The 265,808-nt window shown below is 53.0% G+C and overlaps 13 protein-coding genes and 2 pseudogenes across 22 annotated transcripts; 7 read left to right on the top strand and 8 right to left on the bottom strand.

Moving 5' to 3' along the window:
* The first annotated feature begins 25,972 nt into the window (after nucleotides 1–25,972).
* On the top strand, nucleotides 25,973–93,990 carry DOT1L (DOT1 like histone lysine methyltransferase). The gene is made up of 29 exons (XM_028159286.2): nucleotides 25,973–26,289; nucleotides 40,845–40,888; nucleotides 49,522–49,596; nucleotides 53,226–53,289; nucleotides 53,838–54,066; nucleotides 55,850–55,944; nucleotides 56,509–56,571; nucleotides 65,465–65,520; nucleotides 68,324–68,403; nucleotides 70,550–70,618; nucleotides 71,805–71,911; nucleotides 72,394–72,435; nucleotides 73,434–73,544; nucleotides 73,809–74,043; nucleotides 74,699–74,812; nucleotides 75,648–75,739; nucleotides 76,174–76,275; nucleotides 76,643–76,780; nucleotides 77,782–77,907; nucleotides 79,899–80,383; nucleotides 80,542–80,677; nucleotides 81,205–81,348; nucleotides 82,795–82,924; nucleotides 84,181–84,758; nucleotides 85,010–85,215; nucleotides 86,911–86,975; nucleotides 87,437–88,372; nucleotides 89,122–89,745; nucleotides 91,329–93,990. Exons 1-28 carry the CDS (start codon nucleotides 26,209–26,211, stop codon nucleotides 89,709–89,711), a joined length of 5,193 nt encoding a protein of 1,730 aa, XP_028015087.1. The 5' UTR covers nucleotides 25,973–26,208; the 3' UTR covers nucleotides 89,712–89,745; nucleotides 91,329–93,990.
* A 530-nt stretch (nucleotides 93,991–94,520) lies between these two features.
* PLEKHJ1 (pleckstrin homology domain containing J1) lies at nucleotides 94,521–96,716 on the bottom strand. Its single transcript, XM_008150666.3, has 6 exons — nucleotides 96,527–96,716; nucleotides 96,354–96,421; nucleotides 96,200–96,266; nucleotides 95,304–95,394; nucleotides 95,155–95,218; nucleotides 94,521–95,072 (listed from the first exon to the last, which is right to left on the bottom strand). Exons 1-6 carry the CDS (start codon nucleotides 96,618–96,620, stop codon nucleotides 95,007–95,009), a joined length of 450 nt encoding a protein of 149 aa, XP_008148888.3. The 5' UTR covers nucleotides 96,621–96,716; the 3' UTR covers nucleotides 94,521–95,006.
* Nucleotides 96,717–96,794: 78 nt separating this feature from the next.
* SF3A2 (splicing factor 3a subunit 2) lies at nucleotides 96,795–106,310 on the top strand. 2 transcript variants are annotated; one of them, XM_054717536.1, is made up of 11 exons: nucleotides 96,795–96,885; nucleotides 97,118–97,279; nucleotides 98,232–98,333; nucleotides 100,638–100,801; nucleotides 102,139–102,210; nucleotides 102,922–102,968; nucleotides 103,484–103,593; nucleotides 104,644–104,693; nucleotides 104,773–104,913; nucleotides 105,290–105,358; nucleotides 105,477–106,310. In XM_054717536.1, exons 4-11 carry the CDS (start codon nucleotides 100,676–100,678, stop codon nucleotides 106,188–106,190), a joined length of 1,329 nt encoding a protein of 442 aa, XP_054573511.1. In that variant the 5' UTR covers nucleotides 96,795–96,885; nucleotides 97,118–97,279; nucleotides 98,232–98,333; nucleotides 100,638–100,675; the 3' UTR covers nucleotides 106,191–106,310. The 2 variants fall into 2 exon arrangements, with proteins under 2 accessions (XP_054573511.1, XP_028015097.1); XM_028159296.2 differs by lacking the exon at nucleotides 98,232–98,333.
* Nucleotides 106,311–107,058: 748 nt separating this feature from the next.
* AMH (anti-Mullerian hormone) lies at nucleotides 107,059–109,812 on the top strand. The gene is made up of 5 exons (XM_008150663.3): nucleotides 107,059–107,497; nucleotides 108,149–108,291; nucleotides 108,493–108,601; nucleotides 108,689–108,848; nucleotides 108,929–109,812. The coding sequence occupies exons 1-5, from the start codon at nucleotides 107,059–107,061 to the stop codon at nucleotides 109,800–109,802; spliced, it is 1,725 nt and encodes a 574-aa protein (XP_008148885.3). The 3' UTR covers nucleotides 109,803–109,812.
* A 270-nt stretch (nucleotides 109,813–110,082) lies between these two features.
* On the bottom strand, nucleotides 110,083–122,054 carry JSRP1 (junctional sarcoplasmic reticulum protein 1). Of its 2 annotated transcripts, XM_028159300.2 has the most exons (10): nucleotides 121,938–122,054; nucleotides 121,409–121,440; nucleotides 114,500–114,592; nucleotides 114,019–114,130; nucleotides 112,902–112,996; nucleotides 112,426–112,463; nucleotides 112,136–112,265; nucleotides 111,451–111,621; nucleotides 110,762–110,853; nucleotides 110,083–110,621 (listed from the first exon to the last, which is right to left on the bottom strand). In XM_028159300.2, exons 5-10 carry the CDS (start codon nucleotides 112,954–112,956, stop codon nucleotides 110,169–110,171), a joined length of 939 nt encoding a protein of 312 aa, XP_028015101.1. In that variant the 5' UTR covers nucleotides 112,957–112,996; nucleotides 114,019–114,130; nucleotides 114,500–114,592; nucleotides 121,409–121,440; nucleotides 121,938–122,054; the 3' UTR covers nucleotides 110,083–110,168. The 2 variants fall into 2 exon arrangements, with proteins under 2 accessions (XP_028015101.1, XP_054573510.1); XM_054717535.1 differs by lacking the exons at nucleotides 121,409–121,440; nucleotides 121,938–122,054 and adding an exon at nucleotides 119,464–119,494.
* Nucleotides 117,139–117,315, bottom strand: LOC129149600 (U1 spliceosomal RNA; annotated as a pseudogene).
* Nucleotides 122,055–123,499: 1,445 nt separating the features above from the next.
* On the top strand, nucleotides 123,500–127,351 carry OAZ1 (ornithine decarboxylase antizyme 1). Its single transcript, XM_008150662.3, is given in 6 exon segments — nucleotides 123,500–123,741; nucleotides 125,268–125,325; nucleotides 125,327–125,413; nucleotides 125,861–126,033; nucleotides 126,412–126,497; nucleotides 126,779–127,351. Coding segments are annotated over 6 exon segments (684 nt in total). The 5' UTR covers nucleotides 123,500–123,595; the 3' UTR covers nucleotides 126,913–127,351.
* Nucleotides 127,352–128,749: 1,398 nt separating this feature from the next.
* PEAK3 (PEAK family member 3) lies at nucleotides 128,750–129,773 on the bottom strand. The gene is given in 5 exon segments (XM_054718365.1): nucleotides 128,750–128,916; nucleotides 128,919–128,969; nucleotides 129,074–129,118; nucleotides 129,121–129,171; nucleotides 129,752–129,773. Coding segments are annotated over 5 exon segments (336 nt in total).
* Nucleotides 129,772–132,706, top strand: LOC129149576 (anaphase-promoting complex subunit 13-like; annotated as a pseudogene).
* Nucleotides 132,707–138,115: 5,409 nt separating this feature from the next.
* Nucleotides 138,116–140,020, bottom strand: LINGO3 (leucine rich repeat and Ig domain containing 3). Its single transcript, XM_054716922.1, has one exon. It carries the CDS (start codon nucleotides 140,018–140,020, stop codon nucleotides 138,236–138,238), a length of 1,785 nt encoding a protein of 594 aa, XP_054572897.1. The 3' UTR covers nucleotides 138,116–138,235.
* Nucleotides 140,021–157,396: 17,376 nt separating this feature from the next.
* LSM7 (LSM7 homolog, U6 small nuclear RNA and mRNA degradation associated) lies at nucleotides 157,397–162,179 on the bottom strand. The gene is made up of 4 exons (XM_008150809.3): nucleotides 161,998–162,179; nucleotides 161,821–161,911; nucleotides 159,686–159,757; nucleotides 157,397–157,672 (listed from the first exon to the last, which is right to left on the bottom strand). The coding sequence occupies exons 1-4, from the start codon at nucleotides 162,160–162,162 to the stop codon at nucleotides 157,530–157,532; spliced, it is 471 nt and encodes a 156-aa protein (XP_008149031.1). The 5' UTR covers nucleotides 162,163–162,179; the 3' UTR covers nucleotides 157,397–157,529.
* On the top strand, nucleotides 162,145–183,039 carry SPPL2B (signal peptide peptidase like 2B). 6 transcript variants are annotated; one of them, XM_028159279.2, is made up of 16 exons: nucleotides 162,145–162,247; nucleotides 166,939–167,058; nucleotides 167,919–168,101; nucleotides 168,677–168,766; nucleotides 169,645–169,784; nucleotides 170,338–170,480; nucleotides 170,681–170,777; nucleotides 172,069–172,185; nucleotides 173,915–173,996; nucleotides 175,682–175,756; nucleotides 175,846–175,908; nucleotides 175,985–176,084; nucleotides 176,501–176,578; nucleotides 179,950–180,110; nucleotides 181,173–181,338; nucleotides 181,704–183,039. In XM_028159279.2, exons 1-16 carry the CDS (start codon nucleotides 162,161–162,163, stop codon nucleotides 181,853–181,855), a joined length of 1,854 nt encoding a protein of 617 aa, XP_028015080.2. In that variant the 5' UTR covers nucleotides 162,145–162,160; the 3' UTR covers nucleotides 181,856–183,039. The 6 variants fall into 6 exon arrangements, with proteins under 6 accessions (XP_028015080.2, XP_054573509.1, XP_028015076.2 ...); XM_054717534.1 differs by having other exon boundaries at nucleotides 167,931–168,101; nucleotides 181,173–183,039; XM_028159275.2 differs by having other exon boundaries at nucleotides 170,341–170,480; nucleotides 181,173–183,039.
* An 18,969-nt stretch (nucleotides 183,040–202,008) lies between these two features.
* On the top strand, nucleotides 202,009–227,033 carry TMPRSS9 (transmembrane serine protease 9). 2 transcript variants are annotated; one of them, XM_054717532.1, is made up of 18 exons: nucleotides 202,009–202,150; nucleotides 206,068–206,195; nucleotides 207,744–207,811; nucleotides 207,918–208,097; nucleotides 209,082–209,119; nucleotides 210,145–210,258; nucleotides 210,450–210,621; nucleotides 211,005–211,279; nucleotides 214,902–215,038; nucleotides 216,766–217,084; nucleotides 218,402–218,573; nucleotides 219,146–219,417; nucleotides 219,939–220,075; nucleotides 221,080–221,479; nucleotides 224,827–224,998; nucleotides 225,737–226,002; nucleotides 226,123–226,259; nucleotides 226,801–227,033. In XM_054717532.1, exons 1-18 carry the CDS (start codon nucleotides 202,009–202,011, stop codon nucleotides 226,960–226,962), a joined length of 3,291 nt encoding a protein of 1,096 aa, XP_054573507.1. In that variant the 3' UTR covers nucleotides 226,963–227,033. The 2 variants fall into 2 exon arrangements, with proteins under 2 accessions (XP_054573507.1, XP_054573508.1); XM_054717533.1 differs by lacking the exon at nucleotides 207,744–207,811 and having other exon boundaries at nucleotides 206,068–206,194; nucleotides 207,951–208,097.
* A 728-nt stretch (nucleotides 227,034–227,761) lies between these two features.
* On the bottom strand, nucleotides 227,762–228,463 carry TIMM13 (translocase of inner mitochondrial membrane 13). The gene is made up of 3 exons (XM_008150660.3): nucleotides 228,275–228,463; nucleotides 228,117–228,185; nucleotides 227,762–227,940 (listed from the first exon to the last, which is right to left on the bottom strand). The coding sequence occupies exons 1-3, from the start codon at nucleotides 228,389–228,391 to the stop codon at nucleotides 227,842–227,844; spliced, it is 285 nt and encodes a 94-aa protein (XP_008148882.1). The 5' UTR covers nucleotides 228,392–228,463; the 3' UTR covers nucleotides 227,762–227,841.
* Nucleotides 228,464–237,112: 8,649 nt separating this feature from the next.
* Nucleotides 237,113–262,928, bottom strand: LMNB2 (lamin B2). 2 transcript variants are annotated; one of them, XM_008150659.3, is made up of 12 exons: nucleotides 262,617–262,928; nucleotides 255,209–255,345; nucleotides 248,814–248,970; nucleotides 248,460–248,585; nucleotides 240,450–240,620; nucleotides 240,180–240,305; nucleotides 239,726–239,946; nucleotides 239,199–239,478; nucleotides 239,016–239,123; nucleotides 238,106–238,225; nucleotides 237,768–237,881; nucleotides 237,113–237,215 (listed from the first exon to the last, which is right to left on the bottom strand). In XM_008150659.3, the coding sequence occupies exons 1-12, from the start codon at nucleotides 262,908–262,910 to the stop codon at nucleotides 237,174–237,176; spliced, it is 1,896 nt and encodes a 631-aa protein (XP_008148881.2). In that variant the 5' UTR covers nucleotides 262,911–262,928; the 3' UTR covers nucleotides 237,113–237,173. The 2 variants fall into 2 exon arrangements, with proteins under 2 accessions (XP_008148881.2, XP_054573506.1); XM_054717531.1 differs by lacking the exons at nucleotides 248,460–248,585; nucleotides 248,814–248,970; nucleotides 255,209–255,345; nucleotides 262,617–262,928 and adding an exon at nucleotides 242,131–242,278.
* Nucleotides 262,929–265,808: the final 2,880 nt, after the last annotated feature.

Below are 265,808 nucleotides of genomic sequence, written 5' to 3'. Positions count from 1 at the left end.
GAGAGGAAGGGAGATTAGAGATCTAAACTAGAGAGATAGAAACATCATTGATTAGCTGCCTCCTGCCTGCCCCCTACTGGAGAATCAAACCAGTGACCTCTTGGTTCATGGGTTGACTCTCAACCACTGAGCAACACCAGCTGGGCTCCCCCTGAACTTTTAATGTCTATTGTGTCTATTGGTTTAAGACTTGCTGGGACTCTGGACAGCTTCTGACTTTTTTGTCTCAGGGCCTTCTCCACAACATTCCCCAAGATCCCCTCTCCAGAGGAAACCACCATTTGTAGTTTGATATGTCTCCTTTCAGATCCTTCCCTCTGCATTTATACACTTCATTCCATTAATGGGTGGATGCATTTTCATATAAGTGAGGTCACACTGTTTAGGTCCTTGCTGTCACATAATATGTCTTGGATACTGTGGTAGGCAGAATAATGGCCCCAAAAGACATCCTCGCTCTTGTCCCAGGACCTGTGAATGTGTCACCTCATGTGGCAGAGGGACTTTGTAGGTGGGATTAAGGACCCTAAGATGGGATGACCCTAGATTGCCCAGGAGCCAAATTCATCACAGGGTTTTCATAACAGGGAAGCAGGAGGGTCAGAGTCAGAGAGACTGAAGAGGCTGCGCTGCTGGCTGTGAAGATGCAGGAAGAGGCCATGAGCCAGGGAAGCCATGCCTCTAGAAGATAAAAGGACTGGAAACGGTTCTCCCTGGAGCCTCCAGAAGAACCAGCCCTGCATTTAGCACCTTGAGGCATCAGAATCCTGCCCTCCATACCAGTGTATTATTATGTGCTGTTTTAAACCACTAAGTTTGTGGTAATTCATTGCAGCAGCCATAGCAATCTCATACAGATAGTTTTCTGCAATAGATTATGAAGCTGTGTCTTGTTTTCTGTTTTATTTTTAAGAAAATCTTAATCTTACCACACCAAGTTTTTTGAAGAAGTATATATATTTTAAAACTATTTCAAGTTATTGCCCTAACTGGTTTGGCTCAGTGGATAGAGCGTCGGCCTGCGGACTGAAGGGTCCCAGGTTCGATTCCGGTCAAGGGCATGTACCTTGGTTGCGGGCACATCCCCAGTGGGGGGTATGCAGGAGGCAGCTGATTGATGTTTCTCTCTCATCGATGTTTCTAACTCTCTCTCTCTCTCTCCCTTCCTCTCTGTAAAAATCAATAAACTATATTTTAAAAAAACTATTTCAAGTTATTGATATTTTTAAATATATTTTATTGATTTTTTTTTTTTTACAGAGAGGAAGGGAGAGGAAGAGAGAGTCAGAAACATCGATGAGCCCTAGCTGGTTTGGCTCAGTGGATGGAGCATCGGACTGTGACCTGGGGGGTCCTGGGTTCGATTCCGGTCAAGGCTACATGCCCAGGGTTGTGGGCTCAATCCCCGGTGGGGGTGTGCAGGAGACAGCCAATCAGTGATTCTCCTCATCATTGATGTTTCTATCTCTCCCTCTCCCTTCCTCTCTAAAATTAATTTTTAAAAAAAGGAACATCGATGAGAGAGAAACATGATCAGCTGCCTCCTGCACATCCCCTACTGGGAATGTGCCCACAAACAAGGTACATGCCCTTGACCAGAATCGAACCTGGGACCCTTCAGTCCGCAGGCCAATGCTCTATCCACTGAGCCAAACCGGTTAGAGCTGAAAATATATTTTTATTGATTTCAGAGAGAATGGAGAGGGAGCAAGAGATAAATGATAGGAGAGAGAGTCATTCATCGGCTGCCTCCTGCACGCCCCACACTGGGGATCAAGCTTGCAACCCGGGCATGTGCCCTGACCAGGAATCAAACCATGACCTCCTGGTTCATAAGTCAATGCTCAACCACTGAGCAACACCAGCCTGGCCTAAGATAGAGGCCCAGTGAATGAAATTCATGCATGGGAGGGGGGGTCCCCTCAGCCCAGCCTGCACACTCTCCAATCCGAAACCCCTCGCAATATGGAACCACTGGCTCCTAACTGCTCACCTGCCTGCCTGCCTGATCGCCCCCAACTGCCCCCCTCTGCTGGCCTGGTCACCCTTAACTGCGCCCCCTGCCGGTCTGGTCACCCCCAACTGCCCCCCTCTGCCAGCCTGGTCGCCCCCAACTGCACCCCCCTGCCGGCCTGGTCACGCCCAACTGCCCCCCCCCGCTGGCCTGGTCACCCCCCCCCCGCCAGCCTGGTCATCCCCAACTGCCCCCCCTGTCAGCCTGGTCACCCCACGCAGCCTGCTGTTCAGTCATTTGGTCGTCCCTCACTAACCCCCCTGCCGGCCTGGTCACCCCACGCAGTCTACTGTTCAGTCGTCCGTCTGGTCTGGTTGTTTAAGTCATGATGGCCCCTGGCATTTTATATATTAGGATTAGGTTGAAGAAGACTAAAGAACAGTTTTGACAATAGTGGATTTTTACTGTACTGGGAGCTAGTCCTGCAACCCCCAGGATAGCCAGCAGAGGACAGTGCTTGCCAGGCCTGAGCTTAGGGACCTGGCCTGAAACTTGAACATCTGTTATCAATTCCAGCTCCACCCTGAATCAGTTCCTTTATCTACAAATGACCCATCCACCTACCCACTCATTCATCCATCCATCCTCTCACCCCATCCATCCATCCATCCACCCATTCGTTCAATAAGCATAGATGAAGGACCAAATTTTAGCCAGAATAAGGTTTGGGGAGAATAGTAGGACAAAGTGAAAGGTTAGAATAAACAGCATGGTGGAAGAACAGAGAGGAGGCTGGTGTATTTGGAATACAGTGAGTAAGGAGGGGAGTGAATGGATGTGAATTCCACAGGGGCCAGATCAGAAAAATGTTTAACAACGGGATAGTGGGAGAGCGACATTCATTTGCCATCTTTGCCAATTTCTATGGTGTAAATATGCCCACTGTGGCTGATTTTGAGCTACCATTGTGACACTGAATGCAAAGTTGGGAAGAAATGTGCAGTAGCAGATCATTATAGACTGTCTCAGTCTGTTCAGACTGCTATGACAAAAAATAGCACAGACTGGGTGGCTTATAAACACAGGCCTTGATTTCTCACAGTTCTGGAGGCTGAGGTCCAAGTTCAAGGCATCAATAAGTTCAGTGTCTGGTGAGGGCCGCTTCCTGGTTCATAGAAGGCACCTTTTCTCTGTGTCCTCATATCGTAGAAGGGAAGGAGCTCTCTGGGGTCTCTTTTATCAGGGCACTGATCCCATCCACAGGGGCTCTGCCATCATGACCTAATCACCTCCCAAAGGCCCAGCCTCTCAACACCATCACATTGGGGTTTATGCTTCTAGATGTGAATTTAGGAGTGGGGGACATGTTCAGAACACAGCCTATACTATTTCCACCACACTGACAATTTATGTAAATAACATCAAATGAATGGTAAAACGGCCCTGGCCAGGTGGCTCAGTTGGTTGGAGTGTTGTCCAGTACACCAAAAGGTTGCAGGTTCAATCACCATTCAGGGCCCATATGGAGGCAACTGACTGATGTTTCTCTCTCATATTGATGTTTCTCTCTCTCCTTTCTTCTCTTTCTAAAATCAATAAACATATCTTCAGGTGAGGATTAAAAATATAAGTAAATTAAAAGAATGGTAAAACAAATGGGAAAGTGAGATTTTTAAAAAAATATTTTTTTACTTATTTCAGAGAGGAAGGGAGAGGGAGAGAGAGATAGAAACATCAATGATGAGCCCTAGCTTGTTTGGCTTAGTGGAAAGAGCTTTGGCCTACGGATTGAAGGGTCCCAGGTTTGATTCTGGTCAAGGGCACATGCCCAGGTTGTGGGGTCGATCCCCAGTAGGGGGCATGCAGGAGGCAGCCAGTTGATGATTCTCTCTTATCATTGATGTTTCTATCTCTCTCTCTCCATCTCCCTTCCTCTCTGAAATCAATAAAAATATATTTTAAAAAACATCAACGATGAAAAGAGAATCAATGATTGGCCACCTCCTGCACATCCCCTACAGGGGATCAAGCCTGCAACCTGACCAGGAATCGAACCATGACCTCCTGGTTTATAGGTTGACATTCAACCAACTGAGCCACACTGGCCAGGCAGTAGTGAGTTTTGAGTATTGATTTTTTTTAATTACAATTTATTTAATAGTATGTTTACAATTTGATTTTTAATACTGTGTTAAAAACCAGGTTACAAAATTCCTAAATATTTAACAATGAGCCAGTTCAGGACACTACTGGTTCCACATGTCTGTACTCATCTTCAGGACACCATTGAGTCCATGTATCTTTGCTCATCTTCCTGGGCCAGCCTGGTACCAGGTGCAACTTTTGAGCACCTGCCATCATTTGATTGGCCAGATCAAGCCAGGCTGCGTGCACACACACACACACACACACACACACACACACATTCACCTGTGGGTCAGGGATATTCTTCCTAAGGTTGGAAGAATTCAAACTCACCTGACAAAGTGTGTTGACACAGGGAGGGATAAAGAATATGAAAGAATGAAACAAGGAACTAAATGTGCCACTGTGGCCTTCCCATAAAATAAAAAAACACACAACAGCCCTGGCTGGGTGGGTTGGTTGTTGGAGTGTTGTTCCATACACCAAAAGGTTTTGGGTTAACTTTCTGGTCAGGGCACATTCCTGGGTTTCTGATTCAATCCCAGGTAAGGTCACGTAGGGGAGGCAACCAATCCATGTATCTCTCTAACGTTGATGTTTCTCTCTCTTCCTTTCTCCCTCTCTAAAAAACAAACAAACAAAAATAACAACTATTGAGCTACGTCTAGGAAAAATTCATTTTTCTGCCTGTGTGTGTTTCCTTTACTTTCACACTCTGCTGTGCTCACAACATTTCTGATACCAGATACGGGGGTTTCTCCCCTACACAAAGCAATTCTCTGTGACATCAGCTGGGAGTTCCACAATTCAACTCACTCTGACACCATCTACTTGGAGATGGCATCAGACCCCACAGGTTAAGGGTCCAGTCCCATTAGACTCCCCCCACTTGATGCCAATCACAAGTCCAGGTTGTCATCTGTGCTTCTGATTGACAGCCCATAGGTTGGAGGCTACAACTCCCTCCTTGGGTTCTATTAATTTGCTATAGCAACTCACAGAACTCAGAAAGACAGTTTACTTATTGTTTATTATAAAAGGATATGATAAAGGGCACAGCTCAACAGTTAGATGGAAGAGATGTGTAGGGCAAGATATGAGGGAAGGAATGTAGTTTCCATGCCATCTCCAAGACACAGCTCTCTCCGAACCTCCATGTGTTCACTAACTGGGAAGCTCCCAAAGCCCTATACTTTGGAATTTTTATGGAGGCTTCCTCATATAGGCATGATCAATTATTAACTCCATCTCCACCTTCTCTCCTGTTCCTGGAGGATGGGGGTGGGGCTGAAAGTTCCAAGCTTCTAATCAGGGCTTGTTCTTTCTGGTGACCAGCCCCACCCAGGAGCTATGCAGAGTTACCTCAATAGAACAAAAAACACTCCTATTACCTAGGAAATTCCCAGGGATTCAGGAGCTCAGTGTCAGGAACCAGGGGCAGACACAAAATATTAGAAAAATGCTCCCAAGTGCTCTTATCACTTAGAAAATTACAAGAGTTTTAGGAACTCTGGCCAGGAGACAAGGGAAAGATTATATACAAACTAGAGGCCCGGTGCACGACGAAATTCATGCACTGGAGTGGGGTCGGGGGCGGGGAGTGTCCCTCAGCCTGGCCTGTGCCCTCTCACAGTCCGGGATCCCTGGGGGGATGTTCACCTGTCAGCTTAGGCCCGATTCCCCCAGAGGATCAAGCCTAAGCCGGCAGGCTGACATCCCTCTTGCAGTCCAGGATCCCTTTTGCAATCTGGGACCCCTTGCTCCTTACCGCCCGCCTGCTGGCTGCTCCTTACCACTTGGCTCACTGCTCCTTAGAGCTGCTGCAGAGGTGGGAGAGGCTCTCGCCACAGCTGCTGCACTCGCCAGCCGTGAGCCCCGCTTCTGGCTGAACGCTGCTCCCACTATGGTAGCACATTGACCACCAGCGGGTAGTTCCTGTGCTGAGCGTCTGCCCCCTGGTGGTCAGTGCACATCATAGTGACTGGTTGTTCCGTCATCATTCCGCTGTTCGGTCAATTTGCATATTAGGGTTTTATTATATAGGATATAATTTCACAAGGTACACTTTACATACCATAAAATTCACCAATTCAATGTCCAACTCAGTGGTTTTTAGTATATTTATAAAGTTGTGCAACCATCAGTATTATCTATTTCTAGAACAGTTTCATCACCAAGAAACAAAAATAAAAAACAATAAACCCTACACCAGTGATGGGCAACCTTTTGAGCCTGGTGTGTCAAACTTCGCCAAAAAACTGAGCATAACTCGGGTAGTGTGTCACTTTGAGGAAAAAACATTATTTCGCAAATGTTTCATCCTCAGGAGCAGCAAATGTTTCATCCTCGGCATGTGGCCGCCTCAGCAGCCACGTGTCATCAGAAATGGCTACGCGTTTCAGTGCTGACACGCGTGTCATAGGTTCGCCATCACTGGCCTACACATTAGCACTTCTCATCTCCTCCCCAGCCCCTGACAACCACTGACCCACTTCCTGTCTTTGTGGATTTACCTATTCTGGACATTTCATATAAATTGAATCATACACCATGTAGCCTTTTGTGTCTGGCTTCCCTCACAGAGAATCATGGTTTCAAGGTCCATCCACATTGCAGTGAGTAGTCAGTGCTTTGCTCCTTTTTATGGCTGAGTAATATTCCAGCATGTGGATGGACCATATTGTGTTTATACATCATCTGCTGAACATTTGAGTCACTTCCACTTTTTGGCAATTATGAATAATGCTGCTGTAAACAGTCACATACAACTGTTTGTATAGATATATATTTTCATTTCTCTTAGGCATATACCTAGGAGTGGAATTGCTGGGTCACATGATGACTACACTGAGTGGCCAGATTATTCTGATCTCTGAACGCATAATAATCTGGCCACTCAGTATGTGTGTGTGTGTGTGTGTATATGTGTGTGTGTGTGTATATATATGCATATGTGTATACATATATGCATATGTGTATATATATGCATATGTGTGTGTATATATATATGCGTGTGTGTGTGTGTATATATATATATATATATACACACATATATATTATATATATATATATATATATATATATATATATATATATATATTAGAGGCCCGGTGCATGAATTTGTGCATGGATGGGGTCCGGCCAGCCTGGCCAGGGGGAGGGGATATGGGCAGTTGGCCGGCCTGCCTGCTGGTCAAACACCTGGTTGAGGGGACAATTTGCATATTAGCCTTTTATTATATAGGATATACACTGAGTGGCCAGATTATTATGCGTTCAGAGATCATAATAATCTGGCCACTCAGTGTATATGTTTAGCCTTTTGAGGAACTTTCAGGCTATTTTCCACAGCAGCTCCCCTCTTTTGTTTCCATCAACAATGTATAAGTGTTCCAATTTCTGTACATCCTCCCAACACTTGTTATCTGTCTTTTTTATTCTAGCCATACTAGTGGTATGAAGTCGTATTTCATTGTGGTATTGATTTGCATTTACCTGATGATTAATGATGTTAAGCATCTTTTCATGAGCTCATTAACCATTTGTGCATCTTCTTTGGAGCAATGTCTATTCAGATTTTTTGCTCTTTCTAAATTGGATTTATTATTATTAAGTTGTAAGAGTTCTTTATATATTCTAGATACATGTCTCTTATCAGATATCTGATATGCAAATATTTTCTCCGATTTTATGGATTGTCCTTTCATTTTCTCAATGGTGTTCTTTTTTTTTTTTTTTTAAATATATTTTATTGATTTTTTTACAGAGAGGAAGGGAGAGGGATAGAGAGTTAGAAACATCGATGAGAGAAGAAACATTGATCAGCTGCCTCCTGCATACCCCCTACTGGGGATGTGCCTGCAACCAAGGTACATGCCCTTGACCGGAATCGAACCTGGGACCCTTCAGTCCGCAGGCCGACACTCTATCCACTGAGCCAAACCGGTCAGGGCTCAATGGTGTTCTTTGAAGCACAAAAGGTTTTCACTCTGATGATGTGCAATTTGTCTACTTGCGCATACTTACGGTGGATGAGTGCTCTCATATCTCTTGGTTATCCAGGACTGGAATCACTGAGTCATGGGTACGAGTATGTTCATTTTAATATTTGATGTCAAACAGTTTTTCAAAGTGTTGTAAGAATTTACAATTCCAGCATCAGTGGGTGAATGTTCTGGTGCTATTTGTTCTTACCAACATTGGTTTTGTCAACAATGTTTGTTCAATGAATATGTGTCCATAAGGTGATTGTAAAGGTTCCCATCTGGCAGACGAAGAACTGGGTCTTAGAGAGGGAGGTGGCTTGCTCTGGTCACCCAGGTCAGTGGCATGAGCCATCTGGCTCAGAGTCAGAAAACACCTCTTGCTTCTGCCTTTGAAGGGTGGAGTCCTTAAGGCTATGACTGGTAAGTGATTGGGCACTTCTGGCCCCAGACACACCAATTAGGCTGCCTCAGGCCCCTGGTGGCTGGGGAAGAGGTCCCAGCAATGAACCCATCATCTCACATCACCTATGGTCCTGGTAACCGCAGATACTAGGTCTGCAGGGCGGACGTGGAGAGGATGGCAACTCCTGTCAAGATAGCAATGCAGCCCTCTGGTTACAGTGTCAGCCCACAGACTTAGGGGTCAGGGATTCGATTCCTGGTCAAGGGCACATACCTCAGTTGCAGGCTCAATCCCCGGCCCTGGGTCAGGGCACATGCGGAGGCAGCCAATTGATGTGTTTCTCTCACATCAATGTTTCTCTCTCTCTCCCCCTTCTCCCTTCCTCCTTTCCACTCTCTCTAAAAAATCAATAGAAAAAATATTCTCGGGTGAAGATTATAAAATAAAAAAAAATAAAAAAGACAGCAGTGCAAGTCGGCCACCAAGGAGGTGATTAAGGAGCCTGGAGGATTCTGGTCCTAGCCAACGCACCACCAGGAACTCAACCTGACATCATGATCCTGGGCCTCGCTTTCCCCAGTTGTAAAGTGGGATTATGATATTCCCTGTTGGCCTAAGCTCATGAGAAAAAGGGAAAAGGTGTTAATTATGTTGACATTGATAATAATAATGAGCATATTTATCATTTATGGTGTCTAATTTGATGCCCACATATGGTTCACGTAAAAATCAGAGGCTCAGAATCCTTGTCTAACATATAATCACTAAAAAGGCAGAAATGGGAATTTGAACCCACTTATATTCCACCAGAGGGAGGCTCTGATTGGGCCACTAAGTAACCAGCCAGTTCTGGGCCCCCTGATAGGCTGCTTCTCCAATCTATGGCTGGCTGTTATGGGCAGGCGGCCAATCCCTGTCAAGTCACATGATAACAAATATGGCAACGGGGCTCCCAGGAAGTGCCTGTGGCCAATTTCCCAAAAGGCTGCTAAGGGCTTGGCAGGTACTTGGATTTCTGGGTAGGAATGCCACCTAAAATACAGAACTGCCCAATTTAATTTGAATTTCTGATAAACGCTGAATATTGTTTAGTGTAAGCATGTCCCATTTGGGACCTACTTACATGGAAAAAAAAATTGTTCATTGTTTATCTGAAATTCAACTCTAACGGAATCTTGCATATTCGTTTGCTAAATCTGGTGATCCTATTTCCAGGGATTCTCCACTGCAGACAGTACACAGGGAGGAAAAGGAAAAAGGATAGAAGTGAAAAGTTAATAAGGAAATTTGTTCCTGCATAGGGACTAAATCTGTAAGTTGTTGACCCAGGCCTCACTGGCTCCCACCCATATCGCACGCAGCCGCACCCTCTCTCAAGACCCTTCCTTTCTTTCCTCCCATGAAGAGGACAGTTGAAACGTGTCTTATTTCTCTCTTCTGAGTCTCACAACACCCAGTGGAATGTCATCAGAACAAATTTACTGACACAGTTATACTAATGCTTGCATACTCTGGCTTGTCCAACATTACATAGAAAAACTGAGTCTAAAGACCTGGGATTAGTAGCAGCTAATTCCAGCTTCTTTCTCTGTTTCAGAAACAGTCATTTCCCCATCACTGTCCCCTTCACTGGTAAAACACTCCTAATAAAGACCTGTAGGGACACAATTATGGTCCTAGAAAGTTAGGTTTATTTAACCTGTTACAGCAAAAGAGACCACATGTAGAGGAAGTATGGGGTGATGGGGTGTCTCACCAGAAAGAGAGAAAGAAAGAGAAAGAGCCGGGCGCAGTGGCACGCGCCTGTAGTCCCAGCTACTCGGGAGGCTGAGGCCGGAGGATCGCTTGAGCCCAGGAGTTTTGAGCTGTAGATCAGGTGTCCGCACTAAGTTCGGCATCAATATGGTGACCTCCCGGGAGCGGGGGGCCACCAGGTTGCCTAAGGAGGGGTGAACCAGCCTAGGTCGGAAACGGAGCAGGTCAAAGCTCCCGTGCTGATCAGTAGTGGGATTGCGCCTGTGAATAGCCACTGCACTCCAGCCTGGGCAACATAGTGAGACCCCGTCTCTAAAAAAAAAAAGAAAGAAAGAGAGAGAGAGAGAGAGAAAAAAAATTATAGGAGTACTAGAGGCCCGGTGCACAAAATTTGTGCACTGGAGGGGCCGGGGGGTCCCTCAGCCTGGCCTGTGCCATCTCGCAGTCTGGGAGTCCTCAGGGGATGTCCGACTGCCTGCTTAGGCCTGTTCCCTGTGGGAAGCGGGCCTAAGCCATTAGTTGGACATTCCTCAGACAGTCTGGGGCCCCTCGCTCCTTACCACCCACCTGCTCGCTGTTCCTTACCAGTCGGCTCGCTGCTCCTTAGCGCTGCCATGGAGGCCAGCTTCTGGCTGAGCGGTGCTCCCCCTGTGGGAGCGCACTGACCACCAGGGGGCAGCTCCTGTGTTGAGTGTCTGCCCCCTGGCGGTCAGTGTGCATCACAGCGACTGGTCATTCTGCCGTTCGATCTATTTGCATATTAGGCCTTTATTATATAGGATAAGCTCATGCTGCCTACTTGAGAGAGAACTTTTGTTCTTCATAATGACATTAATGCCGCTGATTCATAGGAGCTTTAAATTAATTCTGTGGAGTAGGACACCAGAATTATTAGTGTTCATTTTTTTAAAATATGTTTTTATTGATTTTTTACAGAGAGGAAGGGAGAGGACAGAGAGCCAGAAACATCGATGAGAAACATCGATCAGCTGCCTCCTGAACACCCCCTACTGGGGATCAAGCCCGCGACCAAGGTACATGCCCTTGACCGGAATCAAACCTGGGACCCTTCAGTTTGCAGGCCAACGCTCTATCCACTGAGCCAAACCGGTCAGGGCTTAGTGTTCATTTTTATCTGAGATCTTTACTTATCTAATGTTCTTGGTCCTATTGAAACATTTCAGTATACAAAAATACTGCAGTGTTAATACCCAAGAGAAAATTTATCATAATGTGTATGCTGGTCATTATTATCAGTGTCTTACAATTTTTAAAAATAAATTTTTAAAAATAAACTATCATGCCTTTCAAAAAAGATTATAGGATTTTTTTTGGAAAAGTAAAGTTCAGGTAATATTTACATGAAACATAGTTTGATAGGTTCAAAGCTAGGCAGAGCTGTGAATAAACAGGCTGGCACTAAGTTGGGCTAAGAAGCAGACGCAGGGTCCTGTTTCCTTGGAAACTACCAAGTGGAGTACTGTGTCTAGACATCCTTTATTTTGAAGTTCTGCACCTGGGTTGGAAATCCAGGCTGCTTCTCTGGATCAAAGTGACTTACAGGGTCAGACACTCTAGGCAAGAGTAAGATGTTACTTTCTCTCCAAGGGGATGGAAAACAAGAAAGATTCTGACAGTCTATGACTTTAGAGAACAATGTCTCCTTAATACGTTAATATCCTTAATGTGATTAACAAAAGCCATTTGTACACTCACATGACATATCACTGACTCATCACATAGAACACTTAAAAGTCCACAACATCCAGAACCCGGATCTTGGTTTCTAACCATTCTCCAATAAAAGGAACCAGAGCTCCATGAAGAAATGGCTGATTCTACATTATGGAAAACAGTATGGAGTTTCCTCAAAAAATTAAATAAGGAACTGCCTTTTGACCCAGAGATCACACTTCTAGGAATATATATCCTAAGAATCCCAAAACACCAATCAGAAAGAATGTATGTACCCCTATGTTCACAGCAGCACAATTTACAATAGCTAAGATCTGGAAACAGCCCAAGTGCCCATCAGTAGATGAGTGGATAAAAAAGCTGTGGTACATTTATACCATGGAATACTATGCAGCGGTAAAAAAGGAGAATCTTTTACCCTTTTAGACAGCATGGAGGGACCTGGAGAGTATCATGCTAAGTGAAATAAGTAAGAGAAAGACAAGCATCACATGCTTGAACTCATATGTGGAATCTAAGTAACAAAATAAACTGATGAACAGAGTGGATCCAGAGACATGGAAGCATGGAACAGAGTGGGGAATCTCAGAGGGAAGGCAGGGGAAGGTGGGTAGGTGGGAGGTAATCAACCAAAGACCTTGTATGCATATATACATAACCCATGGACACAGACAACAGGGTGGTGAAGGCCTGGGGTGGTGGTTGGGGGTGGGTTAGAGGGGGTCAATAGGGGAAAATGGGGACATATGTAATAATTTCAACAATAAATATTTATTTTTTTTAAAAGGAGAGAGAAATGGCTGATTCTAGACTGGGGCAGGAAATATACAAGATGAGCCTGGAGCAGCTTATAGCACCAAAAAGTAAGTGTTAAAAAATCCACACACACACACAAAATCTACCACAATGATGGGGATATGTCCAAGGGACACAGGAACCAAGCTCATTTTGACCTCTGCTCAAACCGGCACAGTCTGATCCAGAAATATGGCCTCAATATGTGCCCCAGTGTTTCTGACAATGTGCTAAGGATATAGGTTTCATTAAGTTGGACTAAGGGAACTTCCTTGAATGGGTCATTCAAGATATCTACCTTACTGCAAAATGCTAGCTCTTTGTACATAAAGTAAAATTTAGAAACTTCAATAAATAAAAAAGAAGACATGACCACTAAATGTCATACAGTACTCTGGAGGGGATCCTGGAACAGAAAGAAGACACAGAATAGACAAATTCATAGAAATAGAAAGTGCATAGTGGGTCCCAAGGGTGGAGGAGGGGAATGGGAAGTTAAGTGTTTAATGGGGACAGAGTTTCCGTTTTAGAAGATGAGGATGTTGGTAATGGTTGCACAACATTGTGAATGTACTTAATGCAACAAATGTGTACACTTAAAAGGGTTAAAATGATAAAATTTGTCATGTATTATACAATTTAAAAAACAAACAAAAATAAGAGACTCTTAAGAATCCTATGTGGCCCAGCTGGTGTAGCTCGGTGGTTGAGTGTTGACCTATGAACCAGGAGGTCACAGTTCAATTCCAGGTCAGGGCACATGCCCAGGTTGTGGGCTCAATCCCCAGTGTGGAGTGTGCAGGAGGCAGTTGATCAATGATCCTCTCTCATCATTGATGTTTTTTTCTCTCTCTCCCTCTCCTTTCCTCTCTAAAATCAATAAAAATATATTTGGGGGAAAAAAAAGAATCTTAAGTGTTTGACCAGATGACTTTGGGAGACTTCCATGAAGTCAAAATAGCAGAAAAGATTGTCTTTTTGTTTATTCCTCCTTTAAAAAAATAATCCTCACCCAAGGATATGTTTAAAGAGGAAAGGAAGGAGGGGAATAGGGAGAGGGAGAGAGGAAGAGAGGGAGAAATGGAGAAATGGAGAGGTATCCATGTGAAAGAGAAACATCAATTGGTTGCTTCCTGTATGCACTCTGGTGGGGATTGAATCTGCAACTCAGGTATGTGCTCTGATCTGGAATTGAACCTGCAACCTTTTGGTGTACGGGATGATGCTCCAACCAACTGAGCCACCTGGCCAGGGCTCTCCTTTGTTTTTTACCAGCAAGCTGAAACCCAACTGGGATAATTTAAAGCCAAAACTTGGACACTTGAGTTTGTCCAGTAGTGACTTTGACTAGTTCCTAAGAGATGTGTCAGAATAAGGATGGCTTCCTTCAATCACAGATCTCCCTACTACACACCTGTTGGGGATGACTAAGTAGGAAAATATTTAGAGATTCCAGGAAAGCTCCAAGGTCTTGGGCGGCCTTAGAATTCAAGGCTTATCCCCAGCTTGAGGCCAAGTAAGAACCTGGATAGAAGGAGCCCTGAGGTGTAGTTAGCAACACAAAGCAGGAGCTAGAACCCCAGACGCAAACCGCTCACCAAGAGAGCCAAGCTGGGGGGCATTTCAGTACCATGGAGAGCTCTGAGAGGCCCAGAGAGTACAAGAGCCCAGATCATGCCAGAGTGGGGAGGACACAGTGACCTGGACTGAGGGGGGTGGGGAAGGTGCAACCTCAGACCCCAACTGTTTGAGATTCAATGTGGGGTAAAAGAGGGCAGATAAATTCACTCCTTCTTGTGCTTTGAGCCCCAGTAATCAGGGACTCAGCAAACCACAGCTCCCAGGGCCAAGTTCAGCAGGAGAATGTTGATGAGGTTTGTGCTACATTTGGGGATGTGGGGAGGCTTTGTCCCAACCCCCTCAAGCTTGTTGGGCACAGCTAGGCAGCTGATTCAAAGAGAAGTGTCCTGTCTTGTATCAGGGGCTGGCACACTCTCTGCAAAGGATCACAGAATCAATATTTTTGGCTTTGCAGCCCAGGTGGTCTCTGTCACAACAGTCAACTGTGCAGTTGTGGTGGAAAAGCAGCCATAGATGATGTGTAAATAAATGCGTGTGGTTGTGTTCCAAAAAAAACTTGAAAAAAATTTAAATTGACTTTTAGTGACAGATGGAGAGAGAGAAACATTGATGTGAGAGGAAGACATTGATTGGCTGCCTCTTGCATGCCCCCTACTGGGGATCAAGCCCACAACCCAGACATGTGCCCTGATTGGGTAACCTTTTGGTGCATGGGATGATGCTCAACCAACTGAGCCACACTGGCCAGTGCCAATGAAACTTTACTTATAAAAACAAGGGGTGGGATGGATTAGACCCTGTCTTAAACCAACCCTTCTTAGGAGAGAAGGAATGGGCCTTTAAAACATCCCAAAAGGGCCTCAAAGTCTGGAGGCTTTCATCCTTACCCTCTCACTGCTATTAGAACATCATGAGGTACAAAAGCCTGGCTCACCTACTGTGGGATGAGACCACAGACAGCAGGGATGAGCCCTTTAGATCAGTCAGCCTGCAAGTGGCCTACTAAATGACCCCACATACGTGAGTAGTAAGACTAGCAGAACTGCCCCGCTGGGCCCAGTCCAAATTGCTGATCTACAGAACAAGGGGCGAATTGAACAATGTTTGTTTAAATCCTAGCCAGGGGGACAGGGATGTGTGCTCTGACAGCTCTACCAGGAAGCCCTGCAAACTCACACGGCAGAGGATGTGCACAGTCCTATTGCAGGGAGATTTGCATAGTCGGGAGCAGCAATTTCCTCCTCGCTCCCACTGCTGACCACTGTAATGCGTTTCTTGAGTCAGGAAGAGCCTACTTACATGCAAGCATATTTTAAGTATACTTAAATACAAACATCAGCTTGTTCTGAATCTTTTTTCACCTAACATCACATCATGTCATGCACATCCTTCTCCATGTGGACATCTTTCCAAAGTTAAGTCTGCTGGATGAGCTTACTAGTAAACTCTGCATACAGATTTATAACACTTCTTTCCTGCTGACACAAAGGCATCTGTGCCTCTAGTCGCGCCAAGAATGATCTCATTGACCCCAGGACAAAACAAATGAGGCAACAGGAATACAGCAAGGGAAGCCTCACAGGGTTCTAGATTTCTACGGCACAAGCTTACCCTTGTCTGCAAAGCTGGTCAGGTGAGTGTGATTCTATGTGCTACCTCTGTTTTGTTTTGTATTTGAATTATATAGGTTTTAGGTGTACAATTCTATCATACATTATCTGCATATTATATTGTTTACCACACCAAGCGTTGTTGTTTTTTAATTGCAACAAAATGCACATAACATTTATCATCTTAACCATTTTTCAGTGCACAGCTCAGTGGCATTAAGTACATTTACAGTGTTGTGCAACCATCCCCACCATCCATCTCCAAAACTTTCTCATTTTCCTAAACTGACACTCTGTCCCCATTAAACTCTAATTCCCTTTCCCTAGCCCCTAGCACCAGCTACACTGTCTGTCTCTATGGATTTGACTCCCCTAGGGACCTCCTATGAGTGGAATCACACAATATTTATCCTTTTATGTCTGGCTTATGTCACTGAGCCTAACATCCTCAAGGTTCATCCATGTTGTAGCATGGGTCAGAATTCCCTTTCTCTTTATGACTGAACTAGAGGCCTGTTGCACAAAGATTTGTGCAATAGGCCTTCCTTCCCCTGGCTGCTGACACCAGTTTTCCTCCGGCACCTGGGACCCAGGCCTTCACTCCGGCCACAGCAGAGAAGCCAAGCCTCTTCAGTCTTCAGTCGTCTTCAGTCTTCGCTTAGGCCGGAGCCCTCAGTCTTTGCTCCGTGCCTGCCTATGCAAATTAACCTGACATCTTTGGTGGGTTAATTTGCATACACACTCCTGATTGGCTGGTGGGTATTGTGGAGGCACAGTCAGTTTGCATATTTCTCTTTTATTAGTGTACTAGGGGCCCAGTGCACGAAATTCATGCACTGGGGAGGGGTCCCTCAGCCCAGCCTGCCCCCTGTCACATACTGGGAGCCATCAGGGGATGTCCTATGGATGGCTTAAGCCCATTCCCCATTGGGAGTGGACCTAAGCCACAGTCTGGCTTCCCTTTGCTTGAGGCGACCTGGCTGATCAGGGGAAGGCATCTGCCCCATCACCCCTCTGCTGCAGCTGCCCAGGTATTTTCATCAACACAGACCCCAGTCCTTTCACCATGAAAAAATGACAACTTTCTTTAAGCATTTTCAAGATGTGTCTTTCATAGAATATGACATTTCTTTATTTTTCTTTTTATCCTCACCTGAGGATATGTTTCCATTGATTTTTTCCCTTTCCCACTGATTCCAAGCTCAGCCCCTTCCCAAGCCAAAAGCCTCCTCCCCAGGTTTAGACTTGGGAAGGGGTGCCCACTCCACCTCTGATCTCAGGCTCTGCTCCTTCTTAAGCCTAAAGCCTCCGCCCCAGGCTTTAGGCTTGGGAAGGGGACCCACGCCCCTCCGATGGCAGGCTGGGCCCCTTCCCAAGCCTAAAACCTCTGCCTGATGCCTGGCTGGGAGTGATCTGGGTGCTGAGGAGGTTCCCCAGACCCAGGTATGTATGCAAATTAACCGCCATCTTGGTTGGGTTAATTTGCATACTCACCTGATTGGCTGGTGGGTGTGGCTTGACGTAGCGAATATGTGGTCGATTTGCATATTACTCTTTTATTAGGTAGGATATAATATTCTAGTGTGTGAATGGACCACATTTTTTTTAAATTTTATTTTATTATTATTTTTTAATCTTTTTTTTATTTTTATTGATTTTTTACAGAGAGGAAGAGAGAGGGATAGAGAGTTAGAAATATCGATCAGCTGCCTCCTGCACACACCCTACTGGGGATGTGCCCGCAACCAAGGCACATGCCCTTGACCGGAATCGAATCCGGGACCCTCCAGTCCGCAGGCCGATGCTCTATCCACTGAGCCAAACCGGTTTCGGCGATGGACCACATTTTATTCATTCATCTCTTAATGGAAATTTGGGGTGTTCCTGTCTTTTGAGTATTGTGAATAATGCGTTTATAAACATTGTGGTACAAGTATCTGAGTCTCTGTTTTCTATTCTTTTGGCTGTATACCTAGGAGTGGAATCAGTGAACCTTACAGTTTAACTGCGTTTAACTTTTCCAGGAACTGCCAGGCTGTTTTCCACAGTAGCTGCACCATTTACACTCCCACTGACCCAGACCTGGTTTTATGTTATTCTTTTTATTTGAGGGGTGACATACATATAAAAAGGACACAAGTGACTAGCTTAATAAATTGTATCTCTCTCTCAAAGTAACCACCACCCAGACCACAATATAGAACATATGCAGCCTCCCAGAAGTCCCATATGCCCCTTCCCAGTCAACACCCCCAGAGACAACCTGTCTGACTTACCACTCATTGTTTTTTCCTGTTTCTGAACTTTGTGGCTGACATTCATCTAATCCAGTGTGTGTGTGTCAGTAGTTCCCTCCTTTTCAATGCCACGTGGTATCCCTTTGTATGAAGATACAATTTATTCCATTCTTCTCTGGAAGGACATTTAAATCGTTTCCAGTTGCTGGCTATGGTGAATAAAGCATTGGGAACATTCTAGTGCACGTCTTTCAGTGGTGAAATATAAACTTATTTTTCTTGGATGTACCCCCATAAGGGAAACTGCTAAGATACGGAGTCCATGTAGTTAGCTCCTGTGGGTCCTGCTGAACAGTGGTCCAATGTGGCTACTCCAATTTTCACTCCCACCAGCAATGCATGGGAGTTCTGATGACTTTCCATCATGGCAAACACTAGATTTTTTTTAAAAAATATATTTTATTGATTTTTTACAGAGAGGAAGGGAGAGGATAGAGAGCTAGAAACATTGATGAGAGAGAAACATCGACCAGCTGCCTCCTGCATACCCCCTACCGGGGATGTGCCTGCAACCAAGGTACATGCCCTTGACCGGAATCGAACCTGGGACCTTTCAGTCCACAGACCGACGCTCTATCCACTGAGCCAAACCGGTTTCGGCCAAACACTAGATATTATCAGTCTCTTTAATTTTGGCTCTTTGGGGGACAGGAATGTCCACCATGCTTTAAAAGACAATAGTGACCAGGTAGGTGATCAAGATTAACATCATCAGTCCTAAGTCCTGTTGATGGCATGTACCCTTGATGTGACCTGATGAGAAAAGCATTTTATCTGCTGGGGTCCAAATCCCATAACGCCAGTCTAATTGTAAGAAAAATGTCAGGGGAAAAAAATCACAAACAAATTGGGGGACAAAATACCTGACCAGTACTTCTCAAAACTTTCAAGGTATCAAAACCCAGGAAAGTCTGAGAAATTGTCACAGCTTAGAGGAGACTGGGACAGAAAAAGATGTTAGGAAAAAACTAAGGGCATTCAAATAAACTTTATTTTATTCTTATTTTTAAAAATATTTTTATTGATTTGAGAGAGGAAGGGAGAGGGAGAGAGAATCATTGATTGGCTGCCTCCTGCATGCTCCCCACAGGGGATGGAGCCTGCAACCTGAGCATGTGCCCTTGACCTGAATCAAACTTGGGACCCTTTAGTCCGCAGATCGACACTCTATCGACTGAGCCAAACTGGCTAGGGCTCAACCATCATTTTTTGATGTTATATCACAACTAGGCAAGTGGTAGTTTCTTTTTTTCCCCCTGAATTTTACTTTATTTTCAAGTGGTAGTTTCTTTCTTTTATTCCTCACCCAAGGATATTTTTCCATTGATTTTTAGAGAGAGTGTAAGAAAGAGGGAAAGACAGAGAGAAACATTGATGTGAAAGAAACACATCAATTGGTTGCTTCCTGCACGCGCCCTGACCAGGTGGGCCGGGGAGGAACCTGCAACTGAGGTACGTGCCCTTGACCGGAATCGAACCCGAGACCCTTCAGTCCGCAGGCTGACGCTCTATCCACTGAGCCAAACTGGCTAGGGCTAAAGTCTGGACTTTAGTTAAAAAATAATGTATTTAGATTGGTCGCTTAGTTTCCATAAATGTATCTTACTAATGTGGCATGTTACAAATAAGAGGAGCCCTGGCCGGTGTGGCTTAGTGGTAGAGCATCGGCCCTCACACTGAAACGTCGTGGGTTTGATTCCCAGTCAAGGGCACATTACCTTGGTTGCAGGTCTATCCCAGGCAACCAATCAATGTGTTTCTCACATCAGTGTTTCTCTCTCTCTCTCTCTCCCCACTTCCTTACCTCCCTTCCATTCTCTCTAAGAATCAATGGAAAAAATATCCTCAGGTGAGGATTAATTAAAAAATAAAATAAATACTAGTAAAATAAGGGGAAATGGGTACAGGGTCTGCAGGTATAGGAACACTACCCAATCTTTACTACTTTTTGGTAAAGAGTATTTATCAAAGATAATACTGTAGCCGAGGCCGGTTTGGCTCAGTGGATAGAGCATAGGTCTGTGGACTGAAGGGTCCCAGGTTCGATTCCGGTCAAGGGCATGTGCATTGGTTGCGGGCACATCTCCAGTAGGGGGTGTGCAGGAGGCAGCTGGTCGATGTTTCTCTCTCATCGATGTTTCTAGCTCTCTATCCCTCTCCTTTCCTCTCTGTAAAAAATCAATAAAATTGTCTTAAAAAAAAAAAAAAAGATAATACTGTAGCCCAACTGGCATGGCTCAGTGGTTAAGCGTTGACCTGTGAACCAGGAGGTCACGGTTCAATTCCAGGTCAGGGCATATGCCTGGGTTGCAGCTCAATCACCACTGGGGGCCATGCAGGAGGCAGCTAATCAGTGATTTTCTCTCATCATTAATGTTTCTATCTCTCTGAAATCAATTTAAAAAAATTTTTAAAGAGAATACTGTAATGTATTTCCTTGGTTTGAACATGCCTGGGCTTCTTTTCACTTTTACATTTTTGACACCTGGATGTATGCATTTAAAAAATATATATATTTTTATTGATTTCAGAGAGAAAGGGAGCAAGCATATGAGCTTAACCAGCGGTTAAGGACAAAAGGGGGGTGGGGGCATGTGTGGGGAGGAGTGTGGGCTGGGAATGGGGGGATGAGGACAAATATGTGATACCTTAATCAATAAAGAAATTAAAAAAAGAGAGAGAGAGAAAGGGAGAGGGAGATAGAGATAGAAACATCAATGATGAGAGAGAATCATTGCAAGTGTGACATCCAGACTTCCCAGTCTGCAGGCCGACCTCTATCCACTGAGCCAAACCAGCTAGGACTGGATGAATGCATTTTACAAGCAATAACAAAAGACTGTTCCCAGCCCCTGGGCAAGTGTGGGTTGTGAGCAGGGGGTTTGCTCTGGAGCTGAGAACAAGACAATGGAGGAAGTGTGATACCTCCTGAAGTATTTAGAGCCATAGGAGAGGATGGGCCAGGTCACTTGGGAACTGACTCCAACACGACCGCTGCCCTGACCTTTTCTGTTGGATATGACTGTTTTGGGAGTCCAACAGCCAAGCATCTGTGTCTTGTACCTGAGGACACTTCCGGGACTGTGTAGGGTAAAAATGCCTGGGAATTCATACCTTCACCAAGTCCACCCCAAAAGAACTGATAGGAGTTGGTAGAGAAGTACCCCAGTTCCCTCGCCTTTCCCTGGTGGGCTAATTCCAAGGTGTGTGCACAAGTCCCTCTGATGGTGAAGCTCCAATTGCCCCCTGTGGCAGCAGGCCCGAGAATCACCCTTTTTTGCTGCCTTCTCTTCCTTTGTGTCACCGCCCACCACACCGTGCTGTTGTCTGCACTTCTCAAATTAGTAACCTGCACTCAAGCCCTTGTTTTGAGCATCTCCAGGGAACTCAACCTGCGATGGGACTGTGACCATGATGAGAGGAAATACTCTGGAAAGAGATGCACAGGGGGTGATAGATAGACCATCAGAGCTGGGGTCCAATTCCACCATTTCATGGAGTGGCAGGTGGGATGGGCATGGCATTTGTCATTTCACCCACAAAACTTATCTGAGCCCCACCGGGCTGCTCCATTCCAGGTAATCTCAGGATATAGAGGTGACCAGGATAGAGTCCCGGTCCTCACTGGATTCTGCAGGAACCAACCAGTCAGAACAATGTTAGAGCTAGGTCTCCTGATGTTGGGACTGGGTCATTCTCTGCGGGTGTGACCTGGGCACGGTGAGGTGTTGAGCAGCATCTCTGGCACCCACCCACTAGATGCCAGAGTACTGACAACCACAGGTATCCTCAGTGGTCCCTGGGAGCAGTCACCCTGGTGAAAACAGCTGTGCTGAAGCTGCCAGTATGGCCCTGGGTGATCTCAGCCTCTTTAGGGTCAGTGCCTGCACTGGAAGCTGTCCCTCACCCTGGCTGGCTTGGCTCAGTGGATAGGGCATCAGCCTGCGGACTGGAGGGTCCCAGGTTCATTTTCGGCCAGGGGCACATGCCTGGGTTGCGGGCTCTATCCCCGGTGGTGGGGGGTGTGCAGGAGGCAGCCAATCGATGATTCTCTCTCATCATTGATGTTACTATCTCTCTCTCCTTCTCCCTTACTCTCTGAAATCAATAAAGAATATATATTTTTTTTTTAAAAAGAAAGCTGTCCCTCTTTCCACCCCTCTCCCTGCGACATGACCCCTGTATAATAAATTACATCTTCTCTGTTCATTGTTCACTGTCCTCCCTAGACAGGGATCCTCATCCACTCTCTTAGCTGGTATGTCCCCAGCATTCAGATGAGTGTCAGCTATGTAGTAGGTACTTAATAAACACTAGTTGGATAAAGGGTTGAACAAAGGCATGAGTGGATGAATAAATAAAGGGTTACAAGGAAGGAAGGAGGGAGGGGAAGATTTCCTTTCTGCCTGTGTGGTGGATGGAAGATCAGGAAAAGGGTTTATCCTAAATGGAGGGACCCACCATCCAGTTTGCCTGGGACCAAGAGGTTTCCTGGATTTCTAGTCTGAAGGCTGAGACAGTGTTGGGCAAACTGAGATGGCTGGTCACCCTACCTAACTGCAATAACAACTACAACAGCAAGTGTGACAGCAAATAACTGTTATTGATTAGGCACTGTTCTAGCACTTTCCATATTAATTCATTCAATCCTCACAAACATCCTGATGTCGGGACTGTTAGTAGCAGCTGTTTGTCAGAGGTTAAGTGTTTTATCCAAGAACCCAGGCAGGGAAGGGTGGGCCAGGACTGGAAGTGTGGCGGCATAGGGAGATACAAGGCATATCCTGGGACCTGGCCTTGTTGGGAGAGGAACAGGAAGGTTCTGGAGAAAGTGAGGGAAGTGACACTAGAAGGAGGAGTCTAAGGAAGAATATTCTATGCAGGGGAATAGCACTGTTGATGGCCCTGGGCCCAAGGTCCCATCAAGCCAGGGCTTGCTTTGACATCCCTCACGGGGAGGAATTGGACAGGAGCAGCTGCTGTGAGCCACTCTCTGGTTGGCTGCCTGAGTCAGGGTCTGAGAGGACCTGGGGGTCTCTGCAGAAAGTGAGGGGAAGTAGAGAAGGGGAGGAGGGAATTAGAAGGAGGAAGGAAAGGAAGAAGGGAGAGAGAGAGAGAGAGGGAGCCGGAGATGTGAGGGAAGAGGAGAGAGAGAGAGTTTCCTGAGCTACTGGCTCCAGCTGCTGTGTCTTATGGGATGAAAGCTTAAAATAGCTCCTAGTTCAGGGAGCCTGGGAGCCAGGGAATCCAACTGATTGGCTCCTCTCCCTGGTAGGAGGAGGGGTGGCTCTGAGCTTTGGGTTTTTCAGGCTGAGGTGGGCGTACTGAGCAGGGACAGAGTAGGGACCCCAAACTCATGGGCCAACGTCCCCGTGAGTTTGACATGCTTGCAGGTCCTTAATCCACAAAGCTGAACATTCCCAGCTGTGAACATCCCTGTGTAACCCCCACCCCCACTCCAAGGTAACCACTAACCTGACTTTAACCTCTGTCAGTGGGCCTTGGTTGGGATTTCACACAAATGGAAGCAGCTACATCTCCTCCTTCAGATCTGGTCCCCTTCTATCAGCATTGCTGGTAAGAATCACCCACAGGAGTGTGTGTGCTGCAGGGCTCCACTCTCAGCCTTCCCACTTCAAGCCTATGTGACCCTGGGTACTTTGCTGCACATCTCTGGCCCTCAGGCACCTCCTCTGGGGAGTGCAGCATCACCTCCCTTCCTGGGCAGTTGTGACACTTATGTGAGATACTGAAAAGACAAGCGGTTGGGTCCCTAGCTGCACAGATCCAACATACAAATATAATACATATACAATATATTCACACACATATGTACATATTTGCAATGCATATACACAGATATATAAATATATAGCTGGCAATTGTCACAGTCAGGTAGCTGTGTTAGTAAGGATGTCCAAACAGAATCCATGGAATGTGTGTGTGCATGTACATGCATATATACATATATATAATACATATACACACCTGTATATAAGTATGTGTGTAATATACAATATGATACACATATAATATATACATACATATATACTTACATGTCTATAAGTGCTTATGTATACTATATATGTATAAGTATATAGCATATATTTACAACATATATATACGGTATATAAAAATGTCAGTATGTAGATACATGTTTATATGTATAATATACACATATATACCTATATACTATATATACACACATAAATATATAGGTGTGTATATACAGTATGTTTACATGTATAATATATACACATACATACAATATGCAATATACACTGAGTGGCCAGATTATTCTGATCTCTGAACGCGTAATAATCTGGCCACTCAGTGTATATCCTGCATAATAAAAGGCTAATATGCAAATTGTCCCCTTGACCAGGAGTTCAACCAGCAGGCAGGCCAGCCAACTGCCCATGTCCCCTCCCCCTGGCCAGGCTGGCCAGACCCCACCCATGCACAAATTCATGCACCGGGCCTCCAATATATATATATATACACATATACATTGAGTGGCCAGATTATTGTGTGTCCAGAGATCATAATAATCTGGCCACTCAGTGTATATACACACATATACACTATAAATGCACACATAAATATGTGTGTATTCACTATGTATACACATGTATACATACACACTATTACACACATACATACATATAGAGTTTTACATAAAGGTGTTGGCTCACCTGATGGTGCTGCCATCAGGTCAGAAACCTCCAGCGCAGGGCCAGAGCTGGAAACCCAGGGAAGAGCTGATGTTGCAGCTGGAGTCCTCAGGCCTTTGAGGCAGAGTTCCCTCTTTCTAGGAAACTTCATTTTCTTCTTCCAAGACGTTCAACTATTTGGATCAGGTCCACCCACATGTGTCTGTCACAAGTTCCTTTACACAAAGTCCGCTGTTTTCAGTGTTAATCTCATCTGAAAAATACTTAGGGACCACATCTGGGATAAAGTTTGCAGGCATAGCAAACACTAAGATTAACCATCCCGTGGCATTTATGACACTTGCTTTATATTCCCCCATGACCACTGTCAGCTAAACCGGCAGCTGTGTGGGCAGGTGACTTCTTCCTTGCCAGCACTGAGTCCCCAAGGTCTGGGCCTAGCAGATGCTCAATAAGAAGCATTCCTGCCCTAACCAGTTTGTCTCAATGGATAGAGCTTTGGCCTGCGGACTGAAAGGTCCCAGGTTCGATTCCGGTCAAGGGCATGTACCTTGGTTGCCGGCACACCCCCAGTAGGAGGTGTGCAGGAGGCAGCTGATTGATGTTTCTCTCTCATCGATGTTTCTAACTCTCTATCCTTCTCCCTTCCTCTCTGTAAAAAATCAACAAAATATATTTTAAAAAATAAAAAGCATTCCTGTTGAGCGAGTTCTGTACTTCGAGCTGGAGCGGAGACCTGGACTCTGTCCATTATATGTAATAAAGAATTATGGCTTTATTAGGGGGGGGGGGGGCTTCTTTCAAGGACGGGACTCGAACCCGCCACCCCAGACCCCGCGGGTTTCCCTGGGTCCCAGCATCAGCGGGCTGGGGCGGCCGAGGACAGCCGAGGACGCGCGTGCGTGCGTCCGTGCGGGAGAGTCCATGGGGCGGGAGAGCAGGGGAGGCACAGGCGGCGCGGCGGGCGGGGCAGCGGGCGTGCGCCACCGCCTCGCGCCGGGATCCCCCTGCACGCGCGTGGCGAGTGGTTCGGTCCTGTTCCCGGCTCATTGTGTTCGTCTCACGCCGGCCCAAGATGGCGGCGGCTCTGGAGGCCCAGGTCCTGTGACCACAAAAAGGGAGCCGGGAGCTGGACGGGAGCGTGGCGGCGGCGGCGGCGGCGGCGGCGGCCGAGGCCCAGGCCGGGCCCCCTCTCCTCAGCCTCCCGCCCTCCCGCCCGCCCTCCTTTACACTCCCGCCCCGCCCCCGCTGGCGGCGCCCCGCCCCTCCCCCAACCGCCCGACTAGCATGGTGCGGCAGCCGCGCGCGCCGACATGGGGGAGAAGCTGGAGCTGAGGCTCAAGTCGCCCGTGGGGGCCGAGCCCGCCGTCTATCCGTGGCCGCTGCCGGTCTACGTGAGTACCCCCTCTCCTCCCCTTCTGCCGCCCCTTCCCCCAGTACCCCGCTCTCCGCGGAGCGCGCTGGGGGTCCACCGAGCAACGGAACGACTCGATTCCATAAACACTCCTGGGGACCCTCCCTTCCTGCCTGCCGGGGGTCTCCACGGCCAGACCCCGCGCCTCCGAAAGCGCCCGCGCCCGGGCTGCGGTCGCCTGTGCGGGGCTGGGACCCCGGTCATCCGGGCCGGGGTGGCTGGCGAACTTGCCTTCCCGTGTTTCATGTTCTGACATTCAGGGTTTCTTTTTTGCTTTCTTTCTTTTTTTTTTCTTTTTGTAGTTTATTCTTTGAGCTGTCAGTGGGCTCCGCTTTATTTTTACGTTTGAGGGCATCTTTTCCTTCTCCCTCCCCCGAGTTGTTTTTTGTTTGTTTTGCTTTCGGCAGTTTGCCCCCCTAATCTTGAGTGGCAGGACTGGCCAGACCAGAATGAGGCTTTCTGTACAGTAATCTCAACGGTGGGCCGGCCGGCCCCTTGGATAGGAGGCTTTCTGTCCCCAAACTCGAGTGACCCTTGGAAAATGACAGGTCGAGCGGAAATTTACAAAGTTGTCCCCTGGGTGATTCTATAAATGCAGGGCGCGGGCTGGGCGCCTCGGCCTCGCGCCCTTGAGTGCGGTGTGGTGTGTGTCTGTGTCGGTGTCCCTGCGTCCACGCTCCGGCCGGGCTGTGTGCCGTCGTGAGGGAAAACGCAGCAGGCGCCATGGGCGGGCGTCTTTGGGGCGCCCTTTCGCGCGCCTGTCTTGCGGGGCGGGGGGGGGGGGGATGACAGGGGCGGGGCCTCCAGGGGACCCGGCGGGGAAGCCCGTGCGCCCCGCCCCTCGCACGCCCTGGGAGTGTGTCAGTTTTTGGAAACATCGCACCAGGGGCGGGGTTGGGACACTGGGACCGCCCGGGGGCTGGTGTCTGAGGTTTTTTCCTGGTTTCCAGCCTGCCATGCGCATGAGCGCTTTGGAGTTTTGCTCATCCCGAACCCGGAGGTGAGGTCGAGTCCAGCTCTGGCTTTTCCGGTGTGTGTCCTGCGGGCGACTTGAGCAGTGGGCAGGGTGGGGAGCCCTCCAAAGCTAGAGAAAACAGAGTGGGAGTCCCTGTGGCTGTCGAGTGCATTGTTTAAAATTTAATTATCTTTAGTGGCATGTAGTATAATTCACTTTTTTTAGGGTACAGTTCTAGGGGTTTTTGACAGATCCATGGCAATCAGACTGCAAAACAATCACGTCATTTCTCAGTGTCCCTTCTGCTGCCCTTTGCCACCAACCGTCCTCCACCTTCTGGCTATCACTAACCTCCTCTCTATCCCTACAGTTTTTCCTTTTCCAGAAAGTTAGGTCAATGGACTAAACAGCACAGAGCCTTTTGATTCTGGCTGCTTCTGCTTAGAAAAACATACCCGAGACTCATCCATGTTGTAGTGGGTCTAAAAAGTAACTCCTGCCTGGCCGGCGTGGCTCAGTGTTTGAGCATCGACCTATGAACCAGGAGGTCATGGTTCGATTCCTGGTCAGGGCATATGCCTGGGTTTCGGGCTTGATCCCAGTGTGAGGCATGCAGGAGGCAGCAAATCAGTGATTCTCTCTCATCATTGATGTTTCTATCTCTCTCACTTCTCTCCCTTCCTTTCTGAAATTAATAAAAATATTTTAATAATAATAATAATAATAATAAAAGTAACTCCTTTTTCTGGCTGTGTATCCCATTGATCCATAGGCTGCTGGTGGCAGGACACTTGGGATATTTCCAGTTTGGAGGGGATTACATATAAAGCTGCTCTAAACATCCTCAGACAGGTTTTTATGTGAACTTGAGTTTCACTTCTCTTGGGAAATGCTTAGGAACAGCATGGGGGTCTGGTGGGGAGGGCTGTACTGAGTGTACAGTGAACATTTGTGTACCTTACAAATTGGTATTTTTGAACATGGGAAGAATTGAAACCACTGTGACCCAGCACCCAGGCATTATATACTAAGGTGAAAATTTACCCAGAGACACTCATGTTGTTTCTATCACCTGCTTTTATTCAGGTGGAGCAAGGCCACAAGGATTTGTAAACCTTGTAAATAAGGCCTCCTTGGGTTGGGACCTGGCTTTCTAGTGGCAGGTGTTTCTGAACTACAGAGCATCTTTCCCTTGCTGGCCCTGGCCTCACTTGGCAGGAGATGGGGGTGTGCTGCCCACCTGGCCTTGTGTGCCACCTCATGTCAGCAGGTCCCTTTCTGGTGTGGCTGTCCCACTGCCAGGCCAGTCCAGTGAAATTCGCAGCTAGCTGCCAGGGCTCACAACAGCCTTACTTTGCAGTGACGTCTGTCAATCTCCCATTTCCCCACTGAGGAATTTTGCTTTTCATGGGAAATGAGGGGGCAGTACTTATAGAGTTTTTATTTTGTGATGACTCAATGATGAATACATGAAGATAGTGGGCTACTTCAGAAGCTTCACTTTTTGGAAGGTCAGATTACTCATGTGACCACACAGTTGAAATGACTGAGCTTACTTGTTCACTGATTCATTTCTAGTGTTCCTGGAGGCCACAGAGAATAGTAGACAATGTTCTTATTCTCAAGAAACTTACAGATGAAGGAAGGTGAATGATGTATAAACATAAAAGTTAGCAGAGCTATTGTAGCCCTGTATATAGGGTCAGCTGAGGTTCCAGAGGGGAGGAGCTACCACTCTTGTCCTGGGGGAGGTGTGGGTGGATTCTCTGAGGAGGGGCATCTGTAGGAGGAAGTGCAAATAGCCACAAAGGCCACACTCAGAAGTGTCCAGCCTGGGAAACTCAGCTTTTGTACAATTGGCAAACATGAGGGGGGAGACCCAGCACATTCTGTTCCTTCAGTGACTGAGTTTCTAATACCCACTTGCAGTTCACAGTGGCATAATTTCTAAAGCAGGATGGCACTTCTTGGGTGGGAAACTAGGTCTCAGCTCAGAAGGGAGTAAATGGCATCTTGGATTGCTGGGTGGCAGGGCAAGAATATTAGAGAGGAGGATGTACGGGGGTCCTTCACCTGGGTGACTTAATAAGGCTGTGGGCGGGGGAAGCAGCCTCAGTGTGACTGTCTCCACCCTCAGCTTCCTACCTAGAGCCCACAGTTCTCTGATGAGTGCCCTCTGAGTAGTCATGCCCTTAATGCTGGCAATGAGTAATAGCTGAGTGGGCCGGCCAAGTGAGCCAGCCATCCTGTGACTCAGAAGATATTTTCTGATCTGACCTCTGCCTGCGTGAATCCTACCTAATCCAAGTTCAGGGGGAAGGCAGATTAACCCTTCCATGGCTTTATGTTGTTGAAATAGCCTATGTAAAAGGGGAAGGGATGATCAAAAAAGTCTGGCGTTCCACATGTGGCTGTTAGTTTTCATACTCTAGTCCCTAAAATCCAAATGCCTACTGCGAACTCTGATCCTAATGAGTGGGAGCTGGAGGGAGTCAGGGGGGCCCCAGAAACTTTGGACATTCACTAGGGAGGAGGAGGCAGAGCTACAGGGACCTGCCCACCCAGTCTCCCTGTGGGAACTCCATCCTTTTTTTCTTAAACTTTTTATTTTGAGATAATTGTGGATTCTTGTGCAGCCATAAGAAATAATACAGAGACACCCCACAGTGTGTTCTCTTTACCCAGTTTCCCTCAATGGTGACATCTAACATGACTAGAGAATAATATGTAATTACTAGGGGCCCAGTGCACGAATTTGTGTACCTTGAAAGGAACTGTGGGCCCCGAGGCTGCAGTGGGCACAGGCGCAGGTCTCGGCCCATCCTCTGCACTCGCTCCCGGGCCCTCCCGCCATGACCCTGGCCCCTTGTCTGCCTGCAGCCCTGCTCCTGCTGCTGCTACTCCCACGGGCTGACTGACAGTGCTGGCCCTGCTCGCACCCGCTGATGGCATAGAGCTATTGGGGCTGGCACCAGCAGCGAGTGTGAGCCGTGGCTGCAGCCCCGATCGCCTCTCAGGAGCAGGGGAATGTGAAGAAGCCCTGAGGGGTGATCAGGGCCAGCAGCTGCCGCTCGCACCCACTAACGGTGCCGAGCAATTGGGGCTAGCGCTGGGCGCCGGCAGTGGGTGCAAGTGGGGCCGGCACCAGCAGCAGGTATAAGCACCTGGTGGGACCATGGCGCACAGGAGCAAAGAATTTTCAGTAACCACCAGAGGCTTGCCCTGATGACAGCGACTGGTGTCCTCCCTTGTTCTGGCGCCCCTGCTCACCTGCTCCACCTTCCTGCCTTAGCCGAAGCCCACCATGTTCCGCGCTCTGCCACCTGCTGCCGATGCCCACCACAGAAACATCAATGTTCCATGTGCAACCCCTGGTGGTCAGCACACGTCTAGCGACCAGTTGTTCAGTTGTTCCACCATTTGGTCTATTTGCATATTAGGGTTTTACATCCTATCTAATAAAAGAGTAATATGCAAATTAACCATCACTCCACTATACCCACAAACTACGCCCACAAGCTAATCAGGAGCAAATATGCAAATAAACCCAACCAAGATGGCTACAGCCACAGAGAGCAGGAGGGAGGCTTGGAATTCCCCGGCATTGGAGGAAGCCAAGCTTTCCGAACACCCTGGCCGGCTTAGGCCTCCACTCAAGGCTACAAAGTTTCAATTATAGAAGATACATAAATTTCAACAGAAATGGCTGCCGCCACGGAGCAAGCAGAAGGCTTGGCTCCGCTCCAGGCTACAAAGTTTCAATTGTAGAAGATAAACCCCAGATACCAGGGCCTCTGCTTGGGTCACCGGGGGGCATGGCCAGCCTGCAAACCACCACAGGCCCCTTGCCCAGGCCGCCCCATACCCCAAGGGAACCCCCACCCTGATCTGAGACACCCTTCAGGGCAAACCAGCCAGCCCCCACCCATGCACCAGGCCTCTATCCTATCTAATAAAAGAGTAATATGCAGATTGACCATCACTCCAACACACAAGATGGCTGCCCCCATGTGGTCCAAGATCCTGCCCCCATGTGGACACAAGATGGCCAGCAGGGGAGGGCATTTGGGAGGGACCAGGCCTGCAAGGGAGGGCAGTTGTGGGCGATCAGGCCAGCAGGGAAGGGCAGTTGGAAGGGACCAGGCCTGCAAAGGAGGGCAGTTGGGGGTGATCAGGCCTGCAGGGGAGGGCAGTTAGGGGTGACCAAGCTGGCAGAGGAGGGAAGTTGGGGGCAACCAGGCCTGCAGGGAATGGCAGTTGGGAGGGACCCAGGCCTGCAGGGGAGAGCAGTTGGGGGGGACCAGGCCTGCAGGGGAGGGCAGTTAGGGGCAAACAGGCTGGCAAGGGAACAGTTAAGCATCAATCAGGCTGGCAGGGGAGTGGTTAGGGGGTGATCAGGCTGGAAGGCAGAAGCGGTTAGGGGAAATCAGGAAGGCAGGCAGGCAAGCAGTTGGAAGCCAGCAGTCCTAAATTGTGAGAGAGGGGGTGGGATTGGGCCTAAACAGGCAGTCAGACATCCCTCGAGGGGTCCAGATTGGAGAGGGTGCAGGCTGGGCTGAGGGACATACCCTCCCCCCATGCATGAATTTCATGCACCGGGCTTCTAGTATATAGATATTCATCTAATTCCAGAAGCCGTGTCCCTATCAGCAGTCACTCCCACCCACCTCCCCAGCCCCTAGCAACCACTAACCCTATTCCCATCTTTGGACTTGCCTATTCTGGATATTACACATAAATGGAGTCTGGCTTCTCTCAATGAACAACATGTTCAAGTTTTATCCACATAGCTAGTTCAGTGCTTCACTCCTTTTCCTGGCTGCGTAATATCCCCCTATAAGGACGGGCCAAGTTGTGGGGTCTTGAGGCCCTGGTGAGGCATTCATTTGGCCTTCATTCTGGGGGTGGGGATGACCTCAGATGAACTGGTGTGGCACTAATAGTGACCACTTGCTGGAGGTAGAAATATTTGGAATTTTCAGGGGCACAGTGTGTCTTGGTTTTCCAGATCCAAGTTGAGTTTCTGCCCACCACTTGTTGGCAGGGCCTCGTGTGTGAGTTCTGGTCAGAGGAGTCTCATCAGTCCTTGTGCTGTCTCTTTCTCCTCATACCCTTGGCTTCAGGCCTTGTAGTGGTCTGTGGTAATAAATTATTTTCTCTGATGAGGACAAGAAAAGTTTTGGGAATGCCGAAACCGGTTTGGCTCAGTGGATAGAGCGTCGGCCTGCGGACTCAAAGGTCCCGGGTTCGATTCCGGTCAAGGGCATGTACCTTGGTTGCGGGCACATCCCCAGTAGGGGGTGTGCAGGAGGCAGCTGGTCGATGTTTCTCTCTCATCGATGTTTCTAACTCTCTCTTCCTCTCTGTAAAAAATCAATAAAATATATTTTAAAAAAAAAAAAAAAGTTTTGGGGATAAAATTTTGGTCATCATGCCCCACTGTCCCACTGGTGTCACTTCTTGATAGCCACTTTATGAAGACCTCCATTATCCAGTCGCTGGGCACTTGTAGAGGGACTTGTTTTTTTAAAATATATTTTTTTTATTGATTTCAGAGAAGAAGGGAGAGGGAGAGAGAGTTAGAAACATCAATGATGAGAGAGAATCATTGATCGGCTGCGTCCGGCACGCCCCATACCGGGGCATGTGCCCTGAGAAGGAATCCAACTGTGACCTCCTGGTTCATAGGTCGACACTTAACCACCAAGCCACACCGGCCCGGCTAGAGGGACTTCTTTAGAGGCAGGGCACCTTAGACTGTTACTGATGGGCTAGTTTTCTTGTTTGTTTAAATATATATGTGTGTGTGTGTATATATATATATATATATATATTTTTTTTTTTTTTAATTGATTTGGGAGAGGGAGAGATATAGAAACATCAATGATAAGAGAGAACTATTTTTAAAAAATAGATTTTTATTGATTTCAGAGAGGAAGGGAGAGAAAGAGAGAGATAGAAACATCAGTGATGAGAGAGAATCATTGATTGGCTGCCTTCTGTACGTCTCCCACTGGGGATCAAGCCTGCAACCCAGGCATGTGCCCTTGACCAGAATCGAACCTGGGACCTTTCAGTCACAGGCCGACGCTCTATCCACTGAGCCAAACTGGCTAGGGTGAGAACTATTGATTGGCTGCCCCCTACATGCCCCCCACCAGGGATCGAACCCACAACTGCAACCTGGGCATGTGCCCTGACCAGGAATTGAACCGCTCAACCACTGAGCCACACCAACCGGGCTGATGGGCTAGTTTTTTAAAAGAATATATTTTATTGTTTTTTTACGGAGAGGAAGGGAGAGGGATAGAGAGTTAGAAACATCAGTGAGAGAGAAACACCGATCAGCTGCCTCCTGCACACTCCTACTGGGGATGTGCCTGCAACAAAGGTACATGCCCTTGACCCGAATCGAACCTGGGACCCCCTCATTCCACAGGCTGATGCTCTATCCACTGAGCCAAACCAGTTAGGGCTGATGGGCTAGTTTTTATTAAAGCAACTGAAGTTTTCTTGTTAAGACCAGAGCTTTGGTCTTAGTTCTGTCCCCTGGGGCTATAGGTGGCACTTGTCCTCTAGTGGAGATCTAAGCCCCCTTTCCACATCTTTCCCGACCTTCAACCTTCGAAAGACCCAGAGCACAGGGCATTCCATGCCTGGTCCCAGCTCTGCAAGGATGCAGGCTCTCTATAGACCTCATGTTTAGGGTGAGACCTCAAAATGTTCCATCAGTTACAGAGGTGGAATGAGGTATGCGAGGTGACCCCTGGTGGGACTAGCACATGAGCCACATGTGCAATTTCAGCATTTATAGTAGCCACGTTTAAAAAGTCAAAAGAAGCAGGTGAGATCAGTTTTCATAATGTATTTTATTTAACTATGACCAAAATACAAGCATTTCAACTTGTAATTAAAAAGTTAAGAACAACTTTTTTTGATATGTATTCTAAGTCTTTGAAATTAGTGTGTGTTTTGCACTTAGAGCATTGCTTTATCTAGACCAGCCCATATCAAGTGCCTCATAACCCTAGGTGGCCTGTGGCTGCCATGGGGATGGCATATTTCTAGATCCCTCTTCCTCCCAACCACAGAGCTTAGCGTGCAGGATTGTGGGACTGTGTTTGCATAGCGGGTACCACTATCCGAATGAGGTCCAGGGGCCTAGCTGCTCGCTTGCTCAGTGGGTTGGGCGTTCATGAAAACCAGTGGTGCTAGGATGGTGTTGGTTTGGGGCTTCCTTGTCCCATGGAGTTGGGGGATATGGGGGCTGCAGGTCTGGTGGGTAGGGTGTGTGTAGATGTAGCTCTGTCCTCCGGCCAGCCTGTTTGTCACCTGGCTTATGCAAGTCAGAGTTGGCACTGAGCATCAGTGGCTGGGGCAGTGTGGCCCTGCAAGGAGAGGTGCCACAGGGGTGGCAGCAGGAGATGAGTCTTCCAACCTGGTAAGTCACTGCTGGCCATTCTCTCAGCTCTGTCTTTTGTCTGAGCAGAAGACATTCCCTAACAGTGGGAGGAAGGGCAGGTCAGAGCTGGACCAGCCCTGTGACAGTGCCAACTCAGCACCCTCCTTTCTGCAGAGCAGCATTAGCCACCCTTTTTGTCCCCTTATGTAATGTGACATTATTTTGGGGGCCATGTAAGCATAGTTTGTAAAACTAGTGAGCTCAAAAGCAGTGATTGGGTGGACTTGACTTTTTCTGCAACTTCTGGGAGTGCGTTCACTGTGATTGAGACCTCTTGCCTCACTGTCCCTTCTCTCCTTGTGCTGCCCTCTGTCCCAGATGGCAGGCCCAGAGTCCTGGTATTCATTGCTGTGTGGACTTCGGCATTGTGAGCCTGGGAGTTCATCTCCATGGGGCAGATCTCTCCCTAGGTGGGTACGTGAGAGCAGAGTCTGGCAGCAGGACTGGGACAAACAGGAGGGCTTTCCAGCACAGACATGTCCCCACAGGGTCCAGTGTACAGATGAGAGAGCCATGAGCAGGGGTTATACGACCTGTCTGAGATCCATTTCTAGAAGCAGCACTGTTGGATTAGGAGTCCATTCTGTCCTGCTCACAAACCTCCCTGCAGAAGGACTTCTCTTGGTTAATGCTCAAGTTTAAGTGTTGCCTTAAACTTGCGAACCATATTTGAATGAGGCACCTGAATTTTCCTCTTGTCTCGAACCCCACACATCTGGCCACCCTCAGCCCATCTGACCTACCATCTTTGCCCCAGGCACCACATCGGCCAGGTTTCTTGAAGACCTGACCTCTAACTGCCCATTCTACGTCCTATCATTACCTGCTCTCTGCCCATTCCTCCTCTGCTCCAGCCATTTGCCAGTTGTTTTTTTGCTCTTAATTTGTTTGGACATGTGGCTTCTATGTTTGGGGTCCTGCATATTTGAACTAGTTAACGTGCTATCATGATCAATACTTGAGTCGATCATCTAAAGGATAAACCATAAACTACGCACTTTCGCTCCCACCTAAGCAGCAGAGTGCTTCAGGCCCAATTAATGCCCTTAGCCTAATCTATAAGTCTGCCACCCAGTCCAACTCCAGGTGCACCTGTACACCAGGAAGTGGGGAGTGGGGTGGTGAAGAAAAGGCCAAGTGTGGGACAGGCACCTACTGGACCTGGTGTTGCCCCTCCCCTGCAGCCTTCGGTCACACCCTCTGGATTTCCCTCTGGGACTGAGTTTTCTGGATGCCTGTTGACAGAGTATAAGTGCACCACCTCCCGTCTCACTCCTCCAGCCAGACCTCTGCTCATCAAAACCCTGCCATTAAAACACTCAGAGAGCCCTAGCTTGTTTGGCTCTGTGTATAGAGTGTTGGCCTGTGGACTAAAGCAGCGGTCGCCAACCTTTCGGTGGTCCGTGGACCACAGGTTGGCGACCGCTGGACTAAAGGGTCCTAGTTTCAATTCCAGCCAAGGGCACATGCCTGGGTTGTGGGTTCGATCCCCAGTAGGGGATGTGCAGGAGGCAGCCAATCAATGATTCTCTCTCATCATTGATGTTTCTATCTCTCTATCCCTCTCCCTTCCTCTCTGAAATCAATAAAAATATTTTAAAAAAAAACCAAAAAACAAAAAATCACCCAGAGATGCCAAGATTGCATCCCTGGTCAGGGCACATACAAGAATCAACCAATGAATACATAAATAAGTGGAACAACAGATCACTGTTTTTCTCTCTCTCTCCCTGCCTCTCTCTCTCTAAAACTAGTAAATTAAAACAAACAAAAATACAGCCAGAGAGACCACCTGTATGTGCCATCACCCTGCCTTTAACATCTCGTCTCTTTTGTTCTCCATGTTTTAAAACTGTTCATACATCATATTCCTCATGTCTGTCCACAGCATCCATCTACCCCTGTGCTTGCCTCAGCTGGTTCCACTGTCCATGTAGCCCCCATGAGTGGGCCTCCTATGCAGTGGCTGCTCGTGGGATAGTCAGCAATGGCCTATCCTGAATCCACATGGTCTGTACCAGGGACCATTTTGTTTGACTTGCTTTGGCCTCAGGGACCATGTGTGATGGAAGTGACCTGGCACCCCCACCCCAGGGCACCAGAGTTGTGTGGAGCCACCAGAAAAGAAGGCAGCACCCTGAGAGATCAGGGATCAGGAGCCCTCGCTGCAGGACACTCCCTGCCCCCCTGCCTAGGTAGTCCGCTTGATTGTTTCGCGGGTATTTTCAGTCAGTTATCTTCACTTCCCCCTAGGAGAGAAAGGAGAATGCTTTCCCACCTGCCAGCTTTTGCTCCATCAGAAGGGAGTCCCTGGGAATTTGTTAGGAATGGAAGTTCTGGGCCTCCAGACCTACTAAATCTGCCACTTGAGGGGTGGGCCACAGGCATCTCTCCCAAGTCCTGCGCAGGATTTTGATGCTGGTCACCATGTGAGGACATGGGTTCCTGCCCTCCAGTTGTAAGTGATCCTGCGGAGCCTGGGGCACTCCCCGAGTATCATCCTGTTGCAACGGGAGTGAGAAGAGTGGAGTTGGCAATGGATCCAATGCAGCAGCGCATCTATAGTGCCCACTGTGGGCCCCTAGTGTACGTGTCCTTCATTAATTTCTTGTCTCTGCCTCTCACCTTGTGCACTCTGGGTACACAGACTCCAGAAGTCATGTGGACTTGGGATGAATAGAGTGTAAATGTTTAGAACGGTGGGCTCATGCCCTTGCAGGGGGATCTGGGAGACCCTCCTGTCCTAACTCCTCAGAGGGAGATGGGGGGACAAGCTGGTAGCAGAGCTGGAGCCATGTCCCCACTTGTAAGTTCTTGTCGTGGGTGCTGTTCGCATATTTGTCCTCCTGGTGAAGGAGGAAGCCAGCACTTGCTGAAAGTGACAGCTGGGTTCCCCACACCCCCTCTCCCACCCTCCCTCTGTGAGTGCCCCCTGCACACACTCCTGAGCACATGGGGTTCAGTGTCTGGAAGAATAAGCCACAGCCTCGCACCCAAAGTTGGGGAGGTGAGTAGTACCATAAGGATCAGTTTGGTGTCATCTCAGGGTGTGAAACTACCTTCTGTGCAGTGCACAGTTTAAGATGGAACAGTTGCACTTATTGTGGACCTTTTCACATGATTCCCAAAGTAGGCGGACCTGGTGAACCCCAGGTACCCACCACTTAGCTTTCCCAGCTGCCAACGTTCCACCAGACAGATTTTTATGGGAAGAACCTCTCTCAGCTGCTTAAAAAAAATTTTTTTTTTTATTGATTTCAGAGAGAGAGGGAGAGGGAGAGATAGAAACGTCACGATGAGAGAGAATCATTGATCGGCTACCTCCTGCATACCCCCTATTGGGGATCGAGCCCACAACCTGGGCATGTGCCTTTGACTGGAATTGAACCCAGGACCTTCAGTTTGCAGGCTGACACTCTATCCAATGAGCCAGTGGTCAGCAAACTGCGGCTCGTGAGCCGTGGTTTGCCGCTCTGTTGACTAATGAGTTTGCCGACCCTTGCACTGAGCCAAACTGGTTAGGGCTCTCAGCTGCTTCTTTAGGGTGCTCTGGTACAAGTAGTGAGTAGAACATGGGTCAGTCTCTGATGCAGCAGTGGGCCACCTTGGGCTGGGAACATGGGCAGTGAAGGAGGCATTGTGGGGGTGTCCCTGCATAATGAGGGGAGGACTGGGCTGTCAATTCAGTGTCCAGAGCTCTTGAAATGCAAGGGGGAATATGAGGAGGTGTCCTTGCATAATGAGACAAAGTCTGGGCCATCAATCTAGGGTCCAAGGCTCCTGTTATGGAGGGGCAAGTGTGAGGGGGTGTCCTTGCATGGCAACTTGAGGACTGGACTATCAATGCAGGATTCCTCAGGGCTGTTCCCAGTCTGACCTTTCCTGGCCGAGTCTGACATCTCTCTCCTCTGAAGGTCTATGGAGAAGTAAAAGAGGCCATGGCCAGTAGGTCAGGAGAACTTCTGAATCATTGATAGTGACCAGGGCTTCTAAAGTTACACCTTTCATGACTGTGGGTAGAAACTGGCCTGGCCCTAAAAGCATCACTCTTGAGACCTCAGAGGGCACAGTTGTCAACTTCTCTCTGCCTTTATTTTGGTTTTAAAGCTGAGAAAGCACAAGTTCTCATCACAGAAGAGACCAAATTCCAGGCTCCTGTGCCTTTGCAGGCCTGTGTGCATATTTGGGCCAATACAGTTAATGCAGTGAGGACTGTGGCTTGGTAATGGCTGGCAGGTGCATTACACTCTTGGCAGTTGTGAATCATGCTGCTGTGAACGCTCACGTATGAATTTCTGTGTAGATGTATATTCTCATCTTGTCCCCACCTTGTTTAAATGATACCAGTTTAAGTAATATTTATTGGTTGATTCTTAGTAAATGGGAGGACATTATTCTGAACACTAGAAGGATTTTTTTTTCTTGTGCCTTAAAAAATAAGGCCTTGCACAAAAGGCCACATAGTGTGTGATCCAGTTTATGTGAAATGTCCAGAATAGGCAAATCCATGGAGACATGAAATGGGTTAGTGGTTGTCAGGGGCTGGGAGGGGGCTGGGATGACTGCTGATGGGGATGTGGCTTCCTTTTGGGGTGATGGAATATTCTGGAATTAGTGCAGTGGTTGCACAACACTGAACCTACTAAGAACCACTGAGCTGTGTATTTGAAACAAGTGAGCTTCATCCTATCAGAGTTATATTTCAACTAGAGGCCTGGTGCACGAAATTTGTGCACGGGGGGTGGGGGCAGTGTCCCTAAGCCCAGCCTGCACCCTCTCCAATCTGGAACCCCTCTCACAATTCGAGACCACTGGCTCCTAACCACTTGCCTGCCTGCCTGCCTGATTGCCCCTAACTGCCTCTGCCGGCCTGATCGCCACCTAACCACTCCCCTGCTGGCCTGATAGCCACCTAACTGCTCCCCTGCCGGCCTGATGGCTCCCAACTGTCCTCCCCAGCCAGCCTGATGGCCCTCAACTGCCATCCCTTACCGGCCTGATTGCCCCCACTGCCCTCCCCTGCTGGCCTGATCGCCCCTAACCGCCTCTGCCTCAGCCCCCACCACCATGGCTTTGTCCGGAAGGAAGTCGGATGTCTGGAAGATGGCTGGTCACGCAGTCTAATTAGCATATTACCCTTTTATTAATATAGATAGAGCTATTATTTTTAAAAAAATAAGACTTAAGTCTCAAGGGTATCTGAAGAGCTGTTTTGATTCTGTTATTGAATGTGAGGCATTCTACCCATGGTCACTGTCCTGTTGTAAAGCGGTGGAAATGGTGGCCTGGGCTAAGAGGCGTTGTTACTGCCATAGAGCAGCAGTTGGCAGGCCTCTCCCTCCAGGCCCGTCCTCTTTGCTGACCCTCTGCACTAACTCTCACCGCAATGTGGAAGGCGTAGTGTTTATGTGAGAGAAGGCCAGAGTTAGAGGGGACTACTCGGTGGTTCTGATCCTGATTTCTTCGAGATTTTGGATTAGCTTGCTGCCCATACACTGGTGAAAGGCCTGGAGTGAGCCCTGAGCTTCCTTTGAGGAAGAAGCCATGGTGACCCCCCCCCCCACACACACACACACAGTGGACACAGTCCTGGCCAGCAGTGGAAGTGGGAGGTGTCTTCGTCTAGGCAGGAGGATGACCACTTGCATTCTCATAATGGTTATTATTGGCATTTCCCATTTTACAGATGGGGAAACAGAGGCCTGGGAGGTTCAATAACTCAAAGCCAGGCCTATAGTATAGCATCCAGGCCATGGGAGAAGTGCCAGTGGGTACTGGCGGGTAGAGGACAGGAGGGTCAGGGGCATAGACTTCATCTCTTCCCTGCTGCCTGCTGGGGAGAGAAACTATAGGGTCAGGGTCTCTTCTAGGCCAGCATGTCCCAAGTGGGCAGGGGTCCCAGGACAGCACCCTAATTACCCTGCAGCACTCTCTGGGAAGTCCTGCCTAAGTGGGGGGCTTGAGAGCTTAGTGGGTCTGGAAATACAGAAATGGGAAAGCCCAGGGGCTGCAGTGCCCCCATCCTGTAGTTCCTGGACCCTCAGATGGCCAACCTGCCATCAATGGAGTATAGAGAGACTGCTCAGTCAGCTCTAAACCCTGTAATTTTATCTTTCAGGACAAACACCATGATGCTGCTCATGAAATCATCGAGACCATCCGGTGAGTGTGTCACCTGTGGGGGTGGGTCTGGCCTGGGGCCAGGGCCTGTTCCTGTCTTCTCATCACACCCACCTTCTCTCAGCCCAGTCCTTCTTGTGTTCCCTATCAGCATCTTGAGAAGACATGAAAAGTGTCAGAGTTTGGTTAGAGGAGTCCAGGTTGTCTGGGTGTGGACTGGATAGGTCCTGGTGCCTCTATGAACTTCGACTTCTCGTGGAAATTGATGGACAAGGGAACTCCTTTTTTCTTCCCCTTGTTTTACTCTCTCTTCCATCTTTCTCTGTCTTATTCCTATTGGATTTGGTGCTGTTTCAGCCACAGCCCCTTGGTGGACTGATTTTCCCTCCATATCCTCGGTAGCCCTCCAAAAGCCCAGTCCATGAGAGTGCAAGGAAGAACACAGGGTGTGTCAGTGATAATTTTGACAGAACCAGGAGGAAGGTGTCCTTTGCTGTGTCTAGTGGGCCTTCTCCTGGTATGGGACTTGAGGGTCTGGAGCCAGGAGGGAGGTACCCTCCACTCTGTCTCTAATGGGCCTTTTCTCCGTGCTGGATTGAGGGTCTGGAACAAACCCGAGCGATGACAGTGGCTACTTCCTGCTTTGCATATCCCACTCTTGGAAACCCCAATTTTTGTCAGTTTTCTCGGTAAACTCGCATGTCTATTTGTTGGCATCTTGCTGTGTTGTTTCTTTCTTTTTTTTTTTTTTAATTTCTTTATTGATTAAGGTGTCACATATTTGTCCTCATCCCCCCATTCCCATCCCCCACCCTGTGTTGTTTCTTAACATCCTTAGCAATGTATTCACCACCTTGGTCACACACCATGACATCCACATGAGCCTGCAGTAGCCAATGGCAGGGCCAGGTTGTGGTGTCTGTGGAAGAGTCAGGATGGGTGTCTCCACCCTGCTGTTTCGGAGCTGGTGACGTAACAGGCCCTGCAGCTCCCCCAGCTGCTTTGGTTTGATCTTGGGGCTGAGTAGAGTCTCCTTGAAAGATCGTTTTTTTGTTTTTTGTTTTTTTTTTAAATATATTTTATTGATTTTTTACAGAGAGGAAGAGAGAGGGATAGAAAGTCAGAAACATCGATGAGAGAGAAACATCGATCAGCTGCCTCTTGCACACCCCTTACTGGGGATGTGCCCACAACCAAGGTACATGCCCTTGACCGGAATCGAACCTGGGACCCTTGAGTCCGAAGGCTGACGCTCTATCCACTGAGCCAAACCGGTTTCGGCTTGAAAGATCGTTTTAAGGATGGGGTGAAATTATTTGCATGGATCTAGCAGGGTGCCATTGTTGAGATGTAGGATCTTTTTTTTTTTCTAGTATAATCCATAAACCACTCAGTTGGTGAAGCAGTATTACAGGTTGCTTAGTTTTATTTATCTATCTGTTTATTTAAAATACGTTTTTATTGATTTTAGAGAGAGGGAAGGGAGAGGGAAAGAGAAACATTGATTGGCTGCCTCCTGCATACCCCCGATTGGGGATCAAGCCCACAACCTGGGCATGTGCCCTGACTGGGAATCAAGCTGGTGATTTCTTGGTACGTGGGATGACACTCAACTGAGCTATACCGGCCAGGGCTGATTTATTTATATTTTCCATTTTATTATTTTTCTATATTTTTAAATTTTTTTGTTAATCCTCTCCTAAGGATATTCTTTTTTAAGAATATATATATTTTATTGATTTTTTACAGAGAGGAAGGGGGAGGGATAGAGAGTTAGAAACCTCAAATGAGAGAGAAACATCGATCAGCTGCCTCCTGCACACCCCCTACTGGGGATGTGCTTGCAACCAAGATACATGCCCTTGCCGAAACCGGTTTGGCTCAGTGGATAGAGCGTCAGCCTTCGGACTCAAGGGTCCCAGGTTCGATTCCGGTCAAGGGCATGTACCTTGGTTGCGGGCACATCCCCAGTAGGGGGTGTGCAAGAGGCAGCTAATCGATGTTTCTCTCTCATTTGATGTTTCTAACTCTCTATCCCTCTCCCTTCCTCCCTGTAAAAAATCAATAAAATATATTTTAAAAAAATACATGCCCTTGACCGGAATCGAACCTGGGACCCTTCAGTCTGCAGGCTGACTCTATCCCCTGAGCCAAACCAGCTAGGGCTGAGGATATTCTTTCCATTGATTTTCTAGAGAGAGGGGAGAAAGAGAAACATCCATCGGCTGCCTCCCGCAGGTGCCCCAATTGGGGCTGGGGATGGAGCCTACAACTGAGGTTTGTGCTCTTGATCCGAATGTTTTGTCTGAGGGCCAGTGCTCCAACAACTGAGCAAAACTGGCTAGGGCTGATTTATTGATTATTTGATTTTATTGATTTTAGAGAGGAAGGAAGAGAGAGAAAGAGATAGAAACATCAATGATGAAGGAGAATCATTGACTGGCTACCTCCTACAATGCCCCTACTGGGGATCGAGCCTGCAACCTGGGCATGTGCCTTGACTGGGTATTGAACCAAACCATGACCTCCTGGTTCATAGGTTGACGTTCAACCACTGAGCCACACCAGCCAGGCTGATTTATTTATTTTTAAAGAGGCTGCTGGTTAGATGGTGGAAGTGTTGTGGTTGAGAGAGGGAGGGCTCTGAGCTGGCAGCTTGGTTCTTGTCTACTCCTTGAAGGTGCTTCATGGTCGTCGGCCTCTCCACTGGGTTTTCCTCTGCAAAGTAGGGTGTCTTTTTGTCCTGCAGTACAGGGTGTCAGGCCAGTTTGAATCTGTGGAGCCAGCCTTTGGTTTGGAATCTCTAGTTGACCTGGTCTTCTCCTGGGCTGGCAGTGGCTGCTGACCTCCAGGCCTGAACCTCAAGTCCTGGATCTCAAAACAACTTCACCTTCTTCTCTCTTTGTCCCTACAGATGAGTTCTGTTCGTTGGCAGAGATGGGCGGTTACCTCATTTTTTCCCCCTCTCTCTTTTTTTTTCTTTTTACTTTTTATAATGGAGAATTTTCAACATATACAGAGGTAGTTGAGGGTATTCTTTCCAATATCATTACTTTAAAAAATGTAACTGAAATACACCAAATCACAGAAACTGCACATGTTTGAAGTGTGCAGTCTAAGTGGGATAGCTGTGCGCATTTCCATGCACAGCAATATCTCTATCCCCCACATTTCCTCATTTCCCCTGAATCCATCTCCCCCTTCGCTCTTATCCCCAGCAACCCTGATGTGCTTTCTGGCACAGCATGTTACTTTACATTTTCTAAAATTTTACCTATATGGAATTGTACAGCACATGCTGAGCACTCAGTTTTGAGATTCTCCATTGTGTGTACCAGTAGCTTTTCCTTTTTATTACTGAGCAGTGTGCTGTTGTAGGAGGGACCACAGTTCCTTCATCCTGTTCACCTGTCCACCACATGATGAATGTGTTTTCAACTCTGGGAGCCCAACGGGGGCTTTTTCATTTTGTCCTGTGTTCCTCTGACTTACCCCCGCCCATTCTGAGTCCAGCCTCACTTTCTGGAACCACAGGATGCTCCAGAGTCATTCTGAGTTTCCCACATCGCACCCTCGAATCGGCCACTTCTCTGGGGAGCTCTGCTTTGTTTTGCCATTTCTTGAGATTGAGTTGTTTGCAGTGAGTGCCTGGTGAGGTACTACAGGAGGTGTAGTGTAGCTGACTGCGGTTTTAATGACACCTCAATGAGTGGAAGCTTTTAACTGAGTTCATTCTTTGATGGTTAGTTGTCTGGGTCGCATCCAGGAAATCTTTGCCTCCTGAGTTGCAAAGAATACTGTCTTTTATTTTCTTCAAGAAGCTCTGTGGTTTTAACTTATACATTCAGATTTAAAATCAGTTGTGAATTAATCTTGGGTCTAACAAATGAGATTATAAAGATTATGAGGGTGAAAATTCAAGTTTTTTCCATCTGATACTTGGTGGTTCCAGACTCATTTGTTGTTATTTTTTTGGTTAATCCTCACCTGAGGATATTTTTCCCTTGATCTTCTAGAGGGAATGGAAGAGAGAGGGAAAGAGAGAGAGAAACATCGATGTGAGAGAAACACATCTATTGGTTGCCTCCTGCATGTGCCCCCACCAGGGTCTGGGCCTGGGAGGAGCCTGCAATCAAGGTACGTGCCCTTGACCAGAATCAACCCAGGACCCTTTGGTCTGCAGGCTGACGCTCTATCCACTGAGTCAAACCAGCCAGGGCTCCAGCTTCATTTGTTGGAAAGACTCTTTTTCTCCATTAAGTTACCTTGGTGCTTTTATCAAAATTTCATGTTTATATGTTTGTCTCTCTGGATTTTGTGTTCAGTGTCACTGCCCTATTTGTTTACCACATACTGCTGGTTACTGTAGATTTATAGTAAGTCCCAAAACAAGATAGTGTAAGTTTTGGAACAGTGCTGTTATTTTAAAAGATTATTTTGGCTGTTCCAGGTTCTCTGCCTTTGTGTGTCAATTTTAGAATCAGTTTGTCTGTTTCTCCAAAAAAGCTTGCTGGGCTTTTTTTAGGGATTACTTTGAGGTGGAGTCTAGTTTGAGGAGGAGGTTTAACAATATTGAGTCTTCGATCCCATGAACATTATTTGTTTATGTTGCCTTTAACTTTTCTCAGCATTTTTTTTTTTTTTTTTTAGTTTTCAATAGAGCTCTTGCAAGTCTTTCATTAAAATGATCTCTAAATATTTATGTTTTTTTAAGGATTTTTTTTTAATGGATATTTTTTAGAGAGGGAGGAAGAAAGAGAGAGAGAAACATTGATGTGAGAGAGATACTCAAGGGTCCCAGGTTCGATTCTGGTCAAGGGCATGTATCTTGGTTATGGGCACATACCCAGTAGGGATTGTGCAGGAGGCAGCTGATCGATGTCTCTCTCTCATCGATGTTTCTGGCTCTCTGTCCCTCTCCCTTCCTCTCTATAAAAAATCAATAAAATGTATTTTAAAAAATTATTTTTCTTTTTTAAAAATTTAATAAATCTTTATTGTTCAGATTATTACAATTGTTTCTCTTTTTTCCCCCCATAGCTCCCCTCCACCAGGTTCCTACTTCACCCACTGCCCTTACCTCCCCCCTCACTGTCCTCATCCATAGGTGTACGCTTTTTGTCCAGTCTCTTCCCACACCCCCCACTCCCCTTTTCCCCGGAGAATTGTCAGTCCACTCCCTTTCTATGCCCCTGATTCTATTATATTCACCAGTTTATTCTGTTCATCAGATTTTTTATTCCCTTGGTTTTTAGATTCACTTATTAATAGATATGTATTTGTTGTTCATAATTTTTATCTTTATCTTTTTCTTCTCCTCCTCCTCCTCCTCCTCCTCCTCCTCCTCCTCCTCCTCCTCCTCCTCCTTTTAGCATTTAATATAATTCTGGTTTGGTGGTGATGAACTCCTTTAGCTTTTTCTTATCTGTGAAGCTCTTTATCTGACCTTCAATTCTGAATGATAGCTTTGCTGGGTAGAGTAATCTTGGTTGTAGTTTCTTGCTATTCATCACTTTGAATATTTCTTGCCATTCCTGTCTGGCCTGCATAGTTTCTGTTGAGAAATCAGCTGACAGTCGTATGGGTGCTCCCTTGTAGGTAACTAACTGTTTTTCTCTTGCTGCTTTTAACCTTTTGCACTCGGATGTCGAGTATGACTCGACACGGTTAGCATCGGTAGCAGGAATCGAGAAAAAAGCAAGCGAATGCAAAGGGTTAATATTCTCTTTGTCTTTTGCTCTTGGCTAAAATTTTAATTATGATGTGTCTTGGTGTGGTCCTCTTTGGATTCCTTTTGTTTGGGGTTCTGTGCGCTTCCTGGACTTGTAAGTCTATTTCTTTCACCAGGTGGGGGAAGTTTTTGGTCACTATTTCTTCAAATAGGTTTTCAGTAGCTTGCTCTCTCTCTTCTTCTGGGACCCCCATAATTCTGATGTTGGTACGCTTGAAGTTGTCCCAGAGGCTCCTTACACTATCTTCAAATTTTTGGATTATTTTTTCTTTTTGCTTTTGCGGGTGTTTTTTGCTTCTTTGTATTCCAAATCTTTGACTTGATTCTTGCGATCCTCTAGTCTACTTTTAGGTCTCTGTATAATATTTTTTATTTCAGTCAGTGTGTGCTTAATTTCTAGTTGATCCTTTTTCATATCCTCGAGGGTCTTGTTAAATTTATCGGCCTTTTCTAGGAAATTCTTGAAAAACCTTATAACCGTGGTTTTGAACTCTATATCCATTCATTTGCTTTCCTCCATTTTCTTCATTTGTGGCCTGCCTTTTTGTCTCTGCATTTTAGCTGCTTCCCTGAGTTGATGGAGTGGCTTTGTGTGCTAGGTGTCCTAGCAGGGCCCAGTGGCTCAGCCTCCCCAGTTACCCGAGGTGGACACTCTTGGTGTGCCCCTTTGTGGGCTGTGTGTGCAGTCTTGTAGTTAAGCCTAGATTGTTGTTAGTATCACAGGGGGGAGTTGACCTCCAGGCCATTTGGCTGTGAGGATCAGCTGTGTCTCTGCTGGGAGAGCTTCTGTGCTCAGCTTGGATGGGGCAGAGTCTCAGGGTGGAGCAGACAGCCTTGGTTTCCCGTCAGCCCCGCCCTAAGAGGCCCCTGTGTCTCAGTGTCCCGCGGCAATGGCTGCACGCACCTCAGAGAGAAGGTTGCCCTGAGTTTCGCCTGCTGCCAGACAGTCCAGTTTCTCCCCGAATGAGTCTGGGTACCGGAACTGGAGTTCAGTGCAGTCGGGAGGTTTTGTTTCCCTCCCGAACGAGAAAGCTAGCTGCGCTTGCTGCCCGCCCTCTCCGAGTGCCACGAGTAAGCCAGCCGCGTATTCAGCCGCCCGCCCTTTCCGTGCACGCGGGTCTCCGCACCTCTGTCCTCCACAGCTCCTCTGAGTCTCAGTGTCCTTTTCTCTTTCCTTCTAGTTGTAGAGTTTCCACTCAGTCAGCTTTCCGGTGGTTCTGGACAATGTCCGCTCTGTCTTCCAGTTGCAGTTTTGAAATTGTGGAGGCAGCAGTATAGGTGTTTACCTATGCTGCCATCTTGGTTTCTCTCTTCTCTTCTTTTCTTTTATTCTTTGTTGTTGCTGGTATATATAAATATAGCTCATTTTTGCACATTGACCATGTGTTCTGCAACCTTGCTGAATTCACATCTTGAGTTCTAGAAGCGTCTCTGTAAATTCCATAGGGTAGACTACATACTGAATTGTGTATCTTGTGAACAGAGATAGTTTTGTTTCTTTCTTTCCAGTCAAGACTGTCAATTTGTTTCTCTTGTCATGTGGCACTGGCCAGGACCTCTATCTATCTCATACAGTGTTGAAGGAAGTTGGGGCCTACAGGCATCTTCACTGTTTCCACCCTCCTGGGAGTATGAGTCTTGCACCCAGTTTGGTGTTAGCTGTAGGGCTCATGGTCTCCTGCCTGAAACCATGTGTGCTGCTGATCAGAGGTTTCCCCATCAGGAGGTGCTCACTGGGAGTAAAGGGGCTCATTCTGTAAGCAAAGGAGAAGAGAGCAATATTGCAGCCTAGGGACCCTTGGGTCTGGGGAGCACTAGGGAGGTGACACGTGGGCTGTCCAGCTGGCCCTGGCAACTGAGTTTGGAATGGGTCTCCAGGGGAGGGTATCCAGACTTCTGAGGTAGGAGTGTGGTCTGAGTGTGTGGTCTGTGGGCATGATAAAGAAAACTGCTAGCTGGATTCAGTAGCTATTACGAGAAGTAATACTTCATGCAGTGAGAGGAGTCTTGCTAGATGACATAGGGACCCAGGGACAAAAAGAGCTGTTCTTTATTCCTTCTCAAGTATTCTTGTGTTCCCCACTCCACCCCCCATCCCCTGCAGAGCACAGAACCGAGCCAGCAGGCAAAGTGGAGCTGAGGGTGGTTTCTTCCCCAGAGACAATAGTTTCACACCTGACCCCATGACTTTTATTGAGCTGTCCTCCCCCATTTCTAATTTCCTGAGAGTTTAATATGAGTAGGGATTTAATTTTGTCATGTTCACTTTCTGCATCTGTTGAGATGACCATACTATTTTCTCCTTTATTCTATTAATGAGATAAATTACAGTGATTAATTATAGTGTTAAGCAACTCTTCATTCTTAGAATAAACCTCACTTGGTAAAAGTGTGTTGCTGAATTCATTTGTAATATTTGTGAAGGGTTTTTGTGTCTGTTGATGACACAAAAATCTTTCTTGTAATGTTTTTACAAGGCTTTTGTCTTCCTCTGGTTTTGGTATCTGGGTAATGTTAGCGTCATAAAACTGGAAACATTTTGGTGGAATTGGTGCTATTTCTTCTCAAATGTCTGATATGATTCACCAGTGAAGCCATCTGGCCTGGAGTTTTCTCCATGGGAAGGTATTTTATTAGGGAATCAGGTTATGTAATTGGATAGAGCTATTCAGATGTTCTGTTTCTTCTATGTCAGTTTTGGAAATTTTTGTCTTTCAAGGGATTTGTTCACTTCAACTATGTTGTTGAATTCATTGGCATGCCATTTTTCATCATATTCCTGATTTGCCTTTTATTCTCTGTATGATCTGTAGTGATGACTCCAGTTGAGTAATGAGGATATTTTCTTTTTATATTTAGAAGTAAACAGTGTTTAAGAAAGTTGAGAGTGAAATGTCCAGCCTGAATAATCATCTTCATTGTTGTTTCTGCTTTTGGATTTCAGATGGGTCTGTGAGGAAATCCCAGACCTCAAGCTCGCTATGGAGAATTACGTCCTAATCGACTATGACACCAAAAGGTAAGTGGGTTTCTGTCTGAGCTGCTTCTCTTCTATCTGAACACATGGTAGGGACACAGCCTATAATTAGTTCTTCTTTGATGGTACAAGCTGATCTGAAATTTCCTTTCAGAATTGGCTGTAATCTCTGTGGAGATATTTTATAGGAATTTTTTATCAGATATTAGCAGAGGCTGTCAGAGTGAGGATATAATTGAGAGTGCCACATTGTGCAACGAGACTTGGTCTGTGTGAAATCACCTCAAGTTAATAGTCGCTGTTTTCATAGCAGGCGACTCCAGCAGCCAAGCTTCCTACCCAGAAGCCACTGATGACCTGGCCTCTAGAGCCCCAGACACTCGTTAGCCCCAGTCCAACTCTCAATAACTGTACCCAGCCTTTTGGCCGCATTCAGCAGTTTCCTGCAGGCACATCCTGATCTCAGAGGAGAGTCTTGTGGGTGGAGAAGGGAGAGGCCAGCTCTGGAATGCCCGCTTGGAATTCTTTTATTTTTCTTTGAGAAAGAAAGATGACATTCCAGGCTCGTGTCCATTTTAGCTCTTGGCAGGCTAAAGGGTGGTGCTGTCTGTGGGCTTAGATAGCTCACTCTCGATGAAGATCATGGCCCACAGGAGCCCGGAAGCCCCCACACAGGGCCCAGCACTCGGGCGTCCCTTCCTTGACCTCACTTTTGTGTTTAGAGGCCTTGGTTCACGGTCAGCATTTCCCACCTCAGTCAGCCAGATTCTGTCCTCTCACCTCTTGCCATCCTTCCCATTTAATAATTGTTACCCAGTGTTGTAAAAAGAAGGGAACCAGCCTTGGTTGGTGTGGCTCTGTTGGTTGGAGCATCGTCCCATACACCAAAAGGTTACCCGTTCAATTCCTGGTCGGGGCACATACCCATGTTGTGGTTCAATCCCCGATTGGTGTGCGTACAGGAGACATTCAGTTGAAATTTCTCCCTCTCTCTCACTCTTCTCCTCTCTCCCTCCACCCCCTCTCTCCCCCTCTCCCTTCCTCTCTCTCTCAAATCAGTAAAAACATATCCTCAGGTGAAGATTGGAGGGGGGAAAAAAGGGAAATTGCACTCTCCTTGTCCAGGGCATCAACCATGCTGTGGGCCCCATGACAAAGTCCTCTTGCCCCTGGGGTGAGGATATGTAGGGGCACTGGCCCTTGCATGTCAACCACATAGTTGGTGAAGCATATCCTATATAATAAAAGGCTAATATGCAAATAGACCGAACAGTGGAATGACCGGTTGCTATGACATGCACTGACCAGCAGGGGGGGGCAGATGCTCAACGCAGGAGCTGCCCCCTGGTGGTCAGTGCACTCCCACAGGTCGAGTGCCACTCAGCCAGAAGCTGGGCTCATGGCTCTATGGCAGTCTGACATCCCCAGAGGGCTCCCGGACTGCAAGAGGGTGCAGGCTGGGCTGAGGGACCATCTGGAGGGCATGAATTTCATGCACCAGGCCTCTAGTCTTTAATAAAGGGGTGTCCACTGTTGTGCAGGGCCTACAGCAACAGATGTTTAAGAGGTGCTTTTGCTACAAGACGCTTGCATTGGAAGTTTAATGTTCTTCCTTTCATGTTAAGTTGACTTAGAAAAGACTGGAAGGATGTCAGAGTTGGCAGAGAGCAGTGGGGCCAGTCTGATGGCATCCCTCAAGGGACTGGTGCAACCTCAGGGTCAGGCGAGCAGTGGGACCATTTCTCTTTCAAGCAAAGGGACAGCAGGGATAGCCCGTGGGGCTGAACTTGGTCTGTTGGGGTGGATTCCTGTCTGGGGCTAGAGTGCAGGGATATGGCCCAGGTGCTCTGAGTTCCCGCCTCTGCTCATCCTTGCAGGAGAATGTCTCCCAGGGGTGGTCGGAGGCTGTGAGTGGTCACTGTGGTTGGGTTGAAGGGGTGATGTGAATGTTGGAGCACAGGAACTAAAATGCAGAATGGTGAATAGTGTAGTGGCTTCTGCCTGCGGCCACAGAAAGTGTGGGCCAGAGCCCTGGACCTGCTGCTAAGTCATCCTCCCATCTGGAATGTGCTGGAGCTCGTTTCTCCTGGTTACTGACTCATCGCATCAGCCCGCTCTGATGTTTCTGGTCACTGTCACTGTCGTTTGTGAGAACTCTTCAGGCTTTGGTGGTGGCTGCTCTGTCCTGCCCTTGAACTCTAGCTTTTTCAGTGGCACCTGCCATCCAAGGAAGTTGCAAAACTGTCATGTGGGCGCTGGTCTTAGTTGAATTTGTTACTTCTGTTAGGAAGGAAAGTGGCCCTAAACTCTGTAAATCTAGGGCTGAGAATGAGGGGTGGGGTGGGTATCAAAGATGCTTGTGGGGAGTAGTGGTTCTGTGTCCCGTGTGTGAAGGAGCCCATTACTCAGCTGGCATCACTGAGCAGATATAGAGAGCCCCAGGGATGCTCCTTTTATATAGCACAGAAACTTGGTACATGTCCTCCCCCTGTGGCACTGTGGACATCAGGGCTGGGTCACTTTCTGTGGGGCAGTCCTGGGCACTGTGGGTGCTGAGCAGCATCCCTGGCCCCCACCTATAAGATGCTAGGAGCACCCCAAGTCATGACAAACACAGATGTTCCCAGACATCACCCTGTATTCCTTGGGTGTATGACAATCCCAGATGAAAACCCCTGGGTTAGGGGATTTCATTGAAAATGAATACCTGAAATAAAATTGATCATGTTTGGGAGAATTTAGTTTCTTTTTTAAAATATTGTTGAAATTACTGAGCGTTCCCCTTTCCTCCCCCATTGACCCCATCCATCCTGATCCTGCACCTTCCCCAAGAATTTTGTTTCTTAAAAAACTACCCCCACTTGGCTGGCATGGCTCAGTGGTTGAATATCAACCTATGAACCAGGAGGTCATCGTTCGATTCCCGATCAGGGCATATGCTTGGGTTGCGGGTTTGATCGCCAGTGTGGGGCATGCAGGAGGCAGCTGATCAATGATTCTGTCTTATCATTGATGTTTTTGTCTCTCTCTCTCCCTCTCCTTTCTCTCTGAAATCAATAAAAAATATATATATTAAAAAAAAAAACCTCCCCCAAGCTCTCATTATATATCTATCACATGCTGCTTATATCTTTGAAAGTGTTGGAAACTTTTAAAAAGTTTTAGTAAACAGAAGTGATACCAGTGTGAAGGGGGGAGGTGCTGCCCTCCTTTCTGCAGTTAGGGAATCGGGCATGGTCCAGCAAAGCCAGTTGCCCTTTCTCTCTGTGGGTGTTCTCAGCACCCATCCAAGTCAGAGCCGAGGGCGGGAGGGCTGTGGGATCCAGCCAGGGAAAGAAAGGCTGTGAAAGCCTGCCTGCTGGGTTGGGGGTGAGGAATGGGGCTCTAGGAATGGCTTTGTGAACCCCTTTTCTGACCTATGGCCTGATGGGCACACCATTGACCTCGGGTTTGGCCTGTGAGTACAAGATACAGGCTTGTAGCCATGACTACCTCACCCTGAAACTCTTGGCCTAGCCTTGTGCCCATGTGGGGTACTCTTTGGTGCCCTGTGACCACTGGGTGGGAGCCAGTCTCTGCCTGACCCTGTGACACCTGTCCACATGCCATCCCCTCTTGGTGTCCTGTTCTGACCTTGGCAGTAACCAGCGCCTTTCTTTTGTCTTTTTCAGCTTCGAAAGCATGCAGAGGCTCTGTGACAAGTACAATCGGGCCATTGACAGCATCCACCAGCTGGTAGGTGGCCTCACTCTCCCCTCAGGCCTATCTCCTCATCTAGACCCCAACTGTGGTTCTCAACCCCATTGTCCTTCATTCACATTACTTGATCCCAAGAGGGGAAGGCCATGGCTGACGGGTGCTGGCTCTCTGCTGCTCTGGGCCCATTTCTTTTCCCAGGTAGATTTTCAGGAAGACAGCCATTCTGAGGCCAGGGTTCTGAGGTCAACAGGCTAACAACCCTGTTGTCTAGTGAGGCAGTATGGCAGCATGGCAGGGCCCAGGCAGTGAGCATTGTGTGCACTGTGGGCCTTGTTGCTCGCCAGTTACACACACGCATGCATGCATGCACACACATGCGCACCTATATACATATGTACTCTTATACATACTCAGGCTCATATACGCGCATGTACCCAGAGACACACTCATGTATACACACACTTGTATACACACATGCACGCTTTTTTTCAATAGGGAGCAGTAGCCTGGTGTTGGGGTGTGAAGGTTGTAGGGTGCATTTTCCCCTGTGTGATGCATTCCTGCACTTCCCTTGATGTCTGTAGTGGAAGGGAACCACGCAGCCCATGAAGCTGAACACGCGGCCATCCAATGGGCTCCTGCGGCACATCCTGCAGCAGGTTTACAACCACTCAGTGACGGACCCTGAGAAGCTCAACAACTACGAGCCCTTCTCCCCGGAGGTATATGGGGAAACCTCCTTTGACCTGGTCGCACAGATGATTGACGAGATCAAGATGACCGAGGACGACCTGTTTGTGGACCTGGGAAGTGGTGAGTGTGGGACAGGTGGCCCCAGGGTCATGCTCCAAGTCCCCAGACCTCCTCTGTGAAAAGTTCAGAGTGTGGGTTTGTTGGAGGGGGCAGGTCCTCCCTCAGACCCACTGCCCCAGCCGACCTTCTTGCAGATCCTCTGACTCCCCCAGAGATGGAGGAAACAGCTATATCCCAACAGGTTTCAACTAAGCCCCTTCTGCTTCTCAATACCCGGGTGGGGTCCCAGCTCTCTCCAGCTCCAACAGCCCCCTACTTCTTTGTTATGGGACATCCTCAGCACCAGTGGAGGCTACTGGGAGCAGGGCCTGTCTTAGTAGATTTAATTATCAGGAAATCCACAGGGGCCTGGCGGGTGTGCCCAAGATGAGCTTTGTAGAATGAGTAGACATCGGGCTGATTGATTCCTGGTAGGATATTCTGATTGGCATGACAGGGCTGATTATGTGACTGTCAAACATGAGATTGCTCTACTAGGAAACCTGTGCACAACCTTCCTTTCGGGTATCTTTGCCGTCCCCATGTGACTGTTTATACACTACAGCCTCACGCTTACAGACTTGAAAGCCCTGTCTCAAACAGGCACGTGTGTCCTTGACACTTGGGAACAAGATGACATTTTTGGTGGCGTCATCCTTAGTTTAAGCCCTTTTCAAGCACACAATTCATATTTTAATTAGAATGCATGTAGTTCAAAAGCCAGTTATCTAGAAGGCTGTTTAAGTTATCTCTCTTATATTGAAATAGTGATGATTTTTTAAAACCACCAGTCTTGTGCATGACTCTCACTGCCTCCCCTGCCCCTGGTAGGGACCCTCACAACCTTTACCTGTGGGCTTTCATTTACTTGTGTTTCTAAGTAGTGTGCTTATTTAAAATACACACACACACACACACACACACACACACACAACACACACGTGTGTGTGTGTGTGTGTGTGTGTGTGTGTGTATAATTGATTTCAGAGGGGAAGGGAGAGGGGGAGAAAGATAGAAACATGAGTGATGAGAGAGAATCATGGATAGGCTGTCTCTTGCATGCCCCACACTGGGGATTGAGCCTGCAACCTGGGCATGTGCCCTGACCAGGAATCGAACCCTGACCTTCTGGTTCATAGATCGACACTCAAACACTGAGCCACTCCAGCCAGGCATGTGTGCTTATTTTTAGTATTTGAATACATTCTATTCAAAATGGAAAATTGAAGGGCTCCTAACACATTATTTGAAATGCAAAGCTGACCTCTCATGGGAGGACAGGTTGCTGGCTAAAGGCCACAGTGCCAGCGCTGGCAGGCAACGCCCCTTTCCTGGATCTTGGCTCCGCCTGCTTGTCCGGCTGGGCAGTGATGCCACCAGGGACAGTGGTTTGGAGATCCCACTTCTGTTTTTCGGGGGGCTGTCTTGCCACCTCCAATCCCACTTTAAACGCAGTCAATGACAAGCATTAATGGTGTTCTCAAGGCGATGTCAAATCTGGTGAGCCTTGCTGTGCTGTGGCAGCAGTGTAGTGTGGATTCCAGAAAAATGGGAGCCTTACCCTGAGGCATCAGTCTCTGAGGGCTGTGTCTGTGTCTGGATAGTTCATGCTTCATCTGGCAATAGACCAATTCTAGTTGTGAGAGCTCAAGTGTGACAGCCATCCCCTAGTGAATGCTCATGCCTTCGTGGAGAGTCTGGGGGCTCTGCCTAATAGCCTCCTGACCACTGCCCACCTGGCTTCTCCCACCCTCCATCACGGTCCTACATCTGTGACTACCCCTCCCCCCACCTCTCTCTGAAGGAGTGGGCCAGGTCGTGCTGCAAGTCGCCGCGGCCACCAACTGCAAACATCACTACGGAGTCGAGAAAGCGGACATCCCAGCCAAGTACGCGGAGGTGAGCCATTTTGGGGACTCGGCCATGTCTTTGTGCTTCTTCTCTTTTTCACATCTGTTTGCCCCCATCGTCAGGTGGTTGGGATGGGGGTGTGGTGGACATGGGGAGGGAGGGTCATCCAGGCACGAGCTCTGGGGCTCTTTGGTCTCCAATGTGAGTTTGGGCTTCTGTTAGTGTGTTTCTGTTCCTCTGGAAACTATAGCCTCCTTGCCCCAGGGTGGGGTCAGCTGGTAACACTGCAGAGTAAATGGGTCCGAGCATCATCTCATCCAACAGAAATGTTTGTGGTTTGGACTCTGGTGGCCTCCAGTTCCCTGGAGGTTGGATACTATCATGGCCCCATAGTCTACCATCCATGGGACCCCCAGAATCCTGCTGGAGCTGTTGCTTACTGGTTGTGTGGGTGGAGGGGGCAGACTGGCAGTCTCAGCTTAATCTGTCAGAGTGGGAGGGGAACGAGGGGTTGAATGGGCCTCGAGGAGCCACAGGCCACCTGCCCAAGTTCCTCTGCCTTCCTGGCTGTTCTGGATTTCTGATGGGCTGTCTGATGTTGTTCCCTTGCAGACCATGGACCGAGAGTTCAGGAAGTGGATGAAATGGTATGGAAAAAAGCATGCAGAATACACAGTGAGTGCCATCGCTCCATGCCTCCTTGGCTAACAAATCCCCTATACTTTCTCCTTCTCCCAGACCCGCCGTTCATCTCCTGTGGGATCCAGCTCATCCCCACTGGGGAAGCCCCTCCTCACCCATTCTTGCCCCAGCCTAGCCCGAGCTGGGCATGTGGTGTTGCTGGAGGAAGGCCTGCTTAGCTCCCTTCAGGAGCCCCTTGGATGGGACGGCTGACATTACCCAGAAGTTCTCCCTCCTCTCTTCCCCTCTTTTTCACCCCTTCTTGGTCATGCTCATCTTCCTCTTTCAGGGGCCACCTTGGGGACAGGTGGTTCTAACTCCTGCTCCATGCTTTCAGAGAACAGAGGTGGCACATCGTGGCATCTTTCTCAGACCTTGGTTAGCACAAAGGTAATCATTGCCTGCCCTCTGCGTGTCTCCAGAACCGGATGAGCTCTCGGAAAGCACTTGTTGTGCTCCTTTCATGTTGTGCGTGTGTGTGTGTGTGTGTGTAGTGGAGCTGGAGCAAGGTGGGTAAGTAGAGTGTGGAGGAAACAGCTGCTTCCGCCATCCACTGGCCAGTTGAGTGGCATCTTTCTCTTGCTGCCTTCACAGCAGCATGTGATCCAACCCAGAAGCCCCTTTTCTTGGCAAGGCTGTGATTAGGGGCAGCATTCTCTACGGCTCTCTAGGCTGCCCCTTGGTCTTCATCATTCAGACCAGCCTTTCATCGACAAGGTTCCTCAGGGCCTGGCCTGGATCCTCTGGTCTCTCTGCTTCTTCTGCCCAGGGCCTCTACATCCACTTCTTGAAATGCATTTCCATGCTCAAGACTCCCTGTTCATCTTTCTACCTGGGTTTCCTGCTGCCCATGGACATACAGCTGTAATGCAGTGTCTATTCATTTGGTGTGGGTCCAAAACCAGATTTTTAACAGGTCCTTCTCTTCCTGTCTCAGTTCATTACCTACCACTTCCTGTCTCAGTTCATTACCTACCACATACCCAGTTGTTGAGGCCAAAACCACTTAGATTCTACCTGGTTCCACCAGCTTGTCCTGTGGCCCTTCCCTCCCAAAGGGCTCTCACAACTGTTCAGTCCTCTCCCTCTGTATTGTCACCAGTTTAGAGCAGGCTGTCCCATTGAGTGGAAATTGATGCCCCTGAGATTTTAGGGAAATGGATTAAATCGTATAATCATAGTTTAGGGATTGATCGGGAGTATGGGAGAGTAGGAAAGAAGAAATTTCCTGCTCCTTGGAAACAATATAACAGCTTCTTCTTTCACAGATCATGTCTTTGGTGTATTTAAGAGTCCTCGCTAAACCTAAGGTCACCTAGGTTTACCTTCACAATATCTTATAGGAGTTTTAGTTTTGTGTTTTACATTTAAGTCTATAGTCTATTTAAGTTAATTTTTGTGAAGGATGTAAGGTCTGGGTCTTAATTCATTTCTTTGTATGTGGAGATTAAGTTGTTCCAGCACCATTTGTTGTGAAGACTGTCTTTACTCCTTTGTCAGAGACCAGTTGGCTATATTTGTGGTGGTCTGTTTCTGTGCTGTCTGTTCTGTCCATTAGTCTATGTCTCTGTCCTGTCACCTGAGAATATTTTTTCCATTGATTTTTAGAGAGTGGAAGGGAGGAAGGGAGAGAAACATTGATTGCCTCCCTCATGCCCCCTGACCTGGGATGGAGGTTGAACCTACAACCCAGGTACGTGCCCTTGGCCAGGAATCAAACCCTCGACCCTTCGGTGCTCGGGGTGGTGCTCTAACCACTGAGCAACACAAGCCAGGGCAACACACGTCTCTCTCTGTGTGTGTTTGCTTATTCATTCATTTTTTATAAAATCTTTTTGTTGTTGTTGTTTTGTTAATCCTCACCCGAAGATATTTTTTCATTACTTTTTAGAGAGAGTGGAAGGGAGAGGAAGAGACTGAGAGAAACATCGATGTGAGAGAGACACATCCATTGGTTGCCTCCTGACACACCCCAACCAGGGCCAGGGAACCTGCAACTAAGGTACGAGCCCTTGACTGGAATGGAAACTGGGACCCTTCAGTTTGTGGGTCTGTGCTCTATCCACTGAGCCAAATGGTCTAGGGCTAAAATCTTTTTTTAAGAGTAGTTTTAGGCTTACAACAAAATTGAGAGGAAGGTACAAAGATTTCCCCTATACTCCCTGTTCCCACACATGCCTAGTCTTCCCAATTATCAACATCATTCGCCAGAATAGTGACTATACTTTGACACATGATAATCACCCGAAGTCTATACTTTACCTTAGGATTCAGTCTTTGTGGGTTTTTTAAAAAAATATATTTTTATTGATTTGAGAGAGGAAGAGAGAGAAACATCAATGATGAGAATCATTGATTGGCTGCTTCCTGCACGCCCCCCACTGGGGATCGAGCTGCAACTCTGGGCATGTGCCCCTGACCAGAATCGAACCTAGGACCCTTTGGTCTGCAGGCCGATGCTCTATCCACTGAGCCAAACCAGCCAGGGCATTTTTTTTAAGGGTTTAATCTTGATGTTGTGTATTCTATGGGTATGAACAAATGTATAATGACATATATTCATTATTATAATATACAGAGTATTTTCACTGCTGTTTCCATAGTTTTGCCTTTTCCAGAATGTCATATAGTTGGAATCATACAGTATGATTTTCTTTCAGATTGGCTTTTTCCCCCCCCACTTAATAGCATGCATTCAAGCTTCTTCTATGTGTTCTTATAGCTTGATAGCTAATTTCTTCTTAGTACTGGAGAATATTCCATAATCTTTAGGTATCACAGTTTATGTAATTATTCACCTACTGAAAGGCCTCTTGGTTGCTTCAAAATTTTTGCAATTATAAATAAAGCTGCTATAACCATGTGTGCACTGAGTTTAGTGAGACATAAGTTTTTAAGTTCTTTAGAATATCAGTGAACTTAATTGCTGGATAGAATACATGCTGTATTGATTACTGTAGCTGTAGAGTAAGTCTTGAAGTCGGGTAGCATCAGTTCTCTGACTTTGTTCTTCAATATTGTGTTGCCTATTTATATGGAGACCTTTTGCCTCCGTATAAACTTTAGAATCAGTGTGTCAGTATCCACACAACAACTTGCTAGGATTCTGATTGGGATTGGGATGAATTTGTAGGTCAAGTTGGGAAGAGCTGACATCTTGACAATATCGATTATTCCCATTCATAAACATTGACTTTCTCTCCATTCATCTAGTTCTTTGGCTTCTTTCATCAGAGCTTTGTACTTTTCCTCACATAGATTCTTGTACATATTTTGTTAGATTTATACCTAAGTATTCCTCTCCTTTTGTTGTGATGCTGATAATAAATGGTGTTGTCATTTTAATTTCAAATTCTATTTGTTTATTGCTGGTTTATAAGAAAGCAACTGACCTTTACATATTGTATTTTTTAAAATATATTTTTTTTATTTCAGAAAGGAAGGGAGAGGGAGAGGGTGAGAGAGATAGAATCATCAATGATGAGAGAGAATCATTGATTGGCTGCCTCCTGCACACCCGCTTATTGGGAACAAGCCTGTAACCTGGGCACAAGCCCTGACAGGAAATTGAACTTCCTGGTTCATAGGTTGACACTCAACCATTGTGCAACACTGGCTGGGCTACATATTGTATAGTAATATATAATAATACCTTTACCCTGTAACCTCACTATAATTGCTTATTAGTTCCAGGTTATTTTTTGTGAATTCTTTCAGATTTTCTGCATAGATGATCATGTCATCTGCAAACAGACAGTTTTATCTCTTCCTCCCCAATTTGTACACCTTGTGTTTACTTTTCTTGTCTCATTGCATTAGCTAGGACTTGCAGTACAGTGTTGAAGAGCGGGGGTGAGGGGTCATCTTGCCTGGTTCCTCATCTTAGTGGGAAAACCTCAAGTTTCTCGCCATGGAGTATGACATTCGCTGTGGATATTTTTTCTGAAGTTGACAGAGTTCCCTATTCTTTTTTTTTTTTTTAATATATTTTATTGATTTTTTACAGAGAGGAAGGGAGAGGGATAGAGAGTTAGAAACATCGATGAGAGAGAAACATCGATCAGCTGCCTCCCACACACCCCCCACTGGGGATGTGCCCGCAACCAAGGTACATGCCCTTGACCGGAATCGAACCCAGGACCTTTCAGTCCGCAGGCCGACACTCTATCCACTGAGCCAAACCAGTTTCGGCAGAGTTCCCTATTCTTAATTTGCTGAGAATCATTATCATGAAAAGGTGTTGGATTTTACTATACATTTTCTGCATCTGTTGATACAACCATGTGGTTTTCTCATTGTGGTCTGTTGATGTGATGGAGGTTCATTGAGCTGACTGTCCACATCTAGGGTAAATCCCACTGGCTCATGGTGTGTGTTCTCACATGTTGTTGGGTTTTTGGTTTGTTCCTGTCTAGTTGAGAGTTTTTGCATCTATGTCTTAGTTGGTGGTTTCCCTTTCTTGTACTATCTTTGGTTTTGGTGTTGGCGATGCTGGCCTCGTACAGAGTTTGGAGTGCTCCTTCTGCTGCTCATTTGATTTTCCTCGGCTAGGACTTGCACATTCAGGGCGTGGGCCTAGCTCTTCTTCCCTTTTTACTGGTGGAATGTCTTCCAGAATTTTTTCTGCACAGTGCAAGGTGAGGAGTCATCTCCTTTGACCTCTCCTGTTTCTCCAACACCTAAAGTTCTCTGGCATTTGTCCTGCAGGCTGATTGGGTAGTAAGTCCAGCTGCTTTTTGTTCCCAGGAAACATCTTCCCACCTGATTGTTATATCTACTGGCTGAGAGTTCCAGATAGCTAACCATTTTCCTAAGACTTAATGGCTTCCTTAAAACACAGGATATTTTGGGGCTTTTATAAAAGATTTTTTGTTGATTTTTGGAGAGAGAGGGAGGGTGGGAGAGGAGAGAGAGAAAAAAACATTGATGTGATAGTGAAACATTGATTGGCCGCCTCCCACATGCCCCCCACCTGGGCTCAAGCCCGCAACCCAGGCATGTGCCGACTGGCAATCTTTTGGTGCATGGGAAAATGCCAAACCAACTGAGCCACACAGGCTGGGCTCAGGTTTTTAAGTTCAGAAAATACTTTCTGCTTCTGGTGAGTGAGCCTAACAGTTCCAAGTACACAGTATAAGAGTTTTTATTGACCTGGTTCCCAGAATAGCCCCAGTCAATCCACCTGTTGCCTTCAGCACTCTGCAGTTTGGAGGAAGCTGCAGGGGGCAGGGGGTTGGGGGGCTTGCCCTGGGCACTTCATTTATCCTTCCTTCTTCCTTCTGTCACCATCCAGTGGCAGCACCTAGCCCTGTGAGTGTTTGGGGGTCAGTGATGCGTCTGAACATTGTGCTACATCGATGGGCACACAGGAGAGCTCCCTGCATGGAAACCATCTCATTCTTTGGGTCTCATGGGGCTTAGGGTGCTTATTAGCCCAATGTGGCTCCTGCGAAGTGGCAGGGAGCAGAATTTGACTAAAAGGACACTTGGTTTTAGCCTTGGTGGGATCTGGAACAAGCTGGCCGTAGGCTGAGCAGCCTTCTGTGCCTTTGGTGTCTTCTCCCTTGCTTCCAGAGCTCGTCCTGTCTGGCGCAGCCCTGCTCCAAGAGAATCTGCCTGATTGCTGGATGCCTGGATTTGGCAGGAATGTGTCCTGGGTTTTGAGAGAAGTCCCATAAGCTTTCTGTGGCTTCGACCAGGCGCTGGGTTGGCAAGTGCAGTCTTGCCTCCTGTTACTTAAGAACTGGAGAGCAAACAAAGCCAACAGGAGCCTAAAAATAGACCAACTTCTCTACGCCCCAGAGCCTACTACACAGGGCCAAGGATCCCTCGTGGCCCTCTTCCTCCTCTGTTTCCCTCTCTATCTGCAGAGGTACTGCCCAGTCAGGCAAGGCCAGCCTCTGTCCTTGACCCTCCCTGTCCTGCAGCCCAGCAGTTCCCAGTGTCCAGGACCTTCCTGCCCACTCATATGTCTCCTTCCATTGGTGCCCTATCTGCTCCTTCCACTTGGTTCTGTCTGCTTATCTGTCATACCTCCACCTGGGAGATGCTTCATCCAGCTCTGCCCAAGCTGATGTCCAGAACCCCTGCAGTACCTCAGTCATCTGCTCACAACCTGATTGTGTGCTCTTGGTTCCCAGTGATGGGCCTGGCACACAGGTTTCACTCTTCCAAAGTGTGACACTTTGGGCAGCTGCGGCCTCATGGAAGTGCTGCGTGGGAAAGGTGTCCTGCAGCTGTGGACCTGCCTCTGCACCTGGGGATAGGTGCCTTTCCGGGAAGTGTCTCAGGGCCTCCACCTGGGTAAGAGCTGCCCCCTCTGGCTTGTCCACATTAGGACAGCCTAGTGCTGCTGACAGGCAGACCCAGACGGTGCAGAGCTGCTAGGCACTGGAATGCTGGCTGCTTTGTCCTTAGGAAAGTCATCTGTGAGCTGTGTGCGTTCTGGAGATTGGCACCTTTACTGTGATCCTGCCTGGGTTGAGTCCCTGGAAGTCAGGCAGTTCAGCAAGCATTGTCTGTATAGATCTGTGACTGCTCCAGGCAGATTGGCAGAATGACAAAGCCTGGAGCCTCCTATCAGTGGTTCTTGCTCACCTGGCTTTGGGTGGGGCCTGCCTTCGTCTCCCCATTGGAGTGGATGCTTCATACAGACTATGCTCTTTTTCCTGGATGCTGAGAGCATGTGAATTCTGTGAGGGGTGGGTGGTGGCTCCCAGGAGGATGTCTGTGGTAAGGTGGAGCTGGCTGGGACAGGGGTGTGATCACCCTGCCTGAGTCAGACTGTGGACCTACCTGCTGGCTTGGAACATGAGTAAATCTGGTTTCCCTGTGGAAAGGATGATGTGTGTGCTGGGGGCTCCTCCCATCTCTCTTTTCCCTCATGCGTGTCTCCACAGATGGGAGAAATAGGAGAACTCAGTGATTTTGGGGCCAGTCACAAGGTTTTTTTCGGGGGGAACGTGCACATCTTTATGGCCAGAGTTAGCTCAGGCACATTTGCCTCAGTAACACAGAGCCCACTTAGGCAATCACTCCTTGGGTGGTCATGGCACAAGAGAGGAGGGGCCTGGCAGGCAGAGGCGAGGACTATGGCTGTTTCCTTGCCTTAAGTATGAGGTCAAAGGGAGCAGTGGTGCCTTGGCTTGAAACAGTGTGGCCTGGATGGGGGAGCCTCCAGTCAGAGAGAGGCCACACCAGGAGGAACCTAAAATCACCTGCATCAGGGTTTTCAGGATCACCCCCAGGTTTGTGGATTTGCAGGGAAGACCCAGGACAAAGCAGATAGTCTTCCTCATGGCTATGGTTTATACAGGTAGAAGATAGATGTTAGGCCTGCCCTAGGAGCTTTGTCTTATACAGTTCCAGTGAGGACTTTGGCCTCGAGTCACTTCCCCATGTCTTGGCTGGGCTGTTCATTGGTAGCGATGGCAGATTCAGAACGTTCCTCAGGTGAGGAGAGGATTCAGCGATAGGATACAACCAGGATGTGGGCGGGTCCTCCCACAGCACCTGAGTGGTTTAGAGAACGGGCCACTTCCTCATGCCCTGTGCCACCACATCATATCATGTCACAAGATATCCTGGGTGGTTTCCCTGTGTACACTGGAGGACACAGGATTTGCAACTGCTCCTGCCCCGGACACATGGTCTCACTGCATTGCGGCAGTAGCACCTGTAGGATCCTTTGCTCAGGGTCTTCCTGAGAGAGATGCAGTGCCCATTGGGCACCTGCTGTCTTCTCGAGAAGGGGTTCCTGGTCACTTCACAGCACTTGTGGTATGGATGAGGGCCCACCAGCAGTCCCCGAGCCCGTGACAACCACTAACCCAGCTCCTGTCTCTGTGGATTTGCTTATTCTGGGTATTTCACATAAATGGAATTACACACTTGGTGACTTTTTGGGTCTGGCTTCTCTCACTGAGCATCATGTTTTTAAGGTCCATCCATGTAAGCAAGTGTCAGTGCTTCACTCCTTTTCATAGCTGAGCAATACTCGGAGTATGGATAGGTCATGTGTGTGTATCTGTCCATCCATGGATGGGCATTGGGTTGTTCCCACCTTTGGGCTGCTGAGAATCTGTTTTCGATGTCCAAGGACAGGTTTTTGTGTGGACATGTTTTCAGTTGTGATGGTGATAGCCTTTGAAGAATTACAGAACTAATTTTTTTGTTTTGGTAAATATTACAGCTCTAAACAGTTCAGTTATTTAGAACTGTGTCCTCTTGGATAGACTTTGTCCTTGAGGCAGAATGACATTAGTCCGCTAATAAAAGCAGTACTGAGAGCAGGTTTTAAAATTCCAAACGGCACTGTTCTCAGGTACAGCAGGTCAGAGAGCCACAGCAGGTGTGTTTCGTGTCACAGCAAGAAGCTTAGCCTATGCCATGTCTCTCATGGTCAGTGGTCTGTGTCCTGGACACTCCCCTGAGTGCCCAGTACAGGTTTCTTGTAGCCCTCGCCAACCCACCCTCTGTCCAGAACAACCCCGTTATGATAGGGTGATGACCTTCCATGGCTCTGCAGGCCATGTGTTGGGAGCGCCCCCTGCTGGCCATGAATGAACAAGACATCGTGACTTCTGGGCACTTTCTCTAGTGTCTTCATTGCTCTGTGCATTGGCCCCCTGGGATGGGTGCTCTAGCACTAGTGAGGGTACCCACTCCGGGGCTCATGGTGACCCATACTGCAGTGTGTGGTCTCTGCTTATCCCCAACTGTTTCCTCCTCCCTGTGGAGCTGCCAGCAGCCATGCCTCAGTCTTACCTCAAGGTCTGCCCATTTTAGTGACTGTGCTCATTTCATCCGTTCCTCGCCAGGTGGGAGGCTGGCTCAGGGGCCAAGAGAGACCCGTGATGAGCTCTTGTCCCTGTTTTCTTCCTTTCAGCTGGAAAGAGGTGATTTCCTCTCGGAGGAGTGGAGAGAGCGGATCGCCAACACAAGGTATGGCGGGTTTGGGAGTAGCTGCTCAACGCTGTGAGGACAGTGTTGTGGCCTGGCTGGGCAGGGCACCCCCAGGGGGGATCTCGCTTTCTCAGGTCCCTGTGTGGTTGGCGTGGCTGCCTTTCTCAAAGCAGAGCTAGATGGCAGAGGCAGTTGGAGCTTCTCTTCTCTTCTTCCCTTCTGGTTCAGGCTGCCAAAGGTCACTCTCAGGTCTGTCAACAGGTCAGGTGGTCAGTGACCAGCCTAGGGCCAGTGTGGCTGGTCCCTCACAGCCTATCAGGGAGGGCCCTTTCCTACTTTTGCAGCCAGGGAGGGAAAACTGCCTGGAGATCTTGGCCCTCAGCTCAGCTCTCGCTATGTCTGCACGTGGACATTGTGCTCTGTGCCTAGTGAGGCTATTTCTCTGCGCTCGTTGTGGGGAGAGTGTAGTATGGGTGTGAACAGCCTGGCAGGAAACATCCTGAGCTTGCTGGCAGGTCTGCCTGCCTGGTCTTTGGATGAGAGGCCATTCCAGAGCCATCCCAGCTCCAGCAGACCCTTCAACCGAGGACTTGAGGTGTGACCTCCTTGTCCACCAGCTCCTGTAGCTGTGTTTACAGTTCTTCCCTACCCTCTCTCATTATTTTCCCTTTGTCCTTACGATGGCCTCAGGCTGGGGCTAAGATATGCCAGGCTGGATTGCTGTGCTCGGCCCCTCACCTCTAGCATAGCTGCAGATGTGATGGATCTCATTGGGTGAGCAGGAGGCAGTGCTGGAGTGTGAAGGTCTTCTATGCATCAGCCGAGGTAGCCAGGACCATGGTGATCTGTGAGGCCACGTTGCGTGCTCTGGAGTGCTCTTCCTGGGGAGTGGTGGGTCAGCCTTGGTGAGGTGTGGATCACAGGCTTTCAGTCTGACCTACTGTCTTGTCCTTCTCTCCCTGTTCTGGGCGCACTTACTGTACGTTGCCCTGTGTCCCCCCACTGCGATTCTTGAGGCAAATAGCAACTAAGCATTGCTCTTTCATAGAAGTATCCTCTTTTTTTTTTTTTTTTTTTTTTTGCTGCTTGTGAGCATGCTGTCCCGCAATGACTAGGTCCTCCTCATCTTGAGAGAATTGTGATGACTCTATGGATATCACCATCGAATAGGATCTGTGCTGCCATTGTGGTGGGCTGAGTGGGGTCTGAATGCAATGAGAGACCTCTCCAGTGGGGAGAACCCCATACTCACCACGCACTGCCCAGCAGCATCCAGGCTGCAGTGTCCTGTCTTCTGGGCATCCCAGTGACAGCTTCCTGAGAGCACACTGCACCCTGCTCCTTTTCTGCCCATTGTCCGCTTGGCCTGTGACAGCCAGGCCCTGATTGTGTCCCCTGGATGTCCCCCAGATACTCTACTTTCTGTTAAGGGTGTCTCCTCCCCACCAGTTCTTTCGTTGTCAGGTGTGACCCCTGCCTCAATTAGTTTTCTGGTTTCCTCGGGTCTGAATGTGAGAGGGCAGGAGTGTCTGGAGCCTCCTTCTTCAAAGCCTTTTTGGTTCTGCCCTCTCGTGGCTTTGGTCACCTTGAGACTCTGGCGTCCAGCCTTCCCAAGCTCTGTCCTGAGTAGGGCCATGGCCTAACTCGGCTCACCTGTCCTCATCATGCTCTGCCCATCGGCAGCTGGGGTGCCCCCATCCCACTTTAAATCTTACTGTCTTCTGTTTCTGTCTGTCTGGTTGAGCAGGGAGAGAGTACTGGCCTTTATTGATACCTTCAGTATCCTTCCTGCCGCTCTTCCCTTGCACTTGTCAGGCTGTCTGTTACTGCTCCTTCACCTGCTTGCTGTAAAGGGTTGAGATTTCTTGATTTTAAAGCTATTTTGAGACTTCATTAAAACAAGCAGCATGGAGATGACAGTCAGCTCACTTCATTTTCTGTAACGTTCAAAAGAGAAGTGACCCCATGTCTGCAGTTCTGCTACCAGTGGCCCAGCTTCTGCCGCGGCACAGTTTTAATCTGGAGGCACTTGCGGCAGAGAGGAGAGCCACGTGACTCTAAGTATGAAACTGTCTGTCTTGTCTTTGCGTCTTCACGTGAACTAGCTGCACGGGTGTTTCTAGCATTTAGCCATTCAGAGAGTTCCTCTAAATGGGCAAGGGCCAGGCTAGGTGGGTGAGGGAGCAGGCAGGGGAACACCTCCTCGTTCCTGGCGAGGCAGCAGTCTCCTCAGCCATCCCAGCAGGCATCTGCAGATCGAAGTTCCTTTGGTCATCTGGTGCCAGAGACCATTTGAAAAAATTAGACAGGCTGAGTTACACCGTCCCTTGGAAGAGCTTTGCTTCTGGTCCCAAGGGTCCTTAGGTGTCACGTTCAGATGCAGCTTGACTCAGTCGTGCTACCTTCCTGCCTGGATATTTGGTTCTCCTCACACCCCTGCCCCCAGGTTACAGTTGTGCTGCCTGCATTCCAGTCTAGAAATGTCCATGGGCAGGCAGGGACCACCAACCATTCAGTACAGGTTGACTGGGCCACCTTGGCCTGCACATGTCCATTTTGTGGGGTTTTTGTTGTTGTTTTTTTGTTGGTTTGTTTTTTGTTTTTTTTTTCAGAGAGGCCAGCAATGTGGTGGTCAGGGAAATTTCTAAATTATTGTACATTAGCAACAGACTTGGGCAGCTGGAGCCCCTTCCCTGGGCCGGGTGAAAGTGGTGCGGGCAGAGCCTGGGGAGGCCTCACAGTGGAGCTGGCAGTGGAAGCGATAGGCAGCATATGCAATGGCACTGTATACACATGTGAAGATGGAACCTTCATTTTACTCAACTGGAATATTATTTTGCAGTGTTATATTTGTGAATAACTTTGCCTTTGGTCCTGAGGTGGATCACCAGCTGAAGGAGCGATTTGCAAACATGAAGGAAGGTAACGTACTTCTCCCTTAACTCCGCCCTTACGTGGCTGCAGCAAGCTCACCATGCTTCTTGAGCCACCACCCACTTGGTCTGGCTAGATTTGAGACCGATTACAGGTGTGAAAGTTCTAAGTTTTCAAATCCATCCATTTCAGTCCCAATCAGAAGGCTTCAAGCAGTGGGGATGCCTTCACTGTGGCTTCTCACCGTCACCTGAGGTGCCGGGCTGGGTGCATCCCAGCTTAGAATTTGGAGTGGAATAGACCTGACCTCCCACACACACACACTGCTCAGCCAGCCTGAGGGACTTGGGGTGGGTGGCCAGATTAGCAAGTAAGATATTGGCTATCCGTTTAAATGTGAATTTCCTATAGACAACAAATAGCTTCTCAGTGTAAGGATGTCCCAGCTTTTACTAAAGGAATATCATGTGTATCTGAAATTCAGACTGGTGTCCCTGTTTGTCTGGCAACCCTAACCTGGGGGCACTGAGGGCACTGGGATATCCATCCTGGGCCCTTCTGCATTTTCTGGGCCTTTCATGTTTGGAACCACCCTCACCTGTCCAGAGCCACCCTACTGCTTCCCTCTGTCTCCCTTTCCTCCATCCCAGGTCACATAGCAGCCCAGAGCAGACCTGGGTGGGGGAGGAGGAAGGTCATAGACACAGATAACTTTCATCTGCCTTCAGCACTGCCAGTTTCATGTGGATGTATGAGCATGTGTGATCCCATTCTGTGTACAGATGAGCATGTGTATGTGTGTGCATGGTTGTTTTTAATTACTGTAAGAGTGAGGAGCCACTGTCCACTGCACCTTGCACACACCACGTCTCCTGAGCCTTCAGGCCCCTCCCTCAGCACATGTATACCCCAAGTAGAGGAGAGGACTGGGATTCCTGTGGCCTTCGGATCCCACCCTGCCTTGAACTCTCCCACCTTCTCTTTTGTTTTTTCCCCATCTATTCAGCCAATAGTCACAAGTGGCCTTTGGGCCTTGGACTATTGTGCAGTTTTATTAGAAAACGGCCCCTCCATCTTTTTTGGCAGTGTCCATGCGTTATCTGGGCTCCTTTTCCTGTGGGATGTCATCCATTCTGGACTCATCCCTTATGGTGAGCTTGACCCTGCCCCTCTGAGCCCCATTTCCTGCAGGTCTCAATGCCTGGTTATCACACATGGGCCGGCTCAGGGGCAGGATTGCCTGCTAAACCCTCTAGTCATTAGGATCTGTTGTCCTATAGTGACTTGTCCTCAGAAGTCCCCTCATGCACGCATTGTCATCTGAGCATCGCAGGATGGCAGATTCCTAATGAAAGCGGTCTGTGGACCCCTGGCTTTTATTTCATTGTGTCCCACACACTTAGATGCTCCTGTGACGGTAAATACCCCTCGTGGTCTCCTGACCCTGCACCAGGCTGGCCCTGGGATCCATCCTTTCCTTTTCCTAGTGGGGTGGTGCTCAGGAACAGTTGTCTGAGCACTGGGGAGCTCCTCTGATTGGGGTGTTATGGGGCTGTGTTCATGTGTATGGGTGTGCATGTGTGTGCGTGTGTGTGTGTGTGTGTATGCCTTAAATGGATTTATGAAACATTTTCTTTAACTTTTATATTTGACTCTTTTTTCTGACACTGCAAAGTTTAGCATTAACATGTTTACTTTGGTGTTTTCTTCAGTCCATGTAGAACGCTGTCATAATCATAACATGAGCAGCACCACTCACATATGCTCACTGTGACAGGTGTGACAGTCGGTTTCCTCTGTGGAACAATCACACTAACATGGGGCATTAGTGTTTTCTGTGTGGCAGTTCCTAACCTGATACACGAGTCAGGGTGTTTCCGTCTGGGTGGGCATAAGGGCTGCTGGTGTCTCCCAGATTCAGTGTGGGTTACGGGACACATATATGCAGGTGGGATTTCAGGAGGCCTTGGACAGATTTCTACAGGAAAGCCATTAGTAGGTCAGGCTTAAGCATACCTTAATTTTCTCTTACTTGTAGGAAACGGAAAGGACTCCCGGTCCCTGGCTACTTGTGTGCTCAGTGTGCTCATTTCTTCCTTTGGCTTCTCCTTCCCTGCTCTAACTTCCATCATTCCTTCCTTACGTGAATGACGGTTTTCCCCATGAAAGGCAATAATCAGCTTTTGTGTTTCAGGTGGCAGAATTGTGTCCTCGAAGCCCTTTGCACCTCTGAACTTCAGAATAAACAGTAGAAACTTGAGTGGTAAGAAACTCTCATGTTGCTAAATTCTTCAGATGATCTTTTATGTGCATATATATGTATATATATATATATGTATATGTATTTATATATTTTTTTAAATTGATTTCAGAGAGGAAGGGAGAAGGGGAGAGAGGTAGAAACCAATGATGAGAGACTCATTGATGGGCTGCCTCTGACATGCCCCCAACTGGGGATTGAGCCCGCAACCCGGACATGTGCCCTGACCAGGAATCAAACAGTGATCTTCTGGTTCATAGGTCAACGCTCAACCACTGAGCCACACTGGCCAGGCCATATATATGATCTTAAGCATTTGACACAAGTTAGTAAAGGGTCCCTCCACAGTACCGCTGACTTCAGGGCCAGGTCATCTCTGTGGGAACTTCCTGGGAACCTACTTAATGCCAGGAGCACCCTTGTCTTGACCACCACAGATGTCCCTAGACATTGCCCACCCAGGTTGAGACCCCACACGTTTGTCACGAGGTTATGAAGACTCAGTGGTTCATAAGCTTCTTTGCTTTCGTATCTGATTGGCCTAAGGCAGTGGTCGGCAAACTCATTCGTCAACAGAGCCAAATATCAACAGTACAACGATTGAAATTTCTTTTGAGAGCCAAAAACCGACTTCTGCACATGGGCCACGAAGTTTCGATCGCACTGTACGTGCGCGCCCGCACATGGTATTTTGTGGAAGAGCCACACTCAAGGGGCCAAAGAGCCCCATGTGGCTCGCGAGCCGCAGTTTGCTGACCACTGGCTAAGGGGCAAATGGCTGGTGTGTATGATGGGCTCCAGGTGCAGAAACCTTCAGCAGGAAGAGCTGAACCTCTGGCCTCCTGGGGAAGAGCCATGTTACTCTGTGGCACCTGGCCTTGGGGTCATAATTTCTCGGGTGCTGGGCATCTTAGTAGCCGTGTTCTTTCCAAGTGGTCCTCAAGTGCTTTTCCATCCCACCCAGTCAGGCTCGTTGCCGTTTTCCTTGGACAAGCACCTGGGTTAGCGGGGATCATTGTGCACGCCGTGCGCCTCCCTGACCTGCCAGCGTGCTGATATCCAGGCACCTCACCGGCCTGGCGAGTGGGACGGCCTCACGTGATGAGGGCGCGCGGTTCTGCTCCCTTCCTGCCTCGCCTGAGTCATTCCCCCAGGTGCACAAGGCCCTAACCTGTGCCCGTCGTTGCAGACATCGGCACCATCATGCGCGTCGTGGAGCTCTCGCCCCTGAAGGGCTCAGTGTCGTGGACGGGGAAGCCCGTCTCCTACTACCTGCACACCATCGACCGCACCATAGTAAGTGTCCCCGTGGGTGAGGCCCAGGCCCTCCCAGAAAGCCTCCTCTCCCTTCCCTCCCGCCTGCTCCATGGCACTCTCCCTGGAGGATCTGAGACACTGTTGTGCTGTAGCATGAGTGGAAACCAGGAACTCTTTGTCTTCCCTCTTTGCTCCCAGTCCTTGTATGAGGCAGACATTGTCCCGAATGATGTAATAATAATGGATTTGGCCTCAGTGTCAGAGGCTTCTGGTGTCCAGGGAACCCCTGCACTGGGCAGCCTGGTTCCCATCCAGCTTGCTTCATGTGAGATGGCCCTGCGGGTCTGCACAGCCCCTGAGAGTGGGAACCTGTGTTCAGGGTGGGTCTTTGAGCAAAGGTGTATCCCTGTGACAGTTCCAACGACATTTCATGTTGGCGTCTCTCAGGTGTTGCTCTTGTCCTGACAGGTTTTGGGACTGATGTCTAATAAGACTTTTTTCCTTTCTTCTTTCATTTTTAGCTTGAAAACTATTTTTCTAGTCTGAAAAATCCAAAACTCAGGGTAAGTATGTGTTCCCTCATTGAACATCACTGGTATGCTGCTTGATGAGCTTGATGGAACTTTAAGTGGTGGATGGGGAGTGCTGGTTTGGGGGACGGGGTCATGGGTCCCTTGGGGCCACACTTCCTGTCAGCAGTCTTTTGGAAACTAGGTCGAATGAGTCTCGACCTTTGGACAATGTTGTGATAGCTTGGTGAAATGTGCCGAGTGCAGGATTGAGGGAGGTGCTCGAGCCACACTGACCCACCACGTCTGGAACACAAGAGGTTCCTCTTTCTAAACAGGCAACTGCTTCTAAGTGGTGCACCACACTTGCTAGAGGGGAGTGGCCTAGATTCTAACGTGGTGGTTTTACTGCCAGTCCCAGTGTCCCTGCAATGCCCAGTCCTCAAACCTGCCTCCTTCGGACCTCAGAGTACATCTGTCCAAATGTCATTGTTTCTGGAGACTCAGACAAGCATCTGAGCAGGAAGAAATCCCCATGACCTAGAGTCCTGTGCTATTCCTGCCATACTTGGGGTATCTGAGTCTTAATGAGGTTACCTACCTCCAGCACAAAGAACAAGCTAAGCCAGCCAGCACCATCCTCTTTCCTTTTCCTACAGCCTTTTCAGTAACCCTCACTTTGCAGGGATGTACTTCAGTGGGGGTACCTGTACTCCCCGAAATGAGAGGACTGTCCGGAGCTTTTTTGTGTGCGCCCAGTCTTTTTATCTTTGATTTTATTTCCTCACACATGTCACATGGGTTTCGGACTGAGAGGTGTAGGGGTGTCTGCACCAGGCAGTAGATACACACATGGCTCAGGGCTGGCTAAGGGCTTGGAATGGCTCACGTGCTTCTCTCTGCCTTACTTTCCTCTTCTGTACATCAGGCAGAGGAGTTGGCCTGAGCGGAGCTGGGCCAGGTAGCCCACCTCGGTGGCTCTTTTGGGTCATGCCCACACTTTGGGGGACATGTTGATACTTTGGAGGACATGTCCAACACTTGTTTTCCAGGAGGAACAAGAGGCAGCTAGGCGCCGGCAGCAGCGAGAAAACAAGAGTAATACAACCACCCCCACAAAGGTGCCTGAGAGCAAGGCGGCTGTGCCTGCGGAAACCTCTGTGGTAAGTGCCCCCCAACCCGTCTCTTGGGCTTGGGGCCCCACAGGGCTATTGATGGGCACAGCCCTCATTATACAGGGAGGGGCTGGGCTCTTCCACCCAGAGAGGTGGTCCTGGTCAGCGCACATGTTGGTTGACTGGGCTGGAGGAGGGAAGGGGGTTCCTGGGTTTCAGGTGCCTCTGCTCTCCCAGAGCCTGTGTTGTGGGCTCATTATTAACGGGAGGACGGGTGGGAGCATTGCTCTCTCAGTGACCTCTGTCCACTAGGATTCTGGTGCTGAGGAAGAGAAAGCAGCGACCACCGCTATCAAGAAGCCATCCCCCTCCAAAGCACGGAAGAAGAAGCTGAACAAGAAGGGCCGGAAGCTGGCTGGCCGGAAGCGCGGACGTCCCAAGAAGATGAGCACTGCGAACCCCGAGCGTAAGCCCAAGAAGAACCCTACTGCACTGGACCTCCTGCACGCCCAGACTGTGTCCCAGACGGCGACGCCCTCACCACAAGGTGAGCCAGGCCTCAGAGCCCTCCTTAGGGCTGCTCAGGCTATATGGGTCACGCTCCAGAGGGCACCTCATGATGTCCTCAGGATTCGCCTGGGCCTCACTTCACCCAGATAGTCTGCCAAGAGCAAATCCTGGTGGGGGCTTTTCCATCACATCCTGCCATCCAGGGCTTGGATAACGTCAGCAGCTATGGCAGAAAGAGCACTGCTCACAGAAATTTCTTAGATTATGAGGGCATTTGTCTCGGCTTCTAGAACTGCTGTGATGCAGTATCTGGTTATGCCTTTGGACTGTAGAAGCTGTGTTGAGTCTTTTAAAAAACTGGAAAAGCCTGGCTAGTGTGGCTCAGTGGTTGAGCGTTGACCTATGAACTAGGAAATCACAGTTCAATTCCTGGTCAGGGTTAATGCCCAGGTTGCAGGCTTTATCCCCAGTAAGGGGTGTGCAGGAGGCAGCTCATCGATGAATCTTTCTCACTGATGTTTCTATCTTTCTCTCCCTCTCTGAAATCAATATATATATATATATATATATATATATATATATATATTTTTTTTTTTTTTTAAAAGCATTGAAAAGTTCCATAGAACAATCTGGAATTCCCTGGGAGGGCATTCCAGTCAGTGTTGACATGTAAATGTTGCTGTTTCCTGCAGATGCATACAAGTCACCTCACAGCCCATTTTATCAGCTACCTCCCAGCGTGCAGCGGCATCCCCCTGACCAGCTGTTGCTGGCACCCACCCCGCCCGCACTGCAGAAGCTGCTAGGTGAGCTAGCGCCGCAAACACGGTGGATTCATGTGCAGATTCTGACTTAACAGCTCTGAGAGGAAGGGGCGGGGTCCGAGGTTCTTCCTCTTTGGCAAGCCCCCTGTGATACCTGCAGCACGCTGACCACACTAGAGTCCCGAGGGCTCAGGGTCAGTCCTGCCAGGTGGTGCTTGGGCTTTTAGGCCAGCAGGACCCATGTGGTTTTCTTAGGCTGAAGCTCTGCCCCCCTGGGGACACTGGGCCATGTCTGGGGACATCTGTGGTTAATTGGGGGTGCTCCTGTCTAGAGTGGGGGACAGGGATGCTGCTCACTTCCCCACAGTACCCAGGACAGCCCCACAGAATGACCCAGCCCCATAGTTCTTAGAGTGTGGGAAGGGCCTGTCAGGGATAAGCTGGGGCTGTGAGGGAGCAGGCACCTGCTCACCTTGCGGTGCTTGACCAATAAGCTTCTCATCTCTTTTAAAAACTGAGTGAAGGAAATGCCTTTGAATTGTGGGAGCCATCAGTTTCCCCACTTCAACAGCATGTGTTTACTGGGAGATTTGGTCACAGAAACCCGCAGTCTTGGGGAGAAAGAAAGTGTGCTGGTGATGGCAGGAACTGCAAAGGCCTCCAGGGGACACTAGCCATAGGTGCAAGTGAGTGGTGATGCCAAGGCAGTGTGGAACCAAAGGTGCTGGCACAGTGACCGGTGATTTTCAGCAGCATCTGACAACAGGGCTGGGGGAGCTCCCAGAGAAATACGAGTGCCCCCACGCTTCCCCTACCACCACAGCCTCCAGCCTCAGCTGATGGCTTCTGTACTGAGACCTTATCCCGGTTCTCCTAGAGTCCTTCAAGATTCAGTACCTGCAGTTCCTGGCGTACACGAAGACCCCTCAGTACAAGGCCAGCCTGCAGCAGCTGCTGGACCAGGAGAAGGTGAGGGGTGCCTGCTTTTGTGTTCCCAGCACTCTGCAGAGGGGTGAGCCAGGCAAGCCCCCAGCCTGCCCAGAACATGCCCTGCTTCCTGTCACGTCCCCTTGTCCCTGTCCAGAGGGCCTGCTGCCGCCCGTGCTGAAAGGTGTCTGTCACCCCCAGTTAGTAACTCAAATAGCCACAGAGTTGGTACCACCTTCCGATAAAGTCTCAGATGGAGGACCAGCTGGCGTGCCGAGTGTGCATGCTCCCAGTGTATGCATGTGTTGCCACCTGTGAGCATAGGGAGGTGGCAGCTCTCGCACTACGGGGAATGGACAATGGTCTTTATCAATGAAATGGGCTGAGCAGTGTCCCATCAGCACTCCTCCGTTGAGCCTGTTGAGGGAAGAGATGGTGTGGGCTGGGCTCACTCACCAGCCCTCTGTTCCCTGCAGGAGAAGAATGCCCGGTTGCTGGGTGCCGCACAGCAGCTGTTTGGTCACTGCCAGGCCCAGAAAGAAGAAATAAAGAAGCTTTTTCAGCAGAAACTGGATGAGGTAGAGCTACCTGAAGCCAAGATGACCCAAGTACAGAATTGAGGGGTGGGCAGGGGCTGGGCGGGGGGCACAGCCCAGGACAGCTGAGCTACAGAAGGACTGTTTCCTTTCTGGTGTTTTTTTCTGGTAGTCTAGAACTTGGGCTCTGGTCAGAAGGCTGCTCCCAGGAGCCCCTCGTGGGGCCTGAACAGGCTTGTGTCTTGAGGTCACCACCTTGTTCCCCTCTCTGGGGGACTGTACTTAGTCTCTCCTGTCTATGACTAGTACAGTGCCACCCCGGTCTTACCTGTGCGAAAGCCAATCCCCTCCCCTCTCCACCATGGTGGCAGCTCCCTGCAAGCCCAGCCTTGCTGTTGTGTGTCCACAGTTGGGAGTGAAGGCGCTGACCTACAGTGACCTGATCCAAGCTCAGAAAGAGATCTCCGCTCACAACCAGCAGCTGCGAGAGCAAACAGAGCAGCTGGAGAAGGACAACAGGGAGCTGAGAAGCCAGAGCCTGCAGCTGGTACGTGCCCAGAGCAGGCAGCAGTTCCAGCACATTCCAGAGCGAGCAGAAGACCTCAGACCAGGGGGAGGGCCAGGTGTCCCTCAGTTGATGGGTCTGGAGGCCCAGGTGCTGATGTGTGTCCCAAGACAGATAACCTGAGGTTGCCTGCGGGGCCCCAGCACATCGTCCTGAGTTTCCATGACTGCCTTAGTCCGAGTGAGAAGACCAGGGCCCTCCCCATGTCTCTGACCTAGTTCATTTTAGGAATGCTGGCACAGCTTTACTTGGCTCTCAGAGCACATGAGCATGAGCTGAACTTGCCCCAGAATGTGGCTTCTTAAATTCCTATCAGGGGTGTCCAAAGACTCATGATTTTACTACATGGGACTTTTTTTTTTTTTAATCCTCACGCAAGTATATAGTTTTCATTGATTTTAGAGAGAGAAACATTGATTTAGGAGAGAAGCATTGGGGACTCTTTCCCCCTCCCCCTGTGGTTGTCTGTGCTATGAGATTCTTTTCCCTTCCCCATGTGGGAGTCTGTACTTGTTCTTCAATAAGTTTCCACCTTTGCTATAAAAAAAAGAGAGAGAGAAGCATTAATCGGTTGCCTTCCATACACACTCTGACCAGGAATCGAACACACTACCTTTCAGGGTATGGGTGGTGCTCCAGCCATCTGAGCCACACTGTCCAGGGACTAGACAGGCCTTTTGATCCCCCTGGATGTGCAGGGGCCTCCCTTCTAATGGGTCCCCTTGCTTTATCCCATGAGACCCCTCACCATACTCCTGTGGGTATTTCTTATGAAAACCCTAGTCTCCTCTGGCTGTCTCTGCAGCCTGGCCTTCCAAAAGCAGGAGGGAGAGAGGGACTGGCCCCCAGGGATACCTGCCTAGACTCCTGCCCTGTCTCCTCCCAGAGCCCAGTGTCAGGGCGGGAAGCAGGTCCCAGGGGGCCGTCCTGTCCTCCCTACAGCCACGCACATGCTCATGGCCGGGACTGCCTTGTCCCCACAGCTGAAGGCTCGGTGTGAGGAGCTGAAGTTGGACTGGTCCACACTGTCCCTGGAGAACCTGCTAAAGGAGAAGCAGGCCCTGAAGAGCCAGATCTCCGAGAAACAGAGGCACTGCCTGGAGCTGCAGGTAGGGGGGCAAGGAATGGGGTTGCCTTGGCCTCTCTGGGCTTCAACTGGGGTGTTAGGAACATGGTCAGTGCTATTGGCAGACCCACCAAACCCATCCTCCTCCCAAGAACAGTGTACTAGTTCTGGTATCACTTTAAGAACAGCCTAACCTCCCATCGTCAGCCTAAAGGGGAACAAGAAGTAGGGCAGGTGGGCAGCCCACTCTCCCTACCCCAGGGCATCTCATCTGATTCTAAACCTAAAGTGTGCCTGAGCGCCTCCTGGTGAAGCATTTCTGACACAGTCACTGAACAGACCTTTGCGCATTAAAACAAAACAGCTTGTGCTTTTTTTCCCTGTTTTTTAAAAATATGCTTTTATTGATTTCATAGAGGAAAGGAGAGGGGGAGAGATAGAAACATCAGTGAAGAGAGAGAATCATTGATCAACTGCCTCCTGTACGCTCCCCCACTGGGGACCGAGCCCACACCCCAGGCATGTGCCCTGATTGGGAATTGAACAGTGACCTCCTGGTTCATAGGTCGATGCTCAGTCACTGAGCTACACCAGCTAGGCATCTTGTGCTTTTTCTGATAGGGTAACTCGTTCATCAAGGTCAGCTAGAAAAAAGTTCGGGGAAGGAGAAAGCATAACAGGTTATGACTGAGTTCCTGAGTACAGAACTTACAAGTAACAATGAGGACAATAAAGAGAGACGTGGGGCATGAGCATTAGTCATTATGAAAGCTCCCTGTATACAGACGAGGTTCTACTGCATTTACTCAGCACAGCTTCATAACATAGAGCATTGCCGGTTGCCAGACCCGTGGGGCTCTTTTAAGTGGTTTATTATAAAATGAAACTGCAATGAATTTTTCTGCACCATGATTCATTTTAAGGATATTTCTGTAAAGACATAGTCCCCAAAATAGATCTGTGAGCAGTTTAAGGTCCTGTGATACATGGCCTAGGTGTCTCTTGTCCACCACACCAGCAGTGTGTGTCATAGAAAGAGGTTTGTCTCTAGCCGGTTGCTCAGTGGTTAGAGCATCAGCCTAAGGACTGAAGTCTCCTGTTCAATGCCAGTCAAGGGCACATACTTTGGTTGCAGGTTCGATCCCCTTTTGAGGGGGCCCAGACATTCCCAGTGTGGGAGGCAACCAATCAATGTGTCTCACATTGATGTTTCTCTCTGTCTCTCTCCCTCCCTTCCACTCTCTTTAAAAATCAATGGGAAAAATTGGGTGTGGATTAACAACAAAAAAAGAGGTTTGCTGACTGCTACAAAAGCCAGGCCTTGTTTTCATGGGTGTACCTGCAAGAGAAGTCTCCACAGGGAATATATTTGGTTTCTGGCTCTTCTGTGTAATAAAGAAATGATACATGTTCATATAGAGAAAAAGCCCAAACATAGTGTAAGAAAAAAAGTGCCCTGTGGCCCCGCAGGTGTGGTTCACCAGTTGAGCGTTGACCCAGGAACCAAGAGGTCTCAGGGCATATGCCTGGGCTGTGGGCTCAATCCCCAGTAGGGGGTATGCAGGAGGTAGCTGATTGATGGTGTTTCTCTCTTATCAATGTTTCTATCTCTAAAAACCATGTTTTTTAAAAGCCTGTATCTGACCCCTGGAAGGAAATGCTATTTCAGGGTTTTTCCCAATGTTGTATACTCATGAGAGCGCTATGTCCTCTGTTCCTTGCTTTCCTGTGGACGTCTTTTAGTTTCAGCAGATGTGCATCTGCAGAACCACTTTTAACACTCACGTGCTGTTTTATCTGTCTACCCAGAGTGCCCTGACCAGTTTGGGTGGTTGGCTGCTCTGCCTCCCCTTTACACACAAAGTCTGCCTCCTTGTAGTTACTCTGGGTGGGCATCCTTCTCACTCTCCTGGGATGGTCCCCTCTGGTGGGTTGCTGTGTTGGGCTGGGCTGGCCTCTGTCTGGGGCCTTCGACAGGTGTGCAGGACCCTCCCCCACAAGCAAGCTGAGGGCCTGACACCCTCGATTTTCCAGATTAGCATCGTGGAGCTGGAAAAGAGCCAGCGGCAGCAGGAGCTCCTGCAGCTCAAGTCCTGCGTGCCGCCTGATGATGCTGTGTCCCTGCACCTACGAGGGAAAGGTGGCCTGGGCCGAGAACTGGAGGCGGAACCCAGCCGGCTGCACCTTGAGCTGGACTGCTCCAAATTCTCACTGCCCCACTTCAGTAGCATGAGCCCGGAGCTCTCCATGAATGGCCACGCAGCCGGCTATGAGCTCTGCAACACACTGAGCCGGCCCTCGTCCAAGCAGAACACCCCCCAGTACCTGGCCTCTCCACTGGACCAGGAGGTTGTGCCATGTACTCCCAGCCACAGCAGCCGGCCCCGGCTTGAGAAGCTGTCTGGCTTGGCCTTGCCAGACTACACCAGGCTCTCCCCAGCCAAGCTGGTGCTGAGACGCCACCTGAGCCAGGACCACACTGCCAGTGGCAAGACATCTACTGGTGAGCTACACCCACGGTGAGTCTGCCCTGGCGCTCTTGGGCTGTTGTGGGGTCTTGAGAGGTGTTGCTTATCAGTTTGGAAGTGTTGGCTAGGCCCAGGCTGTCAGCTCTGAACACAAAGCCACAGCCACTGGGTCTCCACAGAGAGTGACTGTGGTATGTGTCTCATTCCAGAACTGAGCACGTCAAGGAGAATGGCCTTCCATACCAGAGCCCGGGCCTCGCCAATGGCATCAAGCTGAGCCCTCAGGACCCACGGCCCTCATCCCCTGTGGCCTTACAGATGACAGGAGAAAAAGGCAGTGAGAAGGTGCAGGCAATCACTGGGAGGGAGGGACTTTTGGGGTGGGTGTCTTCTGACCTGTGACTGAGCCAGGGCTATGGGGGGCACTCAGTGGGTATCCTAAGTGGGTCTGTTAGAGAGGGCATCCAGGTGGGGGCTATGGAACAGGAGATTGTGGGGTGGGGATGGAGGGATAGGGCTTCGTTAGTCAGGTCCCCACTCTCAGTTGCTTCACATCTTCAGGAACAAGACTAAAAAAGTGGCAAGATAGTAGAGCCCCCTTAGAGTGGCATTGCCAGAGGGCAGCTCTGTCTCTGTTCAGATGGCAAGTTTGAAAAACATTAGGTCAAAGTGTGAGGACCTAGTGACGGGTAGGGGCCTGGAAGGTCAGGAGAAGCGGTTGGAGTTGGAGGGATAGGTGTTACTGGGATGAGGGGACTGTCTGCTATAGCGGTCCCCTTGTCCATGGCTGGAGGGTAGTTGTGTCCTTCGGGTGGTGCTCGTGGCCTGGGGTTCACGGGTCAGCAGCAGCAGGCAGTCTGCTGTGTCTGCAGGGTCTGAAGGAGCGCGCCTATGCCAGCAGTGGGGAGGCCATCACCAGCCTACCCGTCAGCATTCCGCTCAGCACTGTGCAGCCCAGCAAGCTGCCCGTCAGCATCCCCCTGGCCAGCGTGGTGTTGCCCAACCGTGCCGAGAAGGTAGTGAGTGGGCACCATGGGGGGCGGGGGCAGTCCAATGCTGTGTTGCTCCGAGAGTATCAGCACAGGCAGAGGAGACTTTTGTCTGGTGTTTGCCCCATAAGACCTGGTTCCTTTTTGTTAAATTGCATGCAATTGAAGTTTGAGAAAAATAGAGCATCCAAGAATCCAGGTTTAATTACATTAATATCTTATGGGTTTTTTTGTTGTGTTTTAATCTTCATCCAAGGATATTTTTTCCATTGATTTTTAGGGAGAGGGGAGGGAGGGTGGGGGGCGGGAGAGAGAGAAACATCCATGTGAGAGAGAAACATCCATGTGAGAGAGACACATCGATTGGTTGTCTCCCACGTGCTCTGAAAGGGGCCCAGAATTGAACCTGCAATCCAGGTACATACCCTTGACTGGAAATTGAACCCAAGACCCTTCAGTGCACAAGCCGACGCTCTAACCACTGAGCCACATCGACCAGAGCACATCTTGTCATTTTTATCTCATCCTTTTTTGTAAATGGTGGTGTGTGCAGGTGGAGAAGGAATAGAACTGCCTGATGTGGTAGAAGCTTGAAGCACATCTGCTTCAGTCCATACCTGCATTCCCCTTGCCTCACACTTATGGACTCTATATAATGCAGGCTTTTTTCTTCTTCTTCTTTTTTTTTCCAGTTATAATCCACGTACAATTCACCATCTAAAGTGTGTATTTCAGTGACATTTAGTATGTTCACAGGGCTGACAACCATCACCTCTAGTTCCAGAATGTTTTGTCACCCCCCCAAAGGAAGTCCCACCCACATCCATAGTCATGTGTGTGTCCCATCCCCATCTCTGACAGCCACAAACCCACACTTCTGGACATTTCACATAAATGGAATCACACACACTGTGTGGCCTTTTTGTGTCTGGCATTTCTCATTGAGCATCCTGTTTACAAGGTTCATCCATATTGTAGCGAGTGTCAGTGCTTCTCTCCTTTTCGTGGCTGAGTAATCTCGTGTGTAAGTGGACACATTTGGGTATGGTTTAATTTATCAATGGACATTTTTTTGTTTCTACTTTTTGGCCACTGTGAACAGGTGTGTACAGGTTTTGTGTAGACAAGTGTTTTCATCTCTTTGCACATAGAAGATAAATTGCTGGGTCAGATCATAACTGCTGCTGCAGCCCTGACTGCTTTCCCTGTACCCTTCATCCCCATCCTGAGCCCATTAGCCAGAATGATCCCTTAGGACCCAAGTCAGACATCTGTCCCACCCCTGATCAGACCCTTCTGGTGGCTGCCCACTGTGCTCACACCCTGAGCAGGTCACTTTCCCTTCTTCGAGCTGCTTTTCACACACCTGCTATTCTCCCTGTCTCATGTCCTCAGCACGTTCTGTGACCTGTGACCCCTCCCCGACATTCACATGCCAGGCCCAGCTCAACTGACAGTGCATTCTCTCCACAGAGAAGCACCCCCAGTCCTGTGCCTCAGACCCGAGAGTCCTCGTCCACACTTGAAAAGCAGATGGGTGCTAATGCCCATGGTGCTGGGAGCAACGCTGCTGGGAGCAAAAGCCTCACCCTGGCGCCCACAGGTAGGGTGCTTCTCCTATTTCTGCCCCGTTTCCATAGGTCAGCTTCCACCTGTGCCCACTGCCACCCTCCAGGGGCTGTGCTGGGGTGTGAGTTGTGAACAGTGTCTATAGTGAGGCCTTCAGAGATGCCTGGCTCAGAGCTTATCTCCTCCCAGCCATGCGGTCTATGCTGAGTCCAGACTGTTGTCCTCCTTAGCAACAGCAGCAGCACAGTGAGACCTGGGGGTCAGGGACACTAGGGTGGGTCTTCAGTGCATTACCTGAAACTCTGGCTGGCATCCTGATATGATGTGCTTGATCTGACTGTATTAGAGCCTGAGTAGTGTGGTGGCATTGTCCTTGTCAAACCACTGTGGGCTCCGGGGCCACCCGGTTTCTAGCTGGATTCTGATCTCCTTCAGAGAGCTCCAATTTTTGACACATCTATGTGTTGACACAGGGCCCCGGGGTGGGGGGAATTGTGGCTCTGAAGCCAAGAGGCTCTATCACAGCTGTTCAACTCGAGTTGTGAAAGTCCGTGAACAGGTGGTGGGCATGTGCCAGTAAAACTACTGTAGCAAAGCTTGGCAGCCAAAACGCCAGACCATGGGCTGGGCTGTAGTTTGCTGACTTTTGTGAACACCATGGCCTGTTTGGAAATTATTTTTCCAGTCATAAAGAATAAAATTCAGCCCTGGCCAGGTAGCTCAGTTGATTAGATCGTTGTCTCCATACACCAAGGTTGTGGGTTCGATCCCCGGTCGGCACACACAAGAATCAACATCTCTCTCTCCATTTCTCATTCTCAAAAATCAATTTTTTGAAAATTAAAAAACATAATAAAATGCAGAGGCCATTACTGAGAGCAATCCTTCCCCTAGGCTCCCTGTGTCCCACTACTCCAATGCGGGGGATACTTTGCAGCTGGCAGCATGATGAGTTCTGGGCAAAGGACAAATTCTGTCTCAGTTGGATGTCATAAGGGTTTCTGGGCCTCTAGAGGAGGTGCCAAGAGAGGGCTCAGGGTGGGGAGTGGTACACAGGCTCCAGGGCCTCCAGTGATGCCAAATCCAAACATGGGAAGGAGCTCATCACGCCTGAGCACTCTCACCTGCTCTTGCGCCAGCCCAGGGTGCCTGCCTTGTCCCTTGGTGCCATCTATGGGGACACCCATGACATGGAGGGTGATTCTCCATGGCTTAGTGTCCTTACCAGTTTCAGAGCACTGTCCTCTCCTGGGATGAGCTTCCCTGAAACACTGTTTCTCTTCCCGGCAGGCTTCTATGCAGGCTCAGTCGCCATCAGTGGGGCCCTGGCAGGCAGCCCGGCCCCACTCGCTCCTGGAGTTGAGCCCCCTGCCTTCGATGAGTCCTCCAGCTCGGGGAGCCTCTTCACCACCATGGGCTCCCGCAGCTCCACCCCACAGCATCCTCAACTGCTAGTGCAGCCCCGGAACTCCGGTCCAGCCTCGCCCACGCACCAGCTCTGCGTCAGCCCCCGACTCAGCGCTGCCCAGGGCCCACTCCCTGATGCGAGCAAAGGGGACCTTCCCTCTGAGGTTGGCTTCTCAGATCCAGAGAGCGAGGCCAAGAGGAGGATTATCTTCACCATCTCAGCTGGTGCCAGCAGCACCAAGCAGTCACCTTCCAACAAGCACAGCCCTCTGCCTGGGGGTGCTCGTGGAGACAGCAGTCAGAGCCATGGGCAGGACAGTCGAAAGCGGGGCAGAAGGAAGCGGGCATCAGCCGGGACCCCCAATCTGAGCTCAGGCGTGTCTCCCAAGCGCCGGGCCTTGCCATCCGTCGCCGGCCTCTTCACTCAGTCTTCAGGGTCTCCCCTCAACCTGAACTCCATGGTGAGGCCAGGAACAAATGTCTGGGGAAGTAGACAAGCAGGCATCTGGACGTTGGGTCTCTTGTTACCGGGGGTAGCCGAGATGGGCTGGGGCAGGGCCCATGCTGGAAGGGAGCAGCTGGCAGGCTTTGCGATTCCCCAGTACTCCATGCCCGGGGTAGCTTAGGCAGGAGGGATCAGAGCAAAGCCATTGGGGTCGGTGCTGTGGGAGCCCATTGACAGAGTTGTGCTGTGTCTGTGCTGGTCCCTTAGGTCAACAACATTAACCAACCTTTGGAAATCACAGCCATCTCGTCCCCTGAGAGCTCCCTAAAGAGCTCCCCTGTACCTTACCAGGACAACGACCAGCCACCCGTGCTCAAGAAAGAGAAGCCCCTGAGCCAGACCAATGGAGCCCACTACTCCCCACTGACCTCAGATGAGGAGCCGGGCTCTGAGGACGAGCAAGGCAGCACCAGGTGAGGGCAAGGCAGGGCAGGCACTCCACCCTTGGGAGAGGGGCGTACACCAGCAGGGTTCTGAAGGACAGGCCCTTGTGGTCATGTGTGACCCAGGGACAGGCAGCTTCCACCTGCCATTAGTTGGGGGGTAAAAGGGACCTTAACAACCACTCCCCATATTCTCTCCCTCCCCCAGCCCTTGGCAGCCACCATCTACTTTCTGTCTCTATAAATATGACTTCTCTAGGAATCTCATATGTAACAGTGTAATGTCCTCAAGGTTCATCCATGTCATAGCAGGTGTCAGAATGTCCTTCCTTTTTAAGGCTGAATAATCCAGTGTGGATGGACCACATTTTGATTGTCCATTTCTCTGTCCATGGACACTGGGGTTGCTTCCAGTTTTTAGCTGTTGTGAATGTTGCTGCTGTGAAATGGCATATATGTTTTTTGTCTCAATTTACCTCATACTAAGTAGCATTTGTAATATATGTAAATATATTTTTATTGATTTCAGAGAGGAAGGGAGAGGGAGAGATAGAAACATCAATGATGAGAGAATCATTGATTGGCTGCCTCCTGCATGCCTCCCACTGGGGATTGAGCCTACAACCCAGGCATGTGCCTGATGGAGAATCGAACTGTGACCGTCTGGTTCATAGGTTGACACAACCACTGAGCCACACCAACCGGGTGTACCAAATAGAATTGCTGGGTCACATGGTCATTCTATATTTAATTTTTTCAGGAACTGCCATCCTCATTATTTTCCACAATGGCCACTCCATTGTACATTTCCACAGCTGTGCACTCAGGCTCGAGTTCCCCCACGTTCTCACCAGCACTTGTTATTGTCTGATTTTGTTCTTAATGTAAATTCCTTTCTTATGGGTGTGAAGTGGTGTCTCACCATGGTCCTGACTTTCATCTCCCTGACAACTAGTGATGTTGAGTATCTTCTCATATTGGCTGTCTGTGTGTGTCTGTCCAGGATCCTTGGCCCTTCCTTTAATTGGGTGTCCTTTGCTATTGTTGATTTGTGAGAGTTCTTTATTCTGGATACATGATCCCTTATGGTATGACATTTCCCCTCTCTCCCTGGGTTAAATTTTTACTAAGTCCCATTTATCTGTTTTTTCTTTTGTTGCCTGTGCTTTTGGTGTCTCATCAAAGTGATTTTATTTTTATTTTCTTCCACATATATACATTATGTTCTTAAAGGTTGCACTTGATTAGTCTTCTTTTGTCTCAGGCACATCCAACTTACCAGTTTCCAGATTCATTTGGAAGTTCTATGTCGTTGGGGAAAGGCCATAAGACACTGACACGTAGAATGCACACCATTTATAATTTGGGGCTGCTATGAATTCCAACTTGCTGAAGTGTACTACATCCTATGTGTCACATGCATGAGATACTATAGATGACATGACAAGCACCGGGGTTTTAAACAGATTGAGAGATGGTTCTATCTGGGACATGTGTGTGTGTGTATATGAGGAAGTGGAGTGCCTATTCCTCTTTAGCTGCTGAGCCCTCAGTAATTGGGCTGCAACATGGACATAACAGCCATGGGTCTTCCTTGAAGGAGGTCCAAGGGCAGGGGCGCTGTGTGTTTACTGCTGCTCAACCTCCCTGGGCAATTCAGTGTGCACATACAGCTCTCAGTATGCACAGGGATTTCAAACAGTCGTTTTCTTTTTTTCTTGATAGAATTGAGAGAAAAATTGCAACTATCTCCTTAGAAAGCAAATCTCCTCCGAAAACCTTGGAAAATGGTGAGTAACAGTGCTCCATTGCATGAGTCCCCAGTGCTAGGTGGCATGCCCTGTCTTTTCTGCACAGGCGTTCCTGAGCACAGTGGTGCTAGAAAGGCCATTCCCACCACAGGCCAGTCTTGGTGCTGCCAGGTACCATATCCTCAGTTGCCTGGGCAGCAGACCTGTTTCCTTCCTGGTGAAATAGGCCAAAGTCTGATTGGTGTTGACTCGTTCACCCACCTGCCCTCCCCCAGAAGCACTCCTTTCATCTTTCCCTTCTCCTGTAGTCCGTCCCACCCTATAACCACATGGAGGACCAACCTTTTCTGGGTGGAAGGGCATCCATCATTCTGAGCTATGGTAGTCTGAGCCCATGCAGCTTCCTCCCAGACCCCCCTCGGAGACCTTCTAACCACAGTTCCCGTCCCACTTGACCCCTTGGAGGCACCCAGGCCTCAGCCCCTGCCTCTCCTCATCAGGTGGCACCCTGGTAGGAAGGAAGCCGATGCCCTCCAGCGAGCCCATCAACAGCAGCAAGTGGAAGTCCACCTTCTCACCCATCGCTGACCTTGGCCTGGCCAAGGCCACTGACAGCCCGCTACAGGCCAGCTCCGCTCTGAGCCAGAACTCCCTGTTCGCTTTTCGGCCCACCCTAGAGGAGCTCAGCTCAGTTGATGCCAAGCTGGCCACCCACCCCAGGAAGAGCTTTCCGGGTGCACTGTCGGGGACTGGCGGGCTGAGTCCCATCAGCAACCCCCCCAACGGCTTTGCCTTCAGCGGGAGCCTGGCTGCCGACCTCAGTTTACACAGTTTCAGTGATGGTGCTTCTCTCTCCCACAAGGCCCCTGAGGTGGCCAGCCTGGGCGCCCCCCTGAGCTTTTCCGCCCCGAGGGGTAAGGAGAGCAGCACGGAGCCTGGCCCTTTTGTGAACAAGAGGCAGCTGGATGGACTGGGTGGCCCGAAGGGTGAGGGGGTCAAGGGCAGGGAGGGAGAAGTCAGCTTGCCCGTGTGCACACCCTCAGACAAGGCCTCATCACATGGCAAGGTGGGCAAGGGCCGGGACCGCGAGCCTGAGTTCAAAAATGGCCACAATCTCTTCATTTCTGCCACTGCCGTGCCTCCTGGGGGCCTCCTCAGTGGGCCAGGCCTCACCACAGCAGCGTCCTCAGCAAGCGGCACAGCCCCCTCCTCCCAGACACACCGGCCCTTCCTGGGCACTTTTGCACCTGGCCCGCAGTTTGCCTTGGGCCCCATGTCCCTGCAGGCCAACTTAGGCTCATCTGTGCTGCAGTCCTTGTTCAGCTCTGTGCCGGCTGCTGCTGGCCTAGTGCACGTCTCATCCGCTGCAACCAGACTGACCAACTCTCATGCCATGGGCAGCTTTTCCTCCGGTGTGGCAGGTGGTGCAGTTGGAGGTAGGCAGAAGCGCGTCTCTCCTGTCTGACTCTCAGGTCCCACGGGACCTGCTCTGGGGTCTGTGACACTACGTCGTCAAGGAAGCCTCCTGGACCACTGGGTTTAATCACAACTGCTTTACAGGTTCCCTTCCAGAGCCCCCTAAGGGGTGAGAGGCTGTGCCCGCGGGTCCCTTTGTGTCCACCTTGCACCTGCCACCTCATTCCTTTTCACAAAATGCAGATATGACTCACATGGGCAGAGCACTCACGCGTGAGTTGGCCTGTCAGGCTTTCTGGTTGTGACAGTGTCTTTCATACCTTCAGGAGAGCTGGCGCCGTGACTAGAGCTTTCATGCCTCCCTGTGGAGGTCACCATCAGACCTGACAGCCTTGGGCACTGTCAGGGCATTGCAAGAGAGTAACCACAGCGCCTACTGCACTGTGGCTCTTTGTAGGGTGGAGTGGAGCCACTGGCTGGGTCCTCTGTAGTCCCAGACCTCCATAGGTGGCTCCTTGCTGGGTACAGGTGGGCGAGATGCTCACAGCTGGGAGCCTAGGAGGGAGTGCTGAGGGGGGTGTGGCATGGGGCCATCCTGCAGGTAAGTCTCACCTGGCCACCTGCACTCCTGCTGCCTGCTGCTTTGTCCCTGCACCTGTGTGCACTCAGAGCTGCGGCTGCTGTCTGCTTCCCCTTTTTTGCGTGTGTCTCTTCGCTTGCCTGGAGAATGCCCGCCTGTTGAAGCTGAGTTTTTCTCTCCTGTTTGCAGGTATCTTTAACCACACGGTGCCTTCCGCCTCCACTCATCCGTTTGGAGCCAGTTTCGGCAGCGGGGCTGCTTGTCGCAGCACCACGCTGAGCTTAACCCCGATGCAGGCGGTGGCCAGTACCCCCGCCTCTTCCTTTCAGGCCCTGTCCTCTGTGGAGACCAGGCAGCCCCCACCCCAGCCTCCTCTGCCCCTGGGTCGGCCCCCTGCGGGGCCACCAGCACTTCACGCGCCCCCCCCTCCTCCTAACGCTGCCTTGCCTCCTGCTCCTGCACTGCTCCCTGCTAACTCTGAGCCTGTGCTCCTGCAGAATCTTGCGCCCCTCCCGGCTAACCAAGCTTTCTTACCTGCCTCCTCTGCCGCCTCTCTGCCTCCTGCTAACGCCTCTCTGTCTATCAAGCTCGCCTCCCTCCCACACAAGGTCTCCCGCCCCTCCTTCATGGTGCACCACCAGCCCCTGCCTGGACTGGCTCTGGCCCAGGCCTCACCCATGATCCCACAGGCTAGCTCCACGGGGCCGTCCGCCGTGTGGGTTTCCCTTGGCATGCCGCCTCCTTATGCCGCGCGCCTTGCGGGGGTTAAGCCGCGATAAAGACCTTGGTTAGCTAGCCGTTCTGTTCTGTAAGGTAAGGCTAGAGCCCAACCAGGTGGCCCATACAAGAAACTCACCTGTCCTTTCTTCCACAGAGAGTGGACAGGCCCAAAGGGCTCTGCAAGGGGCCTGGGACCATTAGTTCTGAGAGGCGCTAAGAAAAACTAAGCACAGGGTGGGAAGGGAGACGGTGGCAGCCATGCATGTTGACCCCTGAGTGCAGCCTGAGCACCACCACAGAACTCAGGAGGGGAGTGGCCAATCCTTGGTGCCCACTGGACCTTCTCACCAGGTCCCACAGTGCTCCAGGCCAAAGAAATAGCAGATCAGGGAGGCCCTGCAGGCTGGGCAGGCAGGGTACTGCATAAGTCCTGCATGGAGGGGACCAGGAGGAGGTGGATGCGGCCAGGGTCCTGGCTATGCAATCCAGCTCCATTTTGCTGCCACCCTCCGGCTGCATGTCTGCAGTTGTCAGGGACCCAGGAAGCCCCAGTGTGGGGCCATGGGCGCAGCTCTGAATCTCAGTATTTGCTGTTTGCCCACTCTTAGGCTTCTCTCAATCTGTTTTATTGAATGTACCTCATGGTTTTAGGAAATTTTTATGCATTTGAGGCCCCTGGTACTTAGCAGGCCTTCAGAAGATGGTGGTTGTGCAGGCCCAACCCACATGCACCAGAGGCCTGTGGGTAATGGGATGAGCATAGCCAGCCACAGGAAGGGCTGCTTGGACAGGTGATTGGTGCTCCTCTGGCCCTCAAGGATTTTGATGTCAGTGTGGAGTCAGAGGACAGTGTAGGAAGGGCCTGACTGGAAATGGGGTAAGGAAGGTGCCTGTGAGGCATTCAGGAAGGCCATCTGCTCCTTTGCTGGCTGTGAGGGTGTTGGGCCCCTGGAGCAGCTGATCCAGCCACTGCTGGTAGGGCAAAGGCCTTTCTGGGCAAATCCACAGCCTATGGGGTGAGTACTCCAGGATCAAGCTAGGTGCTAACTGGCACTGGGGACCAGGTGTGAGGTCTGCCTGCTCTCCTTGGCTATCTGCATGTGTTTAAGTGGAAACAGACATGAGGCTGCAGGAGTCTGATGGCCTTCTGGTAGTGCCTCAGTCCTGATGGAAAAGTCTGGAAGGTAGGGTGGCTCCAACTCACAGTGGCCTCATGCTGTCAGAGAAGGCACTGGCTTGAAGAGGTCAAAGGTGTATATGAGGAAGCATCTGGGTGTCAGGCTCCCTGTCCGGACCCACAGTGGATACCTGCCTTCCATCTCATCCCAGGCCCATCACAGGTCTCCCTAGGCTGGACAGTGATGACCTCACTGTGGGGGCATGCAGGCCTGTCAGTGGGGCTGCCCACAGGTACACCTGCTCACTCCCTATGAGCTGGCATGTGGTGACCAGGGAGGTGAGGAGGCCGGGACCCAGCACCCCATGAAAGGCCTTGGGCTGGTGACCTCCCACCTCTGATTGAACCAGGGGCATGGCAGGGCGTTGTTTGCAACAAATAAGTTCCTTCCGTCCATCCATCTGTCTATAGGCTTTGGTTCCCAGCCTGGGGATGTATGGGCTTCTCCCAGTGAGATGCTAACACTGTGCTGCCTTTCCTCCTGCGCCGGTCTCTGCAGGTAACTAGGATTTCTACCTCAACCTCGAGACCTGTGCAAGGATAGGTGGGCTGCAGGGCTGGTGGCCGACCAGATGGCGGGATGGACCGAGGACGAGGCTCTGCTCTGAGTCCACGCTGCGCAGACCTGCGGGAGATGCTGGGCCTGGCTCCAGCTTATACTGTCAATAGTTTTAGATAAAATATTTATCGTTTTTTAAAAAGTATAAACAATTTTGACTTATTCCACCGAAGTCATAAAGGCAACCTATTAAGAAATGTAAATACTATATATGAGAGGATCTATATAAAGATATCGACCGGACGGACTGGCCCGCCAGCAGAGACTCCAACAGCCGGGCCCGGTGCTATCTCGTCGCCAGGCCTTGCCATCTCCACGTTCTCTTGGTGCTGACTCGAGGTTGACCAACGCCAAAACCAGTCCTTGATGCGCCTGCCCTGTCATCCCCAAGCTCTCCCATACCAAAGGCATGCCTATCTCCTGGTCAAGGGTGGTTCGCTTGGTTTTTAATGCCCCTCAGAAAAGGCCCTCTGCCCCACCCCATCACTGTGAATGCTTCAGCCAGACTGTCAGCCCTGGTCCCAGGGATGGCGCCTTTTGGTGAGGAAGGGCCAGTGGGTGGCCTCTGGATGTTGCACGGAGGAGGGCTGCTGTGAGTGGTGCTCATGGGGCAGGTCTGGTACTTGACTCCAACGTGGGGCTGCTGGGGAGCAAGTGCTTTACTTTGTATCTGTACTGTCTCGGGCTTGCGCAGTCAAGCAAGGCACTGGCCGGGGCGTGGGGCAGGTTAGCCATGGGTGCCTGGTGTGTCTGTATAGAAGAGAGTCACGCTGACGAGTGACAGTATTTTATAGAGATGTGATGAAAATTTATAAATTTCATAGACTTGACTTCATTTATTTTTAGATTGTATAATGCACAGTAAATGTAAAAAAAAAAAGTGAGGGGAAAAACCTTTTTATTTATTCAAGTGCATACAAGTGGCATTGGCCCAGGGCCAGAGCGCCCCCATCCCCTTGGTCAGTCTGTATTGCTGCTCAGTGGCCCTTCAATGCCACAGCTGGGTTGACACCTGCCCCCACGCCTGGAGCAGCCTCCCTGGTGCTTGGGAATGAATGCACTGTGGGTGAGCAATGAGGGCAAAGGCCGACTTCACATGAAGGCGAGAGCTGTTCTGATGCTTTAGAAGTTGCCAACAGGGTTATCGGGTCCCTCCAGTGCTGCAGTCTTTAATAGTCCTGGGTCTCAGTTGAACAGTGTTTGTGCATTTTCCCTGAAAGAGTGTCCAGAAGCCCTCAGTCCTCTTGAAGGGCAGTCAGCCAAAGGTCCTGGCTGGTAGTGGGGCCTGGACCCCCAGCGGGGGGTGCTTCAGGCTTAGATGGGTTCAGTCAGAGCCCTGCTATTCTGGTGCTTGTCCCCATGAGATAGCACCACCAAGGAACATGGGAACCCAAAAAAAGCCTCAAGTTCCTACATTCCCCAGCCTGGCCAGCACAGCCCATCCTTCCAGATGTGGTTGCCAGGGGCCCTTGGCCTGCCTGGAAGGGCTGATGTGGCAAGCCTGGCTTGGGCTCACTCCTCCTGATCCCTAAAGGCAGGGCTGGAGCTAGCCTTTCTGGTGTGTGTGTGTGGGGGGAGCAGTGGCCTTGTGGAACACAGGCCTAAATGGGTGCAGAACAGGCCTGGCTGTTGACTCTCTAATTTCCTCGGGTGCATCCTGGTAGAGCCCTATGTACCAGGGGTGATGCCTGGCCCAGAGCAATAGTCAGGCTGTAGATGGTGCTTAGACAGGTTCTCATAACTGGCTGTCTTGTAACTGCTGCCCTGGCTCCCTTACCTCCAGGTCTGTGCTCTTGGCACACGAAGGTGCTGTGCTCACCCCACATCCTGCAATGTCCTCCAGCACAGGACTCCCTAAAAAAGCTAACAGGGTTAGCAGTAGCAAAGTTGCAGCATGTAGCGAGTCCCTGGTCTGGAATCAAGCAACCCTGTAAACACTGCATCACTTCTGTGATAACTGTGTGCCCCCGTGCAGGACTTCCTACTGACGTTATATCTGTGTTCCCCACACAACCATGTCTACCCAAGCGCTGGGGTCTCCTTTCTGTGCCCACCCTCCAGCCTTCCTGACTGTGAGATTGATCAGCCGCTATTGGCAGTGAGGGCATGGTGGGGGGCAGCAAAGGAGTGGGGTGGGGTGCATGAACAACCACCCCCCTGTGGAGAACAGGTTCTAGTCTCCTCTGGGCAGAGACCAGTGCTGCTCTGACTACGGGCAACTTCAGGGAAGCCCAGGGCTATGAGGGTGCTTTGCTCAGGAAAACCTAACTCTGAAGACCCTCCGGTCAGGAGCCAGCCTTCCCTTCCAGCTATGACTTATGATTTATTTAAGACCCGCTCACCCTTTTATTTATCCACAAAGTCCAAAGGAGACTGTTCATCCACCCCACCCCCACTCCCATTCCCATGGTCCACCCATGCTGGCTTATGTCGCGTGTCTCAGACCAGCCCTGCTTTGTCCTTCTGGTAGACCGTGTTTCACTTGGGGTTGCTGGCATGGCCCATCCCTTTGGGTTGCTGGTTTGACCCTCTTTTCCTAAGGGAACCCCACTGTACTCTGATTTCCATCTCCAGACTAATAAAATGTTTGTTTTCACTTGAACCTGGTCTGTTGGCATTTCTCACATGGTGAGACCTTAGAGAACCTTGAGGGCTCCATGTGAGGAGCATGGTCACACCCAGCAGAGGCCCCACATGCCGCTGAAAACAGCTGTTGTGACTTGAGCAGTGAGTACCCACCTCAGGGAGACCTATCTGACTAGGTCAGGCCTCCTCCCCACCCGCTAGATGGCACTTCAATGAAAAACCAAACCCTTTGCAAGGTCTTGCCTGCACTCAAAAAATCAGCCTGTGACCAGAGGTGGGATCCCGGGCCATCTGAGGATCCATCACCCCACCCATTCTCCCTCAGGGCCCTTGAGCTGGGCTCCCAGCCTCCCTGACTTTCTAGGCTCTAGGTTCTGTGTCTCCTCCCCTCAATTTGGATGGCCCAGCCTCTTTCTCCCAGGCACTTGAACCTCAGGCCTAAAGAGAACCACCTCTTGTCCCCCAGGAACCCTACTTCCCTTGGAAACCAGCTCCACCGGCCTGTGGAGGACATGTCCCTTTTGCATTCACTGCACCACTGTCCCGTGTGGAAAAGAGGTACCTTTATTTGAATAGAACAAATACACCAGCCCGAGGGCAAATGCTTCTAGCTCTGCCCAGAGGTGTTGGCCGGGCCCTGGCCCTCAGAATTCACAGCAGCCTAGAAGGCAAGGCTCCCAATCCCTTCACAGCATTAGGTTCGTACATTCAGCCCGCACAGAGCAAGAGAGCTGCACCAGCTTCAGGAGCCCACCAGGCCCTAGATGGGTGAGCCCGAGGAACCAAGCACAGCTCCTGGGGGTTGTATACTCGCCCTCGAGCAGCAGCATGTGGCACTGAGAGGTGCTGAACTAGTATGATGGGTCCCAAGGCGCAGCCTCTGCCCACCCTCACCAGCCTGGGACTACTGAAGCCAAAACACCTCACTCCAAAAATCCAGGCTTGGCCAGGAAACCCAGGGCCCGGTGAGGATAGGGAGGGCTCCTTGGGCCTCAGTGAGTCAAGCTGAGGAGCCCAAGCCTAAACCCAGATTCATGCCTTCAAGCCACTCAGCTGGAACCGGGCCTCCTCCGATATGCCGAACTGTTCCAGGGGGTCCTGTGTGATGGAGGGGTAGCATGAGCCCTGGCTCAGGAGCTCTCCCTCCACCCCCCCACCACTTCCCGTGCCCCAGGCACACCTTGCCAGTCATCTTCTGGATCTCGTTCCTGTAGAAGATGAGGCTCCTGCGCATGAACTCGTAGCTGGGAAAGGAAGTGGCCTGTGCTCACAGAGCCCAGCTCTGCCCTTGCCCCAGACACCCAGGCCAGGATATACCCCACACTCTACCTGGCTCGACGAAGAGCTCCCATCCACTCCTGACACTGCTCCTCGCTGTAGCACTCAAAGTGATACTTCCTCTCCGGGTCCTCAATGAAACCTGCAGAGGAAGGGGCCCCATCTGTCCCAGCTCACTCCCACCACCACCCATGCTGGCCACTGGCCGCAGCTTCCTGTTGCCACTGTCTACAACTGTCCCCTCCTCTAGACCCAGCTTGGGCTCACCGCTTCCCACAGGCTATAGACTGTATCCCCCAAAAGAGTATGTTCAAAACCTAGCTCCTGGAACCTGGGAACAGAGCCTATTTGGGTATAAGGTCGTTGCAGGTGTAATTAGTTAAGATGAGGACACACTAGAGTGGGGTGGGATTGGTGTCCTTACAAAAAGGAGAGATCCGGACACAGACGCAGGGAATAGGCCACGGAACTATGAAGGCAGAAATCAGGGTGACACTTCTACAAGATTGCCAACAGCCTCCAGAAATTGGGAGGACCTGGTTCCTCCCTCAGAAGGAACCAGTCCTGCAGACACCCCAACCTCGAACTCCTACCCTCCAGCACTGGGAGAAATAACTTTTTGCTGTTGAAGCCTCACAGTCTGTGGCACGTTAAGGCCACTACAGAAAATGAAAAGTTCTGCCTTTCCCTGCAGACTCGATCCTCTCAAGGTGACTCAGGATAATCCTCTAGGGTCCCCAGCCGGGCACTGAGAACCGGTGCTCCGCGGTTCTCAGTAGAGGCACCCCGAAAGGGCAGTGCTCGCCTACAGAAGTGAAAACCCTGGTGGCCTTGCCGGTGGCAAAGGGGAGAGCGCAGCCCTGCCCGGAACGGCGGGCTTTGTTTATGGGGAGGGGCAGAGCGGAGCTCGGGTCCCCGCCTGCCTGGTCCCCGCCCCCCGCACTCACTGATGGAGAAGCCGCTGGGCTCTTCCTGGGTGACTCTGCAGTGCTCCAGCAGTAGAGCTCCGACGGGCTGGGGGCAGACGAGCCGGATGGGCGGGCCATCCGGGGACCCCAGCTCCCCAACCCCAGCCCGGGGCCCGCCTTCCCGCCGCCCTACCTCGGCCTCGTCGGTCCGGAAGTAGAAGAGGAAATTGACTACCAGCTTCACCAGCCGCCGTTTCACCACTGTGGACACAGGGCGGGCTCTCGCGGGCTCGGTGACCGCCCATCCCGCCCCAACCGGCACCCCCATCCGCCCGGTCCCCGGCTCACAGGCCCTACCCCACTCACCGCTGCCCTTCTTGGGGCCTCGCATGCCGAGTTCGGCTGCCAGCTCAGCCGGCTGCCGGGACAGCGCCTGCAATTCCTTCTCGTTGTAGCGCATGGCGGCCCAGGACCCAGAACGCTGAGTGCGGGCCGCGAGTTCCCGGCCGCCGCGCCAAAAAAGTTCCACAGCGCCGTCCCGGAAGCGCTTCCAAAGCTTTTGCGCCTGCGCTTCCCGGACTGCTCAACCTGTACATCACCGGGGAGGGGCACTAGCGTGCCGGGGGTGGGGGTGGGAGTGGGGCACAGAAACAGAGTGGAGCCCTCGTCGGGCGTAGGGGATAGCGGGCGACACGACGGTCATTATATTGGACCCGGGTTGGAAAGTAAGCATCCCTACTGAAATGGACCGGAACAGGCCTAGGAGGGCAAGTCCCAGCCCTCCTTCCCGCGATAACTGGCCTCGCGCGAGTTAGACTGACTGAGAGGTGCTGTTTTTTGGTTCGTGGTGTGTGTTTTTGTGTGTTTTATTTGTTGAGCCTCGTGGGCATGCGCACTTCTGCTTCCGGCCCGCACTCTCAGCTCCCCCGCCCCCCGCTTCTCCCCTCTCACTTCCAGAGAGTCTTGCCTACGCTCCCAAGCGGGCGGAACTTGCGCACAAGGGAGGTCCCGCCCCGTTTGCCTCCGGAAGTGCTTCCTTAGGCCGCGCTCGAGCACTGAACGAAGTCGTAGCGGCCCGTGGCGGGTGAAAAGGCGACGGGATCGCGGCCTCGGGTGCAGGTGAGGAACGAGGCGAGAGCGGCGGCCCTGGAGCCCGGAGTTCCCTGGAAGGGACCAAACGTGGGCGAAGGGCGCCTGCGGCGCGGCTGAGGGCGGGCGGGTGCGTTGCCCACTCCTCAGGAATGTCGGGTCTCTATGTCCCGGGCACCCCACCGCCTGCTTGAAACTCTCCGAAGACCCGCAGAGATCGGGTCGGGGGCGCAGCTCACATGGCGCCTTCCGTGTAACGGAGAACTTCTCTGAGCATTAAGTTGCGTCCGTTAGTTGACTGGCTTTGTGGCCCGAGAGTCACACGGTGCCGCTGAGCCTCAGTTTCTACACCTGGCATGGGGGTCGGGGCGGTCACGGATTCCAGGCCAGCTAAGTGAGAAATAAGGTCCTGAGGACAGAGTGCCCCCACCGCGCCCAAGGCCACCGGAGCCCGTTAGCTGGCCCCTTTTCGCCAGCGGAACCCCGGAGTTAAATGACTTTCCTGCTGGTCAGACTGAGATGCCAGGACCGTTCTTTCCGATACCGTTTGGCCACGCAGAACGAGGGAGAGAAGTTCCCGAGGTTAATAATCTGTCTGCCTTGTTTAAGGAGATTATAGCCTGTTCATAAAAGCGGTCTTTCATCCCTGCATCCTCCTTGGCCCCAGAGGACGCCTCTGCTCAAAGCTTAAAGCCGGCCTTTACCTTTAGAAATAATGCTTTCTGGGTGTGTCGCTTTTAGACTCAGCCTTTTGGCTTCTTACTGTGATCGATGAGGTCTTATTTCTGCCCCCCACCCATCCAGGCCAACTTCACCCTCCATACCTGGATGTGTTTATGTCATGAGCATTAGTCAAATCATTAGTTCTGTTTTCATTTATTATTATTTTTTTACCGATTGATTTTAGAGCAAGGAAGGGGGAAAGAGAAACATCGATTTGTTGTTCCACTTATTTATGCATTTATTGTTTAATTCTTGTAAGTGCCCTGACGGGGGAGCAAATCCAGACAACGCTCTAACCAACCGAGCTACCCAGCCAGGGCCAGTTCTGTTTCTGAGACTGAAAATATTGTTCACTATTAAGGCAAGTAACATGTTCATCTGTGTTGCTTTTCCTGTATTGTTCATTCTCCCACCCTCCAAAGCTAATTCATGTCTTCATCTTTTCTGTTAGCTTGGTTTTTAATTTTTTAAAAATATATATTTTATTGATTTTTTTTACAGAGAGGAAGGGTGAGGAATAGAGTTAGAAACATCAATGAGAGAGAAACATCGATCAGCTGCCTCCTGCACACTCCCCACTGGGTATGTGTCTGCAACCAAGGTACATGCCCTTGACCAGAATCAAACCTAGGACCCTTCAGTCCACAGGCCAATGCTCTATCCACTGAGCCAAACCGGTCAGGGCTTGGTTTTTAATTTTTATTTATTGATTCAAGAGAGAGACTTGGATTTGTTGTTTTGCTTATTTATGTACTCATTGGTTGCTTCTTGTATGTGCCCTGACTGGGGATCAAGCCCACAACCTTAGTATATTGGGATGATGCTCTAGCCAACTGAGCTACCCGGCCAGGAGCCTGATTTTCTTTGCCAGCTGTTAATTTTTTCCTCAAAGCTCCAGCACTTCACACAGCAGTAGGTTGTATTTTTCCACAGGTTTAAAGGAATTGATCCTTTTATTTTCCCCAGACCCTGCACTCTGCTACTCCACAGTTGTCCTAGAACTTTATGTTAGCGCTCTCCTGAGTTGTCTTCTGTTTTCAATCTGACCATTTTTTCTCTTCCTACTATAAGCACATCGATTGATCAGTGAGTTGATTTTGAGTCCTTGGTTATTTGAAAACTAGAGGCCCAGTGCAAGAAATTCAGGGTTCGGGCCTAAACCGGCAGTCAGACATCCCTCTCACAATCCTGGACCGCTGGCTCCTAACCGCTCACCTGCCTGCCTGCCTGCCTGATCGCCCCTAACTGCCCCCCCTGCCAGCCTGGTCACCCCTAACTGCCCCTGCCGACCTGGTCGCCCATTTGGTTGTGATGGTTGTTTAGGCTTTTATATAGCTAGATGGCTTTATTTACCTTCACAGTTTAGGTATGAAATTAAAATTCTGGGTTGAAGATCCACATTGAGACCTGTGAGAATGTTGCTCCTTTTATGAGTTCAGTACTGTTCTGAAAGCTGACCTTTACCTTTATGAATAATGCTGGCCCCGTTCTGCTTTCTGACCTATTATTTCTTTGACTAATAGAAACGGGGTTTTCCTCAGTGGTGTAAAGTTTCTTGAGCCATTTATTGAAGAAGGTCTTTTTGTTCTGTGGGAAGAATTAGATCCTATTAGTCCTGGGGCATTTTCTTTTAATTCTTTGGTAATTATCTTTAATAATACTTTTTCTTTCTGTTTTCACTCTGGAATTCCATCTAGGTTTTTACTGTGCTCCTCTCTTTTCATTTTTTTTGTTCTCCTTTATGAGAGATTTCTTTGACCTTCAAGCCCTCGTATTCAATTATTTGGATCATCCAGTCTCTACTTTCCAAGGGTTCATTCACTGGGCTGACCTTTGGCATCCTGTTCAAGTTTCGTGGTACAGTAACTTCTCTGATAATTCAGGAGGATGCTATCATCTTCTATTGAGGTTTCCATTAGGTTTCTTGTTCCTTGGATACGTTTGATTCTTTGTGTCTGTTATGTGAAGTTACCAGCTCTGTGTGGGAGAGCCATGCTGCTTATCTCGTGGCTCTCACTGCTCAGTGGGCCTGGCATGGGAACCCCCCAGCTGTCAGTGTCTGAGAATACTTTCCCTGGCATTCGTTCCCCAGAAACATCTTCTAAAGTGCCCCTCGGCTGGGGCCTCCAGGCGGGGCTGCCTGCCTTCTAGACACAGTGGGAGGAAGGACAGTCTGCCTGCTGGTTTTGGTGGACTCCCCTCTTTTCAACCTGGCCCTCACCCCCAGCCTCTCTTGTGCCTGCCTCTCAGCTGAGAGACCCCTCATTCCATTTTTTCTGAATATAAAAGTGATTTCTCTGGAGAGCCGAGGGTACCTGGGCAGGGAACTTCCTCTCAGTGGCCCTTCCTCTCAGGGTCAGGGTGTGAGTTCTCATTTCATTCCTGGTGGGGGTGCTGCCAGGGGAGGGATAACGTGTATCGTGGGCTGTGAGTAACCAACAGTTTGGTTTCCAATCGGTACTGGTTTTTATTCTAGGTGAGCAGTTAAGTATTTGCTTGGGTTTGGATTTCCCTGAGCCAGATTCAGTGGGTACTTTTCTCAGCACCAGCCTGCCACTAGTGATTCAGGTGCTTATTCTGAAGGAACTGGGCTTGAGTTTCCCAGTGACAGCTGGCCACATTTAGCAAGGTTTACCACCTCTCCCCTTTGCCCCCCCTCTTCCAGGTATCCCCCCAGCCCAGTAAAGCCCAAAGGCCTTCACCATGGACTTCCAACATCGCCCTGGGGGCAAGACCGGGAGTGGGGGCGTGGCCTCCTCTTCTGAGAGCAACAGGGACCGGCGGGAGCGCCTCCGGCAGCTGGCCCTGGAGACCATCGACATCAACAAGGTGAGGTGGGGCCCCAGGGAGGTCCCCACAGCCTCCCTCTCACCGTGGAGTCATGTTCCGGATTCTTACACCTGTGACCTTGAGCAGTTGCCTGGCTCTGTGGGCCTTAGTCTCCTAGTCGGTAAAAAAAGGAACTTGACCTAGAGCAGCAGGTTTCCAAGACTGCTGTTACTGACCCTAAATTTCAAGGGTTTTTTTTACTGTGTGAGGCATTTTGGATTTATCTAATTAATCAGTGGCTTGGAGAATCTCCAGTGGGGAGGGCCAGGACGGCAGCACACGAATTGCTATAATTTCAGCCAGAGGCAGTGAAGGGCAACATTTTAGTTGAACCACACAGAGCTGTTGGCAGACCAGTTCTCCCCCTGGGCACTGCTGATATCGGGCAGCGTCAGTGTGTGGGGAGCCATCCTAGGCACTGTGGGGTGTCGAGCAGCATCCCTTCCACTCACTCAATGCCAGGAGCACCTCCAGTCATGATGATCACAGATGTCTCCAGATATGTTGCCCAGGGAGGGATCCAGGTGAGAGCCTGGCAGTCAGTGTATGGTTCACGTAGACTTTGAAACCCCCTAAGGTGTGCCAGGCAGCCCCTCAAAGCCTCACTGGTTGAGGTCGGTTCTATTACTTTCCCCATTTTCCAGAGGAAGAAACAGTTGTGGTGGCGGAGGATGTGTCACTGTCAAAAATGACACGACCCCTGAGCAGTGGAGTTAGAATTTGAACCCCACAGGTCTGCTCCGCATCAGCGATCAGCAGCACTGCCATGCTGCCCTGGTTTGTGGAAAGTCACCTGTCCAGCCCACAGGACTTGTAGAGACATGGGTCTCCATCGCCTTTCCCTTCACCCGCTTGCTTGTCCTCCTCTGCCTGTACCTACCTTGTGCTGCAACACTTGGAAGGCTGGTGGGGTTATGGCCAGATTCCTGCCCCAGTCCTGGTGATGGATGACCAGCAGTGCTCTTTGGGCTCTGCCTCCTTCCAGACCCAAAATTGCCACCAATGTGGGGCCAGGGACTTTCCTGGAGAACCCTTCTGCTCAGAGTAGGGGCCAAGGACCCGCAATGTCCACCCCTGCCCCAGGCGCTTATTGCAGATACAGAGTCAACCCCCAGCCCTGCCAAGTAGACTCGGGGTCCCGCAGCACTGCCCTAGCAGGCTCATTCCGAGCTGGCCCCAGTTTTCTAGTCCTTCGTCCCAGAACATCTGTCCCAGAGGACAACAGCCACCCCTCCCTTGCCAGCCAGGGGAGAGCCCTGCTTCTCAGGCACTACTCGTGGCAGGCAGGGCTCAGGGTACCATCTCCCTCGATCTAATGGACTCTGCCTCCCTCCCAGGACCCTTATTTCATGAAGAACCACCTGGGCTCATACGAATGCAAGCTGTGCCTGACACTCCACAACAATGAGGTGAGTTCTCAGGGCCCACTCCCCACATGCCCCTTCCCCTGTCCCGTGGAGAAGCGCTCTGGCAGGACGCGCTGCTCCCACCCATCCTCCGGGCTTCTGCCTTGTTAACCTGTTGTTCATAGCTCGGCCGAGGGTGAAGGAGGTGATGGGAGCCCGCCACTCACGCCTGACCACTCACTCACTGAGCACAGCTTCAGGCGCATCTTTCTAGGAGAGATACTGGTCACTCCAGAGGAAAACAGCCCTCTCTGTCCCCAGCTTGTGCCCTGCACTCCTGGACCCCAGAGGCCCCCAGAGCTGTGAAGTTGCTGCTTGTCCATTTTCCTTTAATACCATTGGTGCCATTGTTATACAGATGTGAGCACATCTTGGAACATTTGACACTGGGTTTTGAGGTCTAGTGGTGTAGCTCCAGTTCATTTCCTTTCACGACTGAGGTTATCGATATGATAGTCTGACAAGTTCTCATGTTGGGTTCAGCATGCAGCAATGAACAGGTCCTGTTTGTCCTTTCCCTGTGTTGTCAAACGTTCGCTTTGTTTGGACTTTGTTCACAACTATGGACAGTGTGCTGTTGAACAGCCTTGTATGTCAGGGTCTCTCCCTTCTGCACTGTAGATATTGGGGCCCTGCTCCCAGGAGGCAGAAGGGAGAGCAGGCCTGGTTGAGGGGCATCCAGGCCCCATCCCTGCTCACTTTGTCCCACTCTAGGGGAGCTACCTCGCGCACACCCAGGGGAAAAAGCACCAGACCAACTTGTGAGTATGTCACCCCTACTCCCTGCTCAAAGCCTTGGGCCCCGGGGTGAGGAGCTGGCACTTCTCGCACATCTCTGTGAGCCACACCAGACAATGGTACAGAGGTAGTTTGGGGCCAGCTGGTCCTGTGATCAGTACATTGAGGCCTGCCCATCATGGGTGGCTGGGTGGGTGGGTACAGCTCCCCGAGTGTGAGGGGAGGAACAGGATGTGCTCCTTACCTAGCAAGGAAAGAGGTGTGGGTTCTCAGAAGGCTCCCTAGTAAGGAACAGTGGGAAATGTGACAAGAAGAGAAAGGTGCCCATGCCTGTCCCATCCATCTCCATTCAAACCTTGAGACACCCCCACCCACCCACCCACTCAACCCCACCCCGCCCAACGCCCTCGCTTAGCAGAGGCTCTCCAAGGTCGATGTGGGGGCAGGATGGCTCCTAGCACCTGGGCCTGTGGCCTTGGCGGGGGTGTGTGTGTGTGTGTGTGAAGGAGCAGCAGCGCTGTGTCCATCATGCCTACAGGGCCCGGCGAGCAGCCAAGGAGGCTAAGGAGGCCCCCGCCCAGCCAGCACCAGAGAAGGTCAAGGTAGAAGTGAAGAAGTTTGTGAAGATCGGCCGCCCGGGCTATAAAGGTAAGTCTGTTTGGGGGTAGGTTGACCCACATCTGGTGTTGGGAAGGGGTGAGCCTTTTGTCCAGAACCCTGGTCCCGCCCCTGAGCCATCATATACACACTGCTATTCACTGGCCTTCATTTGCTCATACCTTTCGTTGCTTTCAGAGGCCATCCACCCCACTGGGGCCCCACCTCCATATGAACTTTCTTAAATGTGACCTTGTGGATGCCACTCCCCTGTGCGCCTATCAGGGTGTTGTGAGAGCCCATAATTATTTGCACTCCTAGTGAAGATGAGTGATGTGTGGGAGGGGCAGTGAGCCTGGTGTGTCCCTTTCCTGTGAGCACAGAACTGGGCCCTGGCTCCTCTTAACCTAAAGAGAAAGTCGAATGGGAGGGTAATGGTCTGTGTTAGTGGCAGCTTACTCAGCAGGGCCATTAGCAGGGAAAGGGCTCTGGGTTACTTAAGAAAGCTGGTTATATGACCCTGTTGGAATATAGGGGACTATGTTCTAGCAAAATGTGGGAGTGTCCTGTGAGTGTCTGCACTGTAGACAGGACACAGCGTGCACAGGCCTTGGGGCAGGCCTGCTTATGAACCAGGGCTACAATGGCAGGGTCCACGTGGGGCCACCAAAGGCCTTTTGGCTGTGATAGACTCTCAGTTTCTGTCATGAGTGTAGCGGGGAGAATCTGGGGGGTTTATGGGGAAATGTTACATGCCTGGGAGCTGTGCAGAGAACAGCCTGAAAGCCACAGGACTAATATGAAGGGCACCCTCTCCTGGAGGCAGGGTTGCAGGCCTCACTTGCCCCACACACCTGGTGCCTCCTGTCGTCAGTTCCTGCTCAGTGCTGTCCCAGGCCTCGGGGGGGTAGGGCAACTCCGAGCCATTCTCCCACGACCACTTGCATGGTCTCGGGCAGGTGGCACCTATAGCACAGAGCTCTCCCAGGCCTGGTTGGGGCCCTACAGCCAGGTGACCTCCCCTGGTGCCCTGCCCTCCGGGGTCCTGAGCTTTGGGAGGGTGACGAGTTGGCCTGGACCTGAGACCCTTGTGTGTTGCAGTGACCAAGCAGAGGGACACAGAGATGGGCCAGCAGAGCCTCCTCTTCCAGGTGAGACAAGGCCCAGGGCCCAGTCATGAGGGGAGGGGCTCCTGGAAAGCAGTGCTGCCACTTGGCTGTATCCCCACAGATCGACTATCCTGAGATCGCTGACGGTATCATGCCTCGCCACCGCTTCATGTCTGCCTACGAGCAGAGGATCGAGCCCCCAGACAGGCGCTGGCAGTACCTGCTGATGGCTGCTGAGCCCTACGAGACCATTGCCTTCAAGGTAGCTCTGCTGCCCACTCCAGAGGAGTCCTTCCCAGTAGGGGCTTGCTTCTGGGGTGGGAAAAGGGCATCCTAAGATGGTGCCCCCAAGAGCAGTGCATGCTTCTGTGCTGGGCTGGTCAGGAATTTCTTGACCGTGTCCTGTGCCCTAACAGACACTGGTGAACACATATTGTAAAACCCTGATTTAACTGGGGTGATGGGGGTCACTAGGCAGCAGAGCTAGAATGTAAGCTGTGTCTGGTACTCCAAAACCAAGCCCTATTCCTTCATGAAGGCCTCTCTCTGCTGGGCCTGCTCTGACATCTGGGAGCAGTCCCTGCCTAAACCTGGGCCGTGGGCTCCCTAAGGCCATTTTCCACCCCTCCCCCCCGCAGGTGCCAAGCAGAGAGATTGACAAGGCTGAGGGCAAGTTTTGGACTCACTGGAACCGGGAAACCAAGCAGGTAAGTCACTCTAGGTCCGAGCAATTCAAGGAACTTCTGGTGGCTGCCCTGGCCATCCTGTCTCCCCTCCCAAGACCCCCAGGGGCTCTATTCAGCTTTTCTGTGTTTTTTTTTCCAGTTCTTCCTTCAGTTCCACTTTAAGATGGAAAAGCCTCCAGCCCCGCCAAGCCTCCCCGCTGGGCCTCCTGGGGTGAAGCGACCACCACCCCCTCTGATGAATGGCCTGCCCCCACGGCCACCACTGCCTGAGTCTTTGCCTCCACCCCCACCAGGAGGCCTGCCTCTGCCCCCCATGCCACCCAGTGGGCCTACACCTGCAGGGCCCCCGGGCCCTCCCCAGCTGCCCCCGCCAGCTCCTGGAGTCCACCCTCCAGCACCAGTGGTCCACCCTCCAACATCTGGGGTCCACCCTCCAGCTCCTGGGGTCCATCCCCCAGCACCAGTGGTCCACCCACCAACATCTGGGGTTCATCCCCCTGCTCCCGGGGTTCACCCTCCAGCCCCAGGAGTCCATCCTCCAGCCCCAGGTGTCCACCCTCCCCCATCTGCTGGAGTTCACCCCCAGGCCCCAGGGGTACACCCACAAGCTTCTTCAGTCCACCCCCAGGCCCCAGGGGTACACCCAGCCCCGGGGATGCACCCCCAGCCACCTGGGGTACACCCCCCTCCTCCAGGGGTTCATCCTCCAGCTCCTGGGGTTCACCCCCAGCCTCCTGGAGTTCATCCCTCCAATCCCGGGGTCCATCCCCCGGCTCCCATGCCCCCAATGATGAGACCCCCGCTGCCCTCCGAGGGCCCTGGAAACATTCCACCCCCTCCCCCAGCCAACTGAAAAGCCACCCCCTCTCATTGCAAATCTACTTTCCTGTTCTCCTGTCTCTCCCTGATGGAATTTGGTGTTTTTGTACAGGGCTATCCGTGTCCCTAGATCTCATTAAACTGCCTTCTCAGAGACCTGGTTGCACTGCTGTGTCCATGGGTGTGGGCAGGGACGCTGGCGTGGCCCCTCCACCGTAGGAGGGAGTGGTTCAGGGTCAGGCTTCCAAGACACTGTGGCCATCAGGACACTGGTGGGTGTTCCAACATGTCATCTGTGTCCTAGAACTCCAGGATGGGAGACGGACATGGCCAGCCAGTCAGCAGTGGGTCTGGGGTCCAGCCTGTGGGAAGAGAGCAAAGCAGAGGATGTTCTCTGTCCTTGGGGTCTCCAGGCCAAGATGCCTGAGTTTCCTTTGCACCTTGGTTCCTAAGGGCAGGATGAGTGGACAGGAGACTCTGAGAGCTCCAGCTGAGTCTGGAGACCACCCACCTGGTGGTCTGAACGCACTGAGACAACTGGTGTCTTTTGGGTCTCAGGGAGGGGGCTCTGCCCTCCTCCAGGCCCAGCCCTACAGCTGTTGATGTTTGGTCCATCTGGGCTGGTCACTCCCTGCTCACATTCCCACTGCTGTCTCCAGAGAGAAAAACTCAAGGACAGTTGGACAAATCGGTCACAGGCCATACTTTCTATCACTGGTGGGAAGGAGATAGGCAGCGGGGCCAGAACAGAAGGGGCTTTGAGCTGGCCCAGGCTTGTAGGGGAGCTCAGGCGCTGGCCCCCAAGGTCACCTGAGGGAGGCGATAGGGGCTGTCCTCCGGCACACAAACACCCTGGGCTGGCCCATATAAGCAGAGTGGCCAAGCCCCTTACAATTCCCAGGATGAGTGCTGCACCTCTCTCTCAGCTGGTCCTGGTACTATGGGCGATGGGAACCCTGATGGGGGCTGGGACCCCTGGAGAAGAAACCTTGCCTGGGGAGCCTGCAGGCACTGGGGGTCTCATCTTCCACCAAGACTGGGACTGGCCAGCCCCCCAGGTTTTGCCTCCAAGCAGTCAGCGAGACTCCCTGTGCCTGGTGACACTGGCTGGTGGCAGCAACAGCAGCAGTGCCCCCCTACAGGTGATGGGAGCCCTGAGGGGCTACGAGCAGGCCTTCCTGGAGGCCGTGCATCGAGCCCACTGGGGGCCTCGTGACCTGGCCACCTTTGGTGTCTGCACCCCTAGCCATGAGCATGCTGCCCTGCCCCTTTTGCAGTGGCTTAGAGTGTGGCTGGGGGAGCCCCGGGGGCAGCAGCTGGTGGTCCTGCACCTGGAGGAAGGTACGTGGGGCCCATGGCTGAGGCTGGGCAGGTTACTCTGCTGTGGTCCCTAGCCATCATTCCCATTACTTGATGACCATTATTTTCCCAGGTAAGACCCCAGACCCCTCTCTGACCTGGGGAAGTTGAAGCCTATGGCCCTGCTCACTTGGGCTGGGCTGAGTCTGCAGCCTGGGAGGTGTGTGCCCTTAGCTTTGCCAGTGAATGCTGGGCTCCCAGACCACCCCTCCTGCACTGCCTGGGAAGGTTCCCACTCCAGGAAGGAGCCATGGGGTTGGGGCCAGCAGTGGAGTGCCCTGTGACACAGCAGGTAGCCCAGAGAAGAGGTGGTCTGTCCTCAGGGGCCATTGACCTCAGATACACTTCCAGGAAGGGGCTGCCCACGTGACACATGGACCTCCACTCAGGAGATCCCCAAACCCAAGAGACCTCAAGGGTTCAGGGATGACAGGCAGCAGCCCACCACCCGCCCAGTCAGTCCTCCCACCCGTGTCCTGGCAAGGTCCTGCACCTTTTGTTGAGGGGTGTCCACCCCACGAGTGTCCCAAGGCTCCCAGTTGGGGTGGAGCTCTCCCTCCCTGAAGGACAGGCTTGGGCGAGGGGCTCAGGCCTCAGTAGCTCAGCTGTCCTTCCCCATTATCCTGGCGGCAGTGACGTGGGAGCCAACACCCTCACTGAGGTTCCAGGAGCCTCCATCTGGAGAAATCAGCCCCCCAGAGATGGCGCTGCTGGTGCTGTACCCCGGGTCCGGCCCAGAGGTCACTGTAACGGGGGCCGGGCTGCTGGGCACCCAGGTACCAGGGTTGAGTTGGGCATTCCTTCACCCCCAGTAACCCTTACCCATAGCAGGAGGGGAGGGGTGGTTAACCGTCTTCACCTCGGGGGAAGGCTCAGGGGGCCAGAGCAGAACCTGGAAGGGGTGCTAAGGGCAGTGAACAGAGCAGGGCTGGCATCCTGCGCCCCCGCCCAGCCAGGCTGAGCTCCCGTCTCCTCAGAGTCTCTGCCTGTCCCGGGACACCGGCTACCTGACGCTGGCAGTGGACCATCCCGCGGGGGCCTGGCGCGGCCCGGGTCTTGCCCTAACGCTTCGGCACCGCGAGAACGGTAGGCTGGGAGAAGAGGAAGCGGGCGGGGGCGCGGGCCGCTGCCCTGGACCCCAGCTCCTGACTCAGCCTGGCGCCTTCCCCTCAGGTACCTCCCTGAGCACCGCGCAGCTGCAGGCGTTGCTGTTCGGCGCCGACCCCCGCTGCTTCACGCGGATGACCCCGGCCCTACTCCTGTTGCTGAGGCCCCGGCCCACGCCCATGCCCGCGCACGGTCGGCTGGACACAGTGCCCTTCCCGTCGCCCAGGTGCGCCTTGGCCCAGCCCAGGGGCACGGGGAGGTGGGGACAGCTTAGCCCAGAGCCCACACCCAGTCTCCGCCTTCCAGTCCCACCCCGGAGCCCGAGGAGCCACTACCCGGCACTGGCACCGATCCCTTTCTGGAGACACTCACGCGCCTGGTGCGAACGCTGCGGGGACCCCAAGCCCGGGCCTCGCCGCCGCGCCTGGCCCTGGACCCTGCCGCGCTGGCCGGCTTCCCGCAGGGCCTGGTCAACCTGTCGGACCCTGTGGCACTGGAGCGCCTGCTTGACGGCGAGGAGCCCCTGCTGCTGCTGCTGCCACCTGCCGCTGCCACCACGGGGGACCCCACGCCGCTGCAGGGCCCGGAGTCCTCGCCGTGGGCGGCGGATCTGGCGCGCCGAGTGGCCGCAGAGCTACAGGCGGCTGCCGCTGAGCTGCGCGGCCTCCCAGGGCTGCCGCCCGCCGCCCCGCCACTGCTGGCGCGCCTGCTGGCGCTGTGCCCCGGGGACTCGGGGGACCCAGGCGGCCCCGGCGGCCCCCTGCGCGCGCTGCTTCTGCTAAAGGCGCTGCAGGGCCTGCGCGCCGAGTGGCGCGGGAGGGAGTGGAGCGGGCCGGCGCGGGCACAGCGCAGCGCGGGGGCCAGGACCGCGGACGAGCCGTGCGCGCTCCGCGAGCTGAGTGTGGACCTCCGTGCTGAGCGCTCGGTCCTCATCCCCGAGACGTACCAGGCCAACAACTGCCAGGGCTCCTGCGGCTGGCCGCAGTCCGACCGCAACCCGCGCTACGGCAACCACGTGGTGTTGCTGCTCAAGATGCAGGCCCGTGGGGCGGCCCTGGCGCGTCCACCCTGCTGCGTGCCCACGGCCTACGCGGGCAAGCTGCTGATCACTCTGTCGGAGGAGCGCATCAGCGCGCACCACGTGCCCAACATGGTGGCCACCGAGTGCGGCTGCCGGTAGCTCCGCGCCGCGCCCCGAGTGGCGCCCCTGTCCATATTTATTCGGAACCGAGTCATCACCCCAATAAAGACCACAAGCGCACGGCTGAGGTGTCCGTGCACGTTTGGGGGCAGGCGGGGCCTCCTTCAGCCAGCTCTCTCTTGGGGCGCAGGGCTGGGTCATCCGGGTGGCACTGCCTCCTCCCTTCGCTACCCCCCTCCCCCACGTCTGAAGTTCCCACCCCTGTCGGTCAGGCCCCGGGCTACATCCGGGGTCGAGGTGCAAAGGAGCAGGCGATGTGGGGGCCGCAGCACGCGCTTTATTTCGCTAGAACCAGGGGCTGCCCGGAAGGTGTCCGGGGATTCTGGCGCAGGACCCAGGGCCGGCTCAGTCTCGCCCCTTCCCGGCGCGGGACTTCTGGCGGCCCGGAGGCCAGTCCTCCGCGTTGGGGCGTCGCGGAGAGGCCCAGGCCTGCCTCTTCCTGTGCTTAGGGTCTCTGGAGTCCCGCACCCACGGCCGATGGCCTTCTTCTCGTGCCTTCCAGCGCTGGGGTAGGGATTCCCGGGGCTCCCTGGCGGGCCGTGGCTTCTCCGGCTTCCATGGTCTCTCTTCAGTCCGCGGCCTCTCCTTCCGCGGCCTCTCCTTCCGCGGCCTCTCTCTCTGCGGCCTCTCCTTGGGCCCTTCGTGGGCGAGGGGCGCGCGCTCCTCCCCAGCGGCCTCCTCAGGGTCCCCTTCCTCCTTTTCTGCGGCCTCCGCACTCCTGGGAACCTCTGCCTTCTCCTCTGCCTGCACCTGGGGCGCAGGGGGTCCCGACGGGGGAGTCCAGGCCTCGGGCTTCAGCTGCAACGCAGTGCGGGTTGATGGAATCAGCTAAACCCTACCCCTCCTCCCTCCCCCCACCCCCCCCCCCCCACCCCCCTGCACAGCCCCTTCCTTCAAAAGAGGGTGCAGCGCCCGACGTCGCTGAAGGACACGCTTACCGAGGGCGACGCTGGCTTCTTTGGCGCAGAGCTTGGAGGCACCCATGGCTCAGGGACAGGGGCAGGGGCGTCCGCCACTCCAATCACGACGTCTGAGAGGGGACGGGAGGGGGTGCGAGTCAGCCGGCGCCAAGAGCCAGGCACACGTCCATCCCAGCCCCCGCCGCTCCGCAGCTCCCTCTTCCCGGGGGCAGGTGTAGGGGACGAGCCGATGCTCCCAGGAGCTGGGCTGGATTCCTCCGAGCCCTTGGCAAGCGTGCCGGTCCCCGCTGCTGCTGCGGGCGCCCCCGACGCTCCCAATCTCACTCCGGTTGCTAAAGGACGGGTCCTATTTCTCCGCGGCTGCAGGTGCCGCCCGTGGCTCATCCTGGGCGTGCAAGGCCCATGGGGGCGTGGGGGGAGCATTCCCCGGGAAGGGAGGTGCACTGAGCTCCATACTGGGAGGGGAAGGCTCCCCTCCTCCACGACAAGGTCCACAGTGCGGGGCGGGGGGGGGCGGGTGGGACGGGTTCGAGAAGGAGGCCCGCAAAGCCCATCCTGGAGAGGGTCCCGGCGGACCTTGGAGGTGCACAGAAGAGGAGGTGCACATGCTGGGGGAAAGGAGTCGCGCAAGGGGAGATGGGAGGGACGTGGGCCTGTTCCTCAGGGAGGGGGACGCCTAAGACCCAGACCCGGGGGCACAGGCTCACCGCGACACAGCTGGAAGGCCGAGCCCAGCAGCGCCACCAGCGAGGCGAGCACCAGGCACTTGTTGAGCGACAAGTCTCCCCAGGGCAGCTCCTCGCTCAGGGCCGGGGGCGGCGGCGGCGGCTGCGGGGGCGGCGCGGCCTGAGCCTTCTTGCGCGCGGGGCTCCTTGGGGCTTCAGGAGCAAGTGTGGGGCTGGGCGCGGTTCCAAGGGGCGGGCCTGCACCCTAAACCCCGCTCAGCCCTGCCTGGCTGTGTGGACCTAGGCAGGGGACTAATTTGGCAGCGTCACTGGTATGCGGAGAATATTCTAGATAATTAGCTGAAGCTTAGTAGCACCTTAGCTGGTGTTATAATGACCTAGAGGCCCGATGCATGAAATTTGTGCAAGGGGCTCGGCCCCCTGCCACCTTGGCTGCTTCTGCCCCGCCCACCACGGCCCCCACTGCCTTGGCTTCATCCCAAAGGTCGTCTGGTCTAATTAGCATATTACGCTTTTATGATAGATTAGCAGAAGCTCCCAGACCTTTTAGTTACTACCTGTGACACCTGGTCACCACTCAGCCAGGAGCCAACATTGCAGCACCCTGTTCCCCCTTCACCCCAGATCCACCCACCCAACCTAGGACCAACTCCCCGTGTCAGTCCATACCCACCCCCCACTTCACCCCTGCCTCCTGCAAACCGACTTGCTCCTGCTTTCAGCTTCTCCTTGCTGGGTCCTGGGGCCACTTTGGCCACAGACTCCTTTTCTGTCTTCTTGGGCCTGGTATCCACTTTACCCGCAGGGCTACCCTCAGCCTCTGGCTCCTGAGAATCCTGTGGGGAGTCACCAGGCATCTTGGGTATTTCCTTCCGGTCTTTCCTCTGAGGGAGCCCAAGACCTTCCCATGGACTGTAGAAACCCACCCTCCTTGGCCAGGGTGTCCCTGATTCCAGGGGAGTCCTGGGCTGGAACCCTAGAGCCCCAGCTACTCACGTGGGACCAGCTGCTGGAGTCGGCCAGCCTGGGTGTCACTGTTAGTGGGAAAAGAGGAAGAAGACTCAAGGCCATGGGGATCCTCAGGCCAATCCCACCCTCCCCCAGGCTCTGCTGGGCGAGGGGCAGGTAATTGTTCCCACTTTACAGATAGGAAAGCAGAGAGGCACACAGCAGTTCCCTGGCAGGCTGGGATTGGAACCCCAACCGGTGTGTCCCAGCCCCTCTTTGGGGAGCGGGGAGAGCTTCTTATAGACCCCTGAGGCACCAATGAACCAGCAGCGGGAAATGGGAGCACAGTTCACAGTTTAAGCCCGTGTAAGGGTCCAAGTCCTGGTCTCTGAAGGCGAGCCATCTTCAGAAGGGGGGGGGGAGGGGCGTGGTCTTCATCCTGCCAGCACCCCCAAGGATATCGCCAGCCCAGTTCTCCTGGGGCCTGCCTGGTCAGAGGTCAGCCAGTACAGAGAGGTCCTCACCCGCCTGGCAGCTGCCCAGGCCTCCATCAGGCTTCTCCAAGGCCATGGTTGTCATGGAGATGTCTGAGAAGCAGCAGGTTCAGTTCAGACTCAAGCTGTGGAGGGGGACGGGGGATGGGAAAGAGGGATCTTGCATTTACTGAGCCCCTGAGTGAGCCTGGGCCTGACCTGGGTGGGGAGGATCCTGAGTTCATGTATTACCCAGCCTCTGCCTCCCCCCAGCCCTGAAGGACCCCCTTCGTGGAGACCCCATTACTTGGCAAATTCATACTCATTCAGGGCATGGCCCAGGTACACTCCCTGACCCCCCCAGGTCTGCCTTGGGACCCCTCCCCATTGGCTAGTCTCTCTGGGGCCCCAGCATCCCTGAGTACACAGTAGAGGCTGCTGTGACCCAGAAAGGATTAGGATCCACCCAAAGTCACAAAGAGATGAGCAAAGAGCTCAAACCAGAACCCTGGGCCCCAGGGTCGGCTCATGTTCTCTGAGACCAGGGACTATTTTTATCCGTTGCCCAGGAGCCATGGAATGGGCCAGCATGCGGCCCATCCCCTTCCAGACCTTTGCGCCCTAGGGATCTCCCTCTGGACCATTCTCACCTGCTGTACCTGGCACCTGGTTCCCCGCTGGTCCCCTAAATCTAGGAGCTCAAGTTCCAGCAGCCCGGACCCGCCTTGCTCTGGCCACAACAGGCAGGGGAACGGTGAGGGGGTTCTGGGGGCCTCTCTATCCCAACACTGGGGTCCCTGTCTCCTCTCACTGCCTCTGCCCCTTCAGAGCAGAGGCGGAAACTGAGGCTAAGGACGGAGGTACTGGCCAGAGGTCGTACGAGAGCCCGAGGTCAAACCCAAGTCTGTCGGCATCGCAAAGCCCTGCTTTTCAAGATCCCCGGTACCTCTGGCTGCCTGTGTTAGCGTGTCCCATCTCTGGGCAAAAAGGTGACTCTGCTCTGGGTCTGAAACAGGGCAGTGGAGAGGCCTAATGGGCAGGGGGTGTGAACCCCTAGGAGTGCAGGGGGCAGCCACAAGAGTTGGGGACCCCCATGGACCTCAGAGGTGCCCTCCCCAGACCCCTGGGGACGCTCATCTCCGCCCAGGCCTCCCCCTACCTCACTTACTTCACAGCCAGCATGCTGGGCCTGGTAGACGGGATGGAGATGGAGGGTGACTCCTGGAAGGACAGCAACAGGTGGCCAGAGGCAGAAGGGTGGGCCAATCAGCTCTGCGGGGCTGGAACAGGAAGGGGAGGAGAGCCAGGCACAGCTGGGGAGTCGTCCCCCCCTCCCTGCTTGCAGGAGGGCCAGGCATTGGCTGAAGGGTGACCCACCCCCACTTCAGCATAGAGTCACTGTCAGGCTGGCCCTGGTAACCCTGGGAATGTTCTTTCCTGTCCCTAAGCATCAGAAGAAGGGGCTCTAGGGGTGAGAGCGCCATAAAAGGTGGTCCTCTCGCCTTCTCTGTGGATTCTGTCAGCAAGCCTTTATGAACCACGGATTGTGTGCCACCCCCACAGCCGGCCTGACCCGCGGAGCCCAGGGCAGCCCGGAGGGCCTCCTGGAGGATACGGCCATCTTGGGAAAGCTGGGCTCTTCGGCTCACCTGCCAAGTGTGCTCACTTCCTCCGGGCGACAGTGAGGGTGGAATGAGTTGCTCGTGCCCTGGCCGGGTGGCTCAGTTGGTTGGAGCATCGTCCTGTACACCAAAAGGTTGCAGGTTTGATTCCCAGTTAGGGCACATACCTAGGTTGCGGTTTCAATCCCTGGTTGGGGCATATGAGAAGCAACCAATTGATGTCTGTCTCTGTCTCTCTCTGTCTCCCTCCCTTCCTCTCTCTCTAAAAGTCAATAAAAATATTTTTTTAAAAAAGAAATGAGTTACCCGTATTAAATAAACACTGGATAACTGTAGGCTGTATCATGCCACCTAGTCACGTGTGCACACTTTTGTTTGGTCCAACATCAAATACTCCACCACCCAGCCCAGCCTAGCAGTAAGGGAAATTATTTTGTCATTTTTTTTTAAAAAAAAGTAACAGCTTTATAGAAATACTACTTACACACCATACAGTTTACTCTTTGAAAGTGTACTATTCAATGGTGTTTAGTACAGTTCTGCCACCATCACCTCTATCTAATTCCAGAACATTCCATCAATCCAGAAAGAAACCCCGCCCCCATTAGCAGTAGCTCTACAAACCCTCATCTCCCCCAGCCCCTGGCAACCTCTAACCCAATTCCTGTCTCTGTGGATTTGCCTGTTCTGAACATTTCATGGAATCACACACTGTGTGTTTTGTGTCTGGTATACACACATATAAAATATAAGCACAGAGCCGAAACCAGTTTGGCTCAGTGGATAGAGCGTCGGCCTGCGGACTCAAGGGTCCCGGGTTTGATTCCGGTCAAGGGCATGTACCTTGGTTGCGGGCGCATCCCCAGGGGGAGGTGTGCAGGAGGCAGCTGATCGATGTTTCTGACTGTCTGTCCCTCTTCCTTCCTCTCTGTAAAAATCAATAAAATATTAAAAAACAAACAAACAAACAAAAAACAACTGTTGAAGAGCTAATTTCTTTTTATATATATACTAGAGGCCCGGTGCATGAAATTTGTGCATGGGGGGTGTGTCCCTCAGCCCAACCTGCACCCTCTCCCATATGGGACCCCTCGAGGGATGTCCTACTGCCTCTCACAATCCAGGACTGCTGGCTCCCAACTGCTCGCCTGCCTGCCTTTCTGATTTCCCCTAACCACTTCTGCCTGCCAGCCTGATCACCCCATAACCACTCCCCTGACAGCCTGATTGATGCCTAAATGCTCCCTTGCCACCCTGATTGCCCCTAACTGCCCTCCCCTGCAGGCCTGGTCCCCCCAACTGCCCTCCCCTGCAGGCCTGGTCCCCCCCCCGACAACTGCTCTCCCCTGCAGGCCTGAGTCCTTCCCAATTGCCCTTCCCTGCAGGCCCAACTTCCCTCCTCTGCCGGCCTGGTCACCCCTAACTGCCCTCCCCTGCAGGTTTGATCACCCCCAACTGCCCTCCCCTGCTGGCCTGATCACCCACAACTGCCCTCCCTTGCAGGCCTGGTCCCTCCCAACTGCCCTCCCTTGCTGGCCATCTTGTGGCTGCCATCTTGTGTCCACATGGGGGTAGGATCTTTGACCACATAGGGACAGCCATCTTGTGTGTTGGAGTGATGGTCAATTTGCATATTATTCTTTTATTAGATAGGATAGAGGCCTGGTGCACGGATGGGGGTCAGCTGGTTTGCCCTGAAGGGTGTCCCGGATCAGGGTGGGGGTTCCCTTGGGGCATGGGGTGGCCTGGGCAAGGGGCCTGTGGTGGTGTGCAGGCTGGCCACACCCCCTGGCAACCCAAGCGGAGGCCCTGGGATCTGGGATTTATTTATCTTCTGTAATTGAAACTTTGTAGCCTGAGCAGAGGCCAAGGCAGGCCAGGGCTGCGGAAGCTTGGCTTCCTCCATAGCTGGGGACAACTCAAGCCTCCTGCTCTCTCCAGCTCCATGGCTGCCACCATTTTTGTTGGGATTTATTTATCTTCTATAATTGAAACTTTGTAGCCTTGAGTGGAGGCCTGGGCCCGCCAGGGTGAGCGGAAAGCTTGGCTTCCTCCATTACCGGGGAAACCCAAGCCTTCTGCTCGCTCCATGTCCACAGCCATCTTGGTTGGGTTAATTTGCATACTCACTCATGATTGGCTGGTGGGCATGGCTTGTGGGTGTAGCGGAGTGATGGTTAATTTGCATATTACTCTTTTATTAGATAGGATATTTTTAATTGATTTCGGAGAGGAAGGGAGAGGGAGAGAGAAATAGAAACATCAATGATGAGAGAGAATCATTGATTGGCTACCTGCTGCATGACCCCCACTGGGGATCGAGCCCACAATCCAGGCATGTGTCCCTGACCAGAATCGAACCCAGGACCCTTTAGTCCGAAGGCTGACCCTCTATCCACTGAGCCAAACTGGCTAGGGCAAGAGCTAATTTCTTGAGCTAGAGTGAAGAGAAAAATAACTTGTTCCATGGATTTAAAGATATAATTTATATCATTATACCAGCAGAGAATGTATTTCCTTTTCTAAATCCTTGCAAGCATTGGTAGAATTTAATGCTTTTTGATTTTGACAGTTACAGAATTTGAGTTTGCTATTTTAAATTGCATTTCTTTTTCCTTGTTTTTTTGTTTGTTTGTTTGTTTGTTTGTTTTTTTGTTAATCCTCACGTGAGGATATTTTTCCATTGACTTTTTTTTTTTTCCCCCCACTACCACAAATTATGCAGTCGAGTTTCCCACATTTGGGGAAATCGCAGGGGTCAGCACATCCGGAGTGCAATGGATAAGCCTCGCCCTGGGAAAACCACCTTCGTGATCATGGTATCTCCCCTGCCAGGTAAGTATGTCCATTGACTTTTTAAAAATTTTATTTTTATTGATTTCAGAGAGGAAATGAGAGGGAAGTGAGAGATAGAAACATCAATGATGAGAGAGAATCATTGATCTGCTGCCTCCTGCACGCCCCCCACTGGGGATCAAGCCCAAAACCCTGGGCATGTGCCCCTGACCGGAATCTAACCCGGGACCCTTCAGTCCACAGGCTGACACTCTATGCACTTGGCCCAAACTGGCTAGGGTTCCATTGACTTTTTTGAGAGAGAGGCAAAGAGAGAGAGGGAGGAGGGAGAGGGGGAGAGAAGGAGAGAGAGAGAAACATTGATGTGAAAGAGACACATCGATGTGTTGCCTTCTGCAGGTGCCTGGAAGTGGACAGGGATCGAACCTGCAACCCAGGTACCTGCCCTGGACAAGGAATCAAGCCCTCAACCCTTTAGTGGGCAGGCCGACACTCTAACCACTGAGCCACATGCATAGGCCAGGGCTTAAAATCACGTTTTTATGCAATTATTAGTTTAATACTTTGCATGGCCATAATTTTTCCTTGCTTTTATAGTTGTGTTTTGCACATTTTGGATTTCTTTATATAAGATCATAGATTCTTAAACTGTTGTAGTTTTTAGTACAGTTAAAATTAGTTTGTTTAAGACCTATTTTTAATCAAGTAGGACAGAAACTATTATAACTGGCTTTATACATGCAGAAACCAGTGCAGTATTTAGTATATGAAATATTTTTAATACACATCTGTCAGTGTAAAAATTCAGTGGCAGAGTGTTCATATTAAGAGTATATAAGCGTTGCCGAAACCGGTTTGGCTCAGTGGATAGAGCGTCGGCCTGCGGACTGAGGGGTCCCGGGTTTGATTCCGGTCAAGGGCATGTACCTTGGTTGCGGGCACATCCCCAGTGGGGGCCTGCAGGAGGCAGCTGATCGATGTTTCCAACTCTATCCCTCTCCCTTCCTCTCTGTAAAAAATCAATAAAATATATTTAAATAAAAAAAGAGTATATAAGCTTTGCCCTACCAGTGTGGCTCAGTGGTTGAGCGTCAACCTATGAACCAGGAGATCACGGTTCGATTCGATTCCCAGATAGGGCACATGCCTGGGTTGCGGGCTCCATCCCCAGTAGAGGGCATGCAGAAGGCAGCCAATCAATGATCCTTTCTCATCATGTTTCTATCTCTCTCTCCCTCTCTGAAATCAATAAAAATATAGAAAAGAAGAAGAAGAAGAAGAAGAAGAAAGAAAAAGAAAAGAATATATAAGCTTTGCCCTGGCTGGTGTTTCTCAGTGGTTAGAGTGTCACCCTTGGACCGAACAGTTTCAGATTCGATTCCCAGTCAAGGGCACATACTTGGGTTTTGGGTCCACTTTCTGCCCTGGAGTGAGGTTTGTGCGGGAGGCAACCAGTCGATGTGTCTCTCTTACATCGATGTTTCTTTCTCTCCCTCTCCCTTCCTCTCTCTCTCAAATCAATTAAAAACAAAACAAAACAAGACAAAAACAGCCACCAGTTTGAGATAGGCGCTGCTAATTCTGGCGCATGCCCTCTAGTCCTGGGTGGGTGTTTTTACAAAGCTGTCGCAACCATGGCCACCTTATCATCCGTCGCAGATGTGTGTGTGGATTTGTGGCCAAATCGCAACGGTTTGAAGCCTTCCTTGGCCCTGCTTCTCTCCGAAGTATGTTTGATGCATATTTAAACTAGTCGTTCTGTTTACTTCCCTTTTTTCTCGCTGCTTGCTCAAGAGTTTTTTCCCCTGAGAATAATGTCAGGAGAAGAGGCCAGGCTTGAGAATAACAGTAACCATGATGTAAGGTGATCCAATCAATTCCTTTTAAATATATATATATTTATTGATTTCAGAGAGGAAGGGAGAGGGAGAGATAGAAACACCAATGATGAGAGAGAACCATTGATTGGCTGCCTCCTGCACACTCCCCATGGGGAATCGTGCCTGCAACCCGGGCCTGTGCCCTTGACTAAAATAGAACCTGGGACCCTTCAGTCCGCATGCTGATGCTCTATCCCACTGAGCCAAACCACCTAGGGCCCGATCCTTTTTTATTGTTACTCTTTAGCATTTCATCATGAAAATTTTCAGTTATATAGAAAGATTGGTGGAGTTTTACAGTGAAGGCTCACATACCTGCTATTCAGATGCTACAGGTAATATTCTGTTGTGTTTGCTCTATTCCTTCTTTATCTGTCTGTCCATGGCTTCATCAACCCATCTCACTTTTTTTTCATCCTCACCCCAGGATATGTTATCATATTGATTTTTTTTTTTTAAGAAAGAGAGAAAGAGGAAGGGAGAGAGAGAAACATTGATGTGAAAAAGAAACATCAATCAGGTGCTTCCAGTACATACCCTGACCAGAGATTGAACCCGAAACCTAGGTATCTGCCTGAACAGGAATGGAATCCACAGCCTTTATAGTACACTCCAACCAACTGAGCCACCGGGCCAGGGCTCAACCCTTCTCACTTTTTAAAAAAATATTTTTTTATTGATTTCAGGGAGGAAGGGAGAGGAAGATAGAAACATCAATGATGAGTGAGAATCATGATGCCCTTGACCGGAATCAAACCTGGGACCCTGTAGCCCGCAGGCCAACGCTCTATCCACTGAGCAACACCAACCAGGGCCCATCTCACTTTTGAAATTACATTTCGAAGTCAGTGGCAGGCATGGAACCACTTCAGCACACACGCCATGTGCTAGAGATCAGTCAGAACATGTTTGTGGCTTTCATGGTTAGGAGAAAATCACATTGAGTGAAATGTAAAGTCTTAAGTGCACTGTCAGATGGTGTCGGTCAAATACACACCCCAAATGCCACCCATTTGGTGACATTTCCATCATCCCATGTATGTGTCTCCTGTGGCTGCTATAAGAAAGCACCAGGAACTTAGTGGCTTCAAACAACACATTTACCATCTCACAGTCCTGGGGTCAGGAGTCCCACACAGGGTGTCAAGGGGCTAAACCCAGGTGTGGGCGGGCCTGGTCCTGCGGGGGGGCTCCAGGGAGAATCATTTCCGCCTTTTTCCAGCACCAAATCCCAGGCTCTCGGCTCTTCCTCCATCGTCACAGCCAGCAGCACAGCCTCTTGCATCTCTGACTCTGACCCTCCTGCCTCCTCTTATGAGGACCTTTGATGACCCTGGGCTCCCAGCTCCAGGGTCATTCCCATCCCAGGAGCCTTGGCTTCCTCTGACCTCTGCCACATGAGGTGACACATCCACAAGTCCCACAGTTAGAAGTAGATGTCTTTGGGGGTTCCTATTCAGTTGAATATACTTCGCAAATCTTTTTTTTTAAATCATGGTGAGATCCGTGGCCTCCTCTACCCACCCCCATATGCAGGTGTCTAACCTTGCCACGCTGATTTCTACAGGACCCCGGGCATGGACCCTCCATCCTTGACATGCCCTTCCCACAACCTCTGCTGCCCCTTCTCAACAGCTCAGTTCTCAGTACCTCCAGGAAGCTGTCCCTGACTCCCTCTTCCCCCCGCTGCAGTATGGGGGCCCCTCACCTCTTGTAGACTCCCCTCTCCTAGCAGGGTACCTTCTACCTCTGATTTCTCTCAGTCCCCAGCAAGACCAGCCTGGCCAGGCGCCTGTGCTGACCCTCTGCCTTTATCCACCCTGGCCTGCTGAGCATGGTTTCCCCTCCCACAGACTCGGCATTGGCAGGTGCCCCCAGATGAGACAGAGGAGAGACAAAATGCCATTTGGGGGGGGGGGTGCGGGGCAATATCTGAGGACATCCGTGGTTGTCACAAGTGGGGGTGCTGCTGCCATTGAATGGCTGGGGCCAGGGATGCTGCTCACCCCCCATAGTGCCCAGGACGGCGTCTCAGAGAGTGACCTGGCCCAGAGGTGGAGAGTGGGAATTCATTTCCGCCTCAACAACCAGGTACTGCAGGCTCCGTCACCAAGGCTCACCAGCGGGCAAGTCTTTCAGTGCTGGATGAAACCCGGAAGGAGATTCTGGTCTGGCTTCAGTGTTACAACCTTAGAGGTGGCAAGTACCTCAGTCCCCGCCCCCACCGCCCCATAGGGAGCAAAGCAGACAACATACCCACCTTGCAACCCAGGTGTGAGTCTCCTGTGGCTGCTGTAAGAAATGACAACAGGCAGAGGCAACTTTCAGAACCAGAGCCCACTGTCCCCACAAGGGTGACACAACACTGCTCCCCACCTCCCTGCCCAGGCTGGGAGCCCTCAGACATCTTGACCCCCCTGTAGTGACTTTTCCCAACCTGCCCTACCCTGGCCCCAAACACACCCCCTTTCTCCTCCACCCTTGCAAAAAGTAACCTGCTTCTGTTTGTTTTCCAAGAGGCTGCATCCCTCCCCCCACCCCCCCTTTCCACCATGATGATTACAAATTTAAGTTTACTTTGGCCGGAAACAGCACACGGCCTGCCAATGAACAAAGAACCCTCCCCACCCCAAGTCTCGAGTCCCAGGGTCCTGAGGCTTCTGCTGGTCCCCAGAGAACTGAGGAGGCCTGGGTGTTGCCTATGTTTTACCCCCCAGATTCTGGCCTGGCAGGTGAGGAGATCTTGGAGACACCCCACTGGAACAGTCCTTTTGGGGCTGCAAGCCTACCGTGTTGGGGGTCAGCTGGGATCTCGGTCACTTTCTGGCCTCAGTCATGGTGGGTAAACACAGTGGGACTCAGTGACCAGTGGCCGGCCATTGGCAGGCCTGGATTCTGGACTCTTGGCCCAGCATCGCCCGTTTGGGTAAGACACTGGAGAGCTATGAAGAAGGAAAAAACAAATTTCAAAACCGGGAGGCTCTTCCAGCTTCAAGAAAATGTAAGGCCTAAATAATAACAAGGATACTAATTCTACAAATATGAGGATGCTTACACTCCCAATAAAAGTGTGCACCTCTGTAGGAAAATTGAAAAGAATTACAAAGTTAACTGGAAAATCCACTTGCTTTATGTTTTCCCCATGAGCTGCAATCCTAAGCAATGTCACGGATTAAATATTTTTTCTCTGGGAAAATTCTTCGGTTGGCCCAACCACTGCAATTGTTAGTTTTTGTTGTTGTTTTAATAATCTCTATCACTGTAAATTAGACATTTTACTTACTTATATTGTATAAGTAGTATTGCATTCCACATAAAAAGGAATTCTGAGACATACAGGGACTAGACACATGTTTTGCAGAGTAAATGTCTATCAGTTTTGTAATTACTCAAGGTCCCTTTGGGGAAAGTTTGTGTTTCTGACCCAAATGAACACAGTAGATTGGGAATAAAATTGAGATAAAAATGACTGGTCTGGATTGTGAAAACAAAGAAACAAATAGGAGCTGCTTCAATCCCATGTAACGTTTCGAGTTTCTGTTTGTGCCCACATGAAACCATGAAACACAGCGGGACCTACAAGAAATGGTAGTGTTGCGTGGTAAGTGCAAAATTTAGTTCTTCTGTGAAATGTGTTTCTGAATTTAACTGCCAGAAGTAATATCTTTGCTTGGGGGAAATTTTTAGTCCACACACGAAATATCTGACTTTATCTGCAAAGAGTAATATTTTGTTAAGTCCAAATTTTAGACAAAAATATTTTACTAAATTTTCAATGTCATTAACATTGAACATTCTTTTTAATTGTAAGTTGTTTTAAAACGTGAGAGACCGAATCCGGAAAGCCATCATTATGACCGATCATTCGCAGGTACGTAAATACTGAAAATAATTTTGACCTATTGGGGGTGGCGGTCCTAGGACCGCTTCCCCGCCCCGAGAGGTAGGGAGAGGAGGCCCCGCTGGGGGGAGGGAACCTAGTGACGGCGATGGGGACCACAGATGAGACTGGGCCACAGCGAGACACACCGAAAACGGATCGAGCGCGAAGCCACCATCCGGCTCCGGTCCGAACGTGGGGGTGGGGCGGGGTGGGCACGCGCGTCGGGTTCTCGGCGCCAAGGCGGCCCCGCCCCCTCCGCGCGCCCGCAGAGGGACGCCAGCGGGTGGGGGCGGGACCCTAAGCTTTTAGCCCAATCCTCGGCGTGATCTCACCCTCTCTCTCGCCGTTCGCCAATCAGACGCCGAGAGGGGCGTGCGCGCCTTGTTTCCCGGCGACCCCGCCCCCTCGCGCGGCCGCGTTCCCGACGGCGTAGGGGGCGTGGCCTTTCCGCGGCGCCTATAAAAGCGGGCGGCGGCGGAGACGCCATTTTGCGAACGGCGAGCAGCGGCGGCGACGCGGAGAGGCGCAGCGGAGGTTTTCCTGGTTTCGGACCCCAGCGGCCGGATGGTGAAATCCTCCCTGCAGCGGATCCTCAACAGCCACTGTTTCGCCAGAGAGAAGGAAGGGAATAAACCCAGCGCCACCGTTCACCCCAGTCGCACCATGCCGCTCATCAGTCTGCACAGCCGCGGAGGCCGCAGCAGCGAGAGGTGAGCGCCCCGCCCCTGCCCGAAGCTTCCAGAAGCGTCGCCGCGCAAGCTCGAGGGTGGCGGCCTCGGGGCGCCACGGAAGTCCCGGGAGCTCGAGACCCGCCCCTTTGTCGAGGCCACAATCGCGCGGGGGGGAGGGGGGGCGGGTTCTCGTCTGGATGGGGGCGGGGCGGGCAGAGGGACCAGTCCGGAGTCTCGGCCTAGCAGGCGATCGGGGGGCGCGGGGGCACCTGGTTGGGTTTGGGAGACAGCGGAAATACGAAATCGGGTTTGGGAGAGGGTCGCGGGATTGGGGGGAAAGATTTGGGGGGAGGGTTGGTTCGAGGCCGAGTCAGGCCCACGAGTCCCATGAATCTGCACTTTGCGGGCGCGGCCCATTAGCGGTGACCGGGGGGGAGGAGGGGGAGTGGATCTTGAAGGCTCCGACGGTGGAAAAGCTCAAACAAGCGGGGTCCCCCGCCAGGTGCCCCATCGTGGCCGCCCTAGTGACCCCCATTTTTTGGCCCCAAAGCGTATCCGTCCGGGTGCGCCAGGCCCCCGAGGGCAGGCAGAGCGTGGCTGCGCCACGTAGGCGGCGCCAGGGGCTTTTCTTCGGGTGGCTGCCGAACCGCCCCCCCGCGGGGATAGGATACGACCCTGGCCCTTCTTGCCGCCCCCTCTCGTTAGAGATGTTTTGGTTGAACGTAGTTGTGCCCATTTCCAGTATTAAGTCCGATATTAAGTCTTCTACTTGTAGTTGGCAAGATCTTAGACACCCACCACCATCTCCAGGGTTCCATTAGCCCCTCAGCGGGGGGATCCTGAGCCGAGAAGCACACGGGCAGGGGTTTGAGGGGCCCCAGATGGGAGCCGTGCAAAATGGAGGCGACTTTGGGACTTGTTTACACTGCGCAGCAAATGGCTGCTGGCGCTCCCGACTGCGTGATTGTGAAAATCTCCCCGGGGCGCAGGGCAGCTCTGCTGAGATGACGCAATCCGGAGTCCAGCGGGAGGGGCGCCTCCGCGGGCCTCTCCCCCTCAGCGCGTCCTGCCCGGTGGTGGACCAACAAAATGTTGCCGGCTTCTTGAGAATGCGCTAGCATTTCCGATTTTTGCTACAGACTGCAAAATAGAAAAGGGGGAAGCTGAAGTGGTCCGAGTTAGAAGTGGGAAGTAAAACTTGATGGGGAGGTAGGATTGGGTTAGTAAGACTTTGTCGTTGTCTTGAGATAACTCAAGGACGAAAGACAGCACTGAGTGGAATTTTGGGTTGAAAACCCAAGTATGGCCCAAGAAGGCCCAATTAAGTAACCGCTTGTTTCTCTGGTATCAGGGTAGGGGTGCGGGTGGAGCTTTTGAGCTTCCCTGACTGGCGGCTGTTGATTTTGACCCCTTGACTGGTGTAAGCATGGGATTGGGGAGGGCGATCCTGGGTGGGCACCACTCTAGCTGGGACTCTGGAATGCCTTGGCCTTCAGCTTGGTCTGGCTGAAGCTCAGGGTCCTGTCAGTAAAGGCCACACCGCTAACCAGCCTGTTTTCCTCCAGTTCCAGGGTCTCCCTTAACTGCTGTAGTAACCTGGGTCCAGGGCCTCAGTGGTGCTCCTGATGTCCCTCACCCACCCCTGAAGATCCCAGGTGGGCGAGGGAATAGTCAGAGGGATCACAATCTTTCAGCTAATTTATTTTACTCTGTAAGTATCTTGGTCTCTGGGCTCCTCCGACCTTGGGGAGGTGGGGTGGGCTGGGCTGGCCACGCCACACCTGCGGCCCCTGCTTCTGAGCAGTGGAGATTTCTTACACACCTGCTGTGTGCTAGGAATTTATTGAATTCTCAGAATCTGAGGATCAAGGGACACACATAGGTGCAAGTTGCAGCCCAGGCCCTTACTGAGCCATAAGTAGCCCTTGGTGAACTGTTTCGCCTCAGCCTGGGGCTCCCACCCTGACCCTGCCTTGAGCCACCTCCCCTAGAGGTCTGGGAGGCCCTGCATGCAGAAGACTTCTTTGCAGGGGGCTGGGTGACGGGTTGATTTGGTGCTTTTCTGGGTTTTCCAAATTGTGGCATTGAGGAGGAAGATTGACCACTCAGTCTGTGAGGGTTGATGTCTAAGGTTTGAACTGGTTCTTTCCTTTCACAGGATAATAGGCTGAATGTAACAGAGGAACTAACGTCTAATAACAAGACGAGAATTCTCAATGTCCAGACCAGGCTCACAGATGCCAAACACGTTAACTGGAGAGCAGTTCTGAGCAGCAGCTGCCTCTACATCGAGATCCCAGGCGGAGCTCTGCCAGAGGGGAGCAAAGACAGGTGAGGGCCAGCCTGTCGTGTCCTCACTCCTAGGGGAGGCGGGAAACCAGAGTCTAGAGTTGGGCCGGCCATCCCTTTTTTGAGTAGTGGTCTAGCAGTTTTCGGGAGATCCTCCGCAGGGGACACTGGGCCATATTTATGGACATCTGGTTGTCACATCTGGGGGGTGCCCCCTTAGGGTTGATCCTGGCATTGAGGGGATGGGATCAGGGATGCTCAACCTCCCACACAGAGAATGACCCAGTCCCAGTGCCTCTAGGTCTATACCTGGAAGTTGTGCTCCCCATAAATCAAGCCCTTTAAGAGAAGTGGGAGGTGCAGGCTGGGCCCTTATGAGGGGCACATGAGGTTGGACAGATCCTGACAGTTGCACTTCAGCTTTGCAGTTCTTCTCGAGTTTGCAGAGGAGCAGCTGCATGCTGACCATGTCTTCATTTGCTTCCACAAGAACCGTGATGACAGAGGTAGGTGACCACCCATCACCAGCTGCTCTTGCAGGGATAAAAGGAGAAGGCACCCACTCCCCTGGCCCTGAGGTGGAGACCTGTGGCCTAAGGGCCTGTTGTCAAATCTTGGTCCTGCTGTTCACGGGACCCTAATGAGCATCCTCAGTCTGCTCTTCCCCCCTCCCTGATATTGCTGCAGCCCCTTGGAGGCTTCTGTTAGGGGCCATCTGTGAAGGTGGGCGGGCACAGAGCCCAGGTTGCTGGAGGCCAGCGGGCTCAGATGCAGTTTTCCCCCACAGCCGCTCTGCTCCGCACCTTCAGCTTTATGGGCTTTGAGATTGTGAGACCGGGGCACCCCCTTGTCCCCAAGAGACCCGACGCTTGCTTCATGGCCTACACATTTGAGAGAGAGTCTTCTGATGAGGACGAGTAGCAGCTGCACCACCTGCACCTCACCTTTGCCACCACTGACAGATCATCGCAGATCGTAGCCCCTTTGTGTGTCTCGCTTTGTGCTGGTGGTGTGACCAACGGCTGCACTGGGGTGCAAATGCCAGGCCTGCTCCCCTCTTCTGGGTTTTGTCCGCATGTTGTAATTGTGCAAATAAATGCTCACTCCAAATTAGCGGTATATTTCTTGAAGTTTAATATTGTGTTTGTGATACTGAAGTATTTGCTTTAATTCTAAATAAAAGTTTATATTTTACTTTTTTATTGCTGGTTTAAGGTGATACAGATTATCCTTGTACTTCAAGCAGGAGTTTTCTTATTTGAAGTTTTGGAAACAGTTTTAGGTCTTAACTTGGAAAGATAGGTATTAATCGACCCTTCTATTGCTTTGAAAAAATCTGAATAAAAATGATTACATCTAAGACCTGTCTGGCTCAATGGTGTTAATTTGGTCTGGAGGGAGGGGCCTCAGTTACCTGGTGTGGCCTGGGGCTGTTTGCAAGTGTGTGATGGGTGCATTCTGAGCTGAGGAACCCCTTTGACAGGGAAACAGGCCCAGGGTGGGAAGCCAATGGCTTAGTCTCTTGTCTGGCCACAATCAGGTTCTGTGGGATGTGCTTAGTGGTTTAGCTCCGTGGCAGGTTTCAGGATCCTGGGGCCCCATTTTGCCACCTCAGCCAGGCAGCTCTGGATGACAATCTGCCCTACCTCACCCACACCTTGTACCTTCAGGTCCCCTGTCCTGTGCCCTTCCCTGGGGTGACCAAGGCTGGCTGGAGGCTGGCTGGCTTCCACTTATCCTGAATGGCCTCACCTCTGCCTGAAGCTGGGGGCCTGCAGGGGACTTAACCAGGGCAGTATGGATGTGTGTGGATGTGGGCCCCCCTTGAGCAACTGTGCAGACCCTGTGCACCCCAGTTGCCCCCGGGGTGGGCCTTGCAATGCCATACTGGAATAGGAGCACTGCTAGGGAAAACTGGTCCTGTAGTTGGTGCAGGAGGGGGTGGGAGGTTGTTCAAGTCCCAAGATTGGCAGTATCGTAGCGCCACCTGCTGGCTGCATCTGGGCATTGCCTGGAGATTCATGGGAAATAGGCTGCAAAGGGGGGCATCTTTGACAGAGGAGGAAAAGTGCTGGGAGCCTGGGTGGGGTGGGATATTCAGCTACCTGAGTGATGATGGAGCCAGCTTTCAAAGGTTTGGAGGTACAGAGCTGGTCATACCTAGGGGTTAGAAACATTCCCTCCAGGATCACCATGTTAGGGGAGGAGGAGTAAGGAGGCATGACTGGAGGCCCAGGCAAGAGCAGTGGGACCCCTCAGGGCTCCTGTGTCCATTTTCAGAGGCATAAACTGAGTTCCCATTCACTCCCTTATGTCCCCTGATGAGTTGCAGGCCAGTTTATCAACCTGTGCTGGCACTGGAAGGAGTGTCCATGCTCTGCTGTGGAGACCATGATTATCAGACCCCAGCACTGGAAGGACACTCTGGCTTCTGCTGGAAGGTGGGGGGAGGAGTTCCACACACATTGATGGACAAGGGGTGTCCACACTAGGAAGAGGGGCAGGTGGCCCTGGCATCAGAAAGCCTCACTGGCCCTGGCCATTAGCCCTCAGCCCTGAAAGGGGCACCTGCCTTCTTGGGGTATACGTGGATCTAAATTCCCAACAAAGGAAGGGGGCAGGCATTAGAGGTGGGGGTGCACTAGCCTTCTGGAAGGGGGCATCGACCCTCTGTGAAGGCACTGCCACCAGCCCCAGCCCTGGAAGGAGTGCCTACCTCTTGCAGAGGCCCTGGAACAAGCATGTCACTCTCAGAGGGTCAGTCCCACAGCAGTGCCAGGGTGCGGCCCAGCGAGGCCTTCATGGCCTCTGCCAGGTATTCACAGCTCAGCTAGTCCTTCAGGTTCAGCTCCTCTGCACCAGTGGCCTGCTCCACTAGGTGCAGGACCAGCAGAGCATGGCACACCCGCAGCCAGGGCCCAGCAGTGTTCCACGGCCACACAGCTCCGGCCAGGGTCCCCAGAGCAGCGCCTGGGTCACTAGGTGTTGTCAAGGGCACAGGGCCGAAAAGACAGCCCAGCTGCAGTCCCTGGGCACCCAGAGCATCAGGCCCAGGGCCCTGGAGTCCCAGCAGTCCCGTGGCATCCCAGCAGCAGGTTTTCCCGCTGCAGCTTTGCTAGGAATGTGCCCAGGCCTCGAGGTGCTCCAGGGTGCTCAGCTGCAGCACCAGCAGGGCCAAGGCTTAGGCTAAGTCTGTGGGCCTCTGCGCTCCCACGGGACTGCTCCAGGGCGCCTCTCAGGCAGTGCACCCTCAGGCACCAGATCACAGAGCCTCCAGGGCAGTGGTTCTCAACCTTCCTAATGCCGCGACCCTTTAATACAGTTCCTCATGTGCTGACCCCCAACCATAAAATTATTTTCGTTGCTACTACATAACTGTAATTTTGCTACTGTTGAGAACCGCTGCTGTAGAGCCTAAGACAATCGGAAAACACAGATATTTACATTACGATTCATTAACTAGCAAAATTACAGTTAAGAAGTAGCAACGAAAATAATTTTATGGTTGGGGGTCACCACAACATGAGGAACTGTATTAAAGGGTCAAAGCATTAGAAAGGTTGAGAGCCACTGCGAGTCTAGAGGCTGAAGTGCAGGGGCATTGAGGCCTGCTGCTTCCACTCTGGCTTTGGGTGGAAGGCAGCCTGCTTGCCTCCAGAAGCAGGGGTTAAGTGTTAATTTGGATGTTAGTCACCAGGATTATTTTAAGGAAAACGACATCAGACCGGATGGCAGGTAGGGGTTAAACTCTCCAGCCTACCAAAGTGCAGGTCCCTTACCATGTGGTAAAGTGTGAGGTGACAGCTAAGGTGTCAGAGCTGGGCTGACCAGTAGAAATACCACACAGGCTATGATATTTAAAATTGTCCAGTGACCACATTTTAAAAAAGTGAAAAATAACAGGTGAAAGTAATTTTCATAATATATTTTATTTAAGCCAGTGTATCCAAAATGGTATCTATCATTCAAGAGGTCATCAATAAAAAATATTGATATGCTTTATATTACTACTAGAGGCCTGGTGCACGAGACATTCATGCACTGGCAGGAGGGTGGGGGCTGAGGGATCCCTCAGCCCAGCCTGCGCCCTCTTTCAGTCCATGACCCCTAGGGGGATGTCTGCCTGCCACCTTAGACCCAGCTCCCTCTGGGCCTAAGCTGGCAGGCAGACATCCCCCGAGGGGTCCTTAATGCTGCCGCAGAGGCAAGAGAGGCATGAGCCCGGCTTCTGGCTGAGCGGTGCTCCCCCTATGGGAGCGCACTGAGCACTGGGGCAGCTCCTGCATTGAGCATCTGCCTCCTAGTGGTAAGTGCGCGTCATAGCAACCAGTCATTTCGCCATTTGGTCAATTTGCATATTAGCCCTTTTATTATATAGGATCATTTTTGACATTAAGTCTTCAAGATCAGATATATATATATATATATATATATATATATATATATATTGATTTTTTACAGAGAGGAAGGGAGAGGGATAGAGAGCTAGAAACATCGATTAGAGAGAAACATCGACCAGCTGCCTCCTGCACACCCCCTACCGGGGATGTGCCCGCAACCAAGGTACATGCCCTTGACCGGAATCGAACCTGGGACCTTTCAGTCTGCAGGTCGACGCTCTATCCACTGAGCCAAACCGGTTTTGGCAAGATCAGGCATATATTTGACACTCAGAACATATTTCAGCTGGGACCAACCGCATTGCATGTGTGCAGGTTATGCATGGCCAGCGGCTGCAGTACTGGATAACAAAGCTCTTTTTAAAAGATCAAGAGAATATCAGGTCTGGGGATTACATTAGAATCACCTTGGGGGCGGGGGGGTGTCTAAAATTACAGGTGTTGTAGAGGACTCAGGAGGTATACATTTAAAAAATAAAGTCCCCGGGGCCTCTGAGGTAGAGTCAGAATCGAGCTATTCACTGAAGAACTCAGTCAATAAAAACTCTCTCCATACTTCAGTCTGCAAAATGGGCCCATAATAACACATGCCCCCACCCCTGCCTAAGAAGACCCTGAGCTGCCCATCGACAGGGCTCCCAGCCCCAGCCCCACTCCCAGCAGGGCAGCCTCAGAGGCCCCTCTGGGGTCCCACAATGTGGATGAGAGTCAAACAAGCAATGACAGGACTGGCCAACCTGTCCCCCTGCAGAGCTGCCCCCCAGGACCCGAGTCGGGAGCCAAGCACGCAGAGCACAGAAGCCCTCCAGCTGCAAGGCCTCTGGTCGTGGAAGGACAGGCCCAGCTCAGTCCTGGAGAATAACTTCCCCTTCTGTGGGACCATCTGAGAAACGCCCAGTGCGTGGGCCTCCACCCCCGCCCTCCATTCCAGGATCTTCAGACCAGGATTGTGCTTTGGGCAGGTGCTGCTCTATTGGGGCCTGACTCTGTTCTGACTTGCTATGTGACCTTCAGCAAATCCCCACCACTCTGTGTGCAACAAAGAAAAGTGTTTCCCCCTCTCTTAGCCACACTAGTTAGATTTTTCTTTAAAAAAATTGAGCCTGCCCTAGCCAGTTTTGCTCAGTGGATAGAGCGTCCGCCTGTGGACTGAGGATCCCGGGTTCAGTTCAGGTCAAGGGCACATGCCTTGGATGCAGGCTCCATCCCCAGTAGGGGCGTGCAGGAGGCAGCCAATAGATGCAGGAAGCAGCCAGCCTTATCTCTCTCATCGCTGATGTTTCTACCTCGTTCTCCCTCTCCCTTCCTCTCTGAAATCAGTAAAAAATACATTTAGCCCTAACCAGTTTGGCTCAGTGGATAGAGCGTCGGCCTGTGGACTGAAAGGTCCCAGGTTCGATTCCGGTCAAGGGCATGTACCTCGGTTGCGGGCACATCCCCAGTAGGAGTTGTGCAGGAGGCAGCTGATCATGTTTGTCTCTCATCGATGTTTCTAACTCTCTATTCCTCTCCCTTCCTCTCTGTAAGAAATCAATAAAATATATTTAAAATAAATAAAATAAATGAAAAATACATTTAAAAATAAAAAATTGAGCCCAGCCCTGGCTGGGTGGCTCAGTTGGTTGGAATGTTGTCCCATGCACCAAAAGGTTGGGGATTTGATCCCTGGTCAGGGCATGCACAGGAGGCAACCAATCGATGTTTTTCTCTCACATCAATGTTTCTTTCTCTCTTTCTCACTCTACCTTTTTCTCTCTAAAATCAATAAATGTATCCTCGAGTGAGAATTAAAAAATTGAATCATCTGGGTTCTGGCAGTAGTGGGTACACTGCTGAGTTGGGTGCGGAATTGACGAGATCAAAGCTGCAGGAGGTACAGAGAGATGGAAGGATCTTGGATTTGATTGACAATGCTTGTTAATAAGATAAACTGCTGTCCTAGCCAGTTTTGCTCAGTGGATAGAGCCTTGGTAGCAGAATGAAGGGTCCTGGGTTCGATTCCCATTAAGGGCACATGCCCAGGTTATGGGCTTGATCCCCAGTAGGGGGTGTGCAGGAGGAAGCTGATCAATGATTCTCTTTCATCATTGATGTTTCTCTCCCTCTCCCTTCCTCTCTGAAATCAATAAAAGTATATATTTTTTAAAAAGAAGATAAACCACCTTAAGAGGATGTTGCAATACTACTGAATAAGCTTTCTGAACCTGAATGGGACAGCGGTGGAACCACAGAAATCCGTTACAGAACAAAAAATAAAGTGGACCAACTTGGCCTTATAGTACCTCCGTGAGGACATTTTCCCCATAGAAAACTGACACCTGGCTCCTTCCTGGATGGATTTTAAAAAATGTACGTAGGTACAAAATGTTTTCTTTCAGTCTCCTCATTCAAGTCTTTTTTTTTTTTTTAATTTCTTTATTGATTAAGGTGTCACATATTTGTCCTCATCCCCCCATTCCCATCCCACCCCTCTCCCCACGCATGCCCCAATCCCCTGTTGAACTTAACCGTTGGATAGGCTTATATGCATGCATACAGGTCCTTTGGTTGAACTCTCCCCCTCCCCCCACCCTCCCCCTACCCTCCCCTATCCTCCCTCTGAGGCCCGATAGTCCGATCGATGCCTCCTTGCTTCTGGTTCTGTTCTTGTTCCTCAGTCTATGTTGTTCATCATTTCCCCTAGATGAGCGAGATCATATGTCACTAGATATATACTAATAAGAACTGAATGTGAGACGAGCAATAATAGTTATGCTGACAGGCAAATGAATCAATCTGTAGCGAGCTTCCCCCTGGACCAACAGTTCTTTTGAGACCCAATTTCGATGTCCAGTAGTTCCTTATTCATTCAAGTCTTTTAGTGATAGATCAATACTCAAAAACGTATACCCACTTAGCCTGGCTGGTGTGGCTCAGAGGGTGAGCATCATCCCATGAACCAGGAGGTCACGGTTTGATTCCCGGTCAGGGCACATGCTGCCTGGGCTCCATCCCCAGTGGGGGCGTGCAGGAGGCAGCCGATCAATGAGTCTCTTTCATCATTGATGTTTCTATCTCTCCCTCTTCCTTCCTCTCTCTGAAACCAATTAAAACATATAAAATATATTTTTTTACTAGTAAATGTACACCCACTTGGTTTGTGGAAGCCAAGTGCAATGACCAACTGATTGAGATTTCTCAGAAATGCAGAATATTTGGCTCTTTGAACTTAAAGTTCTTCATTCACTAGCTTGTGCTTAAACACGTTTGGTTAAACAGTTGCCTTTAACTCTAATTTTGCTTTGCTGTCAGAATGTAACACTTCACAACTACTTACAGTTATTCTTTGACAGAGGTGATTGAAGATACAAAAAGAAAAGGCTGAGAAAGGGAACAGAGGGAGACATGAACTTCTTGTGTACCCCCCTCGAGAAGGAGTCTGAGTGGCTGCATGTGAAGCCTGTAGTTGGAATGGATATTTAGAAGCCCACTCACTGACTGCTGGGATTCCTCAGCTTCCTCATGGTGTTTTCAAACTGTGGGTACATTTATAAAGTTTGTTTAAAAAATATTTTTATTTATTTCAGAGAAGAAGGGAGAGGAGAGAGAGAGAGATAGAAACATCAATGAAGAGAGAGAATCATGGATCGGCTGCCTCCTGCATGTCCCCTACTGGGGATTGAGCCCACAACCTGGGCATGTGCCCTTAACTGGAATAGAACCTGAGACCCTTCAGTCCGCAGGCCAACGATCTATCCACTGAGCCAAACCAGCTAGGGCCATTTATAAAGTTTCTGTGCTTGTTTGTTTTTGTAATCCCCACTGCAGGACATTCTTAGAGAGAGGAAGGGAGCGGGGGGGGGGATGTAATAGAATAAACATTTCATTCTCACTCGGACCTCCACCTGATAGATGGAGAAACTGAGGCACAGAGTCTGTTGTCAGGGCTCAAGAGGGAGAGAGAGGGGGATCCATTGGCTGCCTTCCAGGGATTGAACCTGCAACTCAGACATGTGGTCTGACCGGGAATCAAACCGGCAACCTTTCGGTGCACAGGCCAACGCTCAACCAACTGAGCCGCTCCAGCTGGGCTGGATACATGCATACATTAAAGGATCTGACGTGTCCCTCTGCTTTCCCTGCCACTTCTTTTGATGCCTCTGGAAATGCTGTTTAGCTAGATGGACCACTAGTTTTTATCCGGTAATGGGGTTTATTTTACACCCAGACACCCCACAGCCCTTTGAGATATAACTGAAACACCATGGAGTCACTATTTAGTTATACATTTATATGAAAATGTGTATTTTGCAAAACACATATATTTATCTCCAGGAATTATTTGCCTTTGTTATGTAAGTGTCTGTCTTGTTCTCTATTCACGTTGTGAACTCTGTGGGAAGAGGCCCTGGCTTATACTTCTGTATCCATCATTGAAAAACCAAGAACACTGAATAATTGAAATCTCTCTTCTCAAAAAAAAAAAAAAAAAAAAAATTGAATCATCTGACTTCCCTTCCCCCCATCCCCACCTCAAGAATAAGCCAGGATTCAGAAAATCCTGAATCTTGTACCTGGTTTGAACTAGGGACTCAGTAGACCCCATGCATGGGGAAACTGAGGCACACAAGGCAATCGTTTCGCCTACTTTTGCTGCAGGAGGAATAGGAAAAATGAGGCCCATTCACCCCGCCCCCCCTGCCCCCCACTTTCTGGCTTCTTTGAAATCAGGCACGGAGGAGTCACTCCAAAGCCCCTGACATGTGCCTATTTTGCTTCTGTCTCCTGCAGGGAAGAACAGAAACCTTTTTCCCACGCTCAAATGGGGAAACTGAGGCCCAGAGAGGAACGCTGGGGTGGCAAGTGAGAGGTTGCTCTTGACCGTGGCTTCTGCTTACTGCTCTGAGTTGGTCCAGCTCCTTCCAGAAGGAGCACAGGCTTTCAGAGGCCAGCAGAGCTTGAGCCCTGACACCAGACTCTGTGCCTCAGTTTCTCCATCTATCAGGTGGAGGTCTGAGTGAGAAGGAAATGTTTATTAGTATTAACATCTAGCACTCAGGCTGCCTGCCTTTCCCCAGAGCCCCCAGAGACGGGAAAGGTGATGGGCCTCTGTCACAGGAGATCCGCCCCCCAACCCTGAGGGAGGAAGCCACCCGCTCCAGAGGCTTAGTGGGGAGGGGTGGACTGCGCCTCACTTCTCCTTTCTCCCCCACTGCTGGCTCTGCCCCCGGATGAAGCATGGGGCAGGGGGTTCCCGGACAGCAAGGTCCCACCTGCCCTTCTCGGCACCTGCCTCTCCCTAGCTGGAGACTCTGGGCAAACGCCCTCCAACCTCTGACTCTCTGCCCACCTGTAAATGGGACCATAGCAGGATCCAGCTCACAGGGTCATCATCAGCATGAAAGGAGTTAACACAGGGGAACAGCCCTGGAAACAGCAAGGGTGATCCCTGAAGTTGGACTTCTAGCTTCTCACCATTCATTCTCTCTCCACAAACGCCCCACGATGCAGGGTCAGCTTTGGGGCTGGAGCCAGGCAGCTCCCCAGGGACGCCTGCAGCCCCTTATTCCTCATCCGTTATTTCTGCCCCCACTCCTCTTGCAAAAATTTTAAAAACCTGAGGTTTGAAAACACACACACACACACACACAAAACCTGAGGTTTGTTATTAAATTGGTTTATTTTTTAATGATTCCAACCAAATACAGCAGGGTGGGGTGGGAGGCGGCGGGGGGGTGTCTTGGTTCATGTTGGGACAGGGGGGCGGGCAGAGGGGCTGGGAGGTCCCACTCTGTGTGATGTTCTGTAAGTCCTAACACTGCCGAGAACATACCCCCTCTCTTCTTGATGATGCTAAAGGCACTTGGATGTCATTTTGAAAGGCTCCCAGGGTTGTCATGGCAACCAAGGTCAGGAGAGTGCTCAGGGAAAAAAACGAGTCGGCTCTGCCCAACATGAGTGGGGTATGCAGCTGCTGGACACCCCCTTTGGCCCTCACTCACAAGTGGAGTTAGGATGGAGTCCCCACCCTGGCTGGCCATGGTCAGCGACCTACCAGCCCACCATGCTGGCCTGTGCACACTGTGTGGGGAGGACCTGGGCCTCTGGCATTCCCAGCCACGGCCCAGAGAGAACAGCCGATGTCCCCTTCTGAGTTCTGTCTGAGTCCTTTGCTCAGTACCTCCAGGGTTGGCCTGGCCTTCTCTCTGGCTCATCTCAGAAGATCTGGAGGGATCCAGGAGTCAAGACCACCATCAAGCCTGTCCATGGGCCCAGCCTCCATATGTAGCGATGGGTTTTACAGGTCCTCGGTCACCGACCACCATTACCCAGCGGGCGGGGACACAGCTGGCTTTCAGCCTTCCTACAAGGTCCTTGAGAACACTGTCCTCACCCTCTCAGCTCCTTTCCGACTGAGGTCAGGCCCCACAGCGTTTCCTGTGCCCCTTTCCCCGACGATTCCCCTTAACTGTTGTCTGGCTGAGGTAGAGAGTGAGGGCAAGACCCCGGCTGGGGGAGGCAGGGCCACGGACCGTCCCTGCCTGGTGTCTGAATCCTTCCGCAGTGCCTCCGCTCCTGCTTGCTTACCCTCAATGACGGGAAGCACTTTCTGGATCGCCATGGGGCAGTGGCCTTGAGGAAACTTTCTTAACCTGAGCTACAGTCTGCCTATGACCCTCTACTCTTTGGACCTCGAGTTGCAGAGACCAAGGTGCTTCTGTCACCTTCTCTCAACAAACCGGTCCAGGCCTCCCTGTAGCCTGACCCCCTGTCCAGGCCTGCTCCCCATTGCTGTCCTGCAATGCACAGAGCAGGGACCCCGAGAGCCGCTCATATTCTCTGGTCTCATTCCCCACGTGAGCAAGGGGACACGGGATTGGCTCAGGACTGGAGGTCACTACAGCTGGCTTGCTGGAGGACACCCCAGAAGCTATGCTCCTGGCCAGGGACCAGGGAAGCTGCCCCATCTGGCCTGGCGTGGGCTCCATAACCAAATGGCAGCTCTGAGGGTGGTGGAGGAACCTGGTGAAATGGCTTCTCCTAGTGGCAGCCTGCCCTGCTGGGCCTGTGGGTCCTGGTGGAGGGAGTCGGGGGCAAAGGTGGGGCCAGCATGTCTGGGATCACCTAGCGTGCTGGGCACCCTCAGGGTGAGCCTGACCAGCTTAACAAGACCTTAGCCCAGCCCCCAAGAGACCCCCAGAGTTGGCCGGCTGAGCGGGAGCTGGCTGCGTCCCAGGTGTGAGCTGTGTGTGACTCAGGTGTGGGCTGGGTGTGTTCCAAATGTGGGCTGCTTGTCCCAGGTGTGAGTTGTGCGCTCACAAGAGCCCCGTGCGCCCGTGGTGAGCTCTGGAGCCGGGGGCATCTGTTTAGTGCCAGGTGTGGGTGTTCCACTTTAGAACGTGTGTCTAATTGCGTCCTGGGTGTGAAGACGTGTGCTGGGTGTGAGGCGTGGGGTGTCCAGGTGTGAACAGTGTAGGCTTTTGTGCGCCCTCCAAGCGTCCTGAGTATAGACCATCTCCCCCAGGTGTGAGCTGTGTGTGTGTGTGTGGGGGGGGGTGGGCCTGGGAGCAGCAGCTGTGTGCCTCTGTTAGCAGTGAGGACCCCAGGTGTCTGAGGCTCCCCCCCTCCCCCCATGCAGCTCGGTGACCACTCAGGGCCAGGAAGACAGGGGAAACCTTAGAAAATGCTTGAGAAACTCTGCAAAAGACACATCCTGATGAAAAAAGTCCTGTGGTTGGGTCTCTACAAAAAAAGGGCAGTGCTGCCAGGCGTCAGCTGGCAGCCACTCCTCTGGGAAATGCATAGGTGTCACCGGACAGGCCAGCGAGGAGCCCGCCCCGCGCGGGGAGGCCGCCCCGGACCCCTCAGATCATCTTCATGTTGAACTTGCGGGAGCTTCCCTGGCCGGCGCCGGGGGCCGGGCCCTCCACCTTGCGGAAGGAGTACTCCACCGAGAAGTTGTTCTTGTGCTGCCCGCGGCCCCGGCTCCACACGAAGAGCAGCAGGAAGCAGAAGAGGACGACGCCCAGGAAGGTGATGCAGCCCATGGCCGTGGACACCAGGATGGTGGTGAGGTCCAGCGGGAAGCGCGCGGCCGCCAGCGTCTCGTTGCGGCCCTCGCCCAGGGTCCGGTTGGCGGCCGGCTCGGGCTGCACCGTCAGCGTGGCGAAGTAGGTGTCGTTGCCGCCCGCGTTGCTGGCCACGCACGTGTAGGTGCCGCTGTCCTGCGGCCGCGCGTCCAGGATCTCCAGCGTGCCCCCCGGCAGCACGCGCGCCCGGCCGGTGCCGGAGCCGGTGCCGGTCACCGCGCGGTGCTGCGGGGTCACCCAGGCCACGGTGGGCGCCGGCTCGCCCTCCGCGCGGCACTGGAAGCGCACGGCCTCCCCCGCGGCGGCCGTGACCTGCTGCAGCCGCCGCTCCCGGATCTGGGGCTTGCGGCACACGAAGTACTCGAAGAGCGCCGAGTCCGGGAGGTTGCGCAGCGCGTCCCCGCGCACCTCGGCGGGGGTGGCGCAGACCGGCAGCCGCCCGTCGAAGTTGAGGGTCTTGCGGCGCTGCACGATCCACAGCAGGCGACAGTCGCAGGCCAGCGGGTTCCCGTCCACGCGGAGCGTCTCCAGCGTGTTGACCGAGTGGAAGGTGCTCTCCTCCAGCGTGGACAGCAGGTTGTTGGAGAGGTTGAGCAGACGGATCTGGCGCAGCCCCAGGAAGGCCTGGGGCTCGACCACGGCCAGCAGGGCCCCGGCCAGGTGCAGCTCGCGCAGGCGGATCAGGTCTCGGAAGGACCCGCGTGGCACGGTGCTGATGGGGTTGTGCGACAGGTTGAGGCAGGTGAGGTGGGCCTGGTGGCGCAGCGCGGCGGCGGGCACCGCGGTGATGTTGGTGTGGGTGACCGACAGCGAGGTCAGGTTGAGGCCCTGCAGGCTGCCCGGGGCCACCTCCTCCAGCAGCGGCCAGTTGTCAATCTCCAGGTGCAGCAGGCCGGGGAGCCGCCGGAAGTTCTGGTCCTCCAGAGCCGCGATGGCCAGGTGGCGCAGCCGCAGGGCGCCCAGGCCCCGCAGGTAGCCCAGCGACTCCCCCGACAGCGCGGTGAGGTTGCAGCGCTCCAGGGTCAGCTCCTCCAGCGCCAGCAGCCCCGCGAAGGCCCGGCGCGAGATGAACACCAGGTCGTTGTCGCCCACCTCCAGCCGGCGGAGGCTTCGCAGGTCCTGGAACGTGTAGTCCAGGAGGATGACCAGCTTGTTCTCGCTCAGGTCCAGCAGCGTGAGGTTGTCCAGGCGCGTGAACACCCCCGGCGGGATGAGCTTGAGCAGGTTGCCGCGCAGGCGCAGGACGCGCAGGCGCGGCAGGTTGGCGAAGGCGCCGGGCTCCACGTGCGCGATCACGTTCTCGCTCAGGTCCAGCTCCTCCAGCAGCGGCAGGGCAGCCAGGTCGCCTGGGTTCAGGCAGCGGATGCGGTTGCGGCTGAGCTCCAGCAGGCGCGTCTCCGCCGGGATGCCGTCCGGCACGGCGGTCAGCCGGCGCCGGGCACAGGCCACCGTGCGCGTCTGCGCTGCGCACTCGCAGCGAGCTGGGCAGCCCCCCGCCGGGGGCGGGGCCGCAGGCAGGAGCAGGAGCTGCAGGCTCAGGACGCACAGCCAGCAGGTCATGGTGTGGCGCCTTGGGGGCCGCGGCTCAGGGACCCGCCACCATCTTCGTGGGCACCTGGGGGCGGGGGCAGCATTAGCACCGGAGTCTTGCCTCCCTGCCCCGTCCCAGTAGTGCCCACGAGGAGCATTTCTCTCCCGTGGGACCCGCAATCCCACGCCTGGGCTGAGCACACACAACCTCACAAAAACCTATACACCCATGTTTACAGCAGCAGCATTCTATGAGCCAAAATGTGGCAACAACGCAAGTATCCAAATATGGGCGAATGGATAAGCACAATGCAGTCCATCCACACACTGGAATGCCACTCAGCCACGAAAAGGAGTGAAGCAGCACCGACATTCATTACAACACGATGGACCTTGAGAACACGATGCTCAGTGAGGGAAGCCAGACACAAAAGGCCTCACAGTGTGTGAGTCCATTGGTGTGAAAGGTCCAGGACAGGCACATTCCAGAGACAGGAAGTAGATTCATGGTTGCCAGGGGCTGGGAAGGGGATGGGAGTTTCTTTTGGGGTGATGGAATGTTCTGGAATTTGTTAGTGGTGATGGTTGCACAATCTTGTAAATATACTAAAACCACTGATTGTGCACCTTAAATGGGTGAATTTTATGTTTTGTGAACTTTCCTCAGTTTAAAAAATTACAAAGGAAAGCATTTGTTGAACTGGAGAAGAATCATGCAAATATAATGTAAACATTTTGGTACCGCCCCCCACCCACACCCCCATTTATTGAGTGCTTGGTATAAAGCGGGCTCTGAGTACACTGAAGAACAGAGCAAAGGTAGATCCTGCCCTCTGGGGCTCCCATTGGTGGGGCGGGGACATAGATGGTCTACATGTCCCCGTCCCGGCCCCCAGAGTTTTTACCAGGTCTCCCACCTATCCTGTCCTCCCTCTGTTACCTGTCTGCATGAGTCCAACCATCGCATGAAATTATAGGGTATCTTAAAACCCTTTACATCGTTTCTCCTCCAACTGGGTTGCAAACTCTCTAGGGTGTCTTAATCTGAGAGCCAAAAGTGTGCCTGAGACATGGTACCTGCTCGATGAACACCGACACTCAGTACTTTTTAATGGAAATAGTTTGATCAAAACTCCGTCACAGAATTTTGAGACCCATTCAGGCAAAGTTTAATAAGAAAGAAACACCCACAGGTAATGAGACCAGAGGGGAAGCAGCACGGATGGACGAGCACGGTGGCCAGGGTTGGTGAAAGGGCGACTTCAGACCTGGAAAGGTGACATGTGAGCTGGGACTCTGTACTGGGTAGAAAAGGGTCCCCCCAAAAGATATGTCCAAGTCCTGACCCCGGGACCTGTGAATGCGGCCTCCTTTGGAAGTTGAGCCTTTGCAGACGCTCTTCGTTGAGATGTGGTTACACTGGAGGAGGGTGGCCTAATGGAATGACTGTTGTCCTTCTAACAAGAGGGGAATTTGGACACATGTATAGACACACTCAGAGGGAGTAAAGCCACGTGAGGATGCAGGCAGAGCAGGAGTGAAGGGGTGGGGAGAGAGCTCCTGTAGCTGAGAATGTGGTCACACCGCGAGGACATCGAGGGACCCCTGGTCTATAGGAGGTCACAGGTCTTAGGTGCCTGTCCCCAGCTGGGGAACATAATAGGGAGACTGAGGGAAAGGAGCAAGAGCTGGTTGGTTGTGCTCATTCACTGCAGTTGTCCTAATCCCAACCTGGGCATTGCAAGGAACATACAGCTTCCCCAAGGCAAGCCTCCCTTCTGAGGATGTTTTTCTAGGTCATTCTCTCCCATGTTGTTGCCCTGGAAAGCACATGGTGGGGCTGGGTCCCAGGTGGGGACAAGAGCCAGAACGGATGGTTCCCTGTTCAGCCGCCCATTCTCATGCCTCTGGCAACTTCCTACCTTAAGCTTGTCCCTGGCTCTGAGGTCACTCCCAGTTCCCTGCCGTGCCTGCTCCCCGTGGCCATGTGGAACGGCTCCCTTGCCCAGGAATGGGGGACAGGACCTCAGCAGCCTGCTCTGGAGGAAGTGACACCTCCCTGGCTCTGTCTCAAGGAGTAAAGGGCTGACATTTTTCAGCCCCGCCCCCCACACACACACACACACACACACACACACACACACACACACAATACAGAGCTGCCCGGTATGTTCTTTCTGCAGGAGAGAATTTCACACCCCTAGAATAAAATTCAAAGTCCCCCCCAGGGCCCACAAGCCTTGCACAACCTGCCCCACCCCCCCACCCCGTCTTCCTGCCCTCACCTCCTCCCTCTCTACCCCTCACTGATTCTGCTCCAGCCACACCGGCTGTCTCATTGTTCCTCCAACATGCCAGGCACCACCCTGCCTCAGGACCTTTGCATATGCTGTGCCAAACACCTTCCCTGCAAGGTTCTCCCCCTGACTTTATTTTGGTCTCACCCCCAATGTCACTGGTTATTTTTTGTACTAATGTCCCCACCTTAGTCTTCCTGAAATGCTATTTAAACCCTAATTTGCCCTAGCCCAGTGGATAGAGGGCTGGCCCTCGGACTGAAGGGTCCCAGGTTCGATTCTGGTCAAAGGCACATACCTCAGTTGCAGGCTCAATCCCCAGCCCTGGGTGGGAAGCATGCGGGAGGCAACCAATTGATGTGTCTCTCTTAAGTTGACGTTTCTCTCTGTCTCTCCCCCTCCCTTCCACTTTCACTAAAATATCCTCGGGTGAGGATTAACAAAAAATAAATAAGTAAACCCTCGTTTGATGCATCATCATCACCATTATGGCGAACACTTGTATAGTTTTTACTGTGTGCCAGCCTGGGGCTGAAGGCTCCACCTATATTGTACCCTTCAATTCCCACACAAGCTCGTGGAGGGGCTGCTGTCACCCCCACTTTACTGACAGGAACCCTGAAGCTCAAAGTACTTAAGTCACCAGCTCAGGTTCACACAGCCCATCAGAGGTGGCAGGGGGAAGTCTCAGGGCTAAGTGGGTGATAACACTTGCTAATTTTTTTATTATCATTTTTTTTACAGCGCCAGGACAAGGTCCTGGCAGCTCAGCCAGCCACAATTTAAAACACAGTTCTGTTTTTGCTGGACCCATTTTTATCATCACCTCCAGAGATACTGTAATGCTGGTGCCCCTTAAGTGTCAATTCAGTCTGTCATTCGACAGACAGGTACCACGTGCCCCGAGCATTTTCCAGGTGCTGGGGACACAGAGCGCAGGAGACAAAGAGGTCAACTTCTGGGAGCTGACGGCTGCAAGGCAGCCTCTCCTGCCTTGAGTGCACACGTGGAGAAAAAGGAATCCAGGAAAAGGGCGATGGCTGGTGTCGAGGGATTGCAATGATCTAATTATCTGAGAAAGGGATGTTCGTGCAAAGACTCAGCGGAGGAAGGCAGCCAAGCAGATGGCAGCAGGAAGGACAGTCCACGGAGGGCACGGCAGAGGACAAGCCGTGAGTGCGGCCGTGCGGCTCAGGCGTGGGGGCTGAGGGGCGGCCGCTGCAGTCAGAGAGATGAAAAGGAACTTGTCAAAAATGTTAAGTTGGAAAGAATTAAAAAAAAAAAAAAAGTAGTCGCCATAGAATGTGGCTTCAGGACAAAATCAGGAAGGAAGTACTCAAGGGATGAAAGGTCGGGACAGCTAGGGCACAGCTACGGTGATCCGGTCACGGGAAGGCTGGCGGGAGACCTCAGTTCTAACGGGCTGTGTGACCTCGGATGAAAGACACACCCTCTCTGGACCTGGCCTGTCAAAAGAAACAAGAACCCTTGGGGAGCTGGAGCTCCGGCTCTATAATTGCTCCCAGGATGAGGGGACAGCTGGTCCACGGGCCAGGCGGGGGGCCACTCAAGCTGTGACCCAGTTTGTCAACTCTAACCTCACCCTCAGGCAAGGCCCTGTCATCTCCTCTACGGGGGGTAGAGGGGTGCCGGGAGGGGACTTGAAGCTGGCCTAGAGCTTCTGATGCTCCCCGCTAAGGTTCTGGCCCCCCTACCTTGAGGGAATGCCTGGTTCTTAGAGAACAGTGGGGACTCTATTCTGCCTGAGGGACCCCCATTCCCTCACTTTCCCAGACACTGGCCAGGCCTGAACGTGGGAGAACATGCAGGAGGATGGTCTCAAGTGGAGCACCGTGTGGGGACTGCAGCCAAGATGCCCGAGTGCCCCCAGGCCCTGCCACTCGCAGATGTTACAGGACTGGGCACCCCAAGCAAGCAAGGGATCTTCTCTGGGTCCCTCCCAGTTCCTCTCCCTGGAGGGCTGGGTCTCACAGAGAGGTAGAAAGCCAGGACTCGCAGTTCCCGATTGGGATCTGGTCTGGATTCCAGTCCTGCTTCTGTGGGGCTAAGTTTTTAGGGCCCTCCACACCCCCTCCCTCCTCAGAGACCTGCCACCCACCTGGGGCCTCTCCTCCTGTCCTCCCATGACTAAATACCACCATTCACTGATGACTCTTTTCCCCCCTTTTTTCTTTCTTTCTTTCCTTTTTTTTTTTTTTTTTTTAGAGAGAGAGAGAGAAAAAACATTGATTTATTGTTCCACTTATTTATGCATTCATTGGTTGATTCTTGTATGTGCCATAACCAGGGATCAAACCCACAACCTTGGTGTATCAGGATGACACTCTAACTAACTGAGCTACCCGGCCAGGCAGCTGTGGCTGATGACTTTTGATCTGTGTCTGGGCCACCACGTCTCTCCTGAGCTCCAGCCTCAGGATCCAGTCACATCCCTGACCTCTCCCAGGAGGCCCCTCAGCATCCCAACCTCAGCCCGGGGAACAGTAGTGATCCCTGCTCCCCTTTTCTCTCACACAGGATGGTATCACTGAAAGTCCTCTCTCACATACCCAGCCAACCTGTCACCAGGTCTCCAGGTGCCATCAGCTCCACCATCGATATATCCCACAGCCACCCCTATGTGCATCTCTTGCCTCTACCAGGCTGCCCCCCCTTCAGCACAGGCTTCAGCTCACACCCCAGCACTCAACAGATGTTCTTCCTTCTCTGCCTCAGTATTCCCATTTGCAGAATGGGACTGGGGGTGTGTGAGGGTCTTTCCCCTACAGCACCGCTGACGTGGGGGCAAGTCATTCTCTGTAGGGGGCCGTGTTGGGCACCGTGTGGTATTGAGCAGACACCCTGGTACCCACCCACACTCTGGGTCTCCACTTCTTCTGTCCCGAGCTCTGAGCACAGGGGCATCCTGGCCTACATGGGGTGCCTTTCAAATGCTCAAGTCAAAAATGATTCTCTCGCCCTGACCGGTTTGGCTCAGTGGATATAGCGTCGGCCTGAGGACTGAAGGGTCCCAGGTTTGATTCCGGTCAGGGGCATGTACCTTGGTTGTGGGCACATCCCCAGTGGGGGGTTGCAAGAGGCAGCTGATTGATGTTTCTCTCTCATCGATGTTTCTGACTCTCTATTCCTCTCCCTTCCTATCTGTAAAAAAATCAATAAAATATATTTTTAAAAATGATTCTCTCTCATCCCTCTCCCTTCTCTCTCTATCTCTCTCTCCCTCTCTCTCTCTCTCCCTTCCTCTCTGAAGTAAATACAAATATATTAAAAAAAAAAAAAAAAGAAAAAGAAGTCAACCGAGAAGGTACTTGTACCTGGAAAAGTCTCCACTGGGCGCCAGATAGGGTCAGGAGCCAAGTCCTAGGCCCTGTTCTGCTCTTGGTCAAGCCTTTACCACATTCACTTATTCATTCATTCATTCATTGTTCATTCATTCATTCATTCATTCATTCCACAAGCACCTATTATGTACTAAGTGCTGTTCTAATTCTACCAGGAAACAGCTTTGAACAAAACAGACAAAACCCCCATCATCCTGTCTATGGGTGAGAAACAGAAGAAGGAGTTAGAGACCACATGTGGGCACTGCTATGGAGAAAATCAACAGGGAAGGTGAGGTCTGTGGTCAGCAGAACAACAGCACCCCCAGAGCGCCCGCGTCCTAATTTCCTGGAGCCTGTGAACGCTACCGGACTTGGCAGGGGGGTGACGTTTGCTGATGAAATTAGGGATGCTGACAAGTTGACCCCAGACGGCCCACTGTCCTTGCAGGGCCCTCATACGAGGGAGGCAGGAGGGTCAGATCAGAGATGGGAGAGGCTGCGCTGCTGGCTGTGAAGACGGAGGAAGGGGCCACGCGCCAGGGATGTGGCGCCTCTAGAAGCTGGAAAAGGCCAGAATGGTTCTTCCTGGAGCCTCAGGAAGGACCAGACTGCCCACACCTGGGTTAAGGACTTCCGACCTCCAGCACTGTGAGGTGATACATTTGTGTCGTTTTAAGCCACTGGATTTGTGCTGACTTGTTACAGCAGCCACAGGAGACGCACACAGGGTCTCTGCAGGGTCGAGGAGGAGGTGGGCTGCATGCCAGCTTCAGGGGCTGGGAAGGCGGAAGGGGCCAAGTTCCCCATGGGGTCTGCCTTCAGCATCAGCTGAAGTGAGGGGACCTACCTAGGGAGAGGCCCCCAAATCTGCCCATCACCGCAGGACCCGGGAACTAGAGCCCTCCTCTCCTCCAAGCCAGGCTGACCTACACTAATTCTCCATGAAGCTCTCAGCACCAGGGGGAGGCAGCCTGTGGCTGAGTATCCCAGCACTTCCCCTCGGACCCCAGCCCCTTCCCACCCACCTCCTCTATTCTGAATGAACTCTTGCCCTCCCAGGCCACCTGGGTCACCGCCTCCTAGCCCCGCCCAGGCCAGGGGACGCTGAAGACTCCTTTGGGCAAGGCCAAACCAGGCTGAGGCAGCGGCGGAACCTACAGGGAGGGCCAGCGAGGGGTGGTGAATAGATGCTGGGAACTTGGCAGCTCTGTCCCCAGGGTACTCCTCTCTCTGTCCTCCCTTCACGGCCCCCCCCCCCCCCCGCCGCTGTCACAACTGGGACTGGAGGGAGCAAGGGGAGCAGGGTTTGGCAGGCCCTGGTAACACCCTCATTCAAACTTCAGACTTGGGAGGTGGGGGCCCTCCAAGGCCTGTTTTTGGGGATACACTGCCAACGCCCCCAGGACTGGCCATCCTGTGTCCTAGATCTGCGCTCTCATCCATGATAATTCGTTAAGCCCTAATTACCCTTCCTCTGCTGTTCGTCCCTGTTAACCCTTGGGGGCCTGGGGGCCTCCAGACCCACTTTCCCTGCCAGCCTGTGGGAGGCGGAGGAGGCTGCAGGTGAGGCCGCCCACTGTTTACTGTGGCTGTTCGCCCACTAGCCCAGCCCTGAGGGTGGGCATAGTGGAGACCGTTTGGAGAAAAGGAGACTGAGGGTCAGAAGGGTCCCTGGCTCACCTGGCATACCTCCGCTGGGGAGTCAACCTTTGAGCCTGCGTCTCATGCCAGTTCCTGTCCACTAAATCCCAGAGCCCGGCTAGAGAGTGGACGGCGGCGGGCTCTCTTCCGAGGCTTGGGGTTGACACGCTGGTGGGTGGCTCCCTCGGGCCCACCTGGGACAAGCTTTGTTTGGAGAGTTCGCTACCTGGTGACTGGGTGGTGACTCAGGGGCGCCCGGGAATGACAGCACTGTGGGATGAGAAATCAAGTGGCTGCCTCAGATCTGCTTTTTATTCCCACTCAGCACGGCGCCTTCAGATCCTGGGCTTCGTCTGGGGGCGGCTGGGAGCAACCACCCCCATTCTACAGATGAGCACACTGAGGCTGAGCGGGTGCAAGGCTGAGCTGCTGTATTGGTGATAATGGTGATATCAGGCCCCTGTTAACTGAGCATCTGGTGTATAGCGGCACCAGGCCGGGGCACGATACGTGGCCATTTGCCTCAGCTCGTGTGAGGTAAATCCAGTGCTCATGTTCATCTCAGAACCGGAGCTCAGAATGGGGCTGTTCTTTGCCAGAAGTCACCGGCTAGGACAGGGAACAGAACAGCAGGAGGGGGAAGGCTGGGTTAACCCTTCTGCACCCCACCCCGTGGCTGGGTGGCTTCTTCCTGTCACCCCACATAATCCAGATAGAGTGTGAGCGCTGCGGCTGTGGGGGAGCCCGGGCAGGCTCCCAGGGTCTTCCAGCTCAGATCCTGTCTCACGTGGCTGGTGCTTGGAGGCAATGGACCCACAGCCCACCTGGGTGCAGACTCCAGACAAAGACCACCCCCTCCCCAGTGGCACACCTGGTTCCCACGGCCTCACCCACACGGAGACCCATGTTCTCCACCTCTGGGCACTCACTCGCCACAGCCTTCCCACCTCCACACCTCCTCCACACAGCCCTCCTGGGTTGCTCCAGGTCTCAGCCCTGCTAGCCCCAAAGGTCCCCATCATCAAATCCCAGAAGGTCCCCTTGCCTGCTGCCACGTGGCGCCAGATGCCCCCTTCCAACCTCCCCCTTTTGCCAGAAGCAAGTGGTTCTCACCCATCTCTGTGCACACATGAATTCACCAGGGGGCGCTTGTTAAAAATGCAGGTTCTGATTTCTCAGAACTGGGGGGGCTAGGGTACGTGAGTCTTTAGTTCCCAGGGAACATGTTGAAAAAAAGCAGTTTTAAGGTGCTCTGCAAAGGAAGGGCTGGGTCTGTTCTTGTGCCCAGATCAAGGCACGAGGTGCTCCCCCCCCCCAACTTGTTGAATGGGGCTCAGTGGCCTCCACTGGCCAGACCCCAGAGGCCAGGCTTCAGGGGATGGAGAGAAGTCTCCCGTCATCCTTGGTGCAGTTTGGACACTAGCCCACAGCGCAAGGGGCTCAGCCTTGCACCCCCAAATCCTCCCAACAGGCTGAGCTGTCTCCAGGCCCAAGGATGGAGCAGGTCCCCAAATGCCCCTTCACCTTCCTGGCAGCTTGGCACCCACCCACCCACCCGCTGGACCAGACCCTGGTGAGAGATGGACAGGAGGAGCAGGACTGACGCCTCCATCCCGACTGTCCCTGTTCCTTAACCCGGCTGGTGCCCCCTTCTTCCACCTATGGAGGGGGTGCCTTCTGCCAGGCGTCCTCACTGCCCCAAAGAGACGCCCATCCGGCTCCCCATTCCTCTGCGCCCCAGTGGAGGGGCGGGGGGAACCCTAGCGTGGGGAGTGGCCCCCAAAGTTTCCAGGGGGAGCGCGGGGGCCTGGCGAGGGGCGATGTGCCCGGGAGGAAAGCGCGAGGCGAGTGCCTCCCGGGCAAGAATGGGGGCTGCGGGGCGGAGGCGGAGTAGGGTCGCTGGGCCCCGCGCGGCCACTCACCTGGGCGGCTCCGCCGCGGACGAGGCGCGGGCTGCGGCACCGGGGCCGTTGGAGCCGACACGAGCAGCTGCCGCCGCCGCCGCCACCGCCTCCCGGGCCCGCCGTGCGCGCTCCCGCCGGCGCGTGCCCGCCATCACCTCCTGGTGCGCGGGACGGGGACGCGCGGGCTGTGCACGCGGCCTGCGCGCTAGCTGTGGGTGCCCGGGCTGCAGGTGTCTGGGGCCGTGGGCGCGCGGGGACTCGTGCGCGCAGGTGCCGGGACGTGCATCAGGCGTCATGGTAGGGCCTGGGGACCACGACCAGGAATGAATGGGCCTCAGTGTGCTCCCTGCCTGTGTTGGGGCGCGTCTGAGGACCCCTGTGGCCATGGCCAGGCTGTGGTGCAGGAAACGCAGGGACCCTAATCTGTGCCCTTCTGGGACCTAACCCCTTCTTCGATGCCCCCAGTCCAGGCCTTCACCCCCTGGCACTTGGACACTTGCCCCAGCCTCTTGGAGACTCAGGACAGAGCTCCAGGCTCATTCCCCACGTGCTTCCCAGAGGAAGCTTAACCACAGCCTCTAGAACCAAGTCTGGCTCCCTATAGCCCTCAGGATCTCATCTAAACTCTATCCTGCCTCCCTCCCTCCCCTCATTCTGGTCCCAGTGCAGATCCTCTTTGCTCTTCCTCAAACATGCATGCTCTCTCCAGGCTCAGAGCCTTTGCACCCGCTGTTCCCTCGGCCTGGCTGCAATGCCCTTCCCTCCGAGCTTCCCTGGCCAGCTGGAAATAACTTGTGTTTGTCTGACTAATGGGGCTTTTTCACCATTGAATCCTCACCAGGCCTGTGCCGTATGAGGGCGCTCACGGATGTTTGCAAGAGAAGGAGAGTCTTGCCTTTACACATGGTGAGCAGCGTGGAGGGCCCCATGCTTGGGAGCTTCATGTCAGGAGGGGGCCTGCCTGCCTTGGCCGGTGAAAGGCGTCCTGTTGGAGCAGACAGCCCAGAATCAGGGAACATTGGGGGTGATGTGTCCCTGTCCCATGTAGAAAGGGGGTAGGGCAGAAATTGGACCAGGAGTGGGTGTCCTGACCCTCTAGGCTGGGACTGCCCAGCACTGGCCAGGAGTGAGTGCTGCCCTGTTCAGGGCTCACTCTGTGGGGTCTGGCAGGGAGGCAGGATGTTCCTGCAGGGTGTGGGCGCAGGGGCAGAGCACAAAGGGTGGCGGGCATCCCCCACCATGCTAATAACCCCAGTTGCGATGGCCAAGCACTTACTGCGTGCTGGTCTCCATTCTCAATAGAGGCCCTCAGCTCCTCACCGCCACAGAGAAGGACATTGAGGCTCAGAGATGCCATTTGACCCAAGGGAGAGGTTCAAAGCGGGCCTGGCTGCCCTGAGGACTGAGGGCATGTAACCTTGCACTGTTCCCCCCTCCCCCGGCCCTCCCTGACCACTGCGTCCTTCCAGCTGCTTTGATGGTGGCCTGGCATCAGCTCAGCCACCTGTGACTCAAGCAGGCTCTGTTCCCAGACTGTCTCATTGGCCCCAGGCCCAGAAACTGCATCCCAGGAGGCCACAAGCCCGACCCCCCTCAGGCTGAGGTGGGTGGTTCCCTGCCTGGCCCCCTGGCCCCCAGAAGTGCAGAAAGAGGACCTGAGTACCCCTCCCTCATGGGTCCCCACCCCCAAGACCAGCCCAGGTCCCTGCACAGAGAAGTCATTGCTGGGACAAGCTATGTGACCTGGGGCAGTCACTTCTCCGAGCTTCCCTCTCTTCCTCCTGCTGCCTGCCTCTCAAGGAAAGCGTACTGAGCACCTACTGTGTACCAGGAGGGGGAGGTGCTGGGAGGGAACAGGGGACTTGCCATGGAAGGGAAGCGGAGTAGACAAACAAAATAATCATAAAGTGGGGAGGAACGCGCAGAGAGAGACCCAGGGCCCGACTTAGACTGGGGCCAGGGATGCTTCCCTAATGAGGGGCTGCTGGAGGTGAGTCCTACAGGGTGTGGGGGCGGGGGCTAACCAACACAAGGGCCTGGGTTCACATCTTGTTTCTGCCACTTCCTGGCTGTGGGATTATGGGAGATTCCCCTCTAGCCTCCATGTCCACATCTGTAATGTGGGGGATCAGAACAATACCCATGTTCCAGGGCTGCAAAAACTTCACTTGTGATGACAGAGGGAGACACCAGGAGGGTGCTGGTGGCTCTGCCCAGCTTGTGGTCATTGCTCTGGGTGCCTGGCTGAAGAGCAGGGTGAGGCCAAGGGCACACGCCCCCTCAGGACTTCGGCATGGCCACTCCCACTGCCGGCACCACCCTTCCTCCAGACGTCTGCCCAGACCCCCTGAGATTCCTTTCTGACCCACATCTCCTCCCCTTGCCTCCTTCGGTCCCCTTCTTACCCCTCACCCCTTTCCCCGGTTAAGATACTCTGTAATGTACTGATTTACCCTGTATATCATGTGCCCTTTTAAAAAATTTCTGTGGCTCCGATAGGCACACAGTAGGTGTGCAATGAACATTGGTCGAATGAACCAGTGACCCAGTGACATGGAGGGTGGTAGATTTTGCTCCCAGAGGTGGGGTTTTGGGGAGCCTGAGGAGGGGGAGTGGTACCTGTTTCCCTCGGAGCGTCTTCTGTTCCCTGAAACCACTGCTCATCTTCTCCTTTCTGTCCTTGGCCAGCATCTTCCTACAAAATGTCACCAGTAGGAGCCCTCCGAGGGCAGGGACCACTCCTAACTTGCTCACTGCCGTGTCCCTGGAGCGCATAGTAGGTGCTCAGCAAATGGCTAGAATGTGCACTTGGGCGTTCAGAAGAAGAGGAGGTGGGTTCAACTGCTGGGTGGCCTCTCTGGGCTCAGCACCCCCAGAGGGATGCTGTCATGGGGAGCAAGGGGTAGCGTGGGAAGAGGGTGCAGCTAGGAGTTAGAGCCTCCCAGGCAGTGGGGCGGCAAGATTACCTGGTTGCCAAGGTTACAACCACCTGAGATAGGGATGTTACCATGGAGATGGACCACCTGGGAGGAGAGAATGGCTCCAGATGGGGAAGCCATGGGAGGGGTTGGGGATGGGAGGGATGCAGCCACTTGCCCAGAGGTTTTCCCAAGTCCCTCTGGGGAGGGGGTACAGCAGGGGCCATGGGCTCTCCCCATCCCGCATCTTTGTGCCTGGGAAAGCCAGCAGGAGCCCTTAGGTGGTCATAATTATTTCTAAAATTAAAAGCACTCCTCCCCTGGTCCTCTTTCTCCAGCGAGATGTGTAGGATTGGCTGTTTCAGCTGGTGTAGGCAGGCTATGGGGGCAGGTGGCCTGAGAGCCTCAAATGTGGCCCCAGACAAGTGGTGTCCCCTCTGTAACTGGGTGGAGCCATCTGGTGCTCAGTGGCAAAAGTGCATACAGAGCAATTGAGGCTTTGGCTCCAGATCCAGACCCTGGGTCCCTGCTGTGTGACCCAAAGCTAGTGACAGAACCTCTCTGGCATCCCATCTGTAACATGGAAATAATACTAATCCCTCTGGGTTGTATAGCACACCAGGACAGTTGTTTTCTGCCTCCGGCTCTTCATTCCTGGGTGATTTCTGACCCCTGCTGGCTCTGGTCAGCATGGCATGGCCCTGATGAATGGGCAGGAGCTGGCAGGGTGGATCAAGGAACCCCAGATTGCTCACCTGGGTCCTGAATGGAGGTAGAAAGCTTGACAAGACAGGAGGGCCCTCATTCAGTAGCCAGAATTTATTGGGCATCAGAGACCTCCTACCCTCTAGCTCCTAGTCTTCTTTTTTAAAAAATATGTTTTTATTGATTTCAGAGACGGAGGGAGAGATAGAAACATCAATGATCAGAGGGAATCACTGATCAGCTGCCTCCTGCAGGCCCCACACTGGGGATCAAGCCCACAACACAGGCATGTGCCCTGACTGGGCATTGAACTGTGACCTCCTGGCCATGCCAGCCGGGCGCTCCTAGTTGAATGGTTCTGCAGACAGTGGGGGCTCTGCGTGGGCTTGAAGTTGGGGAGGGATATGTTGAGAGCAGTGGGGAGCAGGAGGGCCATCTGGAGGGGTGTCATCACTGTCTCAGCCTGGGCTGACCCTGAGCTCAAACCAACATCCCTGGGGATCCAAGATCCACACACATTTGCAAAGTTTCCCATTCAGAGAACCCTCTTCCTTTTACATCCATGTCCTTGTCTGAATCCACGCAGAACTGGATTGCTCTTGTTTCACTCACCAGGAACCGGGGATCCAGAAACAGACAGCGGCATGCCCAGATGCAGCGGGGTGGGAGGGGTGGGGGGGGGGGGCGGGCTCTGGGCTCCGTGGCAAAGGGTTGCAGGATACAGGCCTTGTCCAGTCCTTTTGCGGAGCGGGGGAGTTGCAGTGAGGTCTCCTCTTGGCTTTTGGTGGCAGGAATGGACCTGCAGTGTGAGAGCGAGGGCACCTGCTCCCTCCCAGCTCCTGACTGGGGCCAGGGTGGTGGGCAGGGATTCCTTCCCTGCTGTTGGCCCCCTGCCACATGGATCTCCCACCCATTCAGCTTGGGCTGAGTTCCTGCACCCATGGGACAGTCAGCTTTGGTGGCTTTTGAGTAGAGGAGGTGGGGAGCAGAAGGTGCAGGAGGCTGTGTGACCCTTACAAAGGTGCTGAACCCCTCTGGGCCTCCGTTTCATCATCTGTGACCAGGGATCATGAGAGGATTTGGGGGAAGGCTACGTGAACAGAAGGGGTGCTAGCCCGTCCTTTACAAAAGCTGTTTGGGAGACAAGGCAGCTGCGAGGCAGGGCTGAGCATCACCGGTGTCAAAGTCCTGTCCACCTTTCAGGGACCCCAGAATCTGTAATTGGGGTGGTATCATGGGGCTCTCTGGCTGGTCTGAGCTCAGGCTGGGGTCTGCCCCTTCTGGCCTGGTGCTGGGGGCTCTAGTGATGTCTCCCAGACAACACGTGAGGCCTCTCAGCCAGCACCCAGAAGCTGTGGGCCCCGGTGACCCTGCATGTGCAGGAGGGCTGGCCCTGGTCTGGTGGCCGAAGCCCAGTGTTCTGAGGCCTGCAAGGACTGTGGGCTGGGAGCTAGAAGGACGGGATCCAGGCAGGAGTCAGATGGCATTATGGGCTGGCTGCTGGCTGTGAGGGCTGGGGATTTACACTGCGTCCAGGAGGGCAGGGAGTGTGTGTGGGGGGTCCAGTTTCGATGGCCAGGTGGCTGTGTCTTCATTTCTCTCCCCTGCCTTCCTCATCTCTGTAAATCTGCCTCTGTGTCTCCCCATGTGCTTCTGGCCTTCTCTTTCTCTGACCCCTTGTAAAATATTAAACTTTTCATATAATATTAAACTATGAACTATACGAACTATTAAATATGAACTATTCTACCGCTCCTTGTGAAATTACAATGAGAATAGGCTATCAGACTCCTTTGATCCCTATCTTCAATCCCAGGTCCTTCCAGGTCTTTCCCTATACATTTAAAAGCATAGAAACATAAGATATTTAGAAAATTTATTATTTTAATTGAATGGTATTGTACCGTATGTATCGGGATAAACTTGTGTTTCCCTGTGCAATCTGTCACAGGCCTCCGTGAGCACGTCTTAGTGACCTGTCACTGCGTAACGAACATCCCTCAAACTCGGTGGCGTAAAACAATTTATTATTTCTCATGATTCTGTAGGTTGGCTGCAAAGTTCCTCCTGGGTTAACTCGGGAGGCCCCAGACGCCTGCAGGGTTCCCCAGAAATCCTGAGGCGCTTACTAGGGCTCAGGCACATGATGCTGGCTATCGGCAGGAGGGGGGGAGGGGGGACCCCTCAGTGCTCCTCCACAGGGCTTCCCAGGCTCCGGGAAGCGGGTCTGGCTTCCTTCTGTCAGGGCAGCATTCCCAGAGGACACAGGTGGACGCCACAAGGCCCCTTTGCAAACGAGTCTCTGAGTTCCCACACTGTCGTTTCTGCCATATTCTTACCAGCAAATCAAGTCCCCAGAATCCAAAGGTTGGAGAGATAGCCCCCCGCCCTTGCTAGGAAGAGCTGCGGAGGATCTGTGCTTGTATTTAAGCACCCTGCACAGAGAGCTCAATGTCTTTGTAAAACGTTGCTTTGTAGTTGTTGCAGGAACCCGAGTTTGTATAGCAGATCCCCCAGGGATGGGCAGCTAGGTTACTTCCAAACTTTCACAAACTAGGTCAAAGCGACTCTCTAGGGCAGATATGGTTCAATGGCAGGATCTCATCTTACCTCCCTTTCTGGGGGGTTCTGCCTGAGCCCCCCAAAAGTCAGGTCTCCCTCTTTTGGCCCCCACCCCCAGCATTCTGCTCTCATTTTCAGACTGCAACACAAAGCTTTGTGCTCTTAACTCCCCACACAACTGCAGCCCCGTGCCTACCCACAGAGTGGATATGCAATGCCTTTGCTTGAACTTAAGAACTAGACCTCAGAAAGGTTGGGACACTTCCTCTAAGCCACACAGCAAATGGTGGGAGATTTGAGCCCTGGACTTGGTGGCTACTGAGGGCAGCTTTTGCCCTCATCAGTTTGCTGGGAGGTGAGGGGGTCAGTGGAGAGTGGTCTGGAGCCTGGGGGCTGCTTTGAGGGGCACAACTATGGGGCGGGGGGTGCCAGACACAAGCCTTGCTTCCTCTGTAACAGAAGCTTGGGGCTGGAAAACCAGGTGTCCCTCTGTCCTGGCTCTAATGCGGTCTAATTAGCCTGCAAACCTGCTGCCCTCCACCCCATCCCACCCGGGGTTGAGCTCCTGAGCCTCCGACCTTAAGCTCTCCGGTCTGCCTCAGCCTGTGTCTTGGCCTCAGACAGGGCAGGCTGGGTATGCAGAATGAACGGACCAGAGGCCTGGGTTCAGTCTCTCCATGGTGTGGCCCCCCTGCCCCCCTATTGTCAAATGAACAGAGGAAATCTTCCCGACACTGAGGCACAGAGGTTTGGATGCTGGCATGCTGGGCGTGCCCAGGTTCTAGGGCACAGCCTTCCCTGGGGGTGCAATCCACCCACAGCTAGGCTAGCACCGCCAGTGCCCAGCTATTGGAGGCTTTGGCTCTGGAATGAGGCCTCTAATAAGGGACTGGAGGAGGTGGGCAGGGCCAGATGGCAGGAAGGATGAGCATGTGTATGCGCTGGCCCCTGGGCCCCTAATTCCCAGCAGCTGGAGCCAATACTGCCTGGCCACAGCAGAGCCCAGATCCCGAGGTAAGGAGGGAGCCAGCAGTTTGCTTATCTGGTGGCTATGACAAACAGGTAGCCATCCAGCTGCCACTTCCTGTGTGACCCCAGCTATTAGTGAATGGGTTGCCAGCCTGCAATTCCCAGCCTCAGCCCTACTGTCACTCAGGCACAGTACCGTGGGGGACAGTCTTAACAAGGATAGAGTTTATCAAACAGGAGCCAGGAAAAGCCCTGCTTTTAAGAATGGGGCACTGACGCCGAGGCTGGTTTGGCTCAGTGGATGGAGCGTCAGCCTGCAGACTGAAAGGTCCCGGGTTCAATTCCGGTCAAGGGCATGTGCCTTGGTTGCGGGTACATCCCCAGTAGGTGTGCAAGAGGCAGCTGATTGATGTTTCTTTCTCATCGATGTTTCTGACTCTCTCTCCCTCCCTCTCTGTAAAAAAAATTAATAAAATATATTAAAAAAAGAAGAATGGGGCACTGAGGGGGCATTCATGAGCATGACCACTGAGTGGACCAGCTGAGAGGGTTGGGGGTGGGGGGGAGTCCTGGGCTGAGAGGAGCAGGGGGAAGGGCCCGGGGTGGGCTGGGGCTGGACTGAGGGGAGGTGAGCAGAGGGCCAGGAGAACTTGGAGGCTGCAGGACTGGGCTGAGAACCACACTCCATCTGCGTTCTTTGTGAGAATGAAGCTGTGACGTGAATAGAAGGCCCTGGTTTGGGGGACCCCTCAGGATAGCATATGGAGGCACTGAAGGGACAAAGCAGAGGAGCAGAGACAGGCTGCTGGGACCCGCCTACTGAGAAGGCTGGCGGCTGGTACGCCCTCCTGGAACCACAGGCTGGCCTGGGATGTCTGCTCCTGGCTCCAGCCTCACAAGTCCCTATCCCCCAGCCTGGACGGTGCGTGCTCAGTCATCTTGGAATGCCCCAGTCCCCATCACTGACCAAGGCTGGCGCTTGGCAACTCGGCTGAACTGAATCCCTGTGACCAAGCTTTGCCAGAAAATCAAGGTTGAAAGCAAGATTCTGGGGCTCCTGGAAATAAGAGATTTGCAATTTTATTAAGAAAACAAAAAATAACCTATACAAAAAGGGAAGTTCCATTTCTGCGGGCAGCATTGAAGGCAGGAGGGACAGCTCCAAGTCTGCCGGCATCCGTGTCTGCGCCCTCCGCCTGCTAGGCCTCCTGCTGCTGGATGAAGGGGTTGGGAATGGCCTCCATGCCATCCTGCGGGCAGATGAGCACCACTGAGGTGCCCCTGCACACCACCAGGCCCAGCTGGCGCGTGTCCTCTGTAAGCTTGTATTGGTCATCAGGGTCTGCGGAGGAAGAGAGGGCAGGAGTGAGAACTTGAGACCACGCCTGGGGCAGGATGGGGTCTGAAGATCCGAATCCAAGGGTCCTCTGATCGCTTCCCCCATCCCTCCATCCAGGGCTTTGGAGGGGACATGCTGGCCAGGGCAGCAGGCCCAACGCCTCCCAAAGCCAGAGAGGCAGCCCTTCTCCCTGCAGTGGCCCACGGACGAGCAGAGTTCTGGAACCCACCATCTGAAGCCTGCCCTCATTCTGCAAATGAGTACACGGAGGCCCAGGGGACCGCAGGGATGCTGGGTAGCGAAGCTAATTGGGGGCACGGGCACCTGAGCCAGCAGAGACCCTGGGGCTATGTAATCAGACAGGCCGCCGGAACACAGATTTGTGAAAGCCCTGCGGGGCCACTGTTCACCCTGTCAAAGATGTTAACAGCAGAGCGAGAGGGACCCCATGGAAGTGACAGTAAGTTCCAGGGGAGCTCTTCTGAGGTCACAGTGACCAAACGTCCCCATTACTATTACTGAAGGATGTGGGGGAGGGGAGACCAGGTGGCGCAGTGACATCAGAGACCCCATGTGAGAGGCCACCGTCCACCCTCCGATCCTGCAGGGACAACAGCTGTGTGGGCCTGACCTTCCCATACCCTGTGCGTCCGGGCCTCCCCGAGGGGCTGTTCTGGACTGAGAGGAGGGGACACAGCCTTGCTCAGCAAGTGAGGCAGCACCCTGGTAGGAGAGGCTCTGCAGAGGGAGCAGCAGCCACACCTCCCAGGCCAACCGGCCCTCAGCGCTCTGCATGCTTGAGCTGGCCCCGTTTCCCCACTGGCCCCAGGTGGTGGCTCTGTCTTATAGACAAGGAAATTCATCCATCCAAGGTGGCAGTGCTAGGACTCTGGGTGGACCCAGGCAGGAAGAGAAAAAATGAGGGCAAAGCGAGAGGCCTCCTGGAATTCACCAACTGGGCTGACCATGTTTCTGCTCGGTGGCCCAGTGACACTCTTGTGTGGCTGTGATAACTTTTCACCAGAGCAACCTATGTCTCAAGGCATTAATGGTCCCATGAGGAGCAAGACCCTCCCTCCCTCCTAGGTGTTGGCATCCCCTAATGCCTGGATCAAGCTGAGTTGAAGAGCTTGTTGGCTGTCCTGGCAGGTGTTGCTCAGTGGTCAGAGCATTGGTCCATGCACTGAAAGGTCGTGGGTTCAGTTCCCAGTCAAGGGCATGTACCTGGGTTGCAGGTTTGAATCCAGGCCCCAGTTGGGGAGCATGCCGGAGGCAACCAATCGATGTGTCTCTCACATCCATGTTTCTCTTCTCTTGTCCTCCCCTCTACTCTCTAAAAATCAATGGAAGAATGTTCTTGGGTGAAAATTAACAAAAAAAAAAAAACAACAAAAAGAACTTGTTGGCTAATGGGTCAGGGGTGGCCTGACTGATATGTGCTGCTGCAGATGGATGGTCTTGCGATTTAGGGGTACAGGGACTGGGGGGCATGGTATAAGGGGAATGGGACCCTTTGTCAGCTGCAGAAGTAATACATGAGAATGGCAGGAGACAGGGGGCTGACCAAGCCCTAGAGTAGGTTGGCATTTCTTTTTTTTAATTTGTTGATTTGAAAGAAACACACCAATTTGTTATTCCACTTAGTTATGCATTCATTAGTTGATTCTTGTATGTGCCCTGAGTGGGGATTGAACCTGCAACCTTGGTGTATCGGGACGATGTTCTAACCAACTAAGCTACCCAGCCAGGGCCAATTGGCATCTTTCTAACCAAGCCAGGCAGCAAGTGTGTCAGGATCAGTAATGGTGGATTAGCAAAACACTTCCAGCATCCCTTAAGTCTCTGAGTGGATGGTGTATTGAGCTTGTCTGGAATGCTGGGACAGTGAAAGAGGAAGCATATATGGCAGCTGTCTGGTCTACAAGGACCACATTTACCATTCAGATGGCAGGGCCTGGAGCAGCAAGAAAGGCCCCGCAAGACCTGGAGGCCTCCAATCCCGCTGGCTGCACTCACCTCTCATGTATTCGATGGTGCCATCAAGCACAAGGTTGAGGAGTGGGTCAAACCCTTTCAGGATTCCACTGGCTTGTAGGAATCACCAAGAAGAGAAGAGATGGAAAGGTGTAAGACCAACAGTGGTTCAGGAGGCAGGTACCAAATGTCACTAAATTGCATACCTTAAAATGGTTAATTTTGTTATGTGAATGTTACCTCTCAGTGGTTAGAGTTTCGGCCCGTGGACTAAGGGTTTCGAGCTCGATTCCTGGTCAAGGGCACCTCCCTAGGTTGCAGGTTCAACCTCTGGCCCTGGATGGGGCTTGAGTGGGAGGCAACCAATCGATGTGTCTCTAACACATTGATATTTCTTTCTCTCTCTTACCTCCTCCCCCGTCCCTTCCACTCTCTCTAAAAATCAATGGAAACAATATCCTCACTCCTCAGGTGAGGATTAAAAAAAAACTGAACAAAAAACCCCAAGCATCATAAATTATGGTTCTTTGACCAAGTGACGTATCTTTGCACCAGAGAGGGGGGTGAGCCCCCAGTGCCCCTGACAGGCCATCCATCCTTCCTGCTCATTGCTGCCTCTCTCAACTGTTCTCTCTGGCCTGCAGACCTTCACACTCATTTGTGCTTCTGCCTGTGATGCTCCAACTCCCACCCCTCTTTTCCAACTCCTCTCTTCGCCCGGTGGAAGCAGATACCCAACTACGTCAGCACGCTGTGTGCCCACTTCCCCTGAAAGGCAGGGACTAGGTACTGCACTGCCTTCTCCTCACTAGATTCCAGTGGCAGATGCAAAGTTAAGCACCATGTTTACACATAAAGCTGCAAACTGACAGGTACTACCAGGAAATTATAACAAAGAGGCCTCAGGGAAGGTGGAGGGTCGGGGAAGGCTTCCCAGAGCCAAAACCTTGAGTTGAGAGCAGGAAAATGACTCTGGCAGTTAACCTGGTAACAGCACTCCAGGCAGAGAAAACAGGTGCCTTTATAGCCCAGTGGCAGATGAGAGCCCCATTAGTTACTCAGAGGTACCAAAGGTTTGTATTTACCCCTGGAAAAGAGGGAGCCCCCAGAGGGCTGAATAGCGAACAAGATTTGATTTGTTTTTAACAGGTCCCTCTGCCCCATATGTGGAGACTGACTGTTGGACTCTGGCCTCAAAGGGGCAATTCTGCCCCCAGGGGACACTGGGCGATGTCTGAGACATTTTGGTTGTCAAAACTAAGGGATGCTGCCAGCATGCCGGCCCCCACGGCTCAGTGGTTGAGTCTTGACCTATGAACCAGGAAGTAAGGGCTCGATTCCCTGACAGGGCACATACCCGGGTTGCAGGCTTGATCACCAGTGGGGGGTGTGCGGGAGGCGGCCAATCAATGATTCTCTCTAATCATTGATGTCTCTATCTCTCTCTCCTTCTCCCTTCCCCTCTGAAATCATTAAAAATACTAGAGGACCCACAGGCCAGGCCAAGGGACCCCACCGGTGCATGAATCTGTGCACCGGGCCTCTAGTATGCATATAAGATCTTTGGTTAATTTCTTCCTGACCTCCTCCTTCCCCCTACCCCCTGAGATTCATCAGTCTGTTCCATGTTTCCATGCCTGTGCATTGAGCATCTGCCCCCTGGTGGTCAGTGCGTGTCATAGGTACCGGTCGACTGGTAGTGTAGGCTTTTTTATATATTATAGATAGGTAGATAACTATTTAAAGCAAACAAAAAGCCCAAGGGATGCTCCTAGCACCCAGTGGGTCGAGGCCAGGAATGGCGCTCAACAACCCACGGTGTCCAGGAACCGTGTTGGTTCCACAACCAAGAACATCTGGGCCCCAAAGTTAACTGCGGATCTTTAGGAACACTGGTGAGGGGGGTCAGTGAGGAGCTGCAGCGCCGGAACCACACAGGAGGCAGTCTTGCATCCCTGCCCCAGGTGCACCGCTGTGGCTTTGGGTTAAGTCCCCGTTCCCAGCCTCAGCTTCCCCAGCTGCAAAGGGGCATAGCAGCACCGACCAGCCGGCGTCTCTAGGAAGCCTGCGCGAGTTATCCGGGCGAAGTGCCTAGGCGGTGCCCGGGCATCAGCTGTCACTCTTGCCCCTCACTACTTCCCGTAAGTCATTAGGGGGTGCAGCAGCGGGTGCCTCACCTTCGCGGCCTCCCTGAAACTTCACCCGGATCGTCTTGTCGATGTACTTGGATAGGTCCAAGATGCTCTCCTTCTTCTTCTTCTCTTTGTCCTGCGGGGGAAGCAGAGCGCGTGAGGCGGGGAGCGCGGCCGGCCCCGCGGCCCCCGCCGGCCCTCGCCGGCCCCCACCGCGCTCACCGCCATCTTGCACGCGCCGCGCGGCTCAGCGGAGGCACCGCCCCCGTGCTCTTTGACCCCGCTCCGCACGCTAGCGCGGCACATGCAGTGCGCTTGCGCGACGCGGCGCGCCGGGGCGTTGCTGGGAAACATCTGGCGACGCCTGTGGCTGGGACCCGCCAACATGGCGGCGGCGGCGGCGGCGGCGGCGGCGGCGGCGGCGGCGGCGCTGGCGTGGCTCGCGGCGGCCTGTCTCCTCCTCGCGGCCCAGGTGAGGGCTGCGCCCGTCCCGCTGGTCCCGCCGGATGCGGTGACCCAGCCTCTCGGTACCCTGCCGCGCGCACGTCCCGCCCGTCCCGGCCTGGGGGCAGCCTCGGGGACACGCGTCCCCGCGCGGGCGGCTCTGGGGCCCGGAGCCCCGCCGTGACCTTGCGGGCCTGTCCCCGGCCCGGTTCCCTTCTCCTCCTCGAAAGCCCTTTGTATCGTCGCGCAGTTCTACGCGGGTCTGAAGTTTGGGGGACCTTCCCCCGCCCTCCGGCCCTGCGACCGCTGCCAGGGACGCTCCTGTCTGCCTTGGCCAGGTGGCTGCCCCTCTCCGACCTCAGTTTCCCCTTACGTGCGGTGCCAGCGCCCACCCTGGTGGTTGTGGTAAGCTGTCCAGCGCGACACCTAGGCAGTGTCGGGGGAGCGGCCAGGAACCCTGGACGGGGCGTCGAATTTCCGTCTCACTTGTACAACGTGACCTTGGGCCAGGGAGTTCCTCGCTTTGGGCTTCAGTTGCTCCTCTCCAAAAGGAGCCAAGGGTGCAGCGTGGACTCGGCGAGATGGTGCGTGGGGTAATGAACCGCCGCATGGTACTTCGTCCCTTACCGTTAAGGGTCTCAGGTGCTAGTGAGGGACCGACCACGAAGTGGCTGGTGCACATTGTCAGGCGTGCGTCTTTTATTTCCAAATCCTCCCTCTCCTCCGGGTTCAGCAGCTCAGGGACTGGTTTCCCTAACAGCCCTACAGACACGGTCATTAACCTTGACTTGTTCACGCTACCCCACTGCCACCTCTCCTGTAGCTCAGGGCGGGTGGCTGACGGCCTCCCGTGGCCACTTTTGTCCCCCACAGTCCCGGTCCATTCGTAACACAGCAGTAATGATCTCTTTCAAAGTGTGTCAGCTCTTGTCACGTCCAGATGAGAGACTGCCGATGGCCTCCCGGTGCATTTGGGAGGCCTCTGTGATCTGGCGTCTCTCCCTTTCCAGCTCTAGTTAACTGAAGCACTCTGCTCTTTGTTCTTTTTGTTTGTTTTTGTATTTTTATTTATTTATTTTTTTGTTTCCTTGGGCCACCCTGGTCATCCATCCAGTCTCAGCTTAACTGTGCCTTCCCCAAACTCTCTAGGATACCCCCTCCCGTCTGTTTGCCAGCCCCTTGTACGCCTGCCTGTTTAGTTACCAGTTTGAGGTCTGAGCAGTTTGAGGGCGGGGTTTGGGTTCTCCAGATATTTTGGTGAGGGCAAAGCGAGAGGGCTATGAAGAGTCCTGGAAACACCATGAAGGAAGTGTGATTCAGTTTGCCTGGGAAGGCTTTTCAGAAGCAGGGGCCTGAGCGGTGTTTGCCAGGTCTTGAAGGCTGAGGGAGGATGGGACAGGTGGTGGGAGTGGCGTGAGCCAGGTGGAGGTGTAAGAGCTGATGACTTATTTGGGGACAATGAGGGCTCTGCTGTGGTTGATGTGTAGGGTAGTCTGATGCTTGCATCCCGAGAAAGATGTCAGCCTAAAGGAGTTCCTTCAGGTGCACTTGAAGACGGGCTGGGGTTCCCCCCAAAGCTGGAGGGCAGGGGCAGGGCCAGCAGTGGGAGCAGCTCTAGGCAGAGGGTAAAGGGCAGGCCTTGCGTGTGACCTCCCTAGGCTGAGGTCCAGGGGACAGGCTGGGCATGTCAGAGCCAGGCGGTAGAAGGTCATGGTGTTGAGGCCTTTGGACTTAGGCAGGCTGAGGAGTTTGAACTTTATCCTGAGTGTGGAGAATCAGGAGGATGGTGGAGAGAGTGAGGAGCACCGTTGGGACTGCTCTTTCCAGAGCAGAACCCTGTTGGAAATACGCCCTGAGATGACGCAGCACCCCTCCTTGGCTGGGTGTGGTTCTTTATGGTTCCTCCAGTACCCTAGCTCTCCACTGGGTGGGAGGGGGTGGGGAGCTTGCTGACAGCCCTACACTCACTTGCTACCATGTTGTGATCCAGTGAGGGATTCACTTTCCCCAATAGACCCACCTTTCTCAGTTGCTATGGGATATGTACAGAAAGACCAGATGGAGGCTCTTACTCATCAGGTCTTAACTAACGTTAGTGCCCTCCTGCCTGGCCTGCACCTGTCCTCCCTACCTCTCCTCCACCTGCTTCCTTGCCCCTCCTGCACCTGTGCCCCCTCCACCTGTCCCCATCCGCTCCTCACACTGTCCTATACCCAAACCTCTCTTTCCAAGCATCTGGGTCCTCATTTCTCTACCCTCAGAACTCACCACATCTTCTGAGAAAGGAAGACTGCCCCAGCCTGGACCCATTAGTCTCTCAAAGCCCCTGATGTGGATGCTTTCACAGTAATCCTTAAGCATAGTGTCTTCGGGAGTTCCTGGACCTACTCTGAATGGGATGTGTCAGAAGATGGCTTGTCCTTGGTAGCCTTGACTGTTTCTGGTTCTCTAGATTGGGATAGGCTGTGTTGGAACATGGGCACTTGTATCACTGGGCCCTTTTGAAGAACTTCTCCCAGTTCCTTTAACTCAAGAGGATGAGGGAACTGTAATCAAAGTGAAACCGTGATCTCTCTGGCATTTGATTCAAGCACAGGCTTAGTTGTACAGATTGTGGGGAGGAAAGTCCATGAAGTGTGCTTGTGGGGGGGGAGGGAATACACACACATATGTATGTGTGTGTGTGTGTGTGTGTGTGTGTGTATATATATATATATTGACTTCAGAGAGGAAGGGAGAGGGAGAGAGAGATAGAAACATCTATGATGAAAGAGAATCATTGATCGGCTACCTCCTACACACTCCCCACTGGGGATCGAGCCCACAATCCAGGCAGGTGTCCTGGCCAGGAATTGAACCTTGACCTGGTTCATAGGTTAGCTAGTGCTCAATCACTGAGCCACACCGGCTGGGCTTAAATAGCTTTTAAAAAAAGAACCAGTTTCTATTCACTTCCATTTTACATAAATGACAATTTTAATCATCAGCCTGGCTCCCATGGATCAAGGTTCAGCAAATTTTCCAGAAAGGGCCAGATAGTGCATATTTTCAGCTTTGCAAGCAATTGCCCAACTCAGCAGTGGCAGCTGAGAACAGCCAGAGGCCCTGCATACTGGCATAGGGTGGCTCTGTTCCATTAAAACTTTATTTGCAGCCCTAACCGGTTCGGCTCAGTGGATAGAGCGTCGGCCTGCGGACTCAAGGGTCCCAGGTTCGATTCCGGTCAAGGGCATGTACCTTGATTGCGGGCACATCCCCAATGGGGAGTGTGCAGGAGGCAGCTGATGGATGGTTCTCTCTCATTGATGTTTCTAACTTTCTATCTCTTTCCCTTCCTCTCTGTAAAAAAATCAATAAAATATATTAAAAAATAATAATAATAAATAAATAAATAAAAATAAAAAAAAACTTTATTTGCAAACACAGAAGGTGGGCTGTTTGTCTCTGTGGCAGACTCTGGGGAAACCAGGGGTGCATTCTCTGGCTCTGTTGAGGTTGAGGGACTCTACTGCTCCCCACGTGGTCCCAGGTGAGGAGGTGCCAGGGGCTCTGAGCATTGGAGGGAGCATATGCCAGGTACAGTATTTAGGGCCAGGATGAAGGCCACTCTTGGGGGGCAGTCTGGTGGGAGAACCTGGAAGAGGGGTCTCCTAATTCTGCCTTTGGTGAAGGGAATGAGGTGACGTGAGGTGTGTGAGGTTTCTCCGGGAACAGAGGCAGGTATGGCAGGATGCTGCCTTAGTGAAGTGCTCTGAGACCTTGGGTTGGACCCAGGCAGTCCACCTTCCTGCCCTTCCCTCCCAGAAAGCTGGGTGGCCCTGAAAGCTTGGCACCATGTAAGCATTGCTTTGGCGGGCAGCGCCTCACTCAGGGTGGCAAATGGAAGTGTCAGAGCCGATGGGCTGACTGGAACAGTGGCAGTTGGGGACTGTGGAAAGTGGGACTCGCACCCAGCGCCTGGTGTCAGCCTTCAGACTTGAAGGTTGGGGCCCTCTGGGCTTTCCTCCATGCTGCCACCACTGCCAGGTGACCAGGGCCAGGGGAGGAAGCTCTCGGACTGGCCTGGCCGTGCTTTCGCGAGGGCCCAGCTGTCTGAGACCTGGTGCTCCAGGCCTGGAGTTGGAGCTCACAGTCTGTCAGGATCCTTGGCCAAATCAGAGACCCCTGCCCCTCCCTCACCTTGGCAAAGCCTTGTCCACGGTGTGGGTTCCACGGTGCCAGGTGATGACTGTCCCCATCATGTGTCCTTTATTGGGAGCAGCTGCCACCTGCTTGTCTCTGTGGCAGACTTGGGGAACCCAGGGGTGCATTCTCCAGCTCTGTCTGGAGGTGCTTATAGCCCAAGGGGAGCGAGAGCTACAGAAGGGCAGGCCTAGGAGCCCGAAGCGTGCAGAGCTTGATCAGGGTCCAGACAGGCCCTTTGAGCTCCACAGAGCCCAGGGGCCAGGAGGGGCCAGGGCCTGTGGGTGTGGTGTGTGCCCGTGGCTGGGTGCTGACAGGGCTGAGGTCACACCCAGGTCTGCCTAGGGAGACTTGTCCTTGTACTCGCTGTCCCCCCTCTTTTTCTCCATCCTGAGATACTTCTGTGTGTGTCCTCTCTGTCCTGTCAGGGAAGAAACCATCCCAGCCTTCACAAGTGTCCTCCTTTAACTTGGACCCCATGTCATGGATGGTCAGGCCCCTGCCCTGAGCTCTTTGCCCCCTGCCCCATTGCTCCAGGTGGCCTGTGAGTATGGCATGGTACACGTGGTCTCCGAGATGGGGGGCCCCAAAGGCAAGGATTACTGCATCCTCTACAACCCACAGTGGGCCCACCTACCGCACGACCTCAGCAAGGCGGTGAGTATTGGACTGGTGGCCCTCCTGGCAAGGGTGGCTCTGAGCACCCCTTTCCGCTTGGGATCTTGTCTGTCTTGCTGTCATCCCTCCACCCCTCTGCCCAGTGTCCAGAGGGGCCCTTGAAGAGACTCTCCCTTGCAGAGAGCCAGCTGGGGGAAAGAGCTTCGAAGGACCTCAGCTGGGAGCTATGGGGTGGGGTCTGGTCACACTGGAGAGGCCTCTGGGCAGCCCTAAAGGGGCCCGTTAACCTCTCTGGTCATGAATGAAAGGCATCTGTTTGGAGCGCTATCTAGAGATGCCTCTGGTGGAGGCACCAGCCAGGCTTTCATGTGTTGGATGGGGGCTGGCTGCCAGAGGGATCCCGAGAGGAGTGACAGCAGAGGGCGGGGCAAGGGCTCTGCTCTTCTTGTAGGAGACCCCTCTCCCTGGTCTGGCCTCCCTCCTCCACTCAGAGGACCCGGAGGATGCTCTTGTGGGTGAGTTCTCACTACAGAGGCTGGCGCTCCTGCCCCTTGTATCCCATCCATAATGGATGCTGGAGGTGGATCTGGAGATGCAGGGAGGATTTCTGAGGGGTTTGCTCTGAGCGCACACCACCTGTCCCTCCTGTCTGCCTTGCGTTTGGTATATGTGTCTGCAGGCCCTGCCCACCCTCCACCTCACATCCTTTCTTGGTGCAAGGGCCTGAAGTCCAGTGGGACCTAAGGGGAGGGGGCATCAGGATGGCGCTCACTGTGGTGATCTGGATACTGAAGGCTCAGCACAGCTGGGCAGGTTTCTCCGATGCCTTGGTTCCCGTGAGGACTGGGGCCCGCCCTGACTCCTCCAGAACAGCTCCTATGAGCTCTGCCTTCCCTCAGTCTCTCTTGCAGCTGAGGGACTGGACGACTTCCATGCTCTGCTCTGCATCCGACCTCCCTGCCAAAGGCTTCAGCAACCAGATACCACTGGTGGCTCGGGGGAACTGCACCTTCTACGACAAAGTGAGGCTGGCCCAGGGCAGCGGGGCACACGGGCTGCTCATCGTCAGCAAGGAGACCCTGGTACAGCTGCCTGGGCCTACCGAGGGCAAGGGTTGGAGGTGCCCTAAGGGAAGCCGGGAGGAGCCCCTGGGCCCCAACCAAAGTGGGCATGGGGACTGGCCAGGAACGGGCAGCCACAGCCAGGAGAGAAGTTTGGTTTGCTGACCGGCTGTGGACTCAGGCCTTTGGACCCTCATCTTGGAGGGGGCTTATCCCAGAGCAGTCCTGTGGGTTGGGGGATACAGGGCCTCAAGGCAGAGCTCTGAGGGTGACTTCTAAGGAGCAGGTGGCTGGGCCCACCTGCCGGCCTCTCCTCAGGCCCCTAGCAGGGTGGATTGGCTCCTGATCCCAAGGTTTGAGTGAAGGGCTAGGTTTTCCTCCCCTAGTGGGTGGTGCCAATCCTGTAGGCCTCCCTCCTGGTGTGTCCCCCTCCTGTGCTGGCACCTGATGACCCAGCACACACGAGGGAATCTAACCCTTCCTTAGAGAGAGGGCTAGCTAGCTCTGTGGGCCATGCCATCTGGAGGGGTTGGCTGTTTGTGCCATCCTGGGTAGGCCTTGGTCAGTCAGCAGATCTGCCTCCTCTGGACTCCCAGGTCCCCCCAGGAGGCAACAAGACGCAGTATGAGGAGATCGGCATTCCCGTGGCCCTGCTCAGCTACAAAGACATGCTGGACATTTTTAAGGTAGGGTGTCCCTCCCCTTGAAATCTGTTGGGCCCTGGGCCTGAGTAGGTCATGGGCAGGGCCTGTGACAAGGCCATCCTGTCTGGGGCTGGCCAGGGGTGGGTCTTGCCCACTGTGAGTCAGCCACATCGTGAGGGTAGCCTCCAGGGCCATCTAATGCCAGGAATGGAGACCATGGCCCTGAAGTGCCCTGTGCAGCTGGTTAGAGTAACCCAGGCTCCAGGCTTGGCCAGCCTGGCGCTCCCATACATGGAGAATGAGCATCGCTCCCTCGCTGCTGCTTGCACACTCCTGGCCCAGGCCTGTCTGACCCGAGGCCCATGTTCATCTTTGATTTGGGGAGCTGGGTCTGGAGCAGGGTGAGCATCTATATATATATAAAAGCCTAATATGCAAAGTGTCCCCCTGGGAGTTTGATTGCTTGCTATTACGTGCGCTGACCACCAGGGGGTGGCGCAGAATGAAGGAAGGCCCCGGCCAGCAGCTGGGAGATGGAAGGAAGGCCCCAATCGGCCCTGATTGCCGGCCAGGCCTAGGGACTCTACCTGTGCACAAATTTTGTGCACCGGGCCTCTAGTCATTATATAAGTAAACAAGAATCTCCATCTTTGTGAAACTTCCAGAAGTTCACAGTAAGCGCAGGCCTCACACCTCTCCCCGAGGGTCCCCATGGGCCACCTGATGTGACACAGGTGATGTGCGCCCTCATGCAAGCACGCGCACATCTCGGCTCGGGGCTGCGTTCTCGCACGCAGGGCTGCTTGTCTGTCTTCATGCACAGCTTGTTACGTCAGAGCTGATTGCTTTGGGGTCAGGAATGGTGGAAGAAGACAGGGCAGGGGCCTTGGCCTTGAACTCTGATGTGTTCTCCGAGGCAGAACTTTGGCCGGTCGGTGAGAGCAGCACTGTATGCCCCGCACGAGCCCATGCTGGACTACAACATGGTCATCATCTTCATCATGGCCGTCGGCACCGTTGCCCTGGGGGGCTACTGGGCTGGGAGCCGGGACGTGAAGAAGTAGGTACCCTTCCTTTGTGTGTGTGCATGTGTGTACATGTGTGCACGTGTGTTAACTGATGCCGGGGAGTGAAAACGTGAGAGTAACAGGACTGCTCAGAAGAGAAGTGTCCACACCCCCAGAGAACCTTCTGGAATACAGTTGCTGTGAATACCTGGGAGACCCAGCCAAAGGCCCTCTGGGTCCTGCTCCCCGAGATTGTGCTCTGGCACTGGGATGCGAGCCCAGGCCGTCCCCGCCCGGGGCGCACTCAGGAGACGGGGCCTGTGGGTAGTCTCAGCAGTGTTCAAGGGCATCTCATAGTGGGTGACCGGGAGCCCACCTGCAGGAGTCTTGTCTGCGAGGACCCTGAGCTCCTGGACAAGGATGTGAGGTCCAAGGGGCAGGTCTGGCTCTCCTGTTGGAGGGGCACTGTGGACACATAGTGGGTCTGGGGAGGGCGGACCGGCCAACAGGTGAGCTGTCTCTGCCAGTCCTTCCCAGTCTCTGTGGCCCTTAGTCCTTGGCGCTGTGCCAGCTGGCCAGGTGTCCTCATGAGCCGTGTTTCTCAAGAAGGTATATGAAGCACAAGCGGGATGATGAGCCTGAGAAGCAGGAGGACGAGGCTGTGGACGTGACGCCCGTCATGACCTGCGTCTTTGTGGTCATGTGCTGCTCCATGCTGGTGCTCCTGTACTACTTCTACGACCACCTTGGTGCGTCTCCGCGGGCTGTGGCTCCTCTGGAGAAGTCCAGTGGACAGCAGGGCGAAAGGAGGGCTTCCGGGTGGGTTTGTCCCCTCCCTTTGCCGCGGGAAGGTCACCCTGCCCAAGTGCAAGAGTGCACGGGGCCCTTCTTGGGGGTGTGCTGGGACCCCGCAGCCCGCCTTTCCCCTCACTGCCACCCTGCTCTGCAGTCTACGTGATCATTGGGATTTTCTGCCTGGCCTCCTCCACGGGCCTCTACAGCTGCCTGTCGCCGTTGGTCCAGAGGCTGCCCTTTGGCAAATGCAGGTGAGCTTCCTCAGGTGGCCTTTGCCCAGCCCACTCGGCCCCTTGCCCCCGGCTTTGTTCTTGAGGTCCTACACCACAGCCTCTCCTTGGCCCCACTACTGTTTCCCGTCCTCTGGCCCCTGAGGCTCCAAGCTCTGCTTCCATAATTCAAGGATCCCCCGCTCCCCCCTCTTCCGTGGTCCTTGGCCAGTCTGCACAGCACAGGCTGATGGCAGGTGCTCGCTCAGTGCTTGCTGGGTGTTCATGGGCCTTGGGAGCATGGGGAGGTGAGTGGGCTTTCTCAGTCCTCCCGAGGCCTCTTTTGAGTGGCTTCCCTCTCCCCACCTTCCATTCCAGGGCAGACAGGCCCAGTGGGGACACAGGGCCCGAGTGGGATGATGTGGGTGCATGTGGGCACTGGGCAGGGGTGCCAGGCAGGGCAGGGCAGGGCTGGGCCACCTGGCTGGATGCACTGGTGGTTCAGCCCTGGAGGCTCCCTGCTGCCAGAGGCCCAATTCGATTGTTATAGGGTAGATGGGCAGCTACTCAAGGGTTTAGACAAGGGGGATGAGACTTTTTTTTAAAATTAAATATATATTTTATTGATTTTTTACAGAGAGGAAGGGAGAGGGATAGAGAGTTAGAAACATTGATGTGAGAGAAACATTGATCAGCTGCCTCCTGCACACCCCCGTACTGGGGATGTGCCCGCAACCAAGGTACATGCCCTGGCCCAGGCCTGTCTGACCTGTCTTGACCGGAAGTCAAGTCCCACCGGAATCGAACCTGGGACCTTTCAGTCTGCAGGCCGATGCTCTATCCACTGAGCCAAACCGGTTAGGGCAGATGAGACCTTTTAAGGTTGCCATACAAGGGTGAGAGGTGGGGACCTGGGACAGGCCGGGAGGCATGGTACTGAGCTGAGGGCTCCCATGGGCTCTCCTGAGCTCCTTGTGGGCAGGCTGGCTTGGAAACTGGCCAAGGGTTGCTCACCCTAAGTGCCTGCCCCCGCCTGACTTCCTCTGCTCTTGGGAACCTCAGGGGAATTGTGGGTGGGCTTAACAGAGAACGGGAAGTGGAGGAGGGCAGGGCCAGGTGGGCAGGGTGGTGAGTGGCCCCTCTGAGAGCCGAGCCTGGAGGACAGCAGGAGGCCTGGGCAGCGGGCTTGTTGGGGCTGAGGGGCTTTCGGGTAGGAGTTGAGATGACCCTTCTGGGTGCTGGGTGGGAACAAGGGTGGAAGAGTCAGAGGTCATTTGGGGGGTGAGGGGCATGCTGCCCATGACAGTTGCCCCTTCTCCCCTACCCGTCTCAGGGTCTGCAGCAGCAGCCTGCCCTACTTCCACAAGTGCCCTCAGGTCCGCATGCTGCTCCTGGCCTTGTTCTGCGTGGGTGTCAGTGTGGTGTGGGCAGTCTTCCGGAATGAGGACCAGTGAGTACAGCCCCCTAGGTCTTAGGGCCTAGGAGCCCTCCCCTCCCGCCCCCTTGAGGGCTGTCCTCAGATGTTCTGAGTGCTGGACTGCAGTCTTCCTGTACCTCCCGGGAGGCCATTTGGGGGCACCTGGAGCCAGTTCACCTCCTTGGTTATCAAAAGCCCTCCTTTCCGTCCTCTGGAAGCAGTGGCTGAGTGGCGTCCAGGTGTTGACGGGGCTCAGCTGACGGCTGCCCAGCCGTGGCTGCCCTGCTTGCCTCCTGTGTCTAGTTTCATTTGACTTGTCTGGGTGCCACATGAACAGTGATTGGATCTGGATGTGAGGTGCTGCAAACCCTCTTGGCCTGGGCACCCCAAGCTGTGTTCTCCAGGACAGCCTCAATGGGGCCCTGGGCGGCAGGAGGGGACGCTGTCCCTGGCGCCACTTGTCCCCACTGCTCCCGAGGTGGTGCCCAAGGGGTGTGCTCAGCCAGCACCCTCACGGATGGTTCAGGGAGGCTGGCTGGCTTCTCCGAGCACTTGCTACCCTAAGCTCGGCCTCCCCTGCAAGGCAGCGCCTGCCCTGTGGCCTGGAGCCCGGGCTGCACCAGGAGGACAGAGCAGGCCTGTTCCCGCCCAGCCCCCTCCTGCTATCGCTGACACCATCTGGCGCTCTCAGCTCTCAACGAGCCTTTCCCAAGGCAGTTAAATGTTCTTGGCGGCACCTCCTTTTGGAGCCATAACAGATTTAAGTGGCAGAAGGAAAATGGGAAAATATTTTGAGTCCTTTGTACACAAAGAGAACCTGAATTCTCACAGTTAAATCTAAGCCAAGACACTTCTCTGTTGTATAAAATTAGAACGGGCCCGTGGTTCCTGCACCCCTGGGTGCCCGCGGCCAACATGTGCCCACCCACCACCTTCGAACTTGCCCTGTTCTTCAGCCTGCCCTGGCGGGGAGACGTTCGATCCCTTGTCTGAGGCATCCGATGAGTGAGGTGGGCAGGCAGAGCCCTGGCCAAGGTGCAGGGCGAGGCAGGAAGGGGGAGGACAGCCCAGGCAGGGCTGCAAGGTGGGGGCTCTACCACCCCCAAGGCCTCGGGCAGTGAATGCCCCCTGTGCCCGCTGGCCCCTCTATCAGGCTGGTTCTTTCTTAGAGCCTCCATGTGAGGCCTTCACAGCACAGATCTAATCTGATGTGCAGGTCCAGGAGTGTGGCTGTGGGATGGCAGCGCCCTGGTGTTGGGTTAATGCAGATATTTGAGATGGGTCTTGCCTCTGCTGCTTGTTGCCATGGGACTGTTCGGGGGACTCCAGATGCTCATCCTCAGAGCCTGCCCCGTGGGTCTGAGCCCTAATTTCCCCCGGGGCTGAAAGAGTATGTAACCTGGCTGGGCACAGGTTTCTCACCCCATCCTGTGATCTGGGTATGAAAGCCACCACTGTAGAGAGACAGAGGGCCCAGCATTGTCTGTCTTTCTCTGGCCTCTTGGTGTCAGAGTGGAGGGTTCATTTATCCTCTGCCCTGTCATCCATCACTGCCCCACCTGTCCCAATGAAGTGGGGTCCGTCCCCCAGGTTTTGGAACCCTCAGACAGTGCCTGAGCCTTCGAAATAAGGTGAGGCCAGGCCCAGTGCGGGGTGTTTCAGACTGCGTGGTGTGGGTAAGGTGTCTGAGTAGGGAGGGACCGGATAGGTAGTGGCTCTTGATGGAGCCTGTCCCCGCAAATGATTCTGCTCTGCCCTCCAGGTGGGCCTGGATCCTTCAGGATGCGCTGGGTATTGCCTTCTGTCTCTACATGCTAAAAACCATCCGCCTCCCCACTTTCAAGGTGAGGACCCCGGGGTGGGACCCTGGGGAGCCCGAGTCCTGAGGGCCTTTTCTGTGTCAGCCCCATGCTTTGAGCGGCCAGACCTGCCTGCCACCCAGCTCTGTCCTGGCCTTCTCCTCTGAGCCTGGGGCCTGAGATTATCCTATCTAATAATCCTATCTAATAATAGACAAATACGAAAATTGACCATACCTCCGACACACCCACAGGCCACGCCCACAAGCCACGCCCACCATCCAATCAGAGCGAGCATGCAAATTAACCCAAACCAAGATGGCTACAGCCACAGAGAGCAAGGTTTCCTAGGTAACAGAGGAAGCCAAGCTTTCCGCCTGCCCTTGCCAGGCCTAAGCCTCCACTCAAGCTACAAAGTTTCAATTATAGAAGGTAAACAAATTCAAACAAATGGCAGCAGAATGGAGCTTGAGAGAGCAGGCCAGGGTTGCCGCCGGCAACAGGGGAAGCAAAGCTTTCCGAACACCCTGGCTGGGCCCACCCGCTTAAGGTAACAAAGTTTCAATTATAACCCCAACACAAATGGCTGCCGGCCTCGGAGGGAGCCCCAGGCTTGGCTCCACTCCAGGCTACAAAGTTTCAATTGTAGAAGGAAAATAAATTCCAGATACCAGGGCCTCCGCTTGGGTTGCCAGGGGGTGTGGCCGGCCTGCAAACCACCACAGGCCCCTCGCTCAGGTCGCCCCACACCCCAAGGGAACCCCCACCTGATCCAGGATGCCCTTCAGGGCAAACCAGCTGGCCCCACCCCTGTACCAGGCCTCTATCCTATCTAATAAAAGAGTACTATGCAGATTGATCATCACTCCAACACACAATATAGCTGCCCCCATGTGGTCAAAGATCCTGCCCCCATGTGGACACAAGATGGCCACCACAAGATGGCCAGCAGGAGAGGGCAGTTGGGAGGCACCCGGCCTGCAAGGGAGGGCAGTTGAGAAGGACCAGGCCTGCAAGGGAGGGAAGTTGGAGGTGATCAACCCTGCAGGAGAGGGCAGTTAGGGGTGACTAGGCCAGCAGAGGAGGGAAGTTGGGGGCAAACAGGCTGGCAGCAGAGTGGTTAGGGGGTGATCAGGCTGGCAGGCAGAAGCGGTTAGGGGCAATCAGGAAGGCAGGCAGGCAAGCAGTTGGGAGCCAGCAGTCCTGGATTGTGAGAGGGATGTCCGACTGCCCGTGGGATCGGGCCTAAACGGGCAGTCGGACATCCCTTGAGGGGTCCCAGATTGGAGAGGGTACAGGCTGGGCTGAGGGACAACCCCTCTCCGTGCACGAATTTCGTGCACCGGGCCTCTAGTTGTCTATAAGACCTGGTGGAAAAAAACTTAGAAACACATGGGGAAGGAAGGTGAAGGGCATCACCTCCCTAGACCCATCACGGAACGTATGTCTCCCACCTGCTCACCCCGGCCACCTTTCCCACGACTGGGAGACCTGGAGAAAGTGCCTCAGGCTCTGCCCAGCCCTCCACTGCACGTCGCTCTGGACGCTCCCTCGGCTCCTGTTGCCAAGGCCTGGGCAGGTGTTCAGACGCTCAGAAAGGCTTCATCCCAGTGGGAATAGTCTGAGCCTTGTGAGGGGAATCAAGGGTGTGGGGGTATCTCTGTGGGTCTGTGCCGGGGGGTCTGTGTGCCTGGGAGCCCTGGGCGGCCCCTCAGGACGTCTCTCCCCAGGCCTGCACGCTGCTGCTGATGGTGCTGTTCATCTATGACATCTTCTTCGTGTTCATCACGCCCTTCCTGACCAAGGTGGGAGCCCCTGACCCCTGCCCTGCCCTCCCACACTGCCTGAACCCCATGCCCCACGCCCCCACGCTGATGTGGCTCTCCTGTGCTAGAGCGGGAACAGTATCATGGTGGAAGTCGCGACCGGGCCTGCGGACTCGGCCACACGTGAGAAGGTATGTCAGACCCTGGTGGCTGGAGGGGAGCTGTTGGCGTGGCCTGGTCTGCAGGTGCTGCTTCCTCTCCCCACAGCTGCCCATGGTCCTGAAGGTGCCCAGGCTGAACGCCTCGCCACTGGCCCTGTGTGACCGGCCCTTCTCCCTCCTGGGTTTTGGGGACATCCTGGTCCCAGGTACAGGGGCTGACATGTGGGTGGGTCACCCTCAGCCCTGAGGGCACCCAGGGGTCCTGGTGGTGTTGGGTTGGGGGCCGGTAGGTGGTGCACGGTCGAGGTAGCCCCACGTCGGCCCTGGGGACGGCTCTGTTCTGTGGGTCGTGACTACACAGACGTGCCTGCCTGGGGCTGGCTACCCAGGACAGAGTATGGCCTTGACAGCCACTGCGCCCCAGGGTCCCCCTCCCTGCCCCTCCATGCTGTGGTATTGCACTGGCCCAGGGTCTCGGGTTACAGCGCCATTCTGAGCCGGCAGTGTGGCCACCTGTGAAACAGCAATAATGGCTGTTAGATGAGACCATGCACAGTCCCGGCCCTTCCCACGGGGCTCTCCCCCAGCTCCGGTGAGGACTGGCCGTGTTCTCTTCCCCCAGGGCTGCTCGTGGCGTACTGCCACAGGTTTGACATCCAGGTGCAGTCGTCCAGGGTCTACTTTGTGGCCTGCACCATCGGTAAGCACCGGCTTGGGAAGGCCAGGCTGCGGCCCTCGGACCCCCATCCTTTCTCAGCGGCTCACGGAGCTGGTGGGAAGGGGGCGGCACAGCCTCTGCTCACTGCACAGCCCTTTCTCTCACTTTTCTGTGATTGTCGCAGTTGTTCTTCTTTTCTCTTGTGTCCCTTTTGTCTTTCTCTTTTTCTTGCTTGTCTTCCGTTGGTCCCTCCCTCCCTCCCTCCCTCCCTCCCTCCCTCCCTCCCTCCCTCCCTCCCTTTCATTGGTTTCTTTTATTTCCAAAGCCAATGACACAAAGGTGATATTTTCTCATTTTCTGTTGAGCCCTGATTGCTTTTAAAAATTTTCCAGCTAGCCCTGGCCAGTGGCTCAGCAGTTAAGAGTATCAGCCTGTGGACTGGAGGGTCTCGAGTTCGATTCCAGTCGAGGGCACATACCTGGGTTGCAGGTTCAATCCCCAGCCCTGACTGGGGCTGGGATGTGTGCAGGAAGCAACCAATTGATGGCCACCTGTGAAATAGCAATAATAGCTGTTAGAGACCATGCACAGCTCCCGGCCCTTCCCATGGGCACTGGCTCACACCCAGCTCCAGTGAGGACCGGCCGTGTTCTCACATTGATCTCTCTCCTCTTTCTCTCCACCTCTCCCCTCCTTTCCACTCTCTCTCAAAATCAATGGGAAAATATTCTCTGGTAAGGATTTAAAAAATCCTTTTTTTTGTCCCCACCCTGCCAGCTCTCGAGGAAGAGAAGTGCGTCATACACCTGCTCTTGTACACACCTGCCTGCTTCTGCAGGAGAGCCAGCTGGTGTTCCCTTGCCCCCTGCCCCTTGTCATGGGCAGAGAGCAGAGTGCACAGGCCTGGCAGCTTCTACACCAGTGGAGGGGCCTTGTAGATGTCACTGTAGCACAAGAGGGCACAGGCTGGCCTTCAGGCACATTTTGGGGTCATTACAGTTTGGTCCTGCCCACCCTGGTGCCTGCGGTTGCTGGCTCATTGTATGTGAACATTTCTCCAAGTTACCGTCCTCAAAACTGCTCTGTAAAGACACAGTGGCGGGGGCTTCCTTGTCTAGACCAGTGTGCCAGAAGGTTCCCGTAGTTCCATCCTTGGAGCCCTTTAGATCGTACACAGCTGCCAGACGTCTGCGTCCTTCCAGCGTCTGCCTGTGAAGTCACTCTTAGGACACATGGGCGTCGACATGGTTGCATAGGCACCCTGCCTGGGCGAGCGCACCACTGGGACTGCGGGGTGAGGTCAGGACAGGGCCCAGGTGGATGCTGGACACGGGCTCTGGGCTCTGGAGGAAGCTTCCAGTTAAAGGCTGCTTTTCTTGTAACTTTGTCCTTTGAAATAATTCCAAGATCACTGCTGTGAGATTAGTCCAAGCGACTCCACACTCCGCTCTCAGTGCCCAGCGGTTGATGTTTCATTCCAGTTACCTCACTTTATTCTCTCTCTGCATGTGTGTGCACACGTGGCCACATAGACACACTCACGCACATGTAATGCAGGTTTATTCTGAGCTGTGAGAGCGAATTGCAGACGTCACTCCCCGTGCTTCACCAAGAGGCTCATGGGAATAAATCATTCTTTTCCGGGGTCATGATTAGGTTATCAGAGATTTGATTTCCTAATTCTGTGTGTACATTATTGTAATTCAAAATTATATTTCTAACTAAAAGCTTATAAAAATGAGATATTTGGGCATATTCACAACTCTTCAGGTGCTTCTGTGGTTCCAGACCCTTCCCACAGCTGCCACTGCTGATCAGAAAGCTCCGGGATTTCCTCATCTCCAGTCGTCCTCCCCTCCCCACTGTCCCCTCCCCACCCCAGTGTCTCCTCCCCTCCCCAGTGTTCCCCCCCACCTCAGTGTCCCCTCCCCTCCCGAGTGTCCCCTCCCCTCCCCCACCTCAGTGTCCCCTCCCCTCCCCAGTGTCCCCTCCCCTCCCCCACCTCAGTGTCCCCTCCCCTCCCCAGTGTCCCCTCCCCAGTGTCCCCTCCCCTCCCCCACCTCAGTGTCCCCTCCCCTCCCCAGTGTTCCCTCCCCTCCCCAGTGTCCCCTCCCCTCCCCAATGTCCCCTCCCCTCCCCAGTGTCCCCTCCCCTCCCCAATGTCCCCTCCCCTTCTTAATGTCCCCTCCCCTCCCCAGTGTCCCCTCCCCAATGTCCCCTCCCCTCCCCAATGTCCCCTCCCCTCCCCAATGTCCCCTCCCCTCCCCAGTGTCCCCTCCCCTCCCCAGTGTCTCCTCCCCTCCCCAATGTCCCCTCCCCTTCTTAATGTCCCCTCCCCTCCCCAATGTCCCCTCCCCTCCCCAATGTCCCTTCCCCTCCCCAATGTCCCCTCCCCTTCTTAATGTCCCCTCCCCTCCCCAATGTCCCCTCCCCTCCCCAATGTCCCCTCCCCTCCCCAGTGTCCCCTCCCCTCCCCAATGTCCCCTCCCCTCCCCAGTGTCCCCTCCCCTCCCCAGTGTCCCCTCCCCTCCTCAGTGTCCCCTCCCCTCCCCAATGTCCCCTCCCCTCCCCAGTGTCCCCTCCCCTCCCCAATGTCCCCTCCCCTCCCCAATGTCCCCTCCCCTCCCCAATGTCCCCTCCCCTTCTTAATGTCCCCCTCCCCTCCCCAGTGTCCCCTCCCCTCCCCAATGTCCCCTCCCCTCCCCAATGTCCCCTCCCCTTCTTAATGTCCCCTCCCCTCCCCAATGTCCCCTCCCCTCCCCAATGTCCACTCCCCTCCCCAATGTCCCCTCCCCTCCCCCACCTCAGTGTCCCCTCCCCTCCCCAGTGTTCCCTCCCCTCCCCAGTGTCCCCTCCCCTCCCCAATGTCCCCTCCCCTCCCCAATGTCCCCTCCCCTCCCCAATGTCCCCTCCCCTTCTTAATGTCCCCTCCCCTCCCCAGTGTTCCCTCCCCTCCCCAATGTCCCCTCCCCTTCTTAATGTCCCCTCCCCTCCCCAATGTCCCCTCCCCTCCCCAGTGTCCCCTCCCCTCCCCAGTGTCCCCTCCCCTCCCCAGTGTCCCCTCCCCTCCCCAGTGTCCCCTCCCCTCCCCAGTGTCCCCTCCCCTTCTTAATGTCCCCTCCCCTCCCCAATGTCCCCTCCCCTCCCCAATGTCCTGTCTTCTCTCCATCCTCAGCTCTTCCTGTCTTCTCATTGAAACCTGACTCCTGTCTTGCCTGTCCTCTCAGGACTAGGTGGGCCATATGTCCTGGAAGATGCCAGAAGGTTCCATTAACTTCTGGAAGTACCCAAATCTCATTGCTTGTCCCTGTGTCATGTCTGGTACCCTGTGCTCCCAGCATTCCTTCGAGGGGGGGGTGTGGCCTTGGGGACCCCTGGCCCAGATAACACACTGCTTATCTCTGTCCCTCCAGCCTATGGCATCGGCCTCCTGGTGACGTTCATGGCCCTGGCCCTCATGCAGCGTGGCCAGCCGGCCCTCCTCTACCTGGTGCCCTGCACACTGATCACCAGTGGCGCCCTGGCCCTGTGGCGCGGGGAGCTGGGCATGTTCTGGACGGGCAGTGGCTTTGCGGTGAATACCAGTTTGCTATGACTGTCTGCGAGAAATAATAGCCCATAAGCCTTAACTAGAATTAAAGTTGAGTAAAGCCTCTAGTTTTACAACTAAACCCCGCAGCCCCTCCTGTGTTGGTGTCTCCCCATTTCCAGAAGATGTTGATTTGGGTGTTGTGTCCATGTTGCTCTGGTGGCTCAGCCATCCCCATGGAGGGGACAGTGTGTGGCTGCCATGCGAGCTGTGACCCGAGGCAGGTGCTGGTCCCACAGCACAGTAGCACCCCACTTGCGTGGGTATTGGCTTTCACCATGGAGAATGCAGTGTTAGGCCCAGGGGGTGCACCGGAGCCCCTCTGCCAGGGCAAGAGCTGTCACGGCTCAGGCTCTGGGCTCTGCAGGGGACCTGACACCTCAGGCCCAGCCATGAAGGAGTGACAGCAGGGAGAGTGCCAGCCCAGCCTTCCTCGCCTGTAGGTCAGCCCAGCACACGGCCCAAAGGAGGGGGTATCCGTGGGGCTTCCCCACAGTGTGACACAGCACACTCAGCGGTACCGTTGGGTGTGGTATTACCCCAGAAAGGGCCAGGGCTCCAGGTCTGACATTAGCCCCCGGGAGCCAGACCCTTCCCCAGGCCGTTGGGGAAGGCCTCCCGGGTCAGTGCCCACGGCGTTGGCTTTGCCACAGAACTGGTGAGCTGGCGCTGGGAGGTTCAGGCGTGGGGAACGAGCCGGTGATGTCAGTCAGGTTTCTGCGCTGGTCCCCCTCCTGCGGCCTGCATGCTGGCCGGTGGGACTGGGCCCGGAGCAGGGAGGGGGAACGTCTGTCCATGGGCCGTGTAAGGGCTGCAACATCATTTGGTCTGGCCCTGCCACCGCGTTGGGGTGAGTTAATTAAGTGTTTGACTAACTATAGCAGGCTAATTTTTAAGTTGATAATTTTGTGTGGCCCGTAAATTATAAATATCCAAATGGCCCCCGGCCTAGAGCCTGACCCTCTGGGCACAGTGACTCCTGCTTCTCCTCCCCTGAGGCTCCACTGGCCTCGCCCACACCTTACCACTGGCTTTCTCCTCTTCCAGAAGGATCTACCTCAGCCTCCTTGGGTGCCAGCCTCAGCCGAAGGCCCACAGCCTCTGAAAGACTCCGAGGTTGTGTTTTCCCAGCAGCCTCCAGGAGAAGCACAGGTCAAGCCCACACTGCCCGAAGAGCAGCCTCCAGAACTGGCTGATCCCCAGGATGTGGCCGGTATGTCCACCCAGGAACCCGTGAGTCCTGCCAGCCACACCCCTGAGGACAGTGCAGCCTCAGTCCCTCGCCGTCCCTCCAAGACTGGACCTGCCATTCCCCCAACTCGGTGCTCTGGTCTGGCCGATGCTCACATCTCTGCCTCCTCAAGCCCAGCCACACCTGGACCTCAGCCCTGCTCCCAGCTCAAGTGGCCACCGCAACCCCTTGGACCGCCGAGGTCCCCGTCCCGCAATCCCAGCCCCATACTCTTCCTAGTCGGAGTCTCGGGGGAACCTCAGAAAGGGCAGGCGCGTCACCTCTGCCCACTGATGGCTGCACACCTGCCACATTTGGTGCTTACACCATGCTGCTGCTTCCTTCAGGTTCCCCTGGAGATGCCCTGTCCTGGGCCGGAGGGGAGTGGTCTGCCCCCGAAGGCCATGGATTTCCTTCTGCAGCGCAGCTGGTCCAGATGCCGAAAGCCCAGCCTGGAGGTGTGGACTCAGGCCCTCAGCCCAGCTGGCCTGGGGTCTGAACAGGTTGGGGAGCCGGGCTAAGAGCTGCCGGCAAAGCTGGTGGTGAATGGACAGGGGCTCTTGGTCTGAGCCTGACCCTGGTTCCTTGGTCAGCCTGGGAGCGTCTGCAGCCTGTGCTCCGTCCAACCCCTCCATGTCTTAATAAACAGCCACGACTTTCCAAAATTCCAGTGGTGTCGCCTCTCTTGGACTGCCCTTCCTGGCGGCAGGATGGGCACCAGGCCGGGTGGCCAGGTCCGTGGGGTCCACAGGGCCCGACACCCCAGAGCCCTCAACAGCCAGCTCTGTCCTTGGTGTCGGCTCCGCTGCCTCAGCACAGAGGGACTGGGCTTCCCTTTCCACATCACGGGCATCTGCACGTTCTTGACTGCATTCCAGCACACCACTCCCTGGCCTCCAGCTGCAGCACGAGAAGGCGAGCATCTGCGAGGAGCTTCTGGAACGTGGGGGAATAATTCGGAACTGCATTTGTTTTCTACCTCTGAACCTCACGACACGCCGTGGTGGAGCTGGCCCAGAGGCCCCATTCCCGGCACCCTCCGTCCACCATCGTGTTGCATGTGTCACCACCACTCTGAATGGCAGGTGCCTTGGGGCTACCGACCGCCAGGACTGTCTGTGGCCCTCGGACCTTGCTCCTCCCTGTCCGTCCATGCAACCTCCAGACTCGTGTTCAGAAGATTTTCCGTCGGAGTGACGTGAAGGCACAGACCTTCCAGCCATGTGGTCCCGTCCTGCGTCCTGTAGACCATGGGAACGGGCCAAACCATGATCCACTCCAAAAATACCAGCGCCAGACAGACTGGCAAACCCCCTTTGTTAGCCACACTTCTCAAGGGAGACATTTTATTCCTCAGAAAACAAGATGTCTTCCACCCGTTTCCCTGTGTTTCTCCGGGAGGGAGAGCAGCTGGACCTTTGGCCCCACGGGAGCTCCTTGGGGGCCGGGACCTGGATGTAGCCCTGGGCGGCCTGGGCAAAGGACCCACGTGGACCCTGTCTGACCTCGGCCTGCGCCTTAATCTAAGCCATTTCGTACATCGGTGTCAAAGACGGGAATCTCTTTTGTTTTGGAAATTAGACAAATGTCACGGGATTTGAAGGCGATGTTAGTTCCTACAGTTTTTGTTTGCAGTTTTGGCCTTGCTTCTATTCAGATCTTATAATTAAACAGCTTTTGATACGTAGGACTCGACCTTGGCCTTTTCTGAGGTGCAGTGAGCTGGAGGAGCCTGGCACCCCACCGGGCACATGGTGAGGGGGTGGGGGGGGACGCGGGGCGGGCTGCTCTGCACGGACACCTGCTTATAAGGCATCGGGCAAATCGACAGGCCGTGCTGGCTGCAGTGAAGCTGGGCTTTTGCTGCAGTGTTGCTAATCGGGGTGTGGTGTCATGGCATTTCAGAGTTGAAGGAAGTCTGTTCCCATGTCTTGGATACTGTTAGCTTATTCATGGTTATCTCAGAAATCGGAAGGAAATCGCCTATAGTGGGGGCTGCAGACCTGCCATAAAGGTCAGGTGGCACATGTTTGGGACTTTTCAGGCCACACAGCTTCTGTCACAGCTAGTCAACTCTGCTGCTGTGGCTGGAGGCATCAGACAGCATGTGGGCAAACGGGGTGACTGTGGCCAAACCTATTGGTGGACACTGAAATGCAAGTTCCATGTAGTTTCCACAGATCAGGAAACATTCTTTTTGGTATTTTCCAACTATTTAGAAACAAAGCTCTTCCTTAGCAAGCGGCTGTGCAGAGACGGGCAGTGGCCAGATTGGGTGGACCTGCTCCAGAGCGTGGACCCCGCAGTAATGCAGAGTATAACGACGTGGGCTCTGCAGCCAGGGGAGCTGGCCAGAAAGTTGAGACAAATGTTCTGTTGTCACCAGTCCCTTCTTTGCACATACAGGAGGCATGTCTCCGAGGCCAGCCAGCCTGCACCAGGCCAGGTGAGATTCGAGCAGAGATGTGTGGACCACAGGGGCCCCCATCCCCACTTCTTGGGCAAAAAGACCCCAGACCCTCTGAGACCAACAGAAAACAAGGAGCGAGCCGCCAGCCAAGTTTAGGGTGGACACTGCAAAGCCTAATTTAAACCAGCTGGGAAGGGATGACTTAATCACTGCAAAGTAATTCTGGAATATTTAAAATCAGTTGTAAGTTTTAACTGGTAGTGATCTTGATAAGCTTTTCTGAAGGGAGTGCCTCCGAGTGGTCTTGGGCAGGTTCAGCCCGTCCCTGAGTCCACTGTGACGTGGTGGTGACATACCCACTGCCCGTCATGGGGGCCGAGCCTGAGGTCAGGTGCCTAGGGCGGCACTGAGTCACTGGATTGACGGTGGTCTGTCCATTCTACACAACTGAGGGTGGTCAGGCCTTTGTGAGGGTGGCCGAGCCCAGCGGGTGCCCAGGTAGGGAGAGCCCCACACACTTCTCTGGAAAGACCACGTTTTATTTCTGCTCCATTGGGGTGCACAGCTGAGCGTCTAGAACACTGCTGTAAGGACAGTGATTTCCTTTTACTAACAGTCCCTCCGCTTGCTCACATTTTTCATTCATCCACTCATTCATTCAGCCAGCCTTCATTGGGTGCCTGCAGTGTGTCAGGGCCCCTGCACGGGCTCAGGGATGAATGTGAGTTTTGGACCCTGCTCTGACCCAGGTGACTCAGCGTGGTGAGGAAGGACAGGACACGGGTCAGTGCAGGAGAGGCCCCCAGCTCCAACTTGGGAAGCAGGTATCAGGGAAGGCTACCTGGAGGAGGCAACTGTTAGCTGGGCCCAAAGGATTCAGGAGAGGTGGTTCTAGGCCGGGTGGGGAAGTGAGCCTGGCTGGTGCCAGCATTCAAGGATGGAGGTGAGGGCCTTGGTTAGAGAGGGGTGGGGATCGCCAGCCATGTGGGGAAGTCATTGACATGCCAGGGGGCTGGAGCTCCAGAAAGAGCCCAGTGGATGCCCTAGGAGGGCAGAGGGTGGCCCCCAGGGGTTGCAGGGTCCTCCCCACACAGCTGTCCTGACTCAAAGAAGGAGGTAGCAGGGGGAAGAACCCAGGTCTTGAGCTGGATGACTTTGGACACATCACTGCCCTCTGGGGCTACAGCTGCCTCTTCTGCCAGAAAGAGTGACAGCTACTTCTGCAGGATCATCCTGAGCACCAGAGAGAACCCGCACATGTTCAGTGCATGGGAACCTGCTGCAGATAGCTGGGACTCCGGGGGACAGCTCCCCCTCCAACACCAGGCGTGGCCCCTGTGGCCTGCAGCACTCCCCCAAACAGTGAATCACCACTTAGGGCACAAAGATGTTGCAACCGATGGTGGTAAAACGACCGGTTCAAAATATTCTGGAAGTGTCCTGAACGAAGAGGGTGGTTTCTGAAAGGTGAACATGGTGCATGGTGCCTGTGGGCAGGCTAAATAGCCATCTCAGATGGTGACTTAAGAAAACTGAATTTATTTAAGGGAAGGGGTCGGGGGATGGGCTACCCAAAGGGGAGGGCTGCACAGCACTGAGCCAAGGGGACCTTGGGCTGATGATGGCAGCACCCTTATATGCAGTCACTGGCGGGAAATGCCCTCAGTGGGTTTGAGGGCTGAGCTGGTGGGCTTGGCATGCGATGGGACGCAGGTGTGCGATGGGACGCAGGTGTGCGATCAGAGGTCCTCAGGGCAGTTTCGGTTTCTTACGTGGTCTGGCTCCCGGTGTCCGGCAAGCTTTCGTTCCTGGCCTGTGTCTCCTGTGGCGGGAAGCTCACAAATGGCCCTTAAGGATGATTATATTGCCCTACAGTCCTAACAGTGTTCAGGGCGGGTGGGCACGGTGTCCTAGCGGGAGTAAGCCATCCGAGTGGGAAGGGAGAGGGGAGGCTGGGCTGCCTCGTGGCCCTGCCAGGTGCCTCAGAAGAGCTCAAGCCATTGCCCCAGCCAGACGGTGAGAAACACCTGAAGAACCCCCACAGAGGAGCGCCCACCGAACTCCCGAGCCCTCCTCCTCACCACTGCCCCGGGCGTCCAGAGGAAAGGCTGAGAAACGGCCACAGCCCAGGGGGCCTGTCCCTGGTCCTGGGGAGATATTGGGGAAACAGGAATCTGAATAAAGCGTGCTCGTTTTCAATGTGTGCACATTAGTTTGTTAATATCTCACAGTGACGTAAGATGCCAATAATGGGGGACACTGAGTGCCAGGTACTTGGAAACCCTAGTATTATCTTCATGACTTTTCTGTAAATCCAAAACTGTTCTAAAAGCAAGTTTATTTTTTAAAAAAATATTGTACTTGTTCACACAGGGCACCCCTTCCCCAAGCTCTCTGAGCACCTGCTTCTGCAGATCCCTGCACCCCTCCCCTGCCCTCGTCCCGACCACCTGCCCACGTGAGCTCACCGGCCCAGGCCCTGCCCTCCACCTGACGCAGCCCTGCAGCCCGAGGGTCCAGGGACGGGCCACCCAACCCCTGGCTCCCAGGCACCGGGTGCACCCACTCCCCTCCCCCTGCTGGTCCGCCGGTTCCCCAAGCGGGTGGTCGACGGCTGGGGCGTCACCTGGGCCACAGCGTCCTCTGGAGGGGCTGAGAGTGGCGGGAGGGGCTCACGTGCGCCCGGGAAGGCGAGCACTTGGGGGGGCAGGGGAGGTAGGGGGCGGGTGATGCCCCGGTGGGGGAGGGGGGAGCGCCCCTAGCCGGTGGCGCCCCAAGCCCAGGTCCCGCCCCCCAGCCCAGTCCCGGCTCCCAACCCAGGCGCTACCCGAGCCTGAGCCGCCCCCTGCACAGGTCCCGCCTCCAGCCCAGGTCCCGCCCCCAACCTGTGTTGCCCCCAGCCCAGGTGCCGGCCCTGCCCAGGTGCCGCCCCAGCTCCGTCCCGATGCCCCAGCCCCGCGCGGCTCCCTAAGGTCGGGCTCGGTTTGCGCAGCGGGCGCTGGACGCGGTGCAGCCTCGGGCAGAGCGCGGTGAGTCCGGGTCCGTGAGCCGAGGGGGGCGGGGGGGGGGCGGGGGCTGGCTCCTGAAATGGGGCAGAGAGGCCCCTCTCTGAGCTCAGTTCTCCCGGGCGTCGCGTTGTGTGGACGGGCTGCGTGACCACGATCGGGGGTGTGAATGGGGCTGTGTAGACATGTGGGCTGGCTGTGTGCACGCAGAGGGCTGTGTAGACACCCCTGGGGCGGGCGCACCCGCGCGTGCACACTGCAGGCAGGCGGTCCCCAGGACTCCCATCCCCGACGGCAGTTTTCTGGCCTTTCTGTGAATGAATGTGACTGAAACCAAGGGTGGTGCCTCGGCCCGGAGTCTTGAGGTGGGTGGGCGGGGTGGGGGGGGGGGGGCGGGCAGGGCTTCGGCAGAACTCAGAGGGACAAAGATGGGTCAAGACTGACTTGTGTTTGATACGGAGTCGCTCTGCTTCTCTCCTCCCCTGTCTCAGTGTCTTAGTTGCCGGTGAGTGAATGAAATGACAAGGATTTGGGGGTAACAGTTTGGGGAGGGTGTGGTTATAAGCCTGAAACGGGTGGAGTTGTCTTTGCTGGGGGGTTAGTTACACGACACAGGAAAGCCATTCTCCGCACACATTTTGTGATGTTCTCCAAGTTCTCATTAGAAATTTTTGGATTTCCCATGACCTGGCTGAGGATGGCTAAGTCCTCACTCCCCTTACCCATCTTTCAGGGGTCAAAGCCAGGCTCCCGGGACCCCACACGGGAAGGCATGGGCGTTGGGATGGCCAGAGGTTTGGGGAACGCGTTTTCACATCCCCCGGGCCGCTCGGCCCCGTTCGTGTTCACTGGCTGGGACTGTGAACCGAGGGCACAAGGGACACCTTTTGTGCAGCGTGACTGGGCGGTCACATCTGCAAGCAGGCACCTCTGCCTGTGCCCACGGGTGCTGATCCTGCAGACCCAGGGCCAGCCCCTGCCTGCAGCCCTGGCCAGGGGGTGCGTGTGTGTGTGTTTGTGAGACTGTGTGGTTGCGCCATGTGTGTGGCCACATGTGTGACTGCATGTGGCCATGACTGTGTGTGGTTGTGCCATTACATGTTTAGGGTTGTGTACGATGGTGTGTGCCTGTGTGGTCACATGTGTGAGGTTGTATGTGATTGTGTGTGGTCATGATTATGTGTGGTTGTGTCTTTGGGTGTTTGTGTGTTGTTTGTCTGTGTAACTGTGTATGGTTGTGCATGTAGTGATAGTGTGTGATTGTATATGATTGTGTAATTACGTGTGATCACTCACATGTGGTCGTGTCATTGTGTGTGGTTGTGTATGATTATGTGTTTCTGTGTGTCTGTATAACTAAGTTTGTGGTGTGCCATTGGGTATGGTTTAGTCGCAACAGTATGTGGTTGCGTGAGGTGGAGTGTATGACTGCATGTGTGTGAAAAATGGGACAAGAGTCACTGCTGCTGACACGAATGTAACAGCCACGTAACCCGAGTCCATGTTGCAGTGGGCAGCCCTCTTGTCCCAGCAAACAGAAGCCCAGACGTGTCCATGCGCTCAGACAGTGGATGCGAGTGGGTGACCCGAAGCCCCTCCTGCTGTGTGTGTGTGTGTGTGGTGGTCCAAGTGGTCTCTGCAGAATTCTGAAGGCATAGGACGCAACACATGTGGCTTGCAGTGTAGACAGAGCATGTTGGACGGCCTTTATCAAGGCTGGGCCTCTGACGGGGAGCAGCTGCTACAGAGGGTCTGCTCCTGTTCCCGCTGCTGTCCGTCCAGGTCGGAGCGCGGCAGGTGGGGCTGCAGAGTGAATGCCTAGAGGCAGGGGTTCCCCTGACCCGTGGCAGGTGAGTCCTGTCCGTCCTGGAGGAGGCTGGGACGGAAGCAGAGCGGGCCTGGGTCTGGGCTGCTGTTCTCATCCTTTGGGAAAGGAAGGAGAGAGGGACAGGCGGGGAGAGGGTGTGTGTGATGGAGCCGTGTGGATGCCACTGTCTCTGGTCCCCGTCTTCGTGGCTCAGTTGCCTCAACCTGGACAGCAGGGTCCTGGGGTTCGTGGTAGAGACGTCACTAGCAAAATGGGAGGAATTCCTGGAATTCTAGGAATAGTGTGCATTTAAGAGAGGAGGAGGAGAAGGGCTGAGAGAGACAGAGAGAGGCAGAGACAGAGACAGAGAAACAGAGATATAGAGGGGCAGAGAGATAGACAGACAGACAGACAAAGAGATAAAAAGCCAGAGATAGAGACAGAGAGATGGAAACAGAGCGGAGATGGTCTCTCCAAGGCCCAGTTTTGTCACCTGTAACGGGAGGACAGTCGTGCGGCCCCGAAGGCTCACTTAGCTTACTGAAGGCTGTGAGCGCACAGGTGCTAGGCGTGGACTTGGTGCTCATGGTTGCTTCTCTGGACATGAGCACATCAGATCCACGTAAGCGGAGACAGGGAAATGGCTGTCCCAAGCTAACTGTGTGAATCTGCGTGGCTCTAACATTAACCCAGAGCAGTGGTTGGCAAACTCATTAGTCAACAGAGCCAAATATCAACAGTACAACGATTGAAATTTCTTATGAGAGCCGAAAACCGACTTCTGCGCATGGGCCACGAAGTTTCAATCGCACTGTACGTGCGCGCCCGCACGTGGTAATTTGTGGAAGAGCCACACTCAAGGGGCCAAAGAGCCGCATGTGGCTCTCGAGCCGCAGTTTGTAACCTTTTCAGAGCTGTTGGCTGATATCTGCATAAGGCTTTGTTGTTTTACTTACTTTACCTCTGTTAATTAAAGAAAATGGTTCCTAAGAAAGAAAGAAAGAAAGAAAGAAAATGATTCCTGAATAATTTCAGTTGCAAAGATAGCAGGGAAGGCCCCATCCACCCTTCACCCAGCTTCCGCTGGTGTTAAAATCTTATGTAATGCCCGGCCGGTGTGGCTCGGTGTTTGAGCATCGACCGATGAACCAGGAGGTCATGTTTTGATTCCACATTGGGGCACATGCCCGGATTGCGGGCTCCATGATTTTCTCTAATCATTGATGTTTCTATCTCTCTCTCCTGCTCCCTTCCTCCCTGAAGTCAATAAAAAAATATTTTTAAAAAATCGTATGTAGCCACAGCACAATAATTAGAACTAAAAAATTAACCTTGTCAGCACTCTCAGAGACTTTATCCTAATTTCCTGTGTTCCCACTCACGTCTTCTTTCTGTCCTGGATCCAAGCCAGGGACCCCCAGTGCTTTCGGGACGTGCATTCATTTTAAATGACAGAAGTCCTGAGTGATTGGAAGTTTCTTTTTTCAAACCTGGGCGTCTTCGTCTGTTTTCCTGGGAATCACCTGGGTGTTTGTCGGCTTCTCCCCTGCGCCCCACCCCCAAGATCTCCAACTCCATTTCCCCTGTGCATGTGATAAAGCTGCAAGAGCACAAGATATCATCACCACAAACAGTTTTCTCACAAGTACCTCTTCCCATGAAAACCTAACAAAAAGTCCACAGACAAAGAGAAAAAAGCAGACCAAACTTATTAAATTTCCTTTAGGCTTGCGGAGTGATTTATCTCATGAAGTTGGGGCAGAGGGGAGGGAGGTTTTGCCGGCTTGGTTTGAACCTGAGGAAGCGGGTGGGGAGAAGCAGGAGAGGCTGGGTGTAGACGAGTGATGCCTGTTCCATAAACACGCTTTGGCTGCAGAGGGACGGAAGATGGAGAGACACCTGGGATGGGAGGTTCTGAAATCCAGGATCACCTTGGATTCGCAGAAAGAAAAAGGTCCTGCAGACAGGTAGGCACGAGGTGACAGAGTTGAGAGGGAGTTGGGGGAGACGTTTGGGTGCCAGGGGCAAAGCTGAGAAGAAGTTAGGGGTTTTGTGGAAGTTGATAGCTGATCCTGCTGGGAAGAAAGTGAACCCGAGCATTCTGTTTCCCCTTGGAGAGGATGAACCCCTGTCTTCACCAACGAGGTAAAACTGTCCTTGGAAGGCAAAGAGGATTCACGGTGGGCACTTGGCTGACTGCAGGAAGGACGGGGGGCTCAGGGCTATGAAGAGACAGGTTCAGGATGGGCCACTGAGAAGAGTGTGTGCTTCCTGGGAGGGAACCCGGGACACCAGACAGAAAGCTCATGGGCTCTGGAATCCTGTGTATTAGTTATCAGTTGCTGCATAACCAATTATCTCCAAATATAGATTGAAATACAAATATTTATTATGCCAGTTTCTGTGGGTAAGAATTTGGGAGTGATGACCTGAGTGGTTCTGGCTGAGGGTCTGCCTCCCAGTCAAGCTGCTGGTTGGGGCTGCCTCATCTGAAAGCTCGACTGGGGCTAGAGGAGCAGCTTCAAGAATGGCTCCCTGTGTGGCTGTTGGCGGGAGGTCCCTACTTCTCGCCACGTGTGGCCCCTTTGTAGTGCTGCCTGAGCATCCTCACTACACGGTGGCTGGGATGGCCTATTGAGTGATCCCCGAGAGATCTCGCAAGGAGGAAGTCACGCATCTTTTGTAACTTAGTCTCAGAGGTCACGCTCCGTCGCTTCTGGTACATTAGGATTGAGTCATCAAGTAGTCTGCACTCAAAAGGAGGCAAATCGGGCTCTGCCAAAAAGAGGGGGCAAAGACTTTGTGGGCATTTTCAAACCACCACATCCTGTGACCGCGGGTGGACAAGTCGCCTAGCTCCTGTGTGCCTCCGTTTCCTCTTCTATCAGAATATGGCTGGCCTCCCAGCAGAGCGGTGATAACGTGTGTAAATATTTAGTGTGATGCATTTCTCTGAGCACATTTTCATTCTCTTGAGGAGCAATGGACCAGCTGTCGTTATCAAACTGTAATCCTTGAACTGCAAAGGCCAGAGTGCAGAGTGAGATAACTCACTCTCTTGGTCAATATTGGGGTAGAGTGGAGAGAACATTGTGGCTGTTCTCTCCCTGGTTCCCTTCTCAAAGGATCAGCCCCGTCTCCCAAAGGGACTCCAGGGCACCCCAAGCTCTGCATCCTGGAAGAAACCATCCTGCCGTCTACGCCCATGAGTACAGCTTACAAAATTCAGGAGAAAACAAGGCAGGGGATGTGGAGGTAACAGCCGTGAGGCTATAGATAAGCACATCAGGGGCGGGGGCATAGCACGTGCAAAGGCCCTGAGGCTGGACTGTGCCTGGAATGATTGAGGAACAACAAGGAAGCCCACGTAGCTGGATCCGAGGGAGGGAGGAGGGAGGAGCTGAAGACAGAAACCAAAGATCAGGTGGGACCTCGGGGAGTGAGAGCCATGGGGAGGTCTGAGCAGAGGTGAGACATGGCCTGACTCAGATTTTTGGTGATGAGGATGGAAGCAGCCAGCCCTCGATAAGGCCAGGGCAATGCTGTCCTTCTCCCAGGGTGGAAATGGTGGAGGTGGCCCAATTCTAGATATATTTTGAAGGTGAAGGCTGATAGCATTGTCAGGCAGACTGGATGGGGGCTCTGAGAAAGGTGTCACCAATGACCTTGTGGCCTGAGCGATCATAGAGACAGAGCTTCTGTCGAGGGGGAAAACCGTGGGAGGAACAGGTATTTTGGGGGCATGAGAAGAGCTATCAGGAACTCAGTTTGGTGTGTGTCAGATTTGAGATGCTTGTCAGTCATTGGATTGTGGTGACAAGTTACCACAAATGTGGTTGCTTGAAACAGTTTCTGTTTATTATCTCACAGTTTCTGTGGGTCAGAAGTCTGGACATGACCTCGCTGGGTTCTCTGCTCAGGGTCTCACGAGACTGCAATCAGAGGGCTGGCTGGGCTGTGTTCTCATATGAAGGCCTGACTGAGGAAGGACCCACTTCCAAACTCATCCAGGTTGTTGACAGATGATGCAGGGCCCGGCTTGAGCTGGCTGTCAGCGGACAGCCCCTCTCAGCTACTAGAGGTCGCTTCTCCAGCACCGTCACTTACTTCATCAAGCCAGCTCCCATCTGCTAAGACAGAGTCTTACATAATGTCATGCAGTCATGACAGTGACGTCCCATCACCTCTGCCATATAGTCTGTTGTTTAGAAGCAAGTCACAGGTCCTGATCACACTCAAGGGGAGGAAATTACACATGGGTGTGAACACCAGGAAGTGGGGGCCACAGGGGTCACCTGAGGTCATCCAGAGGAAGGTTCCAGTAACCATTTGGACCTGAGTCTGGGCTGGAACTTGTAGCCCTCAGGGATATTATTAAAACCATAAACCAGAGGAGATCATGGGGGCATAGCTCTATGTAGTCCATGAAAATTAGTTATTTAATCTTTAAATGGCCTTCCTTTTAAACCTAAAAAAATGTTTAAGGAAACTTAGTTGCTGACATGTACAAATAGAAAACAAGTAAGAGAATGCAATTTTTCATTTCTTTTTCCTTTTTTTGTTGTTGTTTGTTAATTCTCACCTGAGGATAGTTTTTTCCATTGATTTTTAGAGAGAGAGGAAGGGAGAGAGAGAAACATCCATGTGAGAGAAACATCAATCAATTGCCTCCTCTATGCACCCCGACCAGAGATCGAACCTGAAAACTAGGCATGTGCCCTGACAGGGGAATCGAATCCCAACCTTTTGGTCTACGGGATGACGTATCAACCAACTGAGCCACCGACCAGGGCTTAATTTTTATTTTTAAAAATTGTTGCATAGCCCGGCTGGTGTGGCTCAGTGGTTGAGCGTCAACCTATGAGCCAGGAGGTCACAGTTCTATTCCCGGTCAGGGCACATGCCTGGGTTGCAAGCTCCATCCCCAGTGCGGGATGTGCAGGTGGCAGCCCATCAGTGTTCCTCTCATCGATGTTTCTGCCTTTCTCTCTCTCTCTGCCTTCCTCTCTGAAATCAATAAAAATGTCTTTTAAAAAATTGTTGCATATATTATTTATCTTGTGAACCAAGGTCTTTGGAGCCCCTTAAATTTTGCCCCCCTGAAGCCAGGGCCTCCATCACCTCACCCTCGGCCTTGGCCTTGGCCTGGGTCTCCTCCCAGAAAGCTCTGCCTCTGAGGTTCACTCTTTTTGGAAACAAACGCTGGCAAGCATGAGAGTGCATTAAGGACACGCTGGCCTTAAAACGAGACTCTCCTCCAGCAGGCTGCAAACGGGCGTTCCTGCCTCGTCCACTATTACGGCTCAGTTCACAGAGTCCTCTTGCTTAGCACCTCCTCAGAAAACCCCCAAATTGTTCCAGACCCTTCCTGGCACATGAAGACCGAAGGGGAGTCGGGTGGCCAGATGTCCTGATTTCCAGGTTCAGGCGGGAACAGTTCAGGTGGCCTAGGATGATCCGTCACCGCAGGGGGGCGTGACTCGCTCAGTGCCACGCCATCACTGCCGAGCTGGGGTGCGAGTCAGGCCTCGGCCTCCCACAGAGGACAGTGGACAGTGGCATGTGTGACGCAGGGGGCTGGTCGAACCACAGGCTCAGGTGGGGGACGTCTGCGCCAACAGCTCACAGTTCGGTTCTGCTCTGTATCTCGATTCCTTCCCTGTATCTTGGTGAACCCTGCAGATCTTAGATCTGGCGCCGATCCGTCTCAAAACTAGCGGGACCATTCCTGGACCTGGGGCCGGCGAGCCCCTCGCCCACTCCTATCTCTTATTTTACAACTGCACATCTATCCTTCAGCTTTGTCTGGGGTGTTCTCATGTATCTCCCAAGCTCCGGTGGTAACTTATCCTCCTATGTGGCTTTCAAAAACATTAATTATGCCTCATCCTGTCAAGGCTTTCTCCTAGCTCCAGGCTGCCGTGGGGAGCCGGCGGGGACCCCGTGTGCTCTCTCTTATTTCTCTTAATCAGCTATCTTCCCTCTTTCTACTCAGCTTTTGTATCCCATTCTCTCCCACCCCCGATCTTTGCAAAAAATAAAAATAAAAGCAAATTCTAGAAGAGATTGTGTAGTCTGAGATTAGGGGTGTCAAGGATCTTCCAGATCCTTCCATCCCTTTGCCTCTCTCTTAAGCAAAACACCCACTTGTCTGAGACAGGCTGTCTCCATTCCATCTGAGTGAAAAGAAAAAGATACATCTAAACGGGCGTGTTTGTTTTTCATCTACCCAACACCAAATAATTTATTTGGCTGACTTTTTTTTTTTTTTTAAGCCCTCAATGAACTTTACATCTTGGTCAGAAGTTTACTTCGATTTAGAGAGATGGGTGTTTGGGGAAATTTGGGTATTAACTGGGTGTCACCTTAGGACTTGATAATTACACCATGGCGACTCCAGCTCCTGCTTCTCCACCTGAGATGGAAGAGAAAGCAGCCGAGGCGGGTGGCTGCTGGGGGTGTGGAGTCCACTTTTTGCAAAGCTAATACGCACACGGCCCATTTCTTCTTCGGCAACCTCGTCCGCTTTTCACTCAAGCAGTAGAGGCCTTGTCTGTGCCAACTGTTTGCAGAAGCTTTGCAGGAAGATGAGAGAAGGTGCAGAAGGCACGTTTCCGTCCTTGAAGAACTCCCAGGCACCGCAGAGTTTCTGTGACATGGGTGCATCCGTGTAGAACTCTATATCCGATTCCCAAGCCAGCCCCGGCCACCCCCCATTCTACCCTCAGCCTCTGGGTGTGACAACGCTGGGGACCGCTCTGTGTGGGATTGCACAGTGTGTGTCCTGTGACTGGCTTATGTCCCTGAGCATAACGTCCTCCAGGTCCATCCACGCAGTGGCAGGCCAGGATGTCTTTGGGAGCAGAACACACGTGGAACGGCTGGATGTGGTGGGAGCTGAGTGATGAGCTGGGGGGGTGTTGGGGCTGAGAATGTGAACTTGGTGCTGAGGGTGGTGAAGAGCTGCGGAAGAGCAGGAAGCAATGCCATCATGGGTCGATAGGTCAGCTTTCTCCCTCTGGGCACAGCTGACGTTCAGGGCATCCTGGGCACTGTGGGGTGCGGATCAACATCTCTGACCCCCACCCACTCCATGCCAGGAGCACCCCCAATGGTGATAATCAACGATGTTCCCAGATGTCACCAGGGCCCCCTGGGAGCAGAATCCGACCCAGAAGAGAACTCCTGGTTTAGGCAGAGAGCTCTAGTTGTATGAAAAAAATTGATAGGTAGGGGCAAGCCTGGAGTTAGCAAGAAAGCACTAGCCCAGGGAAGGGGTGAAGGTTGTGAGAGCTGGCATAGGTGGGTGGAGGCCGTGGAGAGGAGGAAGGGAGTAGACTGGCTGGCCAGATTGGGAGGTGACCAGCAAGGAGGGGAAGGAGGAAGGAGGAGTGACAGAACACTGGGGCTTGTCTAGGGTATCAGCAGATGGGAGAGGTGGTACCCGATTGGATGAAGGAGTAGGTACTGTGATTGGCAGGCCTGGGGGACAGGTGGGTGGGGCACCACATGGGGACACCATGATTCCCAAAGAGGGGGATTCTGGGAAGACAAAAATGACCTTGTCACCCACACGACACAGAAAGTTAGTCCTAACGGGACAGATCTACTCAACCAGAGGTCATGAGGCCGGAGGAAGTGAACGGCCTCTGGGGTCATAGATGAGTCAGGTTGAAGCTGGAGTGTGGACACTCGTCTTCTGATGCCCAGCAGTCCTCCCACGTGACCCAGAGGACAGTGGGGGAAGGTATTCTTCCTACAAAGATGCCCAATGCCCGGATCAGCCTCAACCCCCTCTCCAAGGTCAGCACTGGGCAGCATCGCCCACAAACCTGTATTAGTTTCCTGTCGCTGCTGTGACAGAGTGACCCTCACAGGGTTTTACACCCCGGTGAGGGAGGGCTGGTCCTTCTGGAGGCCCCGGGGCAAATCGTTTCCGGCCTTTTCCAGCTCCTGGAGGTGCCACATCCCAGGCTCTCGGCTCTTCCTCCATCTTCACAGCCAGCAGCACAGCCTCTTCCATCTGACCCTCCCTCCTCTGTCTTATGGGGACCCCGTGATGACACTGGACCCCCTGTAACCCAGGGTCGGCCCCATCTCAGGGTGTTTTACTTAACCCCACCTGCAGAGTCCCTTCACCGTGCGAGGTCGCGTTCCCAGGCCCGGGACCAGGATGGGGCGTTGCTCTGCCTGCCACTGGCGCCCAAGCCATTCCACGGAAGCACCAGAGACACTCAGACTTTCTGGATCAAGCGGTCACTGCCTTTTCGGAGCCTTGCTTGGTTCAAAGGCAGAGTTTGTAGCCTGATTTCTATCTGCTCTGCACCAAGCCTGCCAACTGCTAGATGAGGTTTCTCTGCCCTCCGAGCAGGGCCACGGGGGTCGAGCCGGGGCATGAAGCACGGTGTGCAAGGAGCTGGCCCGGGGGCGCCGCCGGGTTTCCCTGTTTGTTCGCAGATACCGGCTGTTGGCGCTCCTCATCCTGGACATTTCTGTGGAGACCCAGTGCCAGGGTGTCCCCGTGGTTCTGAGACTTTGACCCCCGCACCAGCTCCTTCTCACATTCCAGTTTCCAGCAGTTCCTCTCGTTCTCTTTCTTAAAATGTGTCCTTCCTTTTTACTTTCTATAACATAAAATTCACCAACCTAACCATTAAACCCTCACTCCATCTCCCCGGCCCCAGCCCCTGACGCCCACGTCCGCTTCCTCTCTCTGTGGATCTGACTCCTCGGCCTCCTCTGAGCGGATCACACAGCGTCTGTCCTTCCGTGTCTGGCTTCTCTCACGGAGCCTAATGTCCTTAAGGTTCTGGTTCGGCCATATTGTGGCAAGGATCAGTGCTTCCTTTTTTTTTTTAATCCTCACTTGAGGATATTTTTTCATTGATTTTTAGGGAGAGTGGGAGAGGGAAAGAGAGAAACATCGATGTGAGAGAAACACATTGCCTGGTTGCCTCCTGCACGCACCCTGACCAGGGCCCGGGCCCGGGAGAAGCCTGCAACCAAGGTAACTGCCCATGACCAGAATCGAACCCAGGACCCTTTGGTCCATTGGCCGAGGCTCTGTCCACTGAGCCAAACCGGCTAGGGCAGTGCTTCTTTCCTCTTCATGGCTGATACTCCAGCGTGTGGATGGACTCCATTGTGTTTAATCATTCACCATCAGGGGCACTGCTTCCGCCTTCTGGCTGTTGTGAGTCACGCTGCTGTGAGTGAGGGTGTGCACGTGCTGGTTTGAGTCCCGCCTTCCATTCCTTTGGGTATCTACCCAGAGGGGAACTGCTGAGTCATATAGTGACTCTGATTTTTTGAGGAACCACCAAGCTGTTTTCCAGGCAGCTGCCCCATTTCTCATTCCCACAAACAGGGCGTAAGGGTTAGGTTTCTCCACATCCTCACCAACGTTTGTTATTGTCTGGTGTGCGTGTGTGTGTGCGTGTGTGTGTGTGTGTGTGTGTGTGTGTGTGTGTGATAGTAGCTGTCCTAATGGCTGTGAAATCTCTCCTTTGTAACTCCTTTCCTTTGTGAGGAGTTTAGGGCTGACCCTAAGGTCAGAGGTCTAGTCTCCATGCTAGTTTCATGCTAGTTTCAGACATCTAAGGCAGTTCCTCCAGTTTCTGCTTCGTGGGGTCCACGACCTATGTAATCCCTTCCCCGTGAGTGTGAGGAACCACCGGAGATGACGCCACCATCCTTCCCTTGATTGGGTCCCGTTAGATGAGCAAAGTGACAGTGTGGCTCCCCTGGGTGCGTTCTCTAAGACTCCGTCCCAGCCGACAGGAGGCGGGTCCTCCCGGTGGGCTTGGTGAGTCCCTGCCCTGTTGTCAGGGGGCCTGTGAGCGGGAGGCCCCCAGGAGCTGACAGCAGCCCCTGGTCAACAGCCAGAAAGAAAATGGGGACCTCAGGCCTACGATGGCAAGGAAACGCATTTCGCCAACGACAGGAGCTGGGAAGTGGACCCTTCCCCAGGTGACCCCTGGACGAGGGTGCAGCGGAGGTAACACCGTGACTGCAGCCTCCTGAGCCCCTGAGCAGGGGCCTCGGCTTCACCACGCCGGGATCCTGACCCACGGAAACCTTGTGGCAAGCTGCGGCATTTCTGGTAATTTGTCACAAAGCAACAGCTGACTGCCACACTTCCTCTGCGTTGCCCTTCCGCCCTCCCTCCTGCCCTGGGGCTTTTTGCATACTTTGTTCTGACGGAACATCTGTTCCTTCCACCGGGCACTTACTTATTTATCCTGAATTCTTATTTATCCTTCGGAATTCAGCTAACTCATCCCTCCCTCAGGAAGCCTCCGCTGACCCCCGTCTAGATCAGAGCTCACAGTCCCAGGGGTATATCTCTATTTTTTGAGCCTTTCTTGTTCCCGTAATTTTAAATTACTTAGGCCTCTGCCAGTAAGGTTTAAGCTCAGTGAGCTCAGAGAATCACATCTGCCTCGTTCAGGGTTGGGTACCCAGCATCGGGCAACCAGGTCATACGTACCAGACAGATGGAGAGGCGAATGAATGGTGCTTCTATATTCGATGCTAAATGGCAGGAGGGCCCCTCCTGGGCCCTAATGATGATGATGACAAGACAACTTAGAGAACACAGGAATCCTTAGAAAACCCGCGGCGTGGGGGTAGCGGGGGCGGCCGGGGTTGAATGAACGTAGTGTGTGTGCTGGGGGCGGGGGGGGCGTCAGTGAGCTCACACACTAAATTTGAGTTTCCAGCCTTAATCACAGAAGTGAATCTTGGTGTCTTTGTCCCTAAAACATTTCATCGAGCGATTCTTAGAGATTCTTGGCTCCTCGGGAGGCAATTCAGCTCAAGTGTGAGAATAAAGGGGCAAGTGTTGTGCAGCCTCGCTCCCCGCCTGCCCCGTGCCCCGCCGCCCCCGCCCATCTCCCCTTTCCCATCCGCTCCGGGTGGGGGCCGTGCAGAAGACCTCATCACAGAAGGCCCTCCGCATTACTCCACATCCACCCATTTACATGTTAATCTCGTTTAAATATCAGCGTCACAGCAACGTCTAGAATAATGTTTGACCACCCAACAGGCCCAGCAAAGTGGGCACACAGAATCAGCGTCCCAGGGACATACTCAGGCTATAGACGTGTGTGCTGTTCCTCTGAAATGCACATTTAATGGGGTGTCCTGTATTTTATCGGACACCCAGGCCTGCTCTTCATCCCCAGGAGCCTCCAAAGCGACCCCATGACCTTCAGGGAGGCCCCCAGCCGAGTGGTATCTTCACGGAGCCCTGTCAGTGAACATAGCATAGGACTGTCACCCAGCTCTCTTCACTGCGGTTTTCTGACGGGGGGGGGGGGGGGGGGGGGAGTGTCAGAGTCCAGGGATGGATCCCTTCCGCCCACACGGTGCAGGCAGCCTCCGGGAGGCAGCCTCCGGGAGCCAAGGCGAAGGTGAGGTCGTGAGCGCCACGCGTGCTGGTGATGCAGCCCCTCTGGCAGGAAGGGCTCCTCTGGGGGCTGGGGATGCCGCGGGTTTGGAGGAGAGGTCTGCTCAGGTCTCGGGAACCTCAGAGAATTACCCGGGGGGGGGAGGGGGGCTATGTCTTAAGGCTCTGTCTTAGGGCTCTTCTAGTCTTGAGGGGCAGAAACCACCTGCCTTACGTGAAAAAGAGACTTTGTTGGCTCTTGACAAAAAGTTTCAGAGGCAAAAAGGTGCCAGGGCTCAGCCTGTCACCATCTCTCAGCTCTGCTTTCTGGGAACGGAGCCCCTGGAGCCCCCAGGAGGACCAGGCCCTCTATTTGGAGACTTCTGACCTCCAGCGCTGCGCGATAAGAAACCCATGTTCCTTTAAGCCTCTGGGTTTGTGGCAATGTGTTACAGCAGCCCCAGGAAACTCATACGTATTCTTTGCAGCAATGGACTCCAACGACCTCCAGAGAGCCTGCATGCACAGCCCACATTTCTCTCATTTAAATATAGATACACTAGGGGCCCGGTGCATGAAATTCGTGCACAGGGGTGGTGGTGGTGTCCCTCAGCCCAACCTGCACCCTCTCCAATCTGGGAGCCCTCGGGGGATGTCCTATTGATGGCGTAGACCCGCTCCCTGCGGGGAGCAGGCTTAAGCCGCAGTCTGGCCTCCCTCAACCGGGCTGATCAGGGGAAGGCGCCGCCCCCATCACCCTGCTGCTGCTGCCACTGCTGGCCACCACAGCCGCCAAGGGGTTTCATCAACATGGACTCCAGTCCCTTCACCACAAAAAAATGACAACTTTCTTTAGGCATTTTCAAGATGTCTCTTTCATAAGATATGACATTTCTTTCTTTCTTTTTTTAATCCTCACCTGAGGATATGTTTCCATTGATTTTTAGAGAGCGTGGAAGAGAGAGGGAAAGACAGAGATAAACATCAATGTGAGAGGGACACTTTGATTGGTTGCCTCCTGCATGAGCCCTGACCTGGGCCCCGGCCAGGGAGGAGCCTGCAACCTAGGTCCATGCCCTTGACCAGAATCGAACCCGGACCCTGCTGTGGGCAGGCCGAGGCTCTATCCACTGAGACAAACCGGCTAGGGCAGGATATGACATTTCTTAGCCCCTCCAGCAGCAGACCTTCTCCAGGAATGAGGAGGAAAAACCCTAGATCACCTTCTTGGATTCTTATCACCCAAGTTACCAAGAACACTTCGAGTGGCGTACGGGGAGCTTAGCCAATGAGCGGTCAGAAAAGGTGTTTCCTCTGCAGCTCACGCGCAGGCCGCAGCTGGCAGGCCCTGTTCCCTGCGGGCCTGCGCCATCCGTGGCGTGCCTCACTGCGCACGCAGTCCCCTCCCGCCCACCTGTGTGCGCAGCCTCCTCCTGAGCAGTCGTGACGTTACAGTGTCCCAGACAATTTGCATATTACCTAGAGAGAGAGAGAGAGAGAGAGAGAGAGAGAGAGGTAATCAATATATATATTAATTTCAGAGGGAGAGGAACATTAATGATGAGAGAGAATTATTGGTCGACTGCTTCCTGCACACCCCACACTGGGGATCGAGCCTGCAACCCGGGCATGTGCCCTGACCAGGAATTGAACTGTGACCTCCTGGTTCATAAGTTAACGCTCAACCACTGAGCCACCCCAGCTGGGATTTCTCTCCTTTTTAAAAAATGTATCTTTATTGTTCAAAGTATTACATTTGTCCCCCTTTCCCCCCTTTGCCACATCTAATTTTTGAATGAGATTAACATTTAAGTAGGTAGATGTTGAGTAATGCAGATAATCTGTAATGTGGCCTTTGGCACGGCCAGTTGAGGCCATGTTTTAGGACTTCTTAAGATGAGTCTGCTGGTGCCTAGGGCACCGTTGACGGCTGCCACATCCACGCAGGATGGCTTAGGGGAAGAGGAACACCCTCCAGCGCTGACGCTTTTCTGCCCCTTTTCTGCTGGCATCCAGGTGGCTGTCTGAGGGCCCGGGAGCCATGGAGCCCACCGCTGGGGAATTACAGCTCGTGCCCGGGGCAACCAAAGAAGTCCCTGCACCGGACGCTGCGTGCTGCCGAGTGGCGCTCTCTGCCGCGGTGGCCGCCAGCATCGTCATCCTCACCCTGGCCGTCCTTGTGGGTAAGTGGCTGAGGGCTTGCGTGGGTTCATACACTGGGTGGCTGCACAATGACGCTCAGAGGTGGCTCCGTGGTGTCCGCGTGGGGATTATGTTTGTCTCCAGAGACAGAGGGCTGAGTGTGCAAGCATGGAATTGAAGGCGGGCCCTTCCTGCCACCCAAGGGATACGACGAGCAGACCAGGCACACACCGAGGTGGGTGGGCACACGGCAGGCAGGTTAATACCTGCGTAACTTCATTTCCCACAGCTGGGCTCTCCAAGGACGCTCTCACAGCCGGGGTGAAATGGACAAACAGGGACAGGGAAATGAACTTATTAAAAGTCTTGAGAGCCCGGCCGGTGTGGCTCAGTGGTTGAGCATTGGCCCATGAACCAGGAGGTCAGGGTTCGATTCCCAGTCAGGGCACATGCAGAGGCAACCGATCTTTTCCCTCTCTCATCATTGATGTTTCTGTCTCTCTCTCCTCTCTCCCTTCCTCTCTCTGAAATCAATAAAAACATGTTTTTTAAAAATAAAATGAAAGCCTTAAGAAACTTGAAAAGTATTTTAAAAAAATGAACAACTGTCTATATCCCACCACACAATGCTTCCCATTTCATACTTGTTCCCAGTAGACACAGACAGAATTTAAAACGAAACATGCAAAACGATGACCCATCTATACGGTGTGGGACTGCGTTATACAAACCACACAGGAAGTTCTTCTTATACTTCAACAATGCGCTGCAGGTCCCCGCAGACGGTGCTGCGTTCCACGGCTGTCCACGATGGCAGCCCCGAGCCCCATTGGCTGTGTAGAGTGAAATCCACTAAAATGAAATAATCTTTAACAATTAAATTCCTCAGTCCCCACCAGGCACATTCCACAGGTGGCTCGTGGCGACTGTACTGGACAGCACAGATCTAGAACCTTCTGTCGTCTCGGGAAGTTCTGTGGCTCTGGAACGGGCTTATTCTGAGAGGATGAGGTTCTTACGGTTTTATTTGGGACTAGGAAAGTCACCTGGCGTTCATGAGATGATGATAGCAAGTAGTAGCTTGGCAATCCTCGGTGGGTCCCCCTAATTTAAAAATATATATATTTGTGGAACATCAGGAACATCTCACAGCTGGGCACAGCTCACCAAGGCCCCTAGTGGCTCTTGGCATCAAGTGCAGGAAGTTGGACGTGTGTGTATTTGTGTGCACCTGTGCATGTATGTAGGCATGTGGGTGTGTGCGTGAGAGTATGTGTGAGTGTGCATGTGTGCCCATGCACGAGGGTGTATGTGTGTGTGAGAGTGTGCATACGTATGTGGGTATCCTTGCACCAGGGAGAGGAGGAGGCAGGGTTTCACACCTTTATTCTAATTTATTGATTTTTTACAGAGAGGAAGAGAGAGGGATAGAGAGTAGAAACATCGATGAGAGAGGAACATCGATCAGCTGCCTGCACACCCCCTACTGGGTATGTGCCCACAACCAAGGTACATGCCCTTGAATCGAACCAGGGACCCTTGAGTCCGCAGACCGACGCTCTACCCACTGAGCCAAACCGGTTTCGGCCACACCTTTATTCTAGAAGCACAGATACATTTTGTGACTAAGAGACAAACATAATCCCCAGAAGGACCCCTGAAACCAAGGAAGGCTTTAAGAAGCACTTAAATTTTTTTTTAACTTAAAAAATGGCCCAGCCCTAGCCAGTTTAGCTCAGTGGGTAGAGCGTTGGCCTGCCGACTGAAGGGTCCCAGGTTCGATTCCGGTCAAGGGCACATGCCCGGGTTGCGGGCTCCATCCCCAGTAGGGGGTGTGCAGGAGGCAGCTGATCAATGATTCTCTCTCATCATTGATGTTTCTATCTCTCTCTCCTCTCCCTTCCTCTCTGAAATCAATAAAAATATATTATAAAAATAAATAAAATAATAAAATAAAATAAATGGCCTGGCCAGGGTGGCTCCATGATTGAGTGTCGACCTATAAACCGAGAGGTTGCCCTAACCAGTTTGGCTCAGTGGATAGAGTGTCAGCCTGCGGACTCAAGAGTCCCAAGTTCAATTCCGGTCAAGGGCATGAAACTTGGTTTTGGGCACATCCCCAGAAGGGGGTGTGCAGGAGGTAGCTGATCGATGTTTCTAGCTCTCTCTCCCTCTCCCTTCCTCTCTGTAAAAAAATAAATAAAAATATATTTTTTTAAAAAACGGGAGGTCACAGTTTGATTCCCAGGTGGGGCATGTGCCTGTGTGGGGCGTGCAGGAGCCAGCCGATTGATGATTCTCTCTCATCATTGATGTTTCTCTCTCTCTCCCTTCCTCTCTGAAGTCAATAAAAATATTTTTTAAAAATTTAAAGTTAAAATGAAACTGTATCCCTTTGCCCTTTAAGACAGCTCACAAGTTAACCTTGGGGGGACCTGGGGGAGGGTGCTGGGGCATCTCTGCTGTTAATAATCAGTCAGGACAACCCCTGGGGGGTCTGTGACTATTTCCGGGGGAAACAGAAAGGCTTAGTTGGTTACAGAGCATAGCAATTTTGTCTACACAACAGGATGCTTGTTTTTCTTTACTTTTAATTTATTGAATGAGAAGACAAACCTAAAAGCAAAATTTTTAGGATTGGTTTAGAATATTTATTTTATCTACTCAATAAACAAATATCTAAATATCTGTCTAGATGAGTATTCACTCATAATAAATAGAATTGGGACCCAGCTTTCATGGTTTATGTGGCAGCTACTATAATTTTAAAAACAATTTTGGCCCTAGCTGGTTTGGCTCAGTGGATAGAGCGTCGGCCTGTGGACTGAAGGGTCCCAGGTTCGATTCCAGTCAAGGGCACATGCCCGGGTTGTGGGCTCGATCCCCAGTAGGGGGCATGCAGGAGGCAGCCGATCAATGATTCTCTCTCATCATTGATGTTCCTATCTCTCTCTCCTTTCTCCCTTCCTCTCTGAAATCAATAAAAAATGTAATAGTAATAAATGTTTGCAATTACGATCATTTTTGCTAGTGTGTCCTTTTGACAGTCCCAACATATGTCAACAGTGAGAAATGCGTGTTTTCATGGTTTATGTGGTTGCTATTGTATTAGTTATTTAACATTTTTATAACTATCATTCCTTGCTAGTGTGTACTTTTTTCCTTTTTAAAGGTGCAATCTTTTTAAAAATATGTTCCTATTGATTTGAGAGAGGAAGGGAGAGGGAGAGAGATAGAAACATCAATGATGAGAAAGAAACATCAACATTGATTGGCTGCCTCCTGCACGCCTCCTGCTGGGGATCAAACCCAAAACCCAGGCATGTATTCTGACCCGGAATCGAACCAGTGACCATCTTGGTGCATGGGTTGACGCTCAACCACTGAGCCACACTGGCCGGGCGCTAATGTGTGCTTTTGACAAAATATTTCTGACCGTTGTCAACCCAGTGTTTTCAGAGGGTGGTGTCCTGGGGCGGCGGCCCGAGGGTCCGGTGCCTGTGGCTGTGGTCATGCCTGCAGTATTTGGTGTCCCCTTCCCAGGGCGCAGGTGGGATTGCTGCTCTAAAGTGCAGGGGAGGTATCCTGAGGTCGTTTCAGCCATTTTTGGCTGAAGTCGGCCTCAGGCCCTGGCCAGACACATCCAGTGAGACAAGGATGACTGGGAGTTAGTCCTGCCCTCACGCAAAACCTGGGGACCTCTGAGGCTCTGTGCTGTCCCTGGGGGCCTCCAGGTGGGGGACCTCTGAGGCTCTGTGCTGTCCCTGGGGGCCTCCAGGTGGGGGACATGTGAGAGTTGAAAAGGAGGCTCTGTTAACAATCAGCCAGGACAGCCCCTGGGGAGTCAGCCCACCCCCGTGTTTATCAGGTGACCCGGGCCCCTAGGTGGTGGGGCCTTCGAGGCCCCTTAGCTGAGCCCGCAGTGGGCTCTCTCACCGAGCCCTGGTCTCGCCCGCAGCCTCCCTCTCTACACAGGGTGTCGATGTGGAGCACACGGCCGAGCTGCAAGGGATCCGGTACGCCCGCAGCCTGCAGCAGGAGGCCTCCGACTACTACCGCACGCTGACGCCCACCCTGGAAATGCTGGTGAGGGGCACCTGAGAGCAAGGGGGCCAGGTGGGTGGCCAGGAGCGTCCACCAAGAGAAGCTCTCATGCCGAGCAAGCCGAGCAGGGGGAGACCCAGGCGGGCATGGGGCAGGGAGGCGGGTGCGTGGAGGAACTGGACAAGGCCTGTGTGGCCGAGGCTGGCGCGTTGTAGAAGGCAGAGGAGAATGGTGCCCAACGGGAAGTGGCTCCTGCAGGGCTTGTGGGCCACGTGTGAAGGTTGTAAATTGTCTTCCAGGGGAGAAGTGAGAATCCCCATTCGTGGCTGGTAGGGATACGATATGGGGCTGCTGCTATGGAAAAGCCTAGCTGTGCATCAGAAAGTTAAATGTAGGGTCATCCTGTGACCCAGCAATCAATTCTGCTCCTCGGTATCCGCCCAAGAGAGATGAAAACACACGTCCACGCAGAACCCTGCACACGCATGCTCACTGCGGTAGGATTCACAATGGCTAAAAAGTGGAAGCAACCCAGCTGTCCATCAGCCGGTGAACGGATTCACAGGTGTGGTCCCTGCACGCCCTGGAGTATTACTCAGCCATGGAAGGAGTGGGCCACTGACACTCTGGCGTGGATGAGCCCTGTACATGTGGTGCTTAGTGAATCAAGGATCTGTGTTAAGATTTAAGCATGGCCCTCGCCAGTTTGGCTCAGTGGCTAGAGCGTCGGCCTGCGGACTGAGGGGTCCTGGGTTCGATTCTGGTCAAGGGCACATGCCCGAGTTGCAGGCTCAATCTCCAGTAGGGAGCGTGCAGGTGGCAGCCGATCAATGATTCTCTCTCATCATTGATGTCTCTCTCTCTCTCTCTCTCTCTCTCTCCCTTCCTCTCTGAAATCAATAAAGATATATTTTTTAAAAATTTTAAGTATGAATTAATTAAAATTAACTAAAAGGTAAAAATCATTTCCTCAGTAGCACCAGCCACGTTTCAAATGCTCAGTAGCCACGTGTGGATGGTGGCTGCCGTGCAGGGCCGGACAGATGTAGAACATTCTGGGACTTTGTAGAACGTTCTAGGAGACAGTACAGCTATCGATGCAGGCAGTTAGGATGTGGACTGCTGTGTCCATCACCCCAAAATAAGCCCTGTCCCCATCACCCACCGCTGCTTCCAGCCCCTGGCAATCACCACCCACTCTCTGCGGCTCTGCCTGATCGGAACGTGTCTCATCAACGGGATCACACGCTGTGTGGCCTTTCCGGGTCTGGCTTCTCTCACTGAGCATCCTGTTTACAAGGTCCTTCCACCTTGTAGCAAGTGCCCGTGCCTCACTCCTTTTCACGGCTGAGTGGTTTCTAGTGTGGGGATGGACCCCACTTACTGCTTCCGGGGAGCAATACTGTCACATGAGTAACTTGGGAATGTCCGCCCCTGGCATCACGTGGCTCCGGGACGTCGCCGCGTGCGTTGGGTCTCAGAGGAGGTGCTTTCCCTCCCCCGGCCCAGCTTCCCTCCCAGGACAGGCTTCCTGGGGGACGGGCGCCCGTGCTGTGGGCTCAGCAGTTGCTGCCGTTGTTTCCGTTGCAGTTTGTCAGCAGCTTCAGGAAGACAGAGCTGGAGGCCAGCTGCGTGGGCTGCACAGTGCTGAGTTACAGGTGAGCCGGGGCCTCCTGGGGCCAAAGGGACCTTGGTGGACACCCAGAGGCTGGGAGGTTCCAGCGAGGGGAGCCCGCCCTCCACAGGCCTCTCCTCTGCCGGCAGGGACGGGAACGCCAGCGTCCTTGTGCGTTTCCGGCTGCACTTCCTGCTGCTGGCCCTGCGCTCGCTGGACCTGGGCCTGGAGCAGGAGCTGCTGCAGCGGGGACTCCGGGCGAGGCTGCAGGGCCACGGCGTCCCCCTGGCTGCCCACGGCACCATTGTGTCTGCCGAGCTCACAGGCAAGTAGGCGGTGGAGACCCAAGACCCTGAGAGGCTGTGGAGGGGAGCATTAAACTGTAGGTTTCCAGTCGTCACCCCTCCCCCTGCCTCGCCCTCAATGGTGTGGACCAGGCCTCAGCCGCCGGTGAACGGCCAGAGTGTAACTATTTTCATCTTTGTAGCCCACCACGGGGCTCTGCTGTAGGAGCCCAAAAGCAGCCCAGGACAATGTCTGAACAAATGGACACGGCTGTGTGTCGATAAAACTTTATTTACAAAAACAAGTGGTGGGGTTTGGCTCAGTGGATAGAGCGTCGGCCTGCGGACTGAAGGGTCCCAGGTTCGATTCCGGTTAAGGGCATGTGCCTTGGTTGCGGGCACATCCCCAGTAGGGGGTGTGCAGGAGGCAGCTGATCGATGTTTCTCTCTCATCGATGTTTCTAACTCTCTGTCCCTCTCCCTTCCTCTCTGTAAATAAATCAATAAAATATATATTTAAAAAAAAAACAACAAGTGGTGGGTCAGGTTTGGCCCATGACTGCATTTTGTTGATCTCTGGTATGGAAATAAGATAAATTCTAAAATCTGAGGATGCATCAGACTATTGTCAGATGAAAGACTGATCACCTTGCCCTGGCCCTGGCCCTGGCCCTGGCCCTGGCCCTGCAGGACATTTATGGTCCCCTCCCCACCAGCCCTGACACAGCAGCTGAGTCGTAGTGGCCTCGACGTCAGCACGAACACACTGTTCCGTGGGGGTGGGAATGTCTCATGGCTGTGCGTCCGCTGTGGCAGCCACCAGCCCCGCTGGCTACTGAACACCTGCCATGTGGCCGCTAGACTGGGGAACACCGTGCTGCATCTGGCTTCATCTCAGTGGATTTAAGTTAGACGTTTAAGTGGCTCCCACGGTGGACAGAGCGGCTCTCCGCTTGGCAGTGTGATGTTTTCAAGGCCTGCCGCCACTCCCCAGTGAGCTTCTCTCTCTCTCCATTTCACTGCAGGAAGCCAGAAGGGGCCATTGGCGGAAAGAGACTTGAAATCAGGTATGTTTTCCCCCCGTCCACGAGCTGCCTGCCCTCGGCCAGGTTTCCTCTGCCTGTGGTCACGGCGAGAGGGCTCCTACGACTCGGTTCAAGGGCGCAAAGGAAATGCCCGCCCGGGGTGGACGCTGGTTCTGCGCACAGATTCCAAGTCCCGTGCGTGCACAGCGTTCACAGACGGAGCCTTCGTTAGAACCTCGACCTACTGAGGGGGTCGCTTGGGAAGGTGTATAAATGTCCAATCCCATGCTGTACACCTGAAGCTAATACAATAATTGTATTTCCACTGTCATTGAAAAATAAACTTAAAAACATTTCAACTAAAGAGGAGGCACTTTGAAGTATACATGGCCAAGCATGATTAAGGGAAAACATTCCTGGGTTTCTGGGGTTTTTTGAAAAGTGGTGGAAACCTGTTGTTTGGAAAAAAAAAAAGAAAGAGTTTGGGGGCCACCAAGAAAAGAGAATACATGCTCCCTGGAATGTCATCGCTGTTGATATTTTAGTGACTGTCCTTCCAGTCAGCTGGAGACACACGTGTAGATGCATGTATTTCGTTTCATCTCAGTGCTCCCCCAGGGGTGACTGCCCCCAGCGACACGGAGTGCTGTCCGGAGACGTCCGTGGCTGTCACGCCTCCCAGCACCCAGGACAGGCCCCACAGAGCGTGACCTGGCCCCCATATGAACCACACACTTAAAACGGTCCACGTGGCAAGTTGTATGTTGCCTATGTGACCACAGTGGACATTCTTTAATTTCACTTATTTCTCCCTTTTTTAAACATGGGTCCTAGAAACGTGGAATCACACACATGCGCGCAGACACTTCTGTGGCCAGCCCTGGCCTCGGTGCTGACTGACGTCCGTGCTGAGCCCCTGCTCCTTTGGAGATCATGTCACGGGCCCCCAGAGAGGAGCGGGGACAGGAGCTGTCCTCCACGCCGGAGGTGCTGAGCGGGAGGTGGAATCTCGCTGCAGCGGGGCCAGACCGAGTGAGGTCAGGAACGCGGTTCTTCTCTGCCCGCAGGACACTGTCCAGGGAACGCCTTCTCCTGCGGGAACAGCCAGTGTGTGACCAAAGTGAACCCCGAGTGTGATGACAAAGCGGACTGCTCCGATGGATCCGACGAGGCCCACTGTGGTCAGTCCGCCCGCCTGGCCCGGGCTCGGGCCGTGCCCCCTGGCCCGCTTTGCCCAGAAACGCCGAGTGTGGCGCCCCGGGCCCGTCCTTCCACGCGGGGGTCGTGGGGATGAGAGGCCCGGGGGCAGGCGTCCCGGGGCAGGGCCGCCGTCCTGCCTCCTCGGGGTCCCGGCTGGTGACCTGTCTTGCAGACTGCGGTTTGCAGCCCGGCTGGAGGACCGCTGGCAGGATCGTGGGCGGCGTGGAGGCGTCCCCGGGGGAGTTCCCTTGGCAAGTCAGCCTCCGAGAAAACGACGAGCACTTCTGCGGGGCCGCCGTCATCGGGGCCCGGTGGCTGGTGTCCGCGGCCCACTGCTTCAACGAGTGAGCCCCGTCCCCGCGGCTCGGCCCGCCCCCGCCCCACCCCGAGCCGCCTCCCCTTCCGCCTCGGCCTCGCCGCCTCTCCCGGGGTCCTTCGAGCCCACGGTGCAGAGTCACAGTATTTCCTGTCCCTTCTCATTTCTCACCCTAACTCAGCCCTGTGGGACTCTGTCTTGGTTTAAAATGTTGCTAATCCCCACACCATTTTTTTCTTTTTTGTTATTTATTACGATTTCTGACGATGTCGCTGGAAAATATGTCTTGATGGCGGAGTTTGGGGGCACCCCTTAACGTTGGCCCCCAGAGAGGACCGGCCTCTCCTAAGCCCCGCCCCGGCCCCGGGCACAGGGGCCGCTCAGTGCCATTTGTTTGCGTTTGCCCCGCAGGTTCCAAGATCCCACCGAGTGGGTGGCCTACGCCGGCACCACCCAGCTCAGCGGCTCCGAGGCCAGCACGGTGCGGGCCCGCGTGGCCCAGATCATCACGCACCCCTCCTACAACCCCGACACCGCCGACTTCGACGTGGCGGTGCTCCGGCTGGGCAGCCCTCTGCCCTTCGGCCGGCACGTCCAGCCCGTGTGCCTGCCGGCGGCCACGCACGTCTTCCCGCCCAGGAGGAAGTGTCTGATCTCCGGCTGGGGCTACCTCAAGGAGGACTTCCGTAAGCTCCCCTCCCCGCCGGCTGCCAGGAGCAGACTGAACCACGCAGTGCTCCCCTTTACCCACGATGCCCTGTCTGCAGATTCGCCACTTGCTAATATTTATCTGGAACCCCAAGTAGATACAAGTGGGAATTTTGTGCTCAGTTGCGGATGCGCACAGAGAGGACGTGCTTGAGTTGAGGACAAGCATGTTCTCATGTAAGGTGATGCCCTGCCTCCTTGTTTCAGCTCAGGCTGTAAGCCAGGGTCCTTTTCATGGTATATTTACTGCCATGTTTTTTGGGGGGGTTTGTGGGGGTTTTTTGTGTGTTTTGTTGTGTGGGTTTTTTTGCATTTCTGTGGCTGATTTTGCTGCCCCCCAAGCACAAGGCTGAAGTGCTGGCTAGTGTGGCACAAGAAGGCTGCTATGTGCCTCAGGGAGAAAACAGTGTTAGATCAACTTCATTTAGGCACGAGTTATAGCACCGCTGGCCTTGAGTTCAAGGTCAATGAAGGAGCACAGGGTTCCAATGAGGAGACAAGGCGATGGGTATTTATGAGGAAGGCAAGAGGAACAGTTACATCTACAGAGGGAAGGCACTGCTGTTGGTGCCTGTTAGAAATAAGGCGAGCCCCCCAAGTCAGGGGTTCTGGTAGAATACAAAACACTCGGGAGCCAGGCAGCAAGGCAAACATATTTACTTCGACGTGGAAGGGTGCACATGCATGGTCTGGAAGCTCCTGCACACCGAGCAGGCGGGCTGCTCGGCTTTATAATCCCTGACGCACGTGACCTGTCCTTTGCTCCTGATTGGAGCTCAGGTGCACAGTCTTTCGCGATTGGCTAATTCAAAGGGAGGGGTTGGCCTTTGCTGTTTCAAGATGGCAGCCCCCAGGGGAGCTGCAAGCCATGCGGCCAACATGGCGGCTGCCAAGTCACACAGTCCAAAATGGCGGCTGTCTAAACTGTTCTTTGACAGAAAAGAGGACTTGTTTATTCTCACAGTGCCCACAGCATGACATAGTGGTGTTTATCCTGAAAACTGCTTTTATTCTTCAGCCTGGTAGCTGTCTGTCCAGCAGTCACAATATCTGCTTTCTTACTATCTTTGCAAACAGTTCTTTGGGACACAAGGCTGCCCAAGCCCAGCCCAAGGGTTATTTGGCCCTGTTTTTTTTTTTTAGTGAACCAATAAAGCTTTATCTATAAAAACAACTAGTGGAGATTCCAGTTAAGCACACACACACACACACACAAACACAAACACACACACCAACAAGTATCTGGCCTGAGAGATATAGATTGCTGACCCTTGCTCTAAATCACAGTGCGAGATTAGTGGGAATAAAGATATGGCAGACGGTTGTTTTGCCTTGTTTTAACATCCCAAGATTTGAGGCCTAAGATGTGCAAGGCAGTTCTTCTGGGATGGCAGCTTTGACTCTGTTTTAAAGTGGCTCCATTACTTTGGACAAATGTACAGGCAGTCCTCGGGTTACGTCGTTTCGTGGTTACGTCGCCATCTCCCATTTACAGTAGTTATAAAAAAAAAAGTTCCGTCATTTCGGCGTATGTACATATGTGCTTTATGTTTATTATTTATTTACCACAAGTAAAGGTCAGGAATTGTTATCTTTCTTTTAAATTTTTTTACTGTTTCACTTTGTTACTGCTGTGTATGTGCTCCATGTGAGTGATGTAGGTGTTTATGTAGGTGGGTTCTGACGGCGAAAATCGGCGCCGTAGGGACGGATCCCCGACGTAACCCGAGGACTGCCCTGTATATTGAGTATGGCTTCTTTAAACGGAAACACACACAGCACAAGGTTCTGTATCGGTTGCTTGAGGAAAATGCTGTGACCAGAGTCACAGGAACCTAACTCTGCATTTCCCCAGGAACAGTAGTTCCGTATTCAGGAATCCAGTGTTGGTAGTGACTTTAGAGGCCAGAACTGCCTCAGATAATGAGAACGGTTGTGACTGGATGGTGATAAGTGCTGGGGAGGAAACCAACAGGATGGAGGACAGCGTTAGGAAAGGGCCCACGAAGTGACACCTCGACTGAGACATGGCGGATGCGGCAAACCCAGACGGGCAGAGTCAGGGGACAGGAAAGAGTCCCATCACTGAGAAAAGTTCTCTGAGACAACATTGGTCCAGAACGTTCTAGAGCTGCAGTGTGCCGTACAGTAGCCACAGCCGCAGACCAGGTCGGCAGGTACACAGGTTTGCATAGACAGAGCCTGTCCATGACTCTGGAGCCTGGGCGTGGGGGTGTCCTCCCGAGCTAGGGCTTCCTGGGGCCAGGGTCTGAGCCTCGGACACACCTGGCCTCCCTGGCGAGGCCCCCGGGCCTGTGTTTGGGGGTTTTCTCTGGTCTGTGTCTGCCTGAGAAAAAAGAAAAATCCTGGAAGATTAGGATTTTTGTGATAAGGAAAGATTTTTGCCATAAGAACCTAATCAGGAGGGAAAGGAGCTGATGACTAAATCCAATCAATAAACATTTGAGCCCCTCCAGCTCACTGTTCCAGAGATTATGCAGCAAGCAAAACAGACAGAAGTCCCTATGCATAGGGCGCTCCCCGTCCAGCCCGGCCCAGCACCATCCAGCATTACCGTCCTCGGTGCTGGGTGTGCTGTCTGCTGGAAACATCCACTATGGGAGCCGTCAGCCCCATGAAATGTGGCCAGTGCAGCTGAGAAGCTGAGTTTTGCATTTTATTTCATTTGCACGCATTTAAATCTACCTTTAAATAGCCACATGTGGCCGCTGGCTACTGTACTGGACATGGCAATTGTAGGGGCAGTAAACACTCAGCAAGATGAGTGATAGGATGAAAGCAGTGGAGAACATAACCAGGATGGGGGCTGCAGGAGAGGTCAGGGAGGTCAGGAGAGGCCTCCTTGAGAAAGGAGAGGAAGGCAGAAGGCAAGCGGGTTCCTCGGGACAAGCATGCTAGGCAGCTGGAACAGGATGTGCAAGGGCCCTGGGGTAGGTGGTTCAGTCTTGGGCATTTGGGCTGAGTCAGGGGGAACACACCCTGCGGGGCGGGGGGGGGGGGGGAGGTTGTTGAGGGGAAAAGAGGATATGATCTGACTTCATGTTTAGCCAAGATGGCACTGGCTGCCGGGCTGAGAAATGATTCCAGCAGGGCAGGACTAGAGCAGGGGTGGGGAACCTTTTTCTGCCAAGGGCCATCTGGATACTTATAACGTCAGACAACATTATCACCTTAAACATCAGCCTGCTATATGCGGTCCAACGTTTAATGAACTCGCCCCCTAACGCCTTGGCAGGGCCTGACCACATGGTTTCCCGGGCCTTCTATGGCCTGCAGGCAGGATGTGCTTCCCGCCCCTGGGCTAGAGCAACAGCAGACGCGGGTAAGGGGAGCGGCGACGGGGAGCCCAGTCTTGGGGTGTTAGCCTGGACACCTCTTAGCTGTCAGCGTGGAGAGTGTTCTCATAGGCGTTTGTAGAGCCTTTCCTCTTCGCTGGTTTCCGAGGCTGGTGCTGCAGCATCTCTGCTTGCAGCTGGGGAAACTGAGGCACAGGGAAGGGGAGTCCTTCGGCATTCCGGCTCAGGCTGACTGCCAGGGCCCCGGAATGCTCACCCCACGGGTCTCTCCCGTCCCGGGCAGTGATCAAGCCGGAGATGCTGCAGAAAGCCACCGTGGAGCTGCTGGACCAGGCCTTGTGCGCCAGCCTGTACGGCAACTCCCTCACGGACCGGATGGTGTGCGCCGGCTACCTGGACGGCAAGGTGGATTCTTGCCAGGTGAGCCCCGGGGGCCCCAGACAGCGCCCCACCTGAGGAGGCGGCCAAAGGAGGCCCCCGGTTTCTACCCTTGGTTTTTAGCACAGGACTTCGCGCTGGGTTTCCTTCTTTGTAGGTTTTTGTTTCTGCGTGTGTTGTTTTGTTCATCCTCACACGAGGATATTTTTTCCACTGATTTCTAGAGAAAGTGGAAGGGAGGAAGGGGCAAAGAGAGAGACACATGGATTGGTTGCCTCTGCATGACCCCCGGCCAGGGCTGAGGAATCCAACCTGCAACCCAGGTGCGTATCCTTGCCTGGGAATTGAACCTGCAGTGCGGGGGCCGACGCTCTACCCACTGAGTCGCACTGGCCAGGGCTGTAGTTTATGGTATATGTTTGTTCTCATTTCTGAAGCCTGGTGGGCGAGGAGAGACTGCTGCATGTGCTCAGGTCGCCATATCAAAACCCAGAGCCTGGAGGAAATGTCGGGAAACAATGAGAGAGCACCGCTGACGCTCGGAGACTTAACGTGGGGTGGTGAACACACAGTACAGGGAACAGACGCTGTGTTGTAGAATTGTGCGCCTGAAACCTAATAATTTTGTTAACCAGTGTCACCCCAATAAATTAAAAAGTAAAATGAGCCCTGGCCCTAGGTGGTTTGGCTCAGTGGATAGAGCATCAGCCTGCGGACTGAAGGGTCCCGGGTTCGATTCTGGTCAAGGGCACATGCCCGGGTTGTGGGCTCGATCCCCATTGAGGAGCATGCGGGAGGCAGTCAATCAATGATTCTCTCTCATCATTGATGTTTCTATCTCTCTCTCCCTCTCCCTTCCTCTCTGAAATCATAAAAATATATATTAAAAATAAAATGAGCCCTGGCCAGGTAGTTCAGTGGGTTAGAGCATCCTTCTGATACGCTGACGTTGTGGGTTCGATCCCAGTCAGGGCACATACAATGATCAACCAATGAATGCATAAATAAGCAGGACAACAAATCTCTCTCTTCCTCTCTCTCAAAATCAATACATCAAAATAAAATGGGGCCCTGGCCGGTGTGGCTCAGTGGGTTGGGCGTCATCCCACGCAACAAAAGGTTGCCAGTTTGATTCCTGGTCAGGGCACATACCCGGGTTACAGATTTGATCCCTGGTAGGGGGCATGCAGGAGGCCAGCCGATCAACGATTCTCTTTCTCTCTCTCCCTCTCCCTTCCTCTCCCTTCCTCTCTCTCTCTCAAAATCAATAAAAAATATTTTAAAAAATAAATAAAATGGGGAAAAGGAAGTAATAAGAAAATGCTTGTGTTTGAGAATGTAAGAGTCAAGGTGCGCTGGGTGTGAGGAGGAGGCAAAGGATCACAAGGCAGGATAAGGGAGGAGAGAGCAGGCCCGGCAGGAGAAGGCCCCGCAGCCAGGGAGCTGACTGGAGGCTCCAGCAGGGCAGCCACCTGTTGGCATCAGCGAAGATGCAGTGAGATACGGAGGGCAGAGGGCGGTGCTGACGGGCTGGGTTTGAGCTGCTGGTGGTAGAACGGAAGATCTTCCAGGTCCCATGGTCCTACCGCCCTGTTTTATTTTCACGAAAGAGGAAACGGAGGTTCTGAGATGTGAATCGTCAGCCCACATTTTCTCCGTGAGCGGGTGTGGGGCGAGGTCCCCACCCAGGGACGGCTCTCGGGCCCTGCAGCTCTGGGACCTGGAGCCGGGGAGCCTGACTCCTCTGAGGGTGTGCCTTTGCCTCCTAGGGCGACTCCGGAGGCCCCCTGGTCTGCGAGGAGCCCTCCGGCAGGTTCTTCCTGGCCGGCATCGTGAGCTGGGGCATCGGCTGTGCGGAAGCCCGGCGCCCAGGGGTCTATGCCCGAGTGACCAGGCTGCGGGACTGGATCCTGGGGGCGATGGCCACGGCCAGCAAGCCTCCGGTTCCCACGGAGGCTCCTGCCCCCGCCACCCCCAGCACTGTCTGGTCCACCAGCCCCAAGAGCCGGGCGGTCAACACCCCCACCAAACCCACCGTGGCCCCCAGCTCTGCACCTCTGGACTCCGTGACGGCCTCTAAGCCACAAGGTACCTCCTGGGGAGACGGCAGGGGCAGGCGCGGGCGCCCTGCAGGGTCGGATCGATTGGCACTGGCTTCCTGAAGCGCTCCGTGGGGAAGAGGCGGGTGGTGGACCAGTGATGTCTGTCATGAGCACAGCCTAAGACACACACATGGGCATCCTTCAGATGTATGGCCCGGGAAAGCCAAGCCATCCAATGGGGTACACACAGGACACCCCAAAGGGTCAGCAAGAGGCCAGGGTGGGAGAGAGACCAGCTGAGTTTTCACAGGTGGGCGCCCTCCGGAAACACCGCTCACACAGAGCGCGGATGTGTACATTTTACCCTCGCTTTTTTTTTCCTTTCAAAATTTTCCTAGATGCGCTTGCATGCTTCTTTTTCCAGGTAAAACCCAGCGTATCCGGGTTTTTTTTACTTTTGTTTTTCATTGTGGTGGCACGCGAGAAACGTAACATGCAATCAACCATTGTGCACATTTCGGAGTGTCCGGTTCAGCAGTTAAGTCTGCTGGCCTTGTGGGTCTTGAAACACATGTACATCTGTCTTCACTTGGTGGGTTCCCAGGGCCCAGATCTGACAGCGGCCCTCCTTTATGGTCCCACAAAACTACGCTGCTCTGAGCCCGTCCAACTCTGTTTCACAAAAACGGCCCCATACGCCACCCCATCCCAAGATCCCACCTAAGTCCCCCTTTGTTGGTGAGCCCCCACCGTGGTTCTGATGTGCTGGCTCCCCCTGGTAGCAAGCTCACAAACCTGACCTTGGGGCTTCAGGTCTGTGTCTGATGGGACCAGGGCACTTCATAATGTTATCCTCTCCTTTTCTTAATCCTCACCTGAGGGTATTTTTTCCATTTATTTATTTGTTTTTGTTAATCCTCACTCGAGGATTATTTTTTTCCCCATTGATTTTTTTTTTAGAGTGGGAAGGAGGGGGAGAGACAGAGAGAGAGGAACATCTATAACTCACACTGCTTGGTTGCCCCCTGCCCGCGCCCCGACTGGGGCCAGGGATGGAGCCTGCAACCCAGGTACGTGCCCTTGACCAGAATCAAACCTGCGACCCTTCAGTCCAAGGGCAGATGCTCTACCCACTGAGAAGCAGCCAGGGCTATCTTCTCATTTTTAACCTGTTGCCCCCAGCTGTGCCACATTCTTGCTGCTAGTCCGTAGGACAGTAGGGCACCTTTAAGCCTCAATGATGGGAGTGGTTTGCCCGGCCCAGTCAGAGCCCGGGGGCTGCACCTGGTGTCTGGGGGCCCTCCTCGGCTCAGGTGCTCCCGCTCTGAGCTGAGGCACCGGGCCCTCTTCTCGCCCCTCACAGAGTGTGGCGCCAGGCCAGCAATGGAGAAGCCCACCCGCATCGTGGGCGGGTTCGGAGCCACGGCTGGGGAGGTGCCCTGGCAGGTCAGCCTGAAGGAAGGCTCCAGGCACTTCTGCGGAGCGACTGTGGTGGGAGACCGCTGGCTGCTGTCCGCAGCCCACTGCTTCAACCAGTAAGCCCAGCCCCGGCCCAGGAGGACGCTCAGCTCCCCCATCCCCACCGGGTCCCCTCCCTCCGGCCTTCCCCAGCATTCAGAAACCACGTATGACCAAACGTGTGGCCATCTGTGCTCTAGGCGGCCACGGCAGAGCCCCCTCCCCAGCCCCCACCTCACCCGGCTCACGACCCGGGTGTCTGGATGTCTGATTGCAAGTGAGAGGGGAGCATGAAGGAGAAGTGGGGGGCCCTGGAGGAGCCATCTCAAGGGAGAATAATCTGTCAAGCTGATTTCCGGGGAGCCCGAGGGGGTCACTGGGGCGGGACAGCCAGGCGGCACTGACCTTTGCGTCATAAACCTGTCGGGGCCTCTCGTGCCGCTGGGCCAGCTCCCTCTCGTTACAGACAAGGAAATGAGGCCCCAAGGGGCTCCCTGTCTGGCCCCCAGCCCCCCAGTTTGGGACTGCTTTGGGGGCGCAGCCGTGTGGCCCCTCCATCCTCCCGGTGCCCCTCCCCAGAGCCTGGGCCCTGCAGCTCTGCCTGGCGTCCTGGGGCGTCAGGTGTGTCTGAGTGGCCCCTTGTTGGCAGCACGAAGGTGGAGCTGGTGCAGGCCCACCTGGGCACCGTCTCTCTCACGGGCATCGGCGGGAGCCCGGTGAAGATGGGGCTCAAAAGGACCGTGCTGCACCCCCAGTACAACCCCAGCATCCTGGACTTCGACGTGGCCGTCCTGGAGCTGTCAGGGCCGCTGGTCTTCAACAAGTACATCCAGCCCGTGTGCCTGCCCCTGGCCATCCAGAAGTTCCCCGTGGGCCGCAAGTGCGTGATCTCCGGATGGGGCAACACGCAGGAGGGAAATGGTGAGCGCCTCGGGGGGGGGGGGGGCCTGCTCCCAATGCCTGCAAACCACAGGTCTGCACCCCTCCAGGGGTTGCAAACTCCAGCCACAGGCCCAACGCAGCTCTTTTTTATACACGACGTTTCACTGGCACCCAGCAAAGCCCACTGTTGACGGAGGAGCTGTGGTGGCTTTCCTGCTACAGAAGCAGAAATGAGTAGCCCCGACAGAGACTGGCCCGTAAAGCCGCACACACGTCCCCTGTGGCCTTTCCAGAAGAAGTGTCAGACCCTGTGCTGTACCCTTCAGAGCCCCAAGAGTCAATGCTGCCTTTGGAAGCTCAGAGTGGCCTCCCCGCAGGTCACCCAAGGGCTAGGGAATCGCTTGGGACCGTGCTGAGATGCTAGGGCTCCACCTCCTTCTTGCTGTGTGACTCAGTTTCTTCCTCTGCAGGATGAGGAGGGTGCCTTTCAGAGCCGAGCCATTTACTGAACGGTGATCACTGTGTCATTTTGGGGGGGGGGGGTCTCCTTTTCCTGGCAGCAACGAAGCCGGACACCCTGCAGCGCGCGTCCGTGGGCATCATAGACCAGAAGGCGTGCAGCGCCCTCTACAACTTCTCGCTCACGGACAGGATGCTCTGCGCCGGCTTCCTGGAGGGCAAGGTGGACTCCTGCCAGGTAGCACTCACGGGGGATGGAGCGGGATTCAGACGGAGGGCCCGCCCCCTGCCGCCGGGCGGTGCTCCTTTGTTCAGATGTGAGGGTTTTCAGTGAGGGGAAGTCTGGAATTGAACTCAATGTCTTTAAATACGAGTGATGTAGGGAAATGATAGTATGTCCCTCAGGAGAGGAGGCAGCAGTTTGAAAGTGTGTGGTAGGCCTGGCCCATGTGGCTCAGTTGGTTGAGTGTTGTCCCATGCACCACGAGGTCGCCAGTTTGATTCCCAGTCAGGGCACATGCCCAGGTTTCGGGCTCCATCCCCAGTGGGGGTCATGCAGAAGGTAGCTGATGGATGTTTCTCTCTCCCTCTCCCTTCCTCTCCCTCTAAAATCAAAATAAAACTATATTTTAAAAAAATCTATTTAAATCATTTTTAAGAATGTGGTAGATATATGCAAAATGTACACATACTTCAATATATCTATATGCATATTTAAGGTCATATTTTATATGTATATATTTAAAAAGAGATACATTGTATATATTTAAATATATTTTTATTGATTTCAGAGAGGAAGGGAGAGGGAGAGATAGATAGAAACATCAATGATGAGAGAGAATCATTGATCGGCTGCCTCCTGCACACCCCCAACTGGGGATCAAGCCCACAACCCAGGCATGTGCCCTTGACTGGAATTGAACCCAGGACCCTTCGGTCCGCAGGCCGACGCTCTATCCACTGAGCCAAACCAGCCAGGGCAGGCACAGTGTATATTAACTGAAATAAAGCTAATCCCAGATTAGTACACATATGACCACACTGTCCAACAGGATTCACCCCTGGGGAGGGGGGCGTGGGGACGAGGGCGGGGCTGTTTCAGACCCTGTGGCCGTGTCCCACGCCCTGTCCTCTGGCTCCCCTGACGGGCCTCTCCCCCTGTGGGAATGCAGGAGGTCCTGGCAGTGCCCTCTGCAGAGAGGTGCCCGACGGCCACAGCCAGCCCTCTTTCCTTCTTTTCAGGGTGACTCTGGGGGCCCCCTCGCCTGTGAGGAGACCCCTGGTGTGTTTTATCTGGCGGGGATTGTCAGCTGGGGCATTGGCTGTGCTCAGGCTAAGAAACCCGGCGTGTATGCTCGCATCACCAGTCTGAAGGGCTGGATCCTGGATGTCATGGCCTCCTCCCCCGTCCCCACACCTGCCTCCTCCACCACAAGGACGCCTGCCACCCCCACTCCTGTCCCCGGGACAGTGGCTGGCCTCACAGTCCTGGGGGTCACAGCCAGCAGACCCACCCTCCGGACCACCAGCAGGACAACCAGCCCCCCTGCCCACAGGACGGCCAGTGCCGTGAGCACCACTGCCGGGCGGCAGACACCACTTCCAAATGCCTCGCGGACCACCAAGGACGCCCGGCTTCCAGGTACTGGGAGGAATGGGTGACGCGTGTCGGTGGCAGGGGTCCGGCGTCCGTCTGTCGGGGCTGCTGTCACATCCCACAGGCCGGGGCTTACGCAGCGACATTTACTGCCTCCCAGGCCTGGAGGCCAGGTGCCGGCAGGGCCGGTTTCTCCTGAAGCCGCTCTCCTTGGCATGCCGACGGCCGCCTTCTCCCTGTGTCCGCACAGGGTCGACCCTGAGTCTGGGTCCTGATCTCTTCTTAGGACTCCAGTCATATTGGATTAGGGCCCACACCCAATGACCTCACTGCGCCTTAATCACTTCTTCACAGGCCCTGTCTCCCCACAGCCACATTCTGATGTCCTGGAGATCAGAGCTTTAACTATGGCTTTTGTGGGGACACAAGTCTGCCCATCATCTTCCTCCTGACAGCCAGGGACATGGGCATGGGGGGGGGGGGGGCACTGAACGGGCAGACCTGCACCACCTAGTGGCAAATGTCTTAATCTGCAACCCCTGTCAGCTCCCATTTTTTAAAAGGAAACTTCGGGGGGGGGGGGGGGGGGGGGGGTACACGGAGGAGTCCCTGACCAGGGTCTCCATGAGGGGAATTCTCCATCCACTCATCCCATGCTCATAAAGCCCCGCTCTGGGCCAGACCCCATGCTAAGCTCAGGTACAGCAGGGACCCAGAAGGTGGAAAAACAAACTCATAGCAGAATGGTACATAGTTAGGAGAGAGGAGGACCGAGCAGGACCAAGCTGGGGCACAGGGCCAGCTGGTCTCCCAGGCTCCCGTTATGGGCTGAGAGGGTATCTCGCTGGCCAGTAGAGACACTGAGAGAGAATGTAGCCCTGAGATCCTTCCATTCGTGTCTAAAATGCTGAGTTCACTTTTATTAACTACTGGAGGCCCAGTGCACAAAATTCGTGCATGGGGGGGGGGGTGGTCCCTCAGCCCAGCCTGCACCCTCTCCAATCTAGGACCCCTTGGGGGATGTCTGACTCCCGGCTTAGGGATCAGGCCTAAACCAGCAGTCGGACATCCCTCTTACAATCCAGGACTGCTAGCTCCTAATCACTCGTCTGCCTGCCTGCCCGATTGCCCCTAACCACTTCTGCCTGCCAGCCTGATCACCCCCTAACCACTTCCCTGCCAGCCCGATCAATGCCTAACTGCTCCCCTGCCAGCCCAGTCGCCCCCAACTGCCCTCCCCTGCTGGCCTGATCACCCACAACTGCCCTCCCCTGCTGGCCACCTTGTGGTGGCCATCTTGGGACCACATGGGGGCAGCCATCTTCTGTGAGGGTATGACAGTCAATTTGCATATTGCCTCTTTATTATATAGGATTAATCAGAACTATATAAAACTGCTGTATTTGTCGGTCAAAAATAAAGCCCCATCAGGTACGGGTGATTTCATGTGGCTCAAGCTAAGACTGAGTCAGCAGGTGCCTGGGGGACCACAGAGAAAACACTCTGACTTCTGCATGACATGGGACTTTCCAGGTGAACCCCATGTTAGCGAGCCTGCCCACTCTCCAGGCAGACGTGAACTTAATGCTCTCATATCCAGATTCTGGGGACCACGTCTGGGCTGCTTTCACTCAGGTGGGGAGGCGGGGAGCAGGCTGCTCTGGTGAGCTCCCAAAGGGGCAGATGCTCAGCACACAGACTGCTGGTCTGTGCAGGCTGCACCCACCTTCCTCCTCACTGCGAACTTCCCCAGAACTCCCCACTGCCCCAAGTCCCCCGTCATCTCCACGGTGGCTCCTTGCAGAGATGGGTCCAGGGAGATGTCTCTGCCTCTTTCCTCCATCATCAGTCCCCTCCCTGGGCCTCCTTAGGCCCATTGTCCTCCAGATTGGTATGGGCAGGGGTGTGTGTGCATAACTTAATCCCATTACAGAGGAGTTTGGGGAAAACTCCCCATGATCCCACTGCTCCGTCACATCCTTCACGACATGCCGTGAGGGTTCTTACCTTCCCCCCTGCACATGGTCAGGCAGTGGCCGGGCTCCATCAGCCTGTCACCCAGCACAGACCCGAACCCACCAGGCCAGATTCATGCGCTCGGCACCAAGGCAGCCGCACACCAGAGGGACCAGGGACGGGTCGCCAAACAAAGCCAGCCCGGTCGTCAGGAGGTCGGGATCTGGGGGCGGAGTGCTGTGTAGGTGACCTTGAGATGAAGCAGGGTTTTCATCGGCTCAGACCAAAGCAGACCATGTGCCAAGGGCCTGGATGTGGGTTCGGAGGGCGGGGAGGATTTGGATCCCGGCTCCTTGGGAATCACAGTTAAGACAGAGGTGACATGTTGAGTCTAGAACCCCCTTATCTGAACCCTGCACCTGGACTGGAAGTCGAGGCAAAGTTTCGGGATCTAGACCTTCCAGACCCAAGGGGACCTTTCCTTCACAGCTTTTCCTGCCGGTCTGGGTCGGGGCACAGGGTTTCCGGCAGGGGCACTCGGAGAATGCGGGTGTGATACTGTACAGCTGTCACTGTTCTTGGGAGAAGCAGTTTAACTCCCCAGCTAGCTTCATCTGGTTCTGGCCGTTAGCCTGATGATTTTCATGTTGCTGTAGCTACGGGCAGGCGTCCGCTGTGGGGGCAGCGTTTCCAGGAAAGGGAGCACAGCTTCTGCCAGATTTCCCGGCCCCTGGGTCCTGGGCAAGGTCCAGATGGTGTCAGGAGGGTGGAGGCGGTGGGGCTAGCAGGATGGGGCAGGTGGCCTCTCGTCTCCCCATCTCTTCTTCCAGCTGAGGCCAGAGCGGGAGCCTTTCCTGTCTGGAGGGCGGTGGAGGCAGCTGGGTGGTGGGAGTGGCTGGGAGGGGGCAGGCTCCGCATGGCCCTGTGGGACCAGGTGGGTAGGCGTGCCCCTGATGGGTGATAACGAGTCCCTGCAGCACCCTCTTGACACCACCCTGTGCTTTCTACAGTTGTGTTCTGAGGGTGCTCCTTGTGCTGGGGGTGACGGGTGTCACAGCACAGGGCGTCTGGGAAGACAAACTAGCACAGGAGCTGGTGGGCAAGCAGGGCCCTCCTGGCGTGCTAAGGGGTGTGGGAAGATCTGAGCCAGCAGAGAACCCAGCTGCTGAGGGACTGAGATGCCTGGGAAGGCGTGGTGGTGGGAGAGGACAGTATCCTGGTCCCCATCTGGGGAGGAGGCACGGCCCCAAAGCTGAGGTTGTAGGAAACATACTTAAATGCATTTCAAATATTATTTGGGAAAAGCCTAGAGGAGGCGTGTGTGTAGGACCGAGTCCAGTGTTTGTGCAGTTTTTTCGAGGCGGGTCCCCCACCCCGCTCAAGGGCCAGTGTCAGACACTGCATCTGCCCAATGCCCTCTGCCCGCTCTCCTGCAGACTGCGGCCTGGCGCCCGTGGCGGCTCTGACCAGGATCGTGGGCGGCAGCGCCGCAGGCCTCGGGGAGTGGCCGTGGCAGGTGAGCCTGTGGCTGCGGCGCCGGGAGCACCGCTGCGGGGCCGTGCTGGTGGCTGAGAGGTGGTTGCTGTCTGCTGCACACTGCTTTGACGTGTGAGTCTCGTCTGCCCCCAATGCCCCAGCCCATTGGTGGTTCACCGGAAATGACTTGTGACCCCAAAACTTATGGTCATGCCCCCACCCCCACCCCTGCTGCCCCTAGTCCATGCAGCCCACCCCTGCCCACTCATCACACAGGGCTGCAGGGATTCAATCCTACACACACACTCACACATACCCTGCCACACACCTCCCGCCCCAAACCCCAGGGCTGCAGCCTCTTCCAGTCCAGGGCCCAGCTTGGTGGTGCATGGGGTCTCTCGGTACCTGAGACCTCTCCATTCTCCAAAGGCCACATACTGGGGAGTCCCCTTCCTGGCAGGCTGCTCAGTAGGGTGGAGCAGGCCAGGGGCCTTCCCTCCTTGGAGACACCCAGTTCTTGTGCACACTCTGCATGCTGCAGGACAGGGTCAGAGGGAATGGGCAGGAACCCTCTGGCCCCCAGAGCCCTAATATTGGGCAGAAACGGATAATTTGTGATGTCACCTCATTGCTGTGGGTGCATTTCAGGCAAGGCCCCCTCACTGTCCTAGGAGGAAGGGATGACTCATCCCCATATCCATGAGCAACACTGGGCCCAGAGGCTGAGTGCCCTGCCAAAGGTCCCTGACCAACCCCCTGGGGCACAGGCAAGGACAAGCCACAGCCCTATGGGGCAGAGTCCAGGGGAGCACAGGCAGGTGGTGACTGGAGTGCGGGGATCCAGGACGCCTGTCCCCACGCACCCTACAGCTATGGAGACCCCAAGCAGTGGGTGGCCTTCCTGGGCACACCGTTCCTAAGTGGCGCTGATGGGCAGCTGGAGCGCGTGGCACGCATCTACAAGCACCCCTTCTACAACCTCTACACGCTCGACTATGATGTGGCGCTGCTGGAGTTGGTAGAGCCTGTGCACCGAAGCCGCCTGGTCCGGCCCATCTGCCTACCGGAGCCTGCACCCCGGCCCCCCAACGGGGCACGCTGTGTCATCACCGGCTGGGGCTCCGTTCGAGAGGGAGGTAGGCGAGTCCAATACGCGAAGCCAGGCCCGCACCCTCAGGGGTTGTCGGTCTGGTGTGGGGGCATCAGGAAGGCCTCCAGCCTGGTCCCTCGTGGCCTACTGCCCGCCTCACCCACAGGCTCCATGGCACGGCAACTGCAGAAGGCGGCCGTGCGCCTCCTCAGTGAGCAGGCCTGCCGCCGCTACTACCCGGTGCAGATCAGCAGCCGCATGCTGTGTGCCGGCTTCCCGCAGGGCGGCGTGGACAGCTGTTCAGTGAGCACAATTTAAAACTGAAATGGGTGTTCTGCGGGGTAAGGGGCCCATCCATCCGGGAGAGCAAGTTCTGGTTGCTCTAAAGCCCACAGCCAGGACCCACCCTTTGGTGCAAACTTAAGCTGATCAAGCAGGGAACCTTTTCACCCTCAGATGTTTCAATGGACCACTGTTTATTGGGCATCCATTACCAGCCAGTTCCCACCCCACATCCTCACTGCCGCCTGCAGGCGAGGAATGGGAACAGGCTGCATGCAGTGTACGGCTGTTCTACTAGGGAGCCTGTGACAGGTGCTCACAAATGTCTGCCAGACAGATGAGCGGCTTATCCTGGCATTAAGCCTATTTCCCAGACAGCAAAAGTGAGGCTCACAGGGCTACTCACTTGGGGTCACATGGGGAGCCCAGGAGACACTCCTGTGGTGGCCAGGCACCCAAGGTGTTCAGATCGGGTAGTCCTCTCTTGCCCGAGGGTTGCTATGGGGAGGTGGGGGAAACTGGCCTGCTCTCTCTAAGTGCCTTTCCTCTCTCCTCCCCTCAGGGTGATGCTGGGGGACCTCTGGCCTGCAGGGAACCCTCTGGCCAGTGGGTGTTAACTGGGGTCACCAGCTGGGGCTATGGCTGTGGGCGACCTCACTTCCCAGGTGTCTATACCCGGGTGGCTGCTGTGAGAGGCTGGATCACACAGAACATCCAGGAGTGACCACCCCATGGCTGTCCAGGCCTGGGAGGACAAGGCAGTAGTAACCAACCAGCCAGCAGTCCGAGAAGGGGAGTCCAGTCCAGATGGTGGGCGGGGAGTGCTGCGGGCAGTGGGAGTACAGTTTTACTGTATCTTTTGTTCCAATAAAAAGCCCCTTGTCCCTAACTTACTGGCTCACACACTTGCACATCACAGCAAGAACTACTTGCTTGCCCATGACCCAGGGCCTAAAGTTGGGATGAAAAATGGGTGGGGTAAGGTAGCAAGACCTCCCAGGAAGAGGGCTGCCATAACCCCAGCCTTTGGGGCTGGGGTTCAGCCTCATCTTCAAGGTTCCTTTTGTCTCATTCAGGGAACCAGTAGCAAGCGCCCAGGGCGAAAATGGGGGGTGGGGGAGGGTGGGGGCAGAGACTGAGGCTCAGTCTGGGCAGGGGACCCCAGTACCCCAGACACAGGCCTCCTCCAGGGAAGACACACAGGACTCTCTCCACCCCTCCCTCATCCATTTATTTGTCAGCCCACCCACAGGAGGTCACAGCTCAGGGGGGGCCTGACCATATCCCCACCCTCCAGGCCCACAGGAAGTCTATGGCTAGGGCGTAAAGGTGACCGGGGCACACCAGGAAAGGCGCCACAGCGCTGCCAGCACTTTGGGAAAATCCAGGGTCCCCAAGTCCCCAACTACACTCGCTGGCAGGTGGGAGGTCGGTCTGGCCAGGGGGAGGGGGACAAAATTCCAAGTGTCCCAGAACCAGTCTCATCCTCATAAACCACGGGCAGGCAGCACGCACACGCTGGCCCTGCCTCACAAAGCACATTTATGGAAATCGAACACGGGTGGGGCGGCCCACTGGCTTGGCCGGGCACCGCATTTCCCGATCACATGTTGGCTCGTTCTCGCTGCAACCGTGAGTTGTAGGCGCGGGATACGGTGTTCCAGGCGTCCATGTAGCGGTCCATGCACATGGCGATGCATTTCTGGAGGCGAGGAGAGCGCAGGGATCAGCTCAGGGTTCCCCTAACCCGCGCCCCTCACGCCGGGCAGTGGACTGCGCACGCGCAGCGGTCCCACAAGCCGCCCCCTTAAGTCGCGCACGCGCAGAGGCCCCTCGCCAGTCCGCGTCCAAGACCCACGCCGGCTCCAAAGGTCTCACCTGCTCCGAATTGTCCAGAGAGCCCCCCGGCTTCCCGATGCACTTCCGGAAGCACTTGTCCGTCATCCTCTGTGGGGACATGCGAACCCTCAGCCGCTACGCCCGCCTCCTGGCGGCCCCCGCGGCCCCCGCTCCCCGACCCCAGCCCGGCCCCGGACCTGCAGCAGCTCCTGCGCGTTGGCCACGGCGATCTGCACCTTCACCTGCTCCATGATAAGCCCGGGGTCCAGCTTGCCGCTGCCGGAGCCGCCAAAGTCCGAGCTGAAGCTATCCATAGCTCCGCAAAGTCAACCGGCTCGCGGCCGCGTGCACCGACCCGTACCTGCGCCGGAAGTCGGGGGCGCGTGGATCCACGGGAAATGGAGTCCGGGAGTGCTGGGGGCGGGGCGACGGTCCAGACCACGACTCCCACAGGCCCGCGGTTACGTTGGGAGCTGAGGTCTCGCGTAGATTGCGGGGCCGCAGGCTGCGCTGGGAGCCGGTGTCTCCGACCTGTCGCGGGGAGCACAGGCCCAGCCCCCAGCTCATCCCACCGCGCATGCGTAGGGGATGGTGGCGGCACGTGTAACGGGAGTGGAGCGCGGGAGAACCCTAGGCGCCTCCAGAGTTGGAGAACGCCGGCCGTGGGAAGAGCCCGCTAGAAAATAGTGCAGAAAGGAAGTGGCGCCTGTCTGCACCTGCCAGAGGTACTTAATTCAAGTGTGTGTGGTCTTAGCCGCTTGTTAACCCGGAGGAAGAATGTACCTGCCAAAAAGGACCTTGTGTTAATTGGGCTTGAATTCCTAACCAGAGTCTAGCTGCCGTTGCTTACAGGGACCTCTCACCCCCATATTGCATTTTAGGGAAAAGCTGCAGAGTAAGTCTGCCGGCTTAAGGCGGTGACTTCTCTTTCTTCACTCTCAGACCAGCTGTAGTGAATAGAGCACAGTGTTCGGAAGATTACTTCTCTTCGTGAGTGCACAAAGGAAAGAAAGAAAAAGATCTCTACCCGATTTTACCCAATGGTTAGAGCGTCGGCCGCCGCCTGAAGGGTCGCGGGTTCGATTCCGGTGAAGGGCGCGGCTTGGGTCAGGGCGCGTGCGGGAGGCAACCAATTGATGTCTCTCTGTCTCTCTCCCGCCCTTCCACTCTCTCTAAAAATCAGTGGGGGGAAAATATCCTCAGGTGAGGATTAAATTTTTTTTAAAATTGAAGTACATTTTAAGTGATGCCAGAGAGAATGAGCTTTATAAATATCTATTAGTATGGATAACACAATGTAATTTTGAAAGTTAATGGTTCTGTAAATTGCATTATTGGAGTTAAGTGTGCTATATGATGGATTGGTGTTTTCTTTGAGGCAGAAGGAAAATTCCTTTCTCAGATGTCATCCAGCAATGGTACTCAGGCCCACATACTGCACGAGGTGCTGTCGAGGTTACGGGAAGGGTGAACCCTGCTACTATTCACTAAAACAATGTAATTTCATGGAAGAGATGAAACTGTTACCTGACAATTAGGGAATAACCTGACTTTATTAGCAGCTGGCCTTAACTTCTCAATCATTGATCCAGAAATATATTTCAACCAGAGACTTGACTTCCTGGAAAACAACTCTGTTATACAATAACAGCAACATTCTGGAACCTACAAATTCAGTTTATTAGATCCTGTAGAGAGCATCTACCTCAGTCCAGACACCGCAGTGAGAGTAATAGATTGATGAGAATGTGCTAAATTGGTAAAGAAATTGAGTTCTCCCCTTTTCACCTGTGAAATCAGGATGATGTATTGAAAGGGGAAGAGTATTTATTTTTCTTATTCCCATCCCACCTCCCTCCTTTTGGCAACCATCAGCTTGTACTCTGCACTAATGAATCTTTGGTTTTGTTATGCATTTGTTTTTTTAAATATATTTCATTGATATTTTACTGAGAGGAAGGGAGAGGGATAGAGAACCAGAAACATTGATGAGAGAGAAACATCAATCAGCTGCCTCCTGCACACCCCCCACTGGGGATGTGCCCGAAACCAAGGTACATGCCCTTGACCGGAATCGAACCTGAGACCCTTGAGTTCGCAGGCCAACGCTCTATCCACTGAGCCAAACCGGTTTCGGCGGTGTGGTCCTCTTTGGATTCCTCTTGTTTGCGACTCTCTGTGCTTCCTGGACTTGTAAGTCTATTTCTTTCACCAGGTAGGGCAGTGGTCGGCAAACCGTGGCTCGCAAGCCACATGCGGCTCTTTGGCCCCTTGAGTGTGGCTCTTCCACAAAATACCATGTGCGGGCGCGCACGTACAGTGCGATTGAAACTTCGTGGCCCATGCGCAGAAGTCGGTTTTCGGCCTGGGCGAGTCTATTTTGAAGAAGTGGCATTAGAACACTCAAGGGGCCAAAGAACCGCATGTGGCTCGCGAGCCGCGGTTTGCCGACCACTGAGGTAGGGGAAGTTTTCTGTCATTATTTCTTCAAATAGGTTTTCAATATCTTGCTCTCTCCTCCTTCTGGCACCCCCATAATGCAAATGGTATGCTTGAAATTATCCCAGAGACTCCTTACACTGTCTTCATATTTTTGGTTCTTTTTTGCTCTTCTGATGGGGTGTTTTTTGTCCCTCATGTTCCAAATCGTTGATTTGATTCTCAGAATCCTCTACCGTTGAATCCCTGTAAGCTATTCTTTATTTCAGTTAGTGTATGTTTAATTTCCGACTGGTCTTTTTTCATGTCTTTGACATTCTCACTAAGATCCTTGAAAGTCTCATTAAGTCCCTTGAGTAAACTTACAACCATTGTTTTGAACGCTGTATCCAGTAGCTTGCTTGCTTCCGTTTCTTTCATTTGTGACATGTTTCTTTGTCTCCACATTTGGCTGCTTCCCTGTGTGTGTTTCTATGTATCAGAGCTGCTGTGTCTCCTGGAGTTGGTAGTGGGCCTTGTGTAATAGGTGTCCTGTAGGGCCCAGTGGCTCAGCTGCCCCAGTCACCTGAGCTGGGCACTGTAGGTGTGCCCCTGTGTGGGCTGTGTGCAGTCTTGGAGTTGAGCGTTGATTGGTGTTGGCGTCATTGGGAGGAATTGGCCTCCATTTCAGTTGGCTGTGAGGACCAGCTGTGTCTGTAAGGGAAGAGCTGCTGTGCAGGAGACACGTCCCCTGTGGGGCAGGACTTGCTTCAGTGGGGCTTGGTGCTCACTGAGTCTGCCCTTGAGTGTGTCACTGTGGATGTGTAGAGTTGTAATCTGGTATGGTCTGAAGCTGTCTACTGGGCACACTGTCTCTGGGGCCTCTCTGGGGCCTCCCTGGGGCCTCTTGGGAGGTGCAAAGTCAGCCACTGCCTGGGGCCACCTGGCGGGAGCTACAGAGAGATCGCAGATGCCTGCTGTTGGTATTGGGCGAGGAAGTGCCCAGGCGAGGCCCAGCTGTGAGGCAAGGCAGGCTGGTGCTAGTGCTGGGTATTGGGCCTTTTATTGATAGGTTTGGGGCACGCTGACTCCAGTGCTGCTTGTTTAACACGTTACGCGCCATGTCACTCACCAGTGACTGACAAAACATGCTGGGCGCTTAACGTGTTAGCGTGAAGCCTGAGCCAGGACAGGCCATTCATATGGAAAAGCAGCTACAAACAGCTTGGGTGGGACTGCACATGGGGTTGGGTGGGGTCTCAGGGTATCACCAGGGCCAAGCGAACAGTGTGGGCCACACTGATGGAAACTCAGATATGGCCCCCAGTCTGCTCTTCGACAGGGAGGGGAGGGGAGGGAGGAGGGGGTGTCCCAGCATAGGAACAGTGACCCCTGTGGGCACCCTGTCTGGGAGGAAGCTGCCCCTGAGTTCCTGCCCCAATGCCAGACAATCCAGTTCCTCCCCGTACGTCCCTGGATTTCCCCAAAGCCGCAGCCCAGGGCTGGAGCTCGGAGGAATCATGACCGTGTAAGCTCATTTGTGGGCCGTTAAGAGGAACACCTGGGATTCCATCAGCCACAATCCCACTGGTTTTTACAGCCCAAAGTTACGGGGACTTACTCTTCCCAGCTCTGGAACCCTGGGCCGGGGTCTGGTTTGGGGCTGGGACCCCCTGCTCAGTGGAGGCCTTGGCGATCTCCCTCCTGATTAAAAAAACGCTATACTGTACGTGGGTGTCAGCCCGGCCCTTAATCACCTCCGCCCCTCCTACCGGCCTCTGTGCTTTCTTCTTTACTTTTCTGGTTGTAGGACTTCATTCAGGCAGATTTCAGGTGGTTCTGAATGATGGTTGTTCTGTATTTTAGTTGTAATTTTGATGTGGTGTGGGAGGCAGTGAGTAACGGCATTTACCTACACTGCCATCTTGGTTTCTTCTAATTTTATTTTTCAATTACAGTTGACAGTCAATATTAGTTTCAGGTGTCCTTTTCACCCAACTCTCCAACCCCCTCCCTTCCGGCAAACCCGTTTGTTCTGTGTCTCCTTTGTTGTAGATAATGGTCTGTATTAGGGATGATTTATTTCTGGGCTCTGTATTCTATTGATCTATATGTCTGTTTTTTTATGCCAGTACCATCCTGTTTCATTGTAGCTTTATTGTTTGATATCAGGGATTGTGATATCTCCCCCTTTGTTCTTTTTCACGATTTATCTGGATGTTCGGGGTCTTTGGTGATTCCATTTAAGTTTTAGGATTAGTTATTCTAATTCTTTGTATGTGTGTGTGTGTGCGTGTGTCCAAAGTGAATCTCATTAGTTTAGGAAACCAAACCCTTGGCAGTAGCCCTCTCTCTGGCCAGTATCAGAACATCACAAGTCTTGTAAGTGGCCTGCAGGTTTCTCTGCCTCCTTCAGCCTCACAGATGGACGCCATCATGGGCCAATTGAATATGCATGAAGTTTCCTCCTGCTGTATTTCCCATTTTGTTTGTTGTACTCTTCAGGTTTGCTTGATTCTTTCTTATACTTTCTCTTTGTTGAAATTCTCCCTAAATACTTCTCCAGTTTGGTGAGCATCATTATGACTGTTTCTTTGAATTCTTTATCAGGCAAATTACTTATTTCCTTTTTTTAAAAAAATATATTTTATTGATTTTTTACAGAGAGGAAGAGAGAGGGATAGAGAGTTAGAAACATCGATGAGAGAGAAACATTGATCAGCTGCCTCTTGCACACCCCCTACTGGGGATGTGCCCACAACCAAGGTACATGCCCTTGACCAGAATCGAACCTGGGACCCTTCAGTCCGCAGGCCGACGCTCTATCCACTGAGCCAAACCGGTTTTGGCTTATTTCCATTTCCTTAAGATGTTTTTCTTGTTCCTTTGAAAGATATTTTTTCTTTTCATTTTGTTTAACTGTGTATGAAGGTTTGTAAGAATTAGACAAGCCCTAGCTGGTTTGCCTCAGTGTATAGAGCATGGGCCTGCGGACTGAAAGGTCCCGGGTTCAATTCCAGTCAAGGACACATGCCTGGGTTGTGGGCTCGATCCCCAGTGGGGGGCATGCAGAAGGCAGCCAATTAATGATTCTTTCTCCTCATTGATGTTTCTCTCTCCCCCTCTCCCTTCCTCTCTGAAATCAATAAAATAAAAATAAAAAAGAATTAGACAAAACAGCCCTAGCCATCTGGCTCAGTGGATAGAGTGTCAGCCTGTGGACTGAAGGGTCCCAGATTTGAATCTGGTCAAGTGCAGGCTCGAACCCTGGCCCTGGTTGGGGAGCATGCGGGAGGCAACCAGTTGATGTTTCTCTCACATCGATACTTGTCTTTCCCTCTCTCTAAAAATCAATGGAAAAATATCCTCCGGTGAGGATTAACAAAAAAGAAAGGGAAAAAAAAGAATTAGACAAAATAGCGCTCTCTCCGTCATGGAAAAGTGTTCTGATGTAGTCGACTGTAGGCTGCGTGTGCCTAAGTCAGTAGGAGGTGAGCTGGTGCCTAAGGATTGGCCCTGGGGTAGGGAGGCCAGGTGTGTGTAGTAATGGTGTGATCCCACTTGCTCCCTTGTTCAGGACAAAATAGGCTCATGAAATATAAGACTGGAACAAGCCCCTGGATTGAGTCCCCACCTCTCCAGCCTTCTCTTCGTTTATCTCGTTGTGTAGAAAGTGGCCTGTGTAGGTTATGGCTGTCGGGGGATTTCGGCAGTTGGTAGGAGCCTAGCAGGTACCTAAGCATCAGTCTCAGGTGGAGGCCCGGGGCCCTGACGTCCCTTTGTTCAGAGGCAGAAGGATCTGGGCCCTGCGGCTGGGAACCACTGCAGTGCTCCCCTGCGCCCTCTGCAGGTGGACACGAGCAGTGGTGCTCACCGCAGAGGCTCCCAGCCTTCTGCTCATCTCTGCCTTGTCTGTCAGAGACCACGGGTCCAGCCCTCATTTGTCTCAGGGATAACTGTTTTGTGTCTTTGAGTTTGCTCCTGGGAGGGGTGAGGTCAGTGGGGCCCTGCACTGCCCCACCCCGACACCCCTCTAGTGAGTCTTTCTGGAAGAAGCCCATTGGCATTTTAGCAGTTGGGCTTCAGTAGCCCGGCTTCAAAGCAAGCTCAGAGGCACAACTTAAAAGCAGAATGTTTATTGGAGTGTTGTACAAAACGTTTCCAGTCAGAAAATGTGTATTACAAAGCATTGGGGGGAAAAGACCACACATTTGGCATGCACCTTAAAAACCCCCAATCCATCTGAAATGAAAGTGCAGACCCCCCCCACCTTCCCCCCCCCCCCCCCCCGCAGTTCTGGAAGCTACTCCACTGCTAGTTGTGCTGAGGCCGGACCGGACGGAAAACCTGTGAGTGGCTCTGCTGGCCTGGGGGAAGGTTAGTCCTGCGGATATGCTCACAGGAAGAGAGCTGCAGGGTCTCCCTCCGTCTCCGCTAGGAAACTCGCCGAGCGATCACGTCCTAGGTGGGCGCCCAGGCCTGGGCTTTGGACTCAGTGCGCTCTGGCTGACACCTCCCTGCATGCCGCCCCCTCACCGCTGCTGGGGGCCGGCCTGGTTTTTCTCTGGGACCAGTGCTGGGTTCAGTCACATGACAAGGGCTCAGAGGAATCACTTCTGCATCATTGTAAGTGGCTTAAAGCTAAGCTTGTTTAAGGACACATGCACCGTTTTCCTGGCCATGGCAAGCAGTTTCACATTGATTTCTGCCCCATGGTTCCGAACACTTCATTACTGATGTTACCCCCGGGCCCAGATGACTCTCGCCGCTGGTGGCCTGGACCACTTCCCAGCTCCGCCCAAGGCCTCTGCCAAGCACTAGGGGGCCCTCTCCCTTTCTGTCCACGAGCTTGTAACAGAACGACTGTTAGCAAACCACAGACCCAAATTCAAAAACAGTTTTGATTTCCCAGATTCCCCCAAAATGTCACTGCCCCTTTTGTGGGGTGGGGGGATGCACACAGCCTTCAGCCTCAGGAGCCCTGCCAGCACTCCCAGGAGAGGTTCAGGTGGGGTGCAGAGTGCTGCATGGCCAGGCTGGCAAGCTCTCTGGGGCCCACTTCCCTCCTAGGCCTGGGAACTCAGGGCGGCCACGGGAAGGACCCAGATGTAAAGCGAGGGCTGTGGGTGATCTCTGAACACAACACATTTAGGTTGTCAGCCACTGGGGTTCCACCCCTCCTCACTATAAGCAATTCCCCCAGGAAAGCCAGGCCTGGGGGTGTGCGCAGGGCAAATGGGCAGGTGTGCTTCTCCCAGCCTAGGGAACCACAGGGCCAGCCACTGGGTGCTCTGAGACTGCAGCCCAGGCAGCATGCCGCCCAGGCTCGTAGCTGCCCTTTCTGAAGAAGTCTGCCATCTGCGGGCTCAGAGCTCCCTGGGACAGGCTCCCTGGGGGAGTGTCCCCGTGACTCGGGCCTGAGCCATGGAAGCAGGATCGGCAATCTGAGTACTGACCAATGTAAAAAAATAAATATCCATTAAAAAAATAACTTCTGTGTATCTAGGTGGGGGCTGTAAACGGTAGGCTAATGTAGAGAGGGTCACTAGGCAGCCAGAAGCTAGCCTGTGACATGGAACCACCCTAAAGGGGTCAGCTGGCAGTGGCCTGAGTAACTATTTCCACAAGAGTTACAGATAGAAGCAAGAATAGTGATATATATATATGCAGAATACAGTGTCCACAAAAAATGTATACACTGTAATAGCTGATACTCAATTTCGAAAATGTTTTAATAAACACTGCCTTTATAATTATTCAAAGTGTGTATACATTTTTTGGGGTCACCATATATATATATATATATGAAGGCGGGAGGCTGGCATTCAGCCCCGGCACAAAGTGTATGTGGGGGTGGGGGGGCATCCAATGGCTCATCCTGAAGTCAGTGTCTTCGTGACGGGAGGGCACAAAGTGGTTACACGTGGACATGGTTCTAAAACCGGAGGCGTTTGCTGCCGAGGTTCACCCTTGTCCCCTCACTTTACCTGGTTACCATCTTGGACTGGAAGTGTTCCTGTTCCCAAGTCTCCTTCTCTCCTGTCCTACTGGTCTTGTTCCAGAAATGCATGGGTTAGGCAGCCATAATGGGAACAAGGAGCACCCACCCAGCGGTGCCCTGATCAACACACGTGGAAAACCCTGCCTGTCACCCAGCACCTTCAGAGCAGGAGTTGCAACAACCCTAAAGCCAGGCAGACAGTAAAACCTGTGACTCCCAAGAGCTCCCACACCACGTTCTGGTGGGCAGAGCCACCAAACCCACCGGGGACACCCCTATCCCACCAGGCAGGAACCTGGATTCTGATTTTGGTTTTTAAAAGCTTAATAACACAAAGGACAACTACTGAATTCCTGCAGCTTCTCTGCCACCCCGTTAGACTGGGGAGGGAGGGGCAGCGCGTGGGCCCCTCCAGCCTCCAAGACCAAACCCATCAGCCATTAGGTTCCTGGACCTGGAGTTCAACCCACGGGAAATGGGCACCGAAAGACACCTGGACATGGTTGGAGGGAGGGCCCATAGAAACCCACTGATAGGACAGACAGAGACCCACCCCACATTCTGGCAGTTTGCTTAAAAATTCTCTAGAAATGTATGAAGGACTGAAGAAAGCCAGTGATATAAAAATAGTCTTCAGTGGCTCTGGGGAAAGAGAGATGTGAGGAGGCGTGTTCCATTCACATCACGCGGCAGCCTCTGGAGGTGGTCCTCGGGTCCCCCTGGAGGGAAGGACAGCAGCAGTCACGTGGGGCTGGTGGCCCCCAACCCCACCAGGGAGGGGCTGGGCCAGCCCAGGGCCTGAGCCACCTCAGGAAGACCAGCCCCCAACAGGATGACAGGGCTAATGGCATCAGCCACAACTGTCCCTGTTCCAGAACCTTCCACGTCTCCCTTACTTCTGTTTTCAGCTACATAACACATCACAATTTTTCTCAAACACCAGAAGTTCCACAGCCTAATCTGACACGGTGTGGTGCTAGGCTCTCCATCTTCTCCCCAAAGGCCATTATTGAAGTCACCATTCTCCAACCAAAATCATGGTGCCAGAGAGCATTCTCTGAGACCACGAACCAGTGGTGCCACCGAGAGAGGCAATCCACCTTCAACACCCCACTCCCGGGGTCCCTGGACTAGTACCCCGAGGTCCACACAACAGGCAAGACTTAGAGGCAAGGAATGCTGCCCCATGGCCGTCTCTAGCTACAAATTGCAGGGCCCAGCAGTGCACGTGTATGCGTGTGTGCGCCCGCGTGAGCCCCCCGGGGCCCTACCTGCTGATGGAAAAGATCCTCCTCGCCAAACTCGGCTCCCTCCTCTTCTCCCTCCTCCCCGTTCTCGGTCTCCCGCACCACCGAGGACTGTTTCACCGTTCTGATGGCCACTTCCTGTGTAAGACAAGAGCCATGGCCACCCACCCCCTCAGGTGCAGGGCGCAGCCCACATGGGTGGCAGTCAACATGCTTGTTCAGGGGTCACCACACTGCAGAGGGCCACCTGGGGACCAGGCCCAGGGCTCCTTCCTGCATTGGCTGGTGGTGTGGTGTGAGGATAGGGGAGACCCAAGGACTGAGGCAGAGGAACCCCCACATCCCAAGCCCCAAATACCCACCTCCCCATCGGCGTTGACAAGGACAGTCCGGAAGCTCTCGCCTGTGCCCCAGCTGTTCTGACTCTTCCACACAAGTGTCGATGGGGGGCTGTGGGCCACCCCTGCACCAGCTGCCCACACCTGGAGACACACAGGAGGCCTCCCTGTCAATGTTGGCTCTGGTCCCTTATCAGAGCCCCCCTTAGATGCACCAGGTGTTTAATCCTTCCAGCCTTACTGGGTCCTACCCAGAAATGATCACTAGGGTATGGAAGAAGAGACTGAAGTTCATAGTGGCCAAGGACACTCATCTTGGCAAACAGGATGAGCTGGGATCTGAAGCCTGTTAGCTCCAAGGCCCATGCCCATGACTGTTAGTTACATCTCTTGCCAATTCCCACTGGCCCAGATAGCCTGGACCAGTGGTCAGCAAACTGTGGCTCACGAGCCACATGCGGCTCTTTGGCCCCTTGAGTGTGGCTCTTCCACAAAATACCACGGCCTGGGCGAGTCTATTTTGAAGAAGTGGCATTAGAAGAAGTTTAAGTTCAAAAAATTTGGCTCTCAAAAGAAATTTCAATCGTTGTACTGTTGATATTTGGCTGTGTTGACTAATGAGTTTGCCGACCACTGGCCTGGACTGACCTACCTCCACCATGGGAACCTGGAATGACAATTAGGCATTCCAAAGGGCTCTAGGGAGGGCCCAATGGAACAATGCCGGCACACATGTGATTTGTGACAGCAGGCAGCTTTTCTCAAAACCGGATACTCAACCACGACTCCATCCCCCAAGCCAGGTCCTGCTTCTCCAGCCCCATCACACATCTGTCACCTGTGTGGTTGCTGCCATCTCCCTCCCACTGGTGGCCACTCCTCCTATCCCCGCACTCCCTCCACTCAGTCCACTTGCCCTTCCAAAGCCACCTACCGTGACAGTCTGGCCAGCCCGAAGCACATACTTGGGCGTAAACTTGTAGGCAATCTCCGCCCCTTCTAGGACCTGCCTCTTGATCCTCCAGTTCCCCAGAGACTGGTCCTGCAAAGGGGAACGGCCTGAAACACAGCCCAGACCCAACGGGGAACCCTCCGCCCCAGCAGCAAGGCTCCTTACCTTGTCCGAGCTGTTCTTCAGCTGCACAAACTTGCCCTCCAGGTCAATCTCCTCGATGCTCACGCTGCCCGAGGCCGAGGCCTGCTGGGCCAGGTGGAAGCTGCTGCTGCTGCTGCCGCCCGAGCTGATGCCACTGGAGCCTGTGCCCGGTGGCTCCTCCGTCTCTAGCCGCCTCCGCTTGCTGCGGCCAGAGCGCCCCATCATGGACACACTGCTGCCGCTGCTCGAGGTGGCCCTTGAGATGGTGACCCGTGACGATGGGCTGGGGGAAAGCTTCAGCCTGGGGGGAGGGGCACAGGGTGACTGGTGGTGGCAGCAAGAGCCTGTTGGCTTAAGGTCAGACCAGAACAGCCCAGACAGTGCAAAGTGGGCAGACTCACTCAGCAGTCCATCCTGACCGGCCCTCTCCTCCTTACACCTCCCTAACCGCCCCCCTCCACCTCCCACCCTCTCCCTTCCTGGACCCACCCCTCATGCCACCTGATCTCCTCCTAGCCAGCAACCTCTTGCCTCCCCCTTTCCCCCACCTCTCCTCCTCGCCCTCCAGCAGCTTGCGGTAGGCACTGATCTCCATGTCCAGAGCCAGCTTGACGTCCAGCAGCTCCTGGTACTCGGCCAGCTGCTGCTGCATCACATCCCGCATTTCTGTCATCTCTAGCTCCTTAGCGTCCAGCATCTTCCGGAACCTGTCACGCTCCCCAGCCATGGCCTCCTCTAGCTCCCGGATCCGGTCCTCAGCTGCACTAGCCTGGGGAGGGGTCCGAGGGCCAGGTCAGGGCGGCCTGTGTGGGTCATAAGAAGCCCACCTGGCGCCAAGCCAGACACCAGGCCTGATGGGGGGCCAGCAGCTGGGAGCCTCACTCAGGGATGGGACAGGAATGGCTGGGTGCCTGACCTTCAAGGTTGCCTTTACTACCCCAGGCGGGAGGAAGGACTGCTGGGGCTGTGGGGCAGGGGCAGGCAGGAACTCCCGTGAGTCACCTGCTTCTGGAGGCTGGAGAGCTGGTAGCTGAGGGACTCAACTCGCATGCGTGCTTCCTTCAGCTCCTCACGGGCAGCGCTGGCGGCCTTATCATTCTGGTCAGAGCACAGCTTGGCATTGTCCAGCTGAGGAGACAGGAGCAGGAAGATGAGGCACTGGGCATGGGGCAAGAGGGGCCACCTGTACTTTCCCGTCCTGCTCCCCCTCCCTGTCCTGTCCATACCATCTATCCCACCCCACCTGCCGTCTCCGGCCCCTCCGCCCCGCACCTTGGCCTGGTAGGCCTGCTCCAGCTCCAGCTTGTAGAGCCGCACTTGCTCGTCGTGCTGGCTTCGCAGCTCCTCCAGGGCCTGTGCCATCCTGAAGTCGTACTCCTGCTGCTGGCCGCTGTCCACCTCCACTAGGTGCCGCTCATGCTGCCGGCGTGTCTCCCGCACCTCCTGGGGACAGAGCACGCTGCCGCACTGAGGCAGGTAGCAGGGCTGGTGCGCCGGGGATTAACACCCCCAGCCCTGCCACCAACCCATCCTGCTCACCAGTGTCTTCCACCCAAGTGTCAGGTGTAAGCGAGGGCTCAAAACTGTGCAAACAGGGAACCTCTGAAGAGTCACCCCATTTTCACAAATTATTAATGAATACACATTTCACAATCACCAGAGAGGACACAGCCCAAACGTCCTTCAGATGGTGAATGGACAAACACAATGTGGTTCATCCACACACGGAGTATTACTCGACCATGAAAAGGAACGAAGCACTGACACTCGCTACAACATGGATGGACCTTGAAAACATGATGCTCAGTGAGAGAAGCCAGACACAAAAGGCCGCAGTGTGTGAGTCCATTGATGTGAACTGTCCAGAACAGGCACATCCACAGACAGGAAGTAGGGGGTTTAGGGGAAACTGCTAATGGGTGCCAGGCTTCTTTTTGGGGTGATGAAATGTTCTAGAATTAGAGGTGATGGTTCCTCAACCTTGTTGAATATACTAAAAACCACTCTAAATTGTACACTTTAAAAGCTTTATGACATGGGAATATTTCAATGAAGTTATCCTATCTAATAAAGAGGGCATATGCTAACTGACTGCCATGCCCTCAAAGATGGTGGAGCCCACAGCCACAAGATGGCGGCACCCAGGCCCCTCAGCCCCTCAGGGGCGCCTGCCTCCGGAGTTCCCCAGTCCCCTCAGCCCCCAAGCCCCCCAGGGCCAGCCCGAGGCACAGGCAAGCCTCGGATGTCGGCTGCCCAGCCGCCCAGGGCCGGCCGAGGCTTGCGCTGCTGGCAGTGGCAGCAGCAGAGGTGTGATGGGGGCGTCACCTTCCCCTGATCGCCGGGTCGCCTCCTGCCCGAGGGCTCCTGGACTGTGAGAGGGGGCAGGCTGGGCTGAGGGACCGCCCCCCGCCTCCAGTGCATGAATTTTCGTGCACCAGGCCTCTAGTTAAAAAATATATTTCTGACCAAGTCTGTCCCAGGTGCCCAGGGCCTGAGACCTCTGGCCATCATGACAGTGACAGGCGGAAGTCCAGACCACAAGTGCCACCGATGTAGCTGCCCCAGGCTCACGGTGGGGCCAAGTGCAGGTTGGGGGCAGGCTAGGGGGCTCCAGAGGAAGAGGATCCTCTCCCACTCATGCCAGCTCAGAAACCAGTCACTGTCACTGTGTCATCGGTTTGTAAGTACAACATGAGTATCACCCTGGGAAGCCAATCACGTTCCTGTGGAACCCATGACAGCACACCCACCTTCCCCACAGCTTCTCGCCAGGTCCCTCTTGCAGTGCCCTGTGCACAACCCCTCACTGCACCCCTATGGGCTCCCTTCCCAGTCCACTTCATGGTGCCCCCCCTCCCCGAGCTCATCACAGCCCATCTCAGGGACCCCTTCCACGGTGTCCTCCCATCACCCCACATGGGCCTCTTCATTGGTCCTTGGTAGACTTGGGTACCTTCATGGGTCCCCCCTCAGCTCTCCTCCTGGCCTTCTCCCTGACTCCCCTGGAGGCCCTGGCTGTCACGGGGCCTGGCTGGAGCCACAGACCACTTCTCAGCTGCATGTGTGCCCTCCTGCCAGCAGCTCTTCCCGGCCCAGGAACTGCCCACTGCCCGGCTGCAAGGTTCCATCTGGGCCATGGCAGCACAATGGGCCCTGTGATGACGACGTGGGAGGGCGCCCACATGGGCCCACTCCCAGCCAGGCCTGGCTATGCCAGGGAGACAAGGCACAGGGATTAGGAAGTTGGGGATGAGGGGTGACCAGACCCAGGAACAGAGGGGAGAGCACGGCCCCACTCTGCCCTTTGATGGGGAGGGACTGGAGTGGACTGAATGGTGGCCCATAAAGGTATACCTGCACCCTGGCCAGTGTGGCTCCCTTGGTTGGAGCATCATCCCGTATACCAGTGGTCGGCAAACTCAGTAGTCAACAGAGCCAAATATTAACAGTACAACGATTGAAATTTCTTCTGAGAGCCAAATTTTTAAAACTTAAACTTCTTCTAATGCCACTTCTTCAAAATAGACTCGCCCAGACCGTGGTATTTTGTGGAAGAGCCACACTCAAGGGGCCAAAGAGCCACATGTGGCTCGCGAGCCATGGTTTGCCGACCACGGCCGTATATCAAAGGGTGGCAGGTTCAATCCCCGATTCGGACATGTGCAGGAGGCAACTGATCAATCGATGATTCTCTCTACTCCTCTCTCTGTAAAAAAAAAAAGGTATAGCCATATCCTAATCCCCAGAACCTGAGTGTGACCTTAATTTAAAAAGGAAAAAGACTTTGCAGATATAATTAAGTTATGGGTCTCAAGATAAGACCACCCTGGATTATCCAGGTGGCCCTAAACCCAATGACAAGTGTCCATCTTTTTTTTAAAATCCTCACCCAAGGATATTTTTTCCATTGATTTTAAGACAGTAGGGGGGGAGGGTGGGGTGAGAGAAACATTGATGTGAGAGAGACACATCAATTAGTTGACTCCCGAATGTGCCCTGACTGGGGTCGGGGATCAAATCCATAACCCAGGTACGTGCCCGTGACTGGGAATCAAACCCGAGACCCTTCAGTCTGTGGGCTGACGCTCTAACCATTGAGAAACCCAGCCAGGGCAAGTGTCCATCTTAAGAGACATCTCTGGCCCTGCCAGTTTTCTAAGTGGTTAAAGTGTTGGCCTACAGACCAAAGGGTCACTCGTGGTTCAATCCCTGGTCAAGGGCATGTCCCTTAGTTGCAGGTTCAATACCCCTGGCCATGGTTGGGGCAGGGAGGCAACCAATCCCCACCCCCCCCCCCGCCACTTCCCTCCCTTCTAGTCTCTCAAAATCGATGAAAAAAATATCCTTAGTGAGGATTAAAAAAACAAAACAAGGGGGCAGCACTGGAAACCTACAGGCCCAGAGCACCACCTGACCCAAGACAGAGGGGATGCCCACCACCTTGGGGTAATGGGGCATTTTCCATGACCCAGGTGACACTGCCTCACCCAGATCCTAGAATTGCCCTCATGCAGGTGAGAGGAAAACAAACTGGCACTGTTGAACCTCCTGCTAGAAAGGAACAGAAAACCTCTACTTATGAACCTGCTGAACTGTTAAAAGCAAAACTAACCAAGAGTCCACTGTCTCAAATGCATAGGCAGAGAAACAATCCATCAGGTACCATGAATAACCAAGGGTATCACACTCCCCAACTTCAAACTATATTTAAAAAGCCACATATGGCCCTAGCTGGTTTGGCTCAATGGATAGGGTGTCGGCCTGTGGACCAAAGGGTCCCGGGTTCGATTCCAGTCAAGGGCGCATACCTTGGTTGCAGGCTCCTTCCCAGCCCTGGCCCTGGCCGGCGCTTGTGCAGGAGGCAACCAATTGATGTGTTTCTCTCACATTGAAGTTTCTGTCTTTCCCTCTCTCTTCCACTCTCCCTAAAAATTAATAGAAAAATATCCTCGGGTGAGGATTAACAAAACAACAAAAAGCCACAATATGGCCTGGCTAAGTGGTTGAGATCACGGTTAGATTCCTGGTCAGAGCACATGCCGGGATTATGGGCTTGATCACTAGTATGGGGCATGCAGGAGGCAGCTGATCAATGATTCTCTCTCATCATTGGTGTTTCTATCTCTCTCTCTCTCCTTTCCTCTCTGAAATCAATCCTATCTAATAAAATTAACTGTCACTCCAACAAACAAGATGGCTGCCCCCATGTGGACACAAGATGGCTGCCACAGGATGGCCAGCAGGGAGGGACCAGGCCTGCAGGGGAGGGCAGTTGGGGGTGACCAGGTCTGCAGGGGAGGGCAGTTAGGGGTGACCAGGCCAGCAGGGGAGGGCAGTTAGAGGTTACCAGGCCGGCAGGGGAGGGCAGTTAGGGGCAATCGGGCTGGCAGGGGAGCAGTTAGGCATCAATCAGACTGGCAGGGGAGTGGTTGGGGGTGATCAGGCTGGCAGGCAGAAGCAGTTAGGGGCAATCAGGAAGGCAGACAGGTGAGCAGTTGGAAGCCAGCAGTCCTGGATTGTGAGAGGGATGTCTGACTGCCCGTTTAGGCCCGATCCTACCGGGTCCCAGATTGGTGAGGGTGCAGGCTGGGCTGAGGGACAACCCTCTCCCCGCCTCCCCGCCGCACGAATTTCGTGCACCGGGCCTCTAGTAAAATAAAATAAAATAAAAAGCCACAATAGTCAGAACAGTACCCCATTGGCAGAAAAAGACACACAGACCAGTGGGACAGAATTGAGAGCCCAGAAATAAACCCTCTCAAACTGACAACTAATTTTCAATAAAGGAACCAAAAACATACAATGTTGTCTGAGAAAGGGAAGTTTCTTCAATAAATGGTGCTGGGAAAATTGAACAGCCACATGCAAAAGAGTGAAACTAGACTGCTGACACTACACACAGAAATGAACCCAAATTAGATTACAGTCTTAAGTGTAAGACCTGAAACCAGGCATCCTCAAACTACAGCCCTCGGGCCACATGCGGGTGTTTTTGCCATTTTGTTTTTTTTTACTTCAAAATAAGATATGTGTAGTGTGCATAGGAATTTGTTCATAGTTTTTTTTAAACTATAGTCCGGCCCTCCAACGGTCTGAGGGACAGTGAATTGGCCCCCGTTTAAAAAGTTTGAGGACCCCTGCCTGAAACAATAAAATACAAGGCATCCAGCCCTAGGCAGTTTGGATCAGTGGTTAGAGCACTGGCCCTCCAACTAAAGGGTTTCGGGTTTGGTTCCAGTCAAGGGCATGTAACCTGGATTGCAGGCTTGATCCCTGGTCCAGTTGGGGCACCTGTGGGAGACAACCAATCGATGTGTCTCTTTCATATCAATGTTTCTCTGTCTCTCCCCCTCCCTTCCACTCCCTCAGAAAAATCAATGGAAAAAATATCCTTGGGTGAAGATTAACAACAAAAAACAACCAACCAACCAAATGGGAGAAGATATTTGCAAACAATACCACAGATAAGAGGCTAATTAATACCCAACATATATAAAGAACTTACTTATACAGCTAAACAATTAAAACAAAAACAATCCTATGAAACAATGAGCAGAGGACCTTTTCCTAAGATGACACACCAGTGGCCAATAGACATATGAAAAGATGCTCAATGTCATTTCTCAGTAATAATCAGAAACTGCAAATTAAACCCCAGTCACAATGAGATCTCACCTCACACCTATCAGAACAGCTATCATCAACGAATCAGCAAACAAGTGTTGACAAAAGGGAACTGCTGTTCTGTTGTACTGTTGGTAGGATTATAAATCGGCGTAGCCACTATGGAAAACAGTATGGAGGTGCCTTAAAAATTAAAAAATAGAACCACCTTATGACACAGCAAATTCCTCTTCTGATTATTTACCCGAAAAAAAAAAACACAACACAAAATACTAATTCGAAAAGATAGATGCACCCTTATGTTCATTGCTATATTATTTACAACTAGAGGCCTGGTGCATGAAATCCATGCACTTGGGTGGGGGTGGGGGGTCCCTCAGCCCGGCCTGCGCCCTCTCACTGTCTGGGAGCCCTCAGAGAGGCTCCTGCCACTGCTGATGCACTCGCCAGCCGTGAGTCTGGCTTCTGGCTGAGCGGTGCTCCCCCTGTGGGAGCACACTGACCACTATGGGGCAGCTCCTGCATTGAGCTTCTGCCCCCTGGTGGTCAATGCACATCATAGTGACCAAGTTGTTCCACTGTTGGGTTGATTTGCATATTAGCCTTTTATTATGTAGGATAGTCAAGCTATGGAAGCAACCTAAGTGTCCACTGATAGCCGATTAGATAAAGACGGGGTACATACATACAATGGAATATTACTCTGCCATAAAAAAGAATAAAATCTTGCCATTTGAGACAACATGGATGGACCTACAAGGTATCCTGCAACATGAAATAAGTTGGAGAAATAAGAAAGAAAAATACCGTATTATTTCACTTATATGTGGAATCTAAAGAACAAAACAAACAAACAAAATAAAATGGAAACAGACCCATAGATGCAAAAAACAAGCTGATGGCTACTAAAGGCACTAAAGGGGAGGAAGGGATGGGAACTGAAAAATAAATGGAAAAATCATATATCTGGTAAGCGATTAACCTTTTGCACTCGGATGTCGAGTGTGACTTGACACGGTTAGCATTGGTAGCAGCTCGTATGTCGAGCCACACTCGACACGTAGTTTCACCGTGGGGGGAAGGGAGATTTTTGTCTATTTTTCCAGTATCTTTTCTTGTTTTCATTAGCATGAAAGGACAAGTAAAATGTAAATGCCGTCTCAACTGATGCCAAAAAAGAAAAAATGAAAAACTGATAACGCATGTGAAATTTATTAGGAAACTAGTACATGATCTTGTTGGAGAATTCAGAGATGGTACACTAACTTCCAGGGGTAGATTATTATCCACTAACTTAGAGCAACGTTTAGATGGAAAGCTCTAAGTTAGAGCTTATATATAATCACACCTCACCCTATCAAAAAACACAAAGATTGTGTTGTTTGTTCTAACAGAAAAATCAAAGGAGGAAGAAGAGAGACGATTTATATTTGCGAAACATGTGAATGTAAACCAGGTCTTCATGTGGGTGAATGTTTCAAAAAATATCACACCATGAAAAATTATAAAGATTAAAATTACTCTTTGAAAAAAATAAAATAAAATTACTCTTTGAATGTATCAATAATTTGAAATATAAAAAAATTCAAATAAATAAGTTTGTATGAAAAGAAACTACAGTTTTTTATTCTACTGCCGCACTTTGTAAAATCTGCGGTATTTAAAAAATTAAATCCCGAGTAGAATAAAGGAATCAAGAAAAAAGCAAGCGAGTGCAAAGCGTTAATATAAAAGAAGTAATGGATTAGCACTGCTCAATGTATTATTCAAAACTGGTCATCATGTCATCTTTCAGCAACCTTGCTTTTAGTTTGTCCACCTGGCTTTACCACCTGGATAAAGAAACACAAAAAACACTGCTGTTCATTCCCTGGTTATGTTGACCACTGAGGTCTAACAACTACCTTCTGCACATCCGATTGGTCCAGCCATGCAGGGAGTTCATCTGTGACATTGAAGTGGGTGGGACACCTGCAGGCCACTTATAAGACTTTTTGTTTTGTAATACTGGCCAGAGAGAGGGCTATCTCAAAGGGCTTGGTTTCCTACATTTTTCTGATAAGAATGATCTTGGCATACACACACACACACACACACACACACACACAGAATTAGAACAATTAATCCTAAAACTTATATGAAACCAGAATAGACGCCAAGTAACCCTGGCTGGCCTGGCTCAGTTGGTTGCACATTGTACCATGCACTGAGAGGTCACCAGTTCAATTCCCAGTCAGGCACATACCCATATTTCGGGTTCTATTCCCTATCAGGGTGCGTGCAGGAGGCAACCGATCAATGTTTCTCTCTAAAATCAATAAAAACATGTTATTCTTTTTAAAAAGGACAGCAAATAGGCAAAGAAATTTTGAGAAAGAACAAAGTGGGAGGTATCATGTGCCCTGATATCAAACCATACTATAAAGCTACAATAATCAAAACGGCATAGTATGGGCATAAAAACAGACACATAGATCAAGGGAACAGAACAGAAAACCCAGAAATAATCCTCATTGTGTTAAATTGACCTACAAAGGAGGCAAGGATATACAATGGGGTACAGACTGGCTCTTCAACAAGTGGTACTGGGAAAACTCGAGAGACACATGCAAAAAAAATGAAGGTGGACCACATTGTGACACTAGAGACAAAGCTCACCTCCTCGAAGACGCTCTTGCGGAAGTCGAGCTCCTCCTGCAGGCTCTGACAGCGGTTCTCCAGGTCCACGCGCATCAGCGTCTCCTTCTCCAGCTGCTTCTTGGCCACTGAATGACCGTCCTCTGCCTGGGAGACACAGGACAACAAGCTGAGGTGACAGCCTGTCTGCTGGTGACACACTGCCCTCGTGCCCTGCCTGTCTCTTTGTTGCACTCGTCTGGCTCCTCGTGCCCAGGGATGTCCTTAAATACACAAACTCACACCTGCGTGAAGTTCCTTGGCCACCCCAGGACCCTCACATGCCCACCACCTCGAGGCCTCTTGTCTCCAGACTGGGGCCCGTCCCGGGCCTACCTTGGCCAGCTGGGCCCGAAGCTCGGCCACATCACTCTCGAGGCTGCGCTTATCACTGAGGGCAGCAGCCAGCTCTGCCTCACTCCGGTGGAACAGGGACTCCAGTTCCTTCACACGGCCCTGGGCCACCGTGAGCTCACCATCCCTCTTCTTGGAGCTGAAAGTCAAGAGCGGAGGTTAGCTGGGAGGACTGAGCAGCTGTGCGGTGGGGCCCAGGGAGGGCCTAAGACAAAATTCGCTTCTGCTTGAGCCAAGGGCCCTTTTGCTCTTGGGACTTGACCCATCCCCCACTTTCTGGTAAGGGAGCCTCACCTGTGGGCATAAAAAGTGACCCTTCCTGAAACCTGCCCGCACAGGACTCTTTTCACCTACAAATACAAGTGTTCAAAAACCCTCAAGGATGGGTTTTCATGTCCTTTTCTGAGATTTTTAATGTGAAAAGGATCACTTAGGAGAGAATGCTAATGTGTAATTTATTAAAGTTATAAATTAAAAGCCTGGCCTTTGAAAGTTGACCTCCTGCGTAAACTTTAGTTATTTCACACAGGATCACCTGGTATTCTAATAGACAATTATCTCCAATATCAAATATTTAAGATGTCAAATGGATTCTTAAATATACAACTATTAATAGCATGAACTTCAGACTCCTATACATTTCTGAATGTAATTCTGCATTTTCTTGGGGTTGAAAGCTTATCCACCTATTTCCCAACTTATTGGCCCATCTCAGCAATTGTGGGGACACTAAGGGTCTCCCCTCAGTATTGGGGACACGAGGGCTGGGTCATTCTGTGGGGCTGTCCTGTGCACCGTGGGAGGTTGAGCAGCATCCCTGGCGTCCACCCCTTGTGAGGACCACACATATCTCCAGGCATCCCCCAGCTCCCTGGGGGCAGTCACCCGGATGAAAACCACTGGGCACACTGCATAAGCTCCTGTGAACTGGGGCGGCACAGAGATCAGAGGCTTCAGTGTGGAGAACGCTGTCCTCACACCAGCCCTGCTCACACGAAGCAGAGACAGAGAAATATGCTGCCTATTAGACGTGAACCTGTTTTAAGGACAGATGAGTCCTAACCGGTTTGGCTCATTGGATAGAGCGTCAGCCTCTGGACTGAAGGGTCCCGGGTTCGATTCTAGTCAGGGGCGCATGCCTGAGTTGCAGGCTTCATCCCCAGTAGGAGGCAGCCGATCAGTGATTCTCTCTCATCATTGATGTTTCTATCTCTCCCTTCCTCTCTGAAATTTAAAAAAAAAAAAATGTATGTATGTATGTATGTATATATATAAAGAAACCATCAACAAAACAAAAAGAGAGCCCACTGTATGGGAGAACATATTTTTCAATGAATGATACATCTGATAAAGGGTTAATATCCAAAATATATAAGGAACTCATATAACTTAACAAAAGGAAGACAAAAAATCCTATTTAAAAATGGGCAAAGGACCTTAATAGACACTTCTCCAAAGAGGACATACAGAAAGCCAAGAGATATATGAAAACATGCTCAAAGTCACTAATCATCCAAGAGAAGCAAATCAAAACAACAATGAGGTACCATCCCACACCTGTCAGAATGGCTATCACCAACAAATGACAAGGATGTGGAAAAAAAGGAACCCTCGTGCACTGCTGGTGGGAATGCAGACTGGTGCAGCCACTGTGGAGAACAGTATGGAATGTCCTCAAAAAATTAAAAATTGAACTTCCATTTGACCCAGTAATCCCACTCCTAGGAATATATCCCAAGAAATCAGAAACAGCAATCAGAAAGGATATATGCACCCCTATGTTCATAGCAGCACAATTTACCATAGCTAAGATTTGGAAACAGCCTAAGTGCTCATCAGCAGATGAGTGGATTAAAAAACTGTGGTGCATCTACACAATGGAATACTACACTGCTGTAATAAAGAAGGAACTCTTACCATTTGCAGCAGCATGGATGGACCTGGAGAGCATTATGCTAAGCGAAATAAGCCAGTAGGAGGAAGATAAATATTGCATGATCTCACTCATTTGTGAAATTTAATGAACAACATAAACTGATGAACAAAAATAGATTCAGAGACATAGAAGCATCAAACAGACTGTCAAACCTCAGAGGGAAGGTAAGGGAGGGTGGGGGTGAGGGGTAAGAGATCAACCAAAAGACTTGTATGCTGCCCTAGTCGGTTTGGCTCAATGGATAGAGCATCGGCCTGTGGACTGAAGGGTCCCGGGTTTGATTCCAGTCAGGGGCACATGCCTGGGTTGTGGGCTCGATCCCCAATGGGGGACTTGCAGGAGGCAGCCAATCAATGATTCTCTCTCATCATTGATGTTTCTATCTCTCTCTCCTTCTCCCTTTCTCTCTGAAATCAATAAAAATATATTTTAAAAAAAGAAAAAAGAAAACTTGTACACATGCATATAAGCATAACCAATGGACACAGACACTAGGGGGGTGAGGGCATGTGCTGGGGGTTGAGGGGTGGCTGGGGAGAGGTCAATGGGGAAAAAAGGAGACATATGTAATACTATATGTAATACTTTAAACAATAAAGAATTTAAAAAAAGAAAACAGTGTGGAGTCTCCTCAAAAAATTAAATATGGAACTGTCACTTGACATAGTGATCCCAATTCTAGGAATATATCCTGAGAAACCCGAAGCACCAATCAGAAAGAATGTATGCCCTCCTATGTTCATAGCAGCACAATTTACAATAGCTAAGATCTGGAAACAGCCCAAGTGCCCATCAGTAGATGAGTGGATAAAAAAGCTGTCGTACATTTACACCATGGAATACTATGCAGCGGTAAAAAAGAAGAATCTCTTACCCTTTGAGACAGCATGGAGGGACCTGGAAAGTATCATGCTAAGTGAAGTCAGTCAGAGAAAGACAAGTATCACATAATCGAACTCTTATGTGGAATCTAAGTAACAAAATAAACAGATGAACAAAGTGGATCCAGAGACATGGAAGCATGGAACAGAGTGGGGAATCTCAGAAGGAAGGCAGGGGAAGGTGGGTGGGTGGCAGGTAATCAACCAAAGACCTTGTATGCATATATACATAACCCATGGACAAAGATAATAGGGTGGTGAAGGCCTGAGGGGGGAGGGGGTGGGCGCAGGGGCAGGCCAGAGGGGGTCAATGGGGAAAATAAGGGGACATATGTAATACTTTCAACAATAAAGAATTATTAAAAAATAAATAAATAAAAAGAAAGAAAGGAAAAAGAAAAGAAAAGCAGAGCACCAGATGTGACCTATTTGGAAGTTCAAACCATGCTTGGGGTTACAGCCCCTCCACTTCCCTGCCAGGAGGACTTGAAGACAAGGAACAGAAAGTCAGACAATCTAGAGAAGTGCCTGCAGATCTCTAATGCTGAAGGCACGAGGACAGAAAAGGAAAAAGCCACAGGCCCAGAGAGTCCAGGCAGCCATCTTTCCTGAGTGGGGGCCTTAAATAAACACGTCACCCACCACACCCAGATTGGGTGAATCTTGCTTAGAAGCCAAGGGAAATGACTGTCCTGACAATGGACACAGTTGTCACCCAAAGAAACTGTCACAGAACAATGGGACCAACCTGAGCCATGGCAGCCACTGGTGACACACTCCCAGATGCTGGTACGTGCCAGCAACTGCGACATCATGTCAGAGGACATCAATAACTCAGAAGATGAAGAGGCTCGCTATACCAAAAGAACCTCATAGCTATCTGTGTCCACCTTTAGTTTAAATTCAAAAGGCGGAAAAGAAAAAAAAAAAAGGTGGAAAAGACAAGTATCAGATCAGCCAAGGTGATTCCATTTGGGTAGAGGCTCACGGACACTTTCATTTTTCTCTTTAAACTATCTTGCATTTTCCACTTTCTTGACAGTGAACATCTATGACTCTGATAAACAGAAAAAAACATGACTTCTCAGCCCAGACAAGGAACAGCAAGCAGAATGTCAATTCTGAACTTCAGTTGATAATAATGTATAGATATTGACTCATCCTATATAATAAAAGTCTAATATGCTAATGACATGCGAAGGCCATTTAACTGCTCGCTATGATATGCACTGACCACCAGGGGGCAGACAATGGACGGGTCAACCAGTCGCTATGACATGCACTGACCATCAGGGAGCAGATGAGCCGGACACACCCTGGAGTCCTCCCGCAGTTCTTCCCCAGCTGGCCAACCTCCCACATCCTCCCTGGCCCCAATCATGCACCGGTGGGGTCTCTCGGAGAGCCAGTTTTGGCCCCATCCCACAGGCCAGGCCGAGGGACCATACTGGTGCACAAATTCGTGCACTGGGCCTCTAGTCATTTATAACAACATGGTTCACTCATTAATGTAAGACATTGACAATGGGGAAACCCAAGGGGTGATTTTTGAAACTGAACTTTCCATTCATTTTCCTGTAAACCTAAAACTGCTAAAAAAAAACACCCCACAACCTCTATTAAAAAAAAGGAGGGGAAAAAAAAGCCTAGCTGGTGCGCACTGGATGGTTGAGCATCGAGTCATGCACCAGGATGTTGTCGGTTCGATTCCAGGTCAGGGCAGATGCCCAGATTTTGGGTTTCATCCCCAGTGGGATGCATGCAGGAGGCAGCTCATCAATGTTTCTCTCTCATCAATGTTTCTCTCTCTCCCTAAAAAAATCAATTAAAAAATTTTTTAATCTATTAATCAAAAAAAAAAGAAGAAAAAAATGCCACAAATATGAAGGTGGCTGTTGGCTGTTGGAACTACCAGAGGAACTCAGGAAACCAGGGTCCAGGCCTTGGTTCTGGTCACTGCTGAGCTGAGGGACCGTGAACGAGTTCCCAATCCCGTGCCTCAGTTTCCCCCTCTGTAAAGGGAGATGATGATAGTCTGGCCTTGCTAGGGTCACTGTGAGGATGGAAGGGGATCAAGCCTGAACTTGGTGTTACTCATGGTATCCCCTGTATTACTTTAATACTTGATGTATTTAAATTATTTTATTACACCCTGGCCAGGTGGCTCAGTTGGCTGGAACACTGTCCTATTCACCAAAAGGTTGTGGGTTCAATCCCCGTTCAGGATGCATCGGGAGGCAACCGATCGATGTTTCTCTCTCTCCAGAAACCAATGAAAGCATATCCTTGGGTGAGGATTAAAAAAAATTACTTTGGCCCTACCTGGTCTGGCTCAGTGGATAGAGCGTTGGCCTGCAGACTGAGGGGTTCCAGGTTCGATTCCAGTTAAGGGCACATGCCCAGGTTGTGGGCTCGATCCCCAGTGCAGGGCCTGCAGGAGGCGGCCGATCGATGATTCTCTCTCATCACTGACGTTTCTATCTCTCTCCCTCTTCCTTCCTCTTTGAAATCAATAAAAATATCTGTATTTTTAAATTACTTTGCCCTAGCCGGTTTTACTCAGTGGTTAGTGTCGGCCCTCAGACTAAAGGGTGGATTCCAGTCAAGAGTATGTACCGTGGGTGCAGGCTCAATCCCCGGCCTGGTCCGGGTAGGTGCGGGAGGCAACCTACTGATGTGTCTTTCTCACATCAAAGTTTCTCTCTCTCTCTCTCCCCTTCCCTTCCACTCTCTCTAAAAATCAATGGGGAAAAAATATGTCCTCGGGTAAGGATTAATACACACACACACACACACACACACACACACACTACTTTATTACTTCGGCTACTATCACCAGCACCAACTTGTTCTCCCAATTTTTGAAACCTTTTTATTTATAAGCAGGCAAAAGAACATGCTTTGCAAATAAGAAAAAAGACAGCCTGAAGGTTGCCCGGCCACAATGGGTCTGATTGGGTGAGGATGGGGCTGGGGAGTTGGCCCCAAAGTTTCCCAGGATGACACAGAGAGGAGGCACAGAGGATAAAGACCACCTCACCATGCATAGGACAGCAAGTTGGGCCTGCAGGGGCCCCAGGAACAGGGAAGTTGGCACATCGCCATCTCCCAAACCCAGGGTAGAGGAAGAGAGCAGTGGGTCCTTGGGGAAGCTGGGCTCTGTGGCCTGAAGGAGGAGGCTGACCTGGTACTACCACCTCCTAGATTCAGTCCTAGGAGTGCTGTCCAGGTTCAAAACCCTCCTTGGGCCAAATTATGTTGTGGGGTGGGTGGGATTAAAGGTGGCTGGGGGTAGCTAGAAGGCTGATACAGAGCTCACCCTCACCCACCCAGCAGCCAGTGCGCTCCTGACCCCTGGCCTCCAAGAACCCACAGGACCAGCTCCCAGGTCTGTCTGAGTGGGGCCACCAGCCTGGACAAGCCCCAGAGGTTTTCTGGGTGCTTCTCAGAGTGACTCCACCACACAGGGGGCTGCAAACCCCTGACTCTAGCGCCCGCCCCGCCCTGGACACACTACGGCCCTAGAATCAGGACACCACCACACCAGCTGCACCCCTTACCTTTTGTTGGCCTCTTCCACCTCAGACCTCAGTTTCCCTATTTCGATCTGCAGCCGGGCCCGCTCCCGGGCTGTCTCGTCCAGCACTCGGCGGGCATCGGCCAGCTCCGATTCGTACAGCGTCTTAATGCCGCTTACCTGGGGAGAAAGCGAGGCCCAGGTGAAGGAAAGCCCCCACAACAGCAGGTGTCCCAGGGTGGTCTGCCATGGGACACAGCCCCTACTAACCCGGAGCCTCCGACCAGCTCAGCCCGCCAACCCTGGGAGGCCCCAGGTTGCCTGACCTGCCCCATCACTTGTCCCCTGCCAGGTCACACCTAGCAGTTGGATGCACAACTTACATTTCCCATCAGCCTCCTTGCCCACCCTCCCCACGTGGAGGTGCACGTGTTTACAAATCCCTGGAACCAAACCAGGGCGGGGAGATACCACCTCACCCCCACTGGGACAGCTAAAGAAGATGGATGGTGACAAGTGCTGGTGAGGCCATGGAGAAATGGGAACCTCCGTGATGAAGGTGCAGCCGCTGTGGAAGGCAGTCTGGTGATTGCTCAGATGGTTAAACAGAGAGTAACCACATAACCCAGCAAATCCACTGCTAGATCTCCACCCAGGATAAATGACACATTTACACAAAACCTGCACGTGTTCACAGCAGCACGATTCACAACTGCCAAAAAGTGAAAACACTAATGTCCTGACGGATGATGGGTAACGAACGTGGTCCCGCAGAATACCGGAATGTTACTCAGCCATGTAAAGGAGTAAAGCGCTGACACTTGCTACAATGTGGATGAGCCCTGAAACAATGATGTTCAGTGAGAGAAGCCAGACCCAAAAGGCCAGAGTGTATGGTTCTATTTACGTGAAATGTCCAGGACAAGTAAATCCGGAGACAGAGAGTGGGTTAGTGGGTGTCAGGGGCCAGGGAGCGACTGCTGATGGGGACAGGGTTTCTTGTGGGGGTGAACGTTCTGGAATTAGTGGTGATGACTGCATACTTTCAATATATCAAAAACCACTGAACTACAGTTGAATTAGGTGAACTGTATCAGATGGAAGTTATATCTCAACAAAGCTGTTAAGACACCATGTGGTGCTGACAGACGGGCGACAGCAGGCCGCTCTCAGGGCAGCTGGCTTGGACAGCTGCACCATGTGCCACAAAGCTACAGGACACCAGCGAGTATCTGTGCTGGGGGTGCGGTCAGCTTAGGTCCTGAGAGGGCCACTCCCCTCCCTTTCGCAGGAAAGGCCCCTGAGCAGAGGGGTTCAGGGGAGCTGCCAAGGACTTGTCAGTAGGGTGACCAATGGTCCCGGTTTCCACAGGACAGAGGGGTTTCCTGATGTGGGATCTTCCAGAATGTCCTGGGCAAATCTGGACAAGGGGGTTCTTAAGAGCCAGGCTGAGACTCCCACCTCCCACCTTCCCAGGCCTGGATATCCCGCCTCACTGCAGCAGCTCCAAGACCTGTCATCCCTCAGAGTTGGGTTCCTGGATCCATTTCACAGATAGGAAAACCGAGGCACAGATCAATAAACTGCCCTCTCCTGAACTGTGAAAATACAGGATAGAGCAGGTCTGCTGGGGACAATTCTGAGAGGGGGTCAGGATACACAGTAAGGTGAGCAGAGACAAAGCAAGTTTCTCCCTCCTGCTCCTTGGCCACTCGCCACTCCCCTTCACAGCAAGGGCCCTCTCTCCCACCGACAGTAGTCACCTTGGGTCATCCCCTCCATTCCCACCTTCTAGGAACTGCCTTTTGAAATAAACTCTCAATTCACAAAAAACTGCTGGCCCTACTCTCTAGACAGCTGAGCACCTGGGTTCACATGCCTGTCTTTGCTCTGTCTTCTTCTGTCTCAACTTCCAGAATTCTGCTGACTCCAGGGAGGGTCTGGTACCCTGGGGAGAAGCCATAGACAAGGTTTCCTGCCCCCTGCCCCCAACACTGGGTGCCTAACCCTGGCCAGCTAGCTCAGTTGGTTGGAGTGTCGTCCGGATATACCAAGGTTTGATCCCCGGTCAGGGAACATACAAGAATCGACCAATGAATGCATAAATAAGTAGAACAACGCAATGTTTTCCTCTAAATCAATAAAAAGGAAAGAAAGAATAGGAAGATTGGGTGCCTGCTGGAGCCCTTTCTCTCCCCCCCCCTCCCCTCTTTGAACAGGAGGGTCTCCAACTGTAGCAACTCAACAAAAAACCAGGTCAGAGCTCAGGAAAAAGGGAAAACCAGCAATTCTGATACTGGATTTAAGTTTTTGGTATTTTGTTCACCATGGATTTTTTTTTTTGCATTAATTCCAACTTGAAAAATATTTCATTAGCACATTGCCTATCCCATTGCCTCAGCCAGACCATGAGAAAAACACCAATGACCCAATAGAGGCGTATCTACCAAACTCCTGCCCCCTCCTCCTCACGAATGCCCAGGGCATGAAAACTGATGTGTGTGTCAGAAATATCACAGCCTAGAGGGGTCCAAGGAGATGTGACACTGCATGGGGGATCCTGGATGGGGTCCTGGGACCTCAGGGGAAAATTAAGGAAATCTGATTTTAGAGGGGGGGGGGTAGGGAGGGGGGAGAGAAGGAAACATCTGTTGTTTCACTTATTTATACATTAATTGGTTGACTCATATGTGCCCTAACTGGGGATCGAACCCGAAACCTTGGTGTATTGGGACAATACTCTAACCAACTGAGCTACCCACCAGGGTCGAATATAAGATGTTAACAGGGGAAACTGGGTTGGGGTACATGGGAACTCTGTATTACCTTTGCCATTTTTTGTAAATCTAAAACTGGCCTAAAAATAAGGTTGAGTAATTAAAAATATATCACTCATCTCCATGACTGAGATTTTGGTGCCCCCATTAGATTCTGTGTTCAAGATGAGTGCCCCACTTGCAGGCCCTGCTCCAGGCTCCTGGGCCAGTGTTTAAAGACTTTGTTTTTCGGTGGTATTTCTGGGGTGTGTGTGTCTTAAGGCAGTTATCCTAGCCAGGTCTGCAAGCTCAGGCCCACAGGCTAGAACTCCAGCTGATTTTGCCCAGCCTGCAAGTCCAGGATAGTTTTTACATTTTTAAAAATATATATTTTATTGATTTTTTACAGAGAGGAAGGGAGAGGGATAGAGAGTTAGAAACATCGATGAGAGAGAAACATCGATCAGCTGCCTCCTGCACACCCCCTACTGGGGATGTGCCTGCAACCAAGGTACATGCCCTTGACCGGAATCGAACCTGGGACCCTTGAGTCCGCAGGCCGATGCTCTATCCACTGAGCCAAACTGGTAAGGGCGGTTTTTACATTTTTAAATGGCTTAGGGGAAAAAAGAAAAAGATACTTTGTGACACAGGCAATGAGATGAATACCTTTCAGCTTGTGTAAAGCTTTACCGACAAGCAGCCTGGCCTTTCCCACTGTAACGGCCCAGGGCAGTAATCGTGACTGAGATCACCCAGCCCAGAGCTGAAAATGACTCTGGCCCTTTTCACAAAACATGTGCTGACCCTGATCTACGCACTGGGACAATTTAGAAAATCCTTGTCTAGAGAACAATGAACAGACAGCAGACTTCCCAAAGGCTCTTTCAGACGACAAACAGGTGGCCCCCGCTTCCCTGCCCCCGCTTCCATCACTGTGGTCACTGCAGACGCCTGGGCACCCCAACGGGAGAGGGACCGCTTGGGCCTTTTTCTTTCATGGCTTGCCCAAGTGCCAAACAGGAGGAATCCCGACAAATGTGTGAGCACATGCTGGCTGGGGGTGGGGTGGGGTGGGGTGTGTGTGTGTGTGTGTGTGTGTGTGTGTGTGTGTCTGTGTGTACAGATAACCAGAGGTGTCCTTTCCTGTTGCCTGTGTCCCAGGGGGGACAAATAGACAGCTCTGCAGGTAAAACCCAAACATGAGCTCTTGTGGGTGGATTCAGGCCCTACCCCAAGTGGTAGCTTCTCCCTCAAGCTCCAGGAGCCCCGCCCCCCACCCACACCCCCAGCCCCAAAGCAACAGGACACCTGGGCAGGGAAGGGAAAGAAACTGAAGCCCAGAGGAACTTAACACCAGGCTGGGAAGGCTCCCTGACGAACCACCCCTCCCTGGCTCACGACACCCCTCTCCCAGCACCCACGATCTTTCTCAAACAGAAATCTGGCCAGCCTCAGCCCCACCTTCCAGAACCCCTCCAGTGATATGGGCAGTGGTTATCCACCAAGTACTGCCCACTCAGCCAAGAGATATCAACTGGCACCCAATGGGAAAGGCCTGGAATGCACACATGGCCAGGTTCGTATCAACAAGTATGAAGGAGCATGTATGTGGACCAGACAACGGAGCAAGATGGGCACCAGCCGAGGGGGAGAGCAGAGCTTTAGTTTTACCCTGGGCACCTGAACTGCTTGGATTTTATTACAAACTAGAGGCCCGATGCACGGAATTCGTGCAAGAGTAGGCCTTCCTTTCCCCAGCTGCAGGCACCGGCTTCCCTCTGGACCCGGGCTTCCCTCGCAGCCCTGGCTTCTCCCGAAGGACAGAAGGACGTCGGGTCTAATTAGCATATTACGCTTTTATTATTACAGATGTGCGGTACGCTTCTAACATTTTAAATGGCTTCCCAGCCCTTACACTACTGGCATTTGGGCCATCCTGGGCACTGCGGTGCTGAGCAGCACCCCCTGGCCCCACCCACTCGATGCTAGGAGCACCCGCCAGTCATAGCAACCAGAAATGTCCCCAGAGCCCTAGCCAGTTTGGCTCAGTGGATAAGAGTGTCGGCCTGTGGACTGAAAGGTCCCAGGTTCGATTCCAGTTAAGGGCATATGCCCAGGTTGTGGGCTTGATCCCCAGTAGGGGGTGTGCAGGAGGCAGCTGATCAATGATTCTCTCTCATCATTGATGTTTCTATCTCTCTCTCCCTCTCCCTTCCTCTCTGAAATTAATAAAGATATATATTTTTAAAAAAAAAAAGAAAAAAGAAATGTCCCCAGACATTGCCCAGTGTCACCTGGAGGGAGGATCACCCCAGTGAGACGATGCTGTACAGGTAACCTGCACACTCCTCAGCATGACACATCCACAACTCTCCTAGTGCAGCCACCTTCCCAGCCCCCATTCGCCACCCACTTCCCACCACCCTGCTCACCACCGAGTGCCTCACTGTCCCCTCCAACAGCCTGAAGCCTGGGCCCCACTGTAGCCCAAGGCCATTTGCAGGCCACTCCCTCCTACAGCCCACTGACCACCCCACTCACTGCTCCAGGTCCCCTCTCCAGTAGGTTATCAATCAGCTTCCTCCACTGACCTGCAATGACCACCTCACCTCCTAAGCAGCAGGGAGCTCCAAAAGAACAAGCTGGCTGGAACTCCCTAGCTCAGCTGTGAATACACCTGTCATCACCTAGAGGCTCCCCACCCGCCTCTGTCCAGTGGGCTTAGCCCCCACAGCCACCCCTTGCTCCCACATGTTAACGTTACATTCCAGCAAGCCTTAGCAGCTGAGAAATAAGCCACACCCAGACAGACAGGGGTCAGGGACGTGCCCTCCAGGGGGCCCACTAAGTTCAACACTCCCAAAAGTCAGAGTCTCACTCCGTTTGCAGAGGGTCCACTTGGGGGGGGGGATGGGGAAGACAAGAAACCAGCTCAAACATGAGGTGCAGACCAGCCCCGCAGGGAGAAACTAGGCTGGCAACCTGAGGACCCTCACACTGCTAAGGCGGGGGAGGGGGGGAGTGTGTGCGACAATTTGGGGGAGACAATTCTAGCCCCACCGAACAGATAACAAAACTGAGGCTCCAAGCAGCTAAGTGACGCGCCCAAGGTCACCCAGATTAAAGGCAGAATTTGGACCCTCCCTGAGTTTGAATACAATCGCAAGCAACTGAGAACTCCACCAACCACCAGACGGTCCCTCCCCCAACACCCAAGCGCCACTTTCTGAGTGGGTTCCTGTCCAGCCACTACTAAACAGGGACAACAGACCCCAGACCAGTGCTTCTGCTGGGCACCTGTCCTATATTCCATTGCCTCTATTTTACAAAACATTAACTCATCGTAGCCCCACAAACAAGCCCAAAAGGTATTATTACTTCCCCTTTACCGAGGAAGTAATGAGACTCAAGGTCACACAGAGGGCAAGCAGCTCCCAAAAATGAGCCCCCAGCTGCTCTCCTGCCATAAGCCCCTCATTTGGCCCATTCTCCGGATGGGGAAGGCGAGGCTCAGGACCTGGCTCTCCCACCAAGGCCACAGGGAAGCACATGGTGGGCACTCCCCCTTATTTAGAAGGCCCACCCTTGGGCCTCGCCTGGTTCACATCCAGTCACTCAGGGGACCCCACATTTCCTCGAACTCCTTGGTGGGCGGGGCCTGCCCCAGATCCCCTGGGGAGTCCTCAGAGGCTAGGTCTGCCCAACACTGCACCCCTAGGGAACACCCAAAGCCCCCTGGGGATCCCCCTGGTGGGCAGGGCCCGCCCCTGGGACGGAGAAAAGGAGAGGTGGCTCTGGGTAAGTCCCCAGCCTCGCATAGACCCCCCAGGACCCTCCAGGCACTGGGTCCCCACATTCCCTTAGGGGACGGGACTTACCCGGCCCCTCTGCCCTCAGTCTGCAGTGAAGTCCGGGCCCAACCTGGAGCCCATATAGTCCCTCTGGTTCCCCAAGACCTCCGGACTCCTCCTCCCCTCCGCCCCTCGGGAAGACCAGGCTCCCGCCCAAGAGTCATGGGGTGCGGGGCCAACTGAGAGCTTCCCAAATTTCCCACCTGACCCGCGAGGCATCAGCCACCTCCCCTCGGACCCCACCCCAGCTCGGGTAGGAGATGGCGCCTTTCTGCCCAGCCCCCGCCCAGCTCCCGAACTCCCCAGGACTCAGCGCGGGACCCGCGCAAAGTTCCACGGAGAACCGACCACGCGAGTTGCCCAGCCTCCCCCCCCCCCCCCGACGCGACGCCCCTCCGCAGGCCCCCGTCAGCCTGAGCTTCCCAGTCACTTCGGAGGCCAGGGAACCGCCCCCAAATTTTCTCCCAGGACGCCCGAACACCCAAACGCAGCGGGCGAGCGCCCCCAAACCCCCTTTGGGGCGGGGCCTCTGCTGGTGCACACCAAGTCACTCAGGGGACCCCCCAGATCTCCTCAAACCCTTGGTGGGCGGGGCCTGCCCAGCTCCACCTGTCGCACAGCGGGGGGTGGACCCAGATCCCCTGGGGAATCCTCGGAGGCTAGGTCTGCCCAACACTGCACCCCTGGGGGACACCCAAAGGCCCCTGGGGACCCCTCCTGGGGACTCCTCCGGTGGGCGGCGCCCGCCCCGGCGTGCACCCCGCGCTCAGGGCCTCCCAAGCCCCCTGGGGACCCGTCGGTGGACCCCGCCCGAAGGCCGAAGCCCTAAGCCCTTGCCCACCTCGCGCGTGGAAACCTCCTCCCGCTCGGAGATCTTGAGCAGGAGCCGGTCATTCTCCAGCTCCAGCGCGCGGACTCGGTCGATGTAGTGCGCCAGGCGGTCATTGAGCTCGCGCAGCTCCTCCTTCTCCTGCAGCCTCGACAGGCGCGTGGGCGACAGCGGCGTGGCAGGCCCGCCCTTGCGGCCGGACAGCGGCGTGGCCGTGGCCATGGCGGCGGCAGCGGCGGCGGCGGCGGCGGCGGCTCCTCGGGGCCCGCGAGGTTCCCCACGGCGGCCGCGGCTCGGCGGGCTCATTCAATCCGCGCCGCCGACCAAGATGGCGCCGGCCGCCCGCTGCCGCCGGCGCTAGGCAGCCTGGAATTTGTAGTCCGGCCCAGTGCCTTACGGGGCATGCCGGGAGCTGAAGTCCCTGCGAGGGTTGGGAGCGGGGACTCCCGCTCAGCCTCTTGCTGTTTTACTAGCTATTCATTAAACAGCTAGGCGAAGGCCTCGGGGCCAGAGCCAAACCGATCGGCTTCAAAATCGCAGCTCCTTGCCCTTGCCGGTTTGGCTCAGTGGTTAGAGCGTCGGCCTGCGGACTGGTCCCGGGTTCGATTCCGGTCAAGGGCACGTGCCTGAGTTGCGGGCTCGAACCCCGGTGGGGGACCTGCAGGAGGCAGTCAATCAATGATTCTTTCTCATCATTGATGTTTCTCTCTCTTCATCTTCCTTCCTCTGTGAAATCAATAAAAATATATATTTTTTTGAAAAATCGCAGCTCCGCCACTGAGGTGTGACACTGGGTTTCTTTACAGTGCCTCAATTTCCCCATTCGTATCATCTATCAATCTCTTTGAAGTCTTATTAAAAGTAAAAATGGTGCTGAAACCGGTTTGGCTCAGTGGATTTAGCGTCGGCCTGTGGACTGAAGGATCCCAGGTTCGATTCCGGTCAAGGGCATGTACCTTGGTTGTGGGCACATCCCCAGTAGGAGGTGTGCAGGAGGCAGCTGATCGATGTTTCTAACTCTCTATCCTTCTCCCTTCCTCTCTGTAAAAAATCAATAAAATATATTTTAAAAAAGTAAAAATGGTGAAAATCCCTTAAAAACATGCTCAGTGATCTCACTCATACCTGACTTCAAAAAGACACACACGAAAAACATAAAAACAAACCACAAGCTCATAGGTACAGAAAACAGATGGGGGCAGGCACGAATGGATGACGGGGGTCTAAAGGTACAAACTTCCAGTTTTAAGATAAGTAATGGGGATGTGATGTACCGCATGGCTACAGTTAACAATACTCTGTATTTGAAAGTTGCTAAGAGAGATCTTTAAAGTTCTCATCACAAGAAAATAATTGCAACTATGTATGGATGTTAACTAGACTTACTGTGGTGATCATTTCCCAATATATACAAATATTGAATCATTAGATTGTACACCTGAAACTGTTATTATGTTTAATTAGGAAAAAACATGTTCAGTGAAAGAAACTAGACACAAAGTGCGCATACTGTGTGATTCCACTTATATAAAATGGCCAGAAGAGGCAAGTTGATAAAGTAGGGCCTGGGCACTGGAATTTGGGCCCCATCCCTCGCTGTGGTGGAGGGCCATTCTGTTCCTTCCAGGATGTGGAGCAACATCTTTGCTCTCTCCCCACCACCACCTGATGTCACTAGCAGCACCACCACCTCCAGTCGGGGCAACCAAGAATGTCTCCAGATATTGCCCCATGTCACCTGGGGGGGCAAATTGCCCCCCAGTTAAGAAGTACTTCCTGCCCAGCTGGCATGACTCAGTGGTTGAGCATCGACCTATGAACCAGGAGGTCACCGTTTGATTCCCAGCCAGGGCACATGCCCAGGTTGCAGGCTCGATCCCCAGTGTGGGGTGTGCAGGAGGCAGCCGATCGATGAGTCTCTCTCATCATTGATATTTCTATCTCTCCCTCTCCTTTCCTCTCTGAAATCAATATATAGTTTATTTTTTTAAAGGAGTACTTCCTTTCTGTTGCTCTGTAACTTGCCAGGTGTTCCTTCTGCCAGAATCCCCCTTCCCGCACATGCCCCTGGGCCATTAGGTCCAGCCTTCCTCAGGGACCCCAGCCAACCCACCAGGGAAGAGGACTCACCTGTCTTGAACACCGGAAACAGAGGGCCCAGCCTTAGAACCCAGACAGGTACGAGTGAACCCCTGGCTAAACTGTGACTACGCTGTTTTCTGAAAAGTTACCTTGTGTCTGCGAACCCGCTGTTTTTTTCTCCTACTGGTAGAAATATAAAATATTTATGACAGTTGGGATTTAAATAAAAATATGAGTAAGTGATACTACAGGAGGCAGGTCAAGGGGAGAATATGATTGAGGTTTGGGGTGGCAGGGAGTCACCTTTCCTATCCTCCACCCCCCAGACTTAGCTGCAAACCACTCCCCATTGACGTCCCCGGGACCGGGCCGGCCGTAAGGACCTGATGCCCACCCGCCTGCCATTCAAGGCTCCGTGGGGTCCCTCCGCCGCCCATCGCGCTGGCCCCTCTTGGCACGTGCCACCCCCATCCCGGCTGCGCGGGCCTGTCTCCCCCTCTGTCCCATGGAGCCTGGCCCCTACTCCAGGTCCTGACCTCCCAGCGGGGGCCTTGGCGAGACCCCCCACCCCCACCCCCACCCCCGGGAGCTGGACTCCAAGTCCCAGAAAGCCCCGCGCTTCCCGTGGGTGGGGCCCAAGCTCCCGCTCCCCGCGCACAGTTTGGCGATTTTCAAATTTTGGCGCTAAGCGGGTGGGGCGGCGACAGAGGCGGCCGCGATCGCCCCCTTCCCCTTCCCGGGCCCCGGCCGAGTTGGCCCGTCCACTCCGCGGGCTCCCCAGGCACGACACGCCGCGGGGTCTTCGGGCCCATTTCCAAGACGGGAAACTGAGGCACACGGGGATTTTATTTTATTTTTTTTAGGAAACCAGTCCCGGGAGCTGGGAAGTCACGGGCCGACTGCGGTCTGCTTCGAGGGTGGGGAGTGCGGGCGGGGGGCGAGACTCCGCGAGCCCAGAGCGGCCCCCGCAGCCCGTCGCGGTCTTCCCGCCTCCCTCCCCCCGCCCCCCCCCCCCCTCCCCGGCGCCGCCGCCGCCCACGCTCCACCCGGAGGCAGGCGCCAGATTTTTCAAAACCTCAGTGCGGGGCTGCCGCTGCCCCCCGGCGCGGACTGCGAGCCTGA

The sequence above is a fragment of the Eptesicus fuscus genome, chromosome 6 (genome assembly GCF_027574615.1).
Source record: "Eptesicus fuscus isolate TK198812 chromosome 6, DD_ASM_mEF_20220401, whole genome shotgun sequence".
Classification (NCBI taxonomy): domain Eukaryota; kingdom Metazoa; phylum Chordata; class Mammalia; order Chiroptera; family Vespertilionidae; genus Eptesicus; species Eptesicus fuscus.
This window is presented reverse-complemented; position numbering and strand designations above follow the sequence as displayed.

Excerpts from the sequence above, each read along its gene's own strand:
- DOT1L (XM_028159286.2), top strand. The coding sequence starts at position 26,209 with ATGGGGGAGAAGCTGGAGCTGAGGCTCAAGTCGCCCGTGGGGGCCGAG. Across the intron at positions 56,572-65,464 it reads AAAAGCATGCAGAATACACA|CTGGAAAGAGGTGATTTCCT; the intron begins GTGAGTGCCATC and ends TCTTCCTTTCAG. Across the intron at positions 82,925-84,180 it reads CCTCACCCTGGCGCCCACAG|GCTTCTATGCAGGCTCAGTC; the intron begins GTAGGGTGCTTC and ends TCTTCCCGGCAG.
- PLEKHJ1 (XM_008150666.3), bottom strand. The coding sequence starts at position 96,620 with ATGCGCTACAACGAGAAGGAATTGCAGGCGCTGTCCCGGCAGCCGGCT. Across the intron at positions 95,395-96,199 it reads GCCCAGCGGCTTCTCCATCA|GTTTCATTGAGGACCCGGAG; the intron begins GTGAGTGCGGGG and ends CTTCCTCTGCAG. Across the intron at positions 95,073-95,154 it reads TCCAGAAGATGACTGGCAAG|GACCCCCTGGAACAGTTCGG; the intron begins GTGTGCCTGGGG and ends TCCATCACACAG.
- SF3A2 (XM_028159296.2), top strand. The coding sequence starts at position 100,676 with ATGGACTTCCAACATCGCCCTGGGGGCAAGACCGGGAGTGGGGGCGTG. Across the intron at positions 102,211-102,921 it reads TGACACTCCACAACAATGAG|GGGAGCTACCTCGCGCACAC; the intron begins GTGAGTTCTCAG and ends GTCCCACTCTAG. Across the intron at positions 102,969-103,483 it reads AAAAAGCACCAGACCAACTT|GGCCCGGCGAGCAGCCAAGG; the intron begins GTGAGTATGTCA and ends TCATGCCTACAG.
- AMH (XM_008150663.3), top strand. The coding sequence starts at position 107,059 with ATGAGTGCTGCACCTCTCTCTCAGCTGGTCCTGGTACTATGGGCGATG. Across the intron at positions 107,498-108,148 it reads GGTCCTGCACCTGGAGGAAG|TGACGTGGGAGCCAACACCC; the intron begins GTACGTGGGGCC and ends TCCTGGCGGCAG. Across the intron at positions 108,292-108,492 it reads CCGGGCTGCTGGGCACCCAG|AGTCTCTGCCTGTCCCGGGA; the intron begins GTACCAGGGTTG and ends CCGTCTCCTCAG.
- JSRP1 (XM_028159300.2), bottom strand. The coding sequence starts at position 112,956 with ATGACAACCATGGCCTTGGAGAAGCCTGATGGAGGCCTGGGCAGCTGC. Across the intron at positions 111,622-112,135 it reads GAAGCTGAAAGCAGGAGCAA|CCCCAAGGAGCCCCGCGCGC; the intron begins GTCGGTTTGCAG and ends TTGCTCCTGAAG. Across the intron at positions 110,622-110,761 it reads AGAAGCCAGCGTCGCCCTCG|CTGAAGCCCGAGGCCTGGAC; the intron begins GTAAGCGTGTCC and ends ACTGCGTTGCAG.
- LINGO3 (XM_054716922.1), bottom strand. The coding sequence starts at position 140,020 with ATGACCTGCTGGCTGTGCGTCCTGAGCCTGCAGCTCCTGCTCCTGCCT.
- SPPL2B (XM_028159274.2), top strand. The coding sequence starts at position 162,161 with ATGGCGGCGGCGGCGGCGGCGGCGGCGGCGGCGGCGGCGGCGGCGCTG. Across the intron at positions 168,767-169,644 it reads ACATGCTGGACATTTTTAAG|AACTTTGGCCGGTCGGTGAG; the intron begins GTAGGGTGTCCC and ends TCTCCGAGGCAG. Across the intron at positions 176,085-176,500 it reads TGGGGACATCCTGGTCCCAG|GGCTGCTCGTGGCGTACTGC; the intron begins GTACAGGGGCTG and ends CTCTTCCCCCAG.
- LSM7 (XM_008150809.3), bottom strand. The coding sequence starts at position 162,162 with ATGTTGGCGGGTCCCAGCCACAGGCGTCGCCAGATGTTTCCCAGCAAC. Across the intron at positions 161,912-161,997 it reads GCGGCGCGTGCAAGATGGCG|GACAAAGAGAAGAAGAAGAA; the intron begins GTGAGCGCGGTG and ends CTTCCCCCGCAG. Across the intron at positions 157,673-159,685 it reads CACCATCGAATACATGAGAG|ACCCTGATGACCAATACAAG; the intron begins GTGAGTGCAGCC and ends CTTCCTCCGCAG.
- TMPRSS9 (XM_054717532.1), top strand. The coding sequence starts at position 202,009 with ATGGAGCCCACCGCTGGGGAATTACAGCTCGTGCCCGGGGCAACCAAA. Across the intron at positions 211,280-214,901 it reads CTACCTCAAGGAGGACTTCC|TGATCAAGCCGGAGATGCTG; the intron begins GTAAGCTCCCCT and ends CGTCCCGGGCAG. Across the intron at positions 218,574-219,145 it reads GCAGCCCACTGCTTCAACCA|CACGAAGGTGGAGCTGGTGC; the intron begins GTAAGCCCAGCC and ends CCTTGTTGGCAG.
- TIMM13 (XM_008150660.3), bottom strand. The coding sequence starts at position 228,391 with ATGGATAGCTTCAGCTCGGACTTTGGCGGCTCCGGCAGCGGCAAGCTG. Across the intron at positions 228,186-228,274 it reads ACGCGCAGGAGCTGCTGCAG|AGGATGACGGACAAGTGCTT; the intron begins GTCCGGGGCCGG and ends ATGTCCCCACAG. Across the intron at positions 227,941-228,116 it reads CTCTGGACAATTCGGAGCAG|AAATGCATCGCCATGTGCAT; the intron begins GTGAGACCTTTG and ends CCTCGCCTCCAG.
- LMNB2 (XM_008150659.3), bottom strand. The coding sequence starts at position 262,910 with ATGAGCCCGCCGAGCCGCGGCCGCCGTGGGGAACCTCGCGGGCCCCGA. Across the intron at positions 240,306-240,449 it reads AGCAGGCCTACCAGGCCAAG|CTGGACAATGCCAAGCTGTG; the intron begins GTGCGGGGCGGA and ends CTGTCTCCTCAG. Across the intron at positions 238,226-239,015 it reads GGGCTGGCCAGACTGTCACG|GTGTGGGCAGCTGGTGCAGG; the intron begins GTAGGTGGCTTT and ends GTGTGTCTCCAG.